General features: G+C 40.2%; 2 protein-coding genes across 6 annotated transcripts; one reads left to right on the forward strand and one right to left on the reverse strand.

Moving 5' to 3' along the window:
* Positions 1-17,630: 17,630 nt before the first annotated feature.
* Positions 17,631-183,548, reverse strand: rptor (regulatory associated protein of MTOR, complex 1). Of its 5 annotated transcripts, none has more exons than XM_012971554.3 (35): positions 183,278-183,548; positions 143,185-143,287; positions 133,207-133,289; positions 90,450-90,608; positions 84,695-84,841; positions 80,540-80,715; positions 71,521-71,580; positions 52,258-52,358; positions 51,486-51,630; positions 48,668-48,743; positions 48,445-48,546; positions 47,136-47,219; positions 46,056-46,166; positions 45,784-45,858; positions 45,066-45,131; positions 42,805-42,996; positions 42,580-42,720; positions 42,298-42,415; positions 42,075-42,215; positions 41,438-41,596; positions 39,686-39,804; positions 37,523-37,626; positions 34,449-34,635; positions 29,942-30,052; positions 29,709-29,814; positions 29,173-29,287; positions 23,525-23,649; positions 23,299-23,403; positions 22,471-22,518; positions 22,060-22,166; positions 21,323-21,450; positions 20,641-20,727; positions 20,341-20,457; positions 19,547-19,676; positions 17,631-19,336 (listed from the first exon to the last, which is right to left on the reverse strand). In XM_012971554.3, the coding sequence occupies exons 1-35, from the start codon at positions 183,431-183,433 to the stop codon at positions 19,268-19,270; spliced, it is 4,053 nt and encodes a 1,350-aa protein (XP_012827008.1). In that variant the 5' UTR covers positions 183,434-183,548; the 3' UTR covers positions 17,631-19,267.
* A 48,296-nt stretch (positions 183,549-231,844) lies between these two features.
* On the forward strand, positions 231,845-238,903 carry nptx1 (neuronal pentraxin 1). Its single transcript, NM_001128007.1, is given in 5 exon segments — positions 231,845-232,360; positions 233,556-233,763; positions 234,407-234,651; positions 235,983-236,162; positions 236,366-238,903. Coding segments are annotated over 5 exon segments (1,308 nt in total). The 5' UTR covers positions 231,845-231,907; the 3' UTR covers positions 236,588-238,903.
* Positions 238,904-288,358: the final 49,455 nt, after the last annotated feature.

A 288,358-nucleotide genomic window follows, 5' to 3' on the forward strand; every position in this document is an offset into this window, starting at 1 on the left:
TTATAAGTATTACTTGTACTTTACCTACTTGTGTCCCCTTCCCCCCCTGAAAATTTTCTGAGGACGTCCACATCATACTGTTGTTGACAAATCCTGTTTACCCGTTATGCTTTGCCGTGGATACAAGTTAATGTGCACTGACAAGCCCTGAACTCTTGCAGCCCTGTATGTTATGTTATAAATTCAACAGCTTTAAATGGCACAATAACAGAGTATTAAATGACACAGTAACAGAGTATTAAATGGCACAGTAACAGAGTATTAAATGACACAGTAACAGAGTATTAAATGGCACAGTAACAGAGTATTAAATGACACAGTAACAGAGTATTAAATGACACAGTAACAGAGTATTAAATGGCACAGTAACAGAGTATTACATGACACAGTAACAGAGTATTAAATGGCACTATTAATGGCAGCTATAAAACACAGCAGCTTGGAGTGTAGCATTATATCACCAGGAATTGAGCAAAAATATTTCTTTACCCCTCTCCTCCACTCAGGACACCCAAAACCATTATTTTAGTAATTCCCTTGCACCTATATATGGCAGGGTTTACACATGCTGTACAGTACGGAACATAAAAGGCTGTGAGTGCTGAGCTAAATCCTATCACTACCTGGTGTTATAAGCTCCCCTAAATGCCATTTTTGTGTCTTCCAAGGGCTCATGGAAAGCTTTTTTTACCACATAATACATTTCTTCAAAGCTCAACCCCAATAATTTGGCAGGGGTTTTGTTTTTCCCAACATACCATAGGCATGCAGTGCCAGAGGGCACCTTCATGGACCTCTCAGAGGCATCTGCAATGCCCTGCAATTTATAATGCCAAACTGTCTGCAGACTTTATTTTATTACATCTGCTAAAAGCTTCTGGTAATTACAAATGGATGTAGGACCCTTTAAGTTCTGCCACATATGGATTGTTTTAAGGCCTATGTTTAAAGCAGGGGTCCCCAACCACCAGTCAGTGGACCAGTGCCGGGCCGCGAGCTGTGCTGAATTGGGCCACCTGTGCTGAACCTGGGTGCATCTAGTTGCAGGGAAACAAACTCAGGTCTCCTACTGATTTTGCATTATGGTGAGCTGTGTTATATATTATAATGTAATAATATTAATAACAATAAAAATGCATAATATAAAATATAATAATTACATTATATATGTAATAACTAAATTATATACTATGCCCTAACCCCCCCCCCCCCGGTCCGTGGTGCAAAAAAAGGTTGGGGACCATTGGTTTAAAGTACATAGCTTGAATGTACACACACACACAACTTGTGCACTTTTGCTGCCACCAGATGGCACAGCAGGACTAGTATTGTTGGTCTAAAATACACATGGAGGAAAGAGGTATCGCAATAGAGTGGAAATCCAGGGAACAGTATCACTGACTCACTGATGCCACCGTAGCATTCTAGTAGATTTAGCCAATATATGATTTCTCTCAATCTGACAGTTTCCCCGCAGGTCAGATACAGTGCAGTTTGACAGCATCATTTGAGGGCAGAAGGAAGGTGATAATTGAGGGACAATCAATAGCAGGAGTCAGAGAGCACAACTTTCTCCCTGAAGAAACAAGTTATGCTGTTTGACGTCCATGGTACATTCAAGCAGTGTTACGCACTTGTTTGAAGAGAATCAAGTACCGTGTCTAGCTTCATTCATTAGGAGTAAGTGGAGCTCGTTATCTCTAGGTCATTAGGCAAGAATATCTGTTAGTGGAAAGGCTATCGCTTATTAGAAAGCAGCTCCGAGCACGTAGATATCCTCCCTCTTGAAATAAGAAGCTCCTTTTACTGTCAGCATATTGATTTTGTAGCAAATACTCAGTGTTCTAATGTATGAGGCAGAGTTTGCCTAATGCACTTTACCACGGAAACCCTCTTTTGAGAGAACTGAAGGAGGATGGGTGCTATAAGAAAATATACTTTCCTCTATTGGGATCCCAGAGATCTTATTTTGAAACGGTCTCTGGCTAATTACAATTAATTCCTTTTAGGAAGGGAGGTGTAAAGGGTCTGGGGTTAACACTTCCTTTGCTGGCTGAGTTTTCATCTGGGATACAAAGTGCTGGAAGAGGTATATGGATATAATACCCAGACCCCTCACCAGTTCTATAATTTTACTGAATAACAAATACTACATTGAAATGTTGGTGTCTGATATATTTTTTTTTAATGTTGGAATTCCTTAATCCCCACACAACATATTTATTCTATTTTATGGAGATTCCCAGTCCCTGCTAATGAAAAGCAGCACAACAGAATATTGCTACTATACTTCGTTGGTTTTTATAGTTTTTAATTATTTGCCTTCCTCCTCTGATTATTTCCAGCTTTCAAATGGGGGACAAAGTTTTGGCAAACTGGGCAGAAAATTGGAAAATGAGGTTCAGTGCTGAAAAGTGCAAAGTTATGTGAGTTACACACTGAATGGTAGTGTGTTGGGGGGATCCTTAATGGAGAAGGATCTAGGGGTTTTTGTAGATAACAAGTTGTCTAATTCCAGGCAGTGTCATTCTGTGGCTACTAAAGCAAATAAAGTGCTGTCTTGTATAAAAAGGGCATTGACTCAAGGGATGAAAACATAATTTTGCCCCTTTATAGATCTCTGGTAAGGCCTCACCTTGAGTATGCGGTGCAGTTTTGGGCTCCAGTCCTTAAGAAGGATATTAATGAGCTGGAGAGAGTGCAGAGACTGCAACTAAACTGCAGTTTAGTGGAAGATTTAAATTATGAGGTTAGACTGTCAAGGTTGGGGTTGTTTTATCTGGGAAAAGGGCTATTAGAGGGGATTATAGGCAGATAGGGGGTGTTCTTTCTTTTCCCCATGGTGGTATTGTGAATGCCAATACATGTGGGCATAATCAAAATGTTGATAGGTACCAAAGAGCACTTTCTATTCTGTAGTATAGGAGGGGCATACTGCTAATAGCAGGTGCCAGGCAACCAATATAACGATATTATAAGGGATCTGAGGTGAGTAAAAGCACTCTGATTGCCACATGTGTAACATAGACCTAACAGCTACATAGACTTTAAAGGGGAAACCCACCCAAATAACCTATAACCTTTACTAAAGAACATGTAATTTGAAGCAACCTGCCATTATACATAATTAAAAATGTTCAGTGTTTTCAAAGGTATTTGTAAATGTTACTGCTATCGAAAGCCTGTTTTCTGCACTGCTGATCCCAAACAATGTAGCAGCTTTTATACACAATCCTGCAATTCCTTGCTTGCCCTCTGCATAGGTCTGTTAATCACAGAGCTAGAGAGGCTTTGTGCAAATTGGATGCAAAATGGCTTTTTTTCATTATTGTGTGGGTGGCAGGGTGTGTACATTTGAAAAATCACTTAAATATGAGGTGTAGATATCGGCAGGACTTTTATATTTGTACATTACGGCTACAGGAAAATAGTAACAGGAACAATTGGAATGGGGAGATTTTGACAGCTTGTCTCTACGTAGTTGAAACAGTCTCTGCTATGTATAAGGGGCAGTGAATTTCTCTGGCCTAAAAAGAATTGCAAAACAGACACAAACGGAGACTTGCCTCACCCAGTTTGGCTCACACTTGTTTAGAGTACCCTATGGAGAAAGTAATACACCATTTATACACAGGTTTCTAGGACTACTGGAAGTTACTGCCTGTCCTAAAAAGCATTAATTAATAATTGAATCTGCACAGTTTATGCTTGTGGCAGCCGCACTAGTGATTGTTAGGCTCTGGAATCTCCAATGCCACATCATATTAAATAAAAAGCTGAATCATTACTGAAACATAATCATCAATATTCCCATAACCTCTAAGTGGTATGTACAAAATGTGCTTACTGCAGTCTTTTCCAACAAGCCAGAAGAGTTCAAGGACATTTATCTAATGCTCAGAAGCATTTGCATGCTAACGAGGGACAAGGTTCTGACTCAAGGACTCATATCCCTCATTACTCTGGCTGCAAATAAATACTGATTTAGGTTCCTTAGAGCTTGGCTCATTTCAACAATACTGTGTGACTATAGCCCCTCTGCACTCGCCCATTATCAATATATATAAGGAAATTAAGACATTTTATGCATTAGTATACCAAGAAATGTCCTCCCCTTTAAGCAAAACAGGGATTGTTTGTCCATATATTGCAATATACTTCAAGCTGGCCAACTACGTCAGAGTCACCCCCAGTCTGGCCAGTCCTACACTCATATTCATCTGATTCATTACAAATTCTACTGCTTCAATATACGTTTAACAAATTACCTGCAACTTGCTTTCTTTCAAGGTTAAAACTCCCAAATGGTTGCCCTTTTATTGGCTCATTGGGATCACCTGACTAGCTGGGAAGGGTGGGAGCTACAATATAGAGCTGGCCACTGCTCCTGTATAAACTATAACAAAAAAAGGGGACGTTGTACTCACCAATAAATTGTAAAGCATTGTGACCACAAAGTTCATTAATACAACAACAAGAGATCCTCTGCACTCACCAATTATCAATATAATATACATATAGGATATAAGGACATTCTATGCAAGCTATGGCCTCCCTTTTAATACTGTGTGACTGTTTGGGAATGTATTTCAGTATCGCAATTGGTTTCAACCGAATTGGATCAAGTTGGATCAGCATTGACCAGTCCATACTGAAAATTTCATCTGCTGATGCATCTTGTTGTTGGGTACAGATTCCTTGCAGATTGTCTGGGTATTAGAAAGCAATGAATGGAACAACAGCATCTAACCAGGTCTTGTAATCCATACCATTCTTAAAGGAGAAGATTTGTTTGGGGTTACATCAGAATTTTTTGGAGCCCCCATGAATACAAGCATTCAGTACCAAAATGAAAAAGTAGTAACCTCCGCTGCAGGCTGGCTAATGCACAGAGCTTGTCAGGGAAAGTAGGAGTTTATTGCATGTGCTGGAAATTATGATATAACTGGCATCACTGAGACCCGGTGGGATGAAACATATAACTGAGAGGAAAACAAGGAGCTAGGCCTTAGCTAACGGTTCCAAACCATATTATTACATTACAAATCATGAAAAGGCTGCTTGAACTTTTGATCTGGAATGGCAGTGGATGTGATATACTTAGGCTTGGCTAAAGCATTTGATACAGAAGGTTAATGGTTAAATTGAGGAATATTGGCCTAGAACATAATATTTGTACTTGGATAGAGAACAGGCTGAAGGATAGAGTACAAAGACTGGTGGTAAATGGAACATGTTCTAATTGGACCAGTGTGGTTAGTGGAGTACCGCAGGGGTCAGTCCTTGGTCCTTTGCTTTTTAACTTGTTTATTAATTACTTGGCGGTGGGCATAGACAGTACTGTTTCTCTTTGTGTCTGTTCGTTAAGCAGGAATTAAAAGCAAATATTACGGAGGAAGTGATCATAAACGAGAGGGCTGAAGCCTTATGGGTCGAGCTTCTCACAGATAGGAAAGAGAGAGCCCACCAGATTAATGGTAGGGGTATGCTATAGACCCCCTAATGTAAGTAAAGTGGAAGGCTCAGCGCAAATATGCTGTTTGCAGTTGTAAAAGTAATTGATGATATCAGTGGGAATATGTCTGCCAGGTGAAAGCTGCTATTTGTTTTAGGAAAATGTGATGTATTGGTGAACAGAGGGGATATATGCAGTACTAATGATGCGGTTTGGGTGGGGGAGATGTGCCCGACTTACTGTATATACGTGGTAAGAGAATGTAGGCTTTACATGTCCTTTAAGGCTGTTTTGTTCAGTTAAAGGGTGAATTTAGATGAGAAGTCAGATTTGGTAACTGTACCTCCTAGTTTATTGTTTAGTTATTGCATCCAAATAAAAATAATAAACAAAAAACAGCTTCCCTGTAGAGAGTACTGCAAGGGCCCAGGAATGTTAAAAGCATGTTTGTGTCTGAGGGCAAAATCAGGAAAATGGAAGGTCACTGTGAAGCTTCACATCAGCGGCTCAGGGGGAAACTATATAACAAGTGTGGATGGCGGCACAATCATTGCTTAATATAAAAAGAAAATGGAACTGTGAGTGGCACTGACAGCAGCGAGTATCACGAGTCGGATTCCTGTCGGCAGCCGGCACAGTACGAGGGATGGAACTCACACAAAGTGTAACCCCTTAATGGCCTCTAGTGCCACGATGTGCCGTGTTCTACAGAGATAATATTCTGCCTCACGTGGAGCTGGGAATCACAATGCACAAAAACTGCAATTTTACCCTTCTCAGATTTAATTGAATATCATTTTTACGTGTTTTTTCTTGCACCAAAACTTACATAAAACAGCGTTGTCAAATCTGGTGTTCAGATGGCAAACGGCTCCAATTATTTTACACAGCCTTTTACACCATTTATTCAGTGCAAATAGGCCCCTCACTATCCCCTTTTCATCTGTCTCTATATGCAGCTATATGGTGATATACGCACTTATCAAAGTAAATGGGAATTAGGGATACTAGGGATGCCTTGAATTTGTGTGCTACTTAATACTGTCATATATTTTTTGTAGTCCTAACATGCACTAAATGGTAGTGAGTTGGGGGTTTTCTTAATGGAGAAGGATTTGGGGATTTTTGTAGATAACAAGTTGTCTAATTCCAGGCAGTGTCATTCTGTGGCTACTAAAGCAAATAAAGTGCTGTCTTGTATAAAAAAGGGCATTGACTCAAGGGATGAAAACATAATTTTGCCCCTTTATAGGTCCCTGGTAAGGCCTCACCTTGAGTATGCAGTGCAGTTTTGGGCTCCAGTCCTTAAGAAGGATATTAATGAGCTGGAGAGAGTGCAGAGACGTGCAACTAAACTGGTAAAGGGGATGGAAGGGTTCAACTATGAAGAAAAAGAAAAGAAAGCTTGTAGGGGCATAACTTCTCTTTTCAAGTTCAGTACATCAGAGGACATTATACACAGATAGCAGGGATATTTGCTTCCTGTAGAAAAGAACAAAGAATCAGAGGCTACCGGTTTAGACTTGAGGAACAGAGCTTCCATTTGAAGCAGTGTAGGGGGTTCCTAACGGTGAGGGCAGTGAGGTTGGGGAATGCCTGTTGTAATGTCAGAATCTGTTAATGCCTATAAGAGGGGCTTTGGTGATTTCTTGTACAAGCATAGTATCCAAGGCTATTGTGATCTGAAAATCTACAGCTAGTAAGTAAGTACCTGTGTTTTTGGCTGGAGCACCCTCACCATAGCCTGAGGTGTGACTGCTGGAAAACACACTTGTCTGTCTTGGAATAGTACACAGAATTGTGCTTTTAAAGTGCAATATAGGGGCTGCAGTGGGTTATCCTTGTGCCAAATGGGTTAATTTTCCCTTTCAGCCGGGTAACGGTATGTGGAAGCTGAGAGCAGAACAGCCAATAGAGATAAAATAGGGGAGTTCCTGTACCAGGTGGGTTTCCCTGTGTGTGTGAGGGAACCTGAAAGAAAGCCAAGTGGCTTGTGGAGCTTGAGAGAGATTGCCGGGAAGCCTGTGCAAGACAAAGCTGTTAGAGAATGACCAGGAGAAGGGTCGTGTTTGGAAAAGTGCTATCGGTGAAGACAACCTGGAATTAGGAAATGTAGGTGAGAGAATAACAGTATCCTAAGGGAATTCCCCTTGACAAAGGCTTTTCGCTGAAACGTCTGGGCATTCTCATTTTTGGCCAGGGAATCTGCTTTCTAACTGTTTTTTTGTGTTTTTTCTTATCTGGTAATTGAAAGGTTTCATAAATGGAGATACCCAAAAGTACAAGGCAATATATATGGAACCTCATAAAGTTTAATAAAGCAAGAGTTAGGCAATTTTACTGATAATAGAGAAAAAGAATAAGCAGTTCATTTTTTTTTTATACACAATTTTTGATATGAAAACTTATAGGTTTCTCACCCTGCTGGAAATTACTTGGTGTAAATCATTTTTCCAGTAAATCAATAGAGAAGGAATAGAGGCAATACCTGTGCTGAGAGTCACCAGAACACACAGGCAGAACTGGTGTAAACTCTCTAATGGGCCTTTCTGTGAAATATGCTGCTTCTTCAGTTCTAATGGATTTCTTTAGATTTATGTAGCTACACATTCAGAATTGGGAGTAATGGTTAATGGATTAAGCCTAACATAATAATAACATAAAAGTTATGGTAGTTTAAGTCTGGGATGACCTTATTCCATACAGTGAAACGATGTAGCGACAAAGCGACCAGGACTTTTTCCTCACTTCAGTAGTTTTGCAAAAACAAAACCAAGAGCTTCTATAACAGAGCCAACTAATACAGCCTTCAAGTACTCGAGGAATGCAATTCTTATCTGCCATTCTAGGATCATTGTGTAAGCTAACATGCACATCAGGAAAGATATACATCCTCTCGATCCAAAGGTCACTCGTTGGTTAATTTGGGCAGAAAGAATATAGAAAAAATAATTTTACCCACCATGACATTAATTGTACCTATGTAATAATGTCAGAGACCTAAATGCCCCGATGAGTGTTAATTAGCTTTCAGACAATGGGGCAATCTTATGGTGTGGTCTTATTATTTATCCAGGTCACAAACAGGGTCCAATTTACAGGCCAAAGGTCAGGGTGGGGTGCAATGTTTTGACAAAATCTAAACCAATAAACATATTGCACGAAGGCAAGAAAGACAAGGCTAAGGCAACTCAAGCTGAAGGCACTGGAGGCTATTTAAGGTAGAACCCAAAAAGCCCAGGAACAGAGGGATGGACAGAGGTTAAAAATTAATAAGAACAAAGCACCAGGGCCAGATGGAATACACCCTCAGGTACTGAAAGAGCTATGTAGGAAACATCATCAAATATTTCCAAGCATATAGGGCACTCGGAATCTGGTGGGATAGCTTTTTTTATTGAATGCTCATCATTGGTTGGTGGAAAGCTGTTATTATCTATAGATGTTCTGTGTACTTCTTCCATTGTTAATTGGTCAAAATACTGATAAATAAGTTAAATATACAAAAAAACCCAGATTAAAATCGCTAGATAAAACTAACACGTCTGCACTGCGTTTTATCAAAAACCAAACTGATGGTTCTTACCTTTATACATTTGTCATGGCACCAGTGATGATGATCAGGTAAAGAGTCAACACAACAACAAAGCTAAAGATACAGTTATAAATGGTGCAGGCAAACAAGAGCAACTCACTAGAGTGCGACTGAATCGGCACAGACACAGTAACAGCATAGCATTTTCCAGATAGCCAAGGGGTCCCATAGATTATACAATTCAATTTGTGTTTCCAAACAAAAACTTTCACACTGGATATCTAGAGTGTAAATAGAAGATTGTTAAAAAAGAAAAAAATATTTGTTTTTTTTCCCAGGAGAACCTGAGCTTTCTAAATCTGCCTCAGGTTTTGTTTATTTTCACCTCTGGAACAAGAGTTAGATCTCTATATAAAAATTAAAAAAAAGAAAAGAAAAATTGCTATTTTAAAAAAAAAAACAAAAAACATAGGGGTTTATACCAGAAAAATATTTTATTTATTCATGAAAATCCAACTGATTTGGAAAGCCCTATGTCTCTCAAATGCACCCATGTATTTGGGGTGATTTATGACTTGTATAGATCAAAAACTCCCAGCAGGACATTACTGAATAGTGCAGGCAGAGAATGGCACACACACAGGCAGGGTAGAGCAGAGAGAGTATGGCACACATAGGCAGGGTAGGGCAGGGAAAGTATGGCACACACAGGCAGCATAGGGCAGGCAGAGTATGGCACACACAGGCAGCATAGGGCAGGCAGAGTATGGCACACACAGGCAGCATAGGGCAGGCAGAGTATGACACACACACAGGTGTGCCATACTATGCCTTCCGTATGCTGCCTGTGTGTGCCATACTCTGCCTGCCCTACCCTGCCTGTGTGTGCCATACTCTGCCTGCCCTATGCTGCCTGTGTGTGCCATACTCTGCTGGCCCTATGCTGTCTGTGGGAGGTGAACCTGACAGAGGTTTGTTCTGGGAGTTTGTTAGCATTTGGAAATAGTCATTATATGGTCCCTAAGGTGTGTAATTGTATGCTGGGGGTTGCTGTGCTATCCACAGGGGAGGTATATGGATTTAAGGGTATGGCTTATTCTGACATAATAACCTTCTTTTACATATGAATGAAGGGTGATATCCCTACAGTGAGCTCCAACCATTTGGGTTTTTGCTGCGCTACTACCATTAATGTGGGGATGGTCTTAAAAGCTCTTGTAATAACATGGGTGTGGTTTTAAAAAGGGGAGTAGTCAGAACTGGTTTCCATTATTGGCCCTCCACCAAGTAGGCCAGAAAAATTCCGGCCCTCGGTACCACAGAAGTTGGACAGCACTGAATAGATAGCTTTAACATGGCTTTTTAGCAGCTGAGGAAATTCAGGGTTATTAAAAATTGTTGTTAGTACAAGTTGATCGAGGGACTGGTCCCATTGCCTCTTGGAGCTAGGAAATTTTTTTTCTTTACAGGGGTTTCTTTTTTTTTTTTTTTTGCCTTCCTCTGGATCAACTAGCAGTTAGGCAAGTTTCATATAGGCACTAATGTTGAACTTGATGGACGTATGTCTTTTTCAACTTAACTTAAAATTTTAATATGTAATACACTCACATATACACTGTATGCATATATACAAGTGCCTATACTAAATAAACTCGAAATCCCGAGATCGCTGTAGCCTGGGATATCATGCTTGTCCAAGAAGAAGAAGGAGAATGAAAGCTTACTTGACATTGTTTGGTGGAATGTGAGTTCTCCATATAGTGCAGCAAATCAATAGGCTTTTTTTCATAGCACCCCATTCCTGAATAAGCTGCACGGTTTGACACCTCATTCATGGGTCTATGACAAACGGTGGTTAATTGCCCCCTGCTGGGGCAATTAACCGCCCACCCCTCAGAAAAGTCATCGCACCCCATTCCCGAATAAGCCGCACAGTATGACACCTCATTCATAGGTCTACAACAAAAGGTGGTTAATTGCCCCCTGCTGGGGCAATTAACTGCCCACCCCTGCTGGGGCAATTCACCGCCCGCCCCTAGAAAAGTCATAGAACCCCATTCCCGAATCAGACGCACGGTTTGACACCTCATTTCATGGGTCTACGACAAACGGTGGTTAATTGCCCCCTGCTGGGGTCTCAATGTTAAGTCTATGGGCGGTTAATTTCCCCCTTGCTGGGGCAATTAACTGCCCACCCCTCAGAAAAGTCATAGCACCCCATTCCCGAATAAGCCGCATGGTTCGACACCTCATTCATGGGTCTACAACTAACGGTGGTTAATAACCCCCTGCTGGGGCAATTAACCGTCCACCCCTGCTGGGGCAATTAACCGCCTGCCCCTAGAAAAGTCATATCACCCGATTCCTGAATAAGCCGCACGGTTTGACACCTCATTCATAGGTCTACGACAAACGGTGGTTAATTGTCCCCTGCTGGGGCAATTAAACGCCCACCCCCTAGAAAAGTCATCGCACCCCATTCCCGAATAACGATTTTAGCGCAGAGAGGGAATTTTTTAGAAACGTGAAACTTACCACATTTGAAGAGGTTTGCAACCTGTGTCAGAAGATACCCCGCACAAGGGTATAAATTTTACCCCCGGGGCAAGAGAGGTCCCCAAATTTGCCCCATTGACTTATAATGGGGATTTTGGCGAATAACTAGTTTGTCGTAGACCCATGAATGAGGTGTCGAACGGTGCGGCTTATTCAGGAATGGGGGTGCTATGACTTTTCTGAGGGGTGGGCAGTTAATTGCCCCAGCAGTGATAAGAAACTTATTTTTTTTCCATGACAGTTGCTTTCAGCTGCCATAGATAGCATGATTCAACTCACCGTGACAGGGGCAAGCAGGCATGCTTATGGTGGGCAATTTGATAGCTGGTACAGGTATGGGATCCATTATCTGGAAACCCATTATCCAGAAAGTTAAAATTAATGAGAGGCCATCTCCCATAGACTCCATTCCCGAATAAGCCGCACGGTTTGACATAGCAATTAACCTCCCACCCCTGCGGGGGCAATTAACCTCCCAACACCTTAGAAAAGTCATAGCACCCCATTCCCGAATAAGCCGCACGGTTTGACACCTCATTCCTGGGTCTACGACAAACGGTAAATCACTCTTCTAACTCTGCCCTCTGTGCTCTCTTCTGTTGGCACGTTACAGCTATAGTGCCTGTGCTTTTGTAGGGATGCACCAACTCTCGGCTTGGGTTCCGGGATTCAGCCAAGATTCAGCCTTTTCAGCAGGATTCAGATTTAGCCGAATTTATGGCTATGGCCGAACTGAATCTGAATTCTTAAAATCGCAGGACATTTTGTCACAAACACAGAAGTTCAAACATTTTTCTACTGCACGCTTTGTGCTAGCTTCTCTTTAACCCTTCATTGTCCTAATTTGCATATGCAAAATATGGATTGGTTTCGACCAAATCTATTGCAATGGATTTGGGGTTTGGGCGGATCCTAAAATAGTGATTCGGTACATTCTTAGTTTTTAGTTAACCCAATGGGACATCAGGGAAAACAGTTAAAAGCATTTGCACAGTGCCAGACTACTGAACTGTGATACGTCCTGTAGAATACAATGGTGTTTTATCCGTTATCTGCTATGTAACCTGTGCCTTTTCTCCCTTTTTCCAGCTTGAATGGCTGCCCCCATGGCTACCCCCACAGCAGAGTATTTATATAAACTATAGTAGAGTTTCTGAAACAAACACAGAACTTTTACCAGAGAACAGTATATTATATTTTCAGTACTTTAAAACATTTTCATTTCATGGTGTTGCTGTTCCTTTAAAGGGAAGGTTTTGAGATTTGCACCAATTCGAGTATGCCTTCCAAATCCTATGAAATGCTTTAGATAACACTGGCTTCCTGGCCTTAATTGCGGTAGCCACGACACTGAGAATCCTTTACATTTTAGACAGCAACCCTGGATTGTGGAGAATTGGACTCTGATGGATGAGGTCTGCACATATCAGTAGACAGAACCAATTTCTGTTTCCCAGAGATATTTGGACCTCAAACTATGACCTTCTCAAGCAAAAGGATCTACAACCATCAAGGGTAGGCTCTCCCAAAGAAAACTCCGTGCCAAAATGGGGAGTAAAATTGTATGCCTTGTGGAAGTTCCACAGAGCTGTCATTGCGTCCATTTCCTCCATTCTTGGATCCTTGTAACTGGAGAGGAACCGAGGAGTCTTTGCATTATGACGGGATGCCATGTCAAGCTGATTTTTGGCTGAACCCACCAGCAAGTCGAATACTTCTGGTAAGAGCTACCAATTCCCTAGATTCAGGCAGTGTTCACTTAGATAATCTGCCTTCCAGTTTAAAAGGAATATTTACCACAGTTATCTCTGGGACATGGCCTTCCAACCAGTCCATCATCTTCCTTGTCTCCAACCAGGCCCCCCTGGTGATTCAGGTAAGCAAGAGTGGTTGTGTTGTCCTACTGCACTTTTATGTATCAGTTTTTCAACAGGTCTTGCAACTGAAGAAGAATCTGACTTCAGAATTCTAGTATATTTATTGGTAGTTTCCACCCCACATTAGTTGAAACACACTGCGCTGATCTGCGTTTGAATCTTGCCTCCCATCCTGCTTAACTTGTAATGACTGTTGAGAATTGAGTAGTATGTACAACTGTAGAGGATGCAGATGACACTAGGCCAACATTATAGCTTCTATGGGCACCACCATCAACCCCAAGACCTGCATGCAAAATCAAACCAATGAAATTGAGCTTAAAGGAGGCGACCAACCATGTCCTTGATCCATAACTGTCTCTGGAAGTATCTACTTCTGGAAGCTGATGTTGAAAACTGGCCAAGAAAGAAGGAAGCAAAGATTTCTGTCTGCTAATCTTTCACCTGAATGCCTCCATGGTCAAATTGATGTCCAAATGTTTTTGGGCTTTGCTAGGGCATTTGCCTTTGCCAAAATGTCATCCAAATATGTGGTAATCAATATTTCCTAGAGCCATTACCATGTGGGACATGTAGGTAGGCATCCTTGAACCAAGAACCCTAAAAACTCCCCCTCGCCCATGGACCAGGTGAAAGAACAGACAGGTTCAGTGTGGAACCAGGAGTATTGAATTAACCACCCTTGAAGGGATAGAAGTTGTGTACTTCCTGCTAAATTCCTGTCTCTTCCTTTGGAATTGGTGGCAGGTTTATTGATGGGCAAGTCAGACAACAAACTGAAAATCCTGTCCAAGGAGGTGGAAATGTTTGTGATATTTTGCAGGTTGGCCAAGGACAGGGACAATTGCAAAGCTCATAAGGGAGCCGCTTCACCCTGAGGTGTAGTCACAGGGATAGTGTTCCCAGAAGTCTCCCCATGACAGGTCACAGTGGGAGAAATGCTCTCCACATTCACATCTGGGGGTGCCATCGAGGAAATTAATTGCTCTCCAGCTGCTGTGCAGGCCATGCAAACGGATTCTCCCTGGCCCTTGGGCAGCTTGGCATTACAAGATTCACATGTAAAATAAGTGATCAAGGCTGTTGCCTTTGTCTCCCCTCCCCTGGGGAACATGCTCCGTATGTTGTGCTGCTCTATGGTTGGTGGGAGGTCCAAACTCTCCCCAAAAGGAGCCTCTCTGCCAGGTCAGCTAATGGTCCGCCCCCACACCCAGGGTGGGGGGTTTGGGTCTCTGCGGTCAGCTTGCGTGCAAGGCTTTCGACCCCTGCAGAGGAATCCTGCCTTGGGGGCTAACTGTCAAACGTCCAGGTGTGGCCCTGGCTCGTGTCTCACCCCTGGTGTCAGTGCTAGTCACTGACCGAAGACATCCTTGTGCAGGGTCAGTCTGGAGACCAAGGTCCTACCACCTGACTCGAGAACACTGAAAAATATAAGTGGGAAAGATTAAACACAGGGTATATATGGAGTTCTTTAGTTGTGTCAGTGTCCTCCCTCCTGATGGGAGGAGCTTAAATCAGTGGTTCCTGTGTCCCCCAAAGACATAACAGAAAGAGAAAATCCATATAGGAAACACAGGAACTACTGTAAAGCACTAGCAGGCTGGATCACAACTTGTAAGTGTAAAGGCCAAGCACCAGGAGAAGCTTTTTCGATTTATCCATAAAGCTGAGCTCCAAAAGTCTTAAGTGTCTCAACAGGGAAATGTATAGCCTTGTCATCACTCAGTCCGGTATGAATCTGGACAAGTCCTGACTAATCCCTAAGGATATTTCTCCACGAAAACGGGACATGCAATACAGCAAGAACTTTTAGGCTAATGTCAGACCAGGCCTATGGCGTATATTTTCGGAAAGCTGAAAAACGATAGCCGAAAATAGCGCCATACGCCTCCTACCTGTGCCTACACCTGAATGAATGGAATACGCTCGGGTGCAGGCACATGTAGCCGATATCTGCATAATAAAAACGTGAGAGAATGCAAAGTCTTGTGTTTTTATGCGTATTTCGGCTACATGTGCCTGCACCCGAGCGTATTCTATTCATTCAGGTGTAGGCACAGGTAGGGGGCGTAGGGCGCTATTATCAGCAAGCGTTTTTCAGCTTTCCGAAAATATACGCCATACACCTGGTCTGACATTAGCCTTAACGACATTATTACAATCACTCTGTAGCAGAGACCTGGAGAAACTGGAATAATTACAAGACTTTTTTTTTCCGTTCACAAATAATCATGATTAACATGATTTATATCACAAGATATGACTGCTTTCATGTAATTATGTTGGTCTGAAAACCCAACATACTGTTCTTCCACTTCAGCTTATTCTTCTGCTTCTACTTAATCTGTTAAAATCAATGTATCTTTACTGCAGAATAATTATATGTCCATAAAAAGCCTCACGCATTCCGTGCTGTGACGATGATTAAGTGTCTAATATGTTCACTCTCTTGACTTCAAACTGAAAATCTTTTAGTGGAGACTTAAAAGAGAAGGAAAGGCTACATCACTGAGGGGGTGCCAGATGTTAGGCATCCCCCAATGGTTTTAATTGTTTACCTGAAACCCCCGGCCGGTGCTCCTGTTAGGAGAAAAGTACACCGGCTGGAGTGTATGTGGGCGAGCGCTCCTTCTTCATTCTTCGCACCTCTGTCTTTTTCTTTTAGCTGTGCATGCGTCGGCCCCAGGATTCTGAAGAAAGAAGACAGAAGGAAGAGGAACGCTCGCTTGCATATACCCCGGGGTGGTGCAGTTTTCTCCTAGCAGGAGCACCGCCCAGGGGTAAGCAATTACCATCACTGTGGGTGCCTAACATCTGGCACCCCCCCAGTAATTTAGCCTTTCCTTCTCTACTTTCTGACCTAAAAAACAGTCAGTTTGAAATCAGCTATGAATCCTGGTCCAATGGGTTGACAGGTCTCTACTATCAAATGAAACAAAGCAAACAAAAAAACCCAAAAATGATATTTTAGCCCCAACTGTTAGTAGACTTTTCAATAGAGAACGTCTTATTTTGGGTGCACTTCCAACCTATACAGCTTTGTTGTCAAAGCAAAGTAAAGACTATATATTTCTAATATGGATAATAATTAACCAGTCACAATTCTGGTCAAACGCCTTCATTCTTTTATTGCCTACATTACCCACAACAACCAATCCAAGTTTGTTCTGAGACACCACACTTGTTTTGTGAATGTGCCCTCATACTACTCTATCTAAGGGAAGAAAGATACATTCTTTCAATAAATAGACCAGGGTTAGAATATTCATTATGTAGATGTAGATTTCCCTCCAACACCTCCGTACAGTAAAGCCATTCCTTTTCACTTTCCAAATTTGGCACTTTATACATATCCCACCTAATTTTTCTAGATGTTGCAACATTACATAAATTAAAATCAGTTGATGAGAAAAATCTTATTAATTCTCAACTGAGGTCTAAGGGGAAATTTGGAAATGAATCTTCAGGAAACTGCAAAACCCCCAGGACATTAGCTCTGTGGCTGTAGCTGAATAACTACTTGCCACCACGCGCAGCCTACATACAGAACCCACCTTCAGAAACTCATCAAGGCCCAACTCTTCAAAGGAGCCAATGCCACTACACAGCATGCAGGACCCTCTTATCCTTTCTATTCGTTTAATGTATTCCATCGTACTTTAAAAATAAATATATTAATAATCCTAACTTCACAAATATTAACCTTCCTACTCAGCAGCAGTCTCTCATCTTCCAGCGTCAGAGTTCGGCACGACTGAATCTTCAAGCTCGGTTCACATATCTGAGCCCTCAAAATTCATTGCTACCAAAGCCAATGACATTACTAGCAGAATACATTTCCATACCTAAGCAAAACAAAAATATCATTAATTCTTATTCTTTTTATACAGAAATTAAATTCTGAATACAGTCTTTTGTGTATTTTGTTCCTGTACATATATCACATGATTCCTAAATTCCTCTGTAAATACAGAACCTGCTTAACATTTATATCTCAATACAGTTTGTTTAGCCACTTTATGTGAGGAAAGCAATTAGTTTATGCACACATGGAAGTGCCCAGCTACAGTTGCAGCAAGAACATCTCAGGCCACTGTAATTACGGTACTAAAATAGGAAAGAAATGCTACAAATTGAAACAAATGAGAAGGAATCACACACACATTTCTCCTTGTTGTATTTACTCCAATAATGACTAAGAGACAGCTTCGGGTTTATTCATATTTAATAAAGCACTCCAGATTCCTGTATGCACACAGAGGATGCCACAACCTCTCCTCTGCTTGTGGTGTTAACAGAATTGGTCAGCAATTTGTTTAGTTCAGTGATAGAAGACTGCCATTTAAGGGTTTTCCTATGGGCACCCCCTCCCTAAGTACTAGAGAATTGTACATCCTTCTGTTCAACATCTTATATAGCAGGAAAAAACGCTGCCATTAAACTCTCTATGGGAAGATGCTAAAAGCAGAAATTCGGAAAACCCTCCTTTCCCTTCTTTTAAAACCACATATTCTGAGTTAAAATAGTGTAAACATCAATACCCCAACCTGCAACAGAGAGTTTAGTTATACATGGCACCTGGTCCCTGTTGCCTAAATGGGGTATATGCTTTCCATTGTATTTGTGTCAGTACATAGCACTGACATGCACACACACATACATATATATATATATATTTATATATATATATCTTATAAACAAGAATTCTGTGAATGAACTGAGCAGTAAAAAGAATGACTGTGCTGACAAGGGTTAAGCGCCGGCTCTATTACATGCCATTTCCACCACACAGGTTATGAGACTTTCTTACATCTATCCTGCATTGGCGCATAGATCGTTCATTTATAAGGTTTCTAGCAATGGATGACAAAATTATTCAACATTTTACTGTCAATCATAGATATAGAAATGCCCCACAACGTACTGACGTTCTATAAAGTAACCAGAATTTGAATAAAATGTGTCTTATTGCTAACAATATTGAATGAGAAAGAATTTATTCCACTTTTGGAAACACCAAAGCACACTCTGCAGATCTCTGGGCTTTATGTGACTGTGGAATTTTTACCAGGAGAAATGGAAATTCCAATAGCATATTTAAAAAATAAGAATTGCACGATTTCTCCCTTTATAGTAAATGTTACTGAAATACTTCTCTTTAGGATAAAATAAATAATTTGCCCGTTAAAAAAATGTTCACCTATTTCTGTAGCTACATGGGGTGAAGAGCAAATAAGTGCTGCAAGTAACGTCCTAGTCAACGTAGAGGATGGCCAACATGAAAATGATCTGCAAAATAGCCAAACATTAAACACCAGAGATTTAACTCCTATCTTTTGTTTGATTGGTTTACTATTACAGGAGGTCTGCATAAAGAAACGCAATTGGTTGCACCTGTTGAGGACGGAATTATTTGGCCTCATAGGTTGAAGCAGGGCCCAGTCTTTTCCAAGTAGGAGATAACCATTCTAAAGAGTCTTGTCAAAACATGAGATGTCTTCAAAACAGGAGACAGCGGATCAGCTGTCCATGCAGCATGAAAGGAAGGGATTTAAACTATGGAATCACAGCTAAAGCCTAATGTGTTTCATTCCAAATTCAAGAGCATAGCAAATGTTTTAATGCCCTCACCACCTCAGAGATAAATTGTAATTTTGCATTGAAATGAGGCAGCAGACAGGCAGTAAAAAAGCCTTGTATTGTCATTTCATTGGTTCATTAGCTTAGTCCATTCAAAGTAGTTTTCTTCATTTTTTGAGAAGCAGCAATGAAATCACTCGAGGCCATGGTTCGCTTATATACACAGCAAGAGACGAAGACCTAGAGGAAACCTCCTTCAAACAGCTATCTCGCTCGCTTCTCCACTGAGTAAATAGACATATAATAGTCATTACTGCCAACGGCCAGGTGGGGCTGCAGAGAGAGAGAGAACATGAGAAATTAATGGTGTCTAATATGGCATTTCCAGTAGCATCCCACTGTATACTGTAGGTACAAGTACCTCTTACACAGAATAAGAACAATTAAGTTCACTTGTGCCTTTTGTTGCACAGGTGTCTTAACCTTTTTCCTCGCCTTTCAAGCACCAGAACCCATAAAAATCCTTATTATAGAGACACAAACCCAGTAAGGATGAAAGGCCAGGCAGCTAATGGCTCCTATTCTTTGTCCCATAAATCCATCGTAGTACTTTATGTTGCTGATCAGCTCTCCATTTCCATTGTAAATAGCGATGAACTGGTTCATTGAACCACTAAAACAAAGTGGAGATTTCCAAGGAGAAAGTGAACAGGTTAATTTCCAGTGAAGCAGTAACATATATAGTTTTATATTATAAATCAGTATTTCTATACTCCTCAAAACATACAGAAATCGTAGCACAAAATTATTCTATGATTAAATCAAGTTTAGTTTAGAAAAAGAGAATATACCCTGATACAGCAGATATAACCTTGTTATATGGGACTATATTTTACAATGTCTGTGATCTCCTGGAACGCAATATTATGATCTAATAAAGACAGATCAAAGACAGATTTTATAGCTAAGGCTGCTCATCAAATGCTGTAAAACTGCACCCTTGGTTCGAATTAGCTTAGATTACCCAGTACAATCAAAATCTCCACGACTGCAAGCAAACATGTTTTGTTCAAGCATCTAGACAAAGACAAAAAAACCCAAAGCAGATTTGGAATTTGCCTGTATTCCCTGATTTGCTGTCTTTTTACAGGTAGTATGCCAACATGCTCATTGGTTGGTTTATATTAGGATTAAAATGAAGTATATAGACAGGTAGTGGCTGATACATGTGCTTGGGAAACATAACTGGTCCGAGGGCCTTCAGTTGGACAAGCCTTACCTAACTGAAACCAGCACTCGCTGCATTTATAGAATAAGTACGTGCCACTACACATTACCATGCAAACAGGTTAGCCTGTGGGTGGATATCCAACGCAGTAAGACCCTTCACAATCTGCAGTGAGTTTAAACATTCTGGCATACGAGGGTCGAAGTAACGGATATCTCCATTTACACTGTGAAAATGAAAGACTGGATGTGACATCTCTGTGCAACTGGGTGACATGCACAACATATTTTTAGGAAATACAAAGTCTGAGGATTCCTTTAGGATTAGCTCAGCAATACTATGTTGCATAAGGCAAACGAAACAGTACAGAACACAATTAGAGCAAGTTATTGTTAGCAGAACTAAGTACCTGACGCTCACAATATTCCCATCGGACTGCTTTTGGAGAGAAGTCTTTACTACCCAGGCTGAGTGCTCTCGGTACGTCATTACACGGCTGTAAGAAAAAACATGAAATACAACTCAAGTGTCACATAATGCTCATTAATAGCCTGAATCAATCTTTAAGGACACTTTCAATTTTATTTCTGCATAGATGTCACAAACCTTCTCACATGCCCCCTGCCCTTCTCAGTATACGTAACTGAGTAGCCTGTGCACGGATGTGTGCATCGAGTCCTCATTTGTGGAGCATAAATTGGGATAACGCAAAGCCTGTTTTGGTAACAGACTCCATAAAACAAAACATAAAAGCCTGCCTGTAGGCCATAATTGTGGACTTACAAATAAATGAAGGAAACAAGATTTAAATAATGTATACAGTATAAGTAAAGTTTATTTTGCTTAAATAGAATGACAACATAGGATTAGGAATTATTTCTTAGGGTGATATGTGTTTTCTTCTTTTGCAGATCAGTTTGCAGCTACAAACTAGTACTCTGTGTTACCTTTTACTACATGTCTTTCTAGCCAGGACTTTTCCCTCTTCATTATCCAAATGACTGTTATGTTTGATGCAATACAGAAGGCAGCCACACATGGGCAGACAAGGAGCTAGCCTGTTACCATAAATGAAAGAAGCAAAATCTTACCATTCATTCAGTGCCATCCTGCGATCAAACACTCGCACTGAACCATCTCCGAGTCCAGCCACAATAAGGGAACGATGAGAGTCACATGACAGGCTGGTCACACAACTGTCTGCTCCAGTGGGTATATCCTTAAAGAATAACGACATCAATATACTGAGTATATAGAGGCCATAGAGACAAAATGCTGGAAATCTTCACATTGCAATCCCAAGACATTTGAAAAGAGGTTAGAATAACTGTTCCCTGATTGCATATGGCAGGCCTTTGTGCTTCTTTAATAGAACTTTAAGATTGTTTAATAAGACTGTTTTTACTTTATGAAAGACACTGTAATTCTAAACAATTTTCTGATATATATTTATTTAAAATCTGCATTTGCTTTAAAGTAATTGCTTTAGAGAACTGTCTGGCCATTTACAATTTCTCAGTACTATTGTTTCCAACTTCTAGAACAATGTAGCAGAAGCCAGCTTATTAAAAGGCCACTTTTGCTACAATGTCAGAGCCAGAGAACAGAAAGGGATACCTGAATGTTGCTTTTAATTGCAACTACAAATAATTATTTAACTATTTAATAAAAAGTAATGAATGTATATTGGAAAATTACTCAAGACTTGCATTTCCCTTTAATTACATTTTTTGGGTGGTGATCTCACTTGAATGTGTTTGTATGGTTGTGGGATTGATACAGTTGATCTGTAATCTATGGTAGCCATGAAATCTTATTAACGTTTTACCTGCACTTTTGTCTCTCTGTCTGTGTCCCATAGCCGGATAATTCGCACGTCTCCAGATGTGATGAGTAGACCTGTTTCTTGCTCCCAATCCACCACCATGCCAGCCCCTAAGATAGAAAGATGCCAACGTATTAGTCTTACATTATGTTACCGCTGCTCTTGAACCTTGCATGCATAAATGGCTTCTGGAGCTGGTTCGTTAGCAAGACAAAGAATAATCAGTTGCATTCAGACTCAAATATTAGTCTATAATATATAGGCAGAACCAACTCTTCAAGGTTTGGTCAGATTTTTATTTTGCACATATCACACAAGCACAATACAGAAATGTTTTCCTGTGTACATTCACTTGTGTATGCACAAACATGCCATAGTCAAATACAGATGATTTCTAATGAAGGAAGAACTTACCCCCCTGTTTACTCCTGTCAAGATAAATGGAAACTCTTCGAGCCAGGCCTGTGGGTTTGAAAGGGTATAGGGAAGGGGACAGGGATAGAAACCAGGAAGGAGGGAGGCAGCAGGCAGAAGCAAAGAAAGGCAAAAGTTAGGAATGCAAGTTACACCCAGATGGCTATGTTGTGTCTGGGGGGACAGGGTATGACACACATTGCAGCAGCCAATGTTTTAGCAGATAAGGAAACCACTTATAAAATGATGACACCTAATCACAGGCTGCTTTTATTTCCATTTTTAGAAAGATTTACACCAGAAAGTTAGTTCATTTTGCTGAAGTGTTAAACATACAGTTACACAATATCAATTTGGATAGAATTTTCATGTAACAGAGGGGGGGAAAAGGCCATCAAATATGTTCTACTAACAAAAGATTTCAGAATGGATGGACAATGGAAATCCCCATAATTAGAAACCCTTTAGCTGTTGTAGGGCTACAGCTCCCAGACACCTCAATAAATGACTTCAATTGTTAGAGATACTTTTTTACAATAAAGACCCCCAAAGGACCACAGGTTGCTCATGCACGGTGCAGATTATCAAGCTACACAAATGTACATGTCTGCTAAGATTTCATTAAACAAAAGATTATTGTAAGATCAAGACACCAAAAGAATACAAAGTGTATGATTTTAAGACCTATGAAAGATTCTGCTAAATGTGGGGTTTGAAGCTCTGAGGAAAGTAAGAACTTAGCAAGGTAAAAGTAGGGGATGCACAAGTAAACGTGTATATGACTTCTGTGAGCGCATCCTACTTCCTATGGAAGTCTATGTAACTGACCTCGTGTGGTCGGCAGCATATCGGACAGTCCCTGCCAAGCTGTCACCATCTCTGGATTTTTCTCTAAGTCAGCAAAGTTCTTCCACACGCGGATGGCTCCATCATCTGCAGGCACAGAGGTGAAGTTATTGGGCCAGCATATTTACAACTGGACAGTGAAGAAGAAAAAAGTTGGAAAGAAAAACACTGCTCTCGAGAGAGTTCCAAGTTTAAAGTGATGTCTAACCTGTAGCAGTAAGCAGCAAAGAGCAATCTTGGCCATTCAGATATTCGACTGCTGTTATACGAGTATAACGAGGGTTACCATTGTGAAAGTAATCCAGCTTCTCTCCTTTCTCCCAGTCCCAGAAACTGTTAGATAGAAAAAATAGAATGGTTCTTGTGATCAACTTTATTACCAACTCCAAGTGGTTATATTGCAATTTGATTCGTAACTGATGTAGAGCAAACTAGCCACTCAGTGAGCAACAACCACATTTCAGCCTGTGTAGGGGCCCTCGATGGGCCCCCCGATTGATACGTGGCTGAAAATTGGCCAGGTGGCGACTGGGCAGGTTTGGTTTTCCCATCAGACCGGTAAACAAATGATCGAATTAGCACAATATCACCCAACTTAGTGGGAATATTGGGAGGAGATCTGCTTATTGTACTGAAGGTTTTTATTTAACCAGGGCATGGTATATCTAGTATAAGTAAATCTAGAGCAACTGGACTTGCTAAGTAATCATTGAAGATCTTTCACTACTCATCCGAGCAGCTTCTTCAGTTCAACTGACTGGTACAGGAAGTTCTCAGTATATATACTCTTCCACTAATCACAATGGCACATTGTAACTCTTCAGAGAGGTGACACTTGAAACTCACAGACGTTGGGAATGCTGTGGGGTTACTGTGATAGGATTACCAAGGTTTCATGCAACTCATAGAGACAGGTGTTACTTGTGAGAGTTCTGAAACTATGCAGTGTCTTCACAACACATCCCAGTGGTTGAGCTCATTACAGCCACAGAATCTGCCATCAATACCAATGGAGAAAGCAGAACAACTCTAATTTAAAGTGTCAGCTGCCTTGTCAAGTGTCAGAACACCTCCCTCAAACCTTACTATACAAGAGAGGAGAGCTCTCACATCTCTTAGTAATGACTATGCTACCAGAAGATAAAGGGCAATGCACGGTTGTGCTCAACACAACTGACTATCACTGCAAAATGACGACGCTACTCGGCGATAGCAATACATGTGAACCTTTAAGGAAAGACCCAATTAGCAGTTAGAAGAAAAAGGTGATAAACTACTGACAACAACCTAAGAAGGTGGAAGCCATCAATTGAGCTTTATACTATCACCTGTACCCCAGAGAAACCACCACATGCTTATGTGGTCTCCCCAAGATACACAAGGAAGGAGCCACACTCAGGCCTATTGTCAGCAGCATCAGTGACTTACAGCGTTGCAAAATACTTAGCTTACCTCTTAGCCCCGTGGGTAGGCAAAACAGTGCCTCTCACCAAACAAACAGATCTTAACATGTATGGCCACCTTAATATGGCCTAACTCTGTACAACTCTGCTTTTCAGGTCCATTTGGTGAGAGGGATCAGAGTGTTTCCTTTCCCTTTAGGGTTAACATTTACTGAGGGCAAGCAGTGGATTGACCTAAAATAAAATTGTTGGCCAGAGGGGTGTTCATTTTAATGTTAAACAAGCTCTGGTGCAGCTGCTCCCTCTCCCTGTTAACAGAAGACGTGTAGCTAAGTGGAGCAACGTAACACACTGTAATTAAATTAGTAAATGTGTTGGACAGTTATGCTGAACTGCCACAGGTATTGCAATGGTGATGCACATTTTAGCAATTGGCTAATACCGACATCAATTAATAAGGTGCTAAAAGAATAAGTGACATTCCCCAGAGAACACACTGCAGAGATCTGCCAGTCAGACTGAAGGATGGAATATTTCCCCGGAATAAACTGGTAAGAATAAGGAGCACCGAACATTCATGACTGCAAAATCCATTGCGATCAAAAATCACTTATCTTTATTGATAAACATTATAAAAAAGTCATGCTGAAACCTGGGCAGGCGAGAGGCAGGCTTTATATATCTCATGGTATACAGTGGCCATTTCTGAAGAAGTAGCTGTTTGCAATGAAACGGGTAAAGTCTCTCCACATCTGCTTCCGACCAGCTACACTATCTACATTCTTTCCCTGACACAAAGTGACATTTACTTCCCTGCAGAAGTCGGAATCAATAAGAAAGGCACTGGGCTTTTAACTAGCGACAAGCTGAATGTACAATAAACAACTGTAAGTGCAATATTTTTATCTAATAAAATATACGTGGATTTGACACTAAAGGCGGGTGCCCTTCTCTCCTACTTTTAGAACTTCATAGTCTGACCAGCTATTTGAGGAGACAGCACACAGTACAGACATTTTTTATATAGGAACTTTATTTTGTGGACTTTTGACTTCATTTTGTACTTATATATATATATATATATATATATATATACATATATATATATATATATATATATATATATATAGATGTTACCCAACGCATTTCCCTTTAGGCCTGTGGTTACTGGTGTACCCGAAAGTATATTTGAAATTCACACACTTTACATTTTGCAGTGTGCTGCATCTTGAGCCAGAGCAGAATATTTGAAAAATAGTGACATAGACAAGGCATCTCCCATTCATTCTTGTTTGTACTTCTATGACAAATTGATAATAATGAGATGGATGGGCGTCTGGCTACCAATAGCCGACGTATTGCTGACCTTAGTTAGGCTGGTCAAAACTGCCAACATACTGTTGTCGATATAGCAATACTAGTTTGACAGCAACTCTCAAGACATATTTGAAATACCCGTTTGGTGTTCCAACCTTCCCTATGAATTATACAATTACCAAAAACAAAAGACCCAATGCAGAGAGTAACCAATATACGGTGGTACTATATACAGCTCACAACAAAATACAAATATAAAGCATTCTTTATTATCAGACCACAAATAATGATGAAATGACCCTAACCCATAAAAGCACAAAAGGCAGGGAATCGACAGGGGCCCCTCAGGGTTTATCCACACACCTCATGCACAGATATCTATTACAATACATATGATTACTGGGGGACTGCAGTTCAAAAGTGAAAAAGTGTGCGGGGCCACCAACAGCAAATCAGATTTCATCCATTAAATGTCATTGTCACTGGGTGACTTCAACTCAAGGTTAGAAAAAGTGGGCACACCCACCAACCACCAATCACAATTCACCTATTGACTTTAATTGGTTTAAATTTAAACTGCTGCTGTTCATTAACTATTAATCCCAGGGTCCCTAAACTTATAGGGTATATTTATCATGCTGTTTAAAAAATGGAGTGAAGCGTTACCGGTGATGTTGCCCAGGGCAACCAATCAGCAATTAGATTTCAACAGTTAGAAAACCAAAGCAAAGCATCTGCTATGAGCAACATCACCGGTAATGTTTAACTCCACTTCTTACACAGCATGATAAATATACCCCTTAGTCACTGGGTAACTGCAGTTCCAGGTTAGAAAAAGTGGGTGGAGCCATCAACTGCCAATCACAATTCACCTATTGACTTTAACTAGTTGTAAACCTATATACTGACAGTAGGTCATGGGTGGATGTGGACCGCTAGTAGAAATGAATGAATTCAGCTGGCAGGCTGGCATGTGTCTCCTTCTCTAGCGTCAATTTTACACTGGAATTAAAAAAACAACTTGCAAGTGTTGTTTTCAATTGAATTACCCTGATGAACAGGAGCTACAACACATCTCTCTTTCATCTAGCCACTCTGCTTACTGTATGCTGTACTGTGACAGCTGAAACAAGCACAAAAGACTGGATAAGGACTTGAGTGTCTAGAGAGTCACATCCACTCTTTATCTAAAAGGTAGATTCCACACTTTATATAGTCGGGTCATTTGGGCTCTGTTACCCTTACTACAGAAATGCTACCCAAAGGAAATCGTCACCTGTCAATAACCCCCTGGTAAATGCACTCTGCTAATTTGAAAACCCATGACGACGTTATTATCAGCACTCATTTCTCACACTTTGGTTAGTGTTCTGACAAGTGTTCTGCTTAGGACATACATCTTTTCACTACTCCCCTTCCTCCTGGAATACTGACCATTGCTAATTCTAATGGCCTTTCTCATTAAGATTTCCCTGTGGGGTTCCAGCCTCGCTGATCTGTGGATTTGCCCCTCTGTTAACATCGAGGAATCAATTACATCATTTGTGCTATTCTCTAAATGTTTTTTTTACTTAAAGGTGCAAAAAGGTTTTTCAGTGAGAGCTGTTTATCAGTTAAATTATTTCCCTGCTTCAGTCGTACTAGCAGCTGCATTAGATCAATTTAACAAAAGGTTTTTTTGCCTTTTTTAGAAAGTCAGAAAAATCAAGAGTACTGATGTTAATCTTAGAACAATGTTAATCCAAGAGTGGCCCTATGGAGTCAGGGAGGAACAAAGCTTCACATTTACTTTATTTTGGACCATCCAGAGATAGCACTGACCTGGGCAAAAGGTTGAGCTTGATGGGCATAGGCCTTTTATCAACCACAGCTAATATGAAACTAATTTACTGAGGGATAACTAATGCTACTTGTTGTGGGATGTATTATTGCGTGCTGCTTATGGATATGGTAGCCTCTGTGGAATATTTACTATATAACCTACCTGTGCTATTATGCAACTTGTTATCCAAGTGGATTTACCTGTCAGCAACCTGTCATTTTATTGCTGTGGACTTAACCTCTTGTATGCTGTATGCAGTTATTTATTGCTTAATAATATCTAGTGAATTATTATTTCTTTCTTTTTGCTACAGATCTACTTTCTATTGTTGCAGGTAAATGTAAACACTAAGAGTAGTTGGCAAAAGTTCAAAAGGAATACCGACTGGCTTTTAGCAAGCAAAATATGAAAGAAACAAATCTGCCCAGGGAATTGTGTGGCTTATTTTTTTTAGCAATATGATACTGACCTAATGCTTATACTGTACTTAATATCTGAACAATATGAAAGACATACCCTGACCATTCACTGAAAGCCCTGCCTTTAAAAGCACAGGACTTTTTTTAAAGCCTCTGATGTAATATGGGTTTTGTCTGTTGATCTAAAGCTAATGTGGCAGACCCTTGAGTGTCAGTCCCCACGTGACATTGCCGTGTGGTGACCACATACGGGCAGATTTAAGCTGCCAATTTGAGTCCTTCAGACCAATTCAGCAGTTTGTATAGGGACCCCTGACTGGCCTACCTGATTTCTGCCCAAAAATTGGTCAGGTGACGATCAGCAGGTTTGATTTTTCTGTCGAATCGAGGACCATATTTGCTCATTAATGTGGTCCTTGCTCAGACGGCCTCTATACCTGTCACTGTAATTTGACCGTTGTACACCAGTTGTTGTAATTTGGTTCAAAATAGCTGCATATCGGAAGAAACATCTGCTTGTTTTGCGACCTCGCCAAACGAGCAGATCTTAAAGTGGATAGCCACCTTTAAACGTCTGCTATTCAGTTTGCAGTGTGCATTCTTGTCCTAAAATTAACCCCGTGAGCGCAAGGACAGCTAGTGAATGGCTGAGGCAGCACCGGGTGTGCAGTGCAGTTTTTCCATCAGTAAAGAATTTGTTATATGTTTCATCAACAAAGTAAATATCCTGTTAAGATCAGTGCTAAATCTAAAACTCGTGGGAGCAAGTTACTTTTCAGTAACCAGAGACCCTAAGGTTCTACATGCGTTTCAAGTCCTTGGCATAACCATAGTAACAGTGACAAGAATGTTCCCTATGAGGAATCTTCCAAAGCAATAACACTCAAAATCTTACCAAATGCTGTCCTTGTCTGCTACAGCAATGCTTGAGGTAAAAGGATGGAACTTCACAACAGAAGGAACTCCTGGATTCCGGTTGATAAAGATCTGGTCATCGAGTCTTGAGATTCCTTAAAAATGTAATTATGTTGTTAATAATTGTGTACGGACGATTTCCCATTTACATTTTTGTTAACATTCCTGAAGACATCACAGTTTTACCAACCAAAGGTCTGAGCTGCACACATATGTTCCTCTCTCACACATACAAATAAATGGAGCTGGCTGAAGTTGTAGGCCTACTGATACTGACTGAACACTTGTCAGGTTAGATTAATGTTGACTGGCGCGACAAAAGCCATGTTCAATTAGTCACTGAAATTTAAAATCTCAGTTTGATACAGTTTGAAAATAATTGTAATCCTCCATGTATAACCCAGCCCAGATGAAGCAAAATTACAGATGAATTTATCAGAGAAGCCACAGAAACGGCATATGCAGAAGCAAAGCTAAACAAATGATGGTTTTGAGGGGACAATTTTGGTTTCTTACCTTTCTGTATAAGGCGCTGGGCCTGTTTCCGTACCCTTGTATTTCGTAGAAATCGCCACTCTCGTTCTTTACGTACCTGACTCTCCATGTCATGTTCCTCTGGCATCTAAAAGAAGAAAATGTAGAGGCCATTAACAGAATATCTCTTGTGCAGAGCTCATGGCTGTGGAGAATTAGAAAATAAATACAATTGCAGGTGGAATGGATCCAGTTTCGGACCATTTTTTTTTTACCTTCATGACTGGCTGGGCAAAATATTTGGCACTCCAATCACAAAAGCCTGTCTGAAAAGATCCTACAGTGAAGTTCTTGTGTACAATGGCTTCATCTCCATCATCTCCAGGCTGAAAAGAAGATGCTGGTTAGTGAAGAGATACTACACAATCCTGATATTTGAACTATTTCTACTGGATAATTAAAACGCCCTTTCTTTTAACAGGTGAGAAGGCATTCATACTGATGAAGGGAAAAACAGAGGTGTAGTCTGAAGAAATACAGTGCTGAAGAGAAAGAAATTTGGTTATATTAAAAGATACAGCAACAAACATCATATGGCAGAGCTAAAGTTTGGGCTGACACCCTCAGGAAATTAAGGGGACATTTTATAACATCATTAAAGAACATGAGTGCGTCTGCACAAACAACTAAATACCCAGAAAGCGATGAAGTGTGCAGCTAGTTTGCTGTAAATGATTGAGATAGCAGTGTAATGCACTCCCTTGCCCACACACAGATGTGAGCATAATATTTACCAAGCAAACACCTCATGTGAATGAAATATTAATGAGCAGCAGCTTGAATACTGGAGGCGCAGAGGGGAAGCAGTAGGCTGGGTACAGCTATGAGTCGGAATGGAGACAGTGCAGAGAGAGAGGCTGCACTCAGGCCATCACAGGCTGATAACCAGCACAAGGAGACTGACACCGACAAGGAGAGGGACAAGGTCATCTTTCAGCAAAGGCAAAAATGCAGAAGTTCAACACAAAATATATGTATCTATTAGCAATTCAACAGATTTGCCTGCTTCCTTTAACCGACACAGGAACTGAGGATTGTGTTTCAATGACATTCATTTTTAAAGGTTAAGGTTTGCGAGTGTGGACTCATTGTTTTCATATTTATGTTTAAAGGAGAACTAAAGCTTAACTAAAGAAGTAGGGCAGAAATTTTAGGCCTTGTGTTTTGGACTTCTGTACCAGCCCAGGGCAACCCCAGCCTTTCAGCAATATAGATCTGTGCTTTCAAAGATGCCCCAGTAGCTCCCCATCTTCTTTTCTGCTGATTCCCTGCACATGCTTTGTGCTGCTGTCACTTACCTGAGCTTAGGGACCAACTCATAATATACTGTATATACAGAATATAAATGTAACAGTATAAGGCTGATTAGTAATTAATACAGATTATTAATACTTGGCAGCTCTGAAACTAGCTGAATAAGCATTTAATAATCAGCCCTGTAGCATCAGCTTATGAGACTCCTATTTTTCTTGATAATTTGCAACGGCAGCAACTGAACTCATACTTCCAACAGCTGCCCAGAGCGCACTGAGCATGTGTGTGTCATTGACACTTCAAACAAAATCCAAGATGGGTAGCTCCAGTGACAACTGTAAAGACCTGGATCATAAGTACTATAGAGAACTGATGAAACTTTAGGCTGGTGCAGTAAGTTCAGTATAGACAGTATAGTATAGCATTTATAGACATATTCATTTTTTGGGTTTACTTTAAAAGTGAATTAGTTTTGTCTTTCTTCATCTTATGTTTCCCAGCAGCTACTCAGCCAAGTTTATTCTCAAAACAATCTGATCTATTTGTCTCTCACATCTCAGCAGCTGCGGCAGCTTCAGCCTCTGCCACACTCCTTAACTTTAATTAAGTCTGTTACAAGAGCAAAGGTTACAAATTGATACATATGTTACTTTTAGCAACTTATTCATCAAAACAGCTTACAGAGTTGGCAAAGATGATTGCTGAGCTGCTAATAGGACACATAGAAGAGTGAAGTCATCAGTGAAGTTGTGGAATTCCCCCCCTGAATCAGTCGTGCTGGCTGATACGTTATATACAGTGGCTTGCAAAAGTATTCGGCCCCCTTGAACTTTTCCACATTTTGTCACATTACAGCCACAAACATGAATCAATTTTATTGGAATTCCACGTGAAAGACCAATACAAAGTGGTGTACACGTGAGAAGTGGAATGAAAATCATACATGATTCCAAACATTTTTTACAAATAAATAACTGCAAAGTGGGGTGTGCGTAATTATTCAGCCCCCTTTGGTCTGAGTGCAGTCAGTTGCCCATAGACATTGCCTGATGAGTGCTGATGACTAAATAGAGTGCACCTGTGTGTAATCTAATGTCAGTACAAATACAGCTGCTCTGTGACGGCCTCAGAGGTTGTCTAAGAGAATATTGAGAGCAACAACACCATGAAATCCAAAGAACACACCAGAAAGTTCAGGGATAAAGTTATTGAGAAATTTAAAGCAGGCTTAGGCTACAAAAAGATTTCCAAAGCCTTGAACATCCCACGGAGCACTGTTCAAGCGATCATTCAGAAATGGAAGGAGTATGGCACAACTGTAAACCTACCAAGACAAGGCCGTCCCCCTAAACTCACAGGCCGAACAAGGAGAGCGCTGATCAGAAATGCAGCCAAGAGGCCCATGGTGACTCTGGGGGAGCTGCAGAGATCTACAGCTCAGGTGGGGGAATCTGTCCATAGGACAACTATTAGTCGTGCACTGCACAAAGTTGGAAGAGTTATGGAAGAGTGGCAAGAAGAAAGCCATTGTTAACAGAAAACCATAAGAAGTCCCGTTTGCAGTTTGCCATAAGCCATGTGGGGGACACAGCAAACATGTGGAAGAAGGTGCTCTGGTCAGATGAGACCAAAATGGAACTTTTTGGCCAAAATGCAAAACGCTATGTGTGGCGGAAAACTAACATTGCACATCACTCTGAACACACCATCCCCACTGTCAAATATGGTGGGGGCAGCATCATGCTCTGGGGGTGCTTCTCTTCAGCAGGGACAGGGAAGCTGGTCAGAGTTGATGGGAAGATGGATGGAGCCAAATACAGGGCAATCTTGGAAGAAAACCTCTTGGAGTCTGCAAAAGACTTGAGACTGGGGCGGAGGTTCACCTTCCAGCAGGACAACGACCCTAAACATAAAGCCAGGGCAACAATGGAATGGTTTAAAACAAAACATATCCATATGTTAGAATGGCCCAGTCACAGTCCAGATCTAAATCCAACCGAGAATCTGTGGCAAGATCTGAAAACTGCTGTTCACAAACGCTGTCCATCTAATCTGACTGAGCTGGAGCTGTTTTGCAAAGAAGAATGGGCAAGGATTTCAGTCTGTAGATGTGCAAAGCTGGTAGAGACATACCCTAAAAGCCTGGCAGCTGGAATTGCAGCAAAAGGGGGTTCTACAAAGTATTGACTCAGGGGGCTGAATAATTACGCACAACCCACTTTGCAGTTATTTATTTGTAAAAAAAATTTGGAATCATGTATGATTTTCGTTCCACTTCTCACGTGTACACCACTTTGTATTGGTCTTTCACGTGGAATTCCAATAAAATTGATTCATGTTTGTGGCTGTAATGTGACAAAATGTGGAAAAGTTAAAGGGGGCCGAATACTTTTGCAAGCCACTGTAGCTTCAAGAAGAGGTTGGATGGCTTTATAGCAAGTGAGGGAATACAGGGTTATGGGCGTTAGCCCATAAGGCTGATGCCACACCAGGCGTAGGGCTGATTTTTTCGGCAAGCGGATAAACGCTTGCCGAAAAAATCAGCCCTACGCCTGGTGTGGCATCAGCCTAAAACCACAAATGTCTAGTCATTTATTAAAGGGGACTTGTCACCCAGACTTAAAAACCTGTATAACAGAAGTCCTTCTCAAATTAAACATGAATCCCAAACCCATACCCATTATAAGGGCATTTTAAAATCCTAGCTGTCAATCATATAATGCCTGCCTAAGGCATATTACTTTCACTTTCCATTCAGAACTCACTTCCCCCTCCCTCGATCACCATCCTATGCATGGGCACGCGCATATTCTTCATTTCCCAGGGTGCCACAACCATGTGACCTGTGCTCTGATAAACTTCAGTCACTACACACGCTGCAAGTAGACAGCAGCTCCCAGTAGGTATCAGAATAGCACTCAATAGTAAGAAATCCAAGTCCGGCTTGGGACTCCTCCAGTTACATGGGAGTAGGAGAAACAATAGGTTACCTGAAAGCAGCTCTAATGTGTAGCGCTGGCTCCTTCTGAAAGCTCAGACTCAGGCACAATAACCTGAGATGGCTTTTTACGTTTTTTCACAAATCTACAACCCCCCCCCCCCCCGAAAACCTCTAAAAGCACAAGTTAAATAAAGCTCGTTACAATTTGCCTAGGACAGCTCTGACTGACTTATGCATGACCTTGACATCTTTTAGATGGTGACATTTTGTATATTTAATAGATCACGAAAAAACGAATTTTTAGGTGAAAAACGCACATGAAACACATAGAAAGTTTAACAGACGAGCACTGTATTTAAAAAAAAAAAAAAGTTATTGATCTAATTCAGCAAGGGGGACCTTCTTATACACTGCAATCATGTGATGATGCATTTCCTTGTCTAGAGCCGCTTTCATTTCACATTTCCACAATGAAAAAGATGTCAGTGCTACCAAAGAATATACTGTGCTCGGACAAGTTTCATTACCTGGTCTGGTCCTTTGTCGAACATTTTCCTTGTACGAGGAAACTGGTGGGAATGAGGCGTGTACTGCACCCCAACATTGCCCCCAGCATTGGCAGGTCGATTAGAGGGAATATCCCTACTAACAGGTGGTTTCGTTACATCGTTGGTGAGACTGGAACTGCTGGCACTGGGAGTCGGAGGGGAACCACTGCAAAGAGATCACAAAAGTGAATCTGTAGCATTTATTTTATTCTGCAAATCTAACAATAACAAAAGGGAACACACATTTTTAAGACCATTTTCTTTTGTGTTTTAATAATCACGGTATTAAGAAAGAATATACAATTTAAACAGAATCTTAGGCACATGTTCAATATACATGAATTCTAAAGTGTAATAAAAATAAATAAAAATAAAATAAAAATATTATTATTATTATTATTAACAGCTAGTAATGCAGAAAAAACTGAAAGGGAAAGTCAAAGCGGTTTTTGCTGGCAAAGGTGGTTATACAAAATACTGTAGAGATGTAATACATATACCAACAGCAAAATTCAGTGTTTATGTCTCTTAAGATGATTTTGTGACACAATACGGTAAAAAAAACCTTGTTTTACGTTTCACAGATTTGAAATAAAAACACCACAGAAAACAAAATTGTGTAGAACTGTTACTTAATAAAATGCGTGAATTAGTTAAGGGTCTGAATACTCTTTCAAGGCACTGTAGCCACAGGTAGTTACCAGCCATTCCAGCTACAGTATTAGATGAACCCTTTTAAAGGAGAAGGAAAGGTAAAATCAAATTAATCTTTACCAGAAAGGTCTATGTAAATACAGCCCTAAGTACTTACAGTAATGCTGCACTGAGTCCTCTATCAAAAGAAACACAGCATTTCTTGTCTCTTTTTTTGTAAACATGATGTTCCAGTGTCTGACTTTCTCTCTCAGAAACAGCCTTAATTCCCCTGGCCAGAGTCTGCGCAGTTCTCTCCTCTCTCCCCCTCCCACCAGAATGCTAAGAACTCCCTCCCCCCCTCCCTTAGGAATGTGTGATCTCAGCTATAACAGCTAGAGACTGCAGGAAGGAAGCTACTTAAAGTGGCAGCTGCTATCTTAAGCAAAAGGAGAAAGCTTCTAAAGCTATTTACTCAGGTATGGTAATGGTTTCTGCAGAATAAATATATTGTTCTAGGTGGCACTAATGTGGCAAATCTATTGGCAGAGTGATATCTATATGCCAAATCTATATGAAATCTATATGCCTTCTCCTTTAAAGTTATTTTAGTTTTGAAGCAATGTACATCTTCATTTTTTTATGGTTGCTCTTTTCTGAATTACATTTTTCTGATTAAGTCTAAATAAAAAATACAAAGCCCACACTATCAGACAAAAATAGCTGAAAATTAGGAGCCTCTGTGAATATATTAGCTGGCAAATGGCTGGTACTGTAATATAAACGGCAGCGGCCCAGAGTTCCTGCTAATTCACTCCATTGTGCATATGTCGGCCCCAGGGTAGTGAAGAAAGAAGAGGATCGCTCCCTGGTGCTCACTGGATAAGCCCTGGGCCAGCGCTTGTCAACTGTTAAACGTGGGAATGGATCAATTTTTCTTGCCCCATGGCTACACAGCAGCTCGTCTATATAGTACCACTATAGTAGTCTTTCTGAAGCTTTTAGCAGTGTAGGGCTACCGAACTTTATATTTTAATTATTTTTAAAACATTCAAGTTAGCCAGAACACGAGACTTTTTATTAAATACAAACAGGCCAATAAAGCATAGAAATGAAAAAGAAATGAAGCAAGAAGGGACGGGACTAGTGAGAAAAACTCGACTCTACCTGACCCTAACCCGCCCGCTCCCAACCCGGCTTCTGAAAAATCAAAGGATCACAGGGAGGTGAATTGGTAAGTTGGTTTATGACTGCAGGGAGAGCAGAGATTGAGGACCTTTTAATTGACCCAACTCTAATAATAAAACTATTAATAAATGGTGCCTCGGGAGGAAATACAAAAGAGACTAAAACCTATGGAATATCTTGGACCGGATGCTATTTATTCCATACTATAGGACCTTAGCTCTGTGACAGCCAAACCACTTTACTTAACCTTTCAGGATTCAGCATGGTGCTGAGAAAATTTGACTAAATTGAAGAACAGGAGAGCAAATTGGCAATTGATGTTCAATGTTGACAAAGGTTATAAACTTTGGTAGAAATGACTTAAAGGAGAAGGAAAGACTAATAAAGAGCATGGAAGGATTTAGTTAAATGTTGCCTCACAGGTGCTCCTTTTGTATAATGCATTTCTTCATATCAGTTCTGTCTGTCACACAGGGGTTGTGAGAAGCTTATTGCCCTAAACTTATTATATGTTAAAGTGGAAAGTAAAGGATGCAAAAGTTTAATTAAATAAATAAAATAAACTCAGGAATTGTTTTAAACCTGATTTGAAATTAAAAATAAATACATTTTTAGGAAAAATGAAAATGTTGATTCTGTGGCTATTGCCCTTCATTAGATTTAAAACACCTCTTTGGTCCAAGGTCTAACCTGAAGCGGACATCCTGTGCATCATATCCAGGAGCAAAATCTTGTGGGAAGGTAGAAGTCCTGCTAGTGTTATGGCTTTATTAGGGGTCTGGGTTACTGCAAAGTAGCAGGGTTTGAAAAGAAAATGGTAGGGTTTAAGGCAACTGGGGGTGTATAAGGGCATACATGGACATGGTCAAGTGGCATTTCTGAACATACAGCCCTGATCACATGACCTATCATTGTAATGTTGTCACAAAATTAATGGGGCATCATGGATCTTGAATGGAATGTTGAAGTTGCATCTTTTTTTAGAGCCGTCATATGCCCACCCCTGCAACATGGGGGGATTTTACCCTGCTGTAATACAGTTACAATGTCAAAACAAAAGCAAAAACAAAACAAACAAAATAAACAAATAAAGTCTCCTTTATAATAAAAACTATGTATAAAAAAGTGTGCTGACCATTCCTCTGGTGTGTATTATATATATATATATATATATATATATATATAATAACAATATATAATAACAAATTGATTAAGCAGATTAGAGCCCTCACCCCACTTGGTGAATGTGCATCCCTTTGTTGGTGGGACTGGCGGGAGCAGACTGCGTGAGTGAGGAGGCATCGAGGATCCGCTGTGGGCGAGCATTCACTGTAGCCTACCAAGAAAAAAAACATGGCTAAATAGAAGAACATAAGTAGGTATGAATGGTGTAAGCGTGTCCAGCAGATAAAATACAGATTATTTGTACACTGCAAATCATGCAGCACAACTGTATACATTGAGGCATTGAAAATAGCTAAAGAGACTAAATTCCAGCTACAAACTATAACCAAGAAAGTGATTGTTTCCAAAGAAGATTTAAATGCATCTTTTAATGATATGTGATGCTGTCTATTCTTAGCCTCTTAAGGACCTAACAATCTAATTCCAAACAAATTTCTGCAAAAAAAGAAAATGAGGGCAAAAACACACAAACTAAAAAAAACTCTGCATATTCTGTCAGCTCCACAAATAGTGTGCTTTACAAGTCAGCCATATAAAGGGCCAGTCTGCACCAGTGTGTGGGAATAGAAGGCATGTAAGGAGAAGTAATGACACAGGTAGAAAATGTCCTACTGCAAAGGCAGCAGCACATACAGTATCCCACGGGAACAAACTCACCATCACCTCTATATTCCTTTACTTGTTATATGCAGAACAATGGCATTAACTGCTCAGTGATTTATTGATGTTCTCACTCACAGGTAGGAGTGCATTTGTGTGCATTCAGCAAACTCAGATCAATCCCACTGAATTATACAAAAATGCCCTTTCCCATAAACAATTTCAATTCTTTAGTAACAGTGTTCCTCTGGCAGAATCAACTCTGGGTTTCAGGTAAATACAGTGAAACCTCAATCTTACATACTTGGATTTAAATTTCCCTTAATTTTCTACCCTTTTTTTGTGGTCCACCAATATACAATGCATTTCCAGGTTTTTACACCATTTTTTTCTGGTCCCCTGAAAAATGTAAAACAGCTCTACTGTATTAATCAATTAGCTGGACAGGATTTGCTTGGACAAAGAGTTGAATTAGATTGACATATTGTATTCATCCTCCTCTATCATGTAACTATGATGTAACTAGCCCTGGATTTGTTGCCTTTACTATAGCTTTGTCAAGTCCCTCCACATGTATACCTTTAGGGCCGTGACACATTGGGAGATTAGTCGTGTTGCAACAAATCTCCGTTGTCGACTAATCTCCCCGCAATGCCATCCCACCGGCTAGAATGTAAATCGCCGGTGGGATGGCATACCTGGCATCGCGATTTTCCGAAGTCGCCAAAGTTTCCTCTCAAGGCAACTTCGGCGACTAATCTCCAGGTGTGTCATGGCCCTTAAGGACAGAGAAAATGTGCATGCTGCTAACAGAGCCAGGATAAGGGCCCCATTATAGAAGAATATCAAAGAGATGTGAAAGTGTGGATTTTTGGCCAGGAAGGGGGCAATGCCTGAGATATTGGGATTTGGCGTGATTGTGGGCAGGGTTTCAGTACAAAGGCTGAAGCCTGGCAGATCAGGAGCACTAGGGCCATACTGTACTTGCAGACTTAGTATTATGGGGCCCCATGATCCTTCATGGCAGCTGCTCACATACATAGAAGAGGCCAATAAATTTATATCCATCTTTCAATGGACAAACACTGGTTCTACTTTTAAATGCACCTTGTTTTGTAAACCAGAGATCCTGCATTAAATCTGCTTTTTAAAAGCACAAACAGATTTTTTTATATTTAATTTTGAAATTTCACATGTGGCATTGTCACATGAGTTATATCATCCCTTTCCCCCCCCCCCAGCAGCCAATCAGCAGAACCATGGGAAAATACAAAAGAGCAGCTTCCTGACAGCTGTATTGCTAAAAGTGGTGGATATGGGAATAGCACTCAATAGTAGAAAATCCAAGTCGGGCTTGGGACTCCTCCAGTTACATGGGAGTAGGAGAAACAATAGGTTATCTGAAAGCAGTTCTGTGTAGCGCTGGCTCCTTCTGAAAGCTCAGACTCAGGCACAATGCACTGAGATGGCGCCTACACACCAATATTACAGCTAAAATTACATTTGTTGGCTCAAAAACTAGTGTAATTTAGAAATAAAAAGTAGACCATAAAAATCATCATACAACCAGCCCACCACAATTTCAGTCAAACAGGGACAAAGGTCTTTACCTTATGAGCAATGCTGTTTAGCACTTTCATTGCAAGGTCCGAGACTTCAGGGTATGGGTCAGCAGCAAGGTGGAGAAGCACTCTCCAAATTTGAGTGTAGACACTATTGAACGAGACACCTGAAATGGTGAAAATAATCATTTTTAAAAAGTAAAAGTTCCCTTGCTAGGTCTTTATGCAAATTCCTTTTTTGTTTGATAATTTGGCTTCCACTGTTTGAAAAGCATATTCTATTTGCATTATACACTGAGGAATGCAATTCAGTAACTAAATGAGAAGCAAGGATGACAGAAAACACCTCCTCCCTCATCAAAATTCTTATGCCTTCTGAAGTCTTGTTATGGCTCTCTTTTGAAGGGAATATATTCTCTGAAATCTAACAAAGTAAGCTTGTAATGATCATTGGGAGCCCAGGGGGACTTTAAGTCTAACACCCGTATTGTGGGATCAGAAAACAAGTAGGTGGAATAAAATAGTATAAAGGATGAAGTACAGCACAGGATGGGTAGAGGGTTTTAGCATTAAATTGAAGAGTCTTGGGGGTAATGTATAGCATGCCTATAAAACATATGTTAGAATGTATAAACAAGTCAAATAAAAGAGACACTGAGAATCTAGTGAGGGCAGCAATCAGAATATAAACTCAAAGTAATAATTAGCAACTTGTGAAAAGTGGCATTACAATAAAAGAAATAATATCAATAAAACAATCTTGTATTTTAGACTGGTTAAAGAACTGGAAGAATTCAAATACAGTATAATGAACACATATTTAGGGTTGCTTTCTCTGGAGAAAATGGGCTTGCGAGTAAACATGATTACACTATACAAATACATTAGAGGACATTACAGACAGATAGGATAGAATCTTTTCTCAAAGAATGAGAGGCTACCACTTTAGACTTGAGAAAATGAACTTTCATTTGAAGCAATATAGGGGGTTCTTCACGGCAAGGGCAATGAGGTTGTGGAACATCCTGCTGGGTGATGTTGTGGAGTGGTTTAAGTGACTGCTTGAACAAGGAATATCCAATGTTATAGTGATCTCAAAATCTACTGTTAGTTTAGTATAGGTTGTGATGCATACAGTTTATGTATACTTTTATGGTGTTCATTAGAAGGGGTTGAAATTCAATCCACATTAACTATGTAAAAAGGAAAATGTGTCTGATTGTTGGATGATGGCAAAGCTAAAAGTCCATAACATGGGGTAACCCCTTTAGCACAAAGCACTTTTTCAAACTCTGAGTATTTGAGGGCAAAGGTGTTGAAGTACTCAAAATGTGGGTGATTGGGTGATCTCTGACTATACCCAGATGGCAACATATACTTCTTTTTAAAACTTTGCCATGGAGAGTTGTTTCAAGCTGGGTTAATACGCTTATAGGATTTCAAGCGTGGGACCTGTGAACACAATAAGGGAATTTAAATTCCACCCTGGGAACTATCTGTAAGAAGTTTTTATGTTCTTACCATGTCTGCATGGGTTTTCTCCCAAACTTCAAAAAACATACAGGCAGGAACCCGCTCCACATAAAATAGGCCCTATTGTGTGTTAATGTGCATGGGCTGATGGGAATGATGTATAATCTCTGTAAAGTGCTGCAGGATATTGAAAAGCTTTTTAAACACCAAAAAAAATATACAAATATAAAAATAAGTGACTTTTCTATACACAGGCCAGTTAATGTCAATTTATTTTCTAAATTCAGAGTACGTGGGGAAGGATTGGGATGCCAAGAAATCCCTTACCTATGAGGGAATTGAGAGAGGAGTAAGAACTGACACGCCTCATCTTATCAATGGTCTCAAAGGACAAGATGTACTCTTCATTATCTGGGCTTCCTAACGTACTGCTTGCGCTACTACTTGTACTTAGATTCCCAGGAGAAAATGTAATGGCACTCCCAGCTGGAGGAGGAAACACAATATAATATAAAAACGTAAGATGCAGAGAGAATGGATCAATATAAACATTTGGCACAGATCAGAATGCAGTGAGTAAAGCAAGGCTACTATAATAAAAGAGTTAAATAAACAAAACAGTTAACTTGTGATTTTTTTTTACTAAAATCCTGGATATGGGTTGAAAAAGTTCACAGAAACACATATATAAACATACATAAATATTAAATACATAACACAATTGTTGTGTCTAGTTCTTCATGCCCTCTTTCACTAAAAGTTGACTAGAGTGTATATAAAGAAATTACTGTTTATTTCATGCCCCTGAATTTTAGATGGCCTAAAACAGCAAGGACAGCGGTATCAACCTCTTCCCACTAGGCCTGGTACTCTCTCAGCAAATGATACACCAGCCATACTGGTAACACATATTCTGTTCTATGGACTAAAAGAACTGATCTTCTCCTGTGCCCACCAGTCTTACTCTCTTCACTCAGGCTTAGATTCTGCAGAGACTTGTTCAAGTTTCTTGGAGTTGTCACTGCCCGGATATTACCGTAGGAGCTCACAGATCTCAAGCGGGGCGTTCCAGGGCTATCTCGTATTGGTGTCAAACTGCCTCCCTCTGTCAGATCAAAAACAAGTGTTTTTTTTTAAAAACAAATAGTTTCCTTGGACCAAAATTCACTTATATAAGAAACACCTACCTGTGGAAGCTGGCGAGGGCAGGGGGTAATTCTTCTCTTCCTCCATAAACTGGAGGGCAACTGTACAGAAGTTACTTTCATACTGCACAACCAGATGACTAAGAGCTACAACAAGCTCCTGTAAAATGGACAGTAAATGGGCAAATGTAAGAAGAAAGCAAAAAAGATAAGCAATGTTATAAAGAAAACCAAACTGTCACAGAATTCAGGAGTCAAACCATCACATTATAGTGAAGACTACACACACACCGCACCAAGACTCTCGGTAATAGTGCTACCCACCTTGCGCACCATAGGACTCCCATCATTGATAAGCTGTGCTAACATCATTGCAACATTGTGATCTATTGTTGTAGAGTGATCTGTTCTCTCAGCTGAATTCCCAACAAAGGTGCCAAGGGCAAAAACTGCAGAACTACGGACCTTTGGGGTAACACAGTATATTAATCATATTGATATTTTATCCCTCAGTTATATTTCTCTGATTGTAAGGCTGGCTGTACTTACCTCTGGCATGGGGTCAGACAAGAGGCTGTACAGCTTCTCATGGGCGCTATCACGTACCCCACACCAACGTGCAGCATCAAAATTCTGCCAGATGCGTCCCAGGCAGATAGCAACCCATTGGCGTAGGAGAGGGTGTGGATCATTTAGCTGCTCCAAGCAGATAGCGATCAGGTTTCCTTGGAGGCAGGCTTCCTATAGTACATATAGATAAGGAGAAGTACAACTGAAAAGCAATATTTGGTACTGGAGATTTTTTTTGAGTACAGGTATGGGATCCCTTATCCGGAAACCAATTATCCAGAAAGTTCCGGATCAAGTAAACATAATTAGGAAGCACTACAGTATAAACTATAGATATGCTAGAAAGTGGTATTAGTTGATACCTATTGCTCTGTGTACCATTACATTAAAAGGGGATCTGAACCCAAAAAATTAATTGATGTAAACTTAATTGATGTTAAGCTCATTGTGCTCCTCTGAGCAATATAGATTCATTTTCAGTTACTATAAAGAAGATGCATGGACAGGGTCACTAAAACCCTGGGACTCTAAAAGTGCCCATACACCTTCAGATCCGCTCGCTTGGTGATGTCTCCAAGGGCAAAAACTAGATTTTTTAACCAGCCCAATCGATATCTGGTGGATTTCAGGCCAGATATCGGTCGGGCAGGCCCATCGGTAGTGCCCATACACAGGCCGATGTGTAATATGGTCATCCCACAGACATCCTATTTTAGGTGAAAATTAGTAATTTTTACAGCTATATAATTAAATCTTCTAAAGCAGTGCTGTGCAACTTTTTATATGTAGCTGGTCAATCCTTTTGCATTCCATACATTTAAAAGTTAAATAATATCATAAAGAGGAAGGCCACATCAGGTCCACAGACCTCTGGGTTCTAGTACAGCCTTGTTCTAAATAATAAAATCAGGTTTGAGAATTTCCCTAGTATATTTGGCAGTACATCTGCTTAAAGTTCTGATTTCAGTTTCCAGCTGAACACTATGTAAGCAGGCAGCACCTTGAGTTTCACTGCTTAGTGTTGCGGAACTGGGACATACCAACGAACTGGAGCTAAAACTGCATTCCATACTCTGGTCTTGACCTCATGCATCAAAAAATCTGTATATTCCTTAGCAAGAGCTAAACACAATCTGTTCTGTCCTCCAAGTAAGATTATATAAATGCAGTATATCCACAGCATAAAAACTCAAGCACATGCATACAAACGGAACTCTTACATAAGTAGTTAATTCCATCTATAAAAACAGCTGTCACTGCCCAATGTTTTACTACAAGGAACTGCACAGCATTGCCTTAAACCAGCACAAACCATACAGGTATTATCAGACATGCTTGGGAACTGGGGGTTTCAGGATAAGGGATCTTTCTGTAATTTGGATTACCATGCCTTAAGTTTACTAAGAAAACATTTTAGCATTAATTAAACAACAGGATGAATTTGTCGCTAATATGGATTGATGCAAGTTTCAGTAGAAGGTATTGTCTCATTATTACAAAAAAGGGAACTAATTCTTGAAAATGTAAAATTATTTGCTTAAAATGGATGATGACCTTCCTGTAATTCGGAGATTTCTAGATTTCCGTATAAGGTATCCATACCTGTATTACAGGGGATGCAAGATATTATTATCATCTATTCACGGTGCCTGTGGCTGTTGGCAACGCGTTTCGCAGGCATTTCCTGCTTCATCAGGCAATGTAGAATAGGAGCAAAAACCAACAGTGCAATATTGTTGTGAATAAATTATTATTGAAAATTACCACTTTTGTTGGTGTCTGCTTGGAGGAGGTAAGTTCATTACTACCTCCTCTGAATTACCCATTGGGTTTTTAAGTGTTTTTAGCTAATTTTATCCTTTAGGCGCCTCTGTTTTGTTTTATCATTATACCGAGTCCACCCCGAGTGGAGGGGTGTCATCCCCATTTTTCTTCCTTCTACAGAGAGCGACTTCTTATTCCTGAGTGGGGTCAGGATAATCTCCCCACCTGCCTATACAGTGGTTGCCTATTGGTAACCCTGGCTTGTGAGTATTAATTTGTTTACTCTACCATTACTCCTTGTAAAAACAATTTACACTATTGGGGCTCTTGGTGTTCCTTTTTGTCTTCACCTACACAAAAGGTGCACCAAACACATAAGTACCTACATTTATTCATTTAATTACCTTTAATTAATTACAACTGAGCCTCAATTCAACACTGTTACCAGTGACTAACTTTATGTAATATATACTCACCTGGCCAGTGTTATAATTGTTAACAATTACTGCTAAAATGAAGGAGGTCATTGTACGGTGCTCAGCCTGGTAAAGACAAAAATGCATGATTGAATACTTAGTCCGTTTACAATTCAATACAAGGGCTCATTTATGAACTGGTCGGTGCAAGTGCTGTCAAAATAATGCCCTTTAGAGCACCATATACTTTGCAAGGGATAAACACAAGTGTTAAGTGTGCTGTGCACTTTACACCAGTTGTGATGGTGCAAGAGTTCAATGGTCAGGGGAGCATGGGAGTAATGTATTTAATGCCTGCCTTGAGAATTGTGGGCATTTACTAATTTGGCACCGTATGCCCATTAGTAAATAAGCCTTTGGTTCTTGAGCATGATTCTTACTATTTACATAGAGCAGATTATTGTTTTTAAATAAGATGTATCAATAGTCTCTATTCAAAAAGGCAGAACTTTAAATACATATGGGGTCATAACGCATATTAAAATATTATGCATAGTATGAAATGCTTTCAGAAACAAAAGCATAAAAAAAAAAAGACTGATGTATGTACAAAATGTTTCTTAAATAAAGTGGATGGGAAACCTTCCAAATGTTTAGGGCATTTTAGATACAGCCCTTAGCACAGATTAGCTTACTAAAGAGCAAAAACATTCCAAACTTTACTGTGCCTATACTATCTAAAATCAGTATGTGTACTGGAAATGCGCATTGATCTTACCGGCATATATGGATCCGCCAGAACAGAAAGAAAATATTTATGGCCATTATCTTTTACTAAGTCTGCTTGGCACGACTAGGAAAGAACACAAAAGGGAACCAAGTTAGAAAAGCTGTTCACATTGCTAAACAGTTTTATTACAAAATAAAGCTTCTTGGTTTTAAATTCTAGTTAGTTTGTACTGTTTCAAAATCCAACACACATATACTGTTATACATATACTACTGACATTCCCTTACCACATGAATGGCTATTTGGTATCTACTACTTACACTATCAACAGCAAGGATCTTGGCCCAAATAAAGACAAGCAGTGGCCGGAGTTCCCGAGCTGAGCTTTGGAGCAGCTTTAGCACATAAGGGAAAATACCAACAGAAAGGGCCTGTACGAAAAAGGGATATCAATGATATTAAAGACACATGTAACACAAAATATACAAATCTGTTAATTGGGTTTTTAAGCTAATGTATTGAACTGTAAGGGGCGGTGATTATCATGTAGCAATTGTGCATCTCTCACCTGTTCCTCTACCTGTAACTTTTTGCAAATAAAGTTTATATGTTTCACATCTCAAAATACAAGGCCGGATTGGCATATTTACCACATGTACTAGTAACCATTGTGCCAGCCATTAGGAAAGCATTAACTGCACTGTACCTGAAAACAGGGGAAACTAATTGTAATTAGCTTAGGTGACTTGAAGCTATTCGGCCTAATGGAGGTCTGCATACACATGGGCTCCCCAACTATGATTGCTGCTGCACAGTCATAACAAGATGTTGAAGGTGGTAAGAAAAGTGCACTAAGTATAGTTATGTAACCAAAACGTGTAAAGCTCTATTATCTGCCAGCAAGAACAATTATGGTTTCTCACATTAGTGGCCTGACAGAATCAAATCCTTTTAACTGCTCACATAAGGTGCTAAAAGGCCAAGAGGCTCTACAACAATGGCCCAGTAGAAGTGCTGCTTTGTTTCAGTCATCAAAAGAGCTCAGCAGAGAGCACCCTGCTAAGTCCTACTACTTAGCTCTACTAATCCTTGAAGAACAGAAGAGATGCCAGATTTATTCACTCAGTGAGGTCAAAGCGAGCACATGCATGCCGGATGCACACTGAATTTAACGAGACATGAAGGGAATCCCAGTGAGTTTAAAGGCTAAATCCACCCCTGCTATTGAATGACTGTGAAAATGAGACATCTAAAATGTAATTATCACTCTTAGTAGATCAAAATATTGAAGATCACACATACTTTTTAACCACGTATAAGCACAAATAAAAGAAATTGAATTATTAGTTAACCCACAACCTTCCATAGTAATCATAACCGACTGCACAGAGAATATGTACCAGACTGACAGCCCAGGGACCCAGATCCAAGAATCTTCCCAAGAGGTCCAAGGCACGGAGTCTATGAACCTGGCTCAGCAAAACCTAGAATGGGATCAGAAAGCAAGAGCAATGAGTTTCATAAGACAATTAAGATCCTACCAGTTAGCCACCACCATAAAGAAGACCTGAAGCTGGCTGGTGATTTAGACCTGTGGCTAGGGTTTGCCAAAAAAAGGTATTTTTGTTATTTATCTTAGTGCTTGTAAAAAATTTAGTGTGCTTTGCCATTTTTTAAACTTAAACTTCTTTGAGGATGACATTGAGAATTAATGTTTAGAAGGATGGTGGGCCTTGTTATAAGAAATATACATAATGGTAACTCCAGTTTAACCGGACATATTGACACATATAAAGCTGGCATGGAGAGCATGATGCCCCTGGACAATGCACTGTTCAACATGAAAGTAAGTCTGTAGCAACTAAGGCTGGTTACATAGTTACACAAACTAACGAGCAACACCACAACAGAGCACAAACGGAATGTTAGGTTTAAAGGGGGAATACACCTTTCCATAAAACTGCTGAAAGTGTTCTGAGTAAATTAAAAATAAAGAGCATACTAAGCAATTTAAAATGATATATGGGAGGGTATTTGATCCCTTTAATAAAAAAAAAAAAGGCGCATAATAAAAACTAGAATTTAGCATTAGTTCATACAAGCAAAGCAACATCCAATACACATTAACCCTCCATGCTGGGCTGTGAAAGGAGCATGGTTGTGGCATATAGGTGGTATTGAACGAGGGTCATGCTGCACATACCACACCTCCCACTGAAATAATGTGTTGGTCACCTCATTATTCTGGTTATATTCCCAATAGCGTGGTTTATCCCCAGTTAAGGAGCCGAAAGCAGTGTAAAAGGGGCCCGGCCTAAAGCCAAGTTGAAGGTGAGATTTGAGGTAAATGTTATTTGTGAAAGCTCATCCACAAGGACAATCAATGTAAAATGACTAGGGTGAGCACGTATTTGCTGTCCTAGGCAAAAGATAATACAATGGTGTAGTAAATCTATTCAAATTACTTCATGGTTAGGGACCATAAAAAAAATATTGGACAAAATGACCCTTCTGTTCCTGAAACTGTCAGTACCTCATTGAAAGTGAAAGTAAGTATGATGAGTGCGGAAATTTGCATGTAAATGATCTATCTGAAGCTGAACATCAACCGATAGACATATTGTAAATGGTAAAATATACACCAACCAACGCACAACAGCACTAAAAAGCACACACAGGAGCATACATTGTCCCTTCCCACCCTGATACCTGCAGCACAATGGGCAACTGTTCTGGGGGGTTTCTGTTCTCAACACCCATAGTCAGCCACACCTGAAATGCAGTCAGCTGCTCAGCAAAGAAAGGGCTGTGCTGTGGGAGAGAAAAGACAGGGAATAAACACCAAGACAGGTATCTAGTGCCAAGCAAGATCAGCACACTGTACCACACAACATGATAAAATAACCCCCCTTCCCTCCTAACGTTCACTGACCCGGAAAGCAGTTCCCTCCTCAATAATGGTGGGTAGCTGAGAAAGACATATATCGACAGCAAGATCCCATGCCTGCCTATAGAAGGTAAAATAAAAGATGAAAAGAATAAAAACAAATTCTAAATAAATAACTTTATTGTGTATCATCATTAAATTACGCTGAAAATAAAATATAACCACAAAAAATATCAAACATCTAAAATGACATATATTATTCAGAGTAAATTAAAGGTGTTACAGGTATAGGATCAGTTATCTGAAAAACCCGTTATCCAGAAAGTTCCAAATTACTGAAAGGCCATCTCCCATAGACTCCATTTTAAACAAATGATTCTAATTTTTAGAAATGATTCCCTTTTCTCTGTAATAATAAAACAGTACCTTGTACTTGATCCCAACTAAGATGTAATTACCCCTTATTGGGGGCAGAACAGCCCTATTGGGTTTATTTAATGGTTAAATGATTCCCTTTTCTCTGTAGTAATAAAACAGTACCTTGTACTTGATCCCAACTAAGATGTAATTACCCCTTATTGGGGGCAGAACAGCCCTATTGGGTTTATTTAATGCTTAAATGATTCCCTTTTCTCTGTAATAATAAAACAGTACCTGTACTTGATACCAACTATGATATAATTACCCCTTATTGGGGCAGAACAGCCCTATTGGGTTTATTTAATGGTTAAATGATTCCCTTTTCTCTGTAATAATAAAACAGTACCTGTACTTGATCCCAACTAAGATATAATTACCCCTTATTGGGGGCAGAACAGCCCTATTGGGTTTATTTAATGGTTAAATGATTCCCTTTTCTCTGTAATAATAAAACAGTACCTTGTTATTGATCCCAACTAAGATATAATTACCCCTTATTGTGGGCAGAACAGCCCTATTGGGTTTATTTAATGGTTAAATGATTCCCTTTTCTCTGTAATAATAAAACAGTACCTTGTTATTGATCCCAACTAAGATATAATTACCCCTTATTGGAGGCAAAACAATCCAATTGGGTTTATTTAATGTTTAAATGATTTTTTAGTAAACTTAAAGCATGGAGATCCAAACTATGGAAATATCCCTTATCAGGAAGACCCCAGGTCCCAAGCATTCTGGATAACAGATCCCATACTAATTACTAATTAACAGATCCCATACTAATTAATTACTAATTAACAGATCCCATACTAATTAATTTTAATTGTGACAATCTGCTCCTTGTAACCAAGTCAATACCCACAGGAACATTAAAAGCCAATAAATCTAATATACAGGACAATTTTTTTAAGATTATGTTGTAATTGGCTATATTGGCTCTCTGACCAATGACCATAGAACAAAATTACAATTATTTGCGTACTTGCTCTTTGGGAATGCTAAACTGCCACATATGTACAGGACACATTTACAGGGAATCAGCAATGTGGGGTGCTCCACACAGTTGTAATCACCTCCCAATAAAAGAGCAAAAGGATGAAAGACTTAAAAATGGCAGCTAAGTACTGCAGTGTATTCACAAGAAAGCACAAGTGCGTAGTGCCAGTGCGGAACCATCACATTAAGCGAAGATTTACTCTGCAGTTCCAGGAATTCTGAACATCAGATTATTTATTCACACCTCTAAGGTCACCACCAATGAGACTACGCAGTGTTATGCACAGCTTCCAGATATTTAGGTCACTGAAACTGTTCAAACACTCAAGGTCACATTGCTGATCTCCGGAAGCCAGAGAGTGGCAGCGGCTTGGATTTCACTTCCAAAGATTAAAGGAAAATCCCCTTTTAAGACTTCTAAGAAAAAAAAAATCATGAAAATCAATGCAGCCACAGCAGCTTGAAATTGTAATCTACAGCAAAAAGACTAAAAAAAAAAAAGCGTACTATATTACCGTGGGGCTGTATTATATGTATTGGTGCATATTAGCAACACTGCTATAGTGGCAACCAGTCCCATTCATTAAGATAAATCTGATAAAAGTAAGTGTAGGACTGGTCACGCTGGGGATAATGTTGATGTATATATTTGAGTACCACGGCCCTCTGTCTCTCACTGTATTTAATGTATTCTGAAAGACACTACTTCTCCCCCTCACTTTGTAATGTATTTAGGTTCTGGAGTTATTCTTCATAGAAGTCAATATATCATTTGAGTGCGACTGTTTGTATATATCCATTACTGTACAAGCTGAGGCTAATGGCACATGGGGCAGTTTTTCTACATTGTTTTTAAGCTGGCAGAGAAATGCCTGAAACCACCTGAAATAATTGTGGAGCAGTATAAGCAGTTTTGCCTGTTTACCCTCTCAGTACAGTACTATCAGTGCTTTTAGCCTATGGAGGCACTATCAGTTCAGGTTGCTAAATGCTTTAGCAGAGGTGTCAGGGAGCTGCTATCTGTTCAGGCTTATTGGCTACTGGGGGAAGGAAAGGGAGGGGGGATATATCACTCCAACTTGCAGTGCAGCAGTAAAGTGTGGTTGAAGTTTATTAGAGCACAAGTCACATGGCTGTGCCACCCTGGGAAATGAAGAATATGGCATGGCTATCTACATGTAAAATTTTAAAACTAAATATAAAAAAAACCCATCAGTTTGCCCTTTTAAAAATCAGATTACAATGCAGGATTCTGCCGGAGAAGCTTTATTAACTGATGCGTTTTGAAACAAACATGTTTTCCCATGGCAGTATTCCTAAAGGCTATGGGACAGTTCCAGGCATTTTTTACCCAGATGAAAAATAGCTTTACTGTCAGGCACCATATGGCATGAAATAAAGACAATAAATACACGCTGTTCCAGAAAAAGTATACAGAGCATCTTACCACATAGCATGCATGTAGGTGGGTGGCAAACGAGGGCTGCTCACTGGGCTGCAATTGTATGATCTCATGATCCTCTCGGCCAGAAGAAAGTTCCGGAAGAGACTGGCAACTAATAGGTCCTGTCTAAAGAGCTTCTGAAATAGGTCTGAAATTATAAAGATGATAAATGCTGAAATATATATATTAATAAAATACAAACTATATCTAGAACACAAATATATATTTTGCAGAACCTAAAGTACTAGATATGTGTGCTCTGGTTTTAAGTGGTTGAACAGTATATTTCTCTTACAAAGCAAATTGGCACTGCTGTTAGCATTGCTACCTTGCTGAAATCCTAGCTTTAATTCCTGCCACTTGAAGGAGTTTGTATGTTCTCCCACTGTTTGAATGGATTTTCTCTGGAAACTCACACATAAAGGCTCCTCATTAACCCTAGTGTGTGTGAATTTGCTGAAGAACTTAAATTGTAAGCTTTACTGGGTCAGGGACTCAGGCAATATGGAAGCACTAAATAATACTTTACTTTAGAATAAGTCAGTCTGCGCCACTGACACTTAAAGAACTAACTTCTCCCTACCATGAGTATATGCATGTATGCACAATCATCCACCCATTATTTATATACGGTCTTAATTATCCACTGAGTGGGAAATAGTTCAAATTAGTAACCAATATCAGGAAAACTCTATTTTGTTATAAAATCTCTTTACTCCCACTATAATAGTAACATATATTTAAGCTATAGTGTAGCAGTATGATATGACTGTACCTCTAGGCAGAACGTTCCATGCTATAGTATCTGTGATTGCTGTAAAGATCCAGTTCAGCTCTCCCAGTGGTGTCCTCCTATCATTTAATCGCCCAGGAATTCTAGGAAAGAGAACAGTATGATATTAATTACTAAATCAAACTGCTAAAAAAATGCACAATGAATTACTAGGGACATTCAAAACAAAATCTCAATGAACCATGGTTAACCAAGCCACCCCCCCCCACAAAAAAAAAGAATCTTTTATTTAATTTTTCCCACAATTCTTAGCTGTCTCTTATATGTTTACTATCACTGATATTTTTTCAGAATGTTGTGAATGGTTACATATTTTACCCTGGTTTTCTATTTTTTAGCTTTTTTTTTTTAATTTTGATAGCTAACCAACAAACTGAGCTTAACATCCCTCTCATACATAATCTGAAATGGCACATGTTGTAAATTTCAAATAAGGCAAAATAAATGCCCAAATATAAACCTGGTTTTCAATATAAGAATGGCTCCTTTAACTCAATGTCTTACAGCAACTCACTGATAATGCCCTTTTCCAACTGGCCTGATACGATAAAATGAATATTACATCTTCCTCAGGCAGGTTATACTTCCCTGTTATGCCATTCTTCCAGCCATATACTGACATACTGACTAACCAGACATGGCTTATACATAAATTGACCATTTAGCCCCATTAGAATTCTGATAACTGCAATCCTTCTCACAAACAGCCTTCAGATTGTATTGTGGAGATCAGCAGGCAGCATCTGAGGCTTTATGAAAATTGCGCTTTTATTGTACCAGACTCCTGACTTAACTAAACTTCAGCACTGAGCCTGCCTCTTGAGTATTAGAATGTGTATGGGTCATTTCATCTAATCAATGTGATCACGATATTTATTTGCTACAAAGGAGCTCAGGTTTAAACATATTTAATTAACGGCAAGATTGTGAGGACGATGTAAGGACATTACAAGCCTGACTGCTTTGCTTCATGCCCTAGCTGAACAGCTGATGTGTGCACACTTTCTCCAGTCCAGAGGGAAAACCGTCTCTGAGCTATTCTTCAGCATGAAGAGGTTAAAGGTGGCTATGGGTAATTTCCTTGTCAAATCCACCTGTCTAATGGGAAAACAAATTGTGTTGCTAGTAAGCCTGTTATACTTGTGAACAGCAGACCCTTCGCTGTATGAATCTGGTCACATAAAGAAAGGGACAAAGAATGGGCTGAAATCATTGGTAGTTTTGGCACACAACCAGTGAAAATACTACATATTATAAGGAGTATTTTCAGTTAAAAATCACATTAGATATGAGCAGGCATATCAGTATATTGTATGTAAAGCTAAGTTTATAGGCTTCTTACTTTTTCTTTACATTGCTCTTACAAATAGAATAAGCCAGTCTGTAATAATTACACCTTAATACACCTTGGCTGCAAATTTGGGTAAATGAGGTGAAAATAGACAAAGCACCCTTATAGGTATATGCTGTGCGAAAAGTCAAGGGAGGTGGCTTCAATACATAGAAATTGTAAGTAAACAGAATATTAACAATACACATATATGTTACTTATACTATTTAAAGTATTCAGATCTTTGACCAATTAGCTTTACTGTATAAGAAAGCCTTCCTTGTATGTTATTCCATGTCACATTTTTCTATCAAAAAATTAAATTTCAAATTTAGTTTAATATAAGTGATATTTTATGTAAATATAAATGAAAAACGTTATTGCTTCATTTTCAATCCCCACAAGAACAGCTTTATGTCCGTTACATTCTTAGCTTTGATTATAATTTGAGATTTTGATCCATTGTATTAAGTATAGATTATAAAAATGCTAACTATATCTGGAATACAAATAAATATTTAAATGTTTTTATGACTTTTGCAGAAATGTTACTAGAAATGTGTACTCTGGTCTTGACTGGTCGAATATTATCTATTACAAAGCATGGTGCTTGCTGAACTAAAATCCAAGGTTTAATTCCTTGTAGTGATAAACTGAAAGGAGTTTTATGTGCTCCCCCTTCTTTCATGGATTTCCTCTGTGTACTCTGGGTAATAAAGAATAGACTGTGGCAGAGACTAAGTTTTTTAAGTATATTTTGTGAAAAGATGCAGTTTGAGAGTGTAGCTCCATTAAATAATGTGCTTATTAAGGATACAGAAATGGCAAGTGTGCTTAACCAGTTCTTTTCTTCAGAGTACTCAATAGAGTAATCAAAGTTTCAACAACCACCTTATAGGTGCACTGATGGCTCAATCTAATCAGTCATTGATGAAAAATATGGTACATAAAGGTTTACTCAAAATGAATATGAACAAGGCAGCAATGCCAGATAGAATAGACCCCCAGGTACTAAGAGATACGTTCAGTTTTAGCCAGGCTTCTATTTCTGATTTTCTCCCTTTCATCAGGTATGGTACCTATAAATTGGAGGAAAGCTGATGTCATTCCAGTAGTTAAAAAGGGATTATGATCTCAACCTGGCAATTACAGGCCAGTAAGTTTGACATCCATGGTGGGCAAGTTATTTGAAGGCTTGTTAAGGGATCCCATTCACAATTATGTTCTGGAGAATGGCATTATGAGCAGTAATCAGTATGGCTTTATGAAGCATAGGCTCTGCCAGACAAATCTGAATTCTTTTTATGATTAGGGTTATTAAGAAGCTGGACAGTGTGGTTTCAGTTGATGTGATTTGATTACCAAAGCATTTCATATTGTGCCCCACAAACGACAATGTTTTCTAAACTAAGGTCTGAGGGCTTAAGAAAGTTGCTTATACATAGATAGCAAACTGGCTACAGGATTGTGTACAGAGGGTTTTATAGTGGGGCCCACAGGGTTCTGTATTAGGTTCATTTTTATTTAACTTGTTTATTAATGACTTAGGAGAGGGTACTGTAAAAAATGTATCACTGTTTGCAGATGACACAAAACTAAGCAGCCTGATTCCATCCAGGATGTGGCATCTTTGCAGCAGGATCTTGATGAACTAGCAATTTGGGTGGCTGATTTAATATTGATAAATGCAAAGTCATGCACTTGGGATGTTAAATATGCCAGCAATTTATACTGTTAATGGGACTGCACTAGGCAAATCCATAATGGAGAAGGACCTTGGAGTCCTTGTAGATAATAAACTTGGCTGTAGCAAGCAATGCCAGGCAGCAGCTGCAAGGGCAAACAAGGTTTTAATGATAATGATATCTCTAACGCTCTCTTTATTTACCAGTAGATCCTTCCCGCAGACACAAGGACATTAATTCCTATTAGCTGTGGAATTCTCTCCCTGAATCAGTCGTACTGACAAAGCCATTAGATAGCTTCAAGAAGAGTTTGGATGACTTTTCCCCCTTCTGAGGCAAATTAGAGAGACTTCAAAAAGGGGGTTAGATGGCTTCTTAGCACTCTTTCACTGCCAGCCGATTTGGTTACTTGTAGTACTTTTCTTGCCAGACAGTTTTTGAACACTTTGTGTTCTCATACTTTAGGGGCCTTTCCTGAGGAGGAATTTTAGTTTACCCAGGAAAACAATACATTGTTTTTATCAGAACATTCTAAGTTGTTACAATATGCTCGAATTTTGGTGTAATTCCACTTCTGTAAAAAGATTAGGCTTCTTAATATCTACAAAATGGAAAAAAAAATATTTTCCATAATATAAAAAAATATCTCAGAAACAATTTATTTTATACACAAAAATATATCTGATTTGGAAAGGCCCATGTCTCCCTGAACACATCAATACCAAATATGTATAAGATTTCTCACTTCAAAAACTCCCAGCAGTATACTAGCAAATTTCTAAAATGCTACTGCATACTTCAGATTTCAGGGCTGAATATTCCACTAACAGTACATTTACCCTACCAAACAATACATTTTTAGAAAGAACTGATTCTGACAAATTCAAAATAGGGATATATGTCTTTCTAAAAATGACCTCAAAGCTTCCAATCTACAGCATCTTATCTTCTACAAAAAGAAAAAAAAAAATGCTCCTAAAATGGCCGCTGGAGCAATTCCTGTTTGGGAAAACTAAAGAGAATTCATGGAAACAAATGTCCATTTAAACTTGAATTTTCGAGTTTTAGCAATACTTTTAACTCGAAAAGTTTGGGATTTTCTAATATAAACTGGAAATATGCGTAAGAACGATTTAAGCAGTATTGTGACATTTTATAAATACAGCAATGATAGAGTTTAATTCAAATTTATACCATGTCGAGTTTATACGACATTCAAGGCCAGAAAAAAATGAGTTTTAGTAACTGTGCCCTATAATGTAACTACTTTATTGTGACACAATTAAAAACATTAGTGATGCTACATATGTATTGGGATTATTGTGAAGTTTTTTTTTGGTATTTTGAATGTATTTAAACCTAAACATGATTGAAGCAACACTAGCCTAAAGGGGCGGGGTCACCTCAAACACGTGTCAGGCAATGGTGATACAAACAGGAGCTTTATGCTTAATGGAAGAAAATACAGGACTTGTATTTTAATTGACATGGTTAGGCTGAAGGCTGGAATGTTCCTTTTCCCAAGTGAGCACCCATTTTGGGACCACATAGCTGCATTGTTGCATCATTTGGTAAATCTGGAGCGGTTTCTATACTTTCTCATATCTATGGAAGATGTATTAAATATTACTGCACCACCTGCTCCTTTTACATAGCACGAGCGGACAGAAAAAGAATACAATTAGGTGTTTTAACGAAAAAGAAGGCTGTATGACTCAAGCTTCTCATGGGGCTAAAGATATCTGGCTCTTATTCCTATCTCAGTGCTGTGAGCAACAATCAAATTGCAGAGGTGTAAAGATACAGCAATATAACAAAGACTGGGGGCATCCTGCAAGCACAAGATAACAAAACCAATAAAGAATACAGTGTACAGTCTCTGTGTTGGAGTATAAAATATCTCTGCCACCAAGACCTACTGTGTTCAGTAAATAGATGTAAAATCTGGACATTGTTTGCATGGGAGTTAAATAATCTAAAAAGAAAGTGTAGAAGCATACCCGCACAACATTAAACAGTCCAGTGAAATATACAGGGGAATATAATTCTACAGAAAGCTAAATTTGGCCATTTAGAGTAGAACTAGACTTTGAATTCCAACTTTAGTGTTTTACAACCAATCATTGACAGGAGGTTCCCGGTGCTGAATGTGCAAGGCTTTAAAGTTTAACTTTTAGTATGTTATAGAATGTACTATTCCTAGCAACATTGCAATAGGTCTTCATTATTTATTTATATATTTATTTTTTTCAATTATTTGCTTTCCTTTTGTACATCCTACCAGCTTTGAAATGGGGGTCGCTGACCCCAGCAGTAAAAAAATTATTGCTCTTGTGCTTACAATTTTATTATTATTATTGTTACTGTTTATTCCTTATCTTTATATTCATATCCTATTCATATTACTGTCTTCCACTTAAACCACTGTCTGGTTGCTAAGGTAGACAAGACCCTAGCACCCAGATAGCTGCTGAAATTCCAAACTGGAGAGTTGAAGAGAAAGCTAAATAACTGAATAACAGCAAAAAATAAAATCAATTGCAATTGTCTGAGAATATCAATGTCTATGCCATACTAAAAGTTAATGAAGGTGAACAACCCCTTTAAAGGAAAACTATACCCCCAGAATGAATATTTAACCAACAGTTTATATTATGTTAAGTGACCTATTAAAGAATCTCCCCCAAACTGGAATATACAGTGGTGTGAAAAACTATTCCTGATTTCTTATTCTTTTGCATGTTTGTCACACAAAATGTTTCTGATCATCAAACACATTTAACTATTAGTCAAAGATAACACAAGTAAACACAAAATGCAGTTTTTAAATGAGGGTTTTTATTATTTAGGGAGAAAAAAAATCCAAACCTACATGGCCCTGTGTGAAAAAGTAATTGCCCCCTGAACCTAATAACTGGTTGGGCCACCCTTAGCAGCAATAACTGCAATCAAGCGTTTGCGATAACTTGCAACGAGTCTTTTACAGCGCTCTGGAGGAATTTTGGCCCACTCATCTTTGCAGAATTGTTGTAATTCAGCTTTATTTGAGGGTTTTCTAGCATGAACCGCCTTTTTAAGGTCATGCCAAAACATCTCAATAGGATTCAGGTCAGGACTTTGACTAGGCCACTCCAAAGTCTTCATTTTGTTTTTCTTCAGCCATTCAGAGGTGGATTTGCTGGTGTGTTTTGGGTCATTGTCCTGCTGCAGCACCCAAGATCGCTTCAGCTTGAGTTGACGAACAGATGGCCGGACATTCTCCTTCAGGATTTTTTGGTAGACAGTAGAATTCATGGTTCCATCTATCACAGCAAGCCTTCCAGGTCCTGAAGCAGCAAAACAACCCCAGACCATCACACTACCACCACCATATTTTACTGTTGGTATGATGTTCTTTTTCTGAAATGCTGTGTTACTTTTATGCCAGATGTAACGGGACACGCACCATCCAAAAAGTTCAACTTTTGTCTCGTCGGTCCACAAGGTATTTTCCCAAAAGTCTTGGCAATCATTGAGATGTTTTTTAGCAAAATTGAGACGAGCCATAATGTTCTTTTTGCTTAAAAGTGGTTTGCGCCTTGGAAATCTGCCATGCCGTTTTTGCCCAGTCTCTTTCTTATGGTGGAGTCGTGAACACTGACCTTAATTGAGGCAAGTGAGGCCTGCAGTTCTTTAGATGTTGTCCTGGGGTCTTTTGTGGCCTCTCGGATGAGTTATCTCTGCGCTCTTGGGGTAATTTTGGTCGTCCGGCCACTCCTGGGAAGGTTCACCACTGTTCCATGTTTTTGCCATTTGTGGATAATGGCTCTCACTGTGGTTCGCTGGAGTCCCAAAGCTTTAGAAATGGCTTTATAACCTTTACCAGACTGATAGATCTCAATTACTTTTGTTCTCATTTGTTCCTGAATTTCTTTGGATCTTGGCATGATGTCTAGCTTTTGAGGTGCTTTTGGTCTACTTCTCTGTGTCAGGTAGCTCCTATTTAAGTGATTTCTTGATTGAAACAGGTGTGGCAGTAATCAGGCCTGGGGGTGACTACAGAAATTGATATTGAAATTGAAAATTGAAATTGATAAACCACAGTTAAGTTATTTTTTAACAAGGGGGGCAATCACTTTTTCACACAGGGCCATGTAGATTTGGAGTTTTTTTTCTCCCTTAATAACGTAAACCTTCATTTAAAAACTGCATTCTGTGTTCAATTATGTTATCTTTGACTAATAGTTAACGGTTTTTGATGAGCAGAAACATTTAAGTGTGACAAACATGCAAAAGAATAAGAAATCAGGAAGGGGGCAAATAGTTTTTCACACCACTGTATATATGTTGCCCTTTTACATCCTTTCCCCTGACTATTTAGTGATGGGCCGTGTGCTCCCTCAGAGATCACATGACAGGAAATAATGCAGCTCTACCTGTAACAGGAAGTAGTGTGGGAGTAAAAGGCAGAACTCTGTCCATTCATTGGCTGATGGGGCCTAACATGTATGTGTGCCTTGGCTTGTTTGTGTGCACTGTGAATCCTATGATCCAAGGAGGTGGCCCTTAATTACCCAATAGCACATACTACTAAAAAGTATATTTATATGAAAATGGTTTATTTAGATGAAGCAGGGTTTTCCATATGAGCTTGTTTATGCAATATATTTTTATAGAAACCTACATTGTTTGGGGTTTAGTTTTCCTTTAAAGGAGAACATAAAAATGAATATGGCTAGAAATACCATATTTTATCTAAAAAACTGACTGCACTGGCTTAAAGTTTCAGCATCTCTATAGTAGAAATGATATAGGCCATTACAGTTGTCACAGGAGCTCCTCATCTTGGATTCTGTTCCCTCCCCAGAACTGTCCGGGACAAAAGTTCACATGTTCAGTGTGGTCTGAGCAGCAGTTGAGAAGCTGAGCTTAGGGGTTGTTGCCAATTATCAAGCAGAAAATGAGTGTTGTCTGTCATATAAGCTGATGCTACAGGGTTAATTATTTAATTCCGATGCAATTGCCCTGGTTTTAGAGCTGCCATGTAATGTGAACCTGAATGAATTACTCATACTGAATGAATCAGCTTTTTACTGTTACATTTATATTCTATTTATGCAGTATATTTTGTGTGGGGCCCTAAGCTCAGAGACAGCCACACAGACCATGTGTAGGGAATCAGCAGAAAAGAAGATGGGGGGCTACTGGGGCATATTTGGGGGCACAGATCTTCCCTGCTAAAGGGCTGTGGTTGCCTTGGGCTGGTACAGAAACCCAAAACATAATGTACAGCATTTCTGCCCTACTTCTTTAGTTAGGCTTTAGTTCTCCTTTAAGGGATATGCAGTGAGCATGTTTCCCATGGATTTAGTTTGCTACAAATTAAAGTACAATACATATTGTACATCTCACGGCAAGGCCTGACCAACTGAGTCATATTTACCTAGAATCAATAAATATTTGGATTTTGCTCAACACATAGGCATGTTCCAGCAGATGTGCTTTCCTACATAAGCAAAACACAATTACAGGAATTATCTTTAATAAACTTGATATAAACAGACCTTTAAAAAAATACAGCTCACAGGAAGACTTCAAATCATAGCTATTTATTTGTAACTATCACTGAGCCTGCTGTCATATGCATTTCTACTAATACAGTTCACAGAATTTACAGCACCCCTGTAACTATTAAGCAGTAGTATAAACAAATTATATGAGTCCTGAACTGATGGCCACTGCACTGTTTGCCCAAAATCTTACCTTTTGTACAGAACACCCACGTTCTGGATTTTAATACCAGTCTGCATCTTTCCTCTTAACTTTTCTTTCCCTCAACTCTGTTAACTTTGTTATTTAATAAACTGTATTATGTGTTTCCTGACTAAGCTAACAGTATTTTGGCTTCTATTATCTAAGACCATAAAGGAAAGGAGTCTCAATGAAAACTGATGACAATTCATAAATGCCTCAAACTTTCTGTCCAAGGAACGAGCCACAAGAATGTGTTTTGTCACCTGGAAATTGTATATAACTGCACTGGCGAACCAGTTCATATAGGGGGATCAGGCAGGACTCAGCCCTGGGGTCCCGACTAAAGAAAATAATCCAAAGTATTGTGTCGTTTTTTCCTTTTAAAAAGCACACTGATTAACACCACAAAAACAATATGGTTCTGGATACATTGTAGATATAGAAGCAGATTAGTGTGAAATGCAGAAGAATTTCCACCTCTCAAGTTGACAAATTGGCCAAACTCTTTAGGATCTGTCCACTTACCACAGAATATGGATGGCAAATGCAATAATCTGACCGTTCTACTTCCATGCCAGATGATTAACATACCACAAAAGGCGAGTGCTATCTGTGCACCAGATTTTCCCCACATTGAATACTGTATATACTCGAGTATAAGCCTAGTTTTTCAGCACCCAAAATGTGCTGAAAAAGTCCTCGGCTTATACTCGAGTCGGGTGCCATGGGTCCCTCTAGACTAGCACCCTCTGTCCTTTGTGTGCAAATTAGGCCACCTGCAACCAGACCCTCCAGTGCCCTGGCCTAGGTTCCCACTAGCAATACTTATTTCCCCTTACATCTCCTCCGGGACCAGGTCTGCTGCCAGTTTGCCGATGTGCAATGAGCATGGGGTAGTACTCATATTGTTTTTGTTGACCCTCTTCTCTGCTTACAGAGCTAGTTTACTGTTTTTCTTTGAAATAAATATTGAAGAACATATACCCAACTGATGGCTCAATTAATGTCATTTTATTGGTATTTATTTTGATTATTAAAACTTAGCAGTAGCTGCTGCATTTCCCGCCCTAGGCTTATACTTGAGTCAATAAGTTTTTCCAGTTTTCTTAGGTAAAATTAGGTACCTCGGCTTATATTCGGATCGGCTTATACTCGAGTACCGTATATACTCGAGTATAAGCCGATCCGAGTATAAGCCGAGGTACCTAATTTTACCTAAGAAAACTGGAAAAACGTATTGACTCGAGTATAAGCCGAGGATGGGTAACTTTAAATTACACTATTCACCTGTATTAGCAATACTGATCACATGATATGGATATACCTGATCAGCATTGCTAATAATAGAGCGGCGGGGGGCACAGAGCGGGGGGCACAGAGCGGGGGGCACAGAGCGGAGCACAGATCAGGGGGCACAGAGCAGAAATAATTGGAAATACTGTAATTAGGTACTAATTATAGGTAATTATTGATTGATTAAAGTTAAACACACATGATGTGTTAAACACACATTTAACTTCAATCAATAATTCTTAACTATAATTAGATTATATTTAGGTATTCATTAGATCTTTATGCATTAATATACCAGTAATTGGAACCATTATATAATATTTATGGTAACTAAACAGCAAAGTAAGAATGAGAAGTACCGAAGAGGCCATGAAGGGGCTCGTGATGTCACTTCCTCCTCAGGTGACACAGCAGCGCACTGAAGAGAAGAAGAGCGCACGAAGAGCACAGCAAGACATCCGGCACAGAGTGGGGTAGGATCGGGGGGGCACAGAGCAGCAGGGAGCAGAGAGGGGGGCACAGAGCGGCAGGGAGCACAGAGCGGCAGGGAGCACAGAGCGGCAGGGAGCACAGAGCGGCAGGGAGCACAGAGCGGCAGGGAGCACAGAGCGGCCAGGGGCACAGAGCGGCCAGGGGCACAGAGCGGCCAGGGGCACATAGCGGAAGGGGGCACAGAGCGGAAGGAGGCGGGAGCGGGACTTAATACTGAAGTGCCGTATTTACCGGTAGCAGCACGTTTTGTTTGTTTACATGTGGGCTTAGCGGGCTTACATGTGGACTTGTCCTGTTGGTGAGGGGGGCACAGAGCAAAGGGGGTTACTCGAGTATAAGCCGAGGTAGCTTTTTTCAGCACATTTTGGGGGTTGAAAAACTCGGCTTATACTCGAGTATATACGGTATATACGGTAATTACAATGGATGGGATTAGATTTTGATCATTCAAAGCAAATCAGGTGAAGGCTACGCATGGAGCAACTGCTGCCCAGCTCAGTGAGAATAAAAGAGATGCTTGGATCTCAATGTAAAAGTGGACAATTATTTTTCAAGATAATATTTAGTGGGAAAAATACATGTCCTTAGCAATAGCTCAGGTACTCTTCCAAAATATAGATGAATTAAACAGTATTTGAAGAGTCTGTGGGCATACAGACAGACTCAGCTAATTGTATAAGGCTAGATAAAGCAGTATTATTCAGTTGTTTATCAACAATCCACAATGCAGTCTAACATTAAAGAAAGTCCTTGGAAAAGTCTACACTTATTGTTATAAGTTTATATATTGTATATGGCAATATATTGCCTCTCTTAGCAGGGACACAGCATCTTTAGAAGGATTCTCTTATGAAACCATGGTACTTTATGTCCAATTTCACTGCAACATTAGGAAAGATTATTTCAGTATGAATCTATAAAAAAGATTTGCCTGTGTTTAATTAAAAACTCAAAGGGGCACATTCATCAAAGTACGAGTTCGAATCCTGAAATGGGTAAAATTCGGATTGAATACGATAATGTCTGATGATCGCAAATATCACGAAAATGCTTGCGAAAAAATAAATCGGAATAGTCACAATAATATTGTATTGAATGATCGTATCGAATGATCGTTAACGGTGGGAAAACGTTTCTGACTTTGAACCTTCAGTGCATGATTTTGGAAGCCTCCAACAGGACTCAATGGCACTCTGCAGCTCCAACCTGGCCCAAGGAAAGTCTCCCATAGGGCTCAATGGCACTCTGCAGCTCCAACCTGGCCCAAGGAAAGTCTCCCATAGGGCTCAATGGCACTCTGCAGCTCCAACCCGGCCCAAGGAAAGTCTCCCATAGGGCTCAATGGCACTCTGCAGCTCCAACCCGGCCCAAGGAAAGTCTCCTATAGGGCTCAATGGCACTCTGCAGCTCCAACCCGGCCCAAGGAAAGTCTCCCATAGGGCTCAATGGCACTCTGCAGCTCCAACCCGGCCCAAGGAAAGTCTCCCATAGGGCTCAATGGCACTCTGCAGCTCCAGGCTGGCCCAAGGAAAGCCTCCCATAGGGCTCAATGGCACTCTGCAGCTCCAACCCGGCCCAAGGAAAGTCTCCCATAGGGCTCAATGGCACTCTGCAGCTCCAACCTGGCCCAAGGAAAGTCTCCCATAGGGCTCAATGGCACTCTGCAGCTCCAACCTGGCCCAAGGAAAGTCTCCCATAGGGCTCAATGGCACTCTGCAGCTCCAACCTGGCCCAAGGAAAGTCATGATACTGAAGCTTGAATGTATCCGAAACTTTTGTACTCAGCGCAACAATACTATTTTGTCGCAAAGTATGAAAAAGTCACGCAAAGGTACAAAATTGTCGCAGCAAATATGCTTAGTACGAAAAAGTCTGATTCGGACCGATCGTACATTAATAAATCTGCCCCAAAGTGTACAGTTCTAACACTGTAGATGTCTACTATGCTGAAGGCCGAGGACACAGTTTTGGATACAGAGGCAAATCATACTGGTCCTAAAGTGTTTTTTAAAGTACATCTCACACAATTTATTTTTCTCCAGAACTCAATATATTGTGAACGTGAAGGAGTAACGGTCATATGAGAGTAATGCTGCCCTGAGACTCCCTCTACCCAGTGTAGAAATGCAGAGACACCGCATCAGTGACATTTGTTTTAAGGGAGTCATAAAGAATTCAATAATGGATCTTTGTACAGAGAAAGATCAAGTAATGATGGAACAGGACAGACAGTTTGGTAGTAGAAGAGGGGGATGAATTGCAAAGCATACAGAGAACTGTTATGTATTTCTCTACATAAACATTCAGTTTATCCACTTATTCAGTTATGAAGGTGCAACTCTTATATTTTCCATTGGTTTAGCTAATAATATGCCATTTTCTAGAATACTAGGGGGATGTGTGCAGCCTGTTTACAGTGTTGGAAAGTGGCATTGTGTGAAATAAAGCCATAAATTTATTTACTGGGTGAGAATGTAGTTAGTTTTTAATAACTTAGGAGTCTGACTGGAGAATGATGATGCATATAAATTATTTTGACTTACCGATTATAATATAAGACTAAAATAACTACAAACTGATATTAATGGGCAATAATTTTTGGACAATATATTGATAAACGTCTTTCTTACTTTGTAAATACAATTTATACACAACGATAAACAGTTTCTACTGTAAATAACGGCAGCAAAACAAATAAAATAAATAACAATTTAGTAAACATGGGTGCTGAGTTACTTTGGGGCTATAAAAATCCCAACAATTATTAGGCAATTTTATTTGAAGGTATTTTATTAAAATAATGTCTTTGTCTCCATACTATTAAATATACTTGCATATTTCAAGCTCAGAATTTTATATGTGCTCACTCTTAATTTATACTACAGAAGTGCCAATGGCACTTGTTGGTTTACTAAGACAGGTACCAAGCTCCACTATTACAGTTGACAATAGAAATCAATTAGATCAATTTCAAGTTCTTGTAGAAAAATCAAATCTAATTACAGATAATGTTTTGTACAGACCACTGTTCAGGTGTAATTTATCATGTATGTTAATAAATTACACAAGAGAATTATTGATCTTGTTGTTAGGGCATTAGATCGTATATTTCAGTAATCAAAAGGCAGATGAGATTTTGAGCACCTGTAAACTACTTTTAAAGCTACCTTGTAATATAGAGACTGATCCAGCTTTCAGCAACTGCTAATGCCAGACGAGGTGTAGGGCGGATATTTTCGGCAAGCTGAAAATCGCTTGCTGAAAATACCGCCCTACGCCTCTTACATGAATGCGCTCGGGTGCAGGCACATGTAGTGGAAATACGCATAAAAACACGAGAGTTTGAAAGTCTCACATTTTTACGCGTATTCCGGCTACATGTGCCTGCACCCCAGCGTATCTCATTCATTTGGGTGCAGGCACATGTAGGAGGCGTAGGGCGGTATTTTCAGCAAGCGTTTTTCCGTCTGGTATTAGCCTTAGATCGCCTCTTCTATTAAGCATGCAAAGTGTATATGAAGCTATTCTTTGCCAGTAAGTCCCTTTGATCAAACCTCCAAACTAAGCCCTTTCTATGTTATTGTAAGACTGTTTATATTTTTTTGTGTGTCCTCAAAAATCCATACAACCCTCCTTCCCACCAATCCTAACCCCAATCAGCTGCAATTTTTTTGCCTTAGAAATATATTACAACAAAAATAACAGCTACTTCTACACAGCTGTTTTCACACAAATAATCAAAAGAAAGAATGATGCCTGAAGTGCTGGAGTGTCTAATGTGGTTCCTTAACAACTCATCAGAGCCTCAAAGTGCTCTCTGAACAGGGCCCTCAGAAGCAGCTTTATCGTAACTACAGTAAAAGGTACAAAGGTGGGCAAAAACAGAATATTGTTAGTGGGAAAAACATACTAGAAAGATTCCATGACTGGCAGTGGACAGCAAGTTTAATAAAGACCCTTTTGCCCTAGGTATTTCTGCCGTTGCTGAGAACCTGTCTCTGCAAGGCTGAACAAATATTTACTTTACCCTCTATTCCCATTGTTTGCTATAGCTTTATTTTAATTATTATTGTGATTGCCATTATCTTCCTAAATAAACAAAAGTAGTAGGATTAAGACATTATGCACAGTAACTAGCAAACTCAACATAGTAAAATATGAAAAACAGAAAGTACTAACTCTGGCAGTTCTCTAAGGACAAACTCTAGCTGCCTGGGAAGAATATGTAAAAGGTTGTACAGCCAAAGGCATTGCATATAAAGATGCTTAAAGATTATATTTTTATATAAAGATATATTTTTTATACTAAAGTTACTGCACAAGCCTAAAGGTTCAGCATCACTATAGCAGCAAAGATTCATGTATAAAAAAATAGCAATGGTATTATTTGGCAGCCTTCCTAATTTAACAAATATTTGGCAACATGGACCTTTTGGGCAAATTCAGGCTAGGTTCACAATTAAGCCAAATCATGCCAAGCTATAATGGCAGCTGCTATCGTAAACAAACACAGAAAGCTCCTAAGGCTATTTACTAAGATATGGTAAAGCAGGCTTTTCTCCCTGCGGGACATTATCCTTAAGGCATGGATTAAAATGATTTCTTCACTATATCCACCGTTAACCAGAACATGGTGTATCCAAACATGGGCTCCAGAATCACATTTTATGCTGTTCCCTTTGATGGGATTGTTCAGAACTAAATATACAGTTATTTAGCTGATTGCTAATGGGCCAGTAACTCGTGAAAGTAAAACAAACCAACAAAGCAGGCTAAGTTTCTTTTATTAACTGTTATTTAAATAAAATGTAGCATATAAATTAGGTGCTAAGTAACACAATTTGGTGGGGCTTTAGGGCTTACAACAAGTTTGCAAGAAGCTGCATTACTTTACAGTAAGATATACCCAGTACCGCCGCTCTCTATACGCAGAGTACGCACTCTGCGTAGGGCACCAACTCCCAGGGAGGCACCCAGTACCGCCGCTCCCTACGCAGAGTACGCAGTCTGCGCACCAACATACCAAGTCTTCGTCAGCAGCTCCTTCTCTCTTATGCGGCAGCCCCTTTTATAAGGTTGCGCCCGTGCGTATGACGTCACACGTCAGCGACAAGGCGCAACCTTATAGAAGTACCTGTTGCCGCGGCATAAGAGAGAAGACTAGTGAAGGCTTGGTCTGTTGGGGGTACATTCTATGGGGGCAATTGGGGCATTGTGTATGGGGGCACTTTCTATTGGGGGCACTGTTTATGGGGCAATTGGGGCACTGTGTATGGGGGCACTTTCAATTGGGGGCACTGTTTATGGGGGCAATTGGGGCACTGTGTATGGGGGCACTTTCTATTGGGGGCACTGTTTATGGGGGCAATTGGGGCACTGTGTATGGGGGCACTTTCTTTTGGGGCACTGTTTATGGGTGCGATTGGGGCACTGTGTATGGGGGCACTTCCTATTGGGGGCACTGTTTATGGGGTAAATTGGGGCACTGTGTATGGGGGCACTTTCTATTCGGTCTTCCTGGTGCCAGAGTTCGGCATGTGGTTGATCAGGTAGACAATTTATTGGGTGAGGCTGGGCATTTACTGGTACTAATGACAAATGTGGGAAATGGAGGACCTTAATTTCATGTGCAACATTAGAAAGACAGCCGGATCATAAGGAGATAAATGCGTTGCTAAAGTCTTGGTGTAGGAAAGAAGGGTTTCAGTTTCCTAGAGGGCTAATTTTATCTTGGAGTAAAATCTATATAGTAGTGATGGATTGCACCTCGATGGAAGGGGGTCTTGCTGTGCTAAAGAATGGCTATAAGGCTGGAGGATTGTCAGTAAAAGCCAGCAGATTTGCAAATATGCTAATTGACAAACATGTACTAGTAAAGATTATCTTTTGGATCAGGTAAGAACTAATAACAAATCCAGGGGCGAGCCAAGCCGACCAGGCGCCCTAGGCAACCCGGTCAGCCACCTCGCCCCTGCACATCACCCCCCCCCTTGCATGTGTGGGCATGTGCAGTTCCGTCAAGCAGGGAGCGGGGGGAGGAAGCCATTGCCCGCACCACGTAATGATAACTGGCGGGGGCAAGAGAAGGGAGCGTGGGCTAGGGGTAGGCAAGAGAGGTTCCTGCCTGGTGCCCCTCAATCATTGCACCCTCTTCTGCCTACCCCTAGTTTTGGCCCTGACCAAATCCATCTCTAGCATTTATGTGGATAGGAATTAAGGGAATAGTGATCATAACATGGTGTCCATTAAAATTATACTGCAGAGACAACTCTATAAGGGAATAACTAAAACACTAAATTGTGTCAAATTTGGCGGTCTAAGGGCATTTTTGCAATATATATTAACTATAAAAGTATTTTACAGGGTTAAACAAAGAAGGAAAATTAAATATCTTTAACATGCTGCGTAATAAATATACATGTCAGTATATTTCCCTTGTAAGAAAGGAACATTGTCGCAAAACCTTTATGTTGGTGTTAAAGTTGGTAAAGAGCATGCTTTTAAGGCATTTAAGTTGGGACAGCTAAAACCTTTAGCAGGTACCAAGAGTATGAAAGGTAAAACTAAGAAAGCTTAATCAAAAAGGTATGTAAATACAGCCATAAGCATAAGCCCTCTATCAAAAGAAACACAGGATTTCTTGTCTCCTTTTTTGTAAACATGTTCTTCAGGTATCTGACTTCCTCTCTCAGAAAAATCCTTCATTGCCGGGGGCCAGAGTATGCAAAGTTCTCTCCTCTCTCCTGCTCCCCCTTCCCATAAGAAATAATAAAACTCACTCCAACCCCCCTTTATGAATGTGTGATCTGAGCTATAACGGCTAGAGCTGTAGCAGTAACCTACTTAAAATGGCAGCTGCTGTCTTAAACAAACAGAGAAAGCTTCTAGAGCTGTTTATTCAGGTATGGTAATGGTTTCTGCAGAATAAATATAGTGTTCTAGGTGGCACTAATGTGGCAAATCTATTGGAAGTAAAATGCCAAAATGACATTCCTTCTCCTTTAAGTGTATTGCTAAAAAGGGCATAGATTCACGGGAGGAGGGGGTTATTATTCCGCTTCACAGAGCGCTGGTAAGGCCCCATCTAGAATATGCTGTTCAGTTTTGGTCTCCAGTGCTCAAATGTGATATTACTGAATTAGAGAGGGTCCAGAGAAGGGCAACTAAGCTGGTAAAGGGTATAGGAAGATACAATGGGGGAGTTTATCAGAGGGGTGCACGCAGCATCATATCGTCACCTCCACATACCTTCAGACTTCAATGTATCGAAATTGCAGCACTCCCATTTCATTTTCATAAAACCGCCTTTATTTTACATATGGCACAGACACAACAATGTTTCGGAGCTCCTGGTCCTTTCTCAAGCAAACAAAGAATCATTTAAGACACCTGCAGCTCACTTTAATATACACATATTTGAACATTTAAGTGGGCTACAGGTGTCTTAAATGATTTACAACTGAATTATTTTATTCTACTTATCATTACCAATGGGTTTACAAACTCCAAAAAAATAAAAAACGGCTTATGTTTTGTCTAGGATAATCCCTATATATATATATACAGTATATATATATTGATCACGGGTGCAGAATCTCTTGTTGTTGTCTTTATGAATTTGTGGTCACAGCCTCATGGCACCCCAACCTAATAGTTTAAGTTTTAGTGGTGACCACAACTTTCCATTGTTTTGCTAAAGTGTAGGATAAGTCCCACTGACTTCTACATAAACTCACAAACTTTTAGACTTTTTTTTGAACTTAAACATATGCATTTTGGAAGCTTTAATACAAATTCATTGGTTTTAGCAAAAAAAAAATTTAAATTGTAGCAAAAATGTGAACGTCAATAAATCATTCCCTTAGATTTTGTGAATCCATTGACTTCTGCCGTCTCATGATCAATATGTTTTCATTCTACCTCAAAGTTGCATCAACTTTAACAGCTTCAGGAACTGCTAATGAAAATGTACTTTCAACAGAACAAAGGCACAAGTTATCTATGGTTAGCTATCTGTGAGAAGTGACCAACGTCTTGTGAGGGCATTCTCAAGCAGATGCACATTTTAAAGGAGAAGGAAAGATAAAAACTAAGTAAGCTTTATCAGAAAGGTCTATGTAAATACAGCCATAAGTGCTCACAGAAAAGCTGCACCGAGTCCTCTATCAAAAGAAACACAGTATTTCTGTCTCCTTTTTTGTAAACATGTTCTTAGGGTATCTGACTTCCTCTCTCAGAAAAATTCTTCATTCTCGGGGCCAGAGCCTGCACAGTTATTTTTCTCTCCCCTCTCCTGCTCCCCCCTCCCATAAGAATTCATAAAACTCACTCCCCCCTCCCTTAGGAATGTGTAATCTGAGCTATAAGGACTAGAGCTGCAGCAGGAAGCTATGAAGACCAAGCTAAAATGGCAGCTGCAATCTTAAATAAACCGAGACAGCTTCTTTACTCTATATTCAGGTATAGTAGAGCATTCTACAGAATAAATATAGTGTGGCACTAATGTGGGGTATCTATTGGCAGTAAAATGACTTTCCTTCTCCTTTAAGTTTTTTTTCCCCAAGCAAATCATGAGTCAACGGTGGCTGACTGGAAGCCTGTAAATTAGTAAAATGCAGAAAAGACCAAATAAAAATTTTACTGTGACACAGTTGCCTGTAACCATCAGAAACTGCTTCATAGACTAAAATATGCTATGTAGTTTTTGCTTACTTCTCTATAAGATCCAGAGTAACACCAGGCACCAATCGCACACTTTTCTGCATACAAAACCTGTGGAAAGAGATCACGTTATCAGCAAAGTTCCTCAGAATGGTGTATACCATCAAAAAGCATGTTTGAATACTTGCTCATATATAATTCTAGTCTGTAAATATCTGATGTGGTGTGTGATAAATGATAGAAGCAGTATATAGATTGTATGGCTTTTTTCTGAGAAAAGCCCTTTCTCTATTTCAAATTTACTGTATGACAATGTATTTACATTTGACCATCTTAGCAACCCGAGCTTGGGTGTATGAAAGATGCTGAATGGTGAAGAGCCAGAACTCTCCTAAAGGGGAACTCCACCTAAACACAACTTGAGCTTTTTGAAAAAAGTAAACATAATTTCAAAGCAATATACATCAGTTCAAAATACGCAGCCTTTTCATGATTTTTAATGTAATAATATGGTTAGGAACGGTTCCCTAAGCCTTCTCTTCTCCTGCTGATCTGGCTGACTATTTTGAGACTCAAACAAAAAACATGTAAAAGTAGTCGCCTGTCCTCAGCCTGCATCCTCCAAATCCCACAATTCCTTGTACTCATGATGTCAGTAAGGAAAGAAACATCACAGTGCAATGCATTGTGGGTTATGTAATTCTTGCATGCTGTCTGTAAGTAGTGGAGAAGTTATTACACATTTTAACATCTTTGTTTTAGTCCCTCCTCCCCTGGCAGGATTTCAAATGATGCAGAAAAAGAAGAACTGTTTGCAACTGAATTTCAGCATATAAAATGGTATTTATTCAACTGTAGTTGCAGTAGATAGTAGTATAGTGGAAACTGTCAAGCCAGCTATCATTGTTCTTTAACCAGAGCAATTTAATGATATTTTTCTACATTCATTCAGAACACCAACTGTGTCTCATATCACTTGCTTTACGCTGACACTGACTAAGACTTCTAACTTTATTTATTCTATAATCAAAAATAATATAAATATGAAAATAATATGAAAGCAGTATAATCACTATACATTTATAGGTTGCAATAAAAGGACATTTCATTGATAACTGTTTATATTACATATGTATCATGCAATCTGATGTTATGTGCCCCCGGGCAGGCCAATACTTGTGCTGCATATCCCAAAACAAGCACAGCTGGTTTCCCTAGTTAAAGCCTACTGGTGTGCAATATCATATGGAGTGCTTTTACTTGCTGAGATTTGAGTTTATGTATTTCCTAAACATAATGGCACCCTGTGATTTCTAGTGTTTTCTTCCCACAGCATTATGTAGCTCCATTATAGGGGTTGCTAACTTGTACTCAAATTTTGAAAAAGGCTAAATCTGACAGCTATTTGCACTAACAGGCTACAGGCCTTGCTACAATACTTTATCACTTGTTCACTGTTTTCACAAGTTAAATACTATCTGATGAACTGATCAACTGGAAATCTTTTTTTTGAACCAAAACCATCTGTAGGCTGCTCTCTTATTATACATTGCCAGCTGTACTGTATGTTCATGAACTCTGTTGAAGGCCTTCTATATATTCAGTGTTTGTATATTGTAATGTGATACTCTATAACACATTTTTTATGTACCCAGTACAAAAGTTAGTAAAAGTTTAGGGTCCATTAATAATTACAAAAGCACTATACATTTATGGGCCCTGAATATGAAAGGCTCCAGGGGAATATCTATGGGCCCTGATCACCAACCCTTAACTGAGGAGGCACTGGACACCAGTATCAAATAAAACACAGGCCCATTCTGTTCAAACCTAGGGCCACCACCTCTTACTTATGAGTGTGCAGGGGATGGATAAGAACACAATTCAGTATTGTAGACAACAACTAACCCACTGCCCTATCAGGGTCACTGACACAATATAAAAAGTGAGAATGGACATCAGTGATGAGGGCCCTGAAGCATAATATTTGCACTGTTTCGTTATTAACAGAACTAATCACAGAGACTCAGGACAAGTGCCACTCTCTCTAGGTCCCCAGCTTAATTTGTAAAGGCCTTTCACACAACTAATAAAGGACCCCTACTACCTTTAGAAATAGAAATTGCGAGCCTATCAATTAAATAGAAAAGCTTAAGATGCCAAGTCAAAGGTAAATTAACGGCACTGATAGGGTCGACACAAGTCATCACTGACTCACTCTGCGAGTTTATTCATCTCACTATTGCAATTAGAAATGATGAATGCTGGACAAACCATGGGGCATCAGGTTATGAAAGGTCTTCTATTGATTTTTCAAAAGCTTATGGATTATAAAGACAGTACGGGTCAATTAAACCCTCATAAGCAAAGTGCAAAAAACACCACAATGCAACTATTTTTTTTATTCTTAAATTGATGTTTCCGACTGTTGTGCTTTTCATACCATGCTGTAGATACAAAGTGCTTTCTTATATAGAGTGAGAGCCCTGTACTAATTCTAGGTATCACAAATTATTTTGTACAATTGCATCCATTCTATCTTTAAAAATCCACCTCATTAAGCAAGATTGTGTCCATTCTATAGGCCCAGCAAGCCTAATTATTAGCTCCCCTGACACAACACTTATTAACATATCTATTCATGTAATAATGATAAGCTGGATGAGGCAGCAAAATAAAATAAATAAAAAAAATAATAATGTTCACAGGCAAAGAGAAGAATAATAACTTATAAAAATGTGCTGTCCATAATAAGTCCAGTGCAATGCAAGTTTAAAAAGAGCACATTATTAGTGCACTTGTCATCTTAAATCATAACCGACAGAATGGTGTAGATTCAGTGAAAAGCAACATGCAATTCCTAAGTGTTAAGAAACACTATATTTACAAAGCATTATTAATCTTTACTATGGTTACAGCTTGGCAAAAAGAACTGACCAACATTCCTTCCATGCAAAGAGCAAATGATTCCAATCTCCAAATTGTCTCATTATCAGTGATAATCAGATTCAGAGGGGTGTTAGAGCTCAGCACCGCCACTCAGATCTAACATCTCACTGAAGAGGATAGTGTTGACTGTCCAAAGTGCCTATTCCCTAAGCACTCAGGGTTCTACAGAATGTACTGAGCCAGAAGTAGTAATGTTGATCACGTGCATAGAGCAGTGGCCGCTCACTGGAGGGACTGTCGAGATGAAAAGACCAGGTGGGTGAAGTTAGTGACAGGAGTCACATGGAGTTTGTTAGAAATCAGTACTTTAGGGGCAATGGCAAACAGTGACTCTGGATGCTCCATTGCCCACGCATTAAGTAGCTCTGCTAGTAGATAACTAAGCAACCAGAATTGCCTCCCACTGACTTCAGTGGTAATTGCCCAAACAAATGTTGCCCAAAAACTTTTCAAAACAACTGTTTTACCTTAACAGAAATTGGAAGCAATTCTGGGTGACAGTAAACCATTGGCCTAAGGCTATTTCTAGATGGCACGCCTTTACCAAAGTTGCATCTGGAACAAAACAGTGGTGGTCAAAAAACCTCTTTATTATTTTGCAATGCAAGAGTATTACTTGCAATGATATTAAATGAAAATGTCTCTGGTTGATACACAGAACAGTTTTGTAAGACAATTGGTAAAGGGATACTAAAAAGTGGCTATAACCTATTCATAGTTAAAGAAAATCCATATTCCACAACACTTCTGTCATTACTGTCATGATTTTTATGGTGTGATTTTTATTTCTAAACATAGCAAATAATTCACTCTACCATTTAAAATTTTATTCTTGAACCAACAAATGTATTTTTTTTTAGTTGTAATATTGGTGTGTAGGCGCTATCTCAGTGCATTGTGCCTGAGTCTGAGCTTTCAGAAGGAGCCAGCGCTACACATTAGAACTGCTTTCAGGTAACCTATTGTTTCTCCTACTCCCATGTAACTGGAGGAGTCCCAAGCTGGACTTGGATTTCTTACTATTGAGTGCTATTCTGATACCTACTGGGAGCTGCTATCTTGCTCCCTTCCCATTGTTCTGTTGAACTGGGAAGGGGGGATATCACTCCAACTTGCAGCTCAGCAGTACTGTAGTGTGACTGTGAAGTGTGACTGAAGTTTATCAGAGCACAGGTCACATGGCTGTGGCACCCTGGGAAATTAAGAATATGGCTAGCCCCATAGGAAATTTCAAAATTAAATATAAAAAATCTGTTTGTGTTTTTGAAAAACAGATTTCAATGCAGGATTCTGCTGGAGAAGCTCTATTAACTGCGTTCATGACAGTATTCCTTTAAATACCTACTACTCCTGTTGTTCAAATGTTAATAGTAAGGCGGATCAACCCTTTAATCACTTAGAATTACTTCTAGTCCTCTAACCCACTTGGCCCCCGTGTGAAAGCTGCTATTTGTTTTAGAAAAAATGTGATGGTGCTGGCGTACAGCAGGGATATATGCAATAAAAAAGGTGTGGTTTGGGGGGGGGGGGGGGCGAGATGTGCCCAACATACCGGTATATACATGGTAGGAAAATGTAGGGTTTACATGTTCTTTAATGAATAATCTGCTGAAGCTCCAAGAGTACTTGCACATAAGCTATCTTGTTGCTGATTAGCAATACTTTTACTGACTAGCCTGCCTGTTGTTTAAAAGTACAGATGAATGCTGTGCAGAAACCCACAGTTATATAGTAAAGGTGAAGACCCTATTCCCCTTACAACATTGTACTGTTTGCTTAACTGCCCACACTTCTTGTAAAGCGTGACAGTGCACAGGTGAATATGTACAGGGTCGGTTTGTACTGTATCCAAAAGGTCACTCCTCTGTTCTTTCTTATTTGTACAGGGCACAATGGGAACAATGTAATTTTATAGCAAAATACACAGGAGCCTTTGTCTTCTCATCACTTCATTTCACTGTCTATGTGATGGCATAAAAAGGAACATGATTCAATGTCTAATAGAATGGCAAAAAAGCTGCAATTACATTTACACTGTATTATAAAAAAAAAAGCATACAAAGGAGCTCACTGAGCAGAACTTCAGAATTTGATCAGTGGTTTTCTGGCAGGTTTTTAATATGGCTAAATAATGCTTCCTAAAGCAGCCAAGTTACTGAGTCTGATGCACATGTGCTTTATATAAATCAGCCCCTGGAGTGAGCAAAGATGTATACCTCGGCTGATGGATGTTTGATTAACTCCGTACGTTATAAGGCAGATAGAGGTTTCTCTCTGCAGAGGCAGTAAGTGAGTGAGGAGCAATGACAGCCCCCTTGGGCTTCTGTTGGAGATGCAGCAGACACAGTGAGATTGCTGCTTTGAGGTCGGTCCTTCCACAATTGCATTGTGTCTGCTTCTTCTCCAGCTTCCTACTCCCCCCCCCCCCAACGCGGACCCTCAAGGAACCCCCAAAGTGATTGCTGCATCCCTCCTGCTCCAGAACAGGTAAGTGGCATTTATCTGCACAATTACACACACAAACACACATGCAGCACACAATTTAGCAAAGTTGGTTATTTTTTTTTTTGTTGCTTTTTTTCATTTTGCAGTTTTGCATACTCATATACACACAACTTTTAGATGTGTACGCACATGTATTCACAAACACTTACAAACCCATTTTTTCCTAAAAAAAAAAAATAAAAAAAAACTTTATTTTGGCAGCATGACTACTGGATCAGGTATTTTGACCACTAATTACGCTGTCATGACTTATTTTGTTATTACATTGATTTGCAAAATTTTTGTGGTTTTATTGGATTTTTATTGCTGCATTATTGTTCCTGATTAGGGATGGGTGAAATGATTTGCGCAGCGAAAAAATTCCATCGGCTTTTGACACGTGTTGTTTTGTTTAACGCGTGCTTCATTCCTTTGACGCGTGCATTAAAACCCAACACGTGTCACAGAAAGTTTGCGTCAAATTAAGCGGCACGCAACAAATTTTTCTGTGCCCTTAGTAAAAAATTTGCCACGCCAATCATTTCGCCCATCCCTATTCCTGATTTGTCTTTTAGTGTAGCTTTGCCGTTTGGTACTTTGGTGTAGAAAGACGTCTATACCTATATCAGAATATGTACCTTTCAAAAATAGATTGTTTTCTGGGGTCCCTGTACAGTAAGGGGGGTCTTATGACACAGAATATGCTGTTAGGGGCTTCATATTCACTATTTTCATTTTGGGGTCAGTACATACCACAGACTTTGGTATATCTATGCATATTGGGCATCATACTGTTCAGTAGACCTCTGGCGTTCATAATTGGGGTGATTTGCCTTTGTAAAAAAAATGTGCGCAATAAATGCGTCAGATTGCAACATTTTTAGGAGATCAGAGCAGTAAGTTATACAAGGGGAATTTAGTGTAACCATGCAGATGCAGCTCCCATTTTTTTTTTTTTTACCTTTCCTTCCTTTTCTTCTTCTTTTAAGGACCAGTAAAATGAAAATATGTTAGAACTTAATTGTCTTCTAAGGACTCGGGAATAAAAGGTGAGCTTCCACCCAGGGTCAGATGTGTAATTGGGTGCCAGAATTGCTGGATCATTGCTTGGTTACTGGAAACCAGAAGGTCTCCTCTATTGTGTTTAATATTTAATTCTACTATTACTTGCGTGTGTAAGTTATTGCTCACTAGCAGCACATCTAAAGGCTGAATCCCTGATCCTGCATGTTTTATTTATTTTAATGTTAGTTTATACATATAATATTAATACAGGTTTACCCCTTTATTACACATCCCCAATTATTGTATGCTACTAATATAAGACTTATTATCTGGAATACTTGAAATTCTAAACAGAACCAACATGCTCTAAGGCTAAAAAATTACATAAATATGCATTTATGGCAGCTTAGCTTAAGTAAAATGCATTATTAATGACAAATAAAAGGCAAATTAGTCAAAAACTAAAGTAGAACTAAAACCAAAGTAAAGTAGAACTTAAGCCTAATTAAATAACTAGGCTAGAAATGCTGTACATTATGTTTTGGGCTTCTGTATCAGCCCAAGGCAACCATAGCCCTTTAGCAGGGAAGATCTGTGCCTCCAAAGATGCCCAGTAGCCCCCCATCTTCTTTTCTGCTGATTCCCTGCACATGCTCTGTGCTGCTGCCAGTTACTGAGCTTAGGGGCCGACTCACAATATATTGTATGTATAGCATATAAATGTTACCATATAAGGCTGTTCAGTCATTAATTGAGATCATTAGTACATGGCAGCTCTGAAACGACTGCAATTACTATTGGAATTATCAACTTATATGAAAGGCCATGTGCGTGCCACTGACACTTCTAACAAAATCCAAGATGGGGAGCCCCTGCGACAACATTACTACTATAGAGATGTTGAACCTTAAGGCTGGTGCAGTAAGCTCAGTATACACAATATAGCATTTTCATATTTATTTTTGTGGTTAAGTTCTCTTTTAAATAGGTCTACTATAACATTACACTCCATAGCTTCAATAGAGGTATTTCAAATACAGTCTATACAGACTTCTCTAATGCGCTGTACAGATCCTACCTTTCCTACAAAACAAGCCATTGTACTCTTCAATAAGGTGATTAAAGAAGAAAGCTCAACTTTCTTCATCAATCAAAGCCATCATTAAAATGGATAGGGAGAGCATGGAATAAGTGTCCGAGGGTCTAACAATCTCATATCATGAGGAAGAATTCATGACAAAATGCATTGAGATGACTGCCACACAAGCAATGCTAGATTTGTCAGTCTAGTACTTTTACTCTATACAAGACACAGTCAAGCAGAGAATATGACTGATGTTAGTTTGCCCTTATCTTTATATCACCTCACTTTTCCAAACTTTCCAAACACTTATGGAAACCCATCAAGTAGGGTGGGAGAAAAAAAGAAAAAGTTGCATTGATTAGCAAAACAGTGATTTGTAAAGAATCTGGGTTGAGAGCAAATGGAGCTCAGTACATGCTGACAGAATATGATGGAAAAACAGATCAATATGAGTGAAGAGAAACTTGCAGAGTTGAATGAGGCACACAAAGGCAGCTAAAATGATGTAATTAAACAAATGGCAATGGCTTGTAGTGCTAAATACTTTTCTTTTTTAAATGCAACAATGACACCACCTCTACCGTACAAAGAAGTCAATACATCATATAATAGTGTTCCTATGCTTCTAGCTCCATGTAACACAGTGCACTGATATTACAAAGAAATAATCCAGGTACACTACATTCCTGCACCTAAGAGCAATTAATATGTTCATGAAAAGTTTTTATTACGTAAACAAGCTGCTTTGCTATTCTTTGTATAACATTTGTGGTAACAGCACACTTTCCCTGGAGCCTAAGAAAGATTTATTTTGAATTTGGATGTAAATTTAATTTGATTTGATCTGAATTTGGGCAGCAAAGTAGCTGAGAGGGTAGCACTTCTGCCTTGCAGCACTGTGGTCCTGAGATTAACCCCAGGGTCTGTATGTTCTTCTTGTGTTTCCTCCCACACAAATTCATACAGACAGGTTAATTGACTTCTGAATAAATTTTAATAAAGCATGTGAATGATCTAAGGGCCTTAGATCGTAAGCTCCTCTGGGGCAGGGACTGATGTAAATGATGAATAATCTCTGTAAAGTGCTGCAGAAATGTGTCAGCACTATATAAAAATGAACAGGAGGAACCCAGCACACCAAACATTATGGCAGTTGCATTAATGACTAAAGCAGCCAATAGATTAATAATACATTTATTCTATATAGGAAGATAATTGGAATATGGATGCATCAGCTCCGGCTTCAGTTAAGAATTCTGTAGAACACCAATATATTTTAGGTACATTACACAAGATACATCCAAACCTTACTAAATACCTGTTTTTATATGACTTTACTTATATTGGCAAAACTCATACTTACTCAAACATATACTTGCTAGCTCAAGGACCAAGTTTTCATAAAACAAATGAGCCCAACGATAGCAGGCAACTAAGGATCTAGGTTTGGGTAGATCTTTAACAAAGCCCTCTGTATTTATCCTGATCCAGAAATGAAGTATTTTGTGCATCTTTATTTTGTGCTACATGATTGCAGTATGTACTTACCATCTCAGGGCAATCTTAATAGGTGTGGTCAAGCAAGAAGTGAAAAGGTCAGCAGGAAGGTCGGGGTTCATAGGCAAAAGTTCAGCTGCATCACAAGCTGCCAACTGGATGCAATTCTTCATTGATGGTGGCAATGGCATCTGTGCTAATGGGTGGCTTGGGTTAATAGCAGCAACCTACAAAAAAAAAAAAAGAGGTAACAGATAAGTGAAAGAAGTTGTCACAGTTTCTGGCCACAACCCCAAACCTTCAATGATCAAAGAAGCTTAATGGTAAGGACTGGGTTTGCTCCTTGTGCCCCAACACCAAATAAATAATATAAATCTCAGACTACTAATCGTTGCTGTTTGGTTTGTGCAAATGCATAGAGCTTGTAAGGAAAAAATGGGAAAGCAGAAGCTGATTGCATGCAGAGACATTTATTTTCAATCATTTTTATGAAGAATATAAGTAGAAAGTATTGCATGTACAGAAAATTATGATATAATTGGTATTACTGACACCTGGTGGGGTGAAACATGTGACTGGGCTGTAAGTTTATATTATAGCCTTTTAGGGAGGAACAAGGAAATTAAGGTATGTGTCTTTATTTAATGCCAGAATTAATGCCATGCACTATCAAGGACAGCACTGGAACAGAGGAGTGTAGGAGCCCTATAGGTAAAGCGCATCTCTGGAACATGTTAACTGGGAAACAGGTTTAAATAGAGCAGACTGCGTGCAAGAGTCTCCCAAAAGCTGCTTTATAGCGTCTAAAATCCCTTCTGCTCTGTAAAAGGGCATGTGATTTGACAACTTTCCCTTGGGAATAGCCAGAAGAAACAAAAAAAAAACAAAACACAGCAGCCACAGCATCCCTTTGTAAAGGTACTGCAGACATCCAATCTACAGTCAGTTGAAGCCCAGGCTAAAATGGCAGCACAGACTGACCATGAACAAAACAGGACGCACAGACTTTCGTGATTAACTTGGTTCTATGGAAAAGGACCTGCAACACCATTTTCAGCAGGGTCTAGCTGACCTGGCAGCAGTTATAAAGCGATCGGTAATCGCACAGAGTGACTAGAAACATGTCAGGAGGAACTGACTGATACCATCAATAAGTCTGAAGTAACTATACAGTACCACAGAGGCAGTCCAGACATTACAGGATGCCCAAGAGGACCTGGAGAATAGGTCCCAAAGCTCAAAACACTCTACTTTACGGCCAAGGTAAAAATAATCCAGGCTGTGACAAACAGCCTGATCTGCTTGAATCAATCGATTCCAGAACTGATCACAGATTTATCATGGATACACTTCATATAGTTGTTCCTATGTAAGCTCCTTGTTACACATAATGGAGTCGCTACTTTTATCTGCAAAACACCAGAGAATCCTTGCTAGCTACAGTGCTTCAGTACAGCCGTCACAAATATGGAACTGCATAATAGAACATTAAAAAATTACTGTCATGGCAAAACATGTTTTTTTCAAAATGCATCAGTTAATAGAGCTCAAAAACAGATTTAATTTTGAAGAACCAAGCAATATATGTAAAAAGTTCCTGATTTTAAATGGCCACTAGTGTTTTAAAAATTATATGAGGCAGATTCAATGTCGACAAACAAAAGGTCATGCACCTGGGATGTAAAAATATGGAAGCCACTTATACCCTTAATGGGGTTGTATTAAAGGGGCATAGATTCATGGGAGGAGGGGGTCATTCTTCCACTTTACAGCATGCCAGTAGGGTCCATCTAGAATATGCAGTTTTTGTCTCCAGTGCTGAAAGGGGATATTGCTGAATTAGAGAGGGTCCTAAAAAGGGCAACTAAGCCCTTCAATATTGAGCTGGATGTTTTTTTTTGCAAGATATGCAGGGTTATTGAAAGGGACTGGTCCAAATGCCATCTTGCCAGGAAAAAAAATTTCCCCTCTGAGAAAAATTGGAGAGGCTTCAGAAGGGTTTTTGTCTTCCAATGGATTAACTAGCAGTTGGGCAAATCTTATATAAACATAACAGGTTGAACTTGATGGACATGTCTTTTTTTCACCCTAATTTACTATGTTACTATAAAACATTTTACCTCCAGCTCCAAACCATTCTATCTGAAAGGCCGAGCTAACAACTCAACCTTGGTATAGTATCATAGTATTAGGGAGACTTGTTGGGTGCAGTAGAAGCAGAAATTTTAGGCTACAGCTGGATCTATGGACACCACTACTCTCTCTGGTTTCCAACCACTGCACCAAGAATATGTTTTATTCTATTTTTACTAACCTTATTAATATCACATTCTATAATCAGATGTTTGTTTTGAAAGTAAGAGTACAATTATTTGGACGATGGTGAGTGCCAATTACAGGCCATTGCTGTGCAGAATGCAATTTGGGAAATGCTGGTCTTAGCAGATGAGAAATAAATGAGCCGTTCTTTAAAGTCTCAGAGCTCATCATTAGGAAGAACCAAGTAAAACATTTGCTACTCAATGCATATTTATGCAAACATTCCACTCAGATACCCTAGGAGAAGGATGCTGAAGAGCAGAAAACATGTTGATAGACAGCATGGAAGACGGTTGTTAGAAAAAGACTTCAAAATGTCCCATTTAAGTAGCAAATTTTAACACATGCAGAACCAAGATGATAAATATATAAATGTTCTAATTGACTCTGATCACCTGAACATCTCAGACACTGAAACTTCAATTTGTGTTATTATTTGTGAAAATAAAGCAACTATTTGCCAATATTTTTTCTAGGCATGGAACCTGTTATCCAGATTGCTCCGGACCTGGGGATTTCCGAATAAGGGACCTTTCCAAAAACATTTAAACATTATATAAACCCAATAGGATTGTTTGGCCTCCAATAAGGATTTATTATATATTAGGAACAAGTACAAGGTACAGTTTTATTATTACAGAGAAAAAGGAAATCATTTAATCAAAAAATTTTAATTATTTGATTAAAATGGAGTCTGTGGGAGATGGCCTTCCCGAAATTTGGAGCTTTCTGGATAACAGGTTTCCAGATAATGGATCCCATACCTGTACATTGAAACTAGACATTTGGAAGCCTGGAACACTTGCAGATGTTTAGATTCATCATAAGTAAGGGATTAGGTACATTATATATTAAACAATATACAGTACTTCCTTCTTTAAATTATACAGAGAATAATGCGCTCCATACTGTAAAATATAAGGATATTAAATGGTAAAGTGATGCATATATACTGATTATTGAAATCTAAGATCATGTCTAAAATCATCATATTTTAAGGTGATCATGATAATGCACAAAGTCCATTAAGCACATATTAAAATTTCTACTAAGATCTTGGGTTTTATAAAGACAACATCGCCAATTTGTTCTGTGCTCATATACAAGGAACTTCATAAAAACCTTTCATTTGGGGGTGGCCTCAATTAAACAATATATTTATAGTGTTAACTATTAGTCAATGCGATTGCCTGTGGCCATTTATACAGATCAAGTAGTAAAACTTACGACCCCAGAACTCCATAACAGTCTTTAGCCATCAGAGGACATCAAAAGATGGAGTTAAGCATGCTGTTATAGGGTTACAGTCTAGAAATCCTTGTCTTTCAGTACTACACTTTGTATGTAATAGTTATGATATAGATTTATAAAAGAATTATATAATATATACACACACATTTTCTGGCACTCAAAGGTAAAATCCTATATAATGTAATTGTCAGTTTACAGAGGTTTAGGCTCCATTCACATTATCTTACTGAGATTTCTGTAATGTACAGTCAATAGGTGAATTATGTACATGAATTTCCTTAATAGGCTCTCTCAGAAGCATATAATATACATGTGAATCACTTTTTCCCTCCCCGCTCACTCAGCAGATTGTTACTGGACCTACATTCCCATTCTTTATTTCAAATAAAAAAAAATTCCAGCTAAGATTCCACTAACACTCTTTGCAGCTATTATACTGTGACTTATTTCCCCATGACTGCATTGTTCCCCATAAGATTCTACACCAATAATTACAGCAAAAAGCTGTGAGTGATAATTTATTTTTCTCATGCTGAAGAGAATCTGCAGGAAGACCAGGAGTTCCTGAATAGATAGATACTTATTTGCATATAACAGAAGAAGATTCTGCTGGGAATTGATGAATTACAATCTTACCTCAAGCTCTTGCTCTCTCTGTAGTGCAAATTGCTTGAAAGACTTGACAATGAGGCCGGCATTTGAGCAGTCATATACAAAGATAGATGGGCTTCCCATCCAGGTCTGTAGGTCATATATAGAAAGAGGAATATACTGCGTGTAATTCTAAAAGAGAGAAAAATTGAATTAGAAAGCTGTAGAAGCAAGTGAACGTAGATCAGGTCATTTTGGGCTTACTTACAAGGTGATGGGACAAGGAGTAAAATGTACATTTGCAAATGGTATAGTATAACTATCTGCCCTGTTAATAAGATTAAAACTTAGACCTTGCTAAAGCTTTTGATACAGTATCCCACAAAAGGTTAATGGTAAAAATAGGAAATATTGACCTGGAACATAATATTTGCACTTGAATAAAGAACAGGCTGAAATGATAGATGGGTGGTAAATGAGGGGTGGTAAATGGAATATTTTCTAATTGGGCCAGTGTTGTTAGAAAGAGGGGTGGTAAATGGAATATTTTCAATAATATAAAATATAAAAATATAAAATATAAAAGAGGGGTGGTAAATGGAATATTTTCTAATTGGGCCAGTGTTGTTAGAAAGAGGGGTGGTAAATGGAATATTTTCAATAATATAAAATATAAAAATATAAAAGAGGGGTGGTAAATGGAATATTTTCTAATTGGGCCAGTGTTGTTAGTGGAGTACACCAGGTAAACGAGCAAAATGAGGTTTAATGTTCAAAAGCTATACACTAAATGGTAGTGGGTTGTTCACTGGAGGACAAACACCTTAAGCTGTCCATGCTGCCCCCTATAGCATTATATGGAAATCCACTGTCACCACTGGTTCAAAGGGTTCTCAGTCAGAAACAAACAAGCTTTTTGGGCTGAAACCAGCCTAGGCAATGTTAGAAATGTATCTGCTGAAGGAAATATGCCAGCAGAGAAGCTGCCTGCTGCAACATTGACCTTAGTTTTGCCATTCACATAAATTAAAAAAATCCAAATGCAAATGAGTCAGTAAGGCAAAGGGTAATTTATGGTTTTCTGTCTTCTAATTTACTTGTTCTGTTTCTAAAGGCATACCTAAAATCCCTGCCATCAACTTGTTTTTGCCAAAATAAAAAGTATGACAAGTTACTTTTGCACTAAAACCCCAACTCCCCAAAACCATTTGGCATGTTACACAACACTTACAAAAATGCATGCCTTCTTCTAATCAACAATACTTACACAAAATACATTCAGAACTTTTACATTTCAGGTGTGTCATTTTGTCTGCTCTTAGGGACCTTATGGGCAATGAACTACCTATTAGAATCCCTAAAGGGGTGGTTCACCTTCTGGTTAACTTTTAATATGTTATAGATTGGCTTATTTTTAGCAACTTTTCAATAGGTCTTCATTTTTTTTTTATCATTTGTGAATTATTTGACTTTCTTTTCAGACTCTTTCTAGCTTTCAAATGGGGTCACTGACCTCAGCGGCCAAAAAGACTTGCTTTGTGAGGGACCAATTAGTTCTACCAGATAGCAACTGAAATTCCAAACTGGAGAGCTGCCAAACAAAAAGCTAAATAATTCAAAAACCACAAATAATAAAACGTGAAGACCAGTTGCAAATTGTTCCAGAATGAAACTCCCAACATTATATTAAAAAGTGAAGGGAACTACCCCTTTAATACCCATGTACTAGAACAGCAGTCTTCCACTGTAACTTGCCAGAAAAGATGGTGGCATAATCCAGTACAGGTATAGGACCCATTATCCAGAATGGTTGGGACCAAGAGTATTCCGGATAAGGGATCTTTCCGTAATTTGGATCACCACACCTTAAGTCTACTAAAGAATCAATAAAACAGTAATTAAACCCAATAGGATTGTTTTGCCTCCAATAAGGATTAATTATATCATAGTTGGGAGTACAAAGCACTGTTTTATTATTACAGAGAAAAAGGAAATCACTTTTAAAATTCTGACTTATTTGATTAAAATGGAGTCTATGGGAGATGGGCTTTCCGTAATTCAGAGCTTTCTGGATAACGGGTTTCCGGATAAGGGATCCTATACCTGTACCAAATTAGCAGTAGCCAAGTGGAATTTAGAAACTCTAGGGATGGTGGCAGGGAGCTTCTCTGCATAGTGTATTAAAACTTTAGCTTTCTTTGATCTTAAATAGGTGCTTCTACATATGTTTATTAGTTATTAATATCTCCATGACACCTGTAGTTACCTGAACAGCACCAAAAATGAGAAACCTGCAATTCCCACTGATAGCAATCGTCTTTCAGCAGAACTGATGTAGCTACATAGGTCCTGAATAAAAAGCTTACTGAGCCAAGGAAATTATTCTGCTGAAAGCAAGCTGTAGTGAGTCCGTCGATTTGGGGGCCAACCCAATCAATACGTGGCTCAGCATCAGTCAATTATGTATCAGGTAAGCTTGAAAATCAGTCAGTTAAGGACTGAATTAACGCACTGGCACGTATCAAACTCGCCCAACGGATACCTGGAAGATTTCCTCCAGACTCAACATTATACAACCATGTGCAGAATGCTTATCCGTATCATAAAATACCTTTTATGGAGGAACCAATACATAAACATTAACCAAAACAAATATCCAAGTATGCTAAATCAAGTTTACATTTAATAAGATAAAAACACAATTTTTACACAAATCAGTACAAAAACCTTTATGACTAAACAACAATTGACCATTATGTATGGATGTGAGATAGGAAAAATGTGTGGAAATGATTAAGTATCCAAGATAAACACATAAAGTGAACACCGTGCAGGCAGATTTGTGGAATTTTCAGTTTCCATTTTCAGTCGCAACAGGATGCACTTTGTTCTATGGGGCTCTAGAAAACCACTATGAAATAGTCTAGAAATATCCAGCTGTTTTTCTCTGCAGGCAAATGATGCATTGATTTATAATTTTTTTTTTTATCAAAGGCTCAATAAAGAATTTTCTCTCAGTATAAGAGAATTCTGTAACAAATTTAGGTGAGGACAGTGGACAAACTGAAGAATGGCAATATCCACAAAATAAGAGAGCAAGAGAAAGAGTAGGTCAAGAGCAAAGGGGAAGCTCAATTAGTTTAGGAGAGAAATGTGTAATAGGAAAAGGGAGAGCTTAATTGCTATACGAAAATGAAGCAGCAACCAGAGAAAGGTCGGATAAACTAGGATTTACATGCTTATGAAATGTAAACACTACAACACACTTTCAGACAAATTGCTTCTTATATCATGCTGAGAAAGTGGCATTGGGGGTGGGTTATGTGGCAGAAGCAGAGTTTCTCATGCTGAAAAAATGCATGAAGTAACTGAAAACTAAGCAACTAAATAGTTAATTGTGATGCTCATTTAAGCACAGCGTTAAAAATCCAACCCTTTGATGAATAGTACAAATTAAAAACAGGGATCATTAAATTAACAACCCAATGTTACTTAGTGCCCAGGCTCCAGCTTGAAGGCAACCACTGGGCTAAGCATATCCTCTGGAATCCTCCATTATTAATGGCCCCATGTATGCTACAGATGGCTTATCAACAGCCTGCAATCAGTCAGCATATCTCTGCCTCTTACCTAACAGACAGAAGGTACATCCTTGGTTAGAGGGAAATTCATCTTGGGTTTTAATTCGTAATCCAAAGGACTGCACATTTAAATTCATAGCATGCAGTTACGCTAGAGTATTTTGTGTGTATCAATAAATATTGCAGCTTAAGATTAGAGAAGATGAGAAAGAAAAAAAGCTGTGGAGCCTCTGTAGATGCTGTACCAGTTCTTCAATAAAACATCAACAGTATTACTCATAAAGTGGCAACTGGTAAACTACCCACATCTTCTAAAGGGCAACGGTACTCATGGAAAAATGATCGGTATCTAAAACAAAGACTGGTATTAAGCTGCAAACAAGATCTCTGCTATCAGAGCCTTCAAAAACTGCACCGTGGCTCTACTACAGAAATACAAGCAGTTCTTGTCCTGGTCTGTAATGTTAACAGAAATAGCTCCAAGGAAAAACCGTTTTAGTGCTTTCATCCTCCAAACCTTGGAATCGATGATCTGCTTTTTACAATATTTACAAAAATGAATGTCTGCCCTTGGTTCTATCACTTTACAGTGGTTCTCAAAAGTTTGTGAACCCTTTAGATTTTTATATGAATGTGACCTAAAAACATCACCTGATTTTCAAACAAGACCTCAAAGTAGATGAAAAAAACCTAGTTACACAAATGAAATTATATTTGGTCATTTACCGGTAATTATAAAAAAAAAAAAAAAAAAGATCCAATAATCCAGAAAAAAAGCTGTTGATTCCCACAAAGCTGTAAAAAAGTTTACAAGATTATCTCTAAAGATCAGACTGATTGTGTACAGATGGAGGAAATTCTAGGCCGTTTTTACCTATCAAAGATAACTCCAACTGCAAGGCATCTAATAGTCTGAGCAATTATAAAGGAACCCAGGGTAACTTCTAAGCAACTGAAGGCCTGTTAATGCTTAAGAGTCAACCATCAGGAGAACAATGAACAGCAATGGTGTGTATGGCAGGGTAGCAAGAAAAAAGCCACTGCTCTCCCCCAAAAATATTGCTAATCATCTACAGTTTGCTAAAGATTATGTGGACAAACTAGAATACTGGAAGAATGTTTTGTAGATGGATCAAGCCAAAGAGAATTTTTTGGCTTAAATGAGGAGAGTTACATTTGGAGAAAGAAAAACACTGCATTCCAGTATAAGAACCTTATCCCATCTGTGAAACATGGTGGTGGGAGTGTTCGGGTTTGGGCCTGTTTTGCTGCATCTGGGCCTGGACAGCCTGGAGCAATGAATTCTGAACTATACCAGAGAATTCTAAAGGAAAATGTCAAGACATCTGTCCGTGAACTGAATCTCAAGAGACTGAGTGGGTCATGCAGACTGAGTGGGCCATGCAGCAAGACAACAGGTCCTAAAAAAGTTGTTCTCCCAAAGAATGGTTAAAGAAGAATAAAGTGAATGTTCTGGAATGGCCAAGTCAAAGTCCTGACCTTAATCCAAATGAAATGTTGTGGAAAGACCAAAAGCGAGTGGTTCATGTGAGGAAACCCACCAATATCCAAGAGCTGAAGCTGTTCTGTATGGGGGAATGGGCTAAAATTCCTCCAAGTCGATGTGCAGGACTGATCTACAGTTACCACAACCGTTTAATTGCAGTTATTGCTGCACAAGGGGGTCACACCAAATACTGACAGCACGATTCACTTACTATAGCCACACAGATATGGTATTGGATCATTTTTTTTTTAATAAATACATGACCAAATATAATAATTTTTGTTTAATTTGTTTCACTAATTTACTTTTAGGACTTGTTTGATAATCAAATCAAGTTTTAGGTCACATTGATTAAAAATATGAATGTGTTGAGCCAACAGTGATACTTGGATACTGCGTATTGGGCATTCTGAACCCAGCTTCCTCCTTGGTCCTGAACTCAACGCCAGTAAAGGCCGTGGGGGCCTTAATGCTACATCATCACCTTCCTGTGCATGTTTGAAAAATGCCCTGAGCTGCGCTGCATTAGTTGCATTAATGCCAGAGCATTTTTGGTATGGCCAGTTGCTATAAAAAAATTAACATATATTATATTCTTGTATACAGATTGACAGATTACAGACTAGTGTTTTGTTGCAGATAAAAGCAATTTAGTAACAGAGGAAAGAAAAAAAAAATGAGTGGCAAGGACTCATCATTCATTTGTACCTACCTTATTAAAGACCCAGATTTCCCCGTTGACTGTAGGTCGGGGAACCCCATGTCCATTATAATGGAACAGCACCCTTTCCTCCTTGGCATTCCTTCTCAGCGAAGTGCAGAGTTTTTTAACCTCATCCACAGTTGGATCCAGACTCTGTTTGTACCGAGCCTAGGAAAGAAAGGGTAGTTTTAGCACTGTAGAAAAGATTTTTCTTTACATCACAATTAATTCATGAAAATTAGAACAATGCCACACAATTCAAAACCATTCCTTTTTTTTTTTTTTTTTTTTTTTTTTAAAAAGTGAGAAGACTATATAGTGCCTGTGCAGTAGGTTAGCTCTTTGATCAATTCTATGTGTTTTATAACACTGCAATGCACAAAAAAAGCACAAGCAAGCTGCTCCGCTATAGGATGTGTGGAGAGTTTGGGTATTGTACCCCTAAAACTGTAGGAGGAGAAGCATTTAGAAAATAGGGGGGAGCGCTAAGAATAAGAAAAAGATTAAGAAGCGGAATGTTTTAAAACCAACATAATAAGATTAAGAATAAGATTTAGGGATGCACCTAATCCATTATTTTTGGCTTCGGCCAAACCCCAAATCCTGTGTGAAAGATTCGGCCAAAAACTGAACCGAATCCTAATATGCATATGCAAATTAGGCTACAGAGGGTTAAATACACTAAAGGTATAGGATCAGTTATCCGGAAACCTGTTATCCATAAAGTTACAAATTACATTTAAAAATTGTTTTTTTTTTTTTTTTTCTGTGATTAAAATATGAGAATAAAACAGTACCTTGTACTTGATCCCAACTAATATATAATTACCCCTTATTGGGGGCAGAACAGCCCTATTGGGTTTATTTAATGGTTAAATGATTCCCTTATCTCTGTAATAATAAAACAGTACCTGTACTTGATCCCAACTAAGATATAATTACCCCTTATTGGGGGCAGAACAGCCCTATTGGGTTTATTTAATGGTTAAATGATTCCCTTTTCTCTGTAATAATAAAACAGTACCTGTACTTGATCCCAACTAAGATATAATTACCCCTTATTGGGGGCAGAACAGCCCTATTGGGTTTATTTAATGGTTAAATAATTCCCTTATCTCTGTAATAATAAAACAGTACCTGTACTTGATCCCAACTAAGATATAATTAACCCTTATTAGAAGCAAATCAATCCTACTGGGTTTATTTAATGTTTAAATAAGATTCAGATTATGGAAAGATCCTGAGGTCCCTGTATAACTGAAAAAAAGCTAGAAAGAAGCAGTTTATGTGAAGATATTTAGGTTTCACTTTAATGTCAAGAGATTAAGCTTGACTAGTGCTTGATAGCTGGTGATCCTTTGGTATTTATGGCAATAAGGAAGCATATTCCATGATTTTATGAATATGCAGCTATTTATTGCAACAAAACCTATTGACCTGTTCCCTATTCATCTGAATAGAAATCACAAGTACACCAGGTGACTGTCACTCACATATGACAATGGCTATTCAAATGAATGTGTAATAACTAGGGATGCACCAATTCCAGGATCCGGTTTTTACCCCTTCCCGATCCTAATTGGCATATGCTAATTAGGATTCGGTTAGGTATTCGGCTGAATCCATCAGGGTGGGCTTGGGGTGTCTGCCAAACCCAAAAAACTGGGTTTGGTGCATCCCTAGTAATAACTAACTGTAAGCTTAGCCATTAACTGCTTGGGTAACAAACCAACTGGTGTCACTACACATGTGAGTGTCCTTAAGCAGGAATGTAAGGCTGATGCCACACGTGGCGTTTTTCCGCTGCCTATTTTCTCAGCCCAAAAACGCCGCACAAGCCACACAGCCCCTGACTATGGCGTTTTTCAGCCTAGTACTGGTGACGTAGCAAATCCCGTTTCCCATGGAGCTAATAGTGCGAAATAGTAAAAAAACGCAGCGTATTTCCGCTAGGTCTGGCATCTGCCTTTGTGTATACATAGGAATAGGTTGCTGTGCAAATAAGGGCGTATTTCGGCAAACGCTTGAAAAATCCGTGGTAAGGCGTTTTCTAGCGTATTTCCGCATTGTGTGGTTTCCTTCGAGTCTTTTCAAGTTATTTCTATGGATGATGATTTCGTGCGTTTTTCAGCTGCCGAGAGAATTGGAAAATACGCAGCGTAAAAACACCACGTGTGGCATCAGCCTACAGCTGCCTGTTATCCAGCTGTACAACATTCTGTAGTCAGCACATCCCTTCGGGCAAAGTACTGATGGAAACGGCTAATCCAAGTGACGTCAGAGACACTGCAGGCACCCTGTTTTCATTGCTACGGTAAATGGATTGGATTAGAATGAAAATTCATTATATAGAGAAGTCCACAGAGGATGAGTACAAACTACAAATCAAAATGTTACAGAGTAATGCAATTTCTATAATGTAAGTATTTTCCCCCAGTACTTCACTCTAACTTGCTTCATTTGCAGATATGTGCAAGGGCCCAGTGCTATATCCCTCTAGACCAAACTCATTTCACAAAATGTTTCAAATGAATTTTAAAAAAAGACACAGCTGCACTGTTGGATATCATCTCAGCCCCCACCATTTGAAAGGATGCTTAATAAACCTGATTTTGCTTATCATATGGACTGCTTGGAAGCTGCTCTCAATAGAGAACGTCAAGCTCACTTGGACAAAGTATGTGCAAACACTATCCTCTACACGACAACAAGACATTAACTACATATTCGGGTTTACTACTTGGTATATGTCAGAGAAGCTAGCGGGGAGAAATCCTTTAACAAATGTAATCTAAATATATGGGGGTCCTCACTAAAGTACTGATAGAATTCTAGTTGAAATAGGAGGGGCTCCAGGGAAGGAAAGCAAATTATTAATGTTTAGGGTAACTAGATGTATAATATGTGATGTGGATCATTGAAGAGGGTCAAAGAAAGAGTGTGTAGACCCAACTCAATCTATGTACATAACCCTATTCATGAATGTAATGGCATGTTATATTTAATGTGTATGTAATTTACTGGTGCAAATAAAAATTATTTAAAAAAAAAATAAAAACACAGCTTGCTACAGCCTTTAAAGCAGAAGGAAATTAATTTTGGCATTTTACTGCCAATCGAACACTATATTTATTCTGCAGAAAGATTTATCATACCTGAGTAAACAGTCCTAGAAGCTTTCTCTGTATGTTTAAAAATGCAGCTGCCATTTTAGCTTGGTCTTCATAGCTTCCTGCATGCAGATTAGTCTATACTTCAGATTACTCATTCCTAAGGTGGGGGGGGGGGTGAGTTTTATGCATTATTATGGGAGGGGGGAGCAGGAGAGGGGAGAGAGCTGCACAGATTCTGGCCCCAGGAATGAAGGATTTTTCTGAGAATAAGTCAGAAATCCTGTGTTTCTTTTGATAGAGGACTGCAGCATTACAGCAATGTGCAGCACTGTGCTTATGGCTGTATTTACATAGACCTTTCTCCTCTCTCCCCTCTCCTGCTCCCACCTCCTAACAGAACGCTAAGTACTCCCTCCCCCTCCCTTAGGATTGTGTGATATAGCTATAAGCTATAATAGCTAGAGAGTACAGGAAAGAAGCTACCTAAAATGGCAGCTGCTATATTGAGCAAACAGAGAAAGCTTCTAAGGGCTGTGGCACACGGGGAGGTTAATCTCCCCAAAATGCCATCCTACCGGCGATTTACATCGCCGGTGGGAAGGCATATGTGGCGCCGCAATTTCCCCGAAATCGCGGTAGTTACCTTGAGAGGAAACTTCCACGATTTCGGGGAAATCGCGGCGCCGCGTATGCCCTCCCACCGGTGATTTACATTTTCACTGGTAGGATGTAATTTCAGGGAGATTAGTCGCCCACGACACGGGAGATTTGTCACGGGCGACTAACCTCCCCGAGCGCCACAGCCACTCAGGTATGATAATGGTTTCTGCAGAATAAATATATTGTTCTAGGTGGCACTAAAATACCAAAATGACTTTCCTTCTCCTTTAAGAACCAGACCCAAGGAACAGAAAGGGATAAACTAATATTGCTTAGAATTAAATGTTCTTCTATTATGCAAAAAAAAAAAAAGTTTTTGGATGGAGGACTTTAAATCTGTTAAACTAACTATTCTGTTCTCCCAGACACAACACACAATATTGAATGCAAAGCAAAATGCTTGTAAATGCTGGATGTGCATATTGGATTTATGGTTGCTGCCAAGGATACTGAAAGTAGTTCTAGCGGACTCTTCTTGCAGAAAGTGTATGCCAAATCAATAAGCTCTTCGGAGCAGTCGCTCGGTGACACTTTTACATGGGACACTAGGAATTATTTCAGCCAGATATTTAGTGCATTCCGGATAATAAACGACACTATCCTTTCTGATATCACATTTTCTTTTGGTATAAGAAATACAGGAAAGAAAACATTTTAAATTTTAGACTTTAGTCTGTTCTTAATCACATATAAAGAAGTCCCCTATGTTTAAAAGGGAAGTTTAGGCAAAAAATGCATCTACTGCTTCTCCACCTAAAAAGAATCATATTAGCACTTTACATTTGTTAGAAAATGTGTACTGTTTCTTTAAATAAGTCATCTTGTGTAGCTCAATTAACTGTTCGTCACCTCTGAGAACTGAGCTGCACAAGGTTGCTTATTTTAAAGAAACAGTACACATATTCCAAATAAAGTATATTGCTTCTTTTTAAGTGGAGAAGCAGAAGATGCATTATTTTCTTTTGCCTTTACTTTAAACAAAAACAGTAAACTAACACAAACTATCAGAGGAACCAATCATTTATCTAGATGTGACAATTACACAGTTATACTGTACAAGATATATAATGCTGTATTTTTAATACAGTGTAAAACCAGGGTATATTTATTGCTATTTATATTTTTATCACAGCACAATTTAATACTGTTCATCGCCATCATGGAAATCACCAAGCATGCACCAACCAATATACAGGTTTTGTGTAGTGGTTCAGTTACAGTTCATAATTCAGTAACATAAGTCGAAGAAATAGTAGTAATAGTAGTAATAGAATAGAATAGTAATAGAAGTAATAGCTTTAAAATTCTAACCCATGTAAGAAACAAAAGGCCCAGGAGCAGTAACCTATAGCAACCAACAAGATGTTTGCTTTTAAACATAACCCCATTTACCTATTAATGTAAATACAGCCCACTATAGTGCTGCATGCAATATGGTAAATCAAAATAAATTGGTACCTCTCAGGTAGTCGCCTAAGAAAGAAGCAATTCTCCCTGCTTGCCTGCCGCCATTTCATTGTCTCCTGAGGAAGGCAGCCGCGAGTGCCATTGTCACCTGTAACAGATGGGCACTTGACCTTTCAGCACAGAAATTGAATGTGCAGCTAAGGCGTGTGACCATCACGCTTGGGGGTGAACTTGCAGGAACGCACAGCATATGCACGCTGCAAACTGCCTGTCAGCACAGCAGCCACCTATTTTACTGTTTTTACAGTCAAGGGAGAAAGAAAGCTCAGAAAAGTGAAGGGGACAGAGCTATACCATAAAGTATCTAATGCGAGCTGCAGTTCTGAACTTGTGATTTAAAAACAATATCAGACTGAATGTTTGGAGAAAGGTATGTTACGTTACTCTGGGCACTATTTAGTAATTTTAGAGATTAAAAAGGTTTACCTCCCCCCAAACTAAGGGGACCAATTCAATATTTAGAAAGGTGGAATTATTAGAAAGGTGGATAGGGTAATCTGTTGTAAGGACCCTATATGCCTAACACTGTATTTGCCACATGCAATGTTGCAGCTGTCTGATCATAAGTTGTTACATTTCAGAAAGACTTGTTATGATAACAACATATGGTTCTGTATAGTGTTGAAGTGGAAATCACCACATCCTCCCACTTTAGCCAAGATTTGTACCAGAATAGAAAACAATAAAGGATTTGAATCCAGAATCCAAAATCAGATGACTCGATTTGTGGCAATATGGACTCCTTGGGAAATACAAAATATTACCTAAAGAACAAAACTGCTCCCCATTCACTCTTGGCATATCCTGCGAGGACAACCACAAGAATATGGAAATCCCAACTTGCAATATTGAAATGATGTACCTCAACATATACTGTTATACTTAAGCTACTCTGGTCATCATATTTACCTGATTGCTCTATCTATTTCTCACATTGTTTTACTCTTTCTCTTCTCTCTGCTAACAAACTGGCTGGCACACTACAATTAGAGAATATCTAATGAAATTTGTTTAATAAAAATTATAAGTTACTAAAACATATGATGGTTCTGACCCTAGGTCACAGATTGTAACTTGGGCCTGTACCCATTTGCTGTACACTACAACTAAGCCTAAAGTGGTCATTAGCATATACAAGATTTTGCCCAATCAACATTTGTCAGAGCCTTTATCCGAGCACTGGATAGTGTATGGTCACGGCAACCAAGCCTTGATCAGATATTAATTGGGGAATAATTTGTTTTGATTCTGTACACATGCTAATATGGTGCTGATTGGTCAACACAGTCAGCAGCTCATGCATGGACAGCTTAACTGTCAGTGATGCCAATTCCAGAAGATTCTTAATGACACACAAGAGCTAATCATTCAGTATGGAAAATCTTCTAAGTCTCTTATAAACTAAAATGAGAAATCAAAACACCGTCTTTTGTATAACTAAATGCATGTTGCAAATGTTTTTGGCTGCAATTTTAGCACAATTTGGGTGATGTTTCAAATCTGCGATCCTTGCTACAGTCTTAGAGCCGGGTTAAAAGAATGGTTAACAACCTCTGGTCTTAACAGTAGAGAATAGGAGCAAATACTTGAATTCCGAGGGAACACACTCAGCTCATGAATATAACAGAATGGTCATTCAGTAGGAATGCAAACTTATTTTAAACTATAAGTGTAAAACCTTCATGGTGTCTGTAGAGAGACTTCCCACACATTTTACATTGTCCCTCTCTGTTTTATTTAATCCAATGTTTAGCTTCCATTGCCACAGAAGTTCCAAATAAACCCAGAAAAGGCTTACAGGCAATTATGCAGAGGGAACTGATCTGCAGTATCTGTGCCTAATTAAAACTCTTTCCGCACTGCCCATGCTTTACATTTTTCTCAATTATTTTACAACTAAAGAGATTTGTAAAGGAGCAACGCTTTCAAATTAATTCAGACCCTGACTGGTTTAGAACAGGCGTGTCTGTTTTAGAAAAGTACAGATTGCATTAGACACATCAAGTGCTCAGTATCCAAAACCACTGCTAAAGCAAAATCTGGGTTAACCCATTCACAGCTCATAAAGTGAACAAAGTCTCACTCCTGACTACTTATTTCCACTTACATTTGTCAATCTGACTAATACACCTAATTATTCCGATGTGGTGGGGACCTTTAGGGCCAAGTAATATCAAATTAACTTTTGGACAGTAACAATCAGGAAACTAGCTCCAAGTAGAAGAAAAAACTATGGTTTGAATCCTTCAGTCTGGCATTTTGACCCATCTTTAACAGAGCATAAGGTTAATCCTTCAATTTCAGAGGTAAGCAATAAGCTACCTAGTATGGTAGGCCCTATATTAATAGCCTGGAGAAGCAGGGAGGTGAAGATGGGAATACTAAAAGCTGGCACATAAAAACTACCCACCTTCACAAGTACATGTTTTTGCAATTGTCATTTTTCTTATTTAACTTTCTTCACTCAGGGAATTATAATTCCATTACCTTGAAAACCGTTTTCTCCTGCACACCAATATGTACTTCATAAAAGAACCATTCCCCATTTCACCTCTAGTACAGTGGTGCTTGAAAGTTTGTGAACCCGACCTAAAACATCATCTGATTTTCCAACAAGTGCTACAAGTACAGCAATAATAAAAATAAAGGTTTCACGCTGAACTCAAATCCAAGTAAAGGCAGCTATCAGTAGTGTAGGATCGGAAGCTTCATACACACCAACCAGGAAGTGCCTCAAAAGAAAAAGAGAGCGCACAAGGGAAAACTCCCCTAGTTTTTTATCAATGGTATAATTACAAGGTTTCAAAAGCCTGTAACCAATTAGCAGGAGACGTTAGTAAAATGTATCATTTAAGGGTCCACCACAGTGCCCCCACCCAGCCTATATACTCACAAACACAATGTTGGAGATTGCTTTTCAAAAGACAACTTGATCCCTCAGCATTTCAGCAATGGCAATCCATTCAACGTGTGAAAAGACAATAAAAGATACCATTCTGCATAAAATTTTTTAATGATGTATAAATAACTAAAACAGATGTCTACTCACAAAGTTGATAAAAGTGCAAGCGGTAAAAATATCAAAAGAGGAGATGCTGGCTGCTCCTGGTTTCCAATGCGTTTTGTGTGGCTCCACCCCATTTCATCAGAGTTTTTAAACACAATGAATTGACCCCAGCAACCACTAGACATTTATAGCTACAACAATAGAGGTGAATAAGTGCATGAAAGTGCAAATGGTTACTAGGTACTATTTAGCCATAAACATATATTAAAGATGTCGCTGTTTATAGGGTACACTAGGCATTTCTACTGTTGTGACAAAATGCCCTCAAGCCCAGTAGCACTTGGGCACCTCCAGCTATATCAATGGAAAGCAGAAGGTGATAAGACAGTATATTCACTGCTGTTTTTAGCAAATGGTTATCCCAATGCCCAATGTCACTCCCCATTGCAGTCTCTCTCACTGGACAGACTAAAATTTTCTATTTTATGTTCGGTTACCCATAAACCATTATACGAAATTCTTCCTGTGTAGCAAAGATCAAGGTCGCCACTATATACTTATTAATATGCAATCACTGCTGTAACTTGCTTTATAACAATGCAGTTGTGTACAAATAAAGGGAAAACAAGCCCCGATTTTTTCATTAAAGCAATAAAAGAACACTAAATGCTCAGCAAATAAAAAAAAAAGGTACTGTTGAACCTGATTAAGTTTGTTCAATGCAGTCTTCTCTCACATTAAATTATTTCTTATAGCTGGTGCTTTTAAGATTTATATTCTTATTAAATTTACTGCAAAGCCACCGTAACAAATATTACATTTTCAAATGCTGAAGTCATGTACTAAAAATGCTTTCTTCCACCCCCCCGTAGGAGTGGGGCAAGATTCTCACCTTGCATTATGGGTTAATATAAATATTATACATAATAATTATATTAGTACATCTAGGGTTAAAATGCCCTTTATTTAGTGATCAGGTTAATGTGCCAATTATCCATTTTCTGTAGTAATTACACTAGTACGTCTGGGGTTAATATGCCCCTTGTCTGTTATTATACTGGCACGCCTTGGGTTATTATGCAGATTATCTATTATCTTTAACAAATATAGTCACACATTTTGAGTTAAAATGATAATTATCCATGTTTTGTAGCAACCATACTAGCACAGCTGATGTTAATATGTGTATTATCCATTTTTTGTAGCAATTATAGTACCATATCTCAGGTTAATATGCTGATTATAAGTTTTCTGTAGTTATCATTCACTGTAGTAATTGTACTGAAATGTTCTGTGTTAAAATCCCTTTATTTTATTTAGTGATTGTACTGGCATTTTGGGGGGTAACTATGCTTTTTTTTTGGGGGGGGGGGTATGTTTTAATAAAATGGGTGTGGTATTTAGGGGATGTTCACAAAGTCTAGTCTTTAGTCTGACATCAATGGTAAGAACGCTTTTGGAAGGGGTAAAAGGGATAGGGTACTTGAATACATTACAAATCACAATACTCACTTATTGTACAGCGCTACGTAATGTTGGCACTTTATAAATAAATGTTAATAATAATAATAATACTATATGTTTTCTCCAGCATGGTTTTATGCATAACAGATCTTGCCAGACTAATTTAATTGCCTTTTATGAGAAGTTGAGCAGGAACGTCAACGCTGAAATGGCAGTTGATGTCATCTACTTGGATTTTTCTAAAGCGTTTCATACAGTACTGCGCAGAAAGTTGATGATAAAATTGAGGAATATTGGCCTGGAACATAATATTTGTACTTGGATAGAGAACTGGCTGAAGGATAGATTACAAAGAGTGGTGGTAAATGGAACATTTTCTAATTGGGCCAGTGTTGTTAGTGGAGTACCGAAGGGGTCAATCCTTGGTCCTTTGTTTTTTAACTTGTTTATTAATGACCTGGAGGAGGGCATAGAGAGTACTGTTTCTATATTTGCTGATAATAAATTGTGCAAAAACTAAGCTCCATGCAGGATGCTGCCACTTTGCTGAGTGATTTGACAAAACTGGAAATCTGGCAGCAAAATGGAAAATGAGGTTCTATGTTGACATGTGCAAAGTTATGCATTTTGGTAGAAATAATATAAATGCAAGTTACACACTTAATGGTAGTGTTTTGGAGCGGGGGGGGGGGGGGATTCTTGTAGATAACAAGTTGTATAATTCCAGGCAGTGTCATTCTGTGGCTACTAAAGCTAATAAAGTGCTGTCATAATTTTGTCTCTTTATAGGTCCCTAGTAAGGCCTCACCTTGAGTATGCAGTGCAGTTTTGGGCTGCAGTCCTTAAGAAGGATATTAATGAGCTGGAGAGAGTGAAGAGACTACAACTAAACTGGTAAAGGGGATGGAAGATTTAAACTATGAGGTTAGACTGTCAAGGTTGGGGTTGTTTTCTCTGGAAAAAAGGGGCTTGGGAAGCAAGCCATTGATACTAAGATCTACAGTTGGTATTGATGTTGGTATATGTATGTGAGTGTATAGATAGGTAAGTATAGGTTTGTGTGTGCTGGGTTCACTTGGAATGGTTGAACCTGATGTTCTCTGGTCTTTCTTCAACCTATGTAACTATGTACAGTGGCTTGCAAAAGTATTCGGCCCCCTTGAACTTTTCCACATTTTGTCACATTACAGCCACGAACATGAATCAGTTTTATTGGAATTCCACGTGAAAGACCAATACAAAGTGGTGTACACGTGAGAAGTGGAATGAAAATCATACATGATTCCAAACATTTTTTACAAATAAATAACTGCAAAGTGGGGTGTGCGTAATTATTCAGCCCCCTGAGTCAATACTTTGTAGAACCACCTTTTGCTGCAATTCCAGCTGCCAGGCTTTTAGGGTATGTCTCTACCAGCTTTGCACATCTACAGACTGAAATCCTTGCCCATTCTTCTTTGCAAAACAGCTCCAGCTCAGTCAGATTAGATGGACAGCGTTTGTGAACAGCAGGTTTCAGATCTTGTCACGGATTCTCTATTGGATTTAGATCTGGACTGTGACTGGGCCATTCTAACACATGGATATGTTATGTTTTAAACCATTCCATTGTTGCCCTGGCTTTATGTTTAGGGTCGTTGTCCTGCTGGAAGGTGAACCTCTGCCCCAGTCTCAAGTCTTTTGCAGACTCCAAGAGGTTTTCTTCCAAGATTGCCCTGTATTTGGCTCCATCCATCTTCCCATCAACTCTGAGCAGCTTCCCTGTCCCTGCTGAAGAGAAGCCCCCCCCAGAGCATGATGCTGCCACCACCATATTTGACAGTGGGGATGGTGTGTTCAGAGTGATGTGCAGTGTTAGTTTTCCGCCACACATAGCGTTTTGCATTTTGGCCAAAAAGGCAAAAGGCAGTAGCAGGTGAAAATGCAGGTCTCGGGTTGTAGGTTGTAGGCCATGGCTCCAGTAAGGGTCTCAAAAAATGGTTCCAGGCAGGATTCTGGCATCCGCAAGAAAATCTGCAGCAAGTGAAAGTATCGGCAATCTGTAAGATGACAGTCTCTTGAAGTGCATCTTCTTAAGTCTTTCTGCAATCGGCTGATCCAGACTTTTACAGACCTGACACAGATACAATAGATAGTTTAAACTAAAGAAATGTCTAGTTCAAAGAGACTAGAAAAGCAGCATCCACATAAACAGGCACTCGCCAATTTTTACCTAGAAAAAAAAATCTTTTAATTCATAAAATGCTCTTGGCTTTAAAACGCTTGAAAGTAAAGCACAGAAAACACACACAACAGAATACTCTTGGAGGCCTCCAATTTAAAAGTGCACACAAGCCCAGATAAACTTTAAAGGTACAACACAGTAACATATTCCCCTTCTTTTTGGGTAGAAATTCATTTATCCAAGTTATGCTATAAATTGTATTTGCAGCAAATTGCAAAATTACAGGGAAATTTCCCCTTGAAAGTCATGAGCAATGATGATCTCTGCAAAGGCAGAATTTTGCTAGCTCCACCATAAGTTCCATTACCTCACTCCAGGGGGCACAATTTGCAGAATGGCACCCTAGAGACTAGCACAATTTGTGATCCACATGGTACAGTATCCAATACAAAGTAAGAAAAAAACATATAGGGTGGTGATTCTTTAGACTGTTGTAAGTTAATCCTGCCCACAGGTGAGGAAAGCTTCTGTAGGGAAGTAAGGGGAACAGTGTTTACGATTAGACAAGTGTTAGGGTGTTCAAACTTCTGCACACATACATAGCAAGGCTCCCTTGGCATGTATACTGGTACTGTCATTCACTGATTTTGGGGTGAGGTGCTGAGGTGCTTTAACAAACAACCCATCTCTTAGTGTGTCTGTTGAGCGTTACTTGCAGCCTACATTTAAAACAGTACTCTAGTTACTTGCAACTATATTGCTACACCAAGAAAGCTATCCTGTTGGATTACAATGGTAATCCAAGGCACCGCCAAAAAAATGAATGTTTTGTAAATTTTATTTAATGATGGATCAGCTGGGCTGCTGACCCCCTGTTCTATTAAATGTTGGCCAGGTGCGGACCACCAGAATTTCTTTCAGATGAATTTTAGCAAGAGCTAAAGGTTCCTAGGCAGCACAGGGATTTTGGGTTAGTCCCAAAGAAGAAAGAAGAGTGCAGGATTGGTAGAATGAAAACAACCACAAATTTAAATATAAATGTTATAACATAGCATGTTCCAGAGGCTATTGCAATAACACAACTGAATGAAGAACTTTATGGTCAAACACTGCATCTACCAAGAAAAAAATGGTGAATGTTGTTAAGAGACGTGGTTGCCTTGCACATTTGGTCTGAAGTGTTGCTGATGGCTGACAAGGAAGTACAAAGTGCTTAGGCATAATAGGCAGTGATTTGGAATGGAACTGCATGGCAACTGATGTAGAACTTTGCGATAAAGAGCTTTATCCATCTGGCAATAGTATGTATGGCAGCCTTTGTACCAGAATACAAAGTGGATTTCCTTGTGGAAGAAAAGTTGCTCTTCCAGCCTGTGATCTTGGAGATGAGAAATTCCAATTCTGGGATGAAGAGTGACATCCAAATAAAGGGAAGTGCTACAAGGTTGTTTTTGGAGGTGGGACTGGCACTCCATCTTTACATCAAGGCAGCTTGCTTTGCTGCAAGTAATATCCTTGTCCTTGAAAAGTCTCTTATCAAGAGTGTTCCATTGTTTCTAAATGGTTTTGTTGACTGTGTCATGTACAGGAAAGAGGGTTGCTGATTTTGTAATGAGCCAAAAAGTTTGTCTAATGTTTTGAGTTCTTTTTGTTCCTCCTGGATAGCTAGTGATTGGAACAAGTCATGTGGTTACCGCTTCAGTTTGAGATTTATGTGTGCTCCACTGCCGAAAGGTTATTTGGACATGACCTGTCCTGTGTATTGTGGCTTATTTGTCAATGCAGGCATGAATGGTTGATTAAAGCCCATCAGGCACTTGTGACAGGGGTTTAGAAGGCTCACCAGATGTATTAGAGGATTTGAGTTGTTTTTGAGTCTCCGTGTCTTGGGGTTCTTATAGGATCTTTTGGAAGAAGCCCCAGCTGTTTCATAGCTTTTTTCCTGCATTTAGGGCACTGATCAGACACACTGTCATAAATTTTTGCTAAATGATAGGTAGTTCTATACGCCCTGTTTAAAGGAGAAGGAAAGGCTAATAAAGAGTTGATCTCAAAATGCAGGCTTACCTTCAGTTCTCTCAATAGTGCCCTTAAGTCTCCCCATATATCTCCAGTTCAGATGATCAGAAGCAAAACAGGAAAAAAAAACGCTGAGCTGGGTAGAAAGATTCCCATAATGCATCGCTCTTTTCCAAGACTTGGAGACTTACTATTGAAGGCGGGGCATGCGCACAAGCAGGCGCGCTCCCCCTAGTGTCTGGTTATGAGACGCTATTTGCTATTAGAAGCGGATGCAGCAGCAGCTGGGACCATTACAGGACGCAGCCGGCAGGTGCAGGGGCGGAGAGGCAAGCGAGGAGAGGAGCGGGGACAAGAGGACGCAGGCGCAGGGAGGGGAGCGGTGAGGAACGGTCTCGGCTGACAGGTGCTGGGGCGGAGATGCGAGCGGGGACGAGAGGACGCAGGTGCTGGGAGGGGGAGAGGTGAGCAGGGGTGAGGAACGGTGTCGGCTGACAGGTGCTGGGGCGGAGAGGCAAGCGAGGAGAGGAGAAGGGATGAGAGGACGCAGGGAGGGGAGAGGAGCGGTGAGGAACGGTGACAGCTGACAGGTGCTGGGGGGGGGGGGAGAGGCAAGCGGGGAGGCTAGTGGAGCGCCATCTTATCAGTGTTTAAAACATGGCGGCGCAGACCAGGAGAAATACTGTGTACTTCGGGAGGACCATACTGGGCAAAGGAGCATTTTTAGAAGAAATGATTTCAGTGTTCAGGGACATGCAGGGGCCCTCTATTACATACTAAAAGATGAGTAAAACCCTTTCCTTCTCCTTTAAAAATGTTATTTGTCTATATCTACCCCTCATAGAGATGGACAGTTCTTGGGGAACTCTCTGTCACAGATACCCAGGCTGGTGCAGTATTTTGCTAATAGGAGCACCGGCACGGGTTATCAGGTAAGTGATTACAGTCACTGGAATACTAGATCATTAAGCCATGTTTCTGCAAAAATTTCAGTTTGGGTAACTTCACTACTCTCTGCAAGGCCTAGGGCTCATTTGAACTGCACTGTCGGCTCACCAGGTCATCCATTCAATCAGAGTTTCGAACTATAATTTAATTGGCATTTTATCCCGGGGAAGGTTCGCTGTGCAGTCCTCCACCACTTCCACTCTTTGGAAACTGAGCATGCTCAGTGTTTCTCAGCTCACACCCTCCAGTCTAGCAGCCAATGAAGAGATGGTACTGCTGGTTTTCATATAAACTCTGCAATAGCCGTCTGCTCCTATTGTTTTCCCTACCCTCCTCTACTGAACTCAGCTTAACCATTACATTGCTCATTTCAAGCAAGACTTTTTATCAAAGTAAGTAAAAGATTTTTTTTTATCAAAGTAACTATTTTATCAAAGTAAGCTATTTTTTTTGTAAATGTGATGGCACTGGCGAACAAAGGGGAAACAAATGATGTGGTTCAGGTGGGGGAGCTGTACCCAACTTTATATACATGGTAGGAAAATGTAGGGTTTACATCTTTTAATTCCTAGATTTTAATAAATGTTGAATCTAGGGAAGCTTGGCATTGCAGAATGGTGGATACAAGGTTTGCTGGAGTCGGAGCTGTAGGAATGTCCGTTGGCAATTCCTTTGTAAAGGTAGCTAGGAGGGGGAAAACAAGCCTATAGTCACCACTAGGGACAGATGTGCAGAAACTTTTTCTTTATTAGAGCATTCTCTGCAATAATATCCACAGGATCAATGATGAGTGGTTTACAGTAATCACAGAGTATAATTTACACATTCAGCATTGCCTTACAGGTATTATGTATCACATACTGGAAAGCATATGGAAAAGTTGCCCCAAATAGGGCAATTACAGGCACAGTTCCCACTCAGTATGCAGTTAAGGACCTAATAGAAAATTACATTCAGTCAATATTGAGCTGGGAATACATGGGTAGAGTGTAAAAGCACTTTCCACATAGTGCCTTAAGTACTGAAGTAGGGGCATAGGAGTTTAACTGTAAAGAGCAGAGTGTATTTTAGCAGAGAGAAATGGTGACAGAACACCATAAAATTCATGTCTCATATGCAAGTAATTGTATTAAAGGTGTCTCTAATCACTTTTCTAGGGCAGTTATCTGTTATCCAGAATGCTCGCGACCCGTGGCTTTCCAGAAAAGGGTTCGTTCATTCCATGAATCTCCATAACTTCAGTCTGCTAAAAATCATTTGAATACTGAATAAACCCAAAAAGCTTGTTTTGCCTTTAATAAGGATTAATTATATCTTAGTTGGGATCAAGTACAAGGTACTGTTTTATTATTACAGAGAAAAAGGAAATCATCTTTTTAAAAATTAGAATTATTTCCTTATAAAGGAGTCTATGGGAGATGGCCTTTCAGTAATTCAGAACTTTCTGGATAAGGTGTTTCCAGATAAGGGATCCCATACCTGTATGTCAAATTTGTACAGAATTCTATAAACGTTTTGCTGAAATGCAGTTTTCCTAAAACTGCCCACTTTTGGCATGCCCTATTGCAATAACAGAATAAGAATAAACTGTAGGTATGGTATCTCTCTATTTTTCCCCATTTTGGGATGATCCGACACTACACAAGAATTATCTCAGAATGATGGATTTTAAGTAATTTTAATATTTTGTATAACTATAATACTGTAGTTAAGACTATATTATGCAAAGGAACAGAAGCTACTATATTGCTTACCTATGCATTCTGCTTGACACAGACATCTAGTTCTTGTTGTTCCAGTTAAGAGAAACATAAATTCAGGATAGTGTATAACTAATAAGCAGGATAAGAAAAGCCCAGTGGGCTGCAGAACCATTGCTACATTGAATGTGACAACTAAAAGAAGAAAGAGTCTTGGCGTGCTTTGTGATTTTAAAGGAAGGAGCTGCTGAAAGTGTATTGGAAAAAAGAATTTTGCATTAGCGGGTTATCCTCCCTCAAGCTTAATGTACAAATTGGCAAAGGGCTTGTTTTGTTAGTGCACTCATTTTGCTTGTAAATAAATTCAGGTATTAAGGTGTGGTACCCATTAAAAACAAACTGCTAACACAATATTCTATATAGTGGTGCTTGAAGGTTTGTGAAGCCTTTAAAATGTTTTTTATTTTTATATGAAGGTGACCTAAAACATCATCTGATTTTCGACCAAGTCCTAAAAGTAGATGAAGAAAACCTAGTTAAACAAATGAAACAACAATTATTACATTTGGCCATGTATTTATTGAAAATAAATGATCCAATACCATATCTGTGTGGCTATAGTAAGTGAATCGTGCTGTCAGTATTTGGTGTGACCCCCTTGTGCAGCAATAACTGCAACTTAACATTTGTGGGTAACTGTAGATCAGTCCTGCACATCGACTTGGAGGAATTTTAGCCCATTCCCCCATACAGAACAGCTTCAGCTCTTGGGTGTTGGTGGGTTTCCTCACATGAACCACTCGCTTTAGGTCTTTCCACAACAATTCAGAACGTTCACTTTGTTCTTCCTTCAACATTCTTTGGTAGAATGACTTTTGTGTTTAGGATCATTGTCTTGCTGCATGACCCACTATCTCTTTAGATTCAGTTCACGGACAGATGTCTTAACATTTTCCTTTAGAATTCTCTGGTATAGTTCAGAATTTATTGTTCCATCAATTACAACAAGCCGTCCAGGCCCAGATGCAGCTGAACAGGCCCAAACCAGAACACTCCCACCACCATGTTTCACAGATGGGATAAGGCTCTTATGCTGGAGTGCCGTGTTTTTCTTTAACCACATGTAACACTCCTCATTTAAGCCAGAAAGTTCTATTTTGGCTTCATCCATCCACAAAACATTCTATCAGTATCACAAATGTGTTGTGTGTGTGATCAGGCTTTGCTAGATCCCCATTCTAAAAAATAAAACAGGGTCTCTCACTCCCACTGATTGTCATCCCAATGACCAGACTCTGACTTCACCTTTAGATCAAATGATAATCCTAAGGATTCCCTTACTTTTGCCACACTCAGATATGTTTTGGATATTTTTTTTTTTTTTTTTCAATAAACACATGACCAAATAAAATAAATTTTGTTTCATTTGCTTAATTGGATTTTCTTCATTTATTTTAGGACTTGTTTGGAAATCAGATGTTTTAGTTCATATTCACAGAAAATTTTAAAGGGTTCACAAACCTTCAAAAGCCATTGTAATCCCCCCCCAACAAAGCCCCCTGAATGCACATAGTCCCCAACACAAAGCCCCAATCATACTCTCAACATGCACAACTTGGCATAGCAAGTTCTAAAGGCATTTTTATTTGTGAAAGGCCCCCATAGTTTAATAAAGGCAAATCTATTTACAGGAGAAACAGAAAATACAATGTCTATTAGTGAATGAATAATAAGAATCTCTGTGCTTGAAGACCTTTTGCAAAGCAGTATGGCACAATAATCACATAACAGCTTGCTATCTAGTTAAAGTATGCCTCAAGAAAACAAATCAATTATTTAGCAACATGTAGTACAAAGTAACGTATGGAAGGAGCTGGGAAGTTCTGCTTTAATAACTTGATACGCCATAACCACAAAACAGAACCCTAGCAAAGTGCTACAAGATTGTTTTTCTTTAAAACACAGGTGGTTTGTCAGATATTAGATGGCACTAATGCTCATTTTTAAACAGCTAAGGCAAAGACACCTGACCCGCAGTTATAAAAAATAAAGCTTCCTTTAACTTAATTAGGATAAGGAATAACTATTTAATCAAGCATGGAGCAGTTCATCCCCAGCAGGGATTCAATTACCTGAAACCAGTGGCCCATCACAGACAATCAGGTACTTAAGTCCACAAGTAGACAAAGAGAGCAAAAAAATTACAGGCATTAATATCGCATAATGTATTCTGAGATGAAGACAACTGTCCTCAAAAGAGATTGTGCCAGTCATTCAAAGCAAAAGGTATTTCTTTACTAACAAATAGCAACCTCTCTCTACAGAAAAAAGACGATTGCAGGTTGCCCAACTCAAGGAGACTATTAATATGTACAGCACTGGTTACACTATTTCTATAGCCTCCTGAAATCCTGTGCAACTATAACAGGGTTTTTTAATCTCTCTCCCTGGGGCCCATAAAAAAAAGGAAAAATACAGGGGGGCAAATAAAAGCTGCCAATTCTGTCTCTCAAGCTGACAGCTCATTGTATATGTGGCCCTCCCAATTGGCTCAATATATATCTGGCCTATTTATAGCCAGATATTAATCAAGCAGGTTTGGAAATTCTATAAGACAATGGCTTGATGTTGTGTTCTTCCAACGGGTCTCATTTGGCTAACCTTTCTGACCTGACTGTTGGCTTAGAGGCCAAACAATCAGATCATTCAGATTTGGCCCATGGTGCTTGTGGACAAATCACTCAATGATTCACTTGTTTTACAGTATATGCACATCTTACGTCTGTTAATTCTAAACCAGTTATTAGGCCACAAGTCCCAATCATATTTAATTTCTATTGTAAGTAATTTTTGTGCCCTAATTTTTGCAACAGTTTACAAATTGCAGACATATCTAGAAGCGGCAATGGCTGAAGTTTTAATTGGGCTTTCCTTTTTATTCTGAATTACAGATTATTTATTCCCCTCCTAGTTAGTAATGGGCAACGTGTGTGTTTTCATATAAGCCATCAATCGGATTTCTCTGTATAATCTTTGCATTCATTCCACATCTCATCAGGCTCAAAGGTATAGGCTCCATATGAAATATAAAAATGTAATGCAGCATAGAGCTCCCGAGGGCTTTGCAGCAAACATGATTAATAAGAATTGTAATATACTGCATAATTTCCAGAATGCTGGTACACAAAACGCTATTTAATCTCACCTTTATTACTTTGCAGAGGAGGATTCTCAATCAAAACTCTCTCACACAGAACAACCTGTGCATTTCACATTCAGCACCAGCACTGAACAGAAAAAAATTCTTTATGCAGGAGAAAGTGTGAGGTTCAATCACATAAAGCTGAAGGGTAGAGAATCATCTTTGCTATTAGCAAAAAGCTAGTGTGGGTGAACCTGATATTTTTTTTAATAGAAACTAGGCAGTCACTACCTATGACTAAGTGCCATTCAGACATGAAATGTGTCTAAGTTTTAGTTTAAATTTTTTAAAATATGTTCTAATAAAACTTTTTTTTGCCTTTTTAATATTGTCTAGAAGCACAGAATTAATTTTTGTGCATGAATTTAAACCCTTCAGATACTGGCAAGCATTTTTACAATAGCATTTATTCCACTCTGCAGGATATTGGTTTGTTACATAAACACAATGAAGTGCACATCACTGTGACAATGTTTTATAGCTAAGGCTTTGCCTACCAAGCACAGATCTAAAATATCCTTTGCAGTTAGAGTGTTTCGGTCTGAATTTGTAGCTTTTGCCAACTCTGCAGGGTTAGGAGCGATGACAACCCCCCTGGACAACAAGTGAGTGGGGCTGTCATGTGATCGTCGCAGCCTCAGGACAGTCTGCACAACCTGATCTGTCTGCTGCTTGTCTTGCTCCTTTCTCACCCTAACTCCATCCAATCACCTCCTGCTGCTAAAACTTCCTGACATCAGAACCCTCCATGCTTCAAGAGGCCTTCCTTCCTGCTACAAAAAAACTGCCCTTCTATTATACATATTTACTTTTGTTTTTTACCTAAGAACTGTTTATCTGAAAACGTAACTACTGGATAAGGTATTCTGGCCACTAATCAATCTGTCTGATCAGCTATTTTATTGATCTGCACAATATTTGTAGTTCTATTGCTTTTTTTTTTTTATCCCTGCATTATTGTTCATAACACGTTTTTTACCATAGCTCTGCAGCTTGGTATAGAAAATGTCCATACTAAATTCATCAGAGTGTATACTTTGGGTTTGTTTGTTTGGTTTTTTTTGGAGTCTTTGTAAAGTTAGTGGATCATATAATAACAACATATAATATGCAGGGTGCTTGGTTTGCAGCAGAAGAAACTCATATGCACTTTTGTATTTTGGGGTCCATAGAGGCACCATACTTATGTATATGTACACTGCTTAAGAAACAAAAAAATAAGACATCCTAGATCAGAATGAATGAAATATTCTTATTAAATACTTTGTTCTTTACATAGTTGAATGTGCTGACAACAAAATCATACAAAAATTATCAATAGAAATAAAATTTATCAACCCATGGAGGTCTGGATTTGGAGTCACACTCAAAATTAAAGTGGACCTGTCACCCAGACATAAAAAGTTGTATAATAAAAGCCCTTTTCAAATTAAACATAAAACCCAACATCATTTTTTTATTAACACATCCAAACCCATTTTAAAAGCATTTAAAAATCCCAGCTGTCAGTCATATATTGCCTGCCCCACCTCTATGCCTCAGGCATAGTAGAAAGACATAGTTACCCATTTGAGATTTAAGAGAATGTGTACTTTCCAAAAATATATCACTTTCTGGGTTGAACTAACTTTTTTGTGGATTTATACCTTATAATATGCAGATAATGTGTTAACTAAAATAACAGATATGATAGATCATAAGGAGTATTTTCACTTTGGGGCATCTGCATTCCACATACTTACCTATGCATAATGGGCATTAAACTGTTCAGTGGATCTCTGGCATTCATATTTAGGATGTTTTATATTTATAGTTATTATATGTGGGAGATAAGATGCTGCAAGGTGGACGCTTTGAAGTAAATTTTAGAAATGTTATCGAAATCGATAGGAAAAGCTTGCAATTTGGTACTTCAGTGTAAAATGGCAGTTACCCATTTTGGATTCTTAAGAATTTTTTAAAAAGGAACAGAGTCGGACTGGCCCACCAGGATACCAGGAAATCTCCAGGTGGGCCCTGATGTCAGTGGGCCCTCCTGCCCTTTACCAAATGGCCTGCTATATGGTCATTACCTATTTCTAAATGGAAATGAAGAGGAGAAATAGATGGAAGAATAGATGCTAGCTTGTACAGTAAAATAAAAGAGACTAGGAGAATAAAGAGGTTGGGCGAGGAAAGGAGGAAAAATAGTTTGGAGAGGGGGCCTATGGTATAAGGTTTTCTGGTGGGCCCTTGGGGTCCCAGTCCGACACTGGACCTGCTCCCCAACTCCTCACACAATGGCATTCAAGACTTTGCAAGGGCTGCCCCCCTTCTCTGGAATTCGCTTCCACAATCTGTCAGATTTCTCCCAATCTCTCTGCCTTCAAAAGATCTCTAAAAATGCATTTATTTAGAGAAGCTTAGCCTAATTTAGCTTAACATAACCTCAGTGTGCCACTGAAAGCAATAACCTGTGCCACATCTCTCACCGTGCTTAACTCTGATCTTGCCCATTCCCACACCTTGTGTCTCAACCCTCTCTCCTTGTAGATTGTAAGCTCTTTTGGCCAGGGCTCTTTTTACCTCTTGTATCGGTTATTAGTTGCGTTATATGTTACTCTGTATGTCCAATGTATGAAACCCACTTATAGTACAGCGCTGCAGAATATGTTGGCACTTTATAAATAAATGTTAATAATAATAAGCTCTTGGGGCATCATTCATGGGCATGGCCTAATGTCTGTCTGTGCAAAGATATAACATAAATGTCAGCGTAGGAATTATAGGAATTTTATTACACATAATGGGGCATTAGTTTTAGCCCAGGACACAAATGCTAAAGTGCTTAGTAGTACAAGTGCATTACAAGTGCTTACTTAGGAGAAACCGGGTGGACAATGTACTCTGCTCCTCACGCTGAATTTTGGTTGAGCCACTTTATGATTCCTTTAGTAACATTGACTAAGAGAAATATATTTTGGGAAGTTTTAAAAAAAAATACATGGAAAATATACATTATTACAAAATGTTTTTCAATAATTTAGTTTTCCTTTGAGCGGATATTAAAGTACAAGTGTGTATAGCTGACAGAATATTTATCGGCATTTATTCACTATGTAATACAGCTGCAGTCACTCTGACTAAAAGTGAACCTTGTAAGCTCCTGTTTCTCAATGTTGGACAAGGTACTCGGTGCTGGGAGTATTCAGATTTCAGAAAATGTATTAATTTCAGGTTTAAAGGACATGTAAACCCCAATAATACATTTTTGCCTAATAAAAGAAAACTTAATTCTAAGCAACTTTGCAATATACATTCATTACATATTTGTAATGGTTTTTGAGTTATTTGTATATATAATTGCTATTAACCCTTTAAGTGCCAGCAGAATTTGACATTTCGGTTCCCCTCAGTGCCAGACGTTTTGTAAACATTCTGTGCTCTCTCAATTTAGGGGCTTTTACTGGGGGCAGGGTTAAGTTTAGGTAGGCAAACTATATATTGTTTTTTTCTGGAGAACCTGAGCTTTCCAAATCTGCTAAAAAAAATGCTATTTTTCTTGATATAAGGATTTATACAAGAAACATATTTTATTTTATGGACAAAAATTCAACTGAAAAATGAAGCCTCATGTCTCTGTAACGTGCAAAAACCCGATATGTATAGTTTTATGGAGATTTCTGACTTCTATAGATCAAAAACTCCCAGCTGTAAATTACTAAATTTTCAAAGCATTACAGCAGAATACAGCATACTTTAGATTCCAAAGCCAAAAATCCAGAGACATTAGGTTTACCCCAGGAAACCATATATTTTTGAAAAGTACATATTCTGACGAATCCAAAATGCGTAATTATGTCTTCCAACTCCTAAGTACCAAACAGTAATGCTTTACTGAATTTAGTAGTTTCTATAAAAAATTAAGAAAATTCTAAAAAATCGCCTCTAATCTTCCACTTTCAAACATCATATCTCCCACATAACATTAGGTACCAAGAAAACACACCCTAAATATGAAAGCCAAGGGTCCGCTGAACAGTTTGATGCCCATTGTGCATAGGATCACCGATGTATCTGGCATTTAGAGACCCAATAAGGTAGTTAGTGCATACAAAGTGTATATGCAGCAATATAAGCTACCAGCATGTGCATTATGTGCCATAAGACCCCCTAACACTAGTTTGCATTTTACCTCATTATGTACCCCCACATTTTGTAACGTACCAACATAAAACTTTCTAAATATGAACGCTGGGGGTCTACTGAACAGTTTGATGCCCTATATGCATAGATTGGCCAAACTATGTGGGGTACAGGGGCACCCAAGTAAAAATAGTGCATATGAATTTTCACATAAGATGTGAGAGCATGTGCATTATGTGCTATAAGACCCCCTAACAGTACGGAGACCCTAGAAAACCATATATTTTAAGAAAGTGCGCATTCTGACAAAACAAAAGTAGGTAAATACAACTTTCTACTGAAAACTATCAAACTACAAAGCTATGCTAAACAGAACGGTTTATGTGACATTTCTGAAAATCGTCACAAAGCTTGCATGTTGCCCCATTATGTACCCCACATTTAGTAACGTTCCAACATAAAACACTCTAAGTATGAACGCCAGGGGTCTACTAAACAGTTTGGTAAATCTGTCCATGTGCAAAGACAAGTAATAAAGAACAATGTGAAATGCAATAAAATTGATAAAAAATAAAAAAAAAATCACTAAAATCATTTTTTTTTTTTTGCCTAATAATATCTGCGGTCAGAGTATTTTGGCTTGGGCAAATAAGTTTTACAGACAAAGTTAAGTCAACAACAACTATGCATAACTGAAAATGCAATGAAATGGCTAAAAATGCAATAAAATACCTAAAAATGCACCAAAATAACAGAAAATGTAATAGAAACACCAAAATAATACACAAAAGGTATTGCGCAGTGCGGTTAGCCCTGGGGGCTCTGGCGTTTGAAACAGTGTAACACAAGCAGCAGACTGACAGACCTGACTTACTGGAGGAGCCTGGCACTTGCAACATTGTTTAAAAAGTAACAACCAGGAGTTCAGCAAATGCTGCTTTCAATAGCAATTACATATACAAACTAGAAAAGTAAGTTGGAGAACAAACTTCATGTTGGGTTTAAAAACATGAAGTCACTGAATGGGCTCTGCCCACTTTCTCTAACCTTGAGTACGAAGTCACCCAGTGACTGACTGTGTAAAGTTTGCGAACCCTGGCATTATACTAATAAAATTCAATAGGTGAAATCTGATTGGCTGTTGGTGGCTCTGCCCACTTTTCAAAACTTAAACTTCAGTCCCCTAGTGACCAACTGTGAAAAGTTTGGGGACCCTCGTGTTAATTCTGTGAGAATGGCAGCAGGTTGGATTTCCCCATTGAAAGTCAATAGGTAAACTCTGATTGGCTATTGGTGGCTCCACCCACTTTTTCTAACCTTTAACCGCAGTTACCTGGTGCCTAAGTCTGCAAAGTTTGGGGACTCCGGTGTTATTACTGTGAGAATGGCAGCAGGTTGGATTTCCACCAAGTCAATAGGTAAAATCTGATTGGCTGTTCACAGCACTGCCCACTTTTGGGCATCCAACAATCATCATATTTTCATTCAGGCTGAGCCCATGACTGTGTGATTCAAGTTTGGGGAGTGTTGCCTCAAAGCTGTAAGATTGGCAGCAGTTTCAATTTCCCCATTAAAGTCAATGGGTGAAACTTGATTGGCTGTTGTTGGCCCCTCCCACTTTGGGGTCATCCTACAAATGTCGCTGTTTCATTCGGGGTGACCCCATGATTATGTTATTTAAGTTTGGGGGGTGTAGCTTCAAAGCTGTAAGAGTGGCAGCAGTTTGAAATTTTTCCCTGTCAAAGTCAATGGGAAAATTGGGGGGTTCGGAGCGGCGCCACAAAAAGACGGGGGGCGGGATCGCTTAGAAAAGCACAAGCAACCTGCTCCGCTATAGGGCGAATAAGTGTGGGGAGTTTGGGTGCTGTACCCCTAAAAGTGTAGGAGTAGTAGCGTTTAGAAAATGTGGGGCGCTAAGAAGAAGAGGAAGAAGTTTTCAACCCAACACAATAACTATTAAAGCACTAATAATGTTTAACAAATTGATATTGGAAAGTTGCTTCAAATTATGTTTTCTTTTATGAGGCAAAAAAATATTTTTGGGGTTGGCATGTCCTTTATGAAAATATATGAATGTAAATTTTTCAGAAAACGTATTATATGAACTCCAAAAATATAGATAAATTAGGTAAATTTTGTTGCATGTTGAAATTTCATATTGCAAAACAACCCATATGATAAAAAGGGCCCATTTGAAAAACATTCACTCGAGCCAGTATAGTCCTCCACGACCATGGAGATTATTCATACTGGCTCCCATTCACTCAAGCCAGTATAGTCCTCCACGACCATGGAGATTATTCATACTGGCTTATCACTCACTCACACATTCACACACTAAGGGAAGGGGGATCCTATCTGTATGTTTTTGGAGTGTGGGAGGAAACCGGAGAACCCGGAGGAAACCCACGCAGGCACGGGGAGAACATACACTTAAACTCCTTACAGACGGTGCCCTGGCCAGGATTGAACCTGTGACCAGTGCTTCTGTAAGGCAGCAGTGCTACTCACTGCGCCACCGTGCTGCCCAGTTAACTGACTGCCCATATAGTAATCTTGTCTTTTACAGCTCATGATGTCATCAGTGCAGCTTTCAGATAGGGCTACTTGTTCTATGGAGCAACACTGGGGCTGACAGTATCCCAAAATGCAGCCTTTTCTCCTAGTATCATATTCCCCCTTCCTTTAACTGTATAATGTCAAATATACAATTGGTTTACAATGTGTTTTAATGTTTTAATGAGGGCTGGGCAAGTCCATTCCCTCTCCCACAAGAAACAGCCATAACTGTAAGTGACAAACAGAACTGTGCAGGAGCAGCAGCCCAAGTGTGTGTTTAGTGGCGCTGCCCCAAACTGGAAGGTTATACTGTGCCCCAATATCAGCAGTTGTCTCATTCCCAGCACTTTTATTTCCACGCAGCTTCTACTGTGTAACAGTCTCCATTAAAGCACTAGCTGTTGGATACTATGGTACGGCCCTCCTCATGCCAGCAACAACTCCCTTCAACCTTATATTATACATGGGGGGGAAAAACATGACGATTCCTGTCCCAATGCGTCTTGCCCTGTGCAAGATGCCCCCTAAGACCTGATAGTGCCAGACATGATGGGTCTCATCAAAGGCTATTATAATGTGAAAGTTATTTGATCAAATATCCCTGGGTGGTCAGACTGATGTTGGAGGGGTTTCAGCCTTTTCTAGATCTCTATAATAACTAAAAACACTGAGACTGTTTGCCAGTGATATGAAGGTGGAGGGAACAATAAAATCTCTTTAATTGTCACCTTGTGCCGAGTTAAGATGGGCAACATATGTTCTGTTCACATGAGCAGGTGGAAAGGGGCTGCATCTGGGCAAACTGATGGGCTGTAGTTACGATTAAACTAAATAAGAGGAGTTTGTTCTGTTTGCCTTTTTTTTTTTTTTTTGTCCACAACCAGCAGATGTGTTTCCTACGACATGCAAATATTTCATTCTGCGCTTATCTGCACTCTTGCACTTTTAGTGACAACTTTTCTACCCCCTACAGATCTGGCAAATGACTTTTACTTTTCTTCTAGAAGTCATTGGCCCATCTATTCATTGGCTGGTCAATGTATGTTAAATACTTATCATATCCTGGACATCTGTGTACAATATAAAATAAATGGAAGGATGCCACATATGAAAAAACATCACTGTTTGCCCAGTAGCAGTAACCCATAGCAACCACTAAGATGTTTGCTTTTAAATAGGTGACCAGCAATTCTAAATGCTGATTGGTTGCTATGGGTGATTGCTCCTGGGCAAACTTAGTCACTTTTTTTTTTTACATAGCCCCCAGTGTTCTGTCTATTAATGCGCTAAATCAAAATCATCTTCAGCTTCTAATCCATGCTGCATGGTGCATTTGCTCTGAAGCATTTACCTTGCAAACACTACTAATCTTTGTGGCATAGCAAGTTCTTAGTTGATTTATTGTAGAGGATTTAATAAGAAAATCAGGGACTCTAGTGCAATACTGTAGTAGGTAGAACGGTAGTTTTTAAGGGAATCTGGCACGGGAAAACACACAGATTTCAGTGCAGGATTCTGCAGGAGAAGCTCTATTAACTGATGCTTTTTGAAACGCATATTAAGCACGTTGAACTGGCCAGTGGGTTAGTGTGTAACCAGATAAACACTTCTGTGGACTTTGCCAGTTGATATTCATAAAGCATGGCCATCAAACTGGGGAGAGAAAGAGAGATATTAGGATCCATACTTTCTTTTCTGAAGCCAGAAGCAGATTCAAAAAGCATTGCAGCCTAGTTATTATTATTATTGTTATTAACATTTATTTATAAAGCGCCAACATATTCCACAGCGCTGTACAATAAGTGGGTTTTATACATTGGACATACAGAGTAACATATAAAGCAATACATAACTAATACAAGAGGTGACGAGGGCCCTGCCCAAAAGAGCTTACAATCTACAAGGAGAAAGGATTGAGACACAAGGTGTGGGAATGGGCATGACCAGAGTTGTGAGAGGTGTGGCACAGGGTATTGCTAAACTAGATTAGGGTAACCTTCTCTAAATAAATGTGTTTTAAGAGATCACTTGAAGGCAGAGAGATTGGGAGAAAGTCTGACAAGATTGTGGGAGCAAATTCCAGAGAAGGGGGGCAGCCCTTGCAAAGTCTTGAATGCGAGTGTGTGAGGAGGGAATGAGAGAGGAGTTGAGGAGCAGGCCAGTAGAGGAGCGTAACAAGCGGGTTGGATGGTACCTAGAGATAAGTTCAGAGATGTAGGGTGGGGCAGAGTTATGAACTGCTTTGAATGTGAGAGTCATTAGTTTGAATTTTATCCTGGATGGTAGGGGAAGCCAGTGCAGGGAAGCCAGAGCGGCACGGCAGAGGAGGAGCGGTTGGAGAGGTGTATGAGCCTGGCAGCAGTATTCATTATGGACTGGAGAGGGGACAGTCTTTGGAGGGGAAGGCCAATTAACAGGGAGTTACAGTAGTCCAGGCAAGATATTATAAGAGAGTGAATAAGAATTTTGGCAGCATCTCGGGTGAGATCGTATTTAGGAAATATTTCTTAGGTGAAAGTGACATGATGTGGTAAGTGATTGGATATGAGGAGTGAAGGACAGGGCAGAATCAAGGATAAACCCAAGGCACCGGGCCTGGGAAGATGGGGTGATGGTAGAATTGTTAACCGTTATAGATACCTCGGGAACAATGTGGGCGTTGGATGGGGGAAAGAGAACCAATTCAGTCTTAGAGAAGTTTAATTTAAGGTAACGCTGGGACATCCAAGTGGAGATAGCGGTCAGGCAGGAAGAGACACGAGTTAGAAGTTCTGGGTTGAGATCAGGAGAGGAAAGATAGATCTGAGTATCATCAGCATAGAGGTGGTACTGAAAGCCAAAAGAATTGATTAATTTTCCAAGTGAGGAGGTATAGAGAGAAAATAGTAAGGGGCCCAGGACAGAGCCTTGAGGAACCCCGACAGAAAGAGGCAAGGGCGAAGATGATTCCCCATTGTAAGAGACACTGAAGGATCGATCTGAGAGACAAGATGAAAACCAGGATAAGGCAGTGTCACGAAGGCCAAGAGAGCGGAGAGTCTGGAGGAGAAGAGTGTCAAAAGCAGCAGAGAGATCGAGAAGTATTAGTAGCGAGTAGTGTTTTTTGGCTTTAGCCGATAGGAGGAAAAAGAGTTTGGAGAGGGGGCCTATGGTATAAGGTTTTCTGGTGGGCCCCTGGGGTCCCAGTCCGACACTGAAAAAGAAACATTAATCAGTTTAACCAAAAACTGATACCTACAAACAAATCATAATCAGGGAGTGGCTCAGCCATGATCATTTCCATTGGTTAAGGAATAAAGCAGCTGTTTTAGAACTCCGTATACAGCTGATCTCTACATTTGTGCTGTTGGCTCAGGATAATTAGACGAATGTGTCACTTTCACTTCCCTGAAAGAGAAAAGGCTGTTGCCACATTTCATGTTTTCTCAGGAATCTGGGACAAAGAAATGCACTGGGACATTCTGTGCAGCAGCTCTTTTGTATACAATTATAGGCAAATTCTTCAGGGCACCAATACAAAGAGCAGCAAAATACATCTATACTAATTTTATGAAAGAGATTAATGTATGAAAAGATGAAGAGGTGAATTGGGAGATTTCTAACGCTCACACTGGCAACCTAATTGTATATCATTTTATCAATTTACAGCTAACAATTGCGGATAACTGGAAAAAGCTGAACAGCACCTATTCAAAATATGTTAGATATTATTTTATAAATAAATATAGCGTATGTGTGTGTGTTCAGTTTTTCTTCTCATTAACTGGAGTTCACATTTGCAACAGATCAAGCAAGAGGGCTACAACAGGGAATAAAGAAATAAAGATTTGCTTTCTAATATAGTGCTCAGGCACTGCAGTAGTGGCTAACAGGTGACACAGTAAGTAGGTCTGGTGTTCAGCAAGCTTTATGCCACCTCCCTATTCTGTCTCACAGGGTGAGCATTTCAGGTTTACACTGAAATAAAAAGTAGGTACTTCAGGACTTAATTTAAAAAGTGGAAGAGTAAACCTATTATCACAGAGGAGTCTGCTACTTTTTCAAAAGAATACATATAACACATCCTGCATGCGTAAAATGTAATTTTATCTTCGGTAAAAGTGAGACCTCCATTGAATACAACATTCGGTAGTTAACCAGAACAGCAGAGAGAAGCAAAGCCTTGGGTCCTAAAGAATTTATCAATTATTTTTCTCAGTCTGAAAAGTTAGTAAGTAACTTGCAAATGCATTCAAACCTCTTCATTTTACGGATTAACAAATCCTACCCTGAAATGTTGTACATTTTCTGTTTGCATAAGTATTTTGCATAGTATTTTGTAGAGCATCCTTTTTGCAGCTAGGACAGCTTTAAATCTTTTGGGCTGTGGAAAGCAATCTATTGGTAGCATTTACATACAGTTCCCCTTCTTCTCCTGAGAATAGAATATCATACAAAGCTAAATTTCAATCTATGGTTTGTTTCTCGGTAAAATAAGTAGGGATGCACCGAACCCAATTTTTTGGGTTTGGCTGAACCGCCAAATCCACCCTCATGGATTTGGCTGAATACCGAACCAAATCCGAATAAGCATATGTATGTATGTATGTATGTATAACTTTATTTATAAAGCGCCACAAGGGTACGCAGCGCTGTACAATCTTACAGAGTACAAAATTACACACAGGGAGGACAAGTGATATAATAAATAAATACAATAAATATATATATATATATATATATATACAGGTCCTTTTCAAAAAATTAGCATATTGAGATAAAGTTCATTATTTTCTGTAATGTACTGATAAACATTAGACTTTCATATATTTTAGATTCATTACACACAACTGAAGTAGTTCAAGCCTTTTCTTGTTTTAATATTGATGATTGTGGCATACAGCTCATGAAAACCCAAAATTCCTATCTCAAAAAATTAGCATATTTCATCCGCCCAATAAAAAAAAAGTGTTTTTAATACAAAAAAAGTCAACCTTCAAATAATTATGTTCAGTTATGCACTCAATACTTGGTCGGGAATCCTTTTGCAGAAATGACTGCTTCAATGTGGCGTGGCATGGAGGCAATCAGCCTGTGGCACTGCTCATGTGTTATGGAGGCCCAGGATGCTTCAATAGCGGCCTTAAGCTCATCCAGAGTGTTGGGTCTTGTGTCTCTCAACTTTCTCTTCACAATATCCCACAGATTCTCTATGGGGTTCAGGTCAGGAGAGTTGGCAGGCCAATTGAGCACAGTAATACCATGGTCAGTAAACCATTTACCAGTGGTTTTGGCACTGTGAGCAGGTGCCAGGTCGTGCTGAAAAATGAAATCTTCATCTCCATAAAGCTTTTCAGCAGATGGAAGCATGAAGTGCTCCAAAATCTCCTGATAGCTAGCTGCATTGACCCTGCCCTTGATAAAACACAGTGGACCAACACCAGCAGCTGACATGGCACCCCAGACCATCACTGACTGTGGGTACTTGACACTGGACTTCAGGCATTTTGGCATTTCCCTCTCCCCAGTCTTCCTCCAGACTCTGGCACCTTGATTTCCGAATGACATACTTTGGACCACTGAGCAACAGTCCAGTGCTGCTTCTCTGTAGCCCAGGTCAGGCGCTTCTGCCGCTGTTTCTGGTTCAAAAGTGGCTTGACCTGGGGAATGCAGCACCTGTAGCCCATTTCCTGCACACGCCTGTACACGGTGGCTCTGGATGTTTCTACTCCAGACTCAGTCCACTGCTTCCGCAGGTCCCCGAAGGTCAGGAATCGGTCCTTCTCCACAATCTTCCTCAGGGCCCAGTCACCTCTTCTCGTTGTGCAGCATTTTCTGCCACACTTTTTCCTTCCCACAGACTTCCCACTGAGGTGCCTTGATACAGCACTCTGGGAACAGCCTATTTGTTCAGAAATTTCTTTCTGTGTCTTACCCTCTTGCTTGAGGGTGTCAATGATGGCCTTCTGGACAGCAGTCAGGTCGGCAGTCTTACCCATGATTGCGGTTTTGAGTAATGAACCAGGCTGGGAGTTTTTAAAAGCCTCAGGAATCTTTTGCAGGTTTTTAGAGTTAATTTGTTGATTCAGATGATTAGGTTAATAGCTCATTTAGAGAACCTTTTCATGATATGCTAATTTTTTGAGATAGGAATTTTGGGTTTTCATGAGCTGTATGCCACAATCATCAATATTAAAACAAGAAAAGGCTTGAACTACTTCAGTTGTGTGTAATGAATCTAAAATATATGAAAGTCTAATGTTTATCAGTACATTACAGAAAATAATGAACTTTATCACAATATGCTAATTTTTTGAAAAGGACCTGTATATATATATATATATAAAAGTGCCATGTGGTATGAGACACAGTAGGAAGGAGGTCCCTGCCCCGTAGAGCTTACAATCTATATACTAATTAGGATCCGGAAGGGGTAAAAATCCTTGTGCACCGAAAAAATTCCCCCCCCTAACATTTAACCCTTCCAGATACCAATTAGCATATGCTAATTTCTGCTAATTAGGATTCAGTTCGGCCAGAACCATGGATTTGGCCGAATTGCTTACACTCAGGGTTACTGAAATTAACTGTGCCTTTTGTTAACCTAAATGACTAGGTAAATGCTGCAGTGACCATTAAAGAAAAATGAAAAGAAATAAGCAAAGGATTTAGATTTGGATTCTGCTTAATTGCACCTCTAAAACTGACAGCATGCAGTAATGAATACGATATAACATGACAAGTGAGTCATCTGCATACGCCTGTTATGCCTATACTCCCCTCCATACCTCAAATTCTTCTACTCAGTATGATCTGTATATTCTATAACCATACAGCCCACAAATAATTTCCTGAACTAGTGTCTCTGGCATTATTTTGTTGCTGTCTCTTTCTTGGCTGCATGTGATTAAAGTACAAGCATGTAAATGGGAATTGTAATTGGAACAATAAACCAAGCAGGGTGTCAGTAAGAAGAAGAAAGTGTAATATGGCTACAACATATTGGGACATAACCCTTAGAGTTCCAGGCAACAAGGGGTATTATGTCCTTAAATAACATTTATTGGGGCTTTCATTTTATGACCTGGGTATTTATCAGACCTGTACCACTATTTTGGACCCAAACACCATGCTTGGAAATGTAATATATATATTCTGCAGTGGCTCTGAAAAAATGAAAGTTTAGTTATTCAGTTTAAAGCATTCGTATCCCATGGGCCGAAATCAGTCATCAGTATATGTGTAAGAATGTGGAAGTATTTGAAAACTGATGTACATATTACTAGATAGTGTTGGAAAGTGTGAGGAGATTTAGCAAAAAAAAAAAAATCACTGAACAGAATCTCTTGTCAGATGCAGTAAGAACAAAGCAAAAAAACAATGTCGTTGTTAAACTGTAACAATAATAAGCTATTTCTAACAAACTGCAACACAGAGTTGAAGTGCATTAAAGGAACAGTAACACCAAAAAATGAAAGTGTATAAAAGTAATTAAAATATAATGTACTATTGCTCTGCACTGGTAAAAGTTGTGTGTTTACTTCAGAAAGTCTACTATAATTTATATAAATAAGCTGCTATGTAGCCATGGGGGCAGCCATTCAAAGGAGAAAAGGCACATAGCAGATAACAGATAAAACACTATTGTATTCTACAGAACGTATCTGTTATCTGCTATGTAACCTGTGCCTTTTCTCCTTTTTTCCAGCTTGAATGGCTGCCCCCGTGGCTACACAGCAGCTTATTATATAAATTATTGTAGTGTTACTGTAGCAAAAACACCAGTTTTACCAGTGCAGGGCAACAGTGCATTATATTTTTATTACTTTAAAGCTGTTTTATTTTTTGGTGTTACTGTTCCTTTAATATACAGTATAGATATGTTAATGACTTTAATGAACCACAAATAATTATCAGGTTCAGATATTATTTATTAATAATCATTTAAAAACAAAAAAATCTTTGTGGGAGGATGGCAGTCAGCATGTGTGAAACTGACAATACAGGAGGTAAAAAAAAATGTACTGCATATGCTTGAGTATAAGCCTAGTTTTTCAGCACCCAAAATGTGCTGAAAAAGTCACCCTCAGCTTATATTCGAGTCGGGTGCCATGGGTCCCTCCAGACTAGCACCCTCTGTCCTTTGTGTGCAAATTAGGCCACCCAGTGCTCTGGCCCACCCCCAAATTCATCTTCATCTACCATCCTCACCTGTCCCATTCTGCACTAGACATTGCACTTTATAAACTATATATAGTTTTGAATGATTTTAACTTTGTGTTTTAGCTTGGTTGCTGATTGAGCTAAACTCTTAAGATATAATTGTTGATACCACTAGTTTACAGAGCTAGTTTACTGTTTTTCTTTAAATATTTAAAAACATATACCCCACTGATGCCTCATTTAATGTAATTTTATTGGTATTTATTTTGATTATTGAAATTTAGCAGTAGCTGCTGCATTTCCCACCCTAGGCTTATACTCGAGTCAATAAGTTTTTCCAGTTTTCTTAGGTAAAATTAGGTACCTCGGCTTATATTCGGAACGGCTTATACAGTAAGTCAAATATGTTTTATATTTACAGCTAATATAAAGAATACAACTTTAAATATAAAAAAACGCATGCGATTTGACACTGGATATGACGTTTCTGTTGGAATGCAGGATTTTATATCACCAATACAGTCACTTTGCAGAACTAGCTACATCAATTTGCAAGTCAGAACCAGGCGAAATAGACTTTGACGAAAAGGGGAACAAAGAGAAAATTTCATCCTTTGATAAATTACTGGAATTTTCACTTCCTCGCCTGGCGAAACGGCGAGAACATTATCTAACGCTGAGGTTTTTCGCTAGTGAAATGTTGTATTCGCCTTTTGGTAAATTGCCCATTGCGCTGCAGATTGTCTTCGGAAAATTTTTGCCAGAAAAAGACAATTCTCCTTTTAGTAAAGGTGCCCCTCTGACTTTTTTTGGTGTTACTGTTCACACTAGTGAAAGAATTACGCTCTGGGCTTTATTCTTACAGCATAGAAGTACTTTATTATGACTATAACCTGTGAAATAGGACATTGTATTGACATATTAGGGTTGATTCACTAAAGTGAGTTAAAACGTGTGCTATTTATAGCATGCGTTAAAAATTTTATCGCATCTGAACGCACGATTCACTAAGAGTATATTTGCGTTAATTTCGACACGATGCTGTTGCGTCGCGAAGACTATTTCCGTGTGTGACGTAGCACGCTACTTGTCACGCGCGCTAATTAACGCATATGCGCTACTTTTCGTGCGCACGCCATATTAGCCATACACAGCATTAAGTTCGTAAAATTTTTTTTTTTTTTTTTTTTTATATATATGACCATTTCCCTGCAAACTGGAGGCTGCATGACTCTAGGGCCAACACAGACTTGAATAAATCCCACTGCAAAGTCCATATTGTGTTGCCAAAAGCTCATTAACTGTACTTTTCTATAATTACCGCCTGCCTCAAGTAGGTGTTAATTTTCGCACAGACTAATGCGATATTTAGCGCATCTAAGTGTTTGTGAATCATGCGTTAGTATTATTTCTGCACGCTAATTAACGCAATGCGGTAAAATGAACGCATGCAATTGCACGCTAATTAACGCATGCGATATGCGACTTAACGCATGTGATAATACTTTAGCGAATCGCGCGGTTTTCCGCGTCTATTTTAACGCAAAAGGGCATGCAATAAGCGTTATCACACTTTAGTGAATCAACCCTATTTGTATTTATTGTATATTGCATTACAATTTAAATATATTAGGAGTCTGAATAGGTACATTATTGCCAACTCCAGGTACCCAAAATTGCTTCCGACCCCAACTCCACAGCTCAGGGAATCGGACAACTACCCAAGCTTTCTAAGCCCGATGACTGGACACAAGAAATTATCATTTAAATGCATTTATTTATGAGCCCTGTATTCTGCTATCACATTTTATTAGAGTCCTTCAATGAATGGATGCACATTAAATGAAAATGATGTTAAAGGAACAGTAACACCAAAAAATGAAAGAGCTTTAAAGTAATAAAAATATAATGCACTGTTGCCCTGCACTGGTAAAACTGGTGTGTTTGCTACAGTAACACTACTATAATTTATATAATAAGCTGCTGTGTAGCCCCGGGGGCAGCCATTTAAGCTGGAAAAAAGGAGAAAAGGCACAGGTTACATAGCAGATAACAGATAAGTTCTGTAGAATACAATAGTGGTTTATCTGTTATCTGCTATGTGCCTGTGCCTTTTTTCATTTGAATGGCTGCCTCCATGGCTACATAGCAGCTTATTAATATAAATTATAGTAGACTTTCTGAAGTAAACACACAACTTTTACCAGTGCAGGGCAGCAGCACATTATATTTTAGTTACTTTTATACACTTTCATTTTTTGGTGTTACTGTTCCTTTAATGAAAACATTAAAGGAGAAGGAAAGGTAAAGACTAAGGGGCACATTTACTAATCCACGAATCCGAATCACGAATGGGAAAAAATCGTATTAGTCACGATAATATCGTATTGGCGATCCGAAAGTCACAAAATTTTCGTACCGAACAATTGTAAACAGCGGTAAAACCTTTCCGATTTTTTCGTGCAAACGTCCGAAAAAGTCGTGCAGCGTACGAAAAAGTCATGCGCGTACGAAAAAGTCGTGCGGACGCCCGAAAAAATCGGCGAAAATACACTCGGAGCGTTCGCATGAACACTCGTGCGTTCGTGCTTTTGTAAATGTGCCCCTAAGTAAGCTTTATCAGAAAGGTCTATGTACATACAGCCATAAGCACTCGCAGAAACACTGCACTGAGTCCTCTATCAAAAGAAACACAGGATTTCTTGTCTATTTTTTTTGTAAACATGAAGTTTCCCCTCCCTTAGGAATGTGTGATCTGAGCTATAACTGCTAGAGACTGCAGTAAGGAAGCTACTTAAAATAGCAGCTGCTATCTTAAGCAAAAGGAGAAAGCTTCTAAAGCTATTTACTCAGGTATGGTAATGGTTTCTGCAGAATAAATATATTGTTCTAGGTGGCACTAATGTGGCAAATCTATTGGCAGTAAAATGCCAATGCCAAAAGGACTTTCCTTCTCTTTTAAATGACTATATGCAATCAACTTTTACAATGTTTATTTCAATTCATGCTTGATTTTTATTTTAACTATTTTTTATTCTTGAAATGTAAAATGTGGGTGCACACAGAACACAAGATTATAAAAATAGTCTCAAGTGGTTACCAGTTCAAGGTGGTTGAATGAAGAGATACAAATGAACCAAGGATGATATAATCAACAATGGATCACCTAAATACTAGCAAAACACATCTATTATACACTTAGCATTAGATGAACATTGTGGTGGATGCTTCTCCCAAAGAGACATTGTCCTTCTTGCTGATATCAAACATTTAGCCACTCAGCAATACCTGTGGGATACATTTGGTCTACACCAGTATTCATTTCTCTTTATTACAATGTTACATGAATATGTGCAAAGCTCCACCTTGCAGTGTGCTGGCAGATGAATAAAGAAAGTGTAAGTAAAAGGTCAGGAAATAAAATAACTGACCAAATAAATAAATAATAGGAAATGATTGCAAGTGAGCAATTTCATGCAAGTTTAATGTGTTGCACTGCAGAGCATACCCAAAGTTATGGAATCAGGGCAGCAGCCAGGATACAAGGGCTCCCGGCCACAAAGCATCATTTACAGTTTGTCACCAGTAACCAATAATACAAACTAAAAGAACACATGAAATGAACAATAAGAGTAGAAAATAAAATAAAGGTTATCAAACAACAGTAATAGATTGGGGCAACTATAAACATCCTAAAAGAAGTAGAAAAAGAGACTGCGAGAAACTAAACAGATCAATTTGTATAAATATATGGCATATATTCTAGATCTATAACAACTTTTTCACAAGAAAGAGGAGTAGTTACCCTTTCCCTGAACGATTCCTATGTGCTGCATGCTGACATGTAAGCAGAAGAAATAATGGTGCTAATCTATTAACGGAAAGTGTGACACTAGGCTAATAACGGACACAACACTGCACTCAAACACGCTATGCCCCTAGGGCTTGTGTCTGCCTGAGCTCCCTATAGCAGCATGCTGCACAGCTTAGCCGGCTGAGACAACAACAGCACATCAGGTGTAAGATACTTTATGTTCAACTGCAGAGTAGCCCTGCACTTAGCACCTGCATTGAAGTACAGCAGTGACTCGGGGACAACATGTTGCTCACCAACCTTTTGGATGTTGCTCTCAGTGCCCCCAAAACAAGTACTTAATTTTCAATTCCTGACTTGGTGGAAGTTTTGGTTGAATAAAAACAAGAATTACTACCATATAAAGCCTCCGGTAAGCTGATAGTGTGCATAGAAACTTCCTAATAGCCAATCTTAGCCCTTATTTGTCACCTCCATTAACTTTTATGATGCTTGTGTTACTCTCCAAGTCTTTTTACATTTGATTGTGGCTCAACAGTAAGAAAGGTTGGGGATCCCTGAAGTACAGGGTTCCAGATGTGTATGACACCAACAGGCAACCCTTAGTATGTCTAGTAAATAGTGTGTAGATTCTGGATATACAAGGACTTGCATGTGCTGCCTCTGTTCTGCAGAAACAGATTGCCCCCAGATTGTGCTATTCGGAACCTCTGACATCCCCATGGTTCATGGGAAATTAAGGGTCAGAGGCTGCAATGGACCAGCTTGATGCCATACTACTCACTGAGAATCATGTGCACATGTGCACCAAAAAGACTATGTAAATAGGGCTTCAGAAAGAATATGACTCTTTCTGAACATATAAGTACCAACATAGCAACTAAATTAGAAACTTTCATGACAAGTTTTCAATAATAGACAAATTATTAACTGATCTAATAAAAAACATCTGGCTAAAAGTGTGTGCTATAAAATGATAATATATGAAAAAAGAATTAGGTATGTGGTGCTATACATGCATAAGATTCATTGGTGCTGCAGATCAAGTTTTGAATATTATATGGGCAATAACAAAATGCTGCTACATACTACAAACAATTAATTGGAGATTAAGAGTAGAAAGGATCCATCAAACCACTACATGAGCATGAAAACCTCAAGATATCCATAAAAAACTCCGCAGGTAATGATCCTGCCTGACTGACAGTTACTCCGAGGCAGTTCTTTAGTGCTATAATAAGGGATTGCATTTTCTTTTGCCCATAGTTTCTCTGCAGAATGGCAATATAATACCTTCATTTGCAAAATGTGTTGCTGAGCTTAAAAATCTTTCTTAGTGCAGCTAAAAGGAATAGCACTTATTACAAAGGATCAACATTCATGTGTATGGATTGCTAAGCAACAACATATGAAAGCCTCTTATAAAGACAGTAATATTGTTTGGTAGTGAAAGGGCACCGACTGCTTTGCAGTACTCTGTAGACCCATCTAAAGCTAACCTGGCCGGTTCATTTTGTACCCACAGATTATTCCAGCATCCTGTTTGTAACCGCCCCAAGTATGTACAAATTCAAATTCCCTGTTGAAATACCATTGTTCAAAATGCATGTGTAAGTATTAACATGAAAACGGTCTGAAATGCTTGCATTGCTTTACTGTGGATGGCACATCAACTTCAGTTTATTACTGCAGAACAACTCGAGAGCCCAGTGGAGTGCCATAAAGCTGGACGTGCTCTGCCTCATAATGAAGCCTATTTCTCAGCACCTCCTGGAGGAAAGAAATCTTACTGAAATGTCCAACTTAAACCCTTCGCACCATAAGTTCACTAAATTACATGTTTTCTTAATCGGGTCTACCAATTAATTCAAGGGGCAGAAGGGGGCATGGAAAAATCCGAAAAAGAAAGATTAAAAGTTGACATCTCTCCATGGCAAGAGATGTAAAAATATGTACAATAATAAAACTCGAAAATATTTGGAGGTGCTGGTGCCAAATAAATCACGGATTTATATTTTAACTCCTTAAGGGCTGTCTTTCGGGTCATTAGGTTTTCTGCTAAAAACACAGAACAGAAATGGGTGTTTAAAATTATATTAAATCATTACATTTACTTCTTACTTTAAGTAGTAAATGTAGAAGCATTAAGAAGCACCCTATGTGGTGATTCAGAAGCAAAGAAGTAAGGTCCTTTTTGGACCTTGGAACTCTGGCTCCTCTATTGTATATACTGAAGAAAAGCACTGAATTAGCACATTTGGAGCCACACTTTCAACCTGGAACTTTTTACAATTAATATACTTAAAAAACTTGCGCTCCTCATTTTCTGTCTTTGCCTTCTGGATAGCTGTTTTACAACACTTTCCTTTTTACTTCCAAAAAGGGCAAAAAGGAAAGTGTTGTAAAACAGCTATCCAGAAGGCAAAGACAGAAAATGAGGAGCGCATTGCAGCAGAGGCTAAGACTAACCCCAAAAAGTTTTTTTAAGTATATTAATTGTAAAAATTTGCAGGTTGAAGTCTGGCTCCAAATGTGCTAATTCAGTTTTTTTCTTCCCCGAGTAGCTGCACTGTTGGCTCAGCTCATGCTAGTCAGTGGCTGACGTAGGATATGGTACATAAAGGGTTACTCAAAATTAATGTTAACAAGGTATCAGGGTCAGATGAAATACACCCTAAAGTGCCTCTGTTTCTGATATTCTCAGACTCGTTTTTTATCTGGTATGGTACCTATGGATTTGAGGAAAATCATCACATTCAAAATGTGTGCAGAATGGCATTATGAGCAGTAATCAGCATGGCTTTATGAAGGACAGGTCATGTCAGACCAATTTGATTGCTTTCTATGGTGAGGTCAGTAAGAAGCCAGACAGTGGGGTGCAGTAGATATAATCTATTTGGATTTTGCCAAAGCATTTAATAGTGCCCCATAATCAACTGCTTTCTTAACTATGGTTTGTTGGCCTTGTTGAAGTCGTTTGCACATGGATAGGAAACTGGCTACAGGATCAGATACAGAGGGTGGTTGTTAATGGTACATTCTGTACTTGGAGTAAGGTTCTCCCTCAGGGTTCTGAGTCCATTTTTATTTAACTTGTTCATTAATGACTTAGGGAAGTTATTGTAAGTAATGTATCAGTGTTTGCAATAACACAAAACTCTGCAGCCCAGTTAATTCCATCCAGGATGTGGCATCCTTGCAGCAGGATCTTGACAAACTGGCAATCTGGGCAGCTAAGTGGCAGATGAGATTTAATGTTGATAAATGTAAGGTCATGCACCTGGGATGTAAAAATATGCAGCCATTTGTACCCTTATGGGGCTGCACTAGGCAATTCCATAATGGAGAAGGACCTTGGAGTCCTTGTAGATAATAAACTTGGCTGTAGCAAGCAATGCCAGGCAGCAGCTGCAAGGGCAAACAGGGTTTTGAGCTGTATTAAAAGGGGCATAGATTCACGGGAGGAGGGGGTTATTCTTCCCCTTTACAGATAGTATGGAAAGTTTCAGTTATGAAGAAAGACTAGCCAAGTTGGTACTGGTTACACTGGAGAAAAGGCATTTAAAGGGTGTTATACTATGAATAAATATATAAGGGGGTCATAAACTAATTTCTCTAATGCTTTATTTACCAGTAGATCCTTCCAGCAGACACGAGGGCACCCATACTGATTAGAAGAAAGGAGGTTCCGTCTGAATAATCAAAAAGGGTTTTTACAGTGAGAGTTGTGGAATTCCCTCCCTGAATCAGTCGTACTGGCCAATATATTAGATAGCTTCAAGAAGGAGTTGGAAGGCTTTAAAGAAAGTGAGGGAATACAGGGTTATGGAGGACAACTTGTAGTACAAGTTGGTCCGATTGTCATCTTGGAGTCAGGAAGGAATTTTTTCTCCGTCTGCGGCAAATTAGAGAGGCTTCAGATGGGGTTTTTTTCCTTCCTCTAGATCAACTAGCAGTAAGGCAGGTTGTATATAGGCATTATGGTTGAACTTGATGGACACGTGTCTTGTTTTCAACCTAACTTACTATGTTATGTTAGTATATTTTAAATGCACTGATTCAAATGGATGCAGAGGGCGCTGTATTGCCCACGGGTGAGGGGGTGATGAAGTGACCCTTCTGTCATAGCCCTAAGACATATTTATGGGAGAGGTCACACTGTTTTAAGAGAAAATCTAGAATAGTGTCTGTATGTCTCCTTTAAAAATTAGCTTGCTGAACATCCATCTTAGGAAAAAATATAATTTTAGATTTGCATTCTAAATAAAAATGAAACAATATGCAATTTAATTTACAAAGGGATTCAAAACACATTGATTACAAATATAAACATATACAAGGGACAGAAAGACATTACTGCTAAGAAGGACATGAAGTCTTACCCGTGGTTGCCAGGTTTCATACTGCTTTTGTAAGTTTGCCCCAATGGTTTCCAGGGCTTTCTGTGGACCCATAGCCAGTGGATCTATAAAAAGTAACAACAATTATAGCAAATATGGAAAAAGTAAAAACCGACATATCTTTACACAAAGGCCACTGGTGTAAAATTACCAGAATAATGATTTAAATAACACTAATTCTGCCTAGTGATGCCAAGCACCTGGAAACACACAAACCCTATTTAATATTGTGTGGATAGAGCAGAAAAGCTGGGGACTCCCTTGTTGATACGCAATAGATGAGACTGCAGGTAAAATGAATAACTGCAAACTGACATCTAAACAGATGGCAAAAAAGAGTACAGGTATGGGACCTGTTATCCAGAATACGTGGCACCTGGGGTTTTCTGGATAAGGGATCTTTCCGTAATTTGGATCTCCATAACATAAAAGAGAATGCAAGTCAAAATTTAAAAAGCATACTGCCCAATAGTCCTCCTATTGTTTAGTAAAAACGCCACACTTTTGGCTCACCTAATCACATATTTACTCAGTCACACTTACTTCACATTTTCTAGAACAGGCAGCCATCTCTAAAAAGGTATTCTCCCTTCCTTTCCCTCCTTGCTTCATACTGCACATGTGTTTCATTCCCTCCCCCCCTCCCCTCTGCCAGATCCGCTTCTGATTGGCTGGTGGGTATGTGTAGCTCAGAACAGGAGACAGGATCAAGTTACACACATGCTCAGAGAATAGGAAGTGATGTCACTGTAGTCTTGACACTGCTGTAGGCTGCCAGCACCATATCTTAGAGAAGCAAGCAGGGATCTGGGAATTTAGATATGCAGTAAGTACTTAAAAAGAATGCCTTTAGACTTACTTTTAATTTATATTAACCTTTCATTATCCTTTAAGCTCTGCTAAATATCATTTAAATATTGAATAAACCCAATAGGTTTGTTTTGCCTCCATTAAGGATTAACTATATCTTAGTTGGTATCAAGTACAAGGTACTATTTTATTATTACAGAGAAAATGGAAAACATTATTAAAAATTAGAATTATTTGCTTAAAATTGAGACTGAATGGTGTGAAATTTTGAAGTAGTTGGCTTGGGGGCAAAGGAGTGAATAAAACAGCAGAAGGAAGCTGAAGTTAACAGGAAGCATTTATAGGGACAGTTAACCAGGCTGTAGTTCTGGTATACTCACACCTACGACCTGTGTGTGGTTATGTTCAGCTCCTGATGGAACGCTCTGGTGCTGGACATCTCAAATCTGGTTGCTGATGTGCTGGTTGCCTGCTCTAGAAAACATACTAGCCCTAGTGCAACCCCACCTAGGGGGAAGACTGTAAAGAGTGACTCCAGAGTGAAGGACTCTAGGTCATTCCCTGGTGCCAAGAGTAATACTGGCCGCACAAATATCTATTTAAGCAGAGAGCAGCAATAAAGGCCCTGTCCCCAGAGGATACTAAAGTTTCTCTAGTGGGTAATTAGGGGATATCTATAGCTGCTAGTGGTCAAAGCTATACCCCATGGCTCCTGTGTACCACAGCCTGTTGAAAGAGAAATGTAATTTTTAAACTGCAAGTAGCAAATTTACAAATCACCTGCCTTCCAAAATAGGGTTATCTGCAAAGGTAAGTACAAAAATAAATCATTACCAAGCAGCAAGCCTGTGTGGGTTAATGAACAGAGAGTAAAATTTGACAAGGTTGAGTTTTAGCTTTATATTACCATGCAAGTGGCAGAACAAGGGCACTCTGTGAAGGGGAATAGAACTGAAAAAGAGAAAAATCTGAAGTAGACAGGTTGGTCATTCTGGGTCTAATTTGCAAAAAGATGGCATATGAATCCAAACAACTATATTAGTCTGGCAGAGCAGAAGAATGCATGCCAACAGGCAGAAGCAGAGAATATTATCAATCAAAAAGATGATGACAGGACAGGCTGACCAAGGAGTGGATAATTAAAGTGAAGCTGTCAAAACCAGATGTGCGGGCTATGGGCAAAACAAAAGTAATTTTTAAAGAACAGTCTCCCTCAGGGACTGCTGTCCTCCCCGAAAGGAACAAGGCTTTCTCATTATGCATATGCAAGTGGTGTAGGATCAGAGCCCGTTAACTGTGTTCAACTGTGTAATCAAAAAGATAGTAAGTAGAAGCGGCCACTAGAGTTTGCTCTCTTTTTGCTCCATTAGTAAGGTCACTATCTGTTGAGTCTTTTGGGTTAAAGGAACAGATTTGGTATGGGCAGTTATGAAGATCCTAGAAAAAGCAGCTTTATTTTCCATGAAATTGACTGTGATAGATGTACAAATGTACAAATGCAGACACATTAACTCAGAACAAAAGTGCTACTTAACATTAAAAAAAATTGGTATTTCAGACAGGGAAGAACAATTAAGAAAGTTATCAAACAAATTACTCCCACTGTAAATCATTTATTATTATTCTTTTTGGTGGCATTAAATGCATGCATACAATTGTGGGAGAAGAATATGTGTTTAAGGTACATTAAATGTTGCTCGATCCCTTATGTAGCAGCTGCAAGGCCAAAAAAGGTTTTGAGCTGTATTAAAAGGGGCATGGATTCATGGGAGGAGGGGGGTTATTCTTCCCCTTTACAGAGCGCTGGTAAGGCCCCATCTAGAATATGCTGTTCAGTTTTGGTCAATCCTATATTTAAAAAGGGAGTAAGATCTCAGCCTGGCAATTATAGGCCTGTAAGTTTGACATCCGTGGTGGGCAAGTTATTTGAAGGCTTGTTAAGGGATCACATACAAAATTATGTACTGGAGAATGGCATTATGAGCAGTAATCAGCATGGCTTTATGAAGCACAGGTCATGTCAGACCAATTTAATTGGTTTTTATGATGAGGTAAGTAAGAAGCTGGACAGTGGGGATGCAGTAGATATAATCTATTTAGATTTTGCCAAAGCATTTCATACTGTTCCCTACAAACGACTGCTTTCTAAACTAAGGTCTGTTGGTCTTAGTGAAGTCGTTTGCAAATGGATAGAATACTGGCTACAGGATCGGGTACAGGGTGGTTGTTAATGGTACATTCTCTACTTGGAGTAAGGTTCTCAGTGGGGTCCCTCAGGGTTCTGTACTGGGTCCCCTTTTTGTTTAACTTGTTCATAAATGACTTAGGGGAGGGTATTACAAGCAATGTTTCAGTGTTTGCAGATGACACAAAACTCTGCAGACCAGTCAATTCTATCCAGGATGTGGCATCCCTGCAGCAGGATCTTGGCCAACTGGCAATCTGGGCGGCTAAGCGGCAGATGAGATTTAATGTGGATAAATGTAAGGTCATGCACCGGGGATGTAAAAATATGCAAGCCACTTGTACTCTTAATGGGACTGCACAAGGCAAATCCATAATGGAAAAAGACCTTGAAGTCCTTGAAGATAATAAACTTGGCTGTAGCAAGCAATGCCAGGCAGCAGCTGCAAGGGCAAACAAGGTTTTGAGCTGTATTAAAAGGGGTATAGATTCACGGGAGGAGGGGGTTATTCTTCCCCTTTACAGAGCGCTGGTAAGGCCCCATCTAGAATATGCTGTTCAGTTTTGGTCTCCAGTGCTCAAACGGGACATGATTGAGTTAGAGAGGGTCCAGAGAAGGGCAACTAAGTTGGTAAAGGGTATGGAAAGTTTCAGTTATGAAGAAAGACTGGCCAAGTTGGGTCTGTTTACACTGGAGAAGAGGCGCTTAAGAGGTGTATAAATATATAAGGGGATCATATAATAACCTCTCTAATGTTTTAATTTACCAGTAGGTCCTTCCAACGGACACGAGGGCACCCACTCCGTTTAGAAGAAGGGAGGTTCTGTTTAAATATTCGGAAAGGATTTTTTACTGTGAAGTTGTGGAATTCCATCCCTGAATCAGCTGTGCTGGCTGATACATTATATAGCTTTAAGAAGGGGTTGGAAGCAAGTGAGGGAATACAGGGTTATGGGGGATAGCTCTTAGTACAAGTGAGGGAATACAGGGGTATGGGAGATAGCTCTCAGTACAAGTGAGGGAATACAGGGGTAGGGGGGATAGCTCTCAGTACAAGTGAGGGAATACAGGGGTATGGGAGATAGCTCTCAGTACAAGTGAGGGAATACAGGGGTAGGGGAGATAGCTCTCAGTACAAGTGAGGGAATACAGGGTTATGGGAGATAGCTCTTAGTACAAGTTGATCCAGGGACTGGTCCGATTGCCATCTTGGAGTCAGGAAGGAATTTTTTTCCCCTCTGCGGCAAATTAGAGAGGTTGGGGACCCCTATTATTAACTTAGATGAAGGCCACCCACCTACATTACAGAGTAATGGGTGCAAATTGCGCTTTGAAACATTTATATAGACACCTTTATTGTCATTTCAATTGGCGATTAAGTAAAACAGGCACAGTGTAGTTGAGCTGAGGCATGTCACTTTATATCAAACAAGGCTGATGTTTCAGGCTTGTTTACTAATTTAAATTTTGGAATCATTCCTAAGGTAAATGATGTGGAAATCATCACCAAATAGTTTACCTACCTCTTGGGGAGCACAGGGTACAAAAAAATACCTCATTAACGTGACTACTTTTTCTTTTCCTTGGAAAACATTAGGCAGAACTTTGTGAAAATCCATTAGTAAGAAGTCTAACGAGCACTGCTTCATTACAATTCACAGGGTACATTTCTAAAACATCACAGACTGTCGGTCCCTCTGGATAGGGGGTTTACAGATTAATGCAGTCCACACACAGGTGGCATTTTCGGATCCGTGATCAATGGCAGAGTGACACGCAAGTTTAACCCATCACCTTCTAAGGACACATGATATTTGCTGTGTGGGCACAGTAAAGTATTCATATTCTTTTAGAATAAAAAGGATACATTTGAAAAAAAAAATCCTGTACACAGTATTTAAATTGCAGAGCATCCATAAATGGAAATAGTTCCATTACAGTATAACGGTACTTTTTCCCAATGGAATACACATAGCTCTTTATGTAAAATATTCCACCTTTTATTGTGGATAAGGGGTGTCTGTGACTGTCTGACCATAATACAAAGAAAAGATGATGATGATGATTATGGAGTCATCACAATAAATACAGGTACAGAACCTGCTTTCCAGAAACCTTAAATGGGTGGTTCACCTTTAATTTAATTTTTAGTATGTTACAGAATAGTCAATTCTAAGCCACTTTTTCATTTGTCTTAATTATTTATTTCTTATAGTTTTTTAATTATTTGTCGCCCTCTTCAAACTCTTTGTTGCTTTTAAAGGAGAAGGAAAGGTAAAAACTAAGTAAGCTTTATCAGAAAGGTCTATGTAAATACAGCAATAAGCACTCACAGAAATGCTGGACTGACATCTCTGTCAAAAGATTTCTTGTGTCTGTAATTCATGTGCCACAGACACACAGCTCTCTGCTCTCTCCCTCTCCTGCTCCCCCCTCCCTCAAGAATGCTAGGAACTCACTCCCCCACCCCCTTAAGAATGTGGATCTGAGCCAATCAGCAGCAGGCTGACTCATAGTTTTACAAACTGAGCATGTACACTTGGTCTCAGTCTCGGTGCAGGAGTGAGGCATTATGGGAACTTTCTTTACACAGATCAATGTTTTTTCTTCCTGTTTGGCTTCTGATCATCTGAACAGGTGAAATATGGGGAGACTTAAGGGCACTATTGAGACAACTGAAGGTATGCCTGCAGCTTGAGATTAACTCTTTATTGGCACTGACCCCGGCAACCAAAAATCTATTTCTCTCTCTCTGAGGCTACAGTTTCATTGTTATTGTTCCAACTTATTTTTCTATTCAGGCCCTCTCCTATTCATATATCAGTCTCTCGTTTAAACCTCTCCCTGGTTGCTAAGGTAATGTGGACCGCAGATCCTATACCTGTACTCCCACAATGTTAATTATACAGAGAAGAAATAGGCTTTTTTTGCTGGCAAACCACTACTGCCATGAATAAGCTGTAAGGAAAACAGAATTGACACAGTTAAGAGAGAAAACCTATAACATATATTTGGAAACCAACATAAAGGCTAATGAAATCCTCCACAAAAACTAATTCTCTGGAGTTCAAGGAAACCATTATCACCATCATTGTTTATTTATAAAGCTACAAGACATACAGCTGTGCTGTATAGTAACGGGCGGGTGAACAAACTGACAAATAAACCAAAAAAAATAATGCCAGATGTAAGAAATTACTCATCTTGGGTGCCATTATTTTTGTTATATGTGTGTGTGTGTTTGTGGCCTTATACATATTTATGTGTTATACACTGTGTATGGGGGAGTTGTACTGATTACAGAGACAGTTGTCCAGGAAGGGTTTTTCTGTGAATGGTGGTGAGACAGTACGTCTGCTACAGGAGCTGTAAATCATTCATTTCTGCATACGAGAAACTCGCTTAACAGTTTTTGAACAAACGCTAGGTGTGGTTATCAGCACCATCTGAACAGTTGTTATGTAAGCTGTGGGGGAGGTATTGATATTGTATATAAATGTGGAAACTGGACAGTAGTGAAGGAGGGCAGTCTGTGACAAGATAGCATGTGAGGCCTGCAGACCAGAGGTGCTGGGGAACAGAGGACAGCCATGATGGGAAGACAAGCTGACTGTTATTCGTAACAATAATGTATAGACTGTATAATTAATTTGTATCTGTAAATAGTGTAAATATTGTTTTAGTTTAAATAACCATTTATGTGTAACAATTGCTTGATTTATTATTCAATATATTTACCTTTATATACACTCATTGGTGGGAATTGTTTGTCTGCTTCTCAAAAGAACTGTGGCCCAAGTAAGAGGGGTAAATAATATTATTATTATTATTATTATTATAATATAAAATTTTAGCTCCAGAGGAGCTTTAGCAGAAAAAGAATGATAATTCAGATTGTTACCACACTAACTGCTATTTTATGTTTTTATTTTGCATTTTTAATACAACAATAAACACCTACCAAAAAGTAAGCATAAAGATGGTGTACTTTTGGTATTTTTTGACACACAGCACTGATATATCAAACAGTTTGGTAACTGCAATGCTAACCACACTAGGCATTTAGGCACATTTTTGGCAAGCTGAAAAAAGCTTGCAGAGAATCCGCACCATACGCTTGAAACTCCCCCTACCTGTGCCGTAACCCGAATGAATTGAGTATTCTTGGGTGCAGGCACATGTAGCCGATAACCGCAAAAAAAGCAAGACTTGCGGATATTGGCTTCATGTGCCTGCACCTGAGAATATTCAATTCATTCGGGTGCAGGCACAGATAGGGGGAGTTTCACTTCGTGTGGCATTAGCCTTAATTAAATAAGTGGGCTTTCGTCAGAGAGCTCAGAAATCTTAACAAGCTTCACCTGCACTTAGATAAATTGTAACTAATAAGCTAAACAGGTCTCTTGAGGGAACCGAGTCTTGCAGCTTAAAGGGCAATTTCACCTGCATTAGCAAAACTGTAATAACACATAAAATGACCCCGAGAAATGTGTTCAAACTTTAAATGCATTTAGGGGTGACATCGTGAAAATGGGCATGTCCCTCTTTCAATTTATCAAAGGTTGGGAGGAATGCCCCACAATGTGAAAGTTATGTGAAATGTTAATTGCCTTTTATGAGAAGGTGAAAACCTTGTCACTGTAATGTTAGTGGATGTCATCTACTTGGACTTTTCAAAGGATAAAACTGAGGAATATTGGGCTGGAAAATAATATTTGTACTTGGATAGAGAACTGGCTGAAGGATAGATTATCAAGACTGGTGGTAAATGGAACATTTTCTGATTGGACCAGTGTTGTTAGTGGAGTACCGCAGGGGTCAGTCCTTGGTCCTTTCTTTTTAACTTGTTTATTAATGATCTCGAGGTGGGCAAAGACAGTACTGTTTCTATTTTTTTAGCTGAGGATAGCAAATTGTGCAAAACTATAAGTTCGATGCAGGATGCTGCCGCTTTGCAGAGAGATTTGACAAAACTGAAAACTGGGCAGTAAAATGGAAAATGAGGTTCAATGTTATGCACTTTGGTAGAAATAATTTAAATGTGAGTTACACAATAAATGGTAGCATGTTTGTGTATCCTTAACTGAGAAGGATTTGGGGATTTTTGTCGATAACAAGTTGTCTAATTCAGGGCAGTGTCATTCTGTGGCTACTAAAGCAAATAAAGTGCTGTCATACATAAAAAAGGGCATTGACTCAAGGGATGAGAACATAATTTTGCCTCTTACTAGGTCTTTTGTAAGACCTCACCTTGAGTATGCGGTGCAGTTTTGGGCTCCAGTCATTAAGGATATTCATGAGGAGGAGAGAGTGCAGAGAGAGAGTCCAGAGATGCGCAACTAAACTTGTAAAGGGGATGGAAGATTTAAACTATCAGGGTTGGGGTTGATTTCTCTGGGAAAAAGGCCATTAGAGGGAATTATAGACAAATGGGGAAAAAAAGAATATCCCCCTATAAACAAGATCAGCCCCCCCCCCCATTTAGATTAGTGAAACAGAACTTTCATTTGAAGCAGCGTAGGTGGTTTTTCACAGTGGGGGCAGTAAGATTGTGCAATGTCCTTCCCAGTGATGTTGTAATGGCAGATTCTGTAAATGCCTTTAAAGGACATGTACAGCCTACATTTGCCTACAATGTATATCAGTTGGACACGTCTCCCCCACCCAAATGGCATCATGTGTACTACATATATCCCCGCCGCTTGCCAGCACCATCACATTTTTCTAAAGCAAATGGCAGCTTTCACCCTCAAAGAGGCTGTTCACTGATTACATTTTTGTGTGTGAGATTTACATGTCCTTTAAGAGAGGCCTGGATGAGTTCTTGAACAAGCATAATATCCAAGGCTATTGTGATGCTAAAATTTACAGTTAGTATTGATGTTGGTATATGGTTTATGTATGTGAGTGTATAGATAGTTCAGTGTAGGATTGTGTGTGCTGGTTTTACTTTGAATGATCTTTTTTAACCCAATCTAAAGGTGGCCATACACGAGGCGATTTCGCTCGTTGTGCCATGAACGATTATATCGACAAACGATCGTATGGCGATCGAGTTCCCATACGATATGCCATCCACGGGCAACGATAATTCGGGAAAGATTTTGTCGCATCATTATCGTAAAATACCTACAATCGTACATCTACGTACGATCGATGTCGTTGCTGGCAATCGTGACATGCGCAGAGAACAATCGTTGAAAGACAAATGTCTGACACTCACACCAACTGGCAGATTTTATCGTTAAACGACCAAAATTTTTAAACCTGGCCGATCGATTTTGGGGACGATAATGTCGGCTCGTTTAGTGGGCCGACGATCGTTCGTACACCACCAACTATACGATAACTTAACGATAGCATCGGATCGTTCGGGAATCGGTCGTTTGTAAGTAAAAAATCGGTCCGTGTATGGCCACCTTAACTTTCTAAAGAAATCAGCAAAGAGCTGAGGGCAGTGCATGAGATTGAATGATTCTGTTGATGAGGGATGCAGAAGGGTACTGAATATAGAAAACAGGCGTCGTGGATTGGATTTGTTAGTGTTTATAAGATTATTGTTATATTCCTGCTTGGCCTTTGACAAGGCAGAATTGAAGCATGACAATATAAATTTATAATGGAGTCTGCTTGAGTGCAGGATTTTCTCTACATACACCACATTGACCTTCTACAGGAGCATAAGAATCTGGTCTGTGGTCTGTGAACTCAGCCAGGGGCATGAGTTTTGAGCACAAGTGTGCTTAAGCCTTCAAAGGAGCAATGAGTCAAAGGTGGATGACAGTATGTGGTTGTACTCGCTAACCAGCGTATCAGGATCAGACGTTTTCCTATAAGAGAAGAGATTGGACCTGAAAGTGTAAGCTAAAGTCCGGTGGGTCAATGTCATGTTTATCCCAAGTGGGGGAAAGAGAGTGTGAGATACAAAATGTAACCAAATGATTTTTAGAAACCCCGGCACTTACCAATCCAGCACTCCAAGCGAGCACATGGCGTGGTCTTAACTACATCTGGGGGATCCACTCCTACATTTAAGCACAGCACCAGAGCCACACTCACTGTCTTCATCTAGGGAAAAAAAACCATGATGAGTAAATGGGCAAAAATTCACACACAAACTAAAAAAAAAATAATTACAACGATCATTTACAAATTACTAACAGTACAAATGTTTGTTGAAATAATGGTTGGGAGCGGATTACCACCTGTCCAGTTTTGACCCAGACTGCCCGGTTTGCAAAATGGCTGTCCGGGTCACAACCTCCTGCCTGGTTTCCCAAATCAGGAAAAACGGGCAGGACTCAGTAACACTGGTGCGGTGATCGACCAACCACTGATCGCTGCGTCATAGCCCACCCCTGTGATGTCATGGCCCCTCCTCTTCCCCGCCCTGCAACATTATGGTCTCGACTGTTCCCGCCCCCTGTGACATCACCCCGGCCCCCTGCCCAGCTAAGAAAGCCGGCAGAGGTGGCAGAGGTGGGTAATTGAGACTTAAAATATTACTTTGAACAATAACAACAATAAGAATAACCAAACTATACAGTAAAATGCTAAACTAGTTCATTGCAGTATATATGCTACAGTATATATATATCCCATTAATACATTTCTTTTAAATAAATTGCAAAAAGTCTGTGATATATGACAGTGGTGTGGGTCTCAAAATGTTTTTTTTATTCTTTTAGACTATCAGCATTGAAAAAGAGATGTATCACAGGAAAACATATCTCTAAGTTATTTAATGCATACTTTTTTGTGTGCACAGGTTTTTTTAAGAGACTTATTTTAAACATTTTAATGCATTTCATTCCAGGTTTTAGTTCTTCTTCATATCTAAAATGCTCCTGTGCTCTTGACATTTTGCTCTATTCTCTATCACCCTCCTACTCACTGCCACTTTTCCAACTAGATTTGACAGCAAGAAGCTCTCCATTCACTAATGTAAATACCAGAGCCAAAAGTAGTAATTTTGCTGTCTGCTGGTAAATGCATGTAGATTGTTAGGTAAGAAGACCTCTGGTGTTCATATTTGGGGTTATTTATCTTTGTATGGAAGCAGTTGTGCAACATAAATGTGACAAATTGCAACATGTTTAGGTGAATTTAAGAAATGTCATAAAAACAGCAAAATTTAGGAAAGCTTTGATGTTTGGTAGTTTGGAATTGAAAGATATATTTAGCTATGTTAAATGTGTCAGAATGTGTACTTCCCAAAAATATATTGTTTTCAGGAGTCCACTTTAACGATCCATACTTTTGGGGATGGGATGGCATATTAATTGCATTCATTATACATATTGCGCAATAGGCTAAGTGTAGAAAGACAAATTTAAGCATTTTTTCAAAAATATATGGTTTTTTGGGATGCACTTACTTTTTGTTGCTTTACCACACAAAAAATAAATTTAAAGTGTTGAGTAGCTGAAATGAGAGAAATGATGGGGTATTTTAATTTTGGGCCCCCTACATGCCATATACTTAGCTAAGCCTATGCACAGTGGGCATCATACTGTTTAGTAGACCCCTGACATTCATATATTGGAAACTTAATAATATGTGGGCAATAAGATGCTGCAAAGTGAAAGCTCTGAAGTAATTTTTCGAATTTTCATCATAACTACTGATTTTGGGAAGCTTTGTGGCTTGGGAGTTGGAGTAGAAAAACATGTACCCATTTTGAATACAGGATAATGTGTACTTTGCAAAACTTTATGGTTTTTTGTGGCTTTACCCACATAAAATGGGGTTGCAGTAAAGGTGAAAGTAAAGTACAAAAGATGACATAATAATAAGAGCACAATGGGTTATTTATTATCCGTGCCATTCATAATTAAGGTGTTGTATCTTGGTACCTGATGATTTGTGGGAGATTGGATGCTGCAAACTGGAAGCGCTGATGCCATAATCATACATTTTATCAAATCTTCTATCTTCAGGAAAGCTTTGTGGTTTGAGGTAGTAAGAAATATATAGCTATTTGGGATTGGTGAGAATGTCTACTTTTCAAAAATATTTAGCTTTTTGTGGTGAACTCAGTTTTTGTAGCTTTATCCACATAAAATGCAGTAAATGTGTTTTTTTTTTTTTTAATAGCTAAAATGACAGAAATGATCGATCATAGGGGGTATTTTTACTTTGGGGCCCCTACATGCCACATACTTAGGAACAACTATGCACATTATGCATCAAACTGTTCAACAGACCCCTGGAATTTATGAGGTGCTAGAGGCTGACCAGCAGAGTTTGATAAGACTCAAATGTCATTTTTTCTGAAGTTTTGCAACGTGCAAGTTTAGGAAGATAGTTGGAGATAAGGGAGCTAAATGCGTGGCTATAGTCTTGGTGTAGGAAGAAAGGGTTTGGGTTCCTAGAGCAGTACACTGACTTTTCCCTTGGGGTACAATCTATACATCCGTGAAGGACTGCACCTCAATGGAAGGGGGTCCGTTATGCAAGGGGAAAGAATGGCTAAAAGGCTGGGAAAGTGTTTAAACTAAGCAATGGGGGGAGAGGAGTGAGGGGGCATAAAGTTTACCAGTTAATAAGATCCCTCTGTTACAAAAAAAACAGGCTAATAGTAACCTTAGCACTAACTCTCCTTTACGTAATATAGACATCAAAGGGAAATGTCATAACCTCTGCTGTATGCTGGCAAATGCATGGAGCTTGTCAGGTAAATTAGGAGAACTGGAGTTTATTGCATGTGCTGGAAATTATGATAACATTTATATCACAGACACTAAAGGTGGCCATACACGTACCGATAATCGGTATGTCGGCGAGTCGACCGATATCGCAGGAACCTGCTGCTATCGGACGACTCGCCGATCGGACCAGTTTGAAAATTTTGATCGGGCGCCATAGAAGGCGCCTGACCAAAATTCTCCCTTCAGATCTGAATCGGCAGAAGGAGGTAGAAATCCTATTGTTTCTACCTACTTACCTGCCGATTCAGCCCTGAATGGTGTGTGGCGGATCTTACGATGTTTCGTGCGACCGATGGTCGTACGAAACATCGTCAGATCGCCACGTGTATGGCCACCTATAGAGGGATGAAACTTGATTGGGCTGTGAATTTAAATGTTTATATCCTTTTCAGGAGGGACAGAGGGATTAGAAGTGGAGGAGTTTGTCTTTATGTAAAGCCATGCTCTAAAGAAATTATCAGGGTCAGCTGTTTGTAATGCTATATAATCATATCCATTATGTATGTACAATGGTTTATGTAACCTTTGAAAGAAAATTGCTGTGATTATACTTACTATTGTAAAATCCTCACAGCTCCACATTCCCCTACTCTTATCTCCATATTACTCTTATGGGCCAGTGCCCCATTTTACTTGGTCCTTATTCTAAGCTCACAGGTGACCACTAAAGCTTAAAGTACCAATTTGTATAATATATTTGACCAATTGGCCTCTAGGTAGATACTGTTTTATTTGGCCATGCAATTAGGTAAGACTGTTCTGTTTGTTCAGGGCAGTGACCCAAACAAGATCTCACACATCTTACACATTTCATCCACCACTAAAAAGGAGCATTTGAACATAACATTTTTTACATTTTAAAAGACTAACTGTATACCAGTGGTATTGCAGGATCTAAACTACCCAAGAAGTCCTGATGGTTAGACAGCCAAAATCAGACAATCTTTCTGGGAAGGTTTTCATTCATCCAGGTCATGATATACCTGTAGTAATAGTTCACATCAACTGGACTTGCTGTGTTTTTCTTGAAGACGTTTCACCAGCTATCCAACTGGCTTTCCCATTTTGGAACTGAGAAAGCCAGTTGGATTTGTAGATTGTAAGCTCTTTTGGGCAGGGCTCGTTTCACCTCTTGTATCGGTTATTGATTGCTTTATATGTTACTCTGTATGTCCAATGTATAAAACCCACTTTTTGTACAGCGCTGTGGAATATGTTGGCGATTTATAAATAAATGTTATTAATAAGAATAATAATGATGCCTGGTGAAATGTCTTCAAGAAAAACGCAAAACCAGAAACCAGTTCAGTGCCTGAACAAAGCTGAGAATGTATAGCAACATTTAATCGCCCAAAACCTTGCCTCTAGAACTCCCTCCCGTCTTCAAACAGACAAGCTCGCTCAATAAATCCATTCTGTCCTTAGGAAACACTTATAACAGGAACTATTAATCATGTCCACCCGTTATAACACAATCCCATACAGATAAGGAACAGTTAGTGCTAACATGCTAACAAAGGTTGAAAAAAAACATGTCCATCAAGTTCAACCTTATATGTCTAAATGAAACCTGCCTTACTGCTATTTGATCGATTCATTATCTTATGTCTGCTCCTGCTCCCACAACTGCCCTAAAAAAACATAAATCAACTGTAACCTGAAAGTACAAAGTAATTCAAACACACTGTTCTGCACTCTCTGTTATAATAATTAAAAAATACAAATATTTAAAACAATAAACACTGGGCAAATTTGTACATGGGAAGTAACCCATAGCAACCAATCAGTGATTGTTTGCTTTCAGCCAGCTGCATGTTAAACAACAAAAGCATTTGATTGGTTGCCATAGGTTACTGCCTAGGGGCAAATTTGCCCAGTGTTTATAAATGAGCTCCATTGCGTGTTACTTATTGGACTTGGCTTGAGTACTGGTGTATATTGCCCCTTTACAGCCTAGTAAGTTAGAAACTAAATATCTCACAATCCAATCAATGTTGTATGCCACAGACTACAATGGGATTAATTTGTATTTTAAAATACTGTTCTGTGCTAAGTAGTATAACTACTAAGATGTCCCTCCTGCAAATGTTTGACGCTTTAGAAGTCTACTATGCATTTAAAACCAGAGAGAGCCAAGTACAGCAGGAAAAGTGTCATGTAGGAGCCCAAGCTAGGCATCTGAAAGGAAAACGTGAGAAAGTCCTGCTTCACACAATAAGCAATACGAACAAAAGCATTTCCTCGCAGGAAGGGGGAGAAACAGTACCTTACCCAAATTAATGAATGCAGCAGAAAAACAAAGCATGAGCAAATCTGGTCAGTAGGCACATTTTAATATTCTAAAGAAATAAATATTGCCGTCTTCAGTCTTTGAGGCAGAGATAAACACAACAAAACTGCCGCAACCACGTTTCCCAGCTTACAATTAATGGTGCTGTAACACACCAGCAAGTCTGAAATCTGAAGAATGAGCAGATCATGTAAAAGGCATTCCTTACTGTGCATTATTTTACTCCCATAACACTAAATAAAGGTATAGTGGAAATATTCAACAGCATGAAGCCTATAGCTTTGTTATACATGGGCCCACCTGAGGAGAATACATTTGAAACTTTTAACTCTGGATCTTGGAAGTAAAGTTGGTATTAATTTGCCCCACACTGCTGAGGGCCTCTAGGAACAGATTTTTAGCAACTAAAAGTTAATGCTAGCCAGGTAATAGAGGCTTTAGGGCATACATTTTTCATTGATTATAACCGTCTTGCATTAGTGGGCAACCCCCTATCAATTTCTCTGCAGCAGGTTTAGCAGCCACTAGGCAAAAATGGATCTGCATCACAGGGGTTTATGCTCCATTTTCTAAAAGAAAGCAAAGTCACCCAACTCCCAGTTTCCCTGGGGTCTTCATTAGGATTCTGAGCAGTGTCAAAAGAAAAAAAAAAAAAATAACGTGCAGCAAAGCAAGAGCCATCACAGATGTATAATTTATAAGGAAAGGCAGAAAGTGGAGCGCACAGCAGACAGATGTGCGCTCAGGCAGAAGGTTCCTAACAAAACCATGGCCATTATGGTGTAATAACATTTAAATTGCAGAACATAAGAGGTGGCGTTTGGGGGCCCAGACCTAAGTGACACCACTCTTTTAAAGTTAATGTACACTCGTCATCAGAGGTGACAATGGCTTTAGTTATTAAACGTAAACCTTCTATTTCATGTGCTGCCCCAGTTCCCTTGTGCTTTAACCCTATATTGCAGTTTGAGATTTGTAAGATAAGCAATTTAGCAGCTTTTTCGTGACAAACAGGCCAAGAACCACTAGGTATCCACTTTTGTGGATAACAGGCTTCTGGATAACGAATCCCATGCCTATATTTCTATATACTTTTCATACCAAGCATTCAGTTATGGGGGAAACAATTACTACACAAGAAATTCCACAGCACACTGCTTTTATTGCTCCGGGCTCAGTGGGCAAAAGAGTTAACGCTTCAGTAAAGCAAAAATATAGTTTGCAAATAAATATCTATGATGTGCTAGTGTTTAGGAGCATATAAATTCAATTTAGAATTTCGGTAACTATCCGGTTGCTTTGTCAAGATGAGCGATGGAAGATGAATACTAGTGGGCATGAATAGAATTATAAGTAATAAAAAGTAATAGTAAATTTGTTGCCTCAAGGAGTAATATTTTTTGGCTTCTTGGTCAGCTGCCCATTTTTTGTCATTTAAGCGACCCTTAAGGTTGGTGCTTTGCACATTGACAACATTAAAATAAAGGAATACACAAAGCCCAACCAAAACGTTACCTGACAATCAGCAAACTGAAAAAAATCCCTAGTTTGATTTATAATAAATTAGCCCATTAATCCAAAAAGCAAAATGTCAGGGTTACATTTTCTTGCCAATGTCTGTTCCATGACGTCTCATTTATATCCTGGTAATGAAATGTCTGACTCAGAGAAGGTTTGTTATTAACCCCCTAGAGGGCCACATGAGGTAACTATGACATCATGGGAACGAGTCACACAGATGACTCCGTATTTGACTGACTGTTGGGATTTTTTACTCATTGCAGAAGGACGCATCAAAGCTACAGAAATCTGGTGTGAACAGAATACGCATATGAAGGCAGAATCCCCAGCTAAGTCTGAATTTGCAGCTTGTCTCATTTACTCACTTCCAACATTTCTTCTAATTTCTTTTTCCCATGAGGGAAACACAAATGCAATTGTAAAAAAATGCGGGTACAGAGTTGTCAGGGGACTAAATAAGTAACCAATTAGCACTAATCGTCTAAGGTCACCAAACAAGATCTTTTAACAATATGACTTCCTTAAGGTGGCCATACACCTACCAATAATGACCATTGGTTGCAGGAAAGATTGTTCTTTCCCTCTATCAGTGTTCAGGGCTGAATCGTCAGATATGCAGGTAGAAACAATAGGGATTCTGCCTCCACCTGGTGATTCAGCCCTAAACGCAGATTTTGCTCGATCGACCAATATCCGATGCTTCTGCGATATTGGTTGTCTTGTTGATGTGCCATACACATACTGAATATCAAAAGAAAATAGGTTTTGTGCAATATCATTGGTGCGTGTATGGCCAGCTTTAAAGTGGGCAATATCAGACTAATCTGACCATTTGGTCTGCAGGAACTGAATCGGAAATGGCAGTTAAGTCCTGACTTTACCCTTTATATGTTGTATAGGTATAGTACATGTTATCCAGTATGTTTTGGACCTGGGGTTTTCCGGATAAGGTGTCTTAAAAGTTTTAAATATTAAATAAACCTAATAGGATTGTTTTGTCTCCAATAAGGATTTATTACAGAGAAAAAAGAAAATAATTTTTGAAATTTTTATTCATTTGAATAAAATGGAGTCTATGGCAAATTACCTTCTGGTAATTCAGAGCTTTCTGGATAATGGGTTTCCAGATAATGGATCCAGTGAAAGATTATTCAGCCTAATAACACTGAAAACACAATTTTGCATCACATGTCAAATTTTGCATTATGGGAATCCCCTGTGCAGGGTCGCCATCAGTAGGATATTGGGTATTCCAGTTATAGTCCCCAAGAGATGCAAAGGTGCAATTTATAGGTCCCAAAGGGGGGTGGCACTTCTGGTAAAGTAGGTAGAGCACAGGGTAGATCAAGGGTGAGATCTAGGTATAAGGGGACATGTTTAGGTAGATCAGGGGTGTGACAAAGACTGGGTGGATATTGCTTTTCTATCATTAAGACACCATTTTACTTCTTTGCAGGGAAAACACCAAGGAGTCGCAGGTAACTGGTGGGCTAATAATAGGGCAATAAAGCAACACAAATAAAATAAATCAATTTGTGCTTGCTCAATCTGTTAGAAGCAGTGTGTATTGTGTCCACAGAAGGCTACAGTGTCATAGCAATTACTTAAAAAAACGTTTATTTTTTCTAAAGGGTGAAGACACAGAGCTACTAGTAGCAGCTACTTGCCACGGCTACTAAAACAGACAATGCTGATCATTTACTGATAATCGTCTCTATGTGTGTTTTAGCAAAGACAATCCTCAGTCTTTGGCTCTGTGTGTCTTTACCCTTAATTTGCTATGATTCCCAAAATGCTGGGCTGACCCCCATAGGGCCTTGGGGGTTCAGCCTAAAAGACAGTTTGGTTCATATTTGGGGAGAATCCCTATTTGCCCCAGTAGATACACATGAAAGGAAAAAAAAAAATTTTAATGACCCTATTCACTGTTCTAGATATACTAGGATCTATGAATGGCAGATACACTGATATATTTCCAATTTCTGTAACTTTGGTATGAGCTAAGGGTGGCCTAAACTTAAATACCTTATAAAGTCTGAATTACAGCAAAACTGAAATAAATAATTTTGCTTAAAGAAGAAAAAAAAACTCTAGCATTTGGTTGCAGCAAATTTCATAAATGTAATAGTAATCGAACACCATAAGTACCATCTGTTTTGTTCAGGTCTGATTTGCCCTGTAACCGAAAAGCAAATAATGCCTACTTATATATATATATATAAAAAAAAAAAAAGCTATTAGTAATTCAGAAAAAAATAGGTAATTTCGACAGAGCATAAATAAGGGAGTGAGTGCGCCTAAAGAGCCTACATTTTTCATGCTAATGGTGCTTCATTCATTCTCACTAACTCCCCCTGACTGCTGTAGAGAAATGTTTATAAAATTTGAATGTTTTAGGTCCCCCTAATGACGTGCTTTGTCATGTAAGCCTCACATTCTTTTAGCATTACAGTGTGTGCCCTGCAGGCCCATGCTCTTTTATATGGTATTTTAAAATCATCACAATACAATTTGTACCTGGGATTATATTTACAGACTATATTTGTTTATCAATGCAGTGTTTACTGGTAGAAACTAAATATGCACTGCAGAACAAGTGAATCCTAATATATACTCTTTTCAAACATAAGTAAACTACATCTGCAGGATAGCAGACATTCAAAGCATAATGCAAGTGACTGATTGCCAATAAGGCTCTAGGATATTTGGGATATCCCTATACTAGCAGCTGCCTGCTTACTGATAACCAGCTGACTAACTGGGACTAAAAGAAGCCCATACAAAAACCAAGCCATGGGCTGAAATGATGTATATTGTACAAAGAGCAATACATGGTATGGCCTACAGCCCAGAGGATTGGAACAGCAGAATAAACACTGTGGCTCCTCTTCATTTCCTCATCTGCCCATTATAAGCCACCACATACATACTGAAAAATTGTATAAACCTTCAGTGTGCTACAGTGCGCCTTGCTATATGAACTGCACACTTCAAAACAAAATCAATGTTAAAGACAGCTCAGGAATGGTACAGCTTTGTCAACATGGTAATTGCCTTATCCCCTGAGGCTACCTGTCCAGTGACATGAAGCAATACATAAGGCATGTGTTAAAACAAACTTGATTCTCATATCAATATTTAAAAACAGCGAAATGGTAAAAATGTAAATCACATTGCTTTGGTGCCATATTTATAAATAGTTTCAGTAAGAAGAACCAAGTAAATGCAGTCTACTCTAAGTATTTCTATTACTTTTAGTAAGTATGCTGTTTTGTGACGTGGCGATTTCTGATCTTTCGTGCGACCATTGGTTGCACGAAAGATCGTACAATCGGCCACTAAACGTTCAGGGCTGAAATGGCAGATAAGGAGGTAGAAACAATAGGATTTCTACCTCCTTCTGCCGATTCAGCCCTGAAGGCAGATTTTGATCAGGCACCTTCTATGGCACCCGATCAAAATCTTTTAACATGCCCAATCGGCGAGTCGACCGATATCAGCAGCCTCCTGCGATATCGGTCGACTCACGACTTGCCATACACGCACCGAATATCGTACGAAATGGGGTTTCGTACGATATTATCGGTGCGTGTATGGCCAGCTTTAAACTAATTCAGAAATATGTGTTTGCTTAATTGGACATTGTCTCTATCTTTAAGGAAAACCAGTAAGAGTGACATTCACCCTGTGAACTGAAACTAGACCCAAACTTCTTCTCAAGTTAACTTTTATAAATCTGTCCTGCAGAAGTGGGCATAACTGCAACTATAACAAGATTAGCTGGGGCTAAAAGTTTCAATTCCACCCCAATATCTCTGCATTCTCTCGCGTTTTTATGTGGATTTCGGCTACATGTGCCTGCACCCGAGCGTATTCCATTCATTCGGGTGCCGGCACAGGTAGGAGCGTATGGCGTGTATTTTGGCTTGCCGAAAATATACGCCATACACATGGTGTGGCATTAGCCTTAAATACACATCCTTGGTCACCATCTGGCTAATTTTCACTTTGATCGGTAAGAGACTAATGACTTTGCCTTTGCACAGAAATAAAAATAAACACAAGAGAATCTACACATTCAGAGAAAATGTACTTTCCTTAAAGCAATGGGATTGTGTGGGCAGCAAACAATGGCTTTATATGGCATGGGTATCTGATAACTATTATATGTCAGCCTGTTTCACACCTTCTATAAAGTGTATTGATTGGGAGTGATTCAGTGAGCAAAGTCGCTACACAAGTGTAGTTGGAAAAACAAATAATTCTTATATTAAGCCAGACATTATCCTAGAGAGAGAGAAAGACAGTGCCATTTTCTTTTCTTCTTGCAGTATTATGTGCATATAATGGGCTATAACAGGTTATAAACCTCAGCCTTGCTGTATCTTTGATTACTAAAGACTGCTCTGTGCCAAGAGTTAGAACTACCTTCATTTTTATTAGGTATGGAGAAATAATACATAATTAATGTCACATAGGGTTTTATCATTAGCTATATATCAGGAATACCCATAAATTGCTTCCCAATAGTTTAAATAAATTATGTATGACACATAGGTGTGATTATTATCACAAACCCCCACCCTCCAAAAATAAAAGACTAAGGGGATACATACTGCACTATGATTATTCATTTAACAGATGGGCCCTTAGTGAGTGGGTCGAAAATGTAATGCCTAAGCCCAGAGAAATGGTCTTTAATTAAAGCTCCTGGCCAAGCACTGGCACAGAAAGAACACAGTACATATACAGGAATAGTCTTTTTTAGGCAAAAGCAGTGCTAGATGGAGCCAAGTTTTTCATTGGGAAATGCTGCTGCTTGAGATGCAACACAAGATTCATCCAGATTCATCAAGATGGTTCTAAATTGTTTGTTTATAAATTATGTTATAGACTATACTATTTAGCTGACGTCAACACATTAAAAAAAAAAAAGGAAAGCAGATCAATGGTAAATGTTATGCAATTTTCCGAAACACTGTCATATGATGTGAACTGTCCTTATATGACTTGTTACATATTTGTAAATAAAATACAAGTAAAAATAAAAGAAAAAGAAGTGATGTTGTGCAGCAGGACAATTGCACAGGGAACGCATCAATGTAGCTTAGTAAATACAAAGAAGGGCCCTCTCCTTGGTTTAATACATTCACATACATTTATAAATTACTAAAATCGCACTTACAAGATTGTAGTGACAAACAACAACATATCAATGCAGCAGTTTCCAATGTGTTTCATTGTAAAACGACTTCATCATGCGTAGAGATTGCAAAACCTTTCTACCCCTGATGAAGTCGTTTTACAATAAGACGCGTTGGGGCTGCTGCATTGATTATTTGATGAGCGAGCCTGTCACTAACATCTCGCAAGTGCTTAATACATTTATGTGAAATTATAGCACCCGGGAGCATGTCCTTTTCATTTACTTTGCAGATTTTGACCAACCTGTTAAGAGGCAGCGCCTACTGGATTGTTAGCGACTAAGACTGTGACAATATATTGTGTATTGATTTATGCTCCTTTTGGGATTTGTATTTCATTACCTGGACTGTGCTATTTGCACAGGTTCCTCTCTAATAATATATTACACTACTACTTTTTAACATTTAACTTGCCCCCCCCCCCTTTGTATTATTTTTATTATCAATGTCGTTAGCCTTACAGTATAGATGGATTGCACCTATTGAGGCAATAGTTGGATGTAGTAAAAAGCAGAAAACGTGTTCTACTAAAAGTATAAAAGCAGACTTCTAAACAAATCCCTTTTACTTTGTAATACAATAACATAACACATCAGTTACTGAGGTAGCAACAAATAAAACACATTAGTCATGTACACTGCAGTCTCTAATTTGCCTTAATGGGTTAAAAAAAAAAAAAATTCCTCGCCCCAAATTGGCATTTAAACAAATCCCTGGATCAAAACACTGAAATATGTATTCATACCAGTAGTTTGGTCATTTCTGGAAATATTGTTCTCACGGGGGATTTCATTTGCATTGCATCTATAGCTAGGGCTATTTTGATTGAAATGTGAAAGTTGTTACAGGCGGGTAATGTCATCCATTAGCTGGCAATCAATGCCTAAGCACAGGTGGGAGTGAGGGAGAGGAAGCCAGCCTGCCATCAATTGCTGTTGTTTCCTTAGTAATATATCACAATCAGCTATAATCAATAATTTCAACAGCTATTGATTAAAGATTGATTAGGTTTAAAGGGCACGGGTGTGCAGATTTCCAAGCACAAGATATACTTCATGTAATATGCAGCTATTGTTATTTTAAGCATCACCTAAACAGCCTGCAGTGGCCCAGACTTAAATGTATTAAGTGACTCTCCGGAGATGAACATATGGTAGGTATTAACAATACAGGTTAACTTTATATTAGAGCCAAGCTTTCACAAGAAACATATCGATTAAGCAAAGATTTACAACCTGCATCTGGTAAACTAAAACTCCCAAACTACCCAGATTGCAAAGGTTGGTACTAATTATCAGAGCTGTGGAGTCAGAAGGAATCTCGGGTACCTGGAGTCAGAAATTGTACTGACTCTGTTTCCTAATAAATTTAAATTGCAATGAAGAATGTATAATATTCTACAATATCCTATTTCACAGATTACAGACATAAGAAAGTATGTCTCTGCTGTAAGAATAAAGCCCAGTGCGTAGTTGTTTCACTGTTTTAATTTTTGTTGCATAAAGTTTCTTCCTGCAGGCAACTTCACGTGACTTTGGAGAAAAAAAGTAAAGTGTTTACGCCGGCGATTCCCTTTATTGCTGGTGAAGAGGCTTTTCGGGGAGATTAGTCGCCCCCGGTAGCAGAGATTTATTGCGGGCAACTAATCTCCCTGTGGGGTTTTAGCCTACAGAATGTTTGTAGTTTCTTTAATAAATAAAATGCCACAATGAGATAGGCTTAGTTATAGATTTAGATCCAAACTTGAACAACATCCTTATTCATGTTGGCAGTGCCAGGCTTGGGTGGCCAATAGGGTAGTGTTTCAGCTTCCTAGCCAGTAGGTCTCTGGTTTGTTCCCAAAAGTAGACACCATTTTCATATAGTGTTAAAATGCCTTTTATGATGTGTTCTTTCAATCAACATGGAGAATATACTAGTATATAAAAGGAACAGTAACACCAAAAAATGTTGATGTTTTAAAATGTAAAATGTTTTAAAATGTAATTAAAGGGATTCTGTTGTGGTTTTAATGGTATGTTTATTTCTAAATTACACAGTTCACATATCGAATAATTTACTTTACCATTTAAAATTGTATTTATGAACCAACAAATGTATTTTTAGTTGTAATATTGGTGTGTAGGCGCCATCTCAGTGCATTGTGCCTGAGTCTGAGCTTTCAGAAGGAGCCAGCGCTACACATTAGAACTGCTTTCAGGTAATCTATTGTTTCTCCTACTCCCATGTAACTGGAGGAGTCCCAAGCCGGACTTGGATTTCTTACTATTCAGTGCTATTCTGATACCTACTGGGAGCTGCTATCTTGCTCCCTTCCCCCTCTCTTTCTGTCCAATAGTGACCTATGGAAATATTCTGACTAAGGCACACATAGGTAGACTTCTTTTTGAAGGGAAAATATATACCCTTTTTGACACAAGTCAAAATCATCTGGGCTTATGCAGAAAAAGTGGATCCATTTTTTTACAGACATACCTGATTTCTTAGTCCCCACACCTTGTCTCACAAAGTGATCCAACCCCTTCGTTGCCATGTACCACTGTAAAGTGACCATGGGACTTGCATTCCCGCTGCTTTTGAAGGCACAGATTCTGTGAAAAGCAGAAGGACTTCAAGTCCCACAATCTCACAACCTTCACAACGGAACAAGGTAAGAGAATGTTTGCATTATACTACGACCCCCCCAAGGAATGTTGAAAAATGATTTGTCAGAGTATTATTTCTTCCTTGAAGAAACTGATGGCACTTCTTGGATGCCCAGCCAAGCCTATAGAACAAATGTGTAAGTACAAATGAAAGCTTCAAACAATAAAATTGATGTGGGTGATTAAATAATTTATTTAGCCTCAATGCTGCTTTCAGGTCACAATTTGAGTGTGGTTCTTATTTGCAGTTATTATTGCTACATGTGCTTCAGACACATATGGAATATGCTGACAGGAATTTTAACCATCTCTATATTATGTTTGACAATGTTCACAATGCTTTGGCTATGTGTGCACCAAACAATCTATTCTTCTTGATTGGTGTTCCAATTCCAAAAACAAGGTGGGCGTCTCTATGTATATAAGCATTCAAATAGAGAATAAGCAATCCCTGTGCAAATTGTGCTGGTAAAACAATATTTAGCTACAGCTTATAGTAACATCAATATTCTACAAACAGCTCCAGTTCTCCAGGAAAGAAAGAGCTCAGGGGATCATCAACTGCTTTTCAATTAAAATATGAAGTTCAACTTAAACAATTAATGCTGAGAAACACCGAGAGGTTGGACTTGTCTTATCTATTCACACTCTAATCTCCATGAATGATGCAAATGCTAAGTACTGCAAGATACATACGTAAGGATGATGCAAATTGCTAAAATGTTATGCTTAATGATCTTTAAGGACAGATCATGTGCAATCTGGCTACATGAATGGATAAAATACTAAATTAATTTCACATTCAATCTTTGGAAGGATGTGCAGTCCTTGATCCTTGGGGTTTTTTTTTTTTATCAAGCTGTTTTTATTAATTTTCTTTTTTTTTTTTTTGTAACTTGAATTTTTTATTGAAGAAACATTTCAATGGTTTACATACATTCTTAAAAAAGTAGGTAGTAGAAAGTTAAAGAAAAGAAATAGGAAAAGAGGTAAGTAGGAGATCAGTTTAACATTTGTATCTCTTTGAGATTCCGTTTCTATAATGTTACTAGATTGGTATCCCCAGTGGTCTTATTGGTCTGGGGGGGTTGAGGCTAGCATTTCCCATGGGGTGTTTTTATTAATTTTCAAATGAAGAAACAGTAACAAAGAGACAAAACAAATAGAATATGAAGTATCAGAATGACATTATTTACTTTTACTGGAATACACGACTGTTGGCAATAATTAAGCCAGTGACACACACAGAGCCGATGTTACAAGGAAATGCAAAGAAGAGGGAGAACACATTAGGAGAGTTTGTCACCATGGTAAACCACCACCACTCTCTATTCATTCCTATGGGATTTTTAGAGGTGTATCATCAGATGGTGACCTCTAACTTTCACCCCTTGATAAATACACCTCTAAAATTCCCATAGGAATGGCGGAATTATACTGTGGTGACTGGTGAGATAAATCTGCCCCTCTGGGTAAACCAGATTTCATAAGCAGAAGTGGACAAAAATGTACGCAGAGCTACTGAGAGACAAGTCTGGAGGTACATACATTTATGTGTAGGTGGCTTTGAAGAGCAGCATTTGGCTGCTAAATAATTGTTCACAGATGTTGCAGTATTTTATAGGGGTCAGATGTACATAAGTAAATTAGGGTTGTAATTTAGTTCAGTATTTTTTATTTACTTTTCTTTTATAGAGGATCCCATATTAAGCCAAACCCTAATATTATGGATTTGGTAATATGGGGGATATATTCTTAGTTTCCCAGGTGCCCGCAGCCATGTGACTTGTGCTCTGATACACTTCAATCACTTCAAAACATCATCTCCAGTTCCACTTAATTAGCAGTTATCTTCTAATATAATTTCTTGTGCAAGAAAAGGGCGGACAGAACAGCAGAACAGCTAAAGTTTAAGTTACTGATACAGGAAGCATCTCTTGACATTTCTTCTTCAGATCTATTTTAAAATGTGACGGGAGCAATACAGCTGAGCAGAGAAGACAATTACTGTGCACTTACAGTAACTTAAAAAAGGAAAGGTACATATATTAAGAACCCGAGACTATAGATAGTCATAATGCTGTTCTCCTTAAAGACTAAATTATTCTTCCAGAATCCTTTGGCTATCTCTGCCGCTGCCAGTCATGACCCCATTGATGTCACTTCACCCAGGCAATTTACCAATGTGCGTATGTGGAACATTGCAAAACTGATTACAGAGCTGGATAAAAACTTGCTGCAGTGAGCTTTAAATGCTACATTCTCATTGCCCTTCATGCTGTCCTAAAGATGATCTCTCTCTTTCCTTGCAGCTCCCATAGAATAACAGAAGGTGCCTCTGTAACACATTCATGATAATAGCAGGGAACAATTACTAATACCATGACAACAACAACAAAAAATAAGCTTAAATTAAAAAGCGCCCAGATGAGCACTTAGAGAAATATTATATTATATTAAGTTATGTGGGTGGGTATGTTGCGCAGAGAGTTTGAATGTAATAACACATCAGATACTTTTTATCCAAGTCCATGCACAAAGAATGGAAATTGTTAACAGAATGTTCAGTACCCTGCAAATAAAGTCCTAGAGGACACAAAGCAAGATTCAGTATGTCAGGAGTTTGGCGGCATCCTGTAAAGACAGGATTTGTGGAAAGAACTTGAAACAGACCTTTGTCTAATCCATCAAATAAAAATGATGCAGAGTTTGACATTGAGAAAAAATGAAGAAAATAAATATTTTTAGGCACCAAGCACTGCAATATGTTCTTTGGGATTTTTATTTGTTTGCTTGAAACAATAGGAACAACCTTTAATGCATTTAAATCTAAGTTAATGGCTTCTGCTGGCCGAAGTAAAAGGAATAACAAACAAAATGTATTTTAGCCTCATACATGCACAGAAGCATATGGACTGCTCTTGCAAGCACATCCACTCCATAATATGTAGGGTTTAGGATCTATTATCCAGAATGCTTGGGACTTGGGGCTTTCAGGATAAGGGGTCTGTCAGAAACTTGGATCTCCATACTTAAAGCCAAAAAGATTGTTTGCCTCCAATAAGGATACATTATATCTTAGTTGGGATCAAGCACAAGGTTCTGTTTTATTATTACAGAGAAAATTGAATCATTTTTTAAAAATTGGAATTATTTAATTGAAATTTTTATGGGAGACGGCCCTGTTATTCAGAGCTTTTTGGATAACAGGTTTCTGGACAACATATACAATACCTGTACTAGTTAGTTTACTTGTTTGAACTAACAAAAGAAAAATACCAGAGTGTACAAAGACGGCTAGAGAACATAAATAATATAACTTCAGGCATTTTAGAGAATAGTACAAGTATGGGATCCCTTATCTGGAAAGGAAGGCCATTTCCCACAGAGTCCAGTTTAATCAAATTAAATAATTGACAATTTTAAAATGTATTTCCTTTTTTCTGTATTATTAAAACAGTACTTTGTATGTGATCCCAACTAAGATATAATTAATCTTTACTGAAGGCAAAACAAACCTGGGTTATTATTGGGTTATTTAAAGTTTAAGAAAACCCTAAAAATAAATATGGCTAGCTGTGTGTGCCATATTTTATATATTCAACTTATTGCACCAGTTTAAAGGTTCAGCTTCTTTATAGTAGGAATGACCCAGGCCTGCAAAGTTTTCACAGGAACTCCCCATCTTGGATTTTGTTAGAAGTGTCAGTGACACTCACATGCAATGGTCTATCACAAATGAAAAAAGCAGAAAATAAGGTATACCTGTCATATAAGATGATTCTACAGTGCTGATGATTATATGCATATGCTAATTGTACTGGTTTCTGAGCTGTAATGTACCAATAATCTTAATTATTAATCAGCCTTAGATTGTGCCATTTATATAGTTGATATATACAGTATATTGTGTGTTAGTCCCTAAGCTCAGGTAACTTAAAGCAGCACAGACCAAGTGCAGTGAATCAGCAGAAAGAAAGATAGAAAGTTACTCTGGCAGCACAGATCTACACTGCTAAGAAGCTGTGATTGCCTTGGACTGGTACAGAATGTACATTTGTGCTCTGCTTCTGTACTTAAGCATTAGTTCCCCTTTAATGTTTACATTATTTTTTTAGTAGAAATTAATTATAATGATCCAATTATGGAAAGACCCCTTATCCGGAAAACCCCAAGCATTTTGGATGACTGGTCATATAATTGTATATTTTTAATTTTAAGTATCAGTCTACTCTAAAGCATCTGAAACATAAATCTGTGTACATCATGGCCTGTGACACTGCCTAGCTGCAAAACAAACTGCTCACATGGATAAAATTCAGTTTAGTAAGATTTCAGATTTATATAAAAATAATGTTACAATAAAACACCTAACTGTAATTAGACTGGCAATCTCTTGCAAGTAAAATCAACTGGACTTGCTGTGTTTTTCTTGAAGACGTTTCACCAGGCATTTAACTGGATTCAGAATGACAGAAAAAAAATCATTCTGAATTGACTTAACTGTCCACAAAATGGTGCCTGCCTGTCTGCTTGCCTATGAATTTCAAGACTATGTATGTATAATATATCATGAAAATCGTAGAATGTAACATATAATGAAGGTTTAGGCATGCAGGGAGTTGTAGTCCAGCAACACCAGGTTTGTATTCTTAAAGCAATATTGCACAATAAAACTTTTCCGAAACTTTTCCCCAAATCTCCATAGTCAGTGACTGCTTCAATGAAAATCCCAGATGATCTATGAAAATCTGGCTCCCAGTTCTGGCTTTGTTCCTGTAATTGCTTAAACAATGGTAATTCATTAACAGGGCAGGTACAGGCTCTATTATCTGCAAAAATCTATTTAGCACACACAGACGAAAACCTCAAAATTGCTTAAAATGGCATCTTTTATTTGCAGGCTGTACAATGTTTCGTAGGGGAATCAACCCTCTTCCTTAGATACAGAAAAAGTGAAGCTATATGTTACAATTTAAAGAAGAGGGAAAGGTAAAAACTAAGCTTTATCAGAAAGGTCTATGTAAATAAAGGCATAAACAATTACAGAAAAGCTGCACTGAGCCCTCTATCAAAAGAAACACAGAATGTATTTTCTTCTTTTGTGTACACATGTTCTGCGTCAGACTTCCTGTCTCAGAAAAATCCTCTAGGGCACGGCACAAGTCTGCTCAATTTGCTCCTCTCTCCCCCTTTCTACTGTGCTGCTTAATCTGAGCTACCAGCAGCCAGAGCTGCAGCACGGAAGCTACTGAGACCAAGTTAAAATGGCAGCTGCTATCTTAAGCAAACACAGGGAGCATCTAGGGCTGTTTACTCAGGTATGCTAAAGCTTTCTGCATAATAAATATAGCATTCTAGTTAGCACTAATGTGCTTTTTCCTTTAAAGAAGAAAAAAAGGTTACATAATCAACAGCTGGGGAATATCCCTATATGTAAAAAGAGTTTTAACCTCTTGTATGCAAAATATCCCTTGCCCACTAACTACCATAGATGCATAAACTATGTATCCATATTGTATGGTTACTCAAAGATAAATAATATCTCCTTAAATGGATTTGTGCATTGTGCAATGTGATACAAAAACCAGGTTCATAAAATAATATTTAAAACTTATGTGTACCAAGTTTCAAAGGTAAAATGAATTGAAGCGATTTTTTCATTGACTCTATGGGAGCTGGCCTTCCTGTAAAAAACACAGCATGATAGAAAACAAAAGGTAGGTAAAAGGAAATGCAGTAAACTGCAGATATTTACGCCTGCAGAGCTGGTGTGGAATAACACACACACAAATAAATATATATATATACATTTATATTATTGATGACAAACATCTTGTTCTGAGGTTTATGCTGGAGAGGGGAAGAAAATGCCAGTCTGAGCCGAACTCAAACAAAACATGTCAGTAGCAGTAATTGGTCACAAGCAACCTTTATATAAAACAGGCTTATGGTTTCTTTTTTTCAGAATGATATATGTTCTCAGTCATGTAGCATATTATATAACAACTTTTGGCTCTGCACTAAATTATGTGTTCTACAATGAACCTTTCAAGGACCCACAAGGAAACATGTAGCCTTATTATGGAAAATGGAATTTATTCCCAGAATGAAAAATGACCACTAAGGTTTGATTGGCAGTTACCAGTTTAACTTGCAGGCTGGCCTCAAAAACATACACCAGAATTATACATCAAGCAAAAAAAAATGTTATTATATATATAACAGCAATTTTTTTCTCTTTGCAAAGGGTCAGGGTTCTTTATCGACTCAAAAAAGCAAACATACATGGCACAAATCCTTAAAATCAACAAACACAACCTTATTTGAAAGCCTTTGGGTGTGCTGGGAAAATAGGCAAAGTAGGCTAATTAAATTATTGTAGGAGGAGGGTATATAAGAAATATTTTCTTGCTAAAGGGAAAATAAGTCATCTTTAAGGTAAAGGGCAGCAAAACTATTTAGTAGGTCCAAAATATATGGCAACATTCAACTTTCAGTCTGTCTGCTTTGTCCCACCAACATTAAAGCTGCCCATACAGTAACTATTTTTGGTACATTTATGGCAGGCTGATGATGCCAACCAACATCCACATACTATAAATACTGGTCAGTTTGCGGATTGCCCGTGTTTTTCAATGCACTGTGCTCTGGCAAAAAAGTGTAGAGGAGCTGCACTTCACTCTGTTGTTCTTATTGTTCATGGACAAAAGTGCCTTTTCTCCTGTGCCAGGTTATATAACAGTAACAGATAAGTTACGTAAAATACAAGTGTTTTACAGAGCTCATCCGTTATCTGCTATATAACCTGCGCCATTAAGGCTATTGCTACACAGGACTGATTCTCTGCCTGCGCATAAACGCAGGACAAAAATCAGCCTCAATGCTGGCTTCAGCCTTTACCTGGACCTGTGTGCCTGAGCCCAGGCCAACGCAATAGCTTCAGATGCAGACACAGGGAAAGGTGCTGACTCTCTCCGTGTTTCTCTGTAGCCCAGAATTAGCCTTGTGTAGCATTGGCCTTAGCCATATTTTAATTTGAATAGCTTTTTTCTATAAAAACTATAGTAGGTTTTTATTTGGTGTTACTGTTCCTTTGTACGCCTTACAGGCAATGTAATGTTTATCACCTCCCTTTTAACGCAGAGTACATGCTTGTATGACCTTGCCCTAAATCTTGTTTAATACAGAAACCACATTTTGGTAATCAGTGATGTATGTTGGCCAATCTCCTCTGCAAATAAACTGGCACCAAACTTCAGATCATTAGCTAACAAAGTTTTGTGTATAGAATTAAAACAACAATATTCTATTGTGGTTATGTACAAATCATAACACACCAAGTATGCAAATTTGTATTTGGTGCAATGTTTTGCCATTTAATTTAATAAGAGATTTAAGGTGCCCATACACATTGTAATCAGCTCATTTCGTGACGTTGCCAAACAAGGGGATCTTCTCCCAATATGCCCATCTTAGGTAGGTGATATTGGGCTAATTCAATCGTTTGGCTCTAGGGACAATCGAATAGAAACGGTGGGTATAGGAGTCATCAGACAGAGGACCGCATGAATGAACCAATGCAGTCCCTGATACGAACAAAAATCAAACCTGCCCGATCAATATCTGCTGAATTATAAGCCAGATGTCAGTCGGGTAAGCCCGTCGGGCAGATAAGCTCGTGAATTGGTCTAAGAAACTGGAATTGGCAGCTGAAATCTGCCTGTGTATGGCCACCTTTTCATGTAGGAGAATCCAGAAGAAATATATAGTTGTTTATCTTTCCCTGAATTTATAGTACAAATCAATAAACATACAGCCCTTACAAGGAATAACAAACACCCAGAAAAAGAACAGAGAAAAAATTACAATAACAAAAAACATAGCCCTAAAGAACTCTTCAGATAATAAACCTAAAGCTATTTGTTCATCATGATTGATTTTGTTCAACATAATTGCTAAATATTGCTTCTTCTTTGGAAAGAGATCAGAAAGAAGTCTAGATGCTTCTCTAGCATATATCTAATATAAGTATTTTGTTTTGACTTAAGTTTTTGGCACACAGGTCCTCTTGTCTTAAGAAAAATAAGCATGGAGCCTCAGCTATCAAGATTGGTTCCCGTTAAAACTGGTTACACATTGGGACAGTCTGCTTCTTATGTCATGACACACATGATAACCCAATACTTTACATGTATGGGATCATTTGTGGTTGGATGTGAATGCGTGGCCAATCAATATTAATGAAATCAAGCAGTCAGTCATTGAGTAGATTGGAGTATGACTTTCTCCATAGAGCCCTCAGACCACCACAATACCTCATCCGCTTTCACTACCACCAAATGCAAGTTAACCTTTTACAGGCTGCTAGAGAGAAGAAAATACTAGAATTCAATGGCAATCAATATCAAATATATCCTGACATTTAACCAACCACCTTACAAAAACAGAGAACACTACAACCAGTTTCCAAACTCCTTTTTCCCCCTTCCCCCTCTCTTTTTTTATTTTTTACACACCAAGGATCACCACCTATCACTCTAGTTGAAATACATGACATTTGTGTCCTGCTGGGACTGCAAACCTATTAAAATCCCACATCCAGACCTTTACTACCACTTTAAGACCCATATCAACCTTTAGGGAAATCATCCCACTGTTCAAGTTATTTATTGTACAGGTACTTCTCTCACATCCCTTGGCCAATTATAGCTATAGTTTGATTTCATGGAATAACAATTGGTCAACTATGAACGAAAGATATATGAGAGGGAAAATGGCTATTTATTTCAGAAAAATGTAATGGTGCTGGCAAACCGAGAAAAAAATATGCAATAGAAATGGTGTGGTTTGGGTGGGGGACATGTAGTGCCCAACTTATACACATGGTAGGAAAATGAAGGGTTTACATTTCCATTAAAAATGGGCACCCACTTTGAGACCACTGGGAGCAACAACAAAGGGGGTGGTGAGCACTATGTTGCTCTATAACCACTTTCATACCTCTGGTATATAACATGGTATTTTTGTTTCTGTATTGCATAAGACTGTGACAAATATCTCACACAATGTGCATGGTTTCAATAAAACTTTCAAGCGGTCAACAACCTATTCTTTCTATAAATCACTTCAGATGTAATTTGCCTTCAGGAAACCCATTTCTTCTTAACCTCATTCCCCAAATATTTTCATCATAGGTACCCCCCAGGCCTATATGTCAAATAGCTACACTAAAACTAGAGGGGTGGGGTCACTATACTTTTGTTTAGGTTTTCCCTGAAGGGAGATATCCGATAATGCTAATAACACAAAATCATCAGAAGATCACTCTGGTTAATTGCTACATCCCCAATAAAATTTAATTACCATTTTTAAACACCACATTACAATTATCGATCTTATCATTTGTGTGGACTTGAATTTGATATTAGATGTAGGTCTGGAGTAGACTAACAGCAACAGTCTTTTAAATTACTTTCAAGCTTTTCAGACTGCTATGGCTAATTTATGATGATCCAAAGAGAACTGAAATTGTTGAGGCAACCCTGAGGAATCTGCTGCAAGATAAACAAGCTTTGAAGAAGTATGTTTTAGATTTTCAAAGATACACCTCTGATATAGAATGGAATGATGCCGCTCTGAAACACCGGGTTCATATTGGACTTTCTTGTTCTCTTAAGGAAGAGCTGGCTCGAGTTGTTAAACCAGATACTTTTGAGTGAAAGATTGATCTTGTAATTCAGATCAGGAGACACCTGAGGTAGATGTCTGGAGAAATCGACTGGCCCCTTTTCCTTCTAAAGGTGGCCATACACGAGCAGATCCGCTCGCTTGCCGATGTCGCCAAGCGAGCGGATCTTCCCCCGATATCCCCACCTACGGGTGGGCGATATCGGGGACCATTTAGGTAAAAAAAATAATAATCCGATCGTTTGGCCCTGGGGCCAGACGATCGGATTATGTGGGCGGCAATGGGGCAGTCGGATCGGGGACCGCATCAACGAGCCGATGCGGTCCCCGATCCGACCAGATTTTCTAACCTGGCCGATCGAGATCTGGCCAATTTCAGGCCAGATATCGGTCGGCCAGGCTGCTCTGCTCTCCCCATACACGGGCCGATTAGCTGCCGAATCGGTCCAAGGGACCGATATCGGCAGCTATAGTCGGCCCGTGTATGGCCAGCTTAACACTGAGTCTCCCTTCTGGTTCAGCTTCTTCCTCCCAGGGAGATCTGCCTATGCATATTGGCCTAATTCGTTCTTCTTTGTCTCCGGTGGAAAAGCTTTGCAGATGTTAACTCAATCTCTGTCTGTATTGTGGAGCTTCAGGTCATCTTCTCCGTACCTGCCTTCTAAAGCTTCCTATTAAGGAACACTCCCAAAGCGACACTCCCATCTTTCATTTCCCTCTGGCTTCTGAATTAAAATGTGTCCTTTAAATCCAGACCATTATTGACTTCAGAATCTCTAGGAATCGTCTACAATATCTGGTCTAGGTCTACCAAAATTTGTTTATTACTATTATGCCACTAAACTGACCGCCATACCCACTCTACACTTGAAACCACAGAGTCCCTTGAGAGTAGAGCCTAAAAATCACTGCTGTGATCTTGCAATGCAGAATCTTTAATATGGATTCTCAAGAGATCCATACCCATAATCCTAGTCCTTCCTTAAAAGCTACTTTGAAAATTTGGGGCAGATTCAAGTACTCGTCAGGTATTATGACCACTTGGTCCCCTGTAGCCCCCATATTTCATAAGACCAGAAGGCTTTTAAATGGTGGCTAGACAAAAAACTGATCAAGATCACCTAGTCTTTTACAGCGAGAGACCCTGTTATCCTATCATATCTCCATGATCGGATGCAGCTTTCAAAGCCTAATAAATTTTACACTATAGAGCCACCTTAAGCACCACTAGACTGGCACATCTGTTAAAGTGTCCTTTTTTGAGAATTGATGTTTACAAGCTTCCTGCCCTCCTCCAATGACATCATTGTTATCATTGTTCCATCAACACGATTTTATTAGAGGCTTCGTATAAGGTTTTGTTAAGATGGTACTTGACCCCAGAAAGAATAGCAGTGCAGTTTTCACCTAATAGGAGCTCCGGCCAAGAGTCAAATACAGGAAAATACCCTTTGTTACATAACCTATATTGTCCCGTTTTACAAATATTGAACAAACAAATACTACACTGGTTGGCTGAAGCAGACAAAAACAATCCTCTAGATTCCGTCTGGCAATCTCAGACAACTGAAAAAACAACATCTCAAATTCATAAACGAATCAGAACCACTATAAACCTAGATAAGTCCAGTCATAACTTGTCCAAATGGATGGCCTTAATTCCCCAAACAGACGCAAATACCATCTTTTATTACCATACTCGTGTCACGAAATGCCTACCAGCAAGCAAATACCAAAAAATGTCACTACAAATATTAAATCACTTATATCTAACCCCACTCAGAAGATATCATATTGGTACAGCAGCTTCAGATAAATGTCTGAAATGTGGTAAACCAAGAGCAAATGTTGAACATTGCATTTGGTTAAGCCACATTATAAAACAATTCTGGAGGGAAATCGCCAGATACTGGGAATCACTATTAGGCAAAAAACATGAAAATCACAACCACTCTGCCAATTTTTAGCAAATGCATATCAAATACCCAAGTTACACACACGGAAAAAGCCCTGGCTAAATGACTAGAAGCAGCAGTCAGAAAAGCAATTTTCCATCATTTGCTGTCTCCATCCTTATCACCCATATCTTTAGTACGCCAAAAACGTCATTACATTTTCCATATGGACAGGATAGAAACCCTAACCCTTTTAAAAAAAAATACACATTCTGCCAAATCCAAATTGGGTAAATATGTCTTTGTATGGCAAAGCACCAAACAGAAATGTAAGCTAAATGTAGCTATTTTATGTTATTTTTTGACAATTGTCTCAAAGCTTGCAATTTATCCCATTATAATGCCCCACATTTCTTAACGTTCCAGCATAAAAACATCCTAAAAATCCTGCCACATCCTGTGGCGGGCCTATTGAACAGTTTGATGCCCAGAATGCATAGATTTAGTGAACTATGTGTTGTACAGAGGCACCCAAGTTAAAATATTTTTACGTCTGACACTCTGGCTGCTGCAATATAAGCACCCGGTATGAGTATTATGTGCCATAAGACCCCCTAACAGTACGAAGACCCTAGAAAACCATATATTTTCCAAGAGTACACATTCTGACTAAACAAAAATGGGTAAATGTACCTTTCGACTGCAAACTACCAAACTACAAAGCTAAGCTAAATGTTGCAATTTTTGTCATTTCTGAAAATTATCATAAAGCTTGCATTTTAACCCATTATGTACCCCACATATTGTAATGTACCAATAAACATTCTACATATGAATGCCAGGGGTCTGTTGAACAGTTTGATGCCCAATATGCATAGATTTACCAATCAATTTGGTGCACAGAGTCACCCAAATGGATATACAGCAAACTAATTTTCCATGGGCAGAAACAAGTAACAAAGAGCAACGTGAAATGCATTATAATCACTAAAATCAATGCTTTTTTTGCAAATCAGCAGTAAGAATCAGTTTGAATATTGTAGTTTTGAAAAATACAATTAAACGGCTACAAATGCAATAAAATCACGAAAAATGCAGCTAAATCACCAGACATGTAATATAATTACTAAAAATACATACAAATGGTATAACACAGTGCGGTTAGTGAATACACTTCGCAATGGCAATAAATATACAATACAATTAAAAAAGTCACAAAATTGTGTGTTTATTTGTGTGTGTACGCTTGGCAATTAGTGCAACCATGTGCGAGTGCAGTGAATGTGTAAAAGCCACCCCCAAATATGTATGTTTGTGTGTGTAAGTGTAAATATGAGTGTGTGTAGCAGGCAGGCAGGTCTGTCTAGAGGAGGAAAGTCTAGGGCAGGGATCCCCCAACCTTTATTACCTGTAAGCCACACACAGATGCAAAAAGTGTTGGTGAGCAACACGAGCATGAAAAAAGTTAATTGGAGATGGGCTATTTTGTTGCCCATTGTGGACTGTAGGCCTTGTTGGAGGCTCTGCATGGAGTACAACTGTGTCTCTGTGCTTCCAAAACTTGCAGCCAAGTCTACTTTGAGGCCACAGGGAACAACATGAAAGGAGGTGGTGAGTAACATGTTGCTCATGAGCAACTGGTTGGGGATCACTGGTCTAGGGGGTGAAGAGGAAGCCATGTGCAGGAAGGATCCAGTGAGTGTTCGCGCTGGGGGGTGGGTCCAGAAAGTGCAGGCAACATCAGGCACATTGTTTGCACATGCTTGCTGTTGTCTAGAGGCCCCTGGGTAATCACGCCCAAGAGCCCGCTCAATCCCTACCTCTGCTTGTTGCCTAGGGGCTGGGGAACGAGCAAGGGAGTTAAGGTGCAGCTTTAAAAGCCACTCCTCAGCTCCCAGACCCAAAAGTCCAGCAGCAGAATGTAGAATCTATGATCTATGGCACTTCGGTACTTTTATCAACAAAACGTAGATTCTACATTCTGTGGCACTTAAAGGGGTTCAATCACATCTGTATTTCATCGATTCCACGAGAATCCACAAAAAAAACAACATTACTGAAAAAAACAAAAAAGTTATGACAACAAGAAAGAGTAGTCAGTGGTGTAGACACAGAAGTTGTAGACAGTTTTTCCCTCTTTAGATTAATTAGTAGCAACAAACACAGCATTCAAGAAATATGATTGAGATTGGCACTTGGTATAGTGACAAAGAATGCTAGACAAAAAGCTGACAATACTGGAAAAGGCAAGAAGAATCAACTAAATGATGCATGACAAAACCAAGATATTCCAGATGAAGCACAGAATCCAGACTGAAGCAGTCACATTGTGAATATATATATATTCTTTATTTTCATTTATAAACATATAGACAGGATTACCATACAAGAGAGAAGTATAAAAGAAAACAGAAGCATAGTTGGTCTGTTACAGTTTATCTGCTGAATAAAATATCATTGTCTGTTTTGCTCAGTTACATATGAGTACATAACCATTTAACAAGTGAACGAGTACAGTTAAAATTTTCAATTAAGGGGGAGTCAGGAAGAAGAAGGTAGGTGGGTCAGAGCAGCATAATGTGTGTTGATATATTGTAGTTGCATATAGTTGGTATGATCTGTTGAGGGTTGTTAAACTGCATATAGTATTTGGGGTACAGGCATGCGGTGTTACTAAGTGATTCTTACATTTGTAGGTCCCGGCTGGGTCTGGATAGGGCTGCTTGTAGAGAGAATGTAGGCTGTCCAGACTTTTGTGAAAGTGTCCCGTTGTTTAACAGAGTGTGCTAGCAGTTCCTCCATACGCAATATATGATTCAGCTCTATTTTCTTTCTCCGAGTATGTTTGGAATCAGTGTGTTAACTAGCGATACATTCATTTTTGTGCAAAGCTATTGTTGAGGTGTGTAGTATTATGTTCTAGGGGGAGTAGTCCCATAAGAGTTCAAGTCTGTATGAAGGGTAGGTTCTCAGTGTGCCTTTTGTTGAGGAATCCAAGGCTGGGGGGGGATTGCCTACTAGAGATGTCATTGGACTAATTCTATAAGAGAGCAGGTAGTGGTTTATGAGACTGTCTCATATCAGGGGTGTGTGTTGCAGTATCAGAAGGAGAGCAGTAATATATTACAGTTATTTAGTTACATTGGGTTGAAAAAAGACCAGAGTCACATACATAAACTTTATATACCAACATCAATACTAACTGTAGATATTAGTATCACAATAGCCTTGGATACTATGCTTGTTCAAGAACTCATCCAGGCCCCACTTATAGGCATTAACAGAATCTGCCATTACATAGTTACATAGGGTAGAAAAAAAGACCAAGATCAAATGGAAAGCCCCATTTAAATTTTGTTTGTAGAGCATGAAGAAGTGGGCGCAGTGCCCTTCTTTGAGCTTATGTGGACAGTGTCGGACTGGGACCCCAGGGGCCCACCAGAAAACCTTATACCATAGGCCCCCTCTCCAAACTCTTTTTCCTCCTATCGGCTAAAGCCAAAAAACACTACTCGCTACTAATACTTCTCGATCTCTCTGCTGCTTTTGACACTGTGAATCACCCTCTTCTCCTCCAGACTCTCTGCTCTCTTGGCCTTCGTGACACTGCCTTATCCTGGTTTTCATCTTATCTCTCAGATCGATCCTTCAGTGTCTCTTACAATGGGGAATCATCTTCGCCCTTGCCTCTTTCTGTCGGGGTTCCTCAAGGCTCTGTCCTGGGCCCCTTACTATTTTCTCTCTATACCTCCTCACTTGGAAAATTAATCAATTCTTTTGGCTTTCAGTACCACCTCTATGCTGATGATACTCAGATCTATCTTTCCTCTCCTGATCTCAACCCAGAGCTTCTAACTCGTGTCTCTTCCTGCCTGACCGCTATCTCCACTTGGATGTCCCAGCGTTACCTTAAATTAAACTTCTCTAAGACTGAATTGGTTCTCTTTCCCCCATCCAACGCCCACATTGTTCCCGAGGTATCTATAACGGTTAACAATTCTACCATCACCCCATCTTCCCAGGCCCGGTGCCTTGGGGTTATCCTTGATTCTGCCCTGTCCTTCACTCCTCATATCCAATCACTTACCACATCATGTCACTTTCACCTAAGAAATATTTCCTCCCCCTCCAAAGACTGTCCCCTCTCCAGTCCATAATGAATACTGCTGCCAGGCTAATACACCTCTCCAACCACTCCTCCTCTGCCGTGCCGCTCTGCCAATCCCTGCACTGGCTTCCCCTACCATCCAGGATAAAATTCAAACTAATGACTCTCACATTCAAAGCAGTTCATAACTCTGCCCCACCCTACATCTCTGAACTTATCTCTAGGTACCATCCAACACGCTTGTTAAGCTCCTCTACTGGCCTGCTCCTCAACTCCTCTCTCATTCCCTCCTCACACACTCGCATTCAAGACTTTGCAAGGGCTACCCCCCTTCTCTGGAATTCACTCCCACAATCTTGTCAGACTTTCTCCCAATCTCTCTGCCTTCAAGTGATCTCTAAAAACACATTTATTTAGAGAAGCTTACCCTAATCTAGTTTAGCAATACCCTGTGCCACACCTCTCACAACTCTGGTCATGCCCATTCCCACACCTTGTGTCTCAATCCTTTTTCCTTGTAGATTGTAAGCTCTTTTGGGCAGGGCCCTCGTCACCTCTTGTATTAGTTATGTATTGCTTTATATGTTACTCTGTATGTCCAATGTATAAAACCCACTTATTGTACAGCGCTGCGGAATATGTTGGCGCTTTATAAATAAATGTTAATAACAATAATAATAATAACTAAGCTGCAGTGCTTTTTGAATCTGCTTTTGGCTTCAGAAAAGAAAGTATGGATCCTAATATCTCTCTTTCTTCCCCAGTTTGATGGCCATGCTTTATGAATATCAACTGGCAAAGTCCACAGAAGTGTTTATCTTGTTACACACTAACCCACTGGCCAGTTCAACATGCTTAATATGCGTTTCAAAAAGCATCAGTTAATAGAGCTTCTCCTGCAGAATCCTGCATTGAAATCTGTGTGTTTCCCGTGCCAGATTCCCTTAAAAACAATCGTTCTACCTACTACAGTATTGCACTAGAGTCCCTGATTTTCTTATTAAATCCTCTACAATAAATCAACTAAGAACTTGCTATGCCACAAAGATTAGTAGTGTTTGCAATGTAATGCTTCAAAGCAAATGCTCCACGCAGCATGGATTAGAAGCTGAAGATGATTTTGATTTAGCGCATTAATAGACAGAACACTGGGGGCTATGTAAAAAAAAAAGTGACTAAGTTTGCCCAGGAGCAATCACCCATAGCAACCAATCGGCATTTGCTGGTCACCTATTTAAAAGCAAACATCTTAGTGGTTGCTATGGGTTACTGCTACTGGGCAAACAGTGATGTGGCATCCTTCCATTTATTTTATATTGTACACAGATGTCCAGGGTATGATAAGTATTTAACATACATTGACCAGCCAATGAATAGATGGGCCAATGACTTCTAGAAGAAAAGTAAAAGTCATTTGCCAGATCTGTAGGGGGTAGAAAAGTTGTCACTAAAAGTGCAAGAGTGCAGATAAGAGCAGATTGAAATATTTGCTTGTCGCAGGAAACACATCTGCTGGTTGTGGACAAATAAAATAAAAAAAAAAAAAAAAAAGGAAACAGAACAAACTCCTCTTATTTAGTTTAATCGTAACTACAGCCCATCAGTTTGCCCAGATGCAGCCCCTTTCCACCTGCTCATGTGAACAGAACATATGTTGCCCATCTTAACTCGGCACAAGGTGACAATTAAAGAGATTTTATTGTTCCCTCCACCTTCATATCACTGGCAAACAGTCTCAGTGTTTTTAGTTATTATAGAGATCTAGAAAAGGTTGAAACCCCTCTAACATCAGTCTGACCACCCAGGGATATTTGATCAAATAACTTTCACATTATAATAGCCTTTGATGAGACCCATCATGTCTGGCACTATCAGGTCTTAGGGGGCATCTTGCAAAGGGCAAGACGCATTGGGACAGGAATCGTCATGTTTTTCCCCCCCATGTATAATATAAGGTTGAAGGGAGTTGTTGCTGGCAGGAGGAGGGCCGTACCATAGTATCCAACAGCTAGTGCTTTAATGGAGACTGTTACACAGTAGAAGCTGCGTGGAAATAAAAGTGCTGGGAATGAGACAACTGCTGATATTGGGGCACAGTATAACCTTCCAGTTTGGGGCAGCGCCACTAAACACACACTTGGGCTGCTGCTCCTGCACAGTTCTGTTTGTCACTTACAGTTATGGCTGTTTCTTGTGGGAGAGGGAATGGACTTGCCCAGCCCTCATTAAAACATTAAAACACATTGTAAACCAATTGTATATTTGACATTATACAGTTAAAGGAAGGGGGAATATGATACTAGGAGAAAAGGCTGCATTTTGGGATACTGTCAGCCCCAGTGTTGCTCCATAGAACAAGTAGCCCTATCTGAAAGCTGCACTGATGACATCATGAGCTGTAAAAGACAAGATTACTATATGGGCAGTCAGTTAACTGGGCAGCACGGTGGCGCAGTGAGTAGCACTGCTGCCTTACAGAAGCACTGGTCACAGGTTCAATCCTGGCCAGGGCACCGTCTGTAAGGAGTTTAAGTGTATGTTCTCCCCGTGCCTGCGTGGGTTTCCTCCGGGTTCTCCGGTTTCCTCCCACACTCCAAAAACATACAGATAGGATCCCCCTTCCCTTAGTGTGTGAATGTGTGAGTGAGTGATAAGCCAGTATGAATAATCTCCATGGTCGTGGAGGACTATACTGGCTTGAGTGAATGGGAGCCAGTATGAATAATCTCCATGGTCGTGGAGGACTATACTGGCTCGAGTGAATGTTTTGCAAATGGGCCCTTTTTATCATATGGGTTGTTTTGCAATATGAAATTTCAACATGCAACAAAATTTACCTAATTTATCTATATTTTTGGAGTTCATATAATACGTTTTCTGAAAAATTTACATTCATATATTTTCATAAAGGACATGCCAACCCCAAAAATATTTTTTTTGCCTCATAAAAGAAAACATAATTTGAAGCAACTTTCCAATATCAATTTGTTAAACATTATTAGTGCTTTAATAGTTATTGTGTTGGGTTGAAAACCCCACAGACTGTTCTTCCACTTTGGCTTCTTCTTCCGCTTCTTCTTCTTCTTAGCGCCCCCCATTTTCTAAATGCTACTCCTCCTACAGTTTTAGGGGTACAACACCCTAACTCCCCACACTTCTTCGCCCTATAGCGGAGCAGGTTGCTTGTGCTTTTCTAAGCGATCCCGCTCCCCGTCTTTTTGTGGCGCCGCTCCGAACCCCCCAGTTTTCCCATTGACTTTGACAGGGAAAATTTTCAAACTGCTGCCACTCTTACAGCTTTGAAGCTACACCCCCCAAACTTGAATAACATAATCATGGGGTCACCCCAAATGAAACAGCGACATTTGTTGGATGACCCCAAAGTGGGAGGGGCCAACAACAGCCAATCAATTTCACCCATTGACTTTAATGGGGAAATTGAAACTGCTGCCAATCTTACAGCTTTGAGGCGACACTCCCCAAACTTGAATCACATAGTCATGGGATCAGCCTGAATGAAAATATGATGATTGTTGGATGCCCAAAAGTGGGTGGAGCTGTGAACAGCCAATCAGATTTTACCTATTGACTTGGTGGAAATCCAACCTGCTGCCATTCTCACAGTAATAACACCGGGGTCCCCAAACTTTGCAGACTTAGGCACCAGGTAACTGCGGTTAAAGGTTATAAAAAGTGGGTGGAGCCACCAACAGCCAATCAGAGTTTACCTATTGACTTTCAATGGGGAAATCCAACCTGCTGCCATTCTCACAGAATTAACACGAGGGTCCCCAAACTTTTCACAGTTGGTCACTAGGGGACTGAAGTTTAAGTTTTGAAAAGTGGGCAGAGCCACCAACAACCAATCAGATTTCACCTATTGATTTTTATTGGTTTGTTGCCAGGGTTCCCAAACTTTGCACAGTCAGACACTGGGTGACTACGCATTTAAGGTTTTTGGTACTTTTTAAGTGGGTGGAGCCACCAACAGCCAATCAGATTTTACCTACTGACTTTTAATGGGGAAATTCAACCTGCTGCGATTCTCTGAGTATTAATACCAGGGTCCCCAAACTTTTCACAGTTTGTCAATAAACTGCAGTTTTAGTTTTGAAAAACTAGGTGGAGCCACCAACAGCCAATCAGATTTCACCTATTGAATTTTATTAGTATAATGCCAGGGTTCGCAAACTTTACACAGTCAGTCAGTGGGTGACTTCGTACTCAAGGTTAGAGAAAGTGGGCAGAGCCCATTCAGTGACTTCATGTTTTTAAACCCAACATGAAGTTTGTTCTCAAACTTACTTTTCTAGTTTGTATATGTAATTGCTATTGAAAGCAGCATTTGCTGAACTCCTGGTTGTTACTTTTTAAACAATGTTGCAAGTGCCAGGCTCCTCCAGTAAGTCAGGTCTGTCAGTCTGCTGCTTGTGTTACACTGTTTCAAACGCCAGAGCCCCCAGGGCTAACCGCACTGCGCAATACCTTTTGTTTATTATTTTGGTGTTTCTATTACATTATCTGTGATTTTGGTGCATTTTTAGGTATTTTATTGCATTTTTAGCCATTTTAATGCATTTTCAGTTATGCATAGTTGCTGTTCACTTAACTTTGTCTGTAAAACTTATTTGCCCAAGCGAAAATACTCAAACTGTTATTCTGACAGCAGATATTATTAGGCAAAAAAAAAAATGATTTCAGTGATTTTTTTTTTATTTTTATCAATTTTATTGCATTTCACATTGTTCTTTATTACTTGTCTTTGCACATGGACAGATTTACCAAACTGTTTAGTAGACCCCTGGCGTTCATACTTCATACAGAGTGTTTTATGTTGGAACGTTACTAAATGTGGGGGTACATAATGGGGCAACATGCAAGCTTTGTGACGATTTTCAGAAATGTCACATAAACCATTCTGTTTAGCATAGCTTTGTAGTTTTCAGTAGAAAGTTGTATTTACCTACTTTTGTTTTGTCAGAATGTGTACTTTCGGAAAATATATGGTTTTCTAGGGTCTCCGTACTGTTAGGGGGTCTTATGAAAATTCATATGCACTATTTTTACTTGGGTGCCCCTGTACCCCACATAGTTTGGCCAATATATGCATATAGGGCATCAAACTGTTCAGTAGACCCCCAGCGTTCATATTTAGAAAGTTTTATGTTGGTACGTTATAAAATGTGGGGGTACATAATGAGGTAAAATGCAAACTTTGTGACGATTTTCAGAAATGTCATAAAAACCGTTCTGTTTAGCATAGCTTTGTAGTTTGGTAGTTTGCAGTAAAAAGATGTATTTACCCATTTTTGTTTTGTCAGAATGTGTACTTTCGGAAAATGTATGGTTTTCTAGGGTCTCCGTACTGTTAGGGGGTCTTATGGCACATAATGCACATGCCGGTAGCTTATATTGCTGCGTATACACTTTGTATGCACTAACTTCCTTATGGGGTCTCTAAATGCCAGATACATCGGTGATCTTATGCACAATGGGCATCAAACTGTTCAGCGGACCCTTGGCCTTCATATTTAGGGTGTGTTTTCTTGGTACCTAATATTATGTGGGAGATATAATGTTTGAAAGTGGAAGATTTGAGACGAAGAATTTTCTTAATTTTTTATAGAAAATACTAAATTCAGTAAAGCATTGCTGTTTGGTACTTAGGAGTTGGAAGACATAGTTACCCATTTCGGATTCGTCAGAATGTGTACTTTTCAAAAATATATGGTTTCCTGGGGTAAACCTAATGTTCCAGGATTTTTGGCTTTGGAATCTAAAGTATGCCATATTCTGCTGTAATGCTTTGAAAATTTAGTAATTTACTGCTGGGAGTTTTTGATCTATAGAAGTCAGAAATCTCCATAAAACTATACTATAGGTTTTGGCACGTTACGGAGACATGAGGCTTTCCAAATCAGTTGAATTTTTGTCCATAAAATAAAATATGTTTCTGGTATAAATCCTTATATCAAGAAAAATAGCATTTTTTTTAGCACATTTGGAAAGCTCAGGTTCTCCAGAAAAAAACAATATATAGTTTGCCTACCTAAACTTAACCCTGCCCCCAGTAAAAGCCCCTAAATTGAGACAGCACAGAATATTTACAAAACGTCTGGCACTGAGGGGAACCAAAATGTCAAATTCTGCTGGCATTTAAAGGGTTAATAGCAATTATATATACAAATAACTCAAAAACCATTACAAATATGTAATGAATGTATATTGCAAAGTTGCTTAGAATTAAGTTTTCTTTTATTAGGCAAAAATATATTATTGGGGTTTACATGTCCTTTAAACCTGAAATTAATACATTTTCTGAAATCTGAATACTCCCAGCACCGAGTACCTTGTCCAACATTGAGAAACAGGAGCTTAAAAGGTTCACTTTTAGTCAGAGTGACTGCAGCTGTATTACATAGTGAATAAATGCCGATAAATATTCTGTCAGCTATACACACTTGTACTTTAATATCCGCTCAAAGCAAAACTAAATTATTGAAAAACATTTTGAAATAATGTATATTTTCCATGTATTTTTTTTTTTAAAACTTCCCAAAATATATTTCTCTTAGTCAATGTAACTAAAGGAATCATAAAGTGGCTCAACCAAAATTCAGCGTGAGGAGCAGAGTACATTGTCCATCCGGTTTCTCCTAAGTAAGCACTTGTAACGCACTTGTACTACTAAGCACTTTAGCATTTGTGTCCTGGGCTAAAACTAATGCCCCATTATGTGTAATAAAATTCCTATAATTCCTACGCTGACATTTATGTTATATCTTTGCACAGAAAGACATTAGGCCATGCCCATGAATGATGCCCCAAGAGCTTATTATTATTAACATTTATTTATAAAGCGCCAACATATTCTGCAGCGCTGTACTATAAGTGGGTTCATACATTGGACATACAGAGTAACATATAATGCAACTAATAACCGATACAAGAGGTAAAAAGAGCCCTGGCCAAAAGAGCTTACAATCTACAAGGAGAGAGGGTTGAGACACAAGGTGTGGGAATGGGCAAGATCAGAGTTAAGCACGGTGAGAGATGTGGCACAGGTTATTGCTTTCAGCGGCACACTGTGGTTATGTTAAGCTAAATTAGGCTAAGCTTCTCTAAATAAATGCATTTTTAGAGATCTTTTGAAGGCAGAGAGATTGGGAGAAATCTGACAGATTGTGGAAGCGAATTCCAGAGAAGGGGGGCAAGCCCTTGCAAAGTCTTGAATGCCATTGTGTGAGGAGGGAATGAGAGAGGAGTTGGGGAGCAGGTGTGTGGATCTGGAGAGGCCAAAATGATGTTTCATTCCATCAACATCAAGTTCCTTTATTTGCTTAGCTTTAAGCATCATTTGCTCTTTTTCCACATATGCAAATGACATCTCTTGGTTGGGTTGCCTCTGGTCGAAGTGGGCACAGTTCTCTGTCGATCTCTATACGTGTAGTGGTTGGTTAAACACATCCTGTACTGAGGGACAAAGATTCTCTGGTCCTGTGGCCTCTGGAAGGCCTTAATACAGATGTTTAGAGTTTGTTCTAACTGGACAACTAACGTAGACAGGTCAGTTTTTGTAGGGAGACCTCTCAGGGATTCCCTGATGGCTTTCAGTTCAGATGCGAGTGCGTGTGAAATGGGTGCACTGCTTGCTGAATTGACTGTCTTAATGCTTGCTGTGTTAGTGGCCCTCGGGTGGATGCTGTGCGGTCAGGGGAGTATTATGAGCTGCAACTGGGCCTGCATATTTTAGCAGGATTACCAAATTGATGTGTGCAGATCTGACACCCTGAAGGGGTTTGTGTTGCGTCTCTCCTAGTGGATATGTCTGCTTCAGGTACGTTTCCCCCCATGTGCCATTCCGCTCCATCGCCTGAGCTCCACGCTGGGGACTCCCCTCAGGATATTGAATGTACTTGTACCTTGATTTTTATCCAATCAGTATGAATTTCTTACGATTGTGTAGACAGGTGGAGAAAGCCAGATTTGCGAATCTCTCTCTCTGGCCACTTCATTCTCTAGGCAGCAGGTCCAAGATGACTGACGCGAGTCTGAAAGATGAGTGCTGTTTTTAGCTCTAGAATAGAAAAAAGATACTGTCTTGGGAAGCATTCCCCCGTCAGTGGCTGATTTTAATTTTATCCTCTTCTGCATATGGAGACCACACCCCCACCAGTGCCCTAATTTATACATTTTTCATGCACAAACTTTTTGACATTTTACTACTAAGTTTGGCATTGTCTTGTTGTATTAAGCCAGGTTTTCCAGGAAAAGAACACCGCCTGGATAATAGCATGTTTCTACATATGTGCAAGCTACCCACGCCATGTGCACTAATGCACGCCCCACACTTCACCACTTCCATGGAAATCAAATACCTCTTTAACACTATATCAGACTTTGCTTATATTTGATCAGGTATGTTTTGATATTTCCAAATTAATGAAGAAAATGGAGCATGTGCTTTGATATTTCAAGTATTTTCATGTATTTTGATATTTCATGAAGCATGACCATTGAATCTACCTTGCTATCTCCTGCTAGCTAGTTTACAAATACAGATTCTCTTTACAAAGAGACACTTGCCCCACCAGCTGAACAACAGTTCTATGTGATCACTGTTAATTAGTTCTAAAAGTACCAGTAAAATACTAATCATTCTGTATTCTGCAGGTATATTTCTGCAACTTCATACAGAAATATCACAGGCAATAATCCCAGTGAGTGGTCTATTACTGCTGATTCCTATATCAATGAATAAATGACATGAGTGGTACTAATGATACGTGTGTGACACTGATCTAATGTCTTCAAAAGTAAACTTAAAAATCATGACAGAGAAAGTGACAACATTTTTGCAAGCAGAAGGGTTTGGTGATAAAGATTTTTTATGATGTTTAAAAAAAACATCTGTGTTACATTATATTTTAATCACTTTAAAGACTTTCATTATTTGGTGTTACTGTACAATGAATATTATATCCCCTACAGTAAAATATATGGTTATGTGACACAAATCACAACAGATGACGCCTCTTACCAGGGCAAGATAATTTTATCAGCCTAAATATATACTGGACTTTTTAAGGGTGCCAAAAGTTGTGAAATATGCAACAGCTAACAGCAGGCAGGGCACACTGGAAAACCCAGAAAGGTAAAGGACGTGAGGGCAGCGAAGACTGTCTGTGTGCACTGTGTGCCTGTGTCTGTGTGCAAATGGCCATGGGTGAGACACAATACAGGAACCCTAAACCAAGCACAAGTATCAGAACATAAACTTGCCCATACATTTGTCAAATCTGATTGCAACTCTCGCGATTATCCCACACAGCTACACCGCTTTATACACTATTAAGGACATTAAAGAGATACTGACACCAGAAATAAAATTTTTTTACATTTGTCATAACATTATCTATTTTACATTACCTGTCTGATCCCCCATGTTCCTCTATGAGGGGGCTGCCATGTTTGTGCAGTCTGTTAGCATTAGAAGCTGACAGGCTGAGAAGGGACAGTCAGGCTGGCAAAACAGTCAGGTGTAGGGACTTTAAGTAACAATTAATTACAAAAGCAGCCCTATCCGCAAAAAATGATCAACATGACCTATAGGTGACTTTTTACGTAGATTCATATTTTAAAAAGTAGTTTTTTCATGTGAGTATCACTTTAAGGCACAAACCCATGCTGACATATGGTTTACACTCCATTCATTTTACAGCTCTTATGACAACTATCCATGACATGGGCTGTAATAACAGCGCAGAGTGACATTCCTATGTGCCCCAGTGTGCGATACAGAAAACGCTCTTCCTTCAGCACCATCACAGGCAGCGACTATCTGCGTCTGTCACTATCGGCCGCAGTCCGTAGCAAGTCGCACACCGGAGAATAACAACATGCACAAGCCTAACATCTCAGTGTAATGTTACAGAGCCTGCACAGACGTGTCATTCCTTCATACACCCCACACACAGGTTCCGCCTCCCTCTTACCCGATCTTTCATCCTCCAACTCTGTGCAAGTGACTTGCAGCCTTCGATCTTCTCACAATGCCGCTTCTTCATGAACGCAGACGGCAAATTCCAATCGCTCAAATCGGTTTCTTCATCCTCCCCGACTAGTCCCAGGGCCGGGGTGTGCAGCTCCATCCCGGGGCCTGTGTCGAACAATTTCTTGAAAAGCAGCACGGAACCCGCCTCACTGTAGCGGCACGGGCGGCGCCATATTGGAATGTCCCGTCATGCATTGCATCTACAGTAGCCGACTGGGGTCAAACGTGCTTGTGCGTAATCAATACAATAGTAACTTGTCAGCTACAATAGAAAGATATATATTTGTTGTAGCTAGAAAAAAATGTTTTCCCATCCCCAAGTTATTTACTATACATACATTTTTAAGATATGGAAAGTCCCAGCACAGATTTTCTCATTCCTGAAGCAGCACCCTGGCATATAAGCGTATATACATATATGTGGTACTTATTCACTATATTATATATATTATAGTGAATAAGTACCACTTATATGTATATACGCTTATATTCCAGGGTGCTGCTTCAGGAATATCATATCAGAAAAAAGGAGAACATTTATGCTGGGACTTTCCATATCTTAAAAATAATGTATATTACATCATGCAAGAAAATTGACATTTTGGGTTGTGTCTAAAGCCTTTCTCAAGATGTATGTGTATATGTATGTATATCTTTATTTATAAAGTGCTACTTATTTACACAGCGCTGTACAGTAGAATACATTAATATGTTGTACAAACGGGGTTATTAAGATAATAGATAAATACAAACTATTAAAATAAACATAAATAAATAAAAGATACAGTTGCAATAAGTTAAATGTCAAAGACACAAGAGAATGGAGGTCCCTGCCCCGTAGAGCTTACAATCTATATCAAATAGATCAAATGGCTATAATTACACATAAACCTAATATATCCAACTTAATGCCTCCCCTTTCCTCCCAGGTCCATCCCCTAATGTCTCTCTGATTTAATGTCCCAGTAACATGAAATCAAGAAAAAATACAAGAAAAAACAAAAAAAAGTTCTAATCATTTGCAGACAGGGCAGAGAGTTAAGATTAAACAACATAGTTACATAGTTACATAGGGTTGAAAAACAACCATTGTCCATCAAGTTCAACCCATCCGAGTAAACCCAGCACACAACCTATACTAACCAATCTATACACTCACATACAGTGGAGGAAATAATTATTTGCCCCCTCACTGATTTTGTAAGTTTGTCCAATGACAAAGAAATGAAAAGTCTCAGAACAGTATCATTTCAATGGTAGGTTTATTTTAACAGTGGCAGATAGCACATCAAAAGGAAAATCGAAAAAATAACTTTAAATAAAAGATAGCAACTGATTTGCATTTCATTTAGTGAAATAAGTTTTTGAACCCCTACCAACCATTAAGAGTTCTGGCTCCCACACAGTGGTTAGACACTTCTACTCAATTAGTCAACCTCATTAAGGACACCTGTCTTAACTAGTCACCTGTATAAAAGACACCTGTCCACAGAATCAATCAATCAAGCAGACTCCAAACTCTCCAACATGGGAAAGACCAAAGAGCTGTCCAAGGATGTCAGAGACAAAATTGTAGACCTGCACAAGGCTGGAATGGGCTACAAAACCATTAGCAAGAAGCTGGGAGAGAAGGTGACAACTGTTGGTGCGATTGTTCGAAAATGGAAGGAGCACAAAATGACCATCAATCGACCTCGCTCTGGGGCTCCACGCAAGATCTCACCTCGTGGGATGTCAATGATTCTGAGAAAGGTGAAAAAGCATCCTAGAACTACACGGAAGGAGTTAGTTAATGACCTCAAATTAGCAGGGACCACAGTCACCAAGAAAACCATTGGAAACACATTACACCGCAATGGATTAAAATCCTGCAGGGCTCGCAAGGTCCCCCTGCTCAAGAAGGCACATGTGCAGGCCCGTCTGAAGTTTGCCATTGAACACCTGAATGATTCTGTGAGTGACTGGGAGAAGGTGCTGTGGTCTGATGAGACCAAAATAGAGCTCTTTGGCATTAACTCAACTCGCTGTGTTTGGAGGAAGAAAAATGCTGCCTATGACCCCCAAAACACAGTCCCCATCGTCAAGCATGGGGGTGGAAACATTTTGCTTTGGGGGTGTTTTTCTGCTAAGGGCACAGGACAACTTATTCGCATTAACGGGAAAATGGACGGAGCCATGTATCGTGAAATCCTGAACGACAACCTCCTTCCCTCAGCCAGGAAACTGAAAAAGGGTCGTGGATGGGTGTTCCAGCACGACAATGACCCAAAACATACAGCAAAGGCAACAAAGGAGTGGCTCAAGAAGAAGCACATTAAGGTCAGGGAGTGGCCTAGTCAGTCTCCGGACCTTAATCCAATAGAAAACCTATGGAGGGAGCTCAAGCTCAGAGTTGCACAGAGACAGCCTCGAAACCTTAGGGATTTAGAGATGATCTGCAAAGAGGAGTGGACCAACATTCCTCCTAAAATGTGCGCAAACTTGGTCATCAATTACAAGAAACGTTTGACCTCTGTGCTTGCAAACAAGGGTTTTTCCACTAAGTATTAAGTCTTTTTTTGTTAGAGGGTTCAAAAACTTATTTCACTCAATGAAATGCAAATCAGTTGCTATCTTTTATTTAAAGTTATTTTTTTGATTTTCCTTTTGATGTGCTATCTGCCACTGTTAAAATAAACCTACCATTGAAATGATACTGTTCTGAGACTTTTCATTTCTTTGTCATTGGACAAACTTACAAAATCACTGAGGGGTCAAATAATTATTTCCTCCACTGTACATAAACTATAAATACAACCAGTAATACTAACTGTAGATATTAGTATCACAATAGCCTTGGATATTCTGCTTGTTCAAAAACTCATCCAGGCCCCTCTTATAGGCATTAACAGAGTCTGCCATTACCACATCACTAGGAAGGGCATTCCCCAGCCTCACTGCCCTCACCGTGAAAAACCACCTACGCTGCTTCAAATGGAAGCTCTGTTCCTCTAATCTATAGGGGTGACCTCTGGTGCGCTGATTGTTTTTATGTGAAAAAAGAACATCCCCCAACTGCCTATAATCCCCTCTAATGTACTTGTACAGAGTAATCATGTCCCCTCGCAAGCGCCTCTTTTCCAGAGAAAACAACCCCAACCTCGACAGTCTAACCTCATAGCTTACAACACATCACATGCACCACTACACACATGATATATATGGTAACATGCTGTGTGGATTGTCCTATGTGGACAAAACAGATACAGGTATGGGATCCTTTATCCGGAAACCCATTATCCAGAAAATTCCGAATTACGGAAAGGCCATCTCCCATAGACTTCATTATAAGCAAATAATTCTAATTTTTAAAATTGATTTAAGAAGACAGGTCCTGGATTTTATTGCAGTGGGAAGCATACTGGATAAAGAAATTACAGACATTTACTTAGATTATAAGCTCTACGGGCAAGAGCCAAAATGTCAATTTTCTGGCATGATCCACCCAAGTTATGACATCAAGAAATCCCACCCTCCAAAAGAAAGGGGAAATTCCCATGGGTGCTAAATACATATAAGCCTATAAAGGCTCTTTAAAGGAGAAAGAAAGGTAAAAACTAAGAAAGCTGTAAATACAGCCATAAGCACTCAGAAACGCTGCACACAGAAACGCTGCACTGACTTCTCTGTCAAAAGATTTGTTGTGTCTGTAATTCATGTGCCAGAGACACGCAGCTTTCTGCTCTCTCCCCTCTCCTGCTCCCCCCTCCCTCAAGAATGCTAAGAACCCACTCCCCCCACCTTAGGAATGTGGATCTGAGCCAATCAGCAGGAAGCTTCCTCACAGTCTTACAATCTGAGCCTGCACACTTACTTGGTCTCGGTCTCGGTGCAGGAGTGAGCCATTATGGGAACTTTCTTACACAGCTCAGTGTTTTTTTATGGGGAGACTTAAGGGCACTATTGAGACAACTGAGGGTATGCCTGCAGCTTGAGATTAACTCTTTATCATCCTTTCCCTTTCCTTTTAAAGGAGATGACAGAATATATTGTATCAAGCATTCATCCCATATTACAATGTTGCAAAAAGCTAGTTTACCTCTGGTTCAAAAAACAGAAAAAGCAACAGTGTTCATCAAGCCATGAGGGGCTAGTGTATTTCATTTCTTGATCCAAAACTCTTCCCTCTGAAGTAACAACTTAGCATGATCATCCCCACGTTTCAGTGGTCAGTCGCAATATATGTAAAGGTAGGGAATCTATGCCCCAACTCTAAAAAAATACTTTGGATGTAGTACTAATAGCTGAACAATGGCTGTCCATTCTGATCCTAAGATCAGTTTTTCCCACATATGAGAGACCGCATGGACATGTGACTAGATGAATCACATGGGTTGTGGACAGGTGATATGATGCTTAATAGAAAATCTTTTACCTGTATGAGGATGTAAAAAACTATCCCCTGGGGTCATTAATCTGCATGATATACAACTGGGACAGCGATAGCATCCTGGCGTATCAATGCCAAGCCATGCCTGGTCAGTTTCTGATAGAACTTGATCGGGTCACTCTTAACCAATACATCACGTAAATTCGTACTCCGTTTATAGCCTTCCACAGCCTTCTTCTCAGAGGGCCTCCGTATACCTGCAGTTCTCTCATATGCTATTGGCAATGCCCTGTTCAATACATTGTTAGGATATCCCCTCACACTAAACCAGGACCAAGTTTCTGCTATTTGTGTTTCTGTAGCTATCTGATCTGTGTTATTCCTTAGCACCCTACAAAATTGTGAAATGGGCAATGATCGCTTAGTAGACCATGAATCGTAAGTGAAAATGTAATAATACATTTTTGTCTGTTGCTTTCTAATGCAAAGTTTATCCTAAACTCCTGCCTGGACATAATCGGTGTTTGCCGTTTAAGTAAAGTCACTGGGGTAGGTAATGTATTTAAATAATCTACCATTGCTGAGAATACCTTCACAGTGCCACACCAGATGATAATCCTATCGTCTATAAACGTTTAAAAAAGAGCAACTTATCACTGTACAAATGGACGATATATTTTGACTCATATTGATGCATATAAAGATTAGCATATGCAGGTGCCATGGCCGCACCCATTGCAGTCCCCAAAACCTGCAAAAAAGAATCAAATTCAAATAAAAATTAATTCAAAATACAGCAAATCCAGCACAAAGGCATCAGGGGACCACAATATGCATCAAAATCCTCTAAAGACCATTTAACTGTTTCCACCCCATCATTGTGATGTATTATCGTATATAGAATTGCAACATCCATACTGACAAGCACAATAGGTTCATCCACCGCTAACAACAAATTATCAATGCATTGCAACAAATATAGAAGTGTCCAATGTTTCGGTCCTCATTAGGATCCTTTTTTATCCTTGAGAAAGATCCTAATAAGCACCAAAACATTGGACTTTTTATAATGTGTTGAAAATAAAAAAAAGTCACAATTTTTCAAAATAGGGTATGGCAGTTTAATATATATTTTTTATTGTAAAACATAAGGATCTTTATGTTACTGAGGACTTCCACAAACATATAAACAGGGATGTATTTACCATATAGGCAGGGGTGGATTTCCAAACTGGCCTCCCCGAGGCCGCCCCCCGGGAGTGCACAGTGGGAGGGAGGAGGTTGCGTGTGTATGCGCGAACATCGGGGAGGGGGAGTGCGCACACATGCTCGGTAGGCCAAGCTTGTATACGGAGCAATGGGGAGAAGTCCCCATTGCTCCGTATGGTGCGGCGTGCCACCCCCAGGTTTCTGCCGCCCTAGGCCTGGGCCTTTGTGGCCTCTCCTCAAATCCGGGCCTGCATATAGGCACTTGAGGGACTGTGCCTTGGGTAGTAGCTTCAAGGGGGCGGCCCTCGGATGCCTATATTGTAAATATACCTTTCAAACAATTTTTTTTTTTTTAAATCCCTTGGAGCAGGATACTTTCCTATCAAATCCAGCAGCAGAGGTGGCGGGTGTATGGGGTTTCTTGATGATGCGTGATACAGTGATCGCTCACTCACTGGTCTGGTGCTTAGGGCAGCACTGGACCAGAATAAGCTCCTGCATATAAAAGCACAAGGCTAAAGGCAACATGCTTATATAAGTCATGGAACACTGAGGTCACTTCTAATGTCCTCATATTTTACAACGTGGTATTTCATTATAATACAGAAGTTTCAGTAAGTCATGTGACAGAAATTACTTGTTTGTTTGCATTCTGACCCGAGCACACCATTTTAAAAATGTGCATACAAGTTTAAAATGTGTGCACAAAGGAATTTTTTCCACAAACAGCCAAAATAAAGCTAGAGGGAATGCTGCTTATGGGTTATTCATTAAAGTACAATTGTGTCCGAATGCTAAAAAATCATATTTTTTCTAAGTTTTAGAACTGTACGTATTTTCTGCAATTTTTTTTGTTAACTTCTGCGACTTTTTCGTACTTTACGACAATTTGTGCGACAAAATCATATTTGTCGCAACGAGTACTAAAGTTTTGTTATCCATTCAAGCTTCGGTATGGTGACTTTCCTTGCGCCAGGTTGGAGCTGCAGAGTGCCATTGAGCCCTATGGGAGACTTTCCTTGTGCCAGGTTGGAGCTGCAGAGTGCCATTGAGCCCTATGGGAGACTTTCCTTGGGCCAGGTTGGAGCTGCAGAGTGCCATTGAGCCCTATGGGAGACTTTCCTTGGGCCAGGTTGGATCTGCAGAGTGCCATTTAGCCCTATGGGAGACTTTTCTTGGGCCGGGTTGGATCTGCAGAGTGCCATTGAGCCCTATGGGAGACTTTCCTTGGGCCGGGTTGGAACTGCAGAGTGCCATTGAGCCCTATGGGAGACTTTCCTTGGGCCGGGTTGGAGCTGCAGAGTGCCATTGAGCCCTATGGGAGACTTTCCTTGGGCCGGGTTGGAGCTGCAGAGTGCCATTGAGCCCTATGGGAGACTTTCCTTGGGCCGGGTTGGAACTGCAGAGTGCCATTGAGCCCTATGGGAGACTTTCCTTGGGCCGGGTTGGAGCTGCAGAGTGCCATTGAGCCCTATGGGAGACTTTCCTTGGGCCGGGTTGGAGCTGCAGAGTGCCATTGAGCCCTATGGGAGACTTTCCTTGGGCCGGGTTGGATCTACAGAGTGCCATTGAGCCCTATGGGTGACTTTCCTTGGGCCGGGTTGGAGCTGCAGAGTGCCATTGAGCCCTATGGGAGACTTTCCTTGGGACGGGTTGGAGCTGCAGAGTGCCATTGAGCCCTATGGGAGACTTTCCTTGGGCCAGGTTGGAGCTGCAGAGTGCCATTGAGTCCTATGGGAAGCTTCCAAAATCATGCATTGACCGTTAAAAGTCAGAAAGGTTTTCGCGCCATTTATGATTGTTCAGATACGATAATTTTGGAACTTTCGGATCGTACCACAATATTTTCGTATGAGCACGTACGACCACAACATTTGTTACACTAACTCATGAGTGCTTTTGTAATTTTTTTATTTGGATTTATGTTTTGTCAATACCCAGGCGTTACTACTTTTGATGGATGAGTGCTGATATATTCAAAGTTTTTCAAATATTTATATATTTAAATGTAACATGTATATGCTATTCTGGCCCTGCCACTTAGTTTACTGTTTGGTAATCTCTTGTGTTCCCAACCTGCTTCTGTTGTAGGAGACAGGAAGTCAGTGTAACAGGAAGGGAGAGTTATAGGAATAAAAGCTAGTATTGGCATTCCTACATTACCCCACTGAAATTATTCCCTGTAAGTTATTCTGTTTTGAAGCTATACATCTTTAAAGGCTTGACTAGAGAGGGAAAATTTAATTTGCTGAGGTGTCAGCTAATAAAAATCCCTCACAAATAGCTACACACACACAAGTACAATACATCCAATTAAACTAAACCTTTTTCATTAGGGTGATGCTAATTCCTATTAACGCTAAATTGTAACATAAATAAGGTCTCAAAAATGCCCACAGCTGATTATAATTACCCCAGTGTAGTGGTTGGCAGACTTTTCTGATTCAAGCTCATTTTGGAGATCCAACATTTCTTTAATGTCCCCTTACAGTTTACTAATACAGGTACAGGACTTGTTATCCAGAATACTCGGGACCTGGGGTCTTCCGGATATGGGGTAATTTAGATTTCCATGCTTTAAGATGACTAAAAATTCATTTAAACATTAAATAAACCCAATTGTTTTACCTCCAATAAGGATTCATTATATCTTAGTTGGGATCAAGTACAAGGTACTGTTTGAAAATTACAGAGAAAAAAAAATTAGAATCATTTGTTTAAAATAGAGTCTATAAGAGATGGCTTTTCCATAATTCGGAGCTTTCTGGATAACGGGTTTCCGGACAACAGATCCTATACCAGTATAGAAAAACATTGGTGTAAGCCATAGATCCAAGAATATCTAGGGAAGCAAATCAATGTTAAAGGGGATGTAAAGTCATCCCATTACGTCATCCCCGTTACGATTCTGATAAAGTCCCTAAAAACAAGTAACTTTTCAATATTCATCCTTTATTTATTTCATATAGTTGTGAAGATAAACAACCTGGTGTCTTCAGTTCTAACAGGCAGCCTCATCCAGCCCTATCTCAGCTGTGCAAGAAACTTAAGATGGCCATAAACGGTAGGATCCTGCCAAGCAAGTGGATCTTCTTCCGTTATGCCCACCTACAGGTGGCCGATATTAGGCTAATTTGGTCATTTGGGCAGAGGTAGGCATAGGTGCTGACGGTTCGGGGACCGCATCAACGAGCAAATGCGGTCCCCGATCAAACGAAAAAACAAACCTGCCGATCGATATCTGCCCGATTTCAGCCCAGATGTTGATTGGGCAAACCCGTCATTCTTGCCCATACATGGGCAGATAAGCTGCTGAATCGTTCTAAGGGACCGATGTTGGCAGCTAAAATCGGCCTGTGTATGGCCACCTTTAGGCATTCCTTTTCTCTCGGTGCAGCCAGACACAACGGGCACCAAGAATACAAAGGCAGCAAACGACCACACTTGCCTCTGGTCGGCTGCACACAGAGGACTGTGCAGTAAGAGAGGGATCCAATTAGAGCAGAAAAGAAGCAAGGGGCTGACTGAGCCTGCCTCTGGCAGCAGAGGAAACCAGATTGATTATTTCAACAGTAACAAAAAATAAAGCATGTATATTGGAAAGTTGCTTTTTTTTAGGGATTCTATCAGAATCCCTTAACTTTGTTATGCCTCCAGCACTGTTTTATTGTGCCACTCACACTAAAGTGAAGAACTGAGCTCAAAATTTATTGCACAGGAATTTACGTTTTCCAGGAATATCATGGCATCACTTTAACCTTTCTAAGATTCCTTACTACAAGTATTTGGTTTCCCCTCGCTTACTCTGCTATAATCAATCAATCTAATAGTTGTCAAAAGACAGAGTGTTTAGGAATTAACCTTTAAATGCTTACCACAAAGGTAATATTATTATATTTGGCTATACTATACAAGAACAATTTTGTTATTGCTCTGTAATATGCAAAGCCATAAATAACCTGCACAGTATAGTCATATAAATAGTTCTTACTGCTTGGTCCTTGGCGATTTCACTTGTGTCACGTTACACGTCAAAATGTGAACAATATAAAAACATGTACACCCTGATGATCATATTAGAAGTCTTGTTGAAGTTCCATAACCTCTATGAAAAGGTTCCTGCAGCCTATTGCCTTTATATGGCCACAGAACACCTCAGTGATTTCTAATGTGTTTGTGCAACAGAGGTACATTATTGCCTATATAGCCCTCCAGTATTCTCTGTTTTTAAAGTAAAAGCTATATACCAGTAATAATACAGGTATAGGACCCGTTATCCAGAATGCTCGGGACCAGGGGTATTCCGGATAAGGGGTCTTTCCGTAATTTGGATCTCCAAACTTAAAGTCTACTAAAAAATCAATAAAACATTAATTAACCCCAATAGGATTGTTTTGCCTCCAATAAGGGTTATTTATATCTTAGCTGGGATCAATTACAAGATACTGTTTTATTACTACAGAGAAAAATGAAATCAGTTTTAAAATTCTGAACTATTTGATTATAATGGAGTCTATGGGAGACGGGCTTTCCGTAATTCGGAGCTTTCTGGATAACAGGTTTCCGGATAAGGGATCCCATACCTGTACAGCATTACAAACAACTTTATCAATTATATTACACAAAACAGTTTTATTGTAATATAATATAGCACAGTACAAATTCTGGCAGTGGGCAAAACAGACCATAAAAGAGGATTTAGTGAAACTCCTAGAAAGTTATGTTTTCTGTTTAGACAACTTTGTCTTTGGAATGAGTCTTCTTACTTGGCTTCAATGAAATTGACATTATATACAAGGGAATTATTGTTTTCATTCTTAAAAGAGACATATTGGATAAATGGAAAAAAACCTAATTTTGTAGGCAATTATGAATAATATACGGTGCTTGATTCACATAGTGCCAGGCCCAGATTTGTGGCGAGGCCAGTAGAAATCCGGAGCTGCATAGTGCTAAAAATTGGCCCCTTTATTGGAGCTCCCTATAGATCCCATCAGTTCTCTGTAGGTGTTTCAAATGAAGGGTGGGTGTGTCCTAACAGTCCCTGCCAGAAGCAAAGCAGGAAGAGGAGAGCCAATCACAGCTTTGCACTCACACAAGCAAAGACAGGCTTCAGTTCCCTATTAGGTCAGCCTAATTGCTGATTGGTTCCTATCCTACAGTGTCTGTACTGAGAGCTGCCGGCTCCCCTGCACATTGAGAGAATTCAGCCAGCAGGAAGTGGAACAGATGGGCGGACTAATGGGGTTGTGGTGGAATTTCTTAATAAATCAGTCCGAAACACAACTTTTTTAAGCATAATCCTTCTATATTTAGAGGCGTATAATTCACTGGCACATTTTTAATTTTTATATGATATGTCTCCTCTAAAACATTATATGATATGATATAAATGATATCTGCACTTGATAAGCTCCACAAAGAGTAATATTACAGACATTTCAGAAATGTAATTGGAAAAGTATTACATAGTAACATAGTAACATAGTAACATAGTAAGTTGGGTTGAAAAAAGACATACGTCCATCAAGTTCAACCATAATGCCTATACCTAACCTGCCTAACTACAAGTTGATCCAGAGGAAGGCAAAAAACCCCATCTGAAGCCTCTCTAATTTGCCTCAGAGGGGAAAAAATTCCTTCCTGACTCCAAGATGGCAATCGGACCAGTCCCTGTATCAACTTGTACTAAGAGCTATCTCCCATAACCGTGTATTCCCTCACTTGCTAAGAATCCATCCAGCCCCTTCTTAAAGCTATATAATGTATCAGCCAGTACGACTGATTCGGGGAGGGAATTCCACAACTTCACAGCTCTCACTGTAAAAAATCCTTTCCGAATATTTAAATGGAACCTCCCTTCTTCTAAACGGAGATATAATTTAGGCTATATTTGTGAAGAAAATATGAATATATTGAATTCAGTCTTGTTATTTGTTCTCCCAGTTAATAAAACAATCACATATATACAATTTGGTAATTCAAGGTCATTTATTGAACTCTATATCCTTTCCAGATGACATAGGATCATCCTAAGGGACGTTAAGGAAAGAGAATATAACCTTCAGCAAAGAAATTGGTTATTTCCATTTCCATAGTCACTACTGTAAATTGATAAGCTTGTGAAGGTTTGGTGCTGGGATGTATTCTTCCGCATTACCATTTTGTAAAATGTGGCAGTGTCTTCTTACCGTGAAGGACACTAAACATGGACATAATCTGTTCTTATTTTGGTAAATGATGAAGGCAGTAAGTGTAAATGTAATACAAAGACCAAAGAAGCTGAGATATAACCATATCTAACCTGCTACTGTATTGGTGAGAGCATGATGCTTTTATTCTATTTAGGCACACACCGAATGCAGGATCTTGATTTGGATTCCTTGGTATTTAGCTAACTTGTTTATTTAATGTATCATGAACGATGGAAGGCTTCCAGTTTTGTTCACACATCAAGCAGTCTTGCCTAAGTTTATATTTGCAAATAAAGTTTGAGGTGGGTTACACAATGAAGTAATTGTGTAGTAATCATGTGGGAACATACAGTAACTAATCATGGGGGCTCCTGTAATCTAAAAATGATGTGAGGTTAAAAGTATTAAGTTAAAGTATTATGCCTAGGCTGGAAAGATACAAGTACTAAAAGTAAAGGTCCTCCCTTGACAAAGCCTACGGGACAAATGCAGGTCAGCCCTTTTCTTTTTTTTTGTTTAAATTGTGGCAAGGAAGCTCTCGAATGATACACCACTAACCAACGGACAGAATGGTTCTAGAGAATGACTTGCCTGATGAAGGGGTACACCCCCGAAGCGTTGCTTTCTGAATAAACACGCAGGGGCTTGTCTAGAGGCTTACTTGTAATGCCTATATCCATTGTCAATCCCCCTATGCCTTTTAGGCTATGTTCTGGCAGCTGTGACTTTACTGGCAGGGTATCCTTCAGCTGCAGTGTGAGAAGCCTACTCACAGCCTTTTCTTCTCCTTTCAACATGTCAGCCAGCACTTATCTACAAGCTGACAATCCACACTGTGTGCTCTTGCCCTTAGGAACAAGAGGTTGCTCTCTAATTTTTTACAGGTAATTTTTAAGATCAAAACAATTGACTGCTTGTTGAATAAATGCCCCAAAATATTTGTTAAATCTATCTTTCTACCCTTGTATCTACTTGTATAGTTACTCAATGGCTGACTGATTCCCGGGTCTACAAACTAGGGATGTACCGAATCCCGGCTTTTTTTTAAGGATTCGGTTCGGGATTCGCCCGAATACTTCAGAGTGGGTTCGGGGGTTTGGCTGAACCCAAAAAAGTGGGTTTGGTGCATGCCTACTACAAACATTCTGACATTTCCACAAAAATTACACAGCTTCTGTTAAAATGAAAATACAAATCATAAGCAGGAGACTAAACCTCTATTTCTCCCCTATCATACATATTGTTATTTTGTAGACATGATGAGATAGAATGGGAATTATTGGAAAGGAAAAATTTGGAGGCTGCATTGCAATGGTTGATATAGGCTGTCATATGGTAAGGGTTGCTATAGAGACTATTACCATGACAAAGGTAGCTATGGAGACAGTTAACTGGCAATGGTTGCCATGCATTTTGCACTTTTGCATTATTTAGCCATGGAATGCTGTTATGGACGTTGTTTGCACGGAACCCATTTTTATCGAGTACATTACAGATGTGATCATTGCCATTTAACCAATTTAGTGGCAATGGTTACCATGGCAATGGCTGCTATGAAGCGTTTTACCCTGGCAACCGTCAGTGTGATCTTATCAATCTCCTCCTCCTTGATCCCTGGCATGCATGCAACCATTTCAAAACTCTGTATTCACTTGTGCAGGGGGCATATAGAACTCTCTTTGTTCTTGCCCTTTAATAATATTCCTGTAAAAGCAAATACAAGTGAACAAAGAGCTGTGAAATAACCTTATGACAAATTGAGGAAAGCTTTGTTTTTACCCTGATAAATAAGTCCTGATTTATAACACAGTAACCCTTGTGGGCTTATTGATCAGTTTTCGAGTTTGTAAATTCGAGTTTGTCTTTCTAAATTGAATAAACTGCTTAAAAACTCAAATACCTTGATTTTTTGAGTTTATAAACTCTAAAAAAAACTTGTCTCGAATTGAAAATATGGCTTGACTTTGCCTAGGGCAACTCCCATTGACTTCTATGGAAACTCACAAGCTTTTAGATGACAAATTTTTACATTTAAGTTTTTGGTTGTTTTTTTGCACTAAATAAATACCAGACATTCGAGTTTTTGAACTATAATTCCAATTCAAGCTTTTGTAACGCTTATTTGCGCTGTTTGCTTATCAGCAGCAGGGCCAATGTGATCCTACCCCAAACCCACTTCCGGGCCTGCATTTTGTAGCAGAGATACACTGTTGTGCATTGGACCTATATCATTACTTGTAACAAAACATACTGCCCAGTATATTTTGGGATATGACAGCTGCCACTCTCCATGTATCACAGACACATACAGTAAAGTGCAGCAGCTAGTTCACATATATAATGTATCCTTGTGTAGAATGGGTATGTATCTCACAGTACAGCAAACAGGCAGAGTCAGCATAATTATAAAAGGAAGCAAAAAGAAGCTCTAGGTGGGTATTTCCTGAGCCTGCATCATTTCTTGTCTCTCTCTTACATGCCTGATGTATTACATCGAATCTCAAGGGATATTAAGCAGCCGTTCTGCCTTCCTGGAAGGGGAGCCCTCTGCATTCCCGTAATACACATTGATTCTCATTCAGTACAAGAAGCAGAACTCATTCTGTCCATTCACAATTCTCTGCAGATATTGAGAAATGGAATTTGTCTAGACCAACTTAGTGCTGGGTTTTGACTGAATAAATTAATTGGTGAGACAGATACAGTCCTTTTTTTCTGTGACTGATCCAAAAAATACATTAATAGAAGGATTAGATATTTGAAAAACATCTGCATCTGTTGAGTACAGTTTCCATCAACCCACACCAGCTTATACATGTGGTCTTTCTATTATAGATAAACTAGCAGTTGTAATGAGCCCTTTAACAAAACACACATTACAGGGTATCTACACTCCACAAGTTGTGGTTAAACTGCTGCAATTGTTCCAAAAGCTGCTGGTGTTGTTTTTGGACTTGCTTGGTATATATGAATGCTGTAGTGCATACTCAGTAGCTACTGTATGTGTCCATACGAAGAATCATTATAAAAAAGATAGCTTCAGCCTAAGGAAGACACCATAAAATCTATCTATTCTTGCCTCAAGCTAGAATTTCTACAACCTCTGACCATCAGCAAAAAATGCACATATCCAAAATTATTATATTTTACAATTGTTACCTTAAGACATATAGTTTGCCAACTGTGCATGGCATTCAGGAAATATAGCATCTAAGTTATGCTCTGAATTCTTGGGTTATGGTTTGCATTAAATAACATCACAAAGTTTATAGCTGATTTGTGGTGAGGGTATTAACAAGGAGGAAAAGCAGTTTAACACATCCAAGCTTCCGGCAGTGGTAGGACTACAACTGACTGTAGACTGTAGCCCTAAAGTCAACTGAGCACTGTTCTAAAAGCTAATGATTGTGGACTGGGAGTCCTGGGTCTGTCTGCAAGCATTAACCCTGTATACAAAAGAGAGAGAGAATGTAACTGGTTTTGTACCATCCTGTCTAGCAACAGAGCACCATACTACCTGACAGTACCGGAATTGGATTTAGACACCATTATTCAGGGGCATAACTACAGAGGAAGCAGACCCTTAGGTAAGGGCCAGTAAGGCCCTAATTAAAGGGCAGTTTTAACATATCTTGGTAGAATTGGTCAACTTACCAATACACAATGGGCCCGATTCACTAAAGTCCGAAATAAGGAGTGCTATTTATAGCATGCGTTAAAAATCTTATCACTTCTTATTCTTCACTCGATTCACTAAAAGGACACTTGTCATAATTAAGAAGCGATGTTCTTGGCGTTATTTATCTTATGATGACATATTTTAATGAAAAAAACTATGCGATAAGCGTTATTGACCTTTAGTGAATCGGCCCCTATAACGCTTATCGCATAGTTTTTTTCATTAAAATATGTCATCGTAAGATAAATAACGCCAAGAACATCACTTCTTAATTATGACAAGTGTCCTTTTAGTGAATCGAGTGAAAAATAAGAAGTGATAAGATTTTTAACGCATGCTATAAATAGCACTCCTTATTTCGGACTTTAGTGAATCGGGCCCAATATGTTAAAGAGATTGTTTTCACATGCCTTGCCGAAAGGTCAGCAGTATAGAACTGATCCAAGTCAATAAGTAGGAACTGATGTGTATAAGTGAATTTTAAGAGCTACATGAAAATCAAACATCTTCTAATTGACAATTGGCTCTCTTGTATTTGGCTATATATATATATATATATATATATATATATATATGTGTTATACAGTAACATAACCTTCAGTGATCTTTTAATTTAACAACCATTAATAAAACTAAGGATTATCTGTCTTTCTGATACTAGCACCAGGTGACCAGTGAGCGCTCTTAATTTTTAGGTGCGCCAGTTCCTTGTCTCATTGCTAAGCCTTGTTTTTTGATTGCTCAATTTATTTTTGACTCCCTGCCTGGTTTTTGACACTGAATCTTCGCTGCCTGATCTTGACCTCTTGCCTGACTCTGACATTGCCTCTACCTGATCCCTTTATACCGTGTTTCCGTATCAACATTGGCTTTATATAAAACCGCTGTCTTCTCTGTAGCAGAGAGCCTGGGGCAATAAGGTTGGAACTAGCAGTCTAAGGGCCTCCTCATACTGCATTCCATTACAGATTAGCTGCCTCAGCTGCAGTGAACTTCTCAAGTCCTGTCCAGTGAGACCAAAATGTCAGGGAAACACTCCCGCCTAGGACTGAGTGGGGAGTCTGCCCTAGGTAAAGAAGTTTCACTCCCAGAAAAATAATCTTCAGTAATTTTCCTGCTTCCCTATCTTTTTTTTTGTAACTAACACAATACAGTATAATATAAAAGAAGGAAATAATAAAGCATTATTACCAGTGATAAGTCATGAGTATTATGTCTTCTTTTTCTATAAAAACCTTACCAATGTTCGCATGAAGAGAAGATTGGTCTAGAAAAATAAACAACAGTAATGTAACCTCTAAGATGAAAAACTATAACCATAGTTTTCAGGTTAAACGGTGGATGCTAGATCATAAGGGAAGAGGGTGAGTTGTTAGAGTATTTGATGCAGAGGGCCAACAGAGATGGCAAATTAGATGGTACATTGTGACCAGAAAGAGTAGGCGGGTGGGTGTCCCCTGTAGAAGCTTTAGTTAAGTTAGGTAGCCAGGCCATGTAATTCCCAAATGTCCCAAACTTTGAGGTATTGGGGAATATTGTTATGGAGGGTAGCTATTGCGTATTCAAACTTCCTATTGGAATTTACCCGGTTAATTATCTCAGTCCTGCTTCCCTATCCTTTTTCTGTCAAGCATTTTTGAATTCTGGGGCTGTTTATTTCTTTTCTAAACATCAAGTCTCCTGCTGCTCCAGTCATCCTTGGTCTACCCTGGCGTAGGCAACATAATCCTGCTATTGACTGGACCTCTGGCCACTCACTGCTTGGAGTCCCTTCTGTTACATTATAATTGTAAGTCTAATCCAATCACGCCTGTGCATGTCTCTGCTGTCATGATGCTCCTCCTTTTCCCAGATGTTACTCTGACTTCTCCTCACAGGCTTTACGATTGTCCTATTGATCTCATAGGCTTAATTCGGAAATCCAATTTTCTTGCTGGTGCTGGTTTTTTCTTCGTTCAAAAGAAGGATGAAAACTGTATTGACTACAGTGGGCTAAATAAATTTATGGTTAAAGGAGAAAGAAAGGTAAAAACTAAGTAAGCTTTATCAGAAAGGTCTATGTAAATACAGCCATAAGCACTCACAGAAACGCTGCACTGACTTCTCTGTCAAAAGATTTGTTGTGTCTGTAATTCATGTGCCAGAGACACGCAGCTCTCTCCTCTCTCCTGCTCCCCCCTCCCTCAAGAATGCTACGAACTCACTCCCCCCACCTTAGAAATGTGGATCTGAGCCAATCAGCAGGAAGCTTCCTCATAGTCTTACAAACTGAGCATGTTCACTTGGTCTCGGTCTAGAAGTGAGGCATTATGGGAATTTTTTTTACACAGCGTTTTTTCTTCCTGTTTTGCTTCTGATCATCTGAACAGGTGAAATAAGGGGAGACTTAAGGGCACTATTGAGACAACTGAAGGTATGCCTGCAGCTTGAGATTAACTCTTTACTAGCCTTTCCTTCTCCTTTAAGAATCGGTATCCTCTTCCACTATTTTCAGAATTGTTTGACATATTAAAAGGAGCCAAGTCCCTCCTAAAACTTGATCTTCTGGGTGCTTACAACCTAATCTGCATTTATCAGGGTGATATGTGGAATACAGCTCTAAATACCTGTGATGGCCACTACAAACACCTGGTTATGCCCTTTGGGCTATGAAATGCCCCTGCAGTCTTCCAAGATTTTATGAATAACATTTTATTGACTTGCTGCAGACCTGTGTAGTAGTTTACCTTGATAATATTTTGCTGTTTTCTTCCTCCCTATTTCAACACATTCTTCAAGTAACAACAACAACATCTTAGAGAGAATAACCTTTTTGCAAAGTTGGAATTCAGTCAAAGTCAAAGATTGCCTTCTCAGTGTATATCATCTCTTCTTCAGGGTTTAAGATGGATCCTGCAAAGGTTTCTGCAGAGTGGTCCACACCAGTCGGTCTGAAAGTGATACAATGCTTCCTTGGGTTCATCAAAGGATTCTCACATAATGTGGCACCCATCACAGCTCTCACTGTAAATCTTCTTGGTCTCCTGAGGCCCAAAAGGCATGTGAAGCCCTTAAGTCTGCCTTTGCCTTTGCTCCAGTTTTAATCCACCCAGATAGCCCTTTCACCCTCAAAGTTGATGCCTCTGACACTGGCGTAGGAGCTCTCTTATCTCAACAAGCTGACCATCGACAATGACAGGAGTAGGAGAAGAATGTCAGAATAGAAACGGTTAGAGATTGCAGGCTTGATAAGGGATACATGGAACACATTAGGAATTCGTATCCCAGGAGGAAGCTGGAGTCAGACAGCCACTGGGTTTATAATCTCCAGATCAGAAAGGGACCAATAAACTTAGGACCCAACTTTGGAGAGGGAATGTTAGGATGGATGTTCTTGGTGGCATAGTTCTTTTGAGCCAAGGAGCTCTTCTCCAAACTTGATTTAGTGCCCAACCTGGCAAAGCCAGCATACATTTTCTACCTTACTGCCTTGGCTGACAGGTTTGCACATGATTTCCAAAATTATTACATTATAAACCAGGACCCTTTGGATCTTTGGATCCCTATTGCCACTAGGTTAGGCACTATCATTTTACCAACTCACCTGATAGTGTGATATCTACATAAACTTTTATTTATTTCAGATGATTGACTTTTATTGCTTTTATAGCTGTATCTGTCAGAGGAACATTTGAATAAACTCTAGAATTACTTGCTTTATCCCATAAGTACATATGCACAAAAAAATAAAAACGAAAACGAAAAAACCAATCACATGCTATAAAATCCAGTCTCCCGTACATAACGTCCTAGCATACCACTGGGGAGTAGCAGGGTATTTTCTATGTATGCTGAATGAAATTTCCATCTTCTGCCTGAATGCATTATTCATTTCTCTCTTACATTAACTCTTTCAACTTCAGACTGGCCTAGAACACTCAAACCAGGATTCATATTCTAATGTTATTTTTTTTTCTACCTCGCACTGCAATTCAAATGGCAGAAATTAGGGTAAAACACCCCCAAATTCCTGTTCATATCTAAGGGTGTTCAGTGTAAATGAACAATTAACAGAAAAACTGAAGAAAAATACACCTTTTATAGTACAGGTATAAAACCCATTATCCAGAATGCTCGGGACCAAGGGTATTCCGGATAAGGGGTCTTTCTGTAATTTGGATCTCCATAACTTAAGTCTACTAAAAAATTAATAAAACATTCATTAAACCCAGTAGGATTGTTTTGCATCCAATAAGGATTATTTGTATCTTAGTTGGGATCAATTACAAGGTACTGTTTTATTACTACAGACAAAAAGGAAATCAGTTTTAAAATTCTGAGTTATTTGATTAAAATGGAGTCTACAGGAGATGGGCTTTCCGTAATTCGGAGCTTTCTGGATAACGGGTTTCCGGATAAGGGATCCCATACCTGTACTGCTTTTTTTTCTCCACAATTGGGACTTGTACACATGAGTGTTCCTTTCTGCATTTCCCAGATGCTGCATTCTACCTGTGTTTGTTGCTTACATGCAGGCACATACTGAAGAATGGAATGCATTCCTTCCTGCACTCCCCTGCGGTGGAATGCAGAGAAATGCAGAGGAATGCACCGCAGGGAAACACAGAAAGGAACACTCCTGTGTACGAGCCCTTTAAACTAAACGTTTATTAAATACAATAAAAATAGTTACTATTATAAAATCACTTAACACGTGTCTTGTTACAACAGAAGGATTTATTCAAAGATTTTCCAGTGTTAACTATTTACTAGATTGTTTGTACATTCACACAAAACATTACGTGGTTGATCTTTACCAATGGATGGTGCTCAGTACTTAAACTTGTCTTTTGTCCAAACTTTATTTCATATTTTGGAACTTCACTTTTTAGTGATATTTGTAGAAGTAAAAATTCTTCTTCCACATATTGGTAGGATTAAGCCCCCACTTGATTGTATTAATTACGACACCCATGTAACTCTAATCCGTCTATCCCAAAACTCCATATAATTAGCTGTATTCCTATGCAGTCGGAATAAGGTAGAGAAATGGATGATAGGGAAAGCCAAGTTTCACGCTTTTGGGAGACATAAAATGACCGTGCCTACTGTCATACTGGTTTATTACCTTAATATAGTTTTATAATGACGCTTCCCTACACCAAAACGCTGTGCACAGTCTTTATTGCTACCTTTATTATCAGAACCGGGAATACTGTATTTTCACTGTGTGTTTTAAGTGATTTTAAATGGTAACTTTGTTTTATTGTATTTAATAAACATAACACTTTAAAAGGAGTGCTACTAAAGGTGTACTTTTTTTCTGTCTTTCGGTTAATTTTTTTCTATATCAGTCTCCATCCACAATCCTAGTGACGCAGGATTTCAGGATATCCCCAAAGGAGCTCATGGGAATTAACAAGCAAATGAGTTTTCTGAGGGAGCCATCTGATTACTGATTTATTTCAAATGCACACACTAGCAGATTGTCTGAAATATGGGTTCTGTTTGGGGTTCGGGAAGCCAATGCTGTATGAATAGAGATGTAGGATTTGGAAAAGTCATTACTGCATCCTATTTTATTAAAATACTCAAATATAGAACCTTCCCCTTCACAGAATTTCACAGAACACTGCATTTTTTAAAGCTGATTTTTTTTTTTTAAAGCGGATTGAATATTTAATGAAACTGCATCCCAAGCCCAGCCAGAGTAATGCAATATTGATGAAAGCTGAGCAGACCCTGGCTGGTAGGAGGAAGCAGTACAAAGCTTTCGAGGTGCTTATGCAATATGTAGATGAATCATTTGCAGAGAGCATGTGTTTGCTTGCAGAAGTACTGGGGTTTAATCTGGGACCCAAATAATTCTAATAATTCGGAAGTGAGTCAAAATAGACATCAGAATGGAGGATAGGTAAAAAGTAAAAGGGTGAGGGGAACAGAATAGGTAGGTGTTAGGGAAGTGTTGAATTCCCTCCATTAAATTTCTATTACAGGTATCGGACCCCTTATCCGGAAACCCGTTATCCAGAAAGCTCCGAATTACAGAAAGCCCGTCTCCCATAGACTCCATTTTAATCAAATAATTCAGAATTTTAAAACTGATTTCCTTATTCTCTGTAATAATAAAACAGTAGCTTGTAATTGATCCCAACTAAGATATAAATAATCCTTATTGGATGCAAAACAATCCTATTGGGGTTAATTACTGTTTTATTGATTTTTTAGCAGATTTAAGGTAACGAGATCCAAATTACGGAAAGACCCCTTATCCGGAATACCCTTGGTCCCGAGCATTCTGGATAACGGGTCCTATACCTGTACCATAACGCCTATACTATTAGGGGACTGAGGCTGTATACTAAGGCTGCTTGGGGCCTCAGTGTACAGAAGCACTTGTGCCCCAGAGTATAGTAAACAACTCTTATAGGGGCAGATTTATCAAAATGTGAGTTTAGAGCTTAATAGACACAAACTCACCCATGTTCTATTTATTCCTATGGGATTTTTAGAAGTGCATTTATCAAATGGTGAAAGTTAGAACTCACCATGTAATAAATACGCTTTTAAAAATCTCATAGGAATGAATAGAACAAGGGTGGTTTTTGTCTATTAAACTCTAGACGCACATTTTGATAAATGTGCCCCATAGAGTCTCATTTACTAACATACTGTAATTAATATGTTAAAAATGTATGCAATTTTGCATGTTTTATAGTTTCATGTATAAGCAGATGTGTAGGTCTAATTGGGCCTTTGAAAAAGCTTGGGCTTGCCGAGCGAAATGGTATCAGGTACTTATTTTAACCTAGCTGGGTAGGCAGGTGTTGAAGCGCCGTGAGTGTTGATGGTGTTGGAGAGGGGAAGAGGGTATGGTTTGGTAAAGGGTGCGTGGTAATCCTGAACGATGTTGGCGGGTATGGTGTGTCATACAAACCAGCACAGGTAGAGTTAACCCCGCACTTATTTTCTCAGGCACAGAGTGCTATTTTGGATACCTCAGTGTGTCACTGAGCCGTACCCCATACTTTTAGTTTTCATATATTTTGATGGTTAATCAGAGGTTATGTTTTAATTTGGTCCTAGTCTACAAATCGATACAGCTGTGGGTGGTGCAGTGTTTTGATCTTTCTTCCTAATTGCATTTATGTTTTGATCATGCACACCCTCATGTACTCAATTTTTGTTTAAGTGTCAGTGCCCCATCTATATCTTTAATTCAACCAGTCAAATTGTTACACTCATTGTTCTACCTGCAGCTGGCTGAAAAAAGGTAATCACTGATTGGTTGCTATGGGTTACTGCCCGTGGGCAAATTTGCCCACTGTTGATTAATGAGCCCTAAAGTACTGAACTCTCTCCGCATTGTGAGGGGCCTGAAAATAATAATAATACCGATGGACCACCTGCATGAAATCTATTTTGTTGAAGGTTCATCTTTATGAATTCACTAACTGTCTGGCCCACATTTTTGGTGGTTGAAATTGAAAGGAATAATATTGTTTACTGTGGGTAAAAGCATAGCATATTGTGCCAATTCTTTTGCACTTTGCCCATAATAGTTCTTGACACCACACTGTATTTACAGAAGTACTATACCCACATCTATTATACGTCTAACATAAATGTCTCAGGGTACTAGTTTGCCAAATGTGTACAATATGAATACCAAGGCTTTTTTGTTTAAATTAAATCCACATTAAGTTGATGTACAACTGTAGCGCAGTGTAGCTAACAAGATAATAAAGGTATAAATAATTTAGTAACTGTTTTAGAATTTGAAGAAGATTTGTAAGCACTGGATTATTCTCTCGTGAACATATCTGCAGTTTATATTTTACCAATAGCTCAAATAGTAGAAAAGAAAGGAAAATCTAACACAGCCCTTTATTAATAATCTGTTCAAACATCCTATATTGGGCATACTGTGTTGTAATGTATGTAATAGAAAAGAAAAACAGAGCCTTTTTTGCACTTCCAAATTAGGTTAAAATATGAATACATGATAAAAATCACTTATAAGTATCACTGGTTGGGCCATATTATTTAAGTGCATACTATCTGAATATGAATGGAGCTGTCTCTGTGAAGGGCCAAAGGCACAGTCATGTTTTTATGTAAAGTAGATCGTTCTTGTGACTCTTCAGCTATTGTTGCACTATAACTCTTAGCAACTTCAAACAGCCATAAGATTGCCATACTCATGTCTCTCTGAGCCCCTCCAAGTCAGCATTTTATGGGCTCATGTATGAGGTTTTCCCGATGGCTTACCCTAAAAATTAGCCATAAATCTATCAGGCCGGTTAGAAAATCCCATCAGGAAAATGGGGAGCGCATTGCGACAGAGACTAAAACTAACCCCAAAAAGTTTTTTTAAGTATATTAATAGTGAAAACATGTGGGTTGAGAGTGTGGCCCCATTGAATAATGGCAACACTATGGTTACAATGGATACAGAAAAGGCAAATGTGCTAAACCAGTTCTTTTCTTCAGTGTATACAGTAGAGGAGCCAGAGTACCAAAACCCACCCAATAGCTGCAATGTTGGTTCAGCACAATCTAGTCACTGGTTGATGCAGGATATGGTACATAAAGGCTTACTCAAAATTAATGCTGAGAGAGCTAGGGTCAGTTTTACAATGGCCTATGTTTCTGATATTCTCAGACTCACTTTCATCTGGTATGGTACCTATGGATTGGAGGAAAGCTGATGTCTTTTTGGATTTTGCCAAAGCATTTGATACTGAGCCTCATAAACGACTGCTTTCTAAACTAAGGTCTATTGGTCTTTGTGAAGTCGTTTGCACATGGATAGAAAACTGGCTACAGGATCAGGTACAGGGGGTGGTTGTTAATGGTACATTCTCTACTTGGAGTAAGGTTCTCAGTGGGGTCCCTCAGGGTTCTGTACTGGGTCCACTTTTGTTTAACTTGTTCATTAATGACTTAGGGGAGGGTATTATATGTAATGTATCAGTGTTTGCAGATGGCACAAAACTCTGCAGACCAGTCAATTCTATCCAGGATGTGACATCCCTGCAGCAGGATCTTGGCCAACTGGCAATCTGGGCAGCTAAGTGGCAGATGAGATTTAATGTGGATAAATGTAATGTCATGCACCTGGGATGTAAAAATATGCAAGCCCCGTATACCCTTAATGGGACTGCAGTAGGCAAATCCATAATGGAGAAGGACCTTGGAGTCCTTGTAGATAATAAACTTGGCTGTAGCAAGCAATGCCAGGCAGCAGCCGCGAGGGCAAACAAGGTTTTGAGCTATATAAAACGGGGGGGATTCTGTTATTGCCTTTAAATCTCTAAATAATCAAGGCCCTGTTAATTTGGAAGAACTTCTGATTCCTCATGTACCATCCCATCCCCTTTGTTCTTTAGATTTCTATGGGCCATGGGAGCTGTATGGTTTTATTTACCATTGTGTTGGATTGTGTTGGGTTTAGTTAAAAACTCTGCTTTTGGTACTTTTTCTGTGTGGACTGGGGGCGGAGCTTTCAAAGACATCATCTTGGATTTTGTTAGCAGTGTCAGTGATGCTTACATGCACAGTGTGCTCTGAGCAGCTGTTGAGAAGCTAAGCTTAGGGGTTGTCAGGGGCAATCCTAGCTACTGCGCGGCCTTCCTATGCCACCCCCTTATCCCCTGCACTTACCTTTCTGGTGCCAGAGGGGGGCCGGGGGGGGACTCATCACAAGTGCAGAGAGCAGTTAACACCAGTTAACAAAGCTTCTCCAGCAGAATCCTGCATTGAAATCTATTTTTCAAAAACACGAACAGATTTTTTTATATTTAATTTTGAAATTTCACATGGGACTAGCCATATTCTTCATTTCCCAGGGTGCCACAGCCATGTGACCTGTGCTCTCATAAACTTCAGTCCCACTTTACTGCTGAGCTGCAAGTTGGAGTGATATCACCCCCCCCCCCAGCAGCCGATCAGCAGAACAGTGGGAAGGGAGCAAGATAGCAGCTCCCAGTAGGTATCAGAATAGCACTCAATAGTAAGAAATCCAAGTCCGGCTTGGGACTTGGGAGTAGGAAAAAAGTATACCATAAAAATCATAACAGTATACCTCTAATAACAAGCTTTTTTTGTTGCCTCTGGTAACATGGGGGCGCTGCTACATAAGGTTCAAGCAGAAAATGAAGTTCTCATGTCACAAAAGCTGAGGCTGCGGGGCTTATTATTAAATCCTTATGCAAATTGCACTGGTTTCTGGGCTGCAATGTAATAATCTGAAATAATTGCTAATTAACCTTGTACTGTAACCTTTATATTTTATATATGCAGTATAATATAAGTCAGTCCATTAGCACAGATAACAGACAACACAGAGCTTTTGCTGTGAATCAATAGAAGAGAAGATAGGGAACTACTGGGGGCATCTTCAAGACAGACGTGGAACACAATGTCAAATTATGGAGGCTTGGCTTGGTGGATCCAGATCATGGTCTTAAACGTCCCAGTTCATAAACGGGAATAACTAGATATAGGGTACTGAACTAATAACGCTCATCCTTTACTTTTGTTGAGCCCCTGTCTTTGGAAATACTGGGACAATGTTTGTGCTTTAAAATTCCATACAAAATATGAATGTATAATCCCACACAAGGCTCTTACATATCAACATGACAATAAAACATACTTGGCGCTTCCCAAAATGCACCTTGGTCATGGTTTGAAAGACTAAACATAGTTCTATCCAGTCCTTTATACACTTGGAGTGGGAACCTGCAGTTAATCATTCAGTGGTTCCAAATTCAAGGTTTAAAACACTGTAGTGACTCTGGAACAAAAAAGGTGAATGTCCTGCAATGGACTAGTACAGAAGACAGTGCTAAAAGGTTTTGGGTTAGTACAGCTCAAAAAATGTTCAGCATTTCTAGCCTACTTCTACTTATTTCTTTTTTAACCACAACTAAAAGATTTTGCAAAAAACTATTTCTCACTCAGTCTTTTCACATACTGTTGTTTTTGGGTACCAGAGAAATGACCCCAGATGTATGACAGCTCTGGGTTAGAATTCACTGGATGTGAAACCACCGGGGTAAGAATATCAAAGTGGCATTGTATGTTACTGACAAATAGTGTCGCAGGCCCTCTCCTCTGTTCAGGGATGGTTTTTCCAGGCTGGCATAAATGGCCTCTTTCACACCTCTTTCAAACCATCTGTCTTCTCAGTCCAAAATAAGCGTATTACTGTCCTCAAAAGAGTGACCTTTTTCTTGAGCTGTAGATAGACTACTGAAAATGCAAAACAACCAGACCAACACAAAGAGGGGAGGAACAAAGCAGGAAAAGCAATATAGTCATCCCATATGTTGCTGGAACATCAGAAAAACTTAGGAGAATGTTCAACAAACATCGCATTCTTGTGTTTTTCAAACCCAGCAACAACCTGAGACAGAAGTCGGTGCACCCTAAAGACCCTACACCCAAGCACATGAAAAGTAATGTGGTCTATGCTGTCCAGTGAAGTGTGCTCAGACTTATACATTGGGAGACAAAACAACCGCTCTGTAAGAGAATGGCCCAACAGGACAAGACTCAGCAGTCTATCTATATCTCAAGGAAAAGACACACTAGATACTCTATATCATGACCTGGATGACTATATACTGTATATCATGACCTGGATGACTATATACTGTATATCATGACCTGGATGACTATATACTGTATATCATGACCTGGATGAATGAGAATCTTCATAGACATACTATACAGTGCTTGCACATAGCAAGAAATCCCTAGGTGTTTACAATGCTCTAATGCAGGGGTGGGCAAACTACGGCCAGTGGGCCATGTCCGGCCATGTCCGGCCCGTTGGTCTTTTTAATCCGGCAAGCCGACTCCGCAAGTCTTATCACACAAGACTTGGGGTCTGGGGCTGACGAGCAGAAACGGCGTAATGATGGCGCGGCCCGTCTGTAAGTCTATGTGGCCCCTGAGCCAAAAAGTTTGCCCCCCTCTGCTCTAATGGAAAAAACTTTGGCCCAGGCCTCTCTAAAAATTTGACTTTCCTTCTCCTTTAAGTAATACACAATTTATTTGTGGGGTGAATTAGAATTAGTACTGGCATTTCCAACCCTTTTTTTTTTAAATAGAAATTCTTAAAGAAATGTACCATATGTGGGGCTGATTCAGTTTGAGCCCACCCTAAATGCCATATTTTGAAAATTGCACTGGGAAAATTGTGACCTCTAAAATTTTACTTAAGTGACTGTGAATGATTATATGCACTAATTCTGAGCCACTCATTACTAGAATTGATAACCAGACAACGAGTCTACAAATTCTGCCTACGCTGCTTATTTCAGATCAATTTCTAAGGATTTCAAGTACATACATAATGAAATCATTTGTCCAGGTGCTGTCTGGATGGAATGGATATATAAACACACGTTTGCATTTTAACTGTTCTGCTTAAATGAATTAGTATTGGTTTTTCCCCAAATACTTACTAAAGGAGGGGCTGTATAACTGTGTGTGTGAGTGGGGCTTTGATATATGCATTTTATAACCATAGTAACATAGTAAGTAAAAAAGACACGTCCATCAAGTTCAACTTTTGACGTCTATCTGAAACCTGCCTAACTGTCTGTTATTCCAGAGAAAGGCAAAAAAAACCTTCTGACTCAAAGATGGCAATCGGACCAGTCCCTTAATCAACTTGTACTAAGAGCTATCCCCCATAACCCTGTATTCCCTCACTTGTACTGAGAGCTATCTCCCATACCCCTGTATTCCCTCACTTGTACTGAGAGCTATCTCCCATACCCCTGTATTCCTTCACTTGTACTGAGAGCTATCTCCCCTACCCCTGTATTCCTTCACTTGTACTGAGAGCTATCTCCCATACCCCTGTATTCCCTCACTTGTACTGAGAGCTATCCCCCCTACCCCTGTATTCCCTCACTTGTACTGAGAGCTATCTCCCATAACCCTGTATTCCCTCACTTGTACTGAGAGCTATCTCCCATACCCCTGTATTCCCTCACTTGTACTGAGAGCTATCCCCCCTACCCCTGTATTCCCTCACTTGTACTGAGAGCTATCTCCCATAACCCTGTATTCCCTCACTTGTACTGAGAGCTATCTCCCATACCCCTGTATTACCTCACTTGTACTAAGAGCTATCCCCCCCTACCCCTGTATTCCCTCACTTGTACTGAGAGCTATCCCCCCTACCCCTGTATTCCCTCACTTGTACTGAGAGCTATCTCCCATACCCCTGTATTCCCTCACTTGTACTGAGAGCTATCTCCCCTACCCCTGTATTCCCTCACTTGTACTGAGAGCTATCTCCCATACCCCTGTATTCCCTCACTTGTACTGAGAGCTATCCCCCCTACCCCTGTATTCCCTCACTTGTACTCAGAGCTATCTCCCATACCCCTGTATTCCCTCACTTGTACTGAGAGCTATCTCCCATACCCCTGTATTCCCTCACTTGTACTGAGAGCTATCTCCCATACCCCTGTATTCCCTCACTTGTACTGAGAGCTATCTCCCCTACCCCTGTATTCCCTCACTTGTACTGAGAGCTATCTCCCATACCCCTGTATTCCCTCACTTGTACTGAGAGCTATCTCCCCTACCCCTGTATTCCCTCACTTGTACTGAGAGCTATCCCCCCTACCCCTGTATTCCCTCACTTGTACTGAGAGCTATCTCCCATAACCCTGTATTCCCTCACTTGTACTGAGAGCTATCTCCCCTACCCCTGTATTCCCTCACTTGTACTGAGAGCTATCTCCCATACCCCTGTATTCCCTCACTTGTACTGAGAGCTATCTCCCCTACCCCTGTATTCCCTCACTTGTACTGAGAGCTATCTCCCATACCCCTGTATTCCCTCACTTGTACTGAGAGCTATCTCCCATAACCCTGTATTCCCTCACTTGTACTGAGAGCTATCCCCCCTACCCCTGTATTCCCTCACTTGTACTGAGAGCTATCTCCCCTACCCCTGTATTCCCTCACTTGCACTGAGAGCTATCTCCCATACCCCTGTATTCCCTCACTTGTACTGAGAGCTATCTCCCCTACCCCTGTATTCCCTCACTTGTACTGAGAGCTATCTCCCATAACCCTGTATTCCCTCACTTGTACTGAGAGCTATCTCCCCTACCCCTGTATTCCCTCACTTGTACTGAGAGCTATCTCCCATACCCCTGTATTCCCTCACTTGTACTGAGAGCTATATACCCTACCCCTGTATTCCCTCACTTGTACTGAGAGCTATCTCCCATACCCCTGTATTCCCTCACTTGTACTGAGAGCTATCTCCCATACCCCTGTATTCCCTCACTTGTACTGAGAGCTATCTCCCATACCCCTGTATTCCCTCACTTGTACTGAGAGCTATCTCCCCTACCCCTGTATTCCCTCACTTGTACTGAGAGCTATCTCCCATACCCCTGTATTCCCTCACTTGTACTGAGAGCTATCTCCCCTACCCCTGTATTCCCTCACTTGTACTGAGAGCTATCTCCCATACCCCTGTATTCCCTCACTTGTACTGAGAGCTATTCCCCCTACCCCTGTATTCCCTCACTTGTACTGAGAGCTATCTCCCATACCCCTGTATTCCCTCACTTGTACTGAGAGCTATCCCCCCTACCCCTGTATTCCCTCACTTGTACTGAGAGCTATCTCCCATACCCCTGTATTCCCTCACTTGTACTGAGAGCTATCTCCCCTACCCCTGTATTCCCTCACTTGTACTGAGAGCTATCTCCCCTACCCCTGTATTCCCTCACTTGTACTGAGAGCTATCCCCCCTACCCCTGTATTCCCTCACTTGTACTGAGAGCTATCTCCCCTACCCCTGTATTCCCTCACTTGTACTGAGAGCTATCTCCCCTACCCCTGTATTCCCTCACTTGTACTGAGAGCTATCTCCCCTACCCCTGTATTCCCTCACTTGTACTGAGAGCTATCTCCCCTACCCCTGTATTCCCTCACTTGTACTGAGAGCTATCTCCCCTACCCCTGTATTCCCTCACTTGTACTGAGAGCTATCTCCCTACCCCTGTATTCCCTCACTTGTACTGAGAGCTATCTCCCTACCCCTGTATTCCCTCACTTGTACTGAGAGCTATCTCCCCTACCCCTGTATTCCCTCACTTGTACTGAGAGCTATCTCCCCTACCCCTGTATTCCCTCACTTGTACTGAGAGCTATCTCCCATACCCCTGTATTCCCTCACTTGTACTGAGAGCTATCTCCCATACCCCTGTATTCCCTCACTTGTACTGAGAGCTATCTCCCTACCCCTGTATTCCCTCACTTGTACTGAGAGCTATCTCCCTACCCCTGTATTCCCTCACTTGTACTGAGAGCTATCTCCCTACCCCTGTATTCCCTCACTTGTACTGAGAGCTATCTCCCATAACCCTGTATTCCCTCACTTGCTAAAAAGCCATCCAACCCCTTCTTGATTCTATCTGATATAGTGATGAGTATTACTGATTCAGGGAGAAAATTCCACAACTTCACTGCTCTCATTGTAAAATACCATTTAAAAATATTTAAATGAAACCTCCTTTCTTCTACTGGTAAATAAAGCATTGGAGAGATTATGATATGATCCCCTTATATATTTATACACCTGTCTTTCTTTGGACCTTCTGTTATTCAATAAAATCTTTTTTGATCACAGGAGACCAAAACTGAATAACATATTCTATACAGTAACATAGTAACATAGTAAGTTGGTTTGAAAAAAGACATAAGTCCATCAAGTTCAACCATAATGCCTATATAACCTGCCTAACTACTAGTTGATCAAGAGGAAGGCAAAAAACTCCATCTGAAGCCTTTTTAATTTGCTGCAGCGGGGAAAAAATTCCTTCCTGACTCCAAGATGGCAATCGGACCAGTCCCTGGATCAACTTGTACTAAGAGCTATCTCCCATAACCCTGTATTCCCTCACTTGTACTGAGAGCTATCTCCCATACCCCTGTATTCCCTCACTTGTACTGAGAGCTATCTCCCCTACCCCTGTATTCCCTCACTTGTACTGAGAGCTATCTCCCATACCCCTGTATTCCCTCACTTGTACTGAGAGCTATCTCCCCTACCCCTGTATTCCCTCACTTGTACTGAGAGCTATTTCCCCTACCCCTGTATTCCCTCACTTGTACTGAGAGCTATCTCCCCTACCCCTGTATTCCCTCACTTGTACTGAGAGCTATCTCCCCTACCCCTGTATTCCCTCACTTGTACTGAGAGCTATCCCCCCTACCCCTGTATTCCCTCACTTGTACTGAGAGCTATCTCCCATACCCCTGTATTCCCTCACTTCTACTGAGAGCTATCTCCCCTACCCCTGTATTCCCTCACTTGTACTGAGAGCTATCTCCCCTACCCCTGTATTCCCTCACTTGTACTGAGAGCTATCTCCCATACCCCTGTATTCCCTCACTTGTACTGAGAGCTATCTCCCATACCCCTGTATTCCCTCACTTCTACTGAGAGCTATCTCCCCTACCCCTGTATTCCCTCACTTGTACTGAGAGCTATCTCCCATAACCCTGTATTCCCTCACTTGTACTGAGAGCTATCTCCCATACCCCTGTATTCCCTCACTTGTACTGAGAGCTATCTCCCCTACCCCTGTATTCCCTCACTTGTACTGAGAGCTATCTCCCATACCCCTGTATTCCCTCACTTGTACTGAGAGCTATCCCCCTACCCCTGTATTCCCTCACTTGTACTGAGAGCTATCTCCCATAACTCTGTATTCCCTCACTTGTACTGAGAGCTATCTCCCATACCCCTGTATTCCCTCACTTGTACTGAGAGCTATCTCCCATACCCCTGTATTCCCTCACTTGTACTGAGAGCTATCCCCCCTACCCCTGTATTCCCTCACTTGTACTGAGAGCTATCTCCCATACCCCTGTATTCCCTCACTTGTACTGAGAGCTATCTCCCATACCCCTGTATTCCCTCACTTCTACTGAGAGCTATCTCCCCTACCCCTGTATTCCCTCACTTGTACTGAGAGCTATCTCCCATAACCCTGTATTCCCTCACTTGTACTGAGAGCTATCTCCCATACCCCTGTATTCCCTCACTTGTACTGAGAGCTATCTCCCCTACCCCTGTATTCCCTCACTTGTACTGAGAGCTATCTCCCATACCCCTGTATTCCCTCACTTGTACTGAGAGCTATCCCCCTACCCCTGTATTCCCTCACTTGTACTGAGAGCTATCTCCCATAACTCTGTATTCCCTCACTTGTACTGAGAGCTATCTCCCATACCCCTGTATTCCCTCACTTGTACTGAGAGCTATCTCCCATACCCCTGTATTCCCTCACTTGTACTGAGAGCTATCCCCCCTACCCCTGTATTCCCTCACTTGTACTGAGAGCTATCTCCCATACCCCTGTATTCCCTCACTTGTACTGAGAGCTATCTCCCATACCCCTGTATTCCCTCACTTGTACTGAGAGCTATCTCCCCTACCCCTGTATTCCCTCACTTGTACTGAGAGCTATCTCCCATACCCCTGTATTCCCTCACTTGTACTGAGAGCTATCTCCCATACCCCTGTATTCCCTCACTTGTACTGAGAGCTATCTCCCATACCCCTGTATTCCCTCACTTGTACTGAGAGCTATCTCCCATAACTCTGTATTCCCTCACTTGTACTGAGAGCTATCCCCCCTACCCCTGTATTCCCTCACTTGTACTGAGAGCTATCTCCCATACCCCTGTATTCCCTCACTTGTACTGAGAGCTATCTCCCATACCCCTGTATTCCCTCACTTGTACTGAGAGCTATCCCCCCTACCCCTGTATTCCCTCACTTGTACTGAGAGCTATCTCCCATACCCCTGTATTCCCTCACTTGTACTGAGAGCTATCTCCCCTACCCCTGTATTCCCTCACTTGTACTGAGAGCTATCTCCCATAACCCTGTATTCCCTCACTTGTACTGAGAGCTATCTCCCCTACCCCTGTATTCCCTCACTTGTACTGAGAGCTATCTCCCATAACCCTGTATTCCCTCACTTGTACTGAGAGCTATCTCCCATATCCCTGTATTCCCTCACTTGTACTGAGAGCTATCTCCCATAACCCTGTATTCCCTCACTTGTACTGAGAGCTATCTCCCATAACTCTGTATTCCCTCACTTGTACTGAGAGCTATCTCCCATAACCCTGTATTCCCTCACTTGTACTGAGAGCTATCTCCCATAACCCTGTATTCCCTCACTTGTACTAAGAGCTATCTCCCCTACCCCTGTATTCCCTCACTTGTACTGAGAGCTATCTCTCATACCCCTGTATTCCCTCACTTGTACTGAGAGCTATCTCCCATAACCCTGTATTCCCTCACTTGTACTGAGAGCTATCTCCCCTACCCCTGTATTCCCTCACTTGTACTGAGAGCTATCTCCCCTACCCCTGTATTCCCTCACTTGTACTGAGAGCTATCTCCCCTACCCCTGTATTCCCTCACTTGTACTAAGAGCTATCTCCCCTACCCCTGTATTCCCTCACTTGTACTGAGAGCTATCTCCCATACCCCTGTATTCCCTCACTTGTACTGAGAGCTATCTCCCATAACCCTGTATTCCCTCACTTGTACTGAGAGCTATCTCCCATACCCCTGTATTCCCTCACTTGTACTGAGAGCTATCTCCCATAACCCTGTATTCCCTCACTTGTACTGAGAGCTATCTCCCATAACCCTGTATTCCCTCACTTGTACTGAGAGCTATCTCCCATAACCCTGTATTCCCTCACTTGCTAAGAATCCATCCAGCCCCTTCTTAAAGTTATATAATGTATCTGCCAGCACAACTGATTCGGGGAGGGAATTCCACGACTTCACAGCTCTCACTGTAAAAAATCCTTTCCGAATATTTAAATGGAACCTCCCTTCTTCTAAACGGAGTGGGTGCCCTCGTGTCCGTTGGAAGGACCTACTGGTAAATAAAACATTAGAAAGGTTATTATATGATCCCCTTATATATTTATACATAGTTATCATGTAACCTCTTAAGCGCCTCTTCTCCAGTGTAAACAGACCCAACTTGGCCAGTCTTTCTTCATAACTGAGACTTTCCATACCCTTTACCAGCTTAGTTGCCCTTCTCTGGACCCTCTCTAACTCAATAATGTCCCGTTTGAGCACTGGAGACCAAAACTGAACAGCATATTCTAGATGGGGCCTTACCAGTGCTCTGTAAAGGGGAAGAATAACCCCCTCCTCCCGTGAATCTATACCCCTTTTAATACAGCTCAATACCTTGTTTGCCCTTGCAGCTGCTGCCTGGCATTGCTTGCTACAGCCAAGTTTATTATCTACAAGGACTCCAAGGTCCTTCTCCATTATGGATTTGCCTAGTGCAGTCCCATTAAGGGTATACGGGGCTTGCATATTTATACATCCCAGGTGCATGACCTTACATTTATCCACATTAAATCTCATCTGCCACTTAGCTGCCCAGATTGCCAGTTGGTCAAGATCCTGCTGCAGGGATGTCACATCATGGATAGAATTGACTGGTCTGCAGAGTTTTGTGTCATCTGCAAACACTGATACATTACTCATAATACCCTCCCCTAAGTCATTTATGAACAAATTAAACAAAAGTGGACCCAGTACAGAACCCTGAGGGACCCCACTGAGGACCTTATTCCAAGTAGAGAATGTGCCATTAACAACCACCCTCTGTACCCGATCCTGTAGCCAGTTTTCTATCCATGTGCAAACGACTTCACTAAGACCAACAGACCTTAGCTTAGAAAGCAGTCATTTGTGGGGAACGGTATCAAATGCTTTGGCAAAATCCAAATAGATTATATCTACTGCATCCCCACTGTCCAGCTTCTTACTGACCTCATCATAAAAAGCAATTAAATTGGTCTGGCATGACCTGTCCTTCATAAAGCCATGCTGATTACTGCTCATAATGGCATTCTCCACTACATAATTTTGAATGTGATCCCTTAACAAGCTTTCAAATAACTTGCCCACCACGGATGTCAAACTTACAGGCCTATAATTGCCAGGCTGAGATCTTACTCCCTTTTTAAATATGGGAATGACATTCGCCTTCTTCCAATCCCTAGGTACCATACCTGATGAAAGAGAGTCTGAGAATATCAGAAACAAGGGCCACTGCAATTCTGCCCCTAGCTCTCTCAGTACCCGAGGGTGTATTCCATCTGGCCCAGGTGCCTTGTTTACATTTATCGTGTGTAACCCTTTAAGCACCATATCCTGTGCCAGCCACTGTGTAGTTGGAGCTGAGGCAACAGTGCAGCTATTGGGTGGGACTTGGCCCACTGGCTCCTCTACTGTATACACAGAAGAAAAGAACTGGTTAAGCACATCTGCCTTTTCTGTATCCGCTGTAACCATATTGTTACTATAACTCAATGGGGCCACACCCTCAACCTGCATCTTTTTACTATTAATATACTTAAAAAACTTTTTGGGGTTAGTCTTGGCCTCGGCCGCGATGCGCTCCTCATTTTCTATCTTTGCCTTCCGGATTGCTGTTTTACAACACTTGTTATAGTGTTTATAATCATTAAACGCAGCTACTGTCCCCTCTGACTTATATTTCTTAAAAGCTTTCCTTTTTTTCCCTATTAACTTCTTTACCTCAGAGTTAAGCCACATAGGGTGATTCTTAACACTTCTACTTTTTCTTATTAATGGAATAAATTGAGAACAGTAATGATTTAATATCATTTTAAATGACAACCATTTCTGCTCTGTGTTTTTATCAGAAAACATAATGCCCCAATCTATGCCCTGAAGCGCTGCCCTTAAGGAGCTAAAATTTGCCTTCCTAAAATTCAGTGTCTTTGTTGCCCCCGTGTAAATTTGTTTCCTGCACCAAACATCAAATGAAATAACATTATGGTCACTATTACCCAGGGGTTCAACCACTTGCACATTTGCTATACGTTCTGGGTCATTAGAGATCACTAGATCTAGTATAGCATGGTTCCTGGTTGGCTCCTCAACAACTTGTGACATAAAGTTGTCATGCAGCAAGTTTATAAACTTGTTCCCATTTACTGTCCTGGCAGTACTATTGCCCCAGTCAATATCAGGGTAATTAAAATCCCCCATTATTATCACTTGCCCCAAACTAGCAGCCTTTTCTATTTGCAACAGGAGCTGGGCCTCCTCCTCTTCCCTTACATTAGGGGGTCTATAGCATACCCCTACAATTAGTTTGGTAGATTCTTTACTATCTGTGAGAAGCTCAACCCATAAGGATTCAGCTCCCTCTGTTAACCCCATCACTTCCTCCTTAATATTTGCTTTTAATTCTTGCTTAATGAACAGACACACTCCTCCTCCTTTTCTATTGCCCCTGTCCCTCCGAAACAATGTATACCCCCCAATATTAACTGCCCAGTCATGAGACTCATTCAACCAAATTTCAGCAACACCAATCACATCATATTTCCGCTCCAACGCCAGTACCTCCAGCTCTCCCATTTTACCAGTCAGACTCCTTGCATTGGTAAACATACATTTAATACTGGTTCCGGCGTGAGAATGACATGTAAACAACTTATGGGCCTCCCTGCCATTATCAGTATCCCGAAGCAAGTCTCCTCCCCCATTTTCCCTTACTATGCCCACTACCTCATCTATCCTGTCTACCACAGAATTTCCCGCTGCACCCTCCCCCCCCACTCCTAGTTTAAAATCTCCTCCAACCCGCTAGCCATCTTTTCCCCCAAAGCAGCTGCCCCATCATCATTGAGGTGCAGCCCATCCCTGGCAAAGAGCTTGTAGCCGATTGAGAAATCAGCCCAGTTCTGGAGAAACCCAAAGCCCTCCTCCCTGCACCAATCTCTCAGCCACGCATTAATCCCCCTAAGCTCCCGCTGCCTTCTTAACGTTGCTCGTGGCACAGGTAATATCTCTGAGAAAATTACCTTGGAAGTCCTCGCCCTCAACTTCGCACCTAGCTTTTTAAAATCGTTCTTGAGGACTTCCCCCCCTCCTCTAACTTTGTCATTGGTACCTATGTGTACCAAGACCGCCAGGGCCTTATGGGGCCTTACCAGCGCTCTGTAAAGTAGAATAAAGTCCACAAATCTATGCCCCTTTTAATACAGCTCAAAACCTTGTTTGCCCTTGCAGCTGCTGCCTGGTATTGCTTGCTACAGCCAAGTTTATTATAAGAACTCCAAGGTCCTTCTGCATTATGGATTTGCCTAGTGCAGTCCCATTAAGGGTATAAGTGGCTGCATATTTTTACATCCCAGGTGCATGACCTTACATTTATTGACATTGAATCTCATGTGCCACTTAGCTGCCCAGATTGTAATTTTGTCAAGATCCTGCTGCAGGGATGTCACATCCTGGATAGAATTGACTGGTCTGCAGAGTTTTGTGTCATCTGCAAACACTGATACATTACCTATAATACCCTCCCCAGTGAAGTTATTAATTAAAGTTAAATAAAAGTGGACCCAATACAGAACCCAGCGGGACCCCGCTAATATACCTTACTCCAAGTTGAGAACATACCATTACCAACTACCCTCAGTACACAATCCTCTAGTCAGTTTCCTATCTATGTAAAACAAGTTTATTAAGACTAACGGACCTAACTAGCAGTCATTTGTGGGGCACGGTATCAAACGCTTTGGCAAAATACAAATAGTTCATGTCTACCACAACCGTTCTTACTAACCTCATCATTAAAAGCAATCAAATTGGTCTGACATGACCATTCTTTCATAAAGCCATGCTGATTGTTGCTCATAATGGCATTCAACCGCTGACTAGATTGAGCTGAGCCATCAGTGTCCCTATGATGTGGGTGGGAAATACTGACTCCTCTATTGTATACACTGAAATATACTCAAAGGATTATCAAATTCCTGACATTTCCTTGTGTAGAGGATTGCATTTATGTAATAGTGAAATGTCTGGCCGGTTCCTTTACTGCTACTGAAAATTGTGCAAAGTGTATTGTGTGCTGTTAATGAAAATAGGTGACAAATATGTTTATTGTAAATTATTCCACCCAACCCTGCATTTTCTACTGTGTACTACACTGGTCATCAGCTTGCACTGAATGGCCCCCATTAAAGGAAATTATCTTCTCTTGCAACTACTTCACCTTTCTCCTTGCAAATTCTTCCAGACCCCACTTCCCCACATACAGTGTTGTTCTCTTGCACCCTCAGGGCTTATTTATGAAAAAGAGTGTAGCTACATTCATATTTAAACATACCTACAATTATATATACCAGTCTTAATGGTATGTAGCTAACAGGCTTTTCAGGTATAAGTTTTTTGTTGTTTTCTTTTATTTGTATTGGATTTTTAATCAAAATTAATATGCCAAAATTGTATAACCTTTTTTCCATTAACTGTTGTGGCAATACTGTTGCCCCAGTCTATATCTGGATAATTAAACCCCTCCCCCATCATTACCTGCCTCGGACTGGCAGTGCTTTCTATTCGCAACAGGAGCTAAGCCTATTCCTCTTAATATAGGGGGTCTCTAGCACACCCCTACAATTAATTTGCTGGACTCTTTGCAATCTGTAAAAAGCTCCACCTATAAGGATTCAGCTCCCTAATTTTCCATGCACTTTCAGAAAAGATTTGCTAGCCTATGCGAGCAAGTGTCAGACGCAGAAAACAATATTCACCTGGTGAAAAGATGCAAGAATTCTTGCTTAGCTTTTTTTGCTAGCGAGAAGTCTTTTTTTACCATTTGGTAGATTGGCAAATGTGCTGCGAAATTTCTTTTTGGCAAATTTTTGCCAGAAAAAGACAATTTGGCCACTAGTCAATGTGCCCCTAAGTTTGCCCAGTAGCAGTAACCCATAACAACCAATAAGATGTTTGCTCTTAAACAGGTGACCAGTAACTTTAACCTGCTGATTGGTTGCTATGGGTTACTGCTCCTGGGCAAACCTAGTGCATTTTATTACATAACCCCATAGGTCTTTTCACATCCTCAAGCACAAGGCCACAGGGACATATAAGGTTTGTAAAGTGACAGTGACACATTACTGGAATATGTCAACTTCACAGTATTGTATCATGGCTAAGGTAATTGCTATAGTATAATATTAGCTTGACATGCATTGTTAGCTTACATTATTACATGTCTGCAGCATTAATCTGTCCTGTGTCCTTTGAATAACCTGCCTATCTTAACCCCTTGGAACCATTCTGGCACATAAGGATAATGGGAATAACTGATAAAAGAACACTGTAGAGGAACAACGTAGGGATAAAAATGCTGAGACACTTGGTGTTTGTGCTAAATGAGAGACGTCAGGGTTAAATTCTGCTTAAAGGGAAGGTTGAAAACCTGCAAGACCTGACAAAGCAAAGTGTCCATTCTGCAGGTTTTTCAATCCCCTGTGTCTTATAATAAGAAACTTTCTGAGGCAAAAGCACAGCTCCTTGCAGTACCGCCACTGCTGGACAGAGCTGCCGAGCAAGCACAGCGACCCTGCCACTAGCTGATTAATAGCACGCAAACATTCTTAGATGTCCAGTTATTGACAGGGCACGGGACACAAGATGCTGATGGATCGGAAGATGCTTTTGGAATGTATACATCCCAGTTTGTTTAACAGCAGATTGCTTTGCACTTTGCTTTCTGCAACAGAATGTGGTCATTATGTCAAGCAATCCAACAAATAGCCTTTGGTACTGTTTACAGCATGAAATAATAGAAGTAAAAAAAATTAAAGAGAATATTAAATTAAAGCTAAACAACGACCCCAACAACAACACAATTTTGGGGAACTTTACTGATCTTAGGACATTAAATCAAAATAGTGCTTTCTTGTTATATGAAGCTACCATACTGGTATTTTGTAGGTACTCTGATTGAAACCCTTAAAATTGGGGGCAGGGCCAATTTAATTAAAGTGGAAAAGGCCTACTGATTTATGGGGGCGCACTGACTGTGCCACTTTTGTCTTACAATATCTATATTTTTTGCCACCCACATGTCCCTGAGATCTGTAGCAGTGTGTACCCCACCAGTTGAATAATGCTGAGCAGGAGAATGTCTGCAAAAATATTAGAGATGCACATGGTGTGGCTGCAGAGAGAGACGCTGATGTGTGACACATTACTACTGATCCGGCCCCACACACCAGGTCCTGAACACACACACACAGCAGCCACAACCAGACCAGCCCTGGCCGCCAAAGCCATCACTTTAGGTTTTTGCTGTGTGCCACTGGCCTTTCAGTCTCTGTCCCTCCAATCTTTCCTAATTATACCTGGCATCAGTGCAACTGTGAAAAAAGCAGTAAAACACCCTGGGGCTCATTTAAACTGTGCAAAAACATTTGCACAGTGAACATAATTGCCCTGCCCCTGATTATATTTCTAAAGCTGGACAAGATTGGCGCATTAATGTGCAAATATAATTGCGAATGTCCTTAACAGCTTTTTAAATCTGGCATAATCACAAATTGCAAATATTTATGCGCACACTCAAGACGTTTATGTCTTCCTCTCTAACAAGAAAACAATGGAACATGTGTTCAATGTCCTGGTTTCTTAGGGTGATATACCCCAAATATAGGTAGGTAGCAAATAATTCACTCTACCATTTAAAATGTTATTCTTAAACAATCAAATGTATTTTATTTAGCTGTAATATTGGCGTCCCAAGCCAGACTTGGATTTCTTACTATTGAGTGCTATTCTGATACCTACTGGGAGCTGCTATCTTGCTCCCTTCCCATTGTTCTGCTGATCAACTGCTGGGAGGGAGGGATATCACTCCAACTTGCAGCTCAGCAGTAAAGTGTGACTGAAGTTTATCAGAGCACAGGTCACATGGCTGTGACACCCTGGGAAATGAAGAATATGGCTAGCCCCATGTGAAATTTCAAAATTAAATATAAAAAAATCTGTTTGCAAAAATCTGCTGGAGAAGCTCTATTCCTTGAGCAAGCATAATATCGAAGGCTATTGTGATACTCAAATCTGCAATGTATATGTAGTTTATGTAAGTGAATGTATAGATCGGTCGGTATGGGTCTATGTGTGTGCTGTGGGGTTCGATGGGAAGGGTTGAACTTGATGACTAATTCTGATACCAGTTTATGTGGGGTTCAGGACATGTCACACTCATGCTTTCTCTTGTTAAACCTTTGGCCATTTCACTAAGACCCTCTCTAATTCTCCCCTCTGATCACAGCATATGCTTCTTTGTGCTCCCTATGTTTCTGACCCTCACCCTCTTCTCCTCTAATCATTTCATCCCATTGCTTACGGAATGAATTTCTCCAGGTTCTGTCTGTTTCTAACATTTCCAACCCCAGATTTTCCCCTTTCCTTCAAATCTTCAAACACTGAATAAACCCTGCTTGCTTAGAGGAGCCTGTTTAATGCACCGCCTGATCAGAAGTAGAGTAACATAACATGAAAAATCACAAACTTAAGTTATTTTCTCAACCAAAAGACTGTGAGCTCTTGTGAGCAGGGTCCCCTGATCCTTTCCTTATTCTGCAACCTGTGTTATATAAATTATTGTAAGACACCTGTTTTTTTTATAATTTAATGTAAATCACTGCATAACCTCCTGAATAATATAAATGATTTAAAAACCCATTACTCTGGGTAAAATATGCATAATACCACTAGGTGAGTAGTACACGGCTTGAAAGATATCTCTATATCAGTTCTCTTCTGTTTGATACCTATCTCTTTTTTGTTGGCAAAATGAATGAGTACAGAGATATCTACAAACAGTGCCAGTCACAACTCACCTGCTGTTACACATATTATACCCAGGGTAATGAGTTTTTAAATAACGTTTTAGAAGTAAAAGTTACGTTTTAACCTTCTGTAAGACAATCTGCATCAATTGGTGTGCTTTTTTCTATCCCTCTGTGGTGGGGCTTCTTTTTGCCCTACAAACATTTTTCTGTTGATTCTGATTTGGGATTGTGCTGTACACAATCTGTGACCTTTTAAAATGATGTCCCATGAGAAGATTAGTCACCTGTGGTTAAACCTCTGCTACGATGGTGACTAATCTCCCTGAAATGCCTTTCCACCTGCACTTCACTATTACTGGTGGAAAGGCATTTCAGGGAGATTAGTCACCCGCAGTAACTGAGATTAACCGTGGGCAACTAATATCCCCATGGGCCCTCAGCCTTAAGCTGCCAATACATGCACCGATTATCATACAAAACCTCGTTTTGTACAATATTTGGTGCGTGTATGGCGACTCAATGAGATGAACGATATTGCAAGTGCTGCGGATATCATTCGTCTCGTCGATCAGACAGGTTAAAAGGTGCCCGAGCAAAATCTAAGTTTCGGGCTGAATAGGCAGGTGGAGGTAGAATTTCTATTGTTTCTACCTCCATATCTGATGATTCAGCCCGGAACGCCAATGGAGGGTGGGAACGATCTTTCCTGCGACCAGTGGTCGAACAAAGTGTCGTTATTGCTACGTGTATGGCACCTTTAGCGCAAGAGATTTCTCTTGTTCTATATAAAAGGTGCAGTACATCATGGTAAATACACTTTTTCTGCACAATAATGAAGACTATGTACTTTGCAAGAGAAGTATGCAACATAATCTAATGAAAGCAAAATGCTATTCAACATGGCACAACCTATTCTCCTACAAGAATAGCTTGGTGCTCAGATACAGGGTTTGGCACCCCTCTTAGTGATATCGAAATATAAAGCCAGCACAACAGATAGGAGCTTCCCTGCTTTTATTTTATCAAAATCCACTTTTTGGGAGTGCCCCCCCCCCACCTGATGAAGGGGCACAATAAATGCTGGGGAAGCACTCTTCATTTTATTGCCGGCTTTATGTAATGCAAGATTGATAATTAACTGCAAATTCTAGCAATCACTGATGCCTTGTGAAGTCCTATGAATCCCATTATAAAGGAGAGGGTTAAATAAAATTATGCACTGTATAGAAGCACTAAGCCTGCAATCTTGTGTTTAAAATGGCCAGAAATTTCCTCCTTGACTCCTAAGAGGCAGCAATGTTCTTTATCTGCCAGCTTAAAATTAGATTTCACTTATAAGCTCTAATGTATACGATTATTGTTTGAAACGGTAGAATAGGACAAGTCGTATCTACCTGCTGCTGCAGTGTAATTTAACTCCCATCCTGCTGATACACTGTTTTCTCACATTTTAACACACAGTAATTGCCTAGAACTGGAAATGGGTAATAATTTGTATTCATTACGAGAAACTGCATTTTATTCCCTGCTAGCTATTACACTGCACGGAAGGTGTTTATTTCTGAGACATACTTAGTAAATATTTATTCAGGAAATGGGAAAGAGAGAGGAATTTCTTTTGGAATATATTATTTGCACAGAAATCAATAATAACTGGTGTGTTAAGAGTACTGCTCCTCGTCAGTGTCACGTGGAGTTAAATGTGCTGGTATGTGTGGGAGAGTGAGTGCTGGAGGGAAGCTGAGGTAGAACTACTATTATCCATCAGTAGGAATGGTATTACCACTTGCTTGTAGTAGTTAAACCAGCATAATCCCCATGCTCACATACAGTTCCCCATCCTTGTGTTTTCACACTTCACACATTCTAATCTGGGAAAGACACTCTATAATTGAACTGCTGAGCCGATCACTGTGTGTAACCACCACGTCAGTCCCAGTGTCATTCCCATCTTTCAGCCCAGAACCCGACTGAGAAAACTGATACTCCAATCCTATGGGAATAGGGCCATTTCCACCTCCCACATGAACAGAGGTCCTGCAGTTACACATAGGAAGAGAGCGGCTGGAGGGTGTGGGATTAGATTCATTTTAAAGAAACATGCAATGAGCCCTAATTTACCTAGACTAATTTTTAGGGATTTGAGCCCCCCAGCTGATTAAAGGGAATATGGTGTATATATATATATATACAGCATACAACAGTTTATGTACTAATTAGTTGAAATTCCCATGCACTGTGACTGACATTATCATTCTAGAACATTTCCTACATAACCACAGAGAAAGCAGACCTTGCGGCTGCAGGGGGACCCAGAAGTATAGAGCCCCCATGAGGCCCTAGTCCAGGGGTCCCCAACCTTTTTTACCCGTGAGCCACACTCAAATGTAAAAAGAGTCGGGGAGCAACACAAGCATGAAAAATAGGGGTGCCAAATAAGGGTTATGATTGGCTATTTGGTAGCTTCTATGTGGTCTGACAGCCTACAGGAGGCTCTGTTTGGCAGTACAACTGGTTTTTATGCAACTAAAAATTGCCTTAAAGCCAGGAATTAAAAAATAAGCAGCTGCTTTGAGGCCACTGGGAGCAACATCCAAGGGATTGGTGAGCAACATGTTGCTCATGAACCACTTGTTGGGGATCACTGTCCTAGTCAATAAACAGTTTTAACAAATATTGGTAAAATAGGTCAACCTCGAGACAATTGGGGGGCCTAAAAATGAATTTGCCGTGGGGCCCATTAGTATCTAGTTACACCACTAATAGAAAGACTTTGCCATAGGATAAGGGGTTGCTGCTAAGACTGGCTTTGCCTTTAGTGCCGTTTACCTTGCTCTCTATTGGTACATACTGAACTAATCGTACTACAGTTAATACATAGTGGAAGGTAACGGGGTACTGGGCACAGGAAACAATAAATTTCAGGCTTAAATGCACCGCGTGTGTCCTCTACTGTAGGGACCGTGACCCCATGTTTCCAACACTGTAACGATTTAGCAGTACCAAGGTCAACTCCATTTCCCTTCGCTCTGACGCAGCAAGCACAGCTGCCTGTATTTCCCTTGGCTTTCCAAATTGCAGTCATATCATACATTTATGAGCGCTCAGAGACTCCTTCAGCTGAACCTGCAGCCCATCACAATCTTCCATCAACCTTCGGGGGAGGATCAAACCATCCTTCCAAATACCAGCTGCAGTTGGCAGCCACACCAGGCCAGGTCAAGCTACACATAGCAGAATCTAAATGTAAGTTAGTTATAGGAAACTTTATGTTAGGTCCTTATATTCTTGGTTTCAGTAAGATTATGCACCGTTACATCTATTATGTCGGCTAAAGGAAAGCACTAGCAAGGAAATAATATTATAGTAGTACATAACAGTATGTAATATATAACAACCGTAGGTTTGGCAGGGGGCGCAGGCCAATGACTATTCAGCGCAAACACACCCAAACTTTTGACTTCACCTGGGTTGCTGGGATAAACTGGGTTGGCTCCTGTAACCTGTTTGAAAATCACTTTTATAAAAGGTATAGTGCATCGTGTAAAAAATCATTTGTGTTCCCTTTTAACTCAGCTTTATAATGTAGAATGGAAATATAATTTATGAACCTATAGTTGTAGCTAATGTGCATTTCACAATAACCCATCAAAACTGAGGGGTGAACAGCTGGAGGGCCAAAGGCTGGACATCATCACAGAAGGTGGTCCCATTGCCCTAAGACAGTGATCCCCAACCAGTGGCTCGGGGGCAACATGTTGCTCACCAACCCCTTAGATGTTGCGCTCAGTGCCCCCAAACCAGGTGGTTATTTTTGAATTCCTGACTTGGGGGCAAGTTTTGGTTGAATAAAAACAAGATTTCCTACCAAATAAAGCCCCCTGTAAGCTGATAGTGTGCATAGAGGCTGCCTAATAGCCAATCACAGCCCTTATTTGGCACCTCCATGAACTTTAATGGTGCTTGTGTTGCTCTCCAAGTCTTTTTACATTTGACTGTGGCTCACGAGGTGAGGTTGGGGAACCTCTTCCCTAAGACAAGGTAAATTATTATACGGCTGCCCATACAAGAAATAGATTGACTCTTTTTAAGGGCCAACACAGCTAATCCAGTTGGTAGACATGTTCTGGTCCTGGAACCATAAGAAAAAACAGCCCATATTATAACCGAAATAAAATGTACAATAACTGCAGGACTGAAACATGTTCTTTTATTTCCAAATCATTACACCCTAATAAAGAGTTTTATTCAGGATTTGTTCATTTTAAACAAAGCATTCAAGACCATTTTCTGCACATATGTGTGTGTGTGTGTGAATGAAATATTCCCCCGGCCAAGTCCTTTCTACAGATTCCCCTCTGCAAACTGATATACTTGTATGGGTTTAGCAGCCGCTGTAAAGCTGTCAGGTCAGTGACAAATCAGTGGGAACACGGAGTGCCGCCGCCTCCCTCACAGCAAACACAGAGATTCTGGGGGCGGGGCGCATTAAGGTGGTTTGGCGGGAAACAGACGCTTTGTGGGAGAGAGAGTAACTTTTTTGGAGATGGGAATCTCGCTAGTATGAGAGATGAGTCAAACACTTGTGAAGCCAAGAGCAGCCTTTTTTTCATTTTGCTGGGATGAGTATGAGGGGGTTTGCAGTCACACCATCTGGAAGTTGCTTTATATACACATTTCAGTGACTGGATATTTACTACTGTATTGTTTAACTCCCATTCGTGATAGAGCAGAATATAATTACAGTTATCAGTCACCTCCTACATTCGGTAGCAGGCAGCCCCCTATGCAATCTTACATATTTACACCAGCTTCCTGTATTACATCCCTGCAACGTTACTAGTAACCTGCTATGGCAACGGTAACAACTACAGTTGGATCAGGATTGCCAGGTTGGCAGTTTTTCCGCCAAATTGGGCTACTAATTTAAAGCCAAGGCGGGTTTCCAAAGTACAAACCCGCCAAGGTACAGATTAGGGCTATTTTTTGGAGCCTTGGAGGGTTTGTAGTTTGGAAACTAGCCAAAGTTATTTCCCCTAGTAAACCTGACATGCATGTCCCACTGCATGCTGGGTAATGTAGTTTGTATCTAACAATTAGCCTACAGCTAGAATTAATCTAAAACTACAATACCCATCATGCAATTGCACAGTATAGACAGGCTCCCTTTTCTGTTTTATTCAGGCTCAACCTGTCTGCTCTACAACCTGCTCCCTATTGTATGAGATTGTACCATTATCTTCTACTGTGATGTGGGGGGGGCTGCCATTTGTTACTCTCTGCAGTTGATCCTTAAGGGCTCTGGCACACAAATCTCCCTTGTCACGGGCGACTAATCTCCCCAAACTACCATGCCACCAGCAAAAATGTAAGTCGCCGGGGGGATGGCATACACTGCACAGGCGATTTCGGCAAATCGCCTGCGCAGCGTGTGCCATCCCACCGGCGACTTACATTTTCACCAGTGGGATGGCAATCCGGGGAGATTAGTTGCCCGCGAACAGGGAGATTTGTCGCGGGCGACTAATCTCCCCGTGTGCCAGAGCCCAAAGGTATAATTCTCAGGATCACTTGGGGGTGTGAGAGTTGTAGTTCAACGCACCCATATGTATATCAAGTCTGGGCTTAATGCAACATCCGGAATCTATTTCTGTAGTGACTTCCCAGCTGGACTGGGCACAGAGGGAATTATCAGCCATCCCAGTAACTGGGTAGTGATTATACACTTTCAAAAGCCATGTTTTCCCATTTATACCTTTGTTTTTTTAGAATTTTTTTCCTTGCATATTGGGCTACTTTGGGGCTACTTTCAAAGTGGCTTTTGGCTAGTTTTGGGTTTTAGAAGTGACTTTGGCCAGTTTGGAAAAATAAACGGCAACCCTGAACCCTGGTTACTAGTAACCTGCTATGGCAATACACCTACAGCTGGATATTCACACCTATCCCACACAGCCCTTCCCCAGAGAGCCCATAACCCTCAGCATTGAGTTTTCGCGTCGAACTTGACCTCATAATTCCCTTAATGACGGGAAAGCATTTCAGCGCAGCCGCCATTAGCAGCACAGAGGCGCACACACGGGCTAGAGCGAATAACAAACATATTCCAGCCACTCTCAGAAGCGTTATAAGTGGACGAGCAGCAAAGAAATGAATAGGTTTGCCATTTTAAAGAGACAGACATGAGCAGGTATTTCCGGCCAGTCCTCCTTAACTTATCCTTTACCGTCACAACACAATTAAAGCAGGGAATCCTCCCAGTGTGGCGCTGGCCCCGCCCTGCGCTATATAAGGGGCGGCACTGCAGCAGTACGGCACTCAGCGGACAGCTCCCGGTGCTGAACTGATCGCAACCTGCGACTTTCCGAGCCGTGTCCTGCAGGGGGAACCTGTTCCGCACTCAAAGCCATGATAACCGGAGCTTGCTGGAAATGTCTGCTCCTCTCTTTCTTTTTTCTACGGGGATCTGCGCAGAACTTCGCCCAAACGAGATTTATTTGTACGTCGGTACCAGTGGATATGGATATGTGCACTTCCTCCATGCAGAACAGTGGCCCGACTGAAGACTTGAAGACCACAATACTCCAGCTCCGGGAGACGGTTCTCCAGCAAAAAGAGACTATAATGAACCAGAAGGACACGATCAGGGAGCTGACAAGTAAACTGGCCAGGTGTGACGGGCAGGCATTGCTGGAAATCCCCTCCAATGAGCCCAAGACCGGTGCCCCTGGCACAAGGAGAAAGGAGACTGCCACTTCCAAAAACACAATGGGAGATTTGTCTAGAAGCCCTACGGCCGAAACACTTGTTCAGCTGGGGCAGTCCCTGCAGGCTCTAAAGACTAGGCTGGAGAACTTAGAGGTGAGGCTTTTTAACTGTTCTTTGGTATTGTATATTGGTCACTTATTTTCATATCTTAAAGCAGAAAGTATGAAAGATAAAAGATAAGTATAAAGATGAAGATGGGACAACCGGTCTCATCATCTGGGGACAGAGTTCAAAATCAATATAGCATTTCAGAGTGTTTCTGTTTTTTAATACATCAAATATTATATTACGGGTATGGGACCCCTTATCCGGAAACCCATTATCCAGAGAGCTCCAAAGTACGGAAAGCCTGTCTCCCATAGACTCCATTTTAATCAAATAATTCAGAATTTTAAAACTGATTTCCTTATTCTCTGTAATAATAAAACAGTACCTTGTAACTGATCCCAACTAAGATATAATTACCCCTTATTGGGGGCAGAACAGCCCTATTGGGTTTATTTCATGGTTAAATGATTCCCTTTTCTCTGTAATAATAAAACAGTACCTGTACTTGATCCCAACTAAGATATAATTAATCCTTATTGGGGGCAGAACAGTCCTATTGGGTTTATTTCATGGTTAAATGATTCCCTTTTCTCTGTAATAATAAAACAGTACCTGTACTTGATCCCAACTAAGATATAATTAATCCTTATTGGGGGCAGAACAGCCCTATTGGGTTTATTTCATGGTTAAATGATTCCCTTTTCTCTGTAATAATAAAACAGTACCTGTACTTGATCCCAACTAAGATATAATTAATCCTTATTGGGGGCAGAACAGTCCTATTGGGTTTATTTAATGGTTAAATGATTCCCTTTTCTCTGTAATAATAAAACAGTACCTGTACTTGATCCCAACTAAGATATAATTAATCCTTATTGGATGCAAAACAATCCTGTTGGGTTTAATTAATGTTTTATTCATTTTTTAGTAGACGTAAGATATGTAGATTCAAATTATGGAAAGACCCCTTATCCGGAATACCCTTGGTCCCGAGCATTCTGGATAACGGGTCCTATACCTGTATTTACTTGTTAACAGATCACGTCCATGAATGTCTTTTTTATGTCTGTGACTTTAATTCACTGTTTGACACAGTGAGTGCTACTATACAGGTTAAATAATGGCCTGCCTATTATATTTAAGACATTAATCTTTATAATATAAAAGTGCAGCGAGGTAGAGTTAGTCATGTCTGTTGAAGTCTACTTACTGTCTCTGCATGTCATCATGACCCATGCAGCAATACAGCAGAGGTAATTCATCCACCCAAGCCAACAGCCTGAAGGATTTACTGCAGAACAAGATAGATGACTTGGAGAAACAGGTTCTTTCTAGAGTAAACAACCTGGAAGAGGGGAAGCAGACCCAAAAGAATGATACTGAGCAGAGAGGGAAGATTGAGAGCACCTTAACCAACCTACACCAGAGGATCACAGATTTGGAAAAAGGTAACTCAGACAGAAGCAGATTCATGCAAGCGACACAAAAGCAATTATTACTGATACCTAACTAAAACATGATGAGCTAAAACTCTCAGCAATGGAAGAACGGAATGCTGGATGGTGTAGATCAAAAACAAATGGGGGCTGGACACCTCGGAAACAGACCCAGAAAGTGATACACCATTCTGTAACCTGCAGGGGCGATGAATTCATTAGCATTACAGAGAGATGTTTCATCAGTCTGCAGTTGCATGCTTCAGTTGAGGTGACCCAACAAAGATTTTGCTCTCTCAGCATTCTTCTCCTCCCAGACATCAAGTGGCATTGCATTAGGGCCCTTTCAAAATTGCTTCCATAGGGATGCCAGCAGAATATTAATTCATTTTTGTAATATGCTTGTTTATAATGTAGATTATGTATTGATATAGTAATAAGTATATCAAATGGGGTACTGGGAAGGTTACCATGGAAAACAAATTTAGCATAAAAGCATTTGTTCACATAAAGCAATAGGAATTACATAAATATTGTGTTGCAAATGTTAATACTGACAGAGTATCTATTTAAACAGTACACTCCTAGCTTATGTTGTTTCCCTCTAATGAATTTTTTTCTTTTTCTCTTTCCCTCCCTCATGTTTTCCTAACAGGTCAGAAAGAGACCAGACCAGCAGACAAATTTCAGCTCACCTTTCCCCTAAGGACAAACTATATGTATGCCAAAGTGAAGAAGACTTTGCCTGAAATGTATGCCTTCACTGTTTGTATGTGGCTTAAATCCAACGCATCGCCAGGAGTTGGTACCCCATTTTCTTATGCTGTCCCTGGACAGGCCAATGAGCTAGTTTTGATCGAATGGGGCAACAATCCCATGGAAATACTAATTAATGACAAGGTATTAGAATGGGTTTTCTTTCTCATTATCCAGTCAATTGACAGTGATATAATCCTTGTCCAACACAACCTGCATGTTAAATACTTAGGAACCCCTTCTTAATGGTTACTCCCAACTGGTTTTTTAATTTCTTACCTAACTAGGAAAATATAACCCATTTACAAATTATAATAATTAATTTGCATTAGTAACTTAAAAATGTATTAACATTTGTCTACCTATTTGACTCAGATGACTCAATATGCCCCACTATGTCACAATTTAAATATTTAATCATTGTGATTCATTCAAAGGACATGTGACATGTTGTGCCATTGTGCCATGTACATATTGTGATGTGAAAACCAATATTGTCATAACACTGTCCATTCCTCGTAAACAAGAGAAATTTATAGAGACAGGCATTTTGGCATAATCAAAAACTGTGTTTGCTAAAGATAGCAGCTGCCATTTTAGCTTGGTCTCAGTAGCTTCTGTACTGCAGCTCTGGCTGCTGGTAGCTCAGATTACACAGAGATAGGAGGGGGAACAAATTCTGATGGGAGAGGGAGGAAGTAAAAGGATAGGGAGAAAGAAGCAAACTGAGAAGACTCATGTCTGTGCTGAGAGCAGGAAGTCTGATACCAAAGAACATGTCTACACAAAAGAAGAAAATAAATCCTGTGTTTCTTTTGACAGAGGGCTCAGTGCAGCTTTCTGTGAGTGTTTATGGCTTTATTTACTGATAAAGCTTACTTAGTTTTTACCTTTCCTTCTCCTTTAAGGTGCTTATATCCTTAAGTGTTATGTTGCTGTTTTTTCCCAGCATTGAACAAAACTTCTGGCCCGCCACTTGTGTGCATTTGTATAAATAAAGCTGTATCCATTAGAATTTGTGATGGGTGACTAGAGAAGGGACATCTAGGTATCTTTGGGTGCAGTCAGTTTGGCACAGGATTCTTTACTTTATGCTTGCGAATTGGCTGGTATTGGATATGTAGTTATTAGACTGGCCATGACAATTATTGAGCAACCAGTGATTGCCCATGTAGAGCACTACTGACCTGGCATACTTTACTAGTGTTTGGGAGTTTTCATATCAATGCAGCACAGTTTAGTGAGAAAATGAGTATCTAAGTTTTATATATAAGATGAAGAAGTCTGCTTTCTGTTCAAGACACATTAAATATTTTGAAAATATGTAATATATAATGTGTATTTTTCCTTTCAAGACACATAATTAATGTTTCATTTAAGTCATAAGAGATCTATTCAGCAGGGTGCATTTGCGTATATAATTTATTTGTGGCAACAGATCAATGTGTCATCTGAACAACTGCCTTTTCTTGTAGGTGGCAAAACTCCCATTTGTAATCAATGATGGAAAATGGCATCATATCTGTATTGCATGGACAACGAGGGATGGGGTTTGGGAAGCATACCAAGATGGCATCCTAAGAGGCAATGGAGAAAACCTTGCCCCCTACCACCCAATTAAGCATCAGGGTGTGTTGGTGCTTGGCCAAGAGCAGGTAATTTGGGGGGATACTTTGTAGACATAACAACTGTTCTCATGTCTGTTTGTGATTGCATTTGTATCAAATGTTTTTGTTTTAAGAAGTTAATATAATTAATGGCAATAAACGTAATAGAACAAAACCTCTGAATCACACTCATTAGGGCAACACTGAGGTTGGATATTAATAAACTAATGGCTAATTTGTTTCTGTTTTAGGACACACTGGGAGGTGGATTTGATGCAACCCAGGCTTTTGTGGGGGAGCTAGCTCACTTCAACATGTGGGACAGGAAACTAACAGTTGGAGAAGTGTATAACTTGGCAACTTGCACCAACAAGGCATTGACGGGTAATGTCATAAGCTGGTCAGAGAACAACATAGAGATCTTTGGTGGTGCCACCAAGTGGACATTTGATGCATGCCGTCAGATCAACTGAGAATAACGGATTTCATTTTCCAGGTCAAAGATATCATCAATCTCATTCTGCACCCTGCCTTCAAAGTGAGGGCTCATTAAGATTGTTTCATTTTGTTTTTAATCTGGCAAAAAGGCAGAAAATGTCAAATAACTCAGCCAAACACACTTGTTTTATCACAAAGAATTCACCTACTGGATCTCCCACTTGGAGTGAGAGGTTCCAGGTTTGTAAAAAAAAAGTTTGTTTCAATAAGAGCAGTAAATATTATAGGGGTTCCACTTTTTTATATTGGAAGATCCTAAACAGTTTGGTTTTCTTATTGCCAACTTAGTTTAACCTCTTGGGTGCTGGAGGGCTCTGCAGGGCATTGCACAGCAATGAATTACATGTGCTTCTAGCAGCAAAGGGGGTTAATCCTGAGTGCCTTGAGCTGGTGCAAATATTCAGCACATTTTTCTTCATTTTCATACGTAGACTTCTCTTTGTTATCTTATTATAACTGATGCGGCTACAATAAATGTATGTTATGCTGTTAGTTAAGAGGCAGTATTGTCCTTGGCCAGGTCTTTTCATTTGATTTCAAACTGCTATGTGAAATGTACAATTTGAATCACACTCATGAGCCTCATACACAATTCAAGGCTTGAAAAATTTGCTTTATTATAAATAGCTCCAGCAAACGCTAAATGCATGGCAGATAATACCTGATACCATCTTTTCTACGTGGGATGGATGACTCAGAGGCATGGTAGCTTTTTTTCCTGAGTAAGGGTGTTTTTCTGTCAGACATCAGTGTAAATATTTCTTCAACTGTTGGATCATTTTTTTTTTTTTTTAAACCAAATGTGCATGATAGATGCCTTGACCTTTTCTATTTCCAATTCAACAGTGATTTTTAACACTGTTAAGAGGAAGAAAACTGCTGCTTACATGCAGAATAGGCAAGTTGATGCTGGAATATCAGCTGTGCGATCAGACACTCGGCTGGTGTTTAGGAATCATGACTTTACTGTAACAAAATAGCCACAATCCTTCAGAAGCCAGTACTTTTTGTGTGTTTGGGAACGTTACTAAAGATCTCTTTTGGTTCATTTGCTGTTTACAGATTTAAGAAAAATTATTTTTCTGTTTATTTAAAGAGTGTGCACTACACCTCCTCTGTAAAAACTGATGCTTCATGTATAATCTTTGAAAATTAATTACCCCATGGAGCTCTGCACAATGAACTTGTTGTAGCCTAAACCTCTGGCATGCTGGAGGGTGGTCTTTCTAACCTTCCAGTGCCTAAGGAGGAGTCCTTCTAGCAGCACACCTCTCTCCAAATGGAACCACAGACAATTCCTATATATTGAGATGTCAACCCCCGTTTCTTTTGTAGCACTCCCACTTGCACTGAACAAAATATGCCTCACTCAGGTAAAAACCATTTTATGATGGATGCTTTTGGAAAGACAATGTATTTTTGCCTAATTACTGTGTAAAGATCCCCAACCTGCCCCCCTGGAAATCTGTAACTGATGGGGAAGTTTTCTATATTGCCTCTGGCAAGATTAGATGCTCAGCACACCCACAAGCCTTCCTCCTTTTGATAACTCAGTGTTCTATATCACATTGTTTAATGAAATTTATCGATGAAGTTATTTTTAATAAAGAAAACTTGGGCTACCTTCCCTCAAATTATTGTAAAATGTGAAAGAAATGTTGACAGAAGCACTTATTTTAGCAGAACATTTATGTTTTGTATAAAAAATGGTTTATTTTACCTCTTTGAAGTGATCACCTGATGTTCTTTTAACGGCGATCAATAGGAAGTAGCAGGTCTATGATTCTGGTTTGGGCAGGCAGATACAAAGGCTTGAATGAACATTGTAATTGGAAATTTGCTACACATTGTACAACAGACCAGTTACATTTGTGTTATAGGCTGGGGCTGTTTGAGCTCTGCGCCCTGTATCTTGCTGAAAGCTAATTGCAGTTTTTTTTTTTCAATTACATGTTCTTTTACTGACCCATAGACAGGTCAGGTGGATGACATTTATGCACAATCTTGTGACTCAGTGTATCAGAGTTACAGCCAAGTTTGCTTATGGGACATTTCTACGCATGACGTGTTTTAACCAGATACAGAATAAGATATATTTTGCTAACCAAAGCTGTAAATGCTCCTTGGATCCTGTTGCTGTCCTTTCTTTCTCTTGGATTGCAACAGGTTAATAGCCACATTACACACTTTGTATGTTCATGTGTTCACACTGTTAACCACACTTTTCTGTTGAGCTAAATGCTGAAATTAATTGTTGACTTTATTTTTACACAATAAAAAAAGAGATGAAACAAGCTGGTCCTTTTATCGCTGTGTAATGAATTCAGATTTTATGGTGGGGAATACATTTAGAATAAGTTGTTAAAAGTCCTTGAGTATTACGTGGAACTGTGGAGTTATACACCAATATACCTTATCACTGAACTGTAACATCTGCAAAGTAGCAAATGCCTGAATCTGAAGGTGAAACAGTCCGTTTGCTACCACTGGACATCTAAGGTATTACAGATACACAGTGTGACGAGAATCATTTTATCTTTAACCCGTGGCCTTGAGCAGTCTCCCATGGGATTACAGCTTGCTTCTGCATTCGACATTGTCCACAGTTAACCATGTACCATTACTATAGAATAAAATGCGTCAGCACCGGCTGCCTTTTCTGCCCCGTTCTGTGCATCAAGAGACATTAAAGGACACATCAAACTGCAAATGCTTGCTACTGCAATGTGAGCACATGACACAGATACTGCAGTGAAGAGGAGAAAAAAATACTGTGTTTTGCTTGTGTGTTGGCTGCTGAATGGGTTAAAGATACCCACTGCAGTAACAAGTGAGATCCGAATCCAGCATAACAGCTGCATGATAGCTAAATATATCGGTGTAACAGCTACACAGTGTAAAAAATGGAGCACAATGGAAACCCAAGGTTTTGAATTCATTTTATAAAAAAATATAATAGGAAAATATATATACAAACAACACAAAGATGTATTTTTTAAGTGCTCAGAAATTCATAAACAGTAGAGCAAGCAGAGCTCAGTTCAAGGCACAGTATCAGCTTGGGTTGTCAGTCAGTGCTGTAATGGTGCATAATGCATACACAGTGTCAGGAACATTCAACCGGCGTATGTGCTTATTTAGATGACGATATACAGGGTATGCACTGAGCTCAGTAGTTAAGAGCCATATAGTACACAGAGTTAAAGGGGTGGTTCACCTTTTAGTCAACCTTTAATATGTTAAACTTTTCAATTGGTCTTAATGATTTTTTTTTTTTTAGTTTGCCTTATTCTGACTTTCAGTTGGGGGCCACTGACCCCTGAGTCAAAAATTATTGCTTTATGAATCTACAGTTTTATTGTTACTTTTTATAATAATGTTTTTCTATTCAAGTCCTCTCCTATTCACATACCAGCCTCTCATTCCAACTGCTCCCTGGTTGCTAAGGTTATCTGGACCATAGCTACCAGATAGCTGCTGAAACTCCAAACTGGAGAACTGTTGAAAAGTGAAATAACAAAACAAGATAATAAATAATGAAGACCAGTTGCAAATTGTCTTAAGGTCCCCATACACGGGGCAATTCTAGCTGCCGATATGGGTCAATAAGACCGATTCTGCAGCTAATTGGCCTGTGTATGGGCACTATGGGCCTGCTCGATCGGGCAGGTTAAAAAATCTAGTCGGGTCGGGGACCACATCGGCTCATTCATGCGGTCCCTGGACTGACTTTTCCCATACCCATCGTTATAATTGGATCATTTGGCCCCAGGGCCAAACGATCGAATTAGCCTGGATTCTCCCGATATTGCCCACCCGTAGGTCGGGATAACGGGAGAAGATCCGCTCGCTTGGCGACATCGCCAAGCAAGTGGATCAGCCCGTGTATGAGGACCCTTAGACTATTACTATCTACGTCATAATAAAAGTTCTAAACTCAAAGGTGAACCACCCCTTTAACAATTACAGAGAGAATTACAGAGAGAATTCCAAACAGACTGCAGGATTATAGTGCAGGGATCTCCTTTTCTCCAATGTCAGGCTGAAGCGAAATGCCCACAGGAGTGTTTTATCTTTTATCTCCTTTAAAGAAGTGCAACATTTAAATCTAATTCTTTATAAGCAATACCATTATCATACTACACAAGTTTCACTGAGTCATGTGACAGACTTTACATTGCTGAGCACTGTTTATATAGTGGATAATGTACCCCCTACTGTAATTTATAAAGATATTATAAGTCACGAGGAGATATGTGACCATATCAAAGCATGAGGCCGCAGGCCGAGTGCTTTTATACAGGTCACGTAACTCTGATGTGACTTCCAATATCTTTATAAATTACAGTGGTGCATTATTCGTTATAATCTACAGTGTTTCTATGTGCAGTGCCTTAAATGAACTCTTTGCTGTTACTCTATTTTATTCCATACAAAGACACACTTTGTTCTGATTCCTTTTGTTCCCTGTGTTGTTTTACCTTTTTATCTTGTATCTCTGTGTAGTCCCTATGTACTTGTGTGCAGTGTCGGACTGAGATGGCAGGGGCCCACTAGAAAACCCCGGACCATGGGGCCCGCTCTAAGAACTTTAATTCCCCCTCTCCTCCCTCAAACTCTTTATTATCCTAGTCCCTATTCTCTACATACTATACTCTATTGTTCCATCTATCAAGCTTCCTTGTTCCCATACAGAAACAGGGTACGACCATGAAATTGGCTAAATAGTTAGAAGCAAGAGGGTTCACTGACACCTGGGCCCACCGGGAGTTTTCCTGGTATCCTGGTGGGCCAGTCTGACACTGCTTGTGTGTTTTTTTGTATATTTCTTCTCCCATGATCTAACTAAAGTTACATCCTGGCCAGCCATGCAATGGTGGGGGTGGGAGGGGCCAGTGAGGGAAGTGAGATTGGAGACTGATTGAGAGTGGGGGCAGAAGGAGCAAGAGCAGAGATGGACAGAGAGTGGGGGGAGCAAAAAATAAGTGATATTGAAAATTAAAAGAGAGTGGGGGCAGATGGAGCTAGACCGAAGATGGATGAAGGATGGGAGCAGCAGACAACAAGACCGAAGAGGGGCAGAAGGTAGTCAAGAGGGAGGGAAACTGGAGATAGATGGAGGATGGAGCAGCAAACAGAGCAGCACCAGAGAGGGACTGAGGGAGGCGTGGCAGAGGGAGCAATACTGGAGAGGGACAGTAGGTGGGAAAAAGAGTGAGAATTAAGAATAAGAGGGGAATAAAGAGGGAGTGAGAGTGGAGAAGGAGGATTGAGAGATTGTTCAATGTAAAATAAGAAAGTGAGAGAAGTCAGATATGAGGGGGAAAGGATGGAGGAAAAGCTGTGGGGAGTGGCAACTGCTCTCTGGCTAAGTTATAAGTGACGCGTTCTGATGTAGGAATGTGCCGTTTATAAGGATATCATTTAGAGTTTGGTCCCATAGGAAAAAGACCAAACTGTAGAATATAAGGATATCATTTACAGCATATTCAAGGTTCGTGTGTATTAAATATATAGAATTACAAGCCTTACATGGCAATTAAGTACCTGACTGAAAGGGCTCTGGCACACAGGGAGATTAGTCGCCCGCGACAAAACTCCCTGTTCGCCGGCGACTAATCTCCCCGAGTTGCCATGACCCGCCATCCCGCGAACATGTAAGTCGCTGGCGGGATGGCACACGCGGCAGCGCGATTTCCCGAAATCGCCGAAAAAGACTCGCAAGGCGGGATGGCGGGTCATGGCAACTCGGGGAGATTAGTCGCCCGCGAACAGGGAGTTTTGTCGCGGGCGACTAATCTCCCCCGTGTGCCAGAGCCCTAAAAGTGCTTACAATATATGTCATTTCTGAGGCAGAGGTAGATATCCTTGATTAAAGGACCACTACTACTACTACTACTATATTTCTATTGCACCTAATAGGGCTAATTATTCTTGTATAGTGTTTTAATAGACTATGTGCTATATGTCCTGACAGAAATAATATTGGCTAAAGGAATCCAAAACATATGCAAGCAAGCCTTTGGAAGTATTACTATGTCAGATAAGAGAAAGGCTTGAAAGACAGTTGGTGTCACTAAAACAAAAATAGAGAGTCACCTTCCCGAACTCACCATCTCACAGGGAAACAAGTTTACCAGGAATGTGGAAAACCCATGGCACAGTGACACCAAATGCATGCCATTCACTATAGCAGATGATTGGAAGTGAATGAGACCTATGAATTTGGAGGTATCCCTTGGTCTGCAGTGACAATTATTGGAATGTGTTCCCTCCCTCCCTGAATCAGTTGTGCTGGCTGATACATTATATAGCTTTAAGAAGGGGATGGATGGATTCTTACAAGTGAGGGAATACAGGGGTAGGGGAGATAGCTCTCAGTACAAGTGAGGGAATACAGGGTTATGGGAGATAGCTCTCAGTACAAGTGAGGGAATACAGGGGTATGGGGGATAGCTCTCAGTACAAGTGAGGGAATACAGGGGTAGGGGAGATAGCTCTCAGTACAAGTGAGGGAATACAGGGGTAGGGGAGATAGCTCTCAGTACAAGTGAGGGAATACAGGGGTAGGGGAGATAGCTCTCAGTACAAGTGAGGGAATACAGGGGTAGGGGAGATAGCTCTCAGTACAAGTGAGGGAATACAGGGGTAGGGGGGATAGCTCTCAGTACAAGTGAGGGAATACAGGGGTATGGGGGATAGCTCTCAGTACAAGTGAGGGAATACAGGGGTAGGGGAGATAGCTCTCAGTACAAGTGAGGGAATACAGGGGTAGGGGAGATAGCTCTCAGTACAAGTGAGGGAATACAGGGGTAGGGGAGATAGCTCTCAGTACAAGTGAGGGAATACAGGGGTAGGGGAGATAGCTCTCAGTACAAGTGAGGGAATACAGGGGTAGGGGAGATAGCTCTCAGTACAAGTGAGGGAATACAGGGGTAGGGGGGATAGCTCTCAGTACAAGTGAGGGAATACAGGGGTATGGGAGATAGCTCTCAGTACAAGTGAGGGAATACAGGGGTATGGGGGATAGCTCTCAGTACAAGTGAGGGAATACAGGGGTATGGGAGATAGCTCTCAGTACAAGTGAGGGAATACAGGGGTAGGGGAGATAGCTCTCAGTACAAGTGAGGGAATACAGGGGTATGGGAGATAGCTCTCAGTACAAGTGAGGGAATACAGGGGTATGGGAGATAGCTCTCAGTACAAGTGAGGGAATACAGGGTTATGGGAGATAGCTCTCAGTACAATTGAGGGAATACATGGGTATGGGAGATAGCTCTCAGTACAAGTGAGGGAATACAGGGGTATGGGAGATAGCTCTCAGTACAAGTGAGGGAATACAGGGGTAGGGGAGATAGCTCTCAGTACAAGTGAGGGAATACAGGGGTAGGGGAGATAGCTCTCAGTACAAGTGAGGGAATACAGGGTTATGGGAGATAGCTCTCAGTACAAGTGAGGGAATACAGGGGTAGGGGAGATACCTCTCAGTACAAGTGAGGGAATACAGGGGTATGGGAGATAGCTCTCAGTACAAGTGAGGGAATACAGGGGTAGGGGAGATAGCTCTCAGTACAAGTGAGGGAATACAGGGGTCGGGGAGATAGCTCTCAGTACAAGTGAGGGAATACAGGGGTCGGGGAGATAGCTCTCAGTACAAGTGAGGGAATACAGGGGTATGGGAGATAGCTCTCAGTACAAGTGAGGGAATACAGGGGTAGGGGAGATAGCTCTCAGTACAAGTGAGGGAATACAGGGGTATGGGAGATAGCTCTCAGTACAAGTGAGGGAATACAGGGGTAGGGGAGATAGCTCTCAGTACAAGTGAGGGAATACAGGGGTAGGGGAGATAGCTCTCAGTACAAGTGAGGGAATACAGGGGTAGGGGGGATAGCTCTCAGTACAATTGAGGGAATACAGGGGTATGGGAGATAGCTCTCAGTACAAGTGAGGGAATACAGGGGTAGGGGGGATAGCTCTTAGTACAAGTGAGGGAATACAGGGGTAGGGGGGATAGCTCTCAGTACAAGTGAGGGAATACAGGGGTAGGGGGGATAGCTCTCAGTACAAGTGAGGGAATACAGGGGTATGGGAGATAGCTCTCAGTACAAGTGAGGGAATACAGGGGTATGGGAGATAGCTCTCAGTACAAGTGAGGGAATACAGGGGTAGGGGAGATAGCTCTCAGTACAAGTGAGGGAATACAGGGGTAGGGGAGATAGCTCTCAGTACAAGTGAGGGAATACAGGGGTATGGGAGATAGCTCTCAGTACAAGTGAGGGAATACAGGGGTATGGGGGATAGCTCTCAGTACAAGTGAGGGAATACAGGGGTAGGGGGGATAGCTCTTAGTACAAGTGAGGGAATACAGGGGTAGGGGAGATAGCTCTCAGTACAAGTGAGGGAATACAGGGGTAGGGGGGATAGCTCTTAGTACAAGTGAGGGAATACAGGGGTATGGGGGATAGCTCTTAGTACAAGTGAGGGAATACAGGGGTATGGGGGATAGCTCTTAGTACAAGTGAGGGAATACAGGGGTATGGGGGATAGCTCTCAGTACAAGTGAGGGAATACAGGGGTAGGGGGGATAGCTCTTAGTACAAGTGAGGGAATACAGGGGTATGGGGGATAGCTCTCAGTACAAGTGAGGGAATACAGGGGTGGGGGGATAGCTCTTAGTACAAGTGAGGGAATACAGGGGTATGGGGGATAGCTCTCAGTACAAGTGAGGGAATACAGGGGTATGGGAGATAGCTCTCAGTACAAGTGAGGGAATACAGGGTTATGGGAGATAGCTCTTAGTACAAGTGAGGGAATACAGGGGTATGGGAGATAGCTCTCAGTACAAGTGAGGGAATACAGGGCTAGGGGAGATAGCTCTCAGTACAAGTGAGGGAATACAGGGGTAGGGGAGATAGCTCTCAGTACAAGTGAGGGAATACAGGGTTATGGGAGATAGCTCTTAGTACAAGTGAGGGAATACAGGGGTATGGGAGATAGCTCTCAGTACAAGTGAGGGAATACAGGGCTAGGGGAGATAGCTCTCAGTACAAGTGAGGGAATACAGGGGTAGGGGAGATAGCTCTCAGTACAAGTGAGGGAATACAGGGGTAGGGGAGATAGCTCTCAGTACAAGTGAGGGAATACAGGGGTAGGGGGGATAGCTCTCAGTACAAGTGAGGGAATACAGGGGTAGGGGAGATAGCTCTCAGTACAAGTGAGGGAATACAGGGGTAGGGGGGATAGCTCTCAGTACAAGTGAGGGAATACAGGGGTATGGGAGATAGCTCTCAGTACAAGTGAGGGAATACAGGGGTAGGGGAGATAGCTCTCAGTACAAGTGAGGGAATACAGGGGTATGGGAGATAGCTCTCAGTACAAGTGAGGGAATACAGGGGTATGGGAGATAGCTCTCAGTACAAGTGAGGGAATACAGGGTTATGGGAGATAGCTCTCAGTACAATTGAGGGAATACATGGGTATGGGAGATAGCTCTCAGTACAAGTGAGGGAATACAGGGGTATGGGAGATAGCTCTCAGTACAAGTGAGGGAATACAGGGGTAGGGGAGATAGCTCTCAGTACAAGTGAGGGAATACAGGGGTAGGGGAGATAGCTCTCAGTACAAGTGAGGGAATACAGGGGTCGGGGAGATAGCTCTCAGTACAAGTGAGGGAATACAGGGGTCGGGGAGATAGCTCTCAGTACAAGTGAGGGAATACAGGGGTATGGGAGATAGCTCTCAGTACAAGTGAGGGAATACAGGGGTAGGGGAGATAGCTCTCAGTACAAGTGAGGGAATACAGGGGTATGGGAGATAGCTCTCAGTACAAGTGAGGGAATACAGGGGTAGGGGAGATAGCTCTCAGTACAAGTGAGGGAATACAGGGGTAGGGGAGATAGCTCTCAGTACAAGTGAGGGAATACAGGGGTAGGGGGGATAGCTCTCAGTACAATTGAGGGAATACAGGGGTATGGGAGATAGCTCTCAGTACAAGTGAGGGAATACAGGGGTAGGGGGATAGCTCTTAGTACAAGTGAGGGAATACAGGGGTAGGGGGGATAGCTCTCAGTACAAGTGAGGGAATACAGGGGTAGGGGGGATAGCTCTCAGTACAAGTGAGGGAATACAGGGGTATGGGAGATAGCTCTCAGTACAAGTGAGGGAATACAGGGGTATGGGAGATAGCTCTCAGTACAAGTGAGGGAATACAGGGGTAGGGGAGATAGCTCTCAGTACAAGTGAGGGAATACAGGGGTAGGGGAGATAGCTCTCAGTACAAGTGAGGGAATACAGGGGTATGGGAGATAGCTCTCAGTACAAGTGAGGGAATACAGGGGTATGGGGGATAGCTCTCAGTACAAGTGAGGGAATACAGGGGTAGGGGGGATAGCTCTTAGTACAAGTGAGGGAATACAGGGGTAGGGGAGATAGCTCTCAGTACAAGTGAGGGAATACAGGGGTAGGGGGGATAGCTCTTAGTACAAGTGAGGGAATACAGGGGTATGGGGGATAGCTCTTAGTACAAGTGAGGGAATACAGGGGTATGGGGGATAGCTCTTAGTACAAGTGAGGGAATACAGGGGTATGGGGGATAGCTCTCAGTACAAGTGAGGGAATACAGGGGTAGGGGGGATAGCTCTTAGTACAAGTGAGGGAATACAGGGGTATGGGGGATAGCTCTCAGTACAAGTGAGGGAATACAGGGGTGGGGGGATAGCTCTTAGTACAAGTGAGGGAATACAGGGGTATGGGGGATAGCTCTCAGTACAAGTGAGGGAATACAGGGGTATGGGAGATAGCTCTCAGTACAAGTGAGGGAATACAGGGTTATGGGAGATAGCTCTTAGTACAAGTGAGGGAATACAGGGGTATGGGAGATAGCTCTCAGTACAAGTGAGGGAATACAGGGCTAGGGGAGATAGCTCTCAGTACAAGTGAGGGAATACAGGGGTAGGGGAGATAGCTCTCAGTACAAGTGAGGGAATACAGGGTTATGGGAGATAGCTCTTAGTACAAGTGAGGGAATACAGGGGTATGGGAGATAGCTCTCAGTACAAGTGAGGGAATACAGGGCTAGGGGAGATAGCTCTCAGTACAAGTGAGGGAATACAGGGGTAGGGGAGATAGCTCTCAGTACAAGTGAGGGAATACAGGGGTAGGGGAGATAGCTCTCAGTACAAGTGAGGGAATACAGGGGTAGGGGAGATAGCTCTCAGTACAAGTGAGGGAATACAGGGGTAGGGGAGATAGCTCTCAGTACAAGTGAGGGAATACAGGGGTAGGGGGGATAGCTCTCAGTACAAGTGAGGGAATACAGGGGTATGGGAGATAGCTCTCAGTACAAGTGAGGGAATACAGGGGTATGGGGGATAGCTCTCAGTACAAGTGAGGGAATACAGGGGTAGGGGAGATAGCTCTCAGTACAAGTGAGGGAATACAGGGGTAGGGGAGATAGCTCTCAGTACAAGTGAGGGAATACAGGGGTAGGGGGGATAGCTCTTAGTACAAGTGAGGGAATACAGGGGTATGGGAGATAGCTCTCAGTACAAGTGAGGGAATACAGGGCTAGGGGGGATAGCTCTCAGTACAAGTGAGGGAATACAGGGGTATGGGAGATAGCTCTCAGTACAAGTGAGGGAATACAGGGGTATGGGGGATAGCTCTCAGTACAAGTGAGGGAATACAGGGGTAGGGGAGATAGCTCTCAGTACAAGTGAGGGAATACAGGGGTAGGGGAGATAGCTCTCAGTACAAGTGAGGGAATACAGGGTTATGGGAGATAGCTCTTAGTACAAGTGAGGGAATACAGGGGTATGGGAGATAGCTCTCAGTACAAGTGAGGGAATACAGGGCTAGGGGAGATAGCTCTCAGTACAAGTGAGGGAATACAGGGGTAGGGGAGATAGCTCTCAGTACAAGTGAGGGAATACAGGGTTATGGGAGATAGCTCTTAGTACAAGTGAGGGAATACAGGGGTATGGGAGATAGCTCTCAGTACAAGTGAGGGAATACAGGGCTAGGGGAGATAGCTCTCAGTACAAGTGAGGGAATACAGGGGTAGGGGAGATAGCTCTCAGTACAAGTGAGGGAATACAGGGGTAGGGGAGATAGCTCTCAGTACAAGTGAGGGAATACAGGGGTAGGGGAGATAGCTCTCAGTACAAGTGAGGGAATACAGGGGTAGGGGGGATAGCTCTCAGTACAAGTGAGGGAATACAGGGGTATGGGAGATAGCTCTCAGTACAAGTGAGGGAATACAGGGGTATGGGGGATAGCTCTCAGTACAAGTGAGGGAATACAGGGGTAGGGGAGATAGCTCTCAGTACAAGTGAGGGAATACAGGGGTAGGGGAGATAGCTCTCAGTACAAGTGAGGGAATACAGGGGTAGGGGGGATAGCTCTCAGTACAAGTGAGGGAATACAGGGGTATGGGAGATAGCTCTCAGTACAAGTGAGGGAATACAGGGGTATGGGGGATAGCTCTCAGTACAAGTGAGGGAATACAGGGGTATGGGAGATAGCTCTCAGTACAAGTGAGGGAATACAGGGGTATGGGAGATAGCTCTCAGTACAAGTGAGGGAATACAGGGGTATGGGAGATAGCTCTCAGTACAATTGAGGGAATACATGGGTATGGGAGATAGCTGTCAGTACAAGTGAGGGAATACAGGGGTATGGGAGATAGCTCTCAGTACAAGTGAGGGAATACAGGGTTATGGGAGATAGCTCTCAGTACAATTGAGGGAATACATGGGTATGGGAGATAGCTGTCAGTACAAGTGAGGGAATACAGGGGTATGGGAGATAGCTCTCAGTACAAGTGAGGGAATACAGGGGTATGGGAGATAGCTCTCAGTACAAGTGAGGGAATACAGGGGTATGGGAGATAGCTCTCAGTACAAGTGAGGGAATACAGGGGTATGGGAGATAGCTCTCAGTACAAGTGAGGGAATACAGGGTTATGGGAGATAGCTCTCAGTACAAGTGAGGGAATACAGGGGTAGGGGAGATACCTCTCAGTACAAGTGAGGGAATACAGGGGTATGGGAGATAGCTCTCAGTACAAGTGAGGGAATACAGGGGTAGGGGAGATAGCTCTCAGTACAAGTGAGGGAATACAGGGGTCGGGGAGATAGCTCTCAGTACAAGTGAGGGAATACAGGGGTCGGGGAGATAGCTCTCAGTACAAGTGAGGGAATACAGGGGTAGGGGAGATAGCTCTCAGTACAAGTGAGGGAATACAGGGGTATGGGAGATAGCTCTCAGTACAAGTGAGGGAATACAGGGGTATGGGAGATAGCTCTCAGTACAATTGAGGGAATACATGGGTATGGGAGATAGCTGTCAGTACAAGTGAGGGAATACAGGGGTATGGGAGATAGCTCTCAGTACAAGTGAGGGAATACAGGGTTATGGGAGATAGCTCTCAGTACAATTGAGGGAATACATGGGTATGGGAGATAGCTGTCAGTACAAGTGAGGGAATACAGGGGTATGGGAGATAGCTCTCAGTACAAGTGAGGGAATACAGGGGTATGGGAGATAGCTCTCAGTACAAGTGAGGGAATACAGGGGTATGGGAGATAGCTCTCAGTACAAGTGAGGGAATACAGGGGTATGGGAGATAGCTCTCAGTACAAGTGAGGGAATACAGGGTTATGGGAGATAGCTCTCAGTACAAGTGAGGGAATACAGGGGTAGGGGAGATACCTCTCAGTACAAGTGAGGGAATACAGGGGTATGGGAGATAGCTCTCAGTACAAGTGAGGGAATACAGGGGTAGGGGAGATAGCTCTCAGTACAAGTGAGGGAATACAGGGGTCGGGGAGATAGCTCTCAGTACAAGTGAGGGAATACAGGGGTCGGGGAGATAGCTCTCAGTACAAGTGAGGGAATACAGGGGTCGGGGAGATAGCTCTCAGTACAAGTGAGGGAATACAGGGGTAGGGGAGATAGCTCTCAGTACAAGTGAGGGAATACAGGGGTATGGGAGATAGCTCTCAGTACAAGTGAGGGAATACAGGGGTAGGGGAGATAGCTCTCAGTACAAGTGAGGGAATACAGGGGTATGGGAGATAGCTATCAGTACAAGTGAGGGAATACAGGGGTAGGGGAGATAGCTCTCAGTACAAGTGAGGGAATACAGGGGTAGGGGAGATAGCTCTCAGTACAAGTGAGGGAATACAGGGGTATGGGAGATAGCTCTTAGTACAAGTGAGGGAATACAGGGGTAGGGGGGATAGCTCTCAGTACAATTGAGGGAATACAGGGGTATGGGAGATAGCTCTCAGTACAAGTGAGGGAATACAGGGGTAGGGGGGATAGCTCTCAGTACAAGTGAGGGAATACAGGGGTAGGGGGGATAGCTCTCAGTACAAGTGAGGGAATACAGGGGTAGGGGGGATAGCTCTCAGTACAAGTGAGGGAATACAGGGGTATGGGAGATAGCTCTCAGTACAAGTGAGGGAATACAGGGGTATGGGAGATAGCTCTCAGTACAAGTGAGGGAATACAGGGGTAGGGGAGATAGCTCTCAGTACAAGTGAGGGAATACAGGGGTAGGGGAGATAGCTCTCAGTACAAGTGAGGGAATACAGGGGTATGGGAGATAGCTCTCAGTACAAGTGAGGGAATACAGGGGTATGGGGGATAGCTCTCAGTACAAGTGAGGGAATACAGGGGTAGGGGGGATAGCTCTTAGTACAAGTGAGGGAATACAGGGGTAGGGGAGATAGCTCTCAGTACAAGTGAGGGAATACAGGGGTAGGGGGGATAGCTCTTAGTACAAGTGAGGGAATACAGGGGTATGGGGGATAGCTCTCAGTACAAGTGAGGGAATACAGGGGTAGGGGGGATAGCTCTTAGTACAAGTGAGGGAATACAGGGGTAGGGGGGATAGCTCTCAGTACAAGTGAGGGAATACAGGGGTATGGGAGATAGCTCTTAGTACAAGTGAGGGAATACAGGGGTATGGGGGATAGCTCTTAGTACAAGTGAGGGAATACAGGGGTATGGGGGATAGCTCTCAGTACAAGTGAGGGAATACAGGGGTAGGGGGGATAGCTCTTAGTACAAGTGAGGGAATACAGGGGTATGGGGATAGCTCTCAGTACAAGTGAGGGAATACAGGGGTAGGGGGGATAGCTCTTAGTACAAGTGAGGGAATACAGGGGTATGGGGGATAGCTCTCAGTACAAGTGAGGGAATACAGGGGTATGGGAGATAGCTCTCAGTACAAGTGAGGGAATACAGGGTTATGGGAGATAGCTCTTAGTACAAGTGAGGGAATACAGGGGTATGGGAGATAGCTCTCAGTACAAGTGAGGGAATACAGGGCTAGGGGAGATAGCTCTCAGTACAAGTGAGGGAATACAGGGGTAGGGGAGATAGCTCTCAGTACAAGTGAGGGAATACAGGGTTATGGGAGATAGCTCTTAGTACAAGTGAGGGAATACAGGGGTATGGGAGATAGCTCTCAGTACAAGTGAGGGAATACAGGGCTAGGGGAGATAGCTCTCAGTACAAGTGAGGGAATACAGGGGTAGGGGAGATAGCTCTCAGTACAAGTGAGGGAATACAGGGGTAGGGGAGATAGCTCTCAGTACAAGTGAGGGAATACAGGGGTATGGGAGATAGCTCTCAGTACAAGTGAGGGAATACAGGGGTATGGGAGATAGCTCTCAGTACAAGTGAGGGAATACAGGGTTATGGGAGATAGCTCTTAGTACAAGTGAGGGAATACAGGGGTAGGGGAGATAGCTCTCAGTACAAGTGAGGGAATACAGGGGTAGGGGAGATAGCTCTTAGTACAAGTGAGGGAATACAGGGGTAGGGGAGATAGCTCTCAGTACAAGTGAGGGAATACAGGGTTATGGGAGATAGCTCTTAGTACAAGTGAGGGAATACAGGGGTAGGGGAGATAGCTCTCAGTACAAGTGAGGGAATACAGGGGTAGGGGAGATAGCTCTCAGTACAAGTGAGGGAATACAGGGGTATGGGGGATAGCTCTCAGTACAAGTGAGGGAATACAGGGGTAGGGGAGATAGCTCTCAGTACAAGTGAGGGAATACAGGGGTATGGGAGATAGCTCTCAGTACAAGTGAGGGAATACAGGGGTAGGGGAGATAGCTCTCAGTACAAGTGAGGGAATACAGGGGTATGGGAGATAGCTCTCAGTACAAGTGAGGGAATACAGGGGTAGGGGAGATAGCTCTCAGTACAAGTGAGGGAATACAGGGTTATGGGAGATAGCTCTCAGTACAAGTGAGGGAATACAGGGGTAGGGGGGATAGCTCTCAGTACAAGTGAGGGAATACAGGGGTAGGGGAGATAGCTCTCAGTACAAGTGAGGGAATACAGGGGTATGGGAGATAGCTCTCAGTACAAGTGAGGGAATACAGGGGTAGGGGGGATAGCTCTCAGTACAAGTGAGGGAATACAGGGCTAGGGGAGATATCTCTCAGTACAAGTGAGGGAATACAGGGGTATGGGAGATAGCTCTCAGTACAAGTGAGGGAATACAGGGTTATGGGAGATAGCTCTTAGTACAAGTTGATCCAGGGACTGGTCCGATTGCCATCTTGGAGTCAGGAAGGAATTTTTTGTGGTTTTATCTGTACTGTTCCATTAGGCCATTATTGTGAAATTAATGATGAGGACACACTTCTTGCACTGTTTTTGTAAGGTGATTATTTGTATATTGTAAGAGGGCTGTAGCATGTTAAAATAAAGATTGTGGACAAAGACATGAGATGTATGTCTGAGGATAAGCAACCAGGGCCGCTGCTTTACCATCCAAAACTAACCCTTTGTTGATGTCCTGCGAATCCTCCGAATGTTAGTTTTTGTATTGTGGATAAATGGACAGCCAACAGAGATATTTTTTAAGCAGTCTTCAGGCATGGTTATCTAAATCGGCAAACCCCAGGCCATTACCACATCACTAGGAAGGGCATTCCCCAACCTCACTGCCCTCACCGTGAAAAACCACCTACGCTGCTTCAAATGGAAGCTCTGTTCCTCTAATCTAAAGGGGTGACCTCTGGTGCGTTGATTGTTTTTATGGGAAAAAAGAACATCCCCCAACTGCCTATAATCCCCTCTAATGTACTTGTACAGAGTAATCATGTCCCCTCGCAAGCACCTTTTTTCATTGACAGTCTCACCTCATAGTTTAACCCTTCCATCCCCTTTACCAGTTTAGTTGCAGTCTCTGCACTCTCTCCAGCTCATTAATATCCTTCTTAAGGACTGGAGCCCAAAACTGCACTGCAAATGTTAGATAGTGACACACACATACATGCACAATGGCAACAAACACTGTAAAAACCACAAAAAACAATACTGTGCAGCCACACACACACACACACACACACACTGCAGCAGACTGCAGAGTATCAGAAATGTACTGGAATTTTCCTAGGCTCACATAATTCTTTATAGTAACATAAGCTGACAAAAGGTTGAAAAGAAACAGCTTCCTCATAACAGGAAAACAGAATTGGGTGCAATCTTAGACACTGCAACAGACACACAGCATCGCACCAGATTCACACATTTAGCAAAAACAATTCATTTTAATACACAATGTCAGGTCTGGCTCTCACTTTTGAAGCCACGAATCAGGAACACTAGTGAGTTAAATGGCATATGCCTACATTCCTAGAGCCCAAAGGAACCAGTGCAGAAAGCAACATGCCTCAAGCATTTCAAAAGCTAAATACATGAAAGGAAATCCCTGGCACGTTGCCTGTCTGTATGTATGGGGATAAACATTGCAGAGCTATAGGAAACTCTGCATTTCAGTGTACTAATGAGCTGCTGAGAACCTGACAAGACACTACAGGGATGTCATCCTAAATCCCTAGGACTTATTGCCTGTGACATGCCTGACGTCACCTCACTAGCCCAACACTCAGCCAGGACTTGAAGCAGGTGCTAATTGTGGAAGAACTTGTTTGGAAGCAGGGTGAATGCAGACAAGTGACATGTGGGCTTCGGATACAGCAATACAACCTGCTCTCTGCTGGCACTTGTCAACTGACAATCAGTTCTTCCTTGCTGTTGAGCAGTGGGCCAACACGATACATGATACGATATGTTTGGGTGATTATCCAGAGTGTGAGAAAAAGATTAAGCATAAAGGTTCAGACACTGTTTGTACTATTATTAGCATTTATGTCTGTTGCACAAATACTCGGCAGTCCCAAACTGAATCCAAAACTGAAGGGGATGTATTTAAGATGTATTTAAGATGGAAAGAATTGTCTTAAAACATAAATGTAGTATTTATTTTTAAGGAGTAGCAAAAATGTATGTTGCATTTTAAGAGTTAATCTGAAAGCTGATTGGGGAGAAATCAAAACGGAGGTGCGAGGTAAAATGGGGGAGAGAGAGAAAGAAAGGTATATAATACGGAATGGAAAAATGTGAGAATAAATCTGTTGTGGGGTATGAATGACAGACTGCCAAAAATTGGTAAGTCCAAGAAAACAAGAAAGGAGACTATCTCTTATGGATGGAATTAATACAGAGAACAAAAAATAAAGATGTCATTTTCTCTATTCCATTAGATATTACTGAGACATTCCAGCAATTTGTTTTCTGACTGTAGTCAGGCCTACTGCTTTGTCTGACAACATACTATGACTTTTCATTTATCCCTGGAAAACAATAGGGGGGTCATCCATGGCCACAGGGGGCAAGAGTGTGCCCCATTTCCTAAGCACTTGTAACTACCTGCCCTGCACCGAGTGTCGCCACCCGTCTTAAATGGAGTGCAGCCTGATGCAGGCAGTGTTTCATTCACGGGGCTGTCCGAAGGTCTCCATATCAGAACGCAGACGCCTGTGGCTATTTCCATAATGCTTCACTTAGTAAACAAAGTGCAATAAAAGGCTGATTTCATTTGCACACTGCGTGGGGTATTGTAAACAAGCCCTTAGGCATATTCTCAGCAAGCCGAAAAACATTTGCTGGGAATACGCCCCTACATACACCCTTCATCTGAACAGAGTGGACAGGTTCAATGGTGTTTGGTGCCAATATGATCAAGTGCTAGTAGTGTATTTAGGCACAAATACTTTAAATGGTGTGAATACATGCGCTGACTGCTTCCATTTTGTCAGCACCAAAACAGTGGCTGCAGTTATATCTGAGCCCTACAAAGCCCAAAGCCGATCTCCACCAAAAAATGTAATGCATTTACAGCGTACATCAGCTACATATAGGACGATTTTGCAGTAGTGGGACGTATTCTTGGCAAGCTGAAAAAAGCTTGCAGAGAATATGCCCCTCTAATGACATTAGCCTAACATTTGGTGTGTGCAAAGTGCAAATTTGAAGGCAATTTGCCTTATTTTACCCCACAATTCCAATGTAATTGCAGCTGCAAGGGGGAGTTTCACCTGATGCATTAAAACATGCGCTTGTGTTCAGATGCAAATTGGAAACAATTGTACAGAATATTTTTGTCTGGTGCTCACTGTAAAAATGATGTCTGGCGTGATTCTTGAGCTGCTGTGCATATTGACAGAGGCTGCAGTGGCAACCCTTCTGGGTCTCCCTGGTCAATAGGCTTGCTTGCAAACTATTCATCTGAACAGAGTGGACAGGTTCAATGGTGCTTGGTGCCAATATGATCAAGTGCAAGGAGTACCTTAAATGGTTTGAATACATGCACTGATTGCTTCCATTTTGGTAGCACCGGAACAGTGGCTGCAGTTATAACTGGGGTAACTGGGGTAACTGGGGTAACTAGGGTATAGGTAAGCAACATAAAATACAAGAAGGAGTATCACTGACTATAGTTTGCCCAAACCAACAGCTAACATGCAGATGGAGGTTTGAGCTTGGCAAACTACCAAGTGACAGCAAGCTTATATTGTATATGCCTTTATTTTTCAACAATATCACCTCTTCCAGCTTTTATTCATGTCCTTTTTTGATCTCACAGTGCATTATGGGTTTTGTTGCCCACCTACACACACAGTTATGAAAGAACACAACTAGAGAGCGCAGCATTTTGAAACATATTACTGCAGTAGCAATAATAACATAGATATTCTGTCATTGCTGTGGTCATGTCAGTGTGGAGTAAGAAAACAGCATTTTGAGTAAAACAGCAGCACCAAGGAAAGCTACAGTAACTGGCTCCTATTGCTGTAATGCTATTCTAACTGCATGGGAACTGTAGTCTGTTTTTGCAAGTTAGTGATAAATGACTGCAACAGCAAGTATATGCAGCACTGGGACTGGTTTGATTTCATATCCATACGAGTTTGTTTGTAACATAAGGAATCACTTTGGAGTTCCTTGCCTGGTATAAAAATTATTGTTTATTACTAAATGTATACAGTATATCACAAGACACTCCTGCAATATCTACAATAAAAACTGCAATGAGGCATAACTTTTTTGCTTTGAATATACGCAATCTGTCCTTCTGCTACAGTTGTTGAGGATGTCGAGCTACAACTACAGCCCTACACTAGTTGGAAAAAAGCAGGTTTGGGCTTAAAATGAACTATAAAGGCAGCAGATTCTGAAGCTGCTTCAGGCTTAGGCGTAGGCTTAGGGCTCCAAGGATCAAGACTGATGGCCAATTTTAACATATTTTTGATGGAATACTGAGAATGATAACCCAGATATGTAAAATTTCTTGTTTTTGAATTTTCATGGACAACCCTATAGGCTAATGGGCAGCCACTGTTTATAAAGCACAGCTAGGGTGATTGCTGATAATACCCCATAATTGAGTCCAACTCTCCACCCAGTTAGTGAGCTTTAGTCTATAGGGCATTGCATGAAAATGGAATTCTTGGAGCTATCCTTCCCAGGATTCTGCCTGCTTTGCTTACACATGAGGATACAGTCTCCTCACTCACACATTCTACAAAACAGATCACAGTCCTCCAGGTTTATGGAATCCTCTGGGGTGCAGGGACTTCTAGTTTTATGCCACTGACTGCTGGACTGCATTAGCAATGCATACGCAAACCAATAGTACCAGTGTCTTTTTTTTTCTTTATAGCATCTTCTCCACTGAGAAATACCCTTCTGCATATGTCAGGGCTATAATGCACCATTTCCCTCAATTGAAAAATTGAATTTCCTGGCAGAAAACCTTCACCCATCTCTAGACATCTTACTTTTACATAGAAATTGCAAACAAAACCCAGTCAATTTACAGCACAAATAAGTACAATCCTCCTTCCTTAGCATCAAGGGACTCACTGCAGTGGAGTGCATGCATTGTAACAGCAAAAAGACAGTTAAAGTAGGTCACCAGCAAAGAAATGAATGGGGAAAATGAAAAGAGCAATGAGAAGGGAGTGATAGGGTCAATGGCTGCTATCGAGGTTGGGTTTAATATAGATGGAAGGAGCAGCCTCTTAGGAAAGAGGAGCTAAAGATAAAAGCAAGAATATCAGACATGGGAGCACACAGTTAAAAAAAGATGGATAACAAAAGAAAGAGGCACGTAAACAGAGAGAAAGAAAAATAAATGGAAACGGTAGAAGAAAAAAGTGATAAGAGAAAGCAGGTAAAACAAAGAGATGCCTCTAAACAGTGAAGATGAATAAATTAGGGAGAGACAGAGCAAGAATAGAGCAATAAGAGAGATAGAACAAGCAAGAAATAGACACAGAAGGAGCATGAATAAGAGCAAATGATTTAGCAAGAAAGGGAGTAAATAAGTAATTGATGAAAGAACGAGAGAGAGAGAGAGAGAGAGAGAGAGCTTGTATCTGCCTCTCCCAAGCATACGGCACAATCCATGGCAAAGTCAATTTTGTTACAAACATCTTTTAATAACCAGGTATCTACATTTTAATGAAATCTTGACAGAGCTGAGAATTTATTACCATGTAGCCTGGTGTATGGGCACAAACCATATAATGCACTATTGCCCAGAAGGTATGTTATTCCAGCTGGAGTGATGTAAAAGTCCATTTACAAGGAAGAGGCTGTAAATACACAGCAGAATGTCAAGATAAATTATACATCAGCACCACTGGCGAAACGAGCTATAAACTGAATTGCAGTCCCTTCTCCCCTGCCCCTTTCCTACTTTTTTTTTAAATAGCGGCACGGCGCATTGCGGCCCCGGAGGTGCAACGTGAGTGGGACTGATTGCATTGGGCCCCCTTAGAAGATTTTCTTGCAGGGGTGCCCGGCGCAACCAAGTTACGCCACTGATCAGCACTAGAGGCAATAGGAAAAACAAACAAATAAGAGAACTTACATTACATTACATTAACATTTATTTATAAAGCGCCAACATATTCCGCAGCGCTGTACAATATGTGGGTTACATACATTGGACATACAGAGTAACATATAAAGCAATCAATAACCAATACAAGAGGTAAAGAGGGCCCTGCCAAAAAGAGCTTACAACTTAGCACACTATTGTTAATATTAAGCACAATTAGAATCTTTATAGACATCTCTAATACCTTTGTTTGCAATTAATATTCTGCCTTATGCAAATCCATATGAAAAGTGCAATGGTACTCAGCGATGAAGAAACCAGGCAATATTTGTTGGCTAACCCCCACCCCCCAAAAAAGTTTAAATAACTTTCTTATCTGCCCCCACAGCCAACATCCTAAGTGATCAGATGGGGGTTGATAAAGACCCTTCCTAGCACTTTGCTAAGCCCTTTGTTCAATTGAGAGGGTTTCTTGCACATAGTAATAAGAGTCCCTACAGCAGATAGAGGGCTTACTAGTCTCAGGAAACTGTCTGATATGCATCTTTTGAGTCTCAGTGTAAAGGTGGTCAAACACGGCAGATGTAAGCTGCTGATTCGGGCTCATCGGACCAATTCAGCAGCTTATCTGCCTGTATATGGGGACCCCCAACGGGCCTACTTAACCAATATATGGACACAAATTTCCAGGTGTCAATAGGGCAGGTTTGATTTTCCCTTTGGATCAAGGATCGCTTCAGCTCATATACCCATTGATGTAATTTAATCATGTGGCCCTAGGGCCAAGTGATCGAATTAGTTCAATATCACCCACTTTAGGGGTTAATATCTGCTCATTTGGCGACATTACTAAACGAGTGAATCTATAGTGTATGGCCATCTTAACTTCAAATGTAAGCTTCCTAGAAAACTGGTTTGCTGCTAAACCTACATTACTCTTACAATGTAATACAATATACAATGTATAAAACACAATTGCCATATATATATATGAAATTGGCCAAAAAGTCTTGCACTCCTGAACATTTTATTTCATAAAAATGCATATCAAAAATACAGGAGAAGTGTTTCCTGCTTCCTGCTCTTTTCTCAAGCCCTCAAATGCTTACTGCAAATGCTTAAAACGTTGCCCCACTCTTAATGTCATTCTCCACCCTCTATCCCACCCCTTTATTCATCACACTGTCATACATACCTGTCTTAACTCAAAAGTTTCTATTTCACTAATAACATGTGCTGTATCTTTAATAAATGAAATGGGTAAGGAACAAAACATAACCAAACATATGCAGGATAAAGACATCATATATACGCCTGCTGATGACTGTGGGGCTCTGGTTATTATGAACAGAGTGGATTACATTGCTGAGATTAAACAACTATTAGTTGAAAAATGCAGTGAAAAAACACAAATGCGACTTATACTCAAGAATATTCTCAAGAACCACGAATAGTCAGTATTTATTAAAGAAAAAATGTAAGAAAAAACTAATTTTCACTGGAACCACGTATGGCAAGTCATTTATTAAAACAGCCTAATATAAAAAGCACGAATGAAAAAACCCAAAAGAAAAACCTCTAAATCTTTGTTTTCATAAGAAATTTTGTGTGCTTAATCCACACAGACCAGGCCGGATTCATTCCTAAAAGGGAAGGAAAAGAAAACACTGCCAAAGTAGTATCTCTGATAAGGTATGCACAAAAGAAACATATTCTTTCTTTAATACTTACCACGATGCAGAGAAGCCTTTGATAGAGTATCTTGGGATTTCCTAGACAGAACATTAGCAGGCATAGGTTTAGGAATATTAAGTAGACAAAGAAGCCTAGCATTATATGAAAAACCCACAGCTAGAATTAGAGTCAACGGCATTCTATTTCCGGCAGTACATATTTTCAATGGGACCAGGCAGGGATGCCCCCTTTCCTCCATTTTATTTATTCTATTAATTATTATCGGGCATCATTGCAGCTTCAAAAGAATACAAATGTGCCGCTTTCGCTGACGACCTCCTGCTCTTTATCACCAAACCAAGCATCTCTCTCCCCAATGTGATCTCCATTATGAATAACTTTGGCAATTTATCAAATTTTAAAATAAATTATACCAAATCTGAACTACTAAATATTAACACTACAACAACGGTTGTTTCAATTCTAAAACAAAACTTCCCATTTAAATGGGCGGTCCCATGCACAAAGTACCTCGGGGTGAGAATACAAACGGACTTAGAAAAAGCCTATCAAGACAATTATCTCCCCTTAATCACAAATCTTCAAAAAACAATAGGTAAATGGGAAAAGCTGCACCTTCCTGGTTCGGTAAAATACAAGCTGTAAAAATGATGCTTATGCCAAAAATCTTATATCTACTCCAAGTTCTACCAATTCATTTCCCCCATTCTTTCTTCATTTCAGTAAAATCTCTCTTTACAAGATTCATCTGGGGTGGAAAAAACCCCAGACTGAAATATAGACAACTCATCTTACCTAAAGAAAAAGGAGGTCAAGGACTACCCGACACTTACCTTTACTACATCTACACACACTTAGCCCGAATTCTGAATTGGGTATCTGACAAAAAAAGAAAAGATTGGTGCACGTAAGAACAGAAGTTTATATCAATCCCCCTAGCAAACACTCTATGGGTAGACAATGGGTCAATTTTAAGAGAATCAAAACAACATCCGTTGATTCAAGCAACATTTAAAGTATGGCAAAGAAACAAGGAAACCTACATGCTTACCAGAACCCCATATGTCCTACAACCTCTTATTTCAAACCCAAATTTCACCCCAGGTTTAGAAAAGGGGTCCTTTGATAGATGGGCAGTATGGGAGAATTGACAGACTAGAATTAGCGACTTCCTAAAGAAGGTAGAATGATCCCAATGGCGGACATTCAAAAAATATGGGGCCCACACCCAAGAGATATTTGGAACTATAACCAAATTCATTACTATATACAAGCCAATAAACTCAAACAATGGAATAGACCCCTAACTCGATGGCAACGAATAGTAACCGAACCACGAGTATTAGATAAACCATTGTCCAAATTATATAGATTCCTGATAAACGCAATACCCCCACCACCCAGACCATTCTGTCAGGCCTGGGAAAAGGAACTTGACATCGACCTACCTGATAAAGCATGGCCTAGAATTTTTAGCACCTTACACACAACCTCCAGGGCATCTAGAACCAACGAAGCCATATACAAACTGGTCACAAGGTGGCATTACACACCAGCAAAATTGAAAAAAATGTACCCTAATAACTCTGATACTTGCTGGAGATGCAATAGCCACACAGGTACTCATACACATATTTGGCTTCAATGCCCAGGACTGCAGCAATTCTGGTCTGATGTGTTAGGGGCAATAAATCAAATAACGGAATTCAACTTTGCCATTGATGACCCGGCCCCAATACTTCTTAATATTTACCCAGGTAAAACCGTTACAGTATCATACCCCCTTACTCTTCATCTACTTCATCTACTCTTCATCTACTACAATCAGCAAAGTCACTTATACCTAGAAAGTGGAAATCCATAGAGGCCCCCACCTTCACAGATTGGTTAACCAACACAAATGAAATTAGACAAATGGAAGAAATAACATGCATGATTTTATAACTCTTGCCTCAATCTCTGCCATTTATGATAGCATTTTAACTTATGGATCATAGCTTGCATGCCACGCACTATTTAAGTGATGAACTAGCAACGACTTGTTGACAGCTGTTGCTTGAAAACCATTTTGTTAAGTAATGAGAAGATGTATAATTGCACTGTTCTCTCCCTTCTTCCCTTCTGTATCACTTCCCCATAAATGCAAAACTTTAAATAAAGAATTGAAAAAAAAAAAAAGAAATTTGGTGTGCTTACAAATGAAAAAAAAAAATCACAAAAACCTCTAAAACCACAAATTAAAACAATTTATCCGTTGCACCCTACCATTTTAGTTACTAAAGCGGTTTGGAGATAAAAATGCATATGGCTACATGTGGCTGCTTCACACAGAGTAAGTGTAAGTGTAGCGAAATTCTCTCACAGAAACAATGTCTTTTATTTCAGCCGGCAGCAGCAGCAGGTGGAAAAACAAAGGCAGTTTTCTATAATAAACCCATCGAAACAACAAAAATAGCTTTCAGCAGCAATAACACTTCATGAACAACACAATGGCAGCAATATTACAGACCTCTAAATGGCCAACTGTGTAAATACGGGCACATGGATTTCTGTATGTCGACTTCACAGACTCTCTCTATATCTGTCTCACTCTGAGACTGTCAAACTGACCATTCAGGGTTCTAGTGCCCAGCCTGTAGCACCTCACTCTGATACTCTACACCACTGAACACACTAGGGGTAATTTATAAAGACTGGGCAGTAACCCAGAGTAGGGTGATGAAAGAGATAATAAAAAAAATCATAAAGTCCCCTGAGGAAGGTTAGGGTTATCAGTTTCAAGCTTTTCCTCAGGTAGATGATGGTACAGTATTTGTTCCTTTAGATGTTTGAGGTTGGGGAGGCTGTTGTCAAGCCCTCTTTTGCCGAACCTCTTCAGGCCCTCCAACTTCTTGTCGAGTGCTTGAAGCTGTTTAGATTGGTTGCACACTATGGGGCATATTTATTATGCTGTAAAAAACGGCGTAAAATCGGCGTAATGTTTTACGCGTTTTTTCTCCCGCCGGAACTTATGTAAAATAATGGCGTAAAATCTGGAGTTTGGACAGTGGATCTTCTCCGTTTATTTTACACAGCTTTTTACACTGTTTTTTCAGCGAATTCGTTTTACACGGCATGATAAATATGCCCCTATGTGTTGCAGTTGTCCCATTGGTTCCGGTGGCGAGCTATCTGCTTGTTCCATTTCTGATTTCTGTGTCAGGATCATTGTGGACCTCTTGTATATCGGCCTTGTGAGTGTCCTCTGTCTTTTGAATAAACTGAGTTTATGTGACTTGTCAGATTACAGTCTCATACAATATCCCTATTACACCTGAAAAAAACAAAGTGTACAGTTCAATTGCGTCAAATCTGAAGAAGTTGTAGAATAGAGGCTTTGGCCTAATTGACCATTTCTAAGAGAGTCAGTGGGACCTTCACTGTGTTCAACTTGTGTGGTTAGACCAAAGTCTGGAAGAGACCTAAATCTAAATGAAGATTGAAAAGTCTCCAGTGGCCCAATAGGTAAATGCAACAACTGCTCAGCGTACAGTCCAGGGATCGAGACTCTGGCAAGTCCTGACATTACCCACCCCTTGAGGACTGACCACTGAGTGATCCCAGGATTCAGCAGTGCCTTTCTTTTATTGAAACAGGTTCCAGACCAGGTAAATGACTAATAAGAGCATCAGCAATGGGTGGGAAGTCAGTTCAGATCATGAACAGCAGGTGAGTCACCAGGGTCAGGAGCCCCAGGAGCCTTTACTTCATAATTATCATAACAAGATAGAACAGCAGGCTGGAGGGTACTTAAAGGACATGTAAACCCCACACACAAACATTTAATCAGTGAACAGCCTTTTTGAAATCTTTCAGTACCTTCAACTCTGTTTGTCCAGAGGTTAATAGTAAGGCTGCATCATCTCCTTAATCACTTAGATTTCCTTCTCCTCCTGTAACCCACTCGGCCCCCTCCCTCAGAATTTTGCTTTGACTTCTGGCTTGTGGGCATGCTCAGTTGTTCTAAGCTCAGATTACTAAACACGCCCCCCAGTCCAGCAGCCAGTGAAGAGATGGCATTGCTGGTTCCCATAGAAACTCAGCTCTAGCTGCCTGCTTCATTTTTCTCCCAACCATCTCTCCTGAACTCAGCTCAAACAAAGCAGAACTTTTATCAGAGACAGTTGTGCCTGTGTGAGCCTGTATTCTTGATGAAATGTGTTCTGAATAAGGGTATGTATGTGTATGCTGTTTGCAGATTTAAATGTATCTGATTATGTATCAGAGGAAAAATGGCCCTGGGTGAATGCTGCTATTTGCTTTAGGAAAATGTGATGGTGCTAGCAAACAAAGGGGATATATGCAGTACAGATGATACCATTTGGGTGGGGGAGACATGCCCAACTGATATACATTGTACACAAATATAGGCCTTACATATCCTTTAAATTCTTTAAAGGAGAAGGAAAGGTACAATCATTGGGTGTGTGTTAAACTGTTAGGCACCCCCCAGTGATTGCTTAGCTAATACCCTAGGATGGTGCTTTTGAAAAGCCAAGCTTTTTCACTCTACTGAGCATGCATTGGCCCCGGGATTCAGAAGAAAGAAGACGGAAGGAAGAAGATAACTTATTTGCAGCTTCCTGGGCTGGTGCGGTTTTCTCCTAACATGAGCCCCAACGCGGGGTATAGGGAAAAAGGGACCAGGAAGGGACTCAGGAACAAGGAACTAAGGAAGTAGAGCGTTTCAAAGAGTTTTATTGAAACCATAATCATAATAAAAACATAAATAACATTTGAATCAAAAGAATAGAACTACATAAATATCATGGAATACAATTTTTGTAAAAAGATATAGCTCACATTCAAATTTGAAAGCATAATATTATTTTAAAATTTGTGACAATTTAGTTCAGCGCCAAAAAAAATCATGTTTTGTTCCTTTCTTTTTATCAATTAAAAATACAAATGCATCAGAGTGAGTGCGAGGGCTATGCAGCCTTGTACTGAAATCTCTGCTAAATTATAATGCATCATGTTTCGGGTTTTCCAAATATCAAACAATTGATCATTTTCCATAAAACTAGTCTGTGAGCTGCATGTGTCCATAGAGAATCACAGTTAGTGATGAGCGAATCTGTCCCGTTTCGCTTCAGCAGAAAATCGTTTGAAAGATTCGCGAAACAGCGAAAATGCCACTTGTCAAAAAAAAATTGTCACCCGCGAATATTCTTTTGATGTCTGTGACTAATTTTTTTGACGCACAACTATTCTTTTGGCACCCGCGACTTGTTTTTTTTTTACACGACTATTCTTTTGACGCCCGCGACACACGACAATTCTTATGATGAGCGACAATTCTTTTGAATTTTTCTGCAGCAATTTTTTTTCATCTGTTTCGCGAAACAATCCGCCAATGGCAAAACGCAGAAATTCGCTGTGAATCCATGCCTGGCGAAACATTTCGCCCATCACTAGTTATAGTCCATGTTCCTGAGTCCCCCTACCAGCTTTAATAAAGGGCTTACTGTTCTCCGCAGTTCTTGAGCATAAAACAGTTCCAAACGAGATGTAAAACCGCCTCATCCCAAGAGCAAGCAGCCCGGGGGCATTAGGCAGCGCCACTACATCGCTTTTATATTGAAGAGCCCTGGTACAGAGACATTCACGCACACAGAATTGCAAAAATAATTGTTTCATTTTAAGCTTATTTAAAAGGTCCTCCAGACATCTCTTTGCAGGTTAAAATCACTTGTGGTGACTGTTCTAAAATCTAATACAACCTAGAAGGGCTAAAACTGGGTTTTTAAGAGATAAAACAGACCGTACATGTTTATTGAAAATAAAAACCACAGAATACTTGATATAAAAAGGACCCGTTGTTATCAGAAGTATCATTTCTAGGATATATATAAAACCAAATACTTTGTATATAAAGAAGACTGTATGCCCACTACCCATTTGCCACCTTTCTCTCCATTTTGGATCCCCATATGACCACAAAACATGTTCTCATCAATAAAACCTTTCCCTCCACAGTAAGGTGCCTTATAGTCCATGACATTAATAGTCCATTTTCTTCATTATATATCAGTCCAAAAATATCCACAGGGACTACTGCAGTTAAGTGTTGTATAATAGCTCTCAGTACATACCGTATATACTCGAGTATAAGCCGATCCGAATATAAGCCGAGGTACCTAATTTTACCTAAGAAAACTGGAAAAACTTATTGACTCAAGTATAAGCCTAGGGCGGGAAATGCAGCAGCTACTGCTAAGTTTTAATAATCAAAATAAATACCAATAAAATGACATTAATTGAGCCATCAGTTGGGTATAAGTTCTTCAATATTTATTTCAAAGAAAAACAGTAAACTAGCTCTGTAAGCAGAGAAGAGGGTCAACAAAAACAATATGAGTACTACCCCATGCTCATTGCACATCGGCAAACTGGCAGCAGACCTGGTCCCGGAGGAGATGTAAGGGGAAATAAGTATTGCTAGTGGGAACCTAGGCCAGGGCACTGGAGGGTCTGGTTGCAGGTGGCCTAATTTGCACACAAAGGACAGAGGGTGCTAGTCTAGAGGGACCCATGGCACCCGACTCGAGTATAAGCCGAGGGTGACTTTTTCAGCACATTTTGGGTGCTGAAAAACTAGGCTTATACTCGAGTATATACAGTATATACAGTGGTTTGGGGTCACCAAAATAATGGATAAAATAAGTGAATGGAATCCACCGGAGAGCTCACATCTGTCCAAACAACTGTTGAACTTTATTCAGAGATGCATTGCACTACATGTTTCAGACCACATGGGTCCTTCCTCTGGTGCAGTTAACATAACCCATGTTTCAAACAGTGCCTGAAATCTTGACAGACTCTTTTTGCTGTATTGGGCAGTCTGACAGGAGTCCCAGTCCCCAACTGTTAGCCTGTAGCTTTTCTTAAAATTTAATTTTAAAGGAAAAGAAAAGTCATTTTGGCATTTTACTGCCAATAGATTCGCCACATTAGTGGCACCTAGAACACTATATTTATTCTTCAGAAAGCTTTACCATACCTGAGTAAAGAACCCTAGAAGCTCCTTTTTTTATTTAAGACAGCAGCTGCCATTTTAGCTTGGTCTTTCTAGCTTCCTGCTACAGCTTTAGCTGCTGGTAGCTCAGATCACACATTCCTAAGGGAGAGAGTTGTATAAATTCTTGTTTGAGGGGGGAGCAGGAGAGAGCTGAGCAGACTCTGGCCCTGGGAATGAAGGATTTTTCAGAGAGAGGAAGTCAGATACCCTAAGAACATGTTTACAAAAAAGGAGAGAAGAAATCCTGTGTTTCTTTTGATAGAGTTTCTTTGAGTGCTTGTGGCTGTATTTACATAGACTTTTCTGATAAAGCTTACTTAGTTTTAACCTTTCCTTCTTCTTTTCTGAGAGAGGAAGTCAGATACCCTAAGAACATGTTTACAAAAAAGGAGACAAGAAATCATGTGTTTCTTTTGATAGAGAAGTCAGTGCAGCTTTTCTGTGAGTGCTTATGGCTGCATTTACACCTTTCTGATAAAACTTACTTAGTTTTCACCCTTTACTTCTCCTTTAAGGGGGAAGCAGAAATATTCTGTCCATTGAACCACTCTTTTTATGAATAATACATTTGTACATATTGTCGCAATGTCATCCATGCACCCTGTCATTTTTGCCTGCAGCTCTTCACCACCCAGTGTATGGACTCCGAATATAATCTTGTTATGCCTTATGAAACATAAAAGTGGTCCAGTGGCACAGTGAGAGTCAGATAGGTCCCAGTATCAGTCACCTGGACTGAGGCCTGATTTGCTCTCTACATTTTTGATTGGCAGATGGTATCAAACTCTGTTCTAAATTTATGACAGGGGTTGATTACTTTCTGTACAAAGTCCAGTGCCAACTATCCATTTTTGCTAGTCTTTGTACAGAAGTCTAGAGGACACAGTCTAGGCTAGCAACAACCAATGCAGCTGAATATCTGTACCAACAGTTTCCATTCCTGGCACATCCTATGAACGTGACTGCTTGGTGCAGTCCGGCTACTGTTCATTTGCTGGTGGAGACTTGTGAATGTGTAATTGCCATACTCCATTTGTTTGGTTCCTGCCCTATGTCTGTGAGCCCACGGGGCTTATGTCGGCAACACCCTCTGTCTCAGTGATTTATTCTCTGGATGACATGACTTTTCTAAAAAGGTACCTAGTACATTTTTCATTTTCATCTACATACAGGACTCTGGTCTTTGCTGCTCTTGCTTTTTCCTCCAGAGAATTTTTTATACTATGTTTAACAGTAGAGCTTTCTTACTCAGCATTGCAGCCAATAGCTTTAAATATTCTCATAACCGAGCACTGAAGTAGTATTACAGAGCCAACCTAAGTAATAAAGAATCAAACATTTGGCTCAGACTTTGCTGTGGTCTGTAATGATCATTTTAAATGTGTTTCCTTAGTTACTCACTATATGGTACTCCTATTCCATATTAAAAGCAAATTAATGGAATACAAACTGCTAATGGGTTTATACATATGATGAAAACAAAGGCTGCACTTGATTTTTTTCCAACCACAGCTGCTATGACTGAGACAAACTCACCAATCATTTTACTGAAAATCAGGGAAATAACTATAGAGGAATCAACCCTTACAACTAGTGAGGAGCCCAGGAATTATAGGGTAAGGTTAATGGATTTTTGGGAAACTGGAATAACATTTGGTTGTAAAATTTAGGAATGTAAAAGTAATATTTCTTTTAAGTAACAATATATAGAAAAACATAACCGCCACCAATCCTACAGCAAAACTCTAGAGCAGTGTTGTCCAAATTCTGTGGTAGCAAGGGCCAGGATTTTTCTGGTCTACATGCTGGAGGGCTGATTAGAGAAGTTGGTTTTGGCCGCTCCCCCTTTTTAAACGACACCCATGGTTAACCACACCCATGGTTAACCACACCCATTTTATCACAAGAGCTTTTAAGACCATAACCACATTTATGGCGGTAACACACCATGCAGGGTTATCACCCATAACTCATATGTAAAAGCTCAGCTACCAGTAGCACATAAATAATGATTGGAATACTCTGATATCGATATGCCCATCTATATATATGGCCACCTTTTGTCTTTCAAATAAACACAACCTCACAAGTGGATCCTGCCTCCCTGTATGGCTCAAGAAAAACAACTACTAAAGAAGAAGTTTGAGGCTCTTAATTGGTGGGATAAAACCCATACATTGGACTGATGTGAAAAGATTGAAGAAATCTGATTAACTACCTTTTACCTTTTTGCAACCTAAGTTACTATTTACTTCTTTTCTTACCTTTCTTTCCTCCCATAATTGCTCTGAAGAACCCAAGTGAAGGTGTTACAGTATATATTAAACTGGAAGTGTTTTTGATATCACTGTTCTAAACAGGCTAGTGAAAAAAATAACACCAAACCAGAGATACACATAATAAAAACCAGGAGACTTATATGGAAGTATAACCCCTTATTATTGGGCTTGTGATAAACATACATTTTGCCTATTGTTTTAACCGCAACATGTTTATGGTGTTTATTGAGTTAAACTGGGCAGACAGGGACATTAAGCTACTCCATGTTTGGTTCTGTTTGGTACGTAATTAGATTACTAGTACAGATAAGCCCCTTGCATAATGGAATCCTGCTAACAAAACAATCACAACAGAGTATGGGAGGGAGGGAGACTTGCAGAGCTGTCACCCAACCTGATGCCATGAGGGAGATAATGATCCAGTCCTGTTCTATTTATTTATTTATTTATTTATTTTAAATGTCCCATACATATTTAAATTCATTGAAAGTTGGGATTGATCAGTGTGTTGATTAATTCCATGGCCCCATGATTTATTAACAGTTTACTCTATGCAGAATGTCTGAATTTTTCTAAATCTTGTCATATCTTTCATATTCTGGTACATGATTGGTTGTATTTCTTGCTAAAAGTGTTTCCTGATGAAAACATTGGTCTGATCCTTCCCTGCCATCAGGCCCGGATTTGTGGCTTCTCCCCACTGCTCCGTGTGGGAGTTTAAATGTCCGTGCATACACGCTCGCGGCGGGAAGGGGGTGTGTGTTCATGTGTGCGCGCGGGGGGGGGGGTCGACGAATGGGGGGGCCTGGGTTAGAAATCTGGAGCTGCTTGCCATAGTCTTAATAGGGAAGAGATGTCTAAGACCAACGCCCTTTTTAAAAGGCAAAAGACCACCAATAAATATGTGGGTGCTATAAAGAATTACTGGTTTTAGTCATGTTCCAATGCTGGAAAATGTTTTCATTCTGAATTCTGTTAATACTCTTGATGTTTAAAAGTGTTTGTAATATTGTTTGTGTTTGTGATACTGTCTCATAGGCTCACACAGTCTTTCCTGGTGTATTTAGCTCATCATTTCATCATAAATAAAATAAATCATCATAATCTAAACTGGTTAAGGGGATGGAAGATTTTAACTATGAGGTGAGACTGTCGAGGTTGGGGTTGTTTTCTCTGGAAAAGAGGCGCTTGCGAGGGGACATGATTACTCTGTACAAGTACATTAGAGGGGATTATGGGCAGTTGGGGGATGTTCTTTTTTCCCATAAAAACAATCAGCGCACCAGAGGTCACCCCTTTAGATTAGAGGAACGGAGCTTCCATTTGAAGCAGCGTAGGTGGTTTTTCACGGTGAGGGCAGTGAGGTTGGGGAATGCCCTTCCTAGTGATGTGGTAATGGCAGATTCTGTTAATGCCTTTAAGAGGGGCCTGGATGAGTTCTTGATCAATCAGAATATCCAAGGCTATTGTGATACTAATATCTACAGTTAGTACTAGTGGTTGTATTTATAGTGTATGTATGTGAGTGTATAGATTGGTAGGTGTGGGTTAAGTGTGCTGGGTTTACTCGGATGGGTTGAACTTGATGGACACTGGTCTTTTTTCAACCCTATGTAACTATGTAACTATGTAACTATAATCATCATAACCATCATAATATCATAAATAAACGCCGATAATAATTTTGATAAACATTGCTCCCATAATGTGCTGTTTACTATTACAACAGAAGATAAGCTGATGATCCCACCATTACTTTCATGTAACCGGCATTATTATATTTGCTGTGGCCTGTGTAAATCAACTAGTGGTTCCATGAACTTGCTTCTTCCTCTATACTCTAAAATATATATTTACCTGCAGTACTATTTTTGATTTGCAGGGATGCCCCTAACAGCTTTACTGGAACATATTGGCAGCATTACCTCATGCTTTGTGTGTAATTACCACTCTTGGGACCTAGGGGTTCTGCTGTCCCTGGCTCACAAACACAGCCCCCTCTCTATGTAAGAATTTCTGACCATCTGTATCCAGCCCCAGCAGCCAGCTACATTTACAGCATCTTCAACCCTCCAATTGAATCTGGGTCAGATTCAGCAAAGGTCCGTTCTTTATATCAGATCATATTTATATATAATCTATATTTATTATATAAGGGATGGTGATTTTTTATCATATTTAATTCCAGAATGTAGTAGGTTTCCAGCAGAGAGTTCTAAAAAGAACATTTTATTTGAGCTATGAATCAATAAATTGCAGAATTTATATACAGCTCCTATTTAAAATTAGCCAGTTATCTATAGGGCAAGTTAAAAAATCCCACTGGAGGAGGAATGCATCTTCACTTTGATACAGCCCTCCTCAAAAGGAACTTGGCCTGGGGGCAAACAATAGGATCCGCTGGATTTGGCTCATCTCGTGGGGGACAAATTTGGCAAAAATCAGCTGATTTGGCAATCTCACCAAACAAGTTAATTTTCCTGTTTATGCCTGGTAAAAAAACACAAGTATAATTTGCCATTTGTTATCTGAGACCTATGCAACACTAAGGGCTCTGGCACACGGGGAGATTAGTCGGCTGCGACAAAACTCCCTGTTCGCGGGCGACTAATCTCCCCGAGTTGCCATCGGTTGCCATCCCACTGGTGAAAATGTAAGTCGCCGGTGGGATGGCACATGCGGCGGCACGATTTCGGCAAATCACCGAAAATGCCTCGCGAGGCAACTTCGGCGATTTGCCGAAATCGCCTGCGCAGCGTGTATCATCCCACCGGCGACTTACATGTTCGCCGGTGGGATGGTAGTTCGGGGAGATTAGTCACCCGTGACAAGGGAGATTTGTCGCGGCGACTAATCGCCCTGTGTGCCAGAGCCCTAAGAGGGTTTCAGAATTCTTATCTCCCTCTATGGTCATCCCCCCACTTCCCTTTGTAGCACAGCAGAGGCAGTGGGTGGGTAGGATAGCATTACAAGAGGTTAGACCTAGTTATATTTAGGAAGCTGAGTGATATGATGGGCATGGGATGGATCAATAATAACTCCGTGCTCCTTCACCACTGTTAGAGTCAATAGGAATATGAGAACCCAAGACAAAAAGCATTGATTCCTAGTAATATAAGCACATGATAGCTATCCAGGCACACCCACACAAAACTAGGGTTTTGAAGAAAAAGGATCAATTAAGGGCCATGCTTTATTTTGGCCTCACCTGAATGATCCTATCATTTGAATAAGATCTCCATGCTATTTATAGACAAGAAGGCTCATTTACATCCACAAGTACTGTGAGCAAAGTGCAATTTCGAGTGCAATCAGCAGTTTTTTTTTCCCCCACAATGCACCATTTTTCTACAGAATTCCAGTGTCATTGTGGACGCAAACAATCTCCAAAATGGATGTAGCTGCATGTGTGCTTTATCACAAATTTGGTTCAATTGTACTGAATATTTTTCATGTATTGGGCTTTTCACTTGTCAGGACCGAGAAGCCTTCTGGACAAAGAAGTCTAGGCCTGGGAGGAAGATGACCTTGTTTGTACTGAGCTTTGGATTAAGCTCCCTGTTGGTCCGCAGCAAACAGTACTGGGGACCCAAAATTGCATTGGTGAAGGCCAGTCCCATAAGGGCCAATTGTTTAAGCAGTCCCCAGGGTTCCTACCACAAAGATCATTCAGGGCTGAATCGTCAGATATGGAGATAGAAACAATAGAAATTCTACCTCCAGCTGCAAATTCAGCCCTGAACGTAGATTTTGCTCGGGCGCCCAATAAAAATGTTTTAACCTGGCCGATCGGCGAGATGACCAATATCCGCAGCCTTTACTTTCGTCGATCCACTATACATGCACTGAATATCATGCAAAACGAGGTTTCATGCGATAATATTGGTGCGTGTATGGCTGGCTTTAGACCAACAATCAGGCTTTGAAACTGGGTATCAGAGGCTCTTTTTTTCTATTTTGAATTTCCAGCATACAATACTTTTGTAATTCTATCTGCCTACAGTATGTAATCAGCACAGTCTTTAAATGGATATTTTTGACTTTGTGCTATAGATAGGTCTAGGCATCACCAACATAAGCCAGAGTATCCAATTCTATATATAATGGAGTCACTGGCAGATTGAAACTGTCTGAAAATAACCCCAGACTCGAATAGTATATGGTATCATTTCCGTTTAATAAAACCAGTGATGTACATGATTTCTGTGGCCTTCTTTACTTAACTGACATTTTGCTGTATCTCATCTTTACAGCTCATCTTGCTGAATACATAATTATGTATTTCTTGGTAAACTAGAGCTCTTTGTTCTTTTATCATAACCTAAATTACCTTGTATCTATCCGAGCCAATTTAAATCCTGAACATTTGTTAGAAGTAATTCTGAATGCACCAGAATGCAAAAGAATTCCTCACGAGGAATGACTTCTATTTACCTAGTGAATCAGCACTTTTCTTAGATTTTGGCAAGTTATTGCTAGGGGTAATGTAGTGTCTGGCAAACAATTCAGTTCATTGTTCAATGAAGCGGCAGGCAAGCAAACAAAAAGTTTAAGGTAATGGTTCCCAATCGATTGGGGAAGCCCCCAAAGTGGGACCCAAAGATGTTGCTGGGCCCCTGTGTCATCATCTTTGTGGTAGGAACCCTGGGGACTGCTTAAACAATTGGAGAGCCCTTATGGGACAGGTCTTCTCCAATGAAATTTTGGGGCCCCGGAACTTTCTGCTGCGGACCAACAGGCAGTTTAATCCAAAGCACAGTACAAACAAGGGTTAAACAAATAAGTGATAGTAGAGTGCACCAGTCTTCTAGGGACACTAGGAGGCCAGTTAGAGTGCATTTCTTTTGGGTGATGTTTTTAATCTGACTTAGCCATTGCCCTGGATGCTAGCCAAGGTGCAAAGTGCTGCCATTGCCCTAAAGCAAGTGCTTTGTGCATGAATAATATGGTGGCGGATTCATCCACAAACCAATATCTTCTAGGCACTATATCACAAGGATGAGGAAGGCACAGACCTATACATTCGGGAGATGAAGCAACTGCTCACCAAGCGAATGGCTCAGCATAGGGGGGCGAACTCTACAGGGCAAGACTCAGCTGTCCTTCTACACCTAAAAGAGATGGGGCACTCCTTTGAATTTAGAAGTGTTCACATTTATCACTTGTCTATGTGACAGAAACAGGACATATAGGATTATAAATATACAAGTGATGTAAAATGTGCAGGCTGGGTCAAAGTGTAGGTGGTTAAACTAATCTATATTGATTTTATTGCAAGTTCTGCTAAAGTATTAGGTCAAGCTTAGACCAGTCAGCACTGAGGTAGTGATGTAACAGAGCTATTTCAATAGCCTAATATACATGGCTCAATGTAGCTTCCAATATAAAATAAAAGGATGCACACTCAACATGACTTATAGTACCCTTATATTTAAAGGTATTACTAAAATGATGTTTTATAATATGTAAAGAGGGCTGTGTGACACAATAAGGCACCAGTGAGCCAATAGTGTGTATGTTGATAGCGTGCCCATCAGTTGGTACATTATATAGAGCATTAGAGCAACATCCAAGGGGTTGCTGAGCAACATGTTGCCTCTGAGCCACTTGTTGGGGACCACTGGACTACTGTAAGCTGACAGACCTAAACTCTTAGGTGTAGCAAGAGACCCCCAGCCCTGGTCTTCACAAACACCCACTTGGGGCCCCAGAACTTTCTGTGGTGGAGTTGACAAGGATCCTTTACACAGACAAGGCTAATCTGATCAGCGGTACCAAAGGCATTAGGCTAAGGCAGGGTCAGAGTCAAGCAAAGGGTTAGTGGCAGGCAGCGAAGACTGGTAAGTCAGGGACAGGCAAGAGTCAAACACCTGCAGGAATCAATATAATAAAGGCTTTAGCAAGGTCAGAATACACAAAACAAACTTGGGTGCCACAACTAGGAAAGGAATGCTATAAATTCAAATTCTGTGCCAAAGTGACATCAGCGTCTCCTCTGACATCATAATGCGGTGCCGACGTCACTACTCATGAGTCTTGAAGGTAGGAACGTGCTCTGGTCTCCTGGTGCCCCTTACAGGAATATTCCCATTGTTTAACTAAAATGAAGTGATGAGGAGCCAAACTGACTTGTAGTCTTTCATGTTATTGTTATTATTGCTTTCAGTTCTGACTCCCAAACTGGTGCTGGGTTGCACGCATTATCCATCAACCAGATAACGGATCATTTTCCCAGCCTTAGGGCTGCATCAACATAAAGTTAGATAATTCACAAAACAGAGAAAATAAAGACTAACTGCAAGCTAACTTACAATGTCTGCTCTATACTAAAAGTATGTTTCAAAATGAACTATCCATTTAGGTGCTAATAATGATATATTTGGAATAATTAACTGCATGCAGATGGAATTAGCCTGCAATGATAAGTCATCGTACCATCATGGGCACCCCTAAGGACCAGGACCAGCTGGGATTCAAACAACATGTATATCTGGGACTGTGTAGTTACCAACTGAGCTACTGGAGGCTCTTACGGCTGGTCCTGATTGGTTCTACCTATGTAACCTGTGTACCTCTTATATTCCTGCTGTCTGCTCCCTTTCCTCCACCCACCTTATTAGCCCCATTTGTTGGTCATCATTTAATTAAGACCCTTTATGAGCTTGCCCTTGGCCATTGCTCTTTGCTTGGTCATTAAGCTTTCTAGCCTCGGTCTTGCCCTTCTCTAATTCCTGTTTTCCTGTTCCTGAGAGCAAGGGTTACCCAGTATACAGACTCCCATTAAAGCTGTGGTGTTCTTTGCTATATATACAGCATTTTTTTATATTTAATTTGAGAATTTCACATGGGGCTAGCTATATTCTTCATTTCCCAGCCATGTGACCTGGGCTCTGATAAACTTCAGTCACACTTTACTGCTGGACTGAATTCACCCCCCCTCCCAGCAGCCGATTAGCAGAACAATGGGAAGGGAGCAAGATAGCAGCTCCCAGTAGGTATCAGAATAGCACTCAATAGTAAGAAATCCAAGTCCGGCTTGGGACTCCTCCAGTTACATGGGAGTAGCAGAAAAAATAGTTTATCTGAAAGCAGTTCTAATGTGTAGCGCTGGCTCCTTCTGAAAGCTCAGACTCAGGCACAATGCACTGAGATAGTGCCTACACACCAATATTACAGCTAAAACAATACATTTGTTGGTTCAAGAGTAAAATCTGAAAAGATAGAGTGAATATCTATATAAACAGTATAATATAGAAATAAAAACTATACCATAAAAATCATGACATTATCCCTTTAAAAGGGGCTACAACCCAAGCATTGTGGGTCAATACATTCATATAGCCACCAGGATTCCCACGAGACAACTTCTACAATATAAACAAAAACTTGAAATAAATCAGGTTCCCCTAGTGGTCACATACAATCCACAACTAAAGACCCTCAAATAGCCAGGGATTTACAGTGTACACTTCATAAGGAGGAGAGGCTCAAAAGCATATTCCCAGACCCACAACTTCTAGCGTTTCGACAGCCTCCGAACCTGTAGGGACTAATAACTAATAACATACCCCTTTGGCAAAAAATGTAAAGCCTGCCCACATATCTTGATTTTAGACAAAGCACTGATTCTGGACACACTGGAGGAGTACAGCATCCATGGCCAGTACAGCTATTCTTCCAACATAGTGTACTCAATACAATGCTCTGGATTGGAGGAGGAGGAGGACTGTATAAAGGAGAGACTGGTCACAGCCAGAGAAAGAGAAATACCACTTCACCACCGCTTTACTTTAACAAATAGAAAATTGGACACACCAGTGGTTTACCATTTCTAACAGCCCTCACCACTCCATAAATGATTTAAGACTCTTGGTTCTTAAGGGAAATTAAAACAGAAAATGAAAGGAAAGTATGGGAATGCAAATTATTAAAAACTTAATAAGAGGCTGAATTTAGGCAATTGGATTTATGGCTAATTATGTAAGAACTTCCATAAATCCAAATGTATGGAGACACTGGACTAACCGATCATATGAAATTCCTTTTATTTGACACTTCCCTAACTTAGCCCCAATTTATCTTCCGCCTTTTCTGTTTGTCCCTCGCAGGTCCCATTGTACATGACTTTGTTAACACCTCACACACAGATGGATATTACTTTTAGCTGGTTGTTCGATCTATGAGCTGAATGTTGTATATATATCAGAGAGCACCACAGCTTCATTGTAATCAGCTAGAAAAAGGAATTAAACATTCTGAAAGCTTGCTATAATTATCTAAGTTATCCAATAAATGTATCACATATTATACCACCTTTATTTTTTTATAGGCCTATGATTAAGTGCACATGCGCACAAACGCGTCAGGCACTTTGATTTTAATGGAAGAATAAAGATCGCCTTTTAGCAGACTCCTGTGTCCGGTCGTGCTTGAAGTTCCTCTATAATTTTGTGATTTTCTCTCCCCTTCGGCTACAGGTTCAGGGCCTTGAGCACCCGGACCACTTCAGGACCTGGGTGAGCTTTTTTGCTTATGAATGGACTTAAGTTGGGATTGAATGCACTTGCGACTGGCTCGGGGTTTTTACACCTGGGTCTTCATTAATATTTGGTAAGCTATTATCCCATTATACATATACATTCATAACTTTGGGAACATTTCATTTCTAATTTATACTTACCCTGTTGAGGGTTTAGGTATTTTGTTTCTGGCTAACATGGTACATCAACTTTAAATAATGTGAGCTATAACAAGGTCAATTTTAGGATCTTATTCCTGGAATGTCATAGCAGGCTGCTATGCAATGTGTTCTACCTCTGCACCATATAAGCAGACTGCTAAGAAACTGGTTCAATCCCTTTGATATCATTGCACAGGGTCAGACTGGGGAGTACACGGCCCACTGGGTCTTCTGCCTCAGGCAACCCTGCACACCCCAATGATGGCCTCAACCACTTTCATCCCCCCACAGGGGTCCCCAATACCCATCTACCCCCCTCCCCAAGCGCACCTAAATTAAACTTACCTGCAGTGTGTCGGGGGAGGGAGACCGGCAGATCAGTGGAGCACCCTGTGGAGATCAGGGCCCACTGGGTTTTTTCTCGTTGCCCCGGTGGCCCAGTCCGACACTGTCCTTGCATGTCACACAGGCATGGCTTGTTTCACCTGCTATTAATCTGGCCACAGGAGCTCAGTGAACTTACTCCCCTTTGTAGGTCAAGCTTGCTTTTCCTAGGTGATTTGATTTCTGCTACTGCTGATCTCTGGTTCCTGCTTCCCTGGCCCTGCCCCTTGTTATGACTCCTTGGTTTTGACCCCGGCTTGTTCCTGACTTTGTCTCTGGATTGCATGGTTGTTAGCTGGTTCTGACCCAGCCCATCTGACTACATCCAGCTCCTTCCCCACAGTATACGTTTGGCTCCTTTGCCTGCCTGGGTGTAGATCACAATAGAAGATCACAATAACATTGATATTATACTTGTTTAGGAAATCATCCAAGCTAGATGTTGTGAGGTGATGTTCTGCTAGAATCTGCCAGTACAATATCACCCAGCAGGGCATTCCCCAACCCCACTGCCCTCAATAAACTTCACTGCTTTAAATTAAAGTTTAAAGTGGCCTCTGGTGTGTCTTCTTGCATGTTCGCAAATGCCCTGCTTGATTTATCTTGAGTGCCAGTGCTTCATTTTTTTCCTGTATTTTGGGAGGGTGCCGATCCCTCTGGCATTTGTGCACCAAGTTTCACTGCTTGGAGTTCCAGGGTGTGCGGGTAAGATTTCTTTTTACTCTGGTGTGTCTTTCCCATGGGAAAAAAATCCCCCGCTATCTGCCTATAATCCCCTCTAATGTACTTGTACAGAGTAATCATGTCCCCTCGCAAGCGCCTCTTTTCCAGAGAAAACAACCCCAACCTCGACAGTCTAACCTCATAGTTTAAATCTTCCATCCCCTTTACCAGTTTAGTTGCAGTCTCTGCACTCTCTCCAGCTCATTAATATCCTTCTTAAGGACTGGAGCCCAAAACTGCACTGCATACTCAAGGTGAGGCCTTACCAGGGACCTATAAAGCGGCAAAATTATGTTCTCATCCCAAATCTTAATGCATTTTTTATGCATGACAGAACTTAATTTGCTTATATTTACAATTCTGAAGGGCCATACTGAGAGGGCACCTGTTTTACTAGTTGTTTACTGCTGAGAGTTGATAGGATTTAGGTTAATGATGCTGACAGCAAAAAATACTTTTTACGCTTAAATGCAATATCCCTTTCCATCTCTATATTAGCTTGCCTGATGGCTTGTTTGCATGCATTATTGGCCTTCTTGTACCTGATGAAAGTTTCAGCTGTCAATCTCACTTTTAAAGCCTGTTTTTTTCTTACCAACCTTAAGAGCAACACTTTTATCAACCCAAAAAGGTTTTGCTTTGCAATGGCGTTCCTTGCTTACAAGGGGAATATATTGACGTATATTTATTAAGCATGTTTACAGTTTACTCACTCGGCCCCCTCCTTAGCTATGGTAGTTGGAGTACAACATAAGCGCACTCCTAATATTTATTACAGATGCAGCAATGAAAGGCAGTGAAACTTCTCAACTATCACGATGCTGCCTACTCGACTCTTGTAGTGCTGAATTCAATATATTAATATAATTTCTGCCTGCATTCCTTATTTTGAAAATAAAGTTATAGCTAGGGGCAGATTTAGCAAAATGTGAGTTTAGAGCTTTATACATAAAAACTCAAGTTCTATTTATTCCTATGGAATTTTTAGAAGTGTACTTATCAACAGGTGAAAGTTATAACTTTCCATTTGATAAATAATTTTCTAATAATCCCATGGGAATAAATTGAACGTGGATGAGTTTTTATGTATAAAGTTCTAAACTTACATTTTGATAAATCTGCCCCCTTTTGCCACCAAGGTTAGCAGATAGCCATCACCTCAGTAGGTTCAGAGTGATTGGCTGCTTGCAAACACAATTGAAGACAGGTGACCTGTCATGACGATCTGGCTGATGGGCTGCTAGATTACTGGCTAACTTGAGCCTGAACATCACACCTGTTTTAGGGTCACAGTGTGGACATGTCATTTTAGAGGCCTAGAGGACGTCTGTCTTTTTTCGGGCCACAGTGTGAACCCGGCTCTTTGGAGCCACAGTTTAGACATGCCTATTTAGGGTTAAAGTTTGGCTTGTCTGTTTTAGGGCCACAGTTTGACGATGCCTGTTGAAGTGCCACAGATTAGGCATATCTAGCTTGGGGCCCTAGGTTAGAAATGGCTATTTCAGGGCTATGGAAGTAGAAATTCTGAGTTTGATAACTGTATCTGAATAATTTTGTATTTCATTGCACAAATCCATCTCCTCTACATGGAAGGTATGTAGTGCTTCTTGTCGCAACAATAGAGAACTTCTGCCTGATGGGAAGGGAGTATGGGAATAACAGCACGATAATTTGATGTACACTCTCCAGCAGCCTTGCTCAGCATGATCATTTGGAGCTGAAATTTCCCCTTGAGCATCAGAATAGAAGTTTAGAGCCACTGAGATACGAATGTGTCATAAGTTGAAAAGGTTTTAACAGAAGATGATTTGGCTCTGATCAAAAAGCACCAGTGGAAAAGCAGAGCCAGGCCCTGACACACCAGGCATCAAACAAGATGAAGCAATGAAATAAAATATAGAAAGGAAAAAAAAAAACCAAAGTGGTAATGCAGAGTTATGCCACGGGACATCTTCTGAATCATTAATTCTTTAGCTTCCAAAAGGATAGCAATACTTTGCCTTGTAAGCATTTGCTTCGCCCAAAGTGCTGTCTTAACTAATGAACTACGGATATATGATCTCTGCATGTAATCTGTATATGGGGGAGTAATGTATAAATGCACAACTGTAGATGCATTTGTTTCTATGCACTTGCACTGGCAAAGAACAAAATATAAGCAGATTGGTTTCAAACTGTAGGAAAGCCTTCAGCCGAATGCATAATCATCCAGAATTCATAGTGCTGACTGCAGCATGGGATTCATTGTTAGAGAAACACATTCTCGTGCATAAACCCATACACAGAGTCGACATTTGCGTCTAACTGGTGAGAATGAAAACTCCCAGCATCTGTTTTGCCACAGATCACATATAGATACATCATTTCTATACATAATAGTTAAGTTAAAAAAAGCCATAATGTTCAACCCTTTTCTTAGTAAATCCAATACCCCATATGTAATAAAATAAGTTATATAAGGGGTTAGGTAATAAAAGGCACTAAGTTTGCCAAGGAGCAGTAACCTATAGCAATAAGATGTTTGTGTTTAAACAGGTGACCAGAACATTCTACCTGTTAATTTGTTGCTATGGGTTACTGCTCCTGGGCAAACTTAGTGCCTTTTATTACCTAACCCCTTATATAACTTCTAGATGATCCAGAGGAAGGTGAAAAATCTAAGCTGTATCCAATTTGCCAAATAGGATAAATTATTCGACAAAAGTATGTAAGTTGTCACTCCTTCCTCTCCTAGATCACTAGGTTAAACTAAAGAAATACCCCTTATAATACTCACTGCTTCATTGGTGAATCTTCCTATGCCCACTTCAGTCACCGCGACCATCTTTACAGAGCCTACGTCATCAAGCTGGACGAGTTTAATAAACTGAACACACGCAAAATGCAAGTGCAAGTGAACCTGCTCCATTGTTGATAGAGCGTTGCATTTTTTTCCTATACAAATCGCTTATGTGAAAATTACAAAATGGTAGTGTGTTGGGGGGCCCTTAATGGAGAAGGTTCTGGGGATTTTTGTTGATAACAAGTTGTCTAATTCCAGGCAGTGTCATTCTGTGGCTACTAAAGCAAATAAAGTGCTGTCTTGTAAAAAAAGGGCATTGACTCAAGGGATAATTTTGCCCTTTAAAGTTCTGCGAAAATCCACTGCGAAAAATTCATTGCACATCAAAGTCGCTGTTGCATCAAAATGGTCGCAGTCGCATCAAAAAAATCACATGCAACAAAAAAATTTCGCAACAGACGTGTTTCGCAAATGTATCTATCTATAATTGTAGACCCTTTCTGTTTTAATGAAGATCTTTTTTTCCAAACACATTACAAACAGTGTGAGATATCAGAATGAGCAGAAAGTATACTGATACAATGTGCACCTTAGCTGCTAGTATATTCCCCTGGAGTTTATACCTGCTCAACAACAGGCGCCCAACGTAGGAGTGGATTAAGAAGCCACATACATGACTTGCCTGCACAATTCTGCCTCTAAACATAGTTTGCTTCAGTATCTCCAATGCATACATCACTTGCAGATAAAAGCAAATCAAAGTATTGGATAAGGTATTACAACAGCAGTAATTTATAGCTGGGTATGTTTAGGGCCAAACTACATGAAGATTATTAGAACTTCATTGAACATACTGAGTACTGACTTTATGATCTGCATACAAAAATTATTTTGTGCACACATTTTACATTTGTCTATGCATTTTTGAAAACTGTGTGCTCAGGGCAGAATAGATGCAAAATTTTGTGTTTTTACACAAAATTTTATGTGCACAACACAGTTTGTGTATGTGCATGAGCGCACAGCTTTGAGGGAACACAGGTCATGATATCTAAGGAAGGTGCAAAAGGAAGGTACTGTATATACTCGAGTATAAGCCTAGTTTTTCAGCACCCAAAATGTGCTGAAAAAGTGACCCTCGGCTTATACTCGAGTCGGGTGCCATGGGTCCCTCTAGACTAGCACCCTCTGTCCTTTGTGTGCAAATTAGGCCACCTGCAACCAGACCCTCCAGTGCCCTGGCCTAGGCTCCCACTAGCAATAATTATTTCCCCTTAGATCTCCTCCAGGACCGGGTATGCTGCCAGTTTGCCAATGTGCAATGAGCGTGGGGTAGTACTCATATTGTTTTTGTTGACCCTCCTCTCCGCTTACAGAGCTAGTTTACTGTTTTTCTTTGAAATAAATATTGAAAAACTTATACCCCACTGATGCCTCAATTAATGTAATTTTATTGGTATTTATTTGATTATTGAAACTTGGCAGTAGCTGCTGCATTTCCCACCCTAGGCTCGAGTCAATAAGTTTTTCCAGTTTTCTTAGGTAAAATTAGGTACCTCAGCTTATATTCGGATCGGCTTATACTGGTATTTTTATTCATAATGAGAAAAAAGGGCAGACAGACAGTTTACAGACAGTAACTACACAGTCAGAGAACAAATAACAGATTTCCACAGGCAGAAAATAGCCGATAAAAATAGCCCCAATCCACATAATCTCACTACTCACACTAGCATATTTCCACAGCCTTGAGAAAAGACCTTTGCGTTTCCAGGTGACAGCTGGAGACTGGAGCAACCAGCTGGAGATTCCTCAAACTCATTAGATAATCTCTTTGGATAAGACAGCAGATGAACCTAAGAAAGTTTACTTTTGGCTCTCTTATTACATTGCTGGATACCTCACCAATGACTGGACCTAAATGACATCACCTGTAACAGAGAGGCTACATACAGTGGCTTGCAAAAGTATTCGGCCCCCTTGAACTTTTCCACATTTTGTCACATTACAGCCACAAACATGAATCAATTTTATTGGAATTCCACGTGAAAGACCAATACAAAGTGGTGTACACGTGAGAAGTGGAACGAAAATCATACATGATTCCAAACATTTTTTACAAATAAATAACTGCAAAGTGGGGTGATGAGCAAATTCTTTTGCAAGGCATGGATTCGCAGCGAATTCCCTCATTTCAACATTGGCGAATTGTTTCCCCAAAGTTCTGCGAAAATCCACTGCGAAAAATTCATTGCACATCAAAGTCGCTGTTGCATCAAAATGGGCGCAGTCGCAGTTTCGCAACAGACGTGTTTCGCAAATGTTTTTATCTTTATCAGATGCATTATAATTGCCTGGGCATTTTAGCCCATGGTTTGTATTTTCCGCTCTTTTCATTTGTACCTATAAATACAAAGTTACATATTTGGGTTGAAAAATGGCAAAGAGTTTTCAAGTTCAACTCCCACAAATGCACCAGTGCACATGTATCACGCACACCAGGAAATAAAATAAACAAATACATAAACAAAACTATTTATACATTCACATATAAAAACTATATTGATATACAGTATATATATTAATACTTATAGTAAACTAACTATATATCAGTATAGCTTTGGATATAATGCTTGTTCAAGAAATCATCCAAGCAGTACCGCCGCTCCCTATACGCAGAGTACGCAGTCTGCGTAGGGCACCAATTACCAGGTGGGCACCATCCCAGCTGCTCAAAAAAAAATCATTTTTATAGGAGTTAATAAGGCAGAGGCCAGCGGCAGGGAAAGGGTTAACAAGGAGCGCAGTACACATTCTGGGATATCGTCTTTTTTACTGGTAGCAGGCAGTACCAGTAGCCAACTTCAGGCAACTCTGGCAAAACAAAGTGCACCATATGTTTTCCCACCAGCAATTTCCATTATTGCCAGTGGGAAAGCATTTTGGGGAGATTTATCGCGGGCAACTCTCCCCATGTACCATCACCTTAAAGTTACCTATAGGTTTTGTTGATCATTTTTGTGTACTTTTGAAAGCAATTGTTCTACAAGTTCCTTAATACTGCTGGATAAGTATGGCAGCCCCTCATAAAGTAACACTGCAGCATTTCACAGGGATCCACTCAGTGTTACTGGCAGCTCTTTTACTTTCTCTGTTTCTCCGGATCTGGCTGGATGCTGCAGCAGGGTTTCCTTTATAACCTCTGCTGGCCCACCCTGTGCCAATCAGACTACTCTTCAGCCTGTAACTGGGCTGGATGAAGTCACAGACAGAAAAAACAGGGGAAAGGGTCCTATGATTCCCTACATCAATACTGACCCTCATTTGCCAGTTGCTGCCCAGTTCTCCAGTTTAGTCTAATCCCTATTTAAAGTTGCAGCATCCTGCATGGAACTTATAGTTTTGCACAATTTAGTATCATCAGTCAAAACAGACACTGTGCTTTTTAATGCCCATTGCAAGGTCATTATTAAGCAAGTTACACAAGCTAGAAATATGCATCTATAGCTTTAGAGGACACTATTGAAAATGTTTGACCTGCACCCAGCCCTAAGGAGCAGCTTGTTTGTCACTTGTAAAGTGCTTGTAAAGCAGTTCTTGTGGCACCCTTGTTATGTACACAAGCAAAATTTGTCATGGTCACCCGTACCAGGCGCTCCCATAGCCTACCGCTATGGGAGCAATTTTTTTATAGAAAAAATCCCAACCAGAGTGTAGGCTCTATTTGCCCTCACCGCTGGTGGGGGAAACAACTATAGAATCAATAATGAAGATGTTACAAATGGTGGGGTTTAATGTAGTGGGTAGGAAATCAATGAAAATGCGTTACCAACAGGATGAGATCCTGCTTTAAGTCTGGTCTGTCAACTACTCCAACCAGCTGTTAGCACTCACATTCTGGCCCTAAACTCACCCAATCTGCAGGCTAATCCCTGGGATTTAGGCCAATGAGCCATGTCTGATATTATGCTATGTGTCAGCACCTAGGCCAAAAAATAGTGTAGTAATTTCAATCACTCAAATCAACCCGCAGTGTTATAGCATATAGACTCAGATGTTCTTTGGATGCATGCAGTAGAAAGGTACTTATATACAATGCGAAGCCTCCACCATTTGGCAGAAGTACCCATTTACATAGCAATGGTTACAGGTATTGTCTGTAGTAATCAATCAAGCAGAGGCCTCTGAGGAAGCTGAGAAGTAGTGGAGTGCTGATACCATGCATAACCATAAAATACAGTAATTGGAAACCTACAAATAATTATCTAATATGTTTTTTTCTCTTATTTTTGCCTCATGTTAATGGCCTTTAATGTGCACTGAACCCGATACCCCCTTCTTTTGGATTTCATTAAAAGAATAAGGACTTTGTAGACAAATAAGCTGCATTTCTGGCAAATGACTCTTCAGTGGCGAGACAGTCAGTGTTTGTCATCATGACTGCAAAAACAAAGCACCCTTCCCTTTTAATGTGACCATGAACATCCATAATTCAGGTACCTTGGCCCTAACAAGAAGTGACAGATTCACAACAGGCAAATCTTAAATAAGACACCACCTTCAGGTTCTAAGATTGACTCACTAATATCTCTGTTACTTACATAACTCAAATCAATAGCTGCCACTCACTACATTCCATGTGCTCCATGCCTGCCAGAGGGCAGAATTCAAGGTTGCAAAAATAATATTTACAACAGCTACTTGCTTACTTACTAGTTTCACCTAATAATTAACTTTTAGCTGAGGTTTAGCAACCAACAGTAGTAGTTTTACACTTGCCTTGTTAAAGAGCTTTCTCTCTTACTTTCTCTTGTGTAGTTAATGTTTATTATAATAACATAATGAAATCTTTCATGTTTTTTTTTTTTAAATATATTTATAAAAATATCCAACAAAATTAAGTTGTAAAATATTAAATAGATGAACATTATTCACTAAAGGTCACATGTACAAACAACAGAAAACACCCTGCAGGAAAATACATTATGTTCAGCACAGAAATGAATACCAGAGGTATTTTAGCCTGTGCATATGGATAGCCACTCATCTGACCAACCATCTGGCGGTCTATATGGATAGCCACTCATCTGACCAACCATCTGGCGGTCTATATGGATAGCCACTCATCTGACCAACCATCTGGCGGTCTATATGGATAGCCACTCATCTGACCAACCATCTGGCGGTCTATATGGATAGCCACTCATCTGACCAACCATCTGGCGGTCTATATGGATAGCCACTCATCTGACCAACCATCTGGCGGTCTATATGGATAGCCACCAGATATTTATACTAAGTGGTTCTAAAAATAAGCTTTAGGCTGATGGCACACGAGGTGTAGGGCGGATATTTTTGGCACACGGAAAAGCCAAAATACGCATGTAGCCTAAATACGCATAAAAACGTGAGACTTTGCATTCTCTGACGTTTTTATGCGTATATCGGCTACATGTGCCTGCACCCGAGCGTATCTCATTCATTCAGGTAGGAGGCATAGGGCGGTATTTTCACCAAGTGTTTGGTGCACAGAGTTAGGTGGCACGGGCGACGGAATAATAGCCGCGCAACGAAATAATAGCCACGGGCGACGGAATAATAGCCACGTGACAAAATAATAGCCACGGGCGACGAAATAATAGCCGCAGTCGACGAAATAATAGCCGCGCGACGAAATAATAGCCGCACGACAAAATAATAGCCGCGGGCGATGAAATAATAGGTGCGGGCTACAAAAGAATAGCCGCGCAACGAAAGAATAGCCGCCGGTGACAATTTTTTTTTGACGTGTGACAGATTCGCTCATCACTAGTCGTTAGGTGAACAAACGCAGAAGTGTCCCCGCATGAGACCGCAATTCCTAATCGCTGCCCAAGCACCCAACCGGTGCCACGTCTAACTAGACATGATCACTTCAGAATAAGGAG

This window comes from Xenopus tropicalis, chromosome 10 (assembly GCF_000004195.4).
Source record: "Xenopus tropicalis strain Nigerian chromosome 10, UCB_Xtro_10.0, whole genome shotgun sequence".
In the NCBI taxonomy this organism is placed as follows: domain Eukaryota; kingdom Metazoa; phylum Chordata; class Amphibia; order Anura; family Pipidae; genus Xenopus; species Xenopus tropicalis.

What these genes read in the sequence shown, in the direction of transcription:
- rptor (XM_012971553.3), bottom strand. Translation starts at nt 183,433, where the DNA reads ATGGAGCTGCACACCCCGGCCCTGGGACTAGTCGGGGAGGATGAAGAA. An exon ending in ACTCTGGATCTTATAGAGAA is followed by an intron (nt 52,359 to 71,520) that starts GTAAGCAAAAAC and finishes TCTCTTTCCTAG; the next exon opens with AATTCCTGGGCGATTAAATG. An exon ending in GCCCTCGCCAGCTTCCACAG is followed by an intron (nt 42,216 to 42,297) that starts GTAGGTGTTTCT and finishes TTGATCTGACAG; the next exon opens with AGGGAGGCAGTTTGACACCA.